Raw genomic sequence first — 288358 nt, forward strand, 5'->3', positions numbered from 1 at the left:
TGAGAAAGCTCCAGGAGTTGGTGATAGACAGGGAAGCCTGGTGTGCTGCAGTTCGTGGGGTCGCCAAGAACTACTGAGCGACTGAACTGACCTGATACAATCAAAAGTTTTAATAACTTGATTCTATTATAATGTCACTTTGGTAATGTGGGTGAAAGTGAAAGTTGCTCAGTCATGTCCAACTCTAATGTGGGTGGTCATACACACAATAGATAAGACATTCTGGTGGTCAAATCATTAATATAATCATTCAATTTACAAATGTGCTAATCTTCCCTGGTGGCTCAGACGGTAAAGAATCTGCCTGCATTGCAGAAGACCTGGGTTCTGTCCCAGGGTTGGGAAGATCCCCTGGAGCAAGGAATGGCTACCCACTCCAGTATTCTGGCCTGGAGAATTTCAGGAACAGAGGAGCCTGGCAGGCTATATAGTCCATGTGGTCTCAAAGAGTCGAACATGACTGAACGAAACTTTAAGATTCTCTTAGTGGTCATAACTCATCCATTTCCTAGAACAGCACCGAAGGAACTATTGAATGCTAAACCCAGAGTAGTTTTAAAGTGTGAGCGATTTTCAATCTTATGGAAACCTTTCATTTATGTTTTCTTTACTTTATTTATTTTTGTTTTCCTGGGAAAATATTTAGCAGTTCACATTTAAATAACCATTGTGTGTGGTCCGTTGCTCAGTTGTGTCCCACCCTTTGCAACCCTGTGGGCTGTGGCGCACCAGGTTACTCTCCCTGGGATTCTCCAGAAAAGAATACTGGAGGAGGTTGCCATTTCCTTCTCCAGGGGATCTGCCCAACTCAGGATCAAACCCCTGTCTCCTGCGTCTCCTGCATTGCAGGCAGGTTCTTTACCATTTCACCACCGGGGGAGCCTTCCCATGACCATTATATCCCTTCAAATTACATTTCACTAAACTGTGTAATGTGAGCAAACTAAGCAGCCTTGCTATTTCTGCACAAATTTCTTTCACTTGGAAGGGTGAGCACTTCCGTAATTTTAAAATAAAGATTTGGCTTTAAAAACGATTTAAGACACAGAGAAAGACAAATACAGGATTTCACTTCTGTGTGGAATCTAAAAAATAGTACAAAACAGAAACAGACTCATAAACATAAAAGACGAACTTTAGGTTGCCAAAGGGGGAAGGAGTGGGGAGGGATAAATTAGGAGTATAGGATTAACAGATACTACTTATATACGTAAAGGCTTCCCTGGTGGCTCAGATAGTAAAGAATGTGCCTGTAATGCAGGAGACTCGGGTTCAACCCCTGGGGTGGGAAGACACCCTGGAGGAGGGCATGGCAACCCACTCCAGTTTTCTTGCCTGGAGAATCTCGTGGACAGAGAAGCCTGATGGGCTACAGCCCACGGGGTCACAAAGAGCTGGACATCACTGACATGACTTAGCATGCACACACACTATACATAAAGTAGAACAAGGTAGCTCAGCTGGTAAAGACTCTTCCTGCAATGAAGGAGACCCCGGTTTGATTCCTGAGTTGAGAAGATCCACTGGAGAAGGGATAGGCTATCCACTCCAGTATTCTTGGGCTTCCCTGGTGGCTCACCTGGTAAAGAATCCTGCCTGTAATGCGGGAGACCTGGGTTTGATCCCTGGGTTAGGAAGATCCCCTGGAGAAGGGAAAGGCTACTCGCTCCAGTACCTGGCCTGGAGAATTCCATGGATTATATAGTCCAATGGGGTTGCAAAGAATCAGACAAGACAGAGTGACTTTAAAAATGATTGTATAGGGAACTATATCCAGTATCTTGTAATAACCTGTAATGGAAAGGAATTAGAAAATATATGTAGATAAATAACTGAATCACTTTGCTGTGAGCCTGAAACTAGCACAATATTGTAAATCAGCTAAACTTCAGTTAAAAATAATTTAAGACAGAGGTTGAAGGAATCAGTGGTTTCACTAAGAAGGGAAAAGCAAACAGTGACATTTGCTTACCATTCTTAATACCTCCTCTGTTATGAAGAAAGTTCTAGGAATTAGTAGAAGTCTCCTTTGAAGCCTCATGGAATTAATAGAGCTCTTCACAGGTCAAAACAACTATCATCTACCTTGAAGTATTTATTGATCACTGCTTTATGTTCAGACCTGCCACCTGTGCTAGGAGATATAAAGAGAATGACCAAGAGATCCTTTCAGGTAAAGCAGAGAAGAAAAGAGAATAGTGAGAAATCTACCTGCACGTTCCACAGCCAGGATACAAATTATCTTTGATTACTTGAAAGAATATGGATTTCTTTCCCATTGTCATTGACAGCTTTAAAATATATTTTTTTCTTTCTTTTGGCTGTACCATAAATCAGTGGATATCTTTAAATGCACAGACATGCATGGTGCTACATTTGACATATTTGCAATACCATGAATCTAATCAAATAAAAATAAACCCTCATCGTTTCTCTTTGAATAACAAGATGTGTTTTAGAAAGATAATTCAGGAATCAGTGTGAAAAATTGGCTGCAGAGAGGAGATACAGATGGAGGGTGACCATTGTGAGATGGACTCAGTAGTCCAGGTGAGATAAGGTGAAGGTCTGATGTTACAAGACATACTGCTAAGCACCGCGGGGAAGAGAAGCTGAGCAAAACATGCTCCTGCCGGGAAGGATGATTGAAGAAAAATGCCAAACTCCACGCTCATTTACCCTAACATTTACCCTTGGAGCCAGTGATGTAGAAAGCTTGGAATAAGAAAAGAGGGATTCGTATTAAAATCCTGCTGAAGGTGGAGGTTATAAAGAGCAGTAATTCTTCCTTGATGTGTTCAGTTGAACTAGGCTGTCTCCCTTGTCCTTATGGAGTCAGTTTCTACAGCCTGCTGTTTGTGTTTTGACTGGCCATACAGAACAAGACAACGGGAACAATCCAGTCAGCAGTTGCCTGGACTTGTTATCGGATGTGATTTCAATAACTAACTACTTGCTGACTCAGAGGCGATAGGAAAGCACAAAATCTCCTCTCCCAGTTCTGTGGCTAGCCAAGCGATTACAAGACTGCCAAAGTTCACAGGGATGGGAGACCCAGCTGGCTCATTTGCTATGTCATCCGTTAAGCAGGACCAAAGTTTCATTGTAAGTTGAAAGAAATAAGTGAGTCATGTAAATCATTTCCGGGGCTTGGTGCCCAGGACCAGGTGGGAAAAGGAGACACCTTCCCTGGCCCAAGGTCCCATTACTCACTTGATATCTCCAGTGGTTCCACAGAGGGAGCTGAGAACAAAACTACCGCGGCACTTCCCCCACCTCTCTGGAAAAAGCAGACACCCAGCACAGAGCCTAGTCACACAGGGAAGAACGATGGGAATGTGGGATCAGATATGGCTGAATACTGGCTTCGTCAAGGCTGGGTGACTTCCTGCAAGTCAGTTAAGCTCTTTCAGACTCAGATTTTCCACCTTTAAAATAGTGGTCATGAAATGACCTCATATATCTCTGCAAAGCTTTTGGCTAAGATTAAGTGTGGTATGGGGGCTTTCCAGGTGGCTCAGTGGTGAAGAACATGCCTGCCAATGCAGGGAATGCAAAAGATGTAAGTTCCATCCCCAGTCAGGAAGATCCACTGGAATCGGAAATGGCATCCCAGTCCAGTATTCTTGCCTGGAGAACCCCATGGACAGAGGAGTCTGGCAGGCTACAGTCCGTGGGGTCACAAACAGTCAGACATGACTTAGCGACCAAGCACACACAGAGCATCTCTGCAAAATAGTATATCAGCAACACCTGGCACTCTCGTGCTTTGCTGGGAGGAATGTAAAATGGTGCCGCCTCTTTGGAAAACAGTTTGGCAGTTTCTTAAAAAGTTAAACATCAGTTTGCCATACAGCTCAGCAATTCTATTCCTAGGCATTGGTCCAAGAGAAATGAAAACATATGTCACCGCAAAGACTGATGTGTGAATGTTCATAGCTGCTTTATTCATGAGTGAACCACAAAAACATTATGCTAAGCGAAAGAAGCCACATGAAAAAAAATCACATATTGCCTGAGCCCATTTACGCCAGGAAAGGCAAATCCAGAAAAGACAAATCTATAGAAACTTAAAGTAGATTAGAGTTGCCTGGGGCTAGGGAGGAGGGAAGGGAAGAGACTGCAAACGGGCAGGAGGGATTTGTCTGGGGTGATGGAAATGCTCTGAAATTGGACTGTGGTGGTGGGGATGCAGAACTCTGTAAAATTTACTAAAAGCCACTGAACATGCACTTAAAATGGTGGATTTTGTGAAATTTGAATCAGACCTCAATAAAGTTGTTTTTAGAAACCCACCAGACATGTATAGATTCTCAATACTATAACAAATCACTAAATAATAATAATAGAAAATAAGTATCAATAATACATATTTATTAATACAATAAATAATACATATTAATTAATAATAAATACATAGTAATATTAATAATAAGCATTTAGTGGTAAGCTGCTTTAAACACATTACATGCTGTAACTCAATTCAACTCATTTATTTCTAAGGCCTACTTCTTAGTTTGAGTCTTTCAAACACCACTTTTACTATCCTTTCCTTATTCACTTACTGTCAACACCAGTTATCAACCAAATGTTGTTTTTTAAACAAAATTACTTAAATAAAACTTAGATAAATTCATTTAAAAAATATCACTCGCATCCGGTCCCATCACTCCATGGGAAATAGATGGAGAAACAGTGGAAACAGTGTCAGACTTTATTTTTGGGGGCTCCAAAGTCACTGCAGATGGTGACTGCAGCCATGAAATTAAAAGACGCTTACTCCTTGGAAGAAAAGTTATGACCAATCTAGAGAGCATATTCAAAAGCAGAGACATTACTTTGCTGACTAAGGTCCATGTAGTCAAGGCTATGGTTTTTCCTGTGGTCATGTATGGATGTGAGGGTTGGACTGTGAAGACGGCTGAGCACCGAAGAATTGATGCTTTTGAACTGTTATGCTGGAGAAGACTCTTGAGAGTCCCTTGGACTGCAAGGAGATCCAACCAGTCCATTCTGAAGGAGATCAACCCTGGGATTTCTTTGGAAGGAACGATGCTAAAGCTGAAACTCCAGTACTTTGGCCACCTCATGTGAAGAGTTGACTCATTGGAAAAGACTCTGATGCTGGGAGGGATTGGGGGCAAGAGGAGAAGGGGACGACCGAGGATGAGATGGCTGGATGGCATCCCTGACTCGATGGACGTGAGTCTGAGTGAACTCCGGGAGATGGTGATGGACAGGGAGGCCTGGCGTGCTTTGATTCATGGGGTCGCAAAGAGTCAGACACGACTGAGCGACTGAACTGAACTGAACTGAAATGCAAAATCAGTATCATCTGTCACAAATAAAATGTACTGTGAAAATAAGCACAAGGAAAGCCGAACAATCTTGGTTTGCAGACAAGTGCTGTTACCCAAGGAAGCCGGGCTCTCTCTGCTTGAGAGAAGAGACTGACAATGCTAGTGAGGTGGTTTATACCAGCACCAAAGGGGAATTTGTCTCTGATGTAATCAGAACCCGAGACAGGTATCCCAGACTGAGAACAAAGCAGGTTTTTTGTGCCTCCACAATCAATAGACTTGAAGACAATGGAAGCCAGATACCTTCTTAGGTGATCAGAGGTGGAAGGTGGCTGAGAGTCCAGAAGAGCAGCCGGAAAGAGGGGCTGGGGAGGAGTGGGGACCGCCATGCTGACTCCTGACTTGGGCAGGAATTCTGCCTCCTCTCAGGCAGGACGTGGCCTGAGAGAGTCACTCGTGCGGACACAGAATCGTAAGGGAGGAGATGGCACCCATCCACTGGAGGTTGGAAGCCTCCTCAGCCTGGAGCTGTGACCTCAACAGAGACACAGGCCTTGGAGACAGTGGGTGCTCCCCCCACCCCACCCCTGCAGCGTGGAAAGCATGTGGAATGACACCTAAAAGTCAGAGTTATCCTCCGGTGTCAGGGAACTACTCAAGCTAATGAGAGAATCAGAATTTAGTAAGACACCCAGAACAAGGGGACCTCAGTAGTCAACACGTGTCAGCCAGTGAGGCAACTAAGCCTCATTTAGAGTGGAGATGTGTGTTCTGTCTTCTTTCTTTCCCAAAATTATGGGAGAAAGAGATTCCACTGAGCATGACCGAAGGGAAAAAAATAAAGCATTTCGGGTTTATGTCGTTGTTGAGTCACTAAGTCATGTCCGACTCTGTGACATAATGGACTGTAGCCCACCAGGCTTCTCTGTCCATGGGATTTCCCAGGCAAGAATACTGGAGTGGGTTGCCATTTCCTTTTCCAGGGGAGTCTTCCTGATCCAGGGATTGAACTGGTGTCCCAGGATTGGCAGGCAGATTCTTTTCCACTGAGTCATGAGCTTCCTCTTTTGGGTTTATACCCAGCTTGATTCAGGTTGTTCAACAAACTGGGTAGATACCGATTAAACCAACTTGAAAAGATTCCACTTTCACACTCTGCCGTTCAACTGCTGCCTAGACTGTGACATCTAAAATTATCTCTGGTTCCTCCTACAGTTTAGGAAAAGCAGCTCTAGGGAAAGTGGAGAGTTGCCTTCAGCCCCACCTACATCCCTAGCGTTGCTAACCAGGATGATGAAAATGTGATAGAATGACAGCTAAATGGCTTCTCCTCCCAATCTTTATAAACCTCGTTCTTCCTCTTCTCCCCCTTTCCGTTTTTCTCACTGGTGGCTCTGAGGATCAAAAGAGAATCCAGGGCACCACAGGAGGCAAAAGGTTGAGGAAAAAAACCTTCTGCCTGCACTGGTAGGGGTCTGAATTCAGGTTCTGCCTGTAGCCCCAGGCAAGTTCCTGAACTAATTGAATTAGGTTTATCTATTAAATGGGATTAATAATATCTGTTTCCTGTGAGGTTATGAAGCTCAAATAAGGTAATGTGAAAATACATACCATGTAATTCCACAAAAATCTTCCTTTTAATTTTCGTGCTGATGGTTTTTAAAGGACCACCTAAAAAAATGATTTGTCTAATTAAGATCTGTAGGTACACTTCAACATCTCTCAGAAACATCAAATTGAATGAAAAGAATTAACCTGTTTGCAAGGCAGGAATAGAGACGCAGACGTAGGGAACCGACTTGTGGACACAGGAAGAGCATGGGATGATTTTAGAAAGGATTATGGAAACATATACGATACCATGGGTAAAACAGATAACAGGGGGATGTTGCTATACAGCTCAGGGAGCCCAGCCTGGCACTCTGTGACCACCTAGAGAGGTGGGAGGGAGGCTCCAACAGGAGGGAATTATATATATATGTGTAGTTACAGCTGATTTACATTGTTGTATGGCAGAAACCAACACAACATTGTAAAGCAACTACCCTCCAATTAAAAAATAATACTTTTAAAAATTAAATGAAGAGTAATTTGTAGAAACATATGCAATGTAATTTGTTGCAAATTTTATTTTTCAAGCTTTATTGGAATCTAGTTGACACACAATATTCCGTAAGTTTAAGGTATACAGTGTGATGATTTGATGCATTTGTGTATGACAAAATAATTACTAATTAATACCTCTATCACCCTTTTTTTTGTGGTAAAAATATTTAAGATCTCCTCTCCTAGCGTCTTTCAAGTATATAAGACAGTATCACTAACTGTGATCACCATGCTGTCCATTAGAGCCCAAGAACTTACTCATAACTGAAAAGTTTGTACTCTTTGACTGACATCCCATTTCCCCACCCCCTAGCCCCTGAAAATCACTTTTCCATCTCTGTTTCTGAGTATAACTTCTTAAGAGTCCATAGATAAGTGGTACATGTAGTATATATGATATTTGTCTTTCTCTGTCTTATTTCATTTAGCATAATACTCTTAATGTCCATCCATGTCATCACAAAAGGCAGGGTTTTCTCCTTTTCTATAGCTACATAGTATTCCTTTGTAAATATGTCACATTTTCTTGATCCCCTCATCTGTGGATGGCCACTTGGATGGTTTCTGTGTCTTGGCTATCGTGAATAATGTTGTGATGGACATGGGGCTGTGACTATTTCATTAAGATAGTTATTTCATTTTCTTTACATAAGTACCCAGGAAGGGAATTGCTGGATCATATGGTAGTTCTATTTTTAATTCTTTTTAAATTCAAGTGTAGTCAATATGCAATATATGAGCCAAGTGTACAATATCGTGATTCACAGTTTTTAAAGGCTATGGTCCCATGTGTAGTTATTATAAAACATTGGCTCTATTTCCTGTGTTGCAGAATATATCCTTGTCATGTATTTGTTTTATGCATAGTAGTTTGTATCTCTTAATCCCCTGCCACTATCTTGCCCCTCCTCCTTCCCTCTCCCGGCTGGTAACCACTCATTCATCTGTAACTCTGTATCTTTTTTGTTATTTTCACTACCTTGTTTTGTCTTTTAGATTCCACATATAAATGGTAGGTATCACATAGCATTTATCTTTCTCTTCTGACTTATTTCACCAAGCACACTACCCTCCAAGTCCATCTGTGTTTGCAAATGGCAACATTTCATTCTTTTTTGTGGCTGAATAGCATACTGCTGTATACAATGGAATGCTATATACATACATATATATGTGTGTATATAGCATTTGGAGAAGGCTTTGGCACCCCACTCCAGTGCTCTTGCCTGGAAAATCCCATGGACGGAGGAACCTGGTAGGCTGCAGTCCATGGGATCGCTAAGAGTCAGACACGACTGAGCGACTTCACTTTCCCTTTTCACTTTCATGCATTGGAGAAGGAAATGGCAACCAACTCCAGTGTTCTTCCGTAGATATTCCCAGGGACCGGAGAGCCTGGTGGGCTGCCGTCTATGGGGTCGCACAGAGTCGGACACGACTGAAGCGACTTAGCAGCAGCAGCATGTGTGTATATATATAGTGTCTTCCCTGGTGGCTCAGCTGGTAAAGAATCCGCCTGCAATGCAGGAGACCTGGGTTCTATCCCTGGGTTGGGAAGATGTCTTGGAAAAGGGAAAGGATACCCACTCCAGTATTCTGGCCTGGAGAATTCCATGTACTGTATAGTCCATGGGGTTGCAAAGAGTGAGACACACTGGGCGACTTTCACTTTCACAGCGTCTTTATCCATTCACCTGTTGATGGACACTTAAGTTGATTCTGTATCCTGGCTACTATACTTAATGCTTGTATGAATATTGGAGTGTATGTACTTTTTTGAATTAGTGCTTCCTTTTTCTTCAGGTCTGTATCCAGGAGTAGAATTACTGAATCATTTGGTAGTTCTATTTTTAGTTTTATGAGGATATGCTTTCCATAGTGTCTGTATTTGTTTACATTCCCACTATTAGTACACAAGGGTCTTTTTTTTCCCCCACATCCTGGAGAAAAGATTTCTGGTTATTTCCTGCCTTTTTGATTACCATGCTGACAGGTGTGAGGCAGTATTTCACCATGGTTTTGATTTGTGTTTCCCTGATCAGGGCTGTTGAGCGTATTTCCATGTATCTATTGGCCATTGTGTATCTTCTTTGCAAAACATTTTAATTTTTTACAATGTAAAAATAGTGCTATGTGTTGTTCATGAACACATGCATATGAAGGGAAAGAACTTCAAATGTGTAACTTTCAAATGAGTAAACTCAAGCTAATGGGGAAAAGGGGCCATGGGCCTGGGGGATTCAGCCATAGGTATCGTGTTTTATTTCTTCAAAAAAGAAAAAGAAAGCAACAGTCAAAGCAAATATAATGAATTTGGGGCAACTGTTCAATCTGAGTGGTAGACATATGAATGTTTATAATATTTTTCTCTGTGCTTTTATCTTTTGAAAAAATTTTTCTTAAAAAACATTTCTGCTCAATATTGAAAATCTGGAGGCAACAGAAAAGGATAAAGACAATAACAATAATAAAAACCCAACTAGAATAATTGCTATCAACATTCATGGGTATATGTACCACTCATTGATTTCATTCACTTCTACACACAAATACACTTAAACACAATTGGATCATTTTGTTTGTGGTACCTAAGTCATCTGCTAGCATCTGGGTTGGATGGCCCAGGTGTCAAACAACAGGCCTTAAGAAAATGAAACATTCTCTCCATCCTTTTATTATTGAAGCTGCATGGTTTATAAAATTGCTCTTTACAAAAGATCTGCTGTGTAGAGCGTAAATATTTAATTTAATCCACATCCACTTAGGCTCGCCTGGTGTTTGTTATTCATTTATATTTTACTGTGTTACATAATGCCAAATTCATCTGCCAGTTCACTCCATTCAGTTTTTTCCTTCTTTAAAAAAAAAAAGCTATAGTTTTTTAACATTGTATAGATACCAAGTGTTCAGGTGATCAGCTAAATTTTTTTTAGTCTACTTAATTTAGAATTGTAGATGTATCTTCCTTCTACTCTAATAATATATGAGGGTTTTTTTTTTTCTTTTCGCCTTTTCACTTCTCAACCACCTACTTCTTTGAGTTTGAACCAACCTGAGGAGTTGGCTAAGGTTTGAATACTCAATTGGCCAGGAAATCTGAATTTGGGCTCTAATAGCTGGATAAGTCATCTGAAAGTCTAAAACTACACCAGTGTAAGTAGCCACAGACATAGGTGGTTCTTTAAGTTTAAATTCATTAAAACTGAATAAAATTTAAAGCTCAGTTCCTCAGTCACATGAGACACGTGTCCAAGTTCTCAGTTGTCACGTGTGGCTGGTGGTTTCCATGCTGGACAGCCCAGGTCTCAAACACAACTGTGTCTCAGAAAGAACTGTAGGACGGTCCTGGTCTAGAGTTACGTGCCAGCAGCTCCAGCACTTTCCACACTCCCCACCTTCCTAACTGAAGAAGAGCTTCTGCAGGTACAACTCTGGATGAGGAAACTGTGGGTAAGACATGAATGATGTGCGTAAAACTAGCTAATTTGAGCCCTCTTCACTCTTCCCTAGGGAATGCTATTTCTCATGAGCTATTCAGGCTTCTGTCCTGGTCTCCATCTTTGAATTGTTCTAAGATTTTCAGGTAAAGATCTTACCAAGAGGAGACTTTCCTGATAGTTGAGTGGATAAAAATCCACCTGTCAATGCAGTAGGCACCAGTTCATTACCTGGTCTGTGAGTAAAGATCCCCAGTAAAGGGGCAACTACTGAACCCCTTGCGCCCTAGAGCCTGTGCTCTGCAAGAGGAGAAACTCTTGCACCACAAGCAGGGCTGCTTGCCGCAAGTAGAGAAAGCTTGCAGGCAGCAGTGAAACCCCAGTGTAGCCAAAAATCAAATAAATAAATATTTTGTAAAAAAGATCTTACCAAGAGACAGAAGTAAGTCTGTACACCCAAGGCTCCTTACTATGTTTGTTTATGAGAGAAAGTTTCAGCATTTGAGGCAAATGTAAACAGTAATCTAATTTCATTGTTAGACAAACTTCTAGTCACTTCTTCCTTCCTGAAAGGTAGACTAACACTCAACTAACATAATGTGGAGAGCAGGAAAATGGGCAATTTGTGTTTAGTGACCCCATCAGGTCAACAAGTGGTCACAGCTCAGGATGACTCTTCTTTTTGTAGAAGACAGGAGAAATAGTTAGCAAGTGAAGTTTCTCGTGACTACATCTTTCCAAAACTCATGAGAAGATTTTTGCTTTTAATTTTTTTAAATGTATTTATTTGGCTCTGCTGGGTCTCAGCTGCAGCACTCAGGATCTCTTAGGTGTGGCACGTGGGATCTACTTCCCTAAACAGGGATTGAACCTGGGCCCCCTGCATTGAGAGAGCAGAGTCTTAGCCACTGGCTCACCAGGAAAGTCCTAAGATTATTTTCTTAAAATTCTCTCCACTGTTTCTCTGTACCTGGTGCACTGTAATTTAACTTTTCATTACGTTTTTCCTCCCTCTGTACATTTTCATTTGGCTTTTACAGAAGCGTGCTCTATGGCTCTTCGAGAATGACTCTACGTACCACTTAAACCTTAAATCATCACATTTTATTAGGACACCTATAAAATATTTATTATTTCAATTAATAAATGTATGTCCTTTCCAATAATTGCCTTGAGGCATGAGTACAAAATTAAGAACCCTCAGAAAGTTATGCAAAACTATAAAAACCTGCAGCCAATGACAAATGTACTCTTTAGGCATTAAGCCATTTTAAATAATTTTAAAACAGCTTTCACAAAATTCCTTCTTCTGAAGAGGCCAGCTAAAGAAAGATAAATGTTGGTACAAACTCTGCAGGAAGCCACACAAGAGGCTTCTTCAGGGTTGGAGTAGAGAAGAGCTTAGGTAAACGAGTGTCCTCCACGGTGCGGCCTCTGTGGTCTCCTGGTCCGTGTTCTCTGGATGGAATTTGGGACCTGTGAGTAGGTGTGCCCCACCAGATCACAAATTGCCACAGCGCTGCAGAGGGAGAGAGGCAGTCACTAGGGTAACCAAATCTCAAACCACTTAGGTCTTTACAGACATGGTCAACCCTTAAAATTCTCCTTGGAAGGAAATAGGCAACTTGTTCAGACCCTGAGATGATTTTGGTCTCATAATTGGAGGGTTTCAGAGGGAAAGAAGATACATATGATGACTTTTAAGTCTGTGAATTTCTCCCTGAACTGCTAGGCAAATATTAGCCCTGTATGCTGCCACCGCTGGCTAATCTTCAGTTCACTAGAGGTTAATCATCACTCCCAGCTCCCTGCTTTGGCTCTCTGCTGTAACAATAATGAGCTGGAAGGAGACTCTGAGAGGCCGCCTTGATTTTAATCAACCACAGAGAGTAACTCATTACAAACAACCTCACTGTGCATTGAGTGTATTTTCCAGGGTGATGCTCAGACCTCCTGTGTAAGCAGAGTCACATGCTTACAAAAAAGCTCCACCTGAGACCCAGTGACTCAGAAGCTTGGGAGAGAGGTATCAGCAATACACATTCTAATCAACTCTCCTCTGTGCTTCTTTAGCAAAAATGTGAGATTCAATGGATGGAAGATGAGAAGGGGTTCTATGTCTTTTTTTTTTTTTTTATGAAGAAACAAGATGAGTCAGAAACTCAGCTGAATCTCTGAATAAGAACAAAGAAAAATTAGTAATTGAGAAATAACTCTGGGTAAAAAACAGAGTTTTTAAAGCTATAGATACTTCTAAGGAGTCCAGGGACTGGATTGAGAAGTCCTTGATCTTCCTCTATCCCTAATTTTTCAAGCCAGGTCAGTCTCAGATAATCTGTCATGTTGGTGGAGCCCACTGGCCAGTGTTCGCTTCTCTTTGTTTCCATTTCTCATTTGTAAAATGAGAAATAGAAATGTCAGTCTTGTACACCACTTAATGTTTTTGTAAAGATGGATCCAATGAGATTACATATGTGAATACAATTTGAGAACTATAAAATGCTTTACAAACAGTACGAGGTCCAGGGAATAGTGAATCGTATTATTCTTTCATTGACTAATTCTTTGTTATTTTGGGGGGAAAAATCAGTTACTAATTCAATCTTCTCTTCTGTGAATTAGGGCCGTGTCTTTGCATCATGAGTGAACTCTATTATGAAACAATCAACTCATTCATTGTTTGTCTTTGCAACTGAGTTAACATGTGGTAATTTACACTGATTATGGAGCTACAGATAAGAAGCCTTACTTAGGGCTCTTCACAAATGTAGACACAGTTTAAATTTTCAGTGCTCTCACCATTCTTCATTTTGTTTCTTTTCTTCTTTGCCATTCACTTAGTTATTTAATTAGTTTTTAAATAAGTAATGCATATGTAAGAATCAAAAATCAAAAGGCATAAATCTACATTCCCCATCCATCTAATTCCTGCCTATCCTTAAAAAGCAATTACTATCATTGTTTGCTTTTCAATTTTATTGAAGTATAGTTGATTTACAATATTGTGTTAATTTCCACTGTACAGCAAATTGACTCAGATATATATTCTTTTTTCCTATTCTTTTCCATTATATTTTATCACAGGATATTGAATCTAGTTCCTTGTGCTATATACTAGGACTTTGCCTTTTATCTATCCTGTATATAATAGTTTGCATTTGCTAACCCCCAAACTCTGTGTCCCTGAATTCTCGTACACACTTCCAAAGATTATTGTTATGCATACAAACACAGATATAAATATATATCATCCCTCCTTTTACTTCTTAACATGATAGCAGCATACTCCACAGACTGCTCATGCTTTGCTTGTTTCACTTCACAATACATCTTGGAGAGCTTTCCCTAACACAGAATAAAGAGTTTCCTCAATCTTTTTTACAGCTACAGTAAATATCATTGTATAGCTAAGCTGTAATTCATCTATAACCAGTCTCATAATGATAAACTTTTAGGGGGATTCCAATCTTTTGTTATTATAAATAATGCTATAGAGAATACAGTTGAATGTACATTATTTTTCATTTGTGTGAGTATATCTGGAAGATAAATTCCATATGGCTTCTTTTCTAGCCTCTGAATGTTTTGGTTGAGTTTTTGGAAACATTCCCAAGTTGTACACATCTTTCTTCAATTAGGGAAACCAAAATTGTACACAATACTCCAAGAATAATCTCCCTGGTGCTGAATATAGCAGACTGCTTTTTCTCTCTTTTGTTCTTGCAAATCAGATCTGCCAAAATTGTTAGCCATTTAAAAATGTCCTAACAACTGTTCAAAAAAATAAGGTTTATTAAAAAGAATGGCCTAACATTGCTGAAGAATATTAAATATCTAAGCAGTGTAATTTCCAGTTATTTGACCATTTGTCTTTACACATTTTCTTCCTCTTTAGCACATGTTCTTTGTTTTGGTTTCTAACTTAATGAAAGTGTTTGTTAAGGTCAAGGCTGCCCAATACACAAAAATGAAAGTAGTTAACGAGCAAGGGGTAGAATGGAAAAGTACTCTTTTAACTGTCAAGTATGTATGGTGGCTAACTGTTCTGATTTAAAATATTTCATCTCTGGGACTTCGCTGATTAAGACTCCGAGCTTCCAATGTAGGGGGCATAGGTTCGATCCCTGATCAGGGAAAGAAGATGCCACATACTGTGCCACGTGGTTAAAAATAAAATGAAATATTTTATCTCATCTGATCACATGCCTTAGCTTTAGAAACTATAATCACCACACAAATATAGAACATCTTTGGACCAGGAATTTGGTAGCTATCACTGTTGGTGCTTCACGTGTCAGCAATTTGCTTAAGAATTTCCAGTTTCCTTTAATGTTGCTCACTGCTCAATGGTTCAAAGTAATGTAGCAGGCAGAAATAGCCACTAACTCTAAAGAAGCTTGTGGTTTGTTTTTCAAATTTTATTTATTTTTGGCTGCCCTGGGTCTCCGTTGCGTTGTGTGGGCTTTCTCAAGTTGAGGTGAGCAGAGGCTTCTCTTTGTTGCTGAGCACGGGTTTCTCGTCTCAGTGGCCTACCCTGTTGTGGAGCGCAGGTTCTAGAGCACACAGGCTTCAGTAGCTGTGGCGCAGGGGCTAAGACGCTCCCTGGCATGTGGGATCTTCCCAGAACAGGGATCGAACACGTGTCATCCGCATTGGCAGGTGAATTCTTTACCACTGAACCACCAGGGAAGTCCCTTTAAAGAAGTTTTGAGGTATTACTAAACATACCCAAGCCAAATGGCACCACATTCCTTTTTGATAAGAAGTGGAACTTAAATAATTGAAAGCTGTCCAGTGGTTAAGAATCTGCCTTCCCATGCAGGGAATGTGCATTCGATCCCTGGTTTAAGAACTAAGATCCCACACGTGTGAATGTGCTCAGTCACTCTGTTGTGTCTGACTCTTTGTGACCCCATGGACTGTAGCCCTACAAGCTTCTCTGTCCGTGGAATTTTCCAGGCACGGATGCCAGAGTGGGTTGCCATTTCCTTCCCCAGGGGATCTTCCCCACCCAGGGATCAAACCTGAGTCTCTTGCATCTTCTGAATTGGCAGGCAGGTTCTTAACTACTGTACCACTTGGGAAGCCAAGATCCTACGTGCTTAGGGGCAACTAAGCTGGTACAGTGTAACTAGAGGGAAACAAAACACGTGTCATGACAAAACGAATACCCAGTGCAGCCAAAAGTTAACAATAATAAAATTTTTAAAAATAAAATAAAGGGGGTTAGTAGGTTGAAGAACTAAGAGGTCGCAGATAACATGTAAAGTAGATAATGGTTGAGAGTTGACTTTGATTTTCATCAATCACCTCTGAACTCAAATTAGAATTGACTTACAGCTGAGTGATAGAAAACAGTGGAATGCAGGATTGAAAACCCCAAATTTCTTTTCATGATGAAGAATGAGAAAGCCATTCTTCACCTTTTCTCAAGGTAAGAATACTGAGATCAATCTGCACGCTTTGTCACTGTAAATCCAACCTCATAGATCCTGAAAGCTCCAACTTTAATCTTTCTAGGGCAGCAGCCAAGAGCAAAAGGTAAAAAAAAAAAAACATTGCAAGAATAACTTCTCTTGCAAAGATAGGTTATTGGCCCATACATCAGCCTACTTGAAACTGTTACGAAGCTTTTGTTTGGTGTTCACTCACCCTTGCGATGTTTAAGCATCACATACCCTTACCAGGTATGTCAGTTGGTATCTTTGCCATATCTGCTTATCTTACTGCTCTCTTAGCACTTCCGTATAAATAATTTCTATCAGATCTAAAAGGCTGCATTCGTAATCAAAACTCAATCACTCAAGTGACAATTAGGCATTTTTAAAATTCCTTGTGTTAAATATTCAAATCTATCTGCCTCTCACAGGCTCTTCCTTTAAGGGCAACCTCTTATTCTTCAGTTTCATTCTTAGATTTTTTTTTTTTTTTTTTTTGGTATGCATCTCAAAGGAAAAAACTTTTTCTCACATAACTACAATACCATTGTCACATCTAACAAATGTAACAAAACTTCACAAGGTGAGTCTTTTTTTCTGAACTTTTTACTTTGTATTAGGGTATGGCCGATTAACAATGTTGTGATAGTTTCAGGTGAACAGTGAAGGGACTCAACCATACATATACATGTGTCCATTCTCCCCCAAGATCCCCTGCCATCCAAGCTGCCACGAAGCATTGAGCACAGTTCCATGTGCTAGACAGTAGGTCCTTGTTGGTTAATCATTTTGAATATACCATCCCAAACTCCCTAACTATCCCTCCCTCAAGGCAACCATAAGTTTGTTCTCTAAGTCTGTGAATCTCTTTGTTTTGGAAGTAAGTACATTTGTATAATTTCTTTTTGCTGCTAAGTCACTTCAGTCATGTCCGACTCTGTGCGACCCCATAGAGAGCAGCCCGCCAGGCTCCCCCATCCCTGGCATTCTCCAGGCAAGAACACTGGAGTGGGTTGCCATTTCCTTCTCCAATGCATGAAAGTGAAAAGTAAAAGTGAAATCACTCAGTCGTGTCCAACCCTCAGAGACCCCGTGGCCTGCAGCCTTCCGAGCTCCTCCGTCCATGGGATTTTCCAGACAAGAGTACTGGAGTGGGGTGCCACTGCCTTCTCCGATAATTTCTTTTTAGATTCTACCTATAAGGGATGTTATATGATATCTCTCCTCTGACTTACTTCACTCAGTGTGATACTCTCTAGGTCCATCCATGTCGCTGCAAATGGCATTATTTCATCCTTTTTAATGGCTGAGTAACAGTCCATCATTGTATAGGTGAGTCTGGATTTCATAATATTTTACTATGGACTTCTAATTTAATGTGTGCATACCAGCCAGCAACAGGCGATACAACCCTGGTTGTCTCAAAAGATCTGTAAAGCTGGTCCTTCCAAGGTGAGCAACAGCTAAGGCCATGCTGAGTGGTTACTCACCCCATGGTGCCTTGTCTGGTCTGCAACCCATCCCCCAAAAAGGAGCAAGATCTAGAGCGACCTGCTGGAAACAGCTCAAGTCTTTCGTAGCCTCCATCAAGTACATGTACATCATGTATATCCAAGATGTAACAAGTGATTTGAAAGCTGATTTCAACTATGTTTCTGGACTGCTGTATGCAAAATTCTTTTTATCTCAAAATAGTACAGACATCATCAAAAGTCTCTGTAGGGCAGGCCTCCAGAAACTGTTTTGAATGCTGCTGACTGTGCTTTTAAGGAGGTGTGCCAGAAAATGTGATCAGTAACGCTTCTCATAACAAGTCAGTAGAGACAGAGCCACATAAAGGCATCTCTGGAATTTAGATATCAGGTCCCCTTTTGAGAATAAAACTACTGAGAGTTATATACTTATTTCAAGTAGCCATTTGCAGAAGGAATAGTGCTGTAGGTGAAAACATTGGAGTCAACTCATTTCCAATAAATGAAATATTTGGTGGCATTTCAGGGTATGTGTGTGGATCACAACAAACTGTGGAAAATTGTTAAAGAGATGGGAATACCATATCACCGTACATGCTACCTGAGAAATCTGTATGCAGGTCAAGAAGCAATAGCTAGAACTGGACATGGAACAATAGACTGGTACCAAATTGGGAAAGGAGTATGTCAGGGCTGTATATCATCATCCTGCTTTTTTAACTTATATGCAGAGTACATCATGTGAAATGCCAGGCTGGATGAAACACAAGCTGGAATCAAGACTGCTGGGAGAAACATCAATAACCTCAGATATGGAGATAACACCACCCTTATGGCAGAAAGCAAGGAACTAAAGAACATCTTGATCAAAGTGAAAGAGCAGAGTGAAAAAGTTGGCTTAAAACTCAATATTCAGAAAACTAAGGTGATGGCATCCGGTCCCATCACTTCATGGCAAATAGATGGGGAAACAGTGAAAACAGTGACAGACTTTATTTTGGGGGGCCCCCCATATCATTGCAGATGGTGACCACAGCCATGAAATTAAAAGACGCTTGCTCCTTGGAAAACAAGTTATGACCAACCTAAACAGCATATTAAAAAGCAGAGACATTACTTTGCTGACAAGTCATATAGTCAAAGCTATGGTTTTTTCAGTAGTCATGTATGGATGTGAGTTGGACCATAAAGAAAGCTGAGCACTGAAGAATTGATGCTTTGGAACTGTGGTGTTGAAGAAGACTCTTGAGAGTCCCTTGGACTGCAAGGAGATCCAACCAGTCAATCCTAAAGGAGATCAGTCCTGAGTGTTCATTGGAAGGACTGATGCAGAAGCTGAAACTCCAGTACTTTGGCCACCTGATGCAAAGAACTGACTTATTGGAAAAGACCCTGGTGCTGGGAAAGATTGAAGGCAGGAGGAGAAGGGGACGCCAGAGGATGAGATGGGTAGATGGCATCATCGACTTGATGGACATGAGTTTGAGTAAGCTCTGGGATTTGGGGATGGACAGGGAAGCCTGGCATGCTGCAGTGCATGGGGTCACAAAGAGTTGGACACGACTGAGTGACTGAACTGAACTGAATGTACATACATATATATATATGTATATTCTTTTTCATATTCTTTTCCATTATGGCTTATCTTGAATATAGTTCCCTGTCCTTTACAGTAGAACCTTGTCATTTATCCATCCTGTATATCATAGTTTGAATCTGCTAATCCCAAATTCCTGGTCCTTCCCTCTCCCTCCTCCCCTCCTCCTTGACAGCCACATATCTGCTCTCTATCTCTGCGAGTCTGTTTCTGTTTCAAAGACGGGTTCGTCTGTGTCATATTTTAGATTCCACATGTAAGTGATGTCATATACTATTTGTAAAAGACCACATATTCTATGATTCCATTTATTATAATACAGGAAATATCTAGAAAAGACAAATCTACAGATACTAAGTGAAGCAATGGTTGCCTAAGGCTGGGAGGAGGTGGAGGACAGGAAACACGGAATGACTACTGATAAGTACAGTAAGGGATTCTTTTGGGTGTAATGAAAATGCTCTAAAATTGGTTATGGTAAGAGTTACACAATTCTGTGAATATTCTAAGAACCATTCAATTGTGCACCTTAAAAAGGTGAAGTCTATGATGTGTGAACTACATCTCAAAGTTTTTATATAAAAAAAAGGACAAAGCAACAATAAACAAAAAACCAGAAATAGACAGTGGGATTGCATAAACTCCCTCTTACCCCGTGAGCCTCTGCCAGAGGCAGAAAAGAACGCTGTACATAGCTTGTTCCACATGTTACCTTCAACTCAAAGGTTTCCAGGTGACTTAAAACTGAGGGGTTTCATAGACTGCTTTGACATGTATTTAATGATGCACAGAATAACCCATAGAGAATCAAAAAAATGATCCTGGAAGGACAGTTGGGAAGAAGGAAAGGTCAAATTTGTAGCTGACTTGGCAGAAAGATCCAACCTAAACTCAATGTGAGAAATGAAGTAATTGACATTGTCTATATCCTACCCAGTATACTTCCGCCAATTCTCCCTTCATATTTGATTTTCATTCCATTATCACCACTCCCCCGTCTCCCTCTGCCTCCAGTTCCTTGGAGGTACCCGTTGATTTAAGACGTCCAGCATAGGACTTGTGTGCTGGTCCAGCGGTTGGGACTTCACCTTCTAGTGCAGGGGGTGCCAGTTCGGTCCCTGGTCAGGGAACTAGGATCCCACATTTTTCACAGCCAAAAAAAAAGAACCCTTAAAACATAAAAAGCAGAAGCAACATTGTAACAAATTCGATAAAGACTTCAGAAAAAAAAATCTGCTTGTGTGTGTGTGTGCTTAGTCATGTCTGACTCTCTGCAGCCCCATGAACTCTATATAGCCTGCCAGGCTTCTCTAACCATGGAATTTTTCAGGGAAGAATACTGGAGTGGGTTACCATTTCCTACTCCAAGGGATCTTACCAACCTAGGGATTGAACCCACGTCTTTTGCATCGCCTGCATTGCCAGGTGGATTCTTTATCACTAGCACCAAGATACTCAGCACATTTTATGTTCCCCTTCTTCCCACCTTATACTTCCAGTTTTTGAGTCAGGAGTGGGTATGTGACCTAAGTTGTCCAACCAGAGAATCTCAGGACTCTCATTTGGAAGCCTGGGTCAGAAGCTGTCTTTTCTCCTGGACAATTTCCTGAGAGTATATAGGACAGGATCCAAAATGGTCGTGGACGCCTCACCGTTAGCCTGCGGACGAAGTTGCCAGATAATGAGGACCAGGAGAATCAGAGATGTGAGCCTCAGTTCTGACTGGAACCATGCCCTCTCTCCACATTTTCACCTCTAGATTTTTCCAGTTACATAAGCCTTAATTTACGATTTTTGTTTAAACCATGTTGAGTAGACATTTCTGTTATTTACAGCAGGAAACACAAAATTGGAATGATAATTCTAATAAATTCTTAACTAACATCTGAACAATATTTTTTAAGACTTATAGAACAATGACTGGCAGATAGTAAGTGCTATGTGTTATAGTTATTATTATTGAACTGGTTCCAAATAGGAAAAGGAGTACATCAAGGCTGTATACTGTCACCCTGCTTATTTAACTTATATGCAGAGTACATCATGAGAAACGCTGGACTGGAAGAAACACAAGTTGGAATCAAGATTGCCGGGAGAAATATCAATAACCTCAGATATGCAGATGACACCACCCTTATGGCAGAAAGTGAAGAGGAACTAAAAGGCCTCTTGATGAAAGTGAAAGAGGAGAGTGAAAAAGTTGGCTTAAAGCTCAACATTCAGAAAACAAAGATCATGCCATCCGGCCCCATCACTTCATGGCAAATAGATGGGGAAAGAGTGGAAACAGTGTCAGACTTTATTTTTGGGGGCTCCAAAATCACTGCAGATGGTGACTGCAGCCATGAAATTAAAAGACGCCTACTCCTTGGAAGAAAAGTTGTGACCAACCTAGATAGCATGTTGTAAAGCGGAGACATTACTTTGCGGACTAAGGTCCGTCTAGTCAAGGCTATGGTTTTTCCAGTAGTCATGTATGGATGTGAGAGTTGGACTGTGAAGAAGGCTGAGCGCCGAAGAATTGATGCTTTTGAACTGTGGTGTTGGAGAAGACTCTTGAGAGTCCCTTGGACTGCAAGGAGATCCAACCAGTCCATTCTGAAGGAGATCAGCCCTGGGATTTCTTTGGAAGGAATGATGCTAAAGCTGAAACTCCAATACTTTGACCACCTCATGCAAAGAGTTGACTCATTGGAAAAGACTTTGATGCTGGGAGGAATGGGGGCAGAAGGGGATGACAGAGGATGAGATGGCTGGATGGCATCCCTGACTCGATGGACATGAGTCTGAGTGAACTCCGGGAGTTGGTGATGGACAGGGAGGCCTGGTGTGCTGCTATTCATGGGGTCGCAAAGAGTCGGACACGACTGAGCAACTGAACTGAACTGAACTGAATCTGTCTACTTAACAAAGCATTATCAATAAGACAATGGAAAACAAAAGGGAAGAGCATCATTCCTTTCACCATTGTAAATGTAATTATAGAGTGTTATTCCATATAGAACATTCAAAAACACAGAAATATGTTGAGAAGATTTTAAAAATCATTTATAATCTCACTCCCTAGAAAAAAATATTTTGGTTTATTTTCTTCCAGTCTTTTAAATATCAAATTGACATCATTCTATGTACACAGCTTTTGTATTCTCTGCCTTTAAAATATTTAGCTTATTTCATAAGCATTTTCCCATCCTTTCTTCTCATTTTGTATTATTTCCCTAGGATGGAGTCCTAGAAATGAAATAAGTGGGACTTGCAGTGGGACTCCTTTGAACTTGAAGTGAGATAATGGATACGAGAGACATTTGAAGATTGAAAAGCACTATACAGATACGAGCTACTATGGTAATATCATTATCTCTTCCCCTAAGCTTGCTCCTCCTCCTCCTGAATTCTGTTTTGCTGAATTTCAGGAGAATGGTAACTACTACCATAAACAGCCAGCCATATTTACCTACTGTGTTGTATCAAGAACTTATCATGTACTATGCACTGAGCTAAACACATAAATACTTTATCCATTATTCTATTTAGTCTTTGGAAGATTCCTGCTGAAAAGGTGAAAGTATCCTATTTTGCCAAGAAAATTCTCATCTTTGATGGAATTAAATCATGTAAGCCCACACAACCAGAAATTATAGAGCAGGTATTCGAACCTTAAAATTCATCTGAGTCTAAAGACCCTGCTTTAACTGCTTGTTCTCTGCTATGAGGTCCTGCCTTTCCCCCAGTTGGCATTTCTTTTGTATTCCCCAGTCATTGAGTGGGGCACTTTCTGACCCGTGTCACTCTCACTTCTTTCTTTTTCTTTGTAAAGTCTTTGTTGAATTCGTTATAATATTGGTTCTGTTTTATATTTCAATGTTTTTCCCACAAGGCATGTGGGATCTTAGATCCCTGGCCAGGTATCAAACCCACACCCCTTGCATTGGAAGGCAAAATCTGAACCACTGGACCACCAGGGAAATCCCTCTTCTCTGCAGTTCTACATCTTCTGCCCTAGTTCAGCCTCTCATTTGTCTTCCCTGGATGATTTCAACAGCCTCCTGGTCTGATGAATCCCTCATCTGTCCTCTTGCTGACTGAGAGATTTTTCTAAACTGCAAATCTGACCGTTATTTAATGGTTCCCCAGATCTGTCAAGATAATGTTCAAAATCTTTAGTGAGGATCCTTATTTCTCATGATCCCACTTCTCCTGTTGCTCCCATGTAGGTCACGTGTTTTCACGTTTCCCTGTTCATACCCAGACCAATGCCTTGGCTAGCCGTAGCTGCCTTCTTTGTCCAGGCGACGTCCATCTCTTCAAACTCGGTAAAAACTCTTCTTATTTGGGACGTTTTCTCTGTTGTCATCACACTTTTTCACATTGAACAAATAACCTTTATTTATTAAGCAAATTGAGAACAAGAAGTATATCTTATTTCACTTTATATCCCAACTAAAATATATGGTGTGCGGCAGGTGCTAAATAAATATCTTCCAAATGAATTTTTATGTGACTTTCCTCATCAGGAAATGTCAGGGCTTGCTTATTAATGAAATGTACACTGTCCACAAAAACATTACGCTCTATGTAGCATGTGAAGTATTGTGCTTGGTTTTGAAGTTTACATTTTTATTATTTATTTATTTTGACTGTGCTGGGTTGCGGGGATCTCGTTCCCTGACCAGGGATGGAACCCAGGCCCCCTGCACTGGGAGCTTGGAGTCTTAGCCAACTGGACCACTGGAGAAGTCCCTGGAGTCTAGGTTTTTAGAGGCTGATTAGTAAATTGAAATTTATAAACAGGTATAAAGAAGGAAAGAAGGTCTGATTAACAATGTTGCATGTAAAATGGTTACAGAAATGAATCTGTGTACATGAAGAAAAAGACTTCAAGAATGGGGAGGGCAAGATGGGATATAACAGTCATCTTCACATATATGATGAAAATGACCTCGATAAAGACAAAATTTCTAATCATAGAACTCTGAGCTTCTCCATACTACCATGATGGCTATTATAAAAAGGATCTCTGCACAGGGTAGAAAGATGCCCCAAATATCAACACATTCAAACTATGACTTGGGACTTCTTAAGCTGAGTAATTTCACATCCACTTTTCTGAAAAGCAAGTCCCATGTAGAAATCACCAACAATAAGAAATTTTAGTGTAAGCAGTTCTCAGCACTGAAGTTTTTATCATCATTTTATATTTTCCACACTGAAAGCAGGGGAAGTCATTTTAAAAAGCACCGAACAAGAACACTAGAAAACGTGGTGTCATTATGGACAGCTGAGAAAATAGCCGTTGCACAGAGGCAGAACAGCCCAAGTACAAGGAGGGAATGGGATGTGTCCTTTCAAATGAAGAATCAGGGACAACAAATAAAGGAAGATAAACAGACAGAGCCACATGCAATAACAACTCCTCCAAAAGTGATTTGCAGCCAGAGGCAGATTTTCTGCAGAGCTAACTAAACTCCAGGACCACTCTCTTGCCCTCGTCTCCTCCAAGACCTCAGTAGGGACTGTCAAGATCTCACGTTTGTCTGTACAAGGACACCCAAGATTCACAACTTGTTTGCTTCAAGCCTGTCAACCAGTTTACCAGCAAAACACAACGTAGGCTATACATGTCGTATGTGTAAAGTTATTTTTCAAGCACTATATTTCAGCCACACCTACACATCCAGATGGTAATCAGTTAAATCAATATTGTCATTGAAAACAAAAGATATTTGCATGAAAACTCCAGTGCCAGATTCTTTCTTCTGTCTAGACCTTGCTCTGGCTTGAGCGAATTTGGGTATCCTGTACTGATTTTTAAGTACTTGATATTTTTGTTGATTTGACGTGATTGAAAATCAAATCCTACTTTAATTTAGACCAGCAGGAAGTGTAAGAGAGGCTTTATACGTGAAAATATTAAGATGTAGATATTTTCACGTATGAAGCCTGAAGCTGAAACTCGCATAAAATTAAACCTTTCTGCTTTTTACAGAGAGTCCCTGTGAGAAGTGATCCAAGCTGTTCAACTTCAGTGGCAAAGGGAACGTGGAAGCTTTTCAAGCAGGAGAGAAATATGAGAGACCTAGGGAACTTTCTAATTTCTCTTTGTGTGTGTGTGTGTGTGTGTGTGTGTGTGTGTGTAAAGAAGTATTTACTGATTTATTTGACTGCCAGGTCTTAGTTGCAGCATGTAGGATCTAGTTCCCTGACCAGGGATCGAACCCAGGCTTCATGCATTGGAAATGCAGAGTCTTAGTCACTCAAGCACAGGGAAGTCCCTCTAATTTTTCTTGAGTTACATTTTTGTAGAGTGGCTTCTCTGTAAATAAAAGAGATTTCTATGGCTCCTCAGGATCTTTTAGGTAACCTGACCAACCATCTTATACTTCCTATTTATTACAAATGCCCTAACATACTTCAACGAAGTGAAATACTCACATAGTCTTTAAAAAAAATTTTATTTTTATTTACTCATTTACGCAGCAGGTCTTAGTTTCAGCACACAAGATATTTCAGTTGCTGCATGCGGGATCTAGTCCGCTAACCAGGGATTGAACCTGCATTGGAGGCACAGAGTCCTAGCCACTGTGCTAGGGCTAGGGACCACCAGGGAAGTCCCACTCACATATTCTTACATGACTTGTGTTTTTCAGTGCCATGTCTTTGCTTGCATTGTTCCTTCCATGCTTTTTGTGCTCTCCTGCACAGCCTTTGTATATAACAGGAAGTCTCAGATATAAGCTCTTCTATGATCTTTGCCTGATGTCTTCAGCCAGATGTAACCAGCTTCTTCCTCCAGTTTATTCCTTAAAGAACACAGACAGTTCTCTTGGGCCATTTACAGCTTTGCACTTAGTGCTATCCTTATGCATGCACAGGTTTCGTCCTCTCTGCTAGATTGTAAAGCTCATTTAGTTTTGTGTTCCCTCCACAAATATTTTTTGAATGTCTATTAAGTACAAGCACTATGTGGAGGTACAGAAATGAACCAAACCTGACTCCTCCCTTCATAATGCAATAAAAGAGACAATAAAGAAAAATAAATGATTGATGTTTAGTTTACAAACAGTGTGTCAGAGGTATGTGCAGAATGTTTTGGGGAGCACAGAGGAGGTGTGTCAGCTCAGCCTTGGGGTAGAAGGGAGAGAGCAGGAAATGTCCGTGAGCAGGTGCTAGTGGAAGCGAGTTAGCCATGGATGGTGGGGTGGGTTTGGGGGTCAGAGGATGCATTCTGAGTACGGCTTATTTATTTATTTATAAAATTTTTAAAAGGAACAACATTTTTCTTTATATTTATTTTTATTTGGCTGTGCCAGGTCTTAGTTTCAGCTTGCAGGATTTTCTAGTTGTGGCACGTGGAATATTTAGTTGCAGCATGCAAACTATTTAGCTGCAGCATGTGGGATCTAGTTGCCTGACCAAGTATCAAACCCGGAGCCCTCTGCACTGGGAACAAGGAGTCTTAGCCACTGGACCACCAGGGAAATTCCTAGGTATTATATATTTGAAGGCTACCAGTTATAGGCCAAGGCCAAGCTTAGAACCAGTTCTTATTTATGGCCCACCTGCAATGTTCAAACACCTGAGTTAAACCAAGGCCATTCGACTATAAAGTATTCACCATTCTATTTTGTAATGAGAAAAAGTAATGTAGTGAGTTGTTAAAAATTTACATTGTACCTGTCTTTGAAATTGTAAAATTATGACCATTCTGTTTTTATTGTTGTTCAATGTTCTTTAATGAAACAGTGGTGATAACATGTCAGTTCAGTTCAGTTGCTCAGTCGTGTCCGAATCTTTGAGACCTCATGAACTGCAGCATGCCAGGCCTCCCTGTCCATCACCAACTCCTGGAGTTTACCCAAACCCATGTCCATTGAGTTGGTGATGCCATCCAGCCATCTCATCCTCTGTCATCCCCTTCACCTCCTGCCCTCAATCCTTCCCAGCATCAGGGTCTTTTCAAATGAGTCAGCTCTTCGCATGAGGTGGCCAAAGTATTGGAATTTCAGCTTCAACATCAGTCCTTCCAATGAACACCCCAGACTGATCTCTTTTAGGAAGGACTGGTTGGATCTCCTCACAGTCCAGGGGACTCTTAACAGTCTTCTCCAACACCACAGTTCAAAAGCATCAATTCTTCGGTCATGTCTTAATGTTTTATTTAGAAAACTAAAACACTGGCAATTGTAAATAGTTGATTTGCAATGTTGTGCTACTTTCTGCTGTACAGCAAAGTGATTTCATTATATGTATGTATATATATATTTTTACATTCTTTTCCATTATGGTTTATCATAGGGTATTGAATATAGTTCCCTGTGCTATACAGTAGGACCTTGTTTATCCATTCTATATATAATAGTTTGCATCCGCTAATCCCAAACTCCTAATCCACCCTTCCCCAACCCTTGGCAACCACAAATCTGTTCTCTATATCTGAAAACACTGGTAAGTTTAAATGCTACTCCAATTTTAAAAATTTTGTTTTACTGATCCATGATGTTCAAGAATCAAGCTCTCAAACATATTAGTGGATTAGAATTCCCTGGAGAGCTTTAAAAAATATCTTGAATCCCTTATGTCACTTTAGCCTTAGTGATTTAAAATTTCTGAGGTAGGAGCTCAGGAAGTTGTCTTTTTATAAAACTTCTTCGCTGATTTTTTGAAAAGCATCCTAATCTGGGAGCGACTGCTCTAGCTGGATTTACCTCACCTGAAAACATGACAAACGGATGAGTGGGCACTGCTCATATAAGGATACATTTAGGGAAATAAACCATTCCCCCCCCCCCCCCATGAAATGCACACAGCTTAAGTGTTCATAAAAGATAACTCTTTTAGAAGGAAGTCTGATTCTTAAGAAGAGAGAAGAAATAGAAGGTTATGTTAGGCCTTTTCTTTTTGTTAACAAAGGGTAATGAAGTGACAACAGAGTGCTCTTCAAATGACTTGGTCACTGACATGAGCATATTTAGGGTGAAAAATTATCATTTGAAAATTGCAAGACTAGGTATGCTTTCATGAGTATCACTTAGTTAAGGGAGAGTAACGTTCTGAAGTCAAGAACATTGATGAACAGGGAAACAAAGTTTTATTAATGATCCTTCTGTGACCTGAAAATGCAAATAAACTTCTTTCAGGACCTAACTAATTTTATTTTATTATTAAAATAAATTAAAGGGTTTATTTATTTTTTTCATGTGGGATACCAATTTCCTGACCAGGGATGGAACCCACATCCCCTGCATTGAAAGCATGGAATCTTAACCACTAGAACACCAGGAAGTCCCCAGGATCTAACTAATTTTAGATAGAAACCCCCCCCAGGTCATTTTTCTACAAATCCTTCTATCCCATGATATTAAAGCTCATCCTTGAATACACAGTCCCAAAAGCATGAATACTGGGGCCACTACTTTGAACTCAGGGAATTTCACTTGCTTTTCCCCTAGCATTTAGAGTCATAGAAATTTAGACATCTCTGAGATGAGTTCCTAATTTTGTGTTCCTAATTTTCTCGGAGGGTCTGTAGAACTCACCTAAGGCTCCAAAGTGGAATTAGGTCTTTCACAGTCACTTGATACTGTTTCCGTGCATATTTTCACAGAAATTTGCACTTCATGCTTTTCACTACTGTACATTCATTTTTCATTGAATCACACAAATTGGTGAATTAAGACAGGTTCTTAATATTCCCACTTGACAGGGGAGGAAAGACAGTCACATGATGAAGGGTATGTCCATAGTTATAGGGCTGCACCAGTCAACTCTGGCTGCCAGAAGAAAATATCACAGACTGGGTGGCTAAACAGTAGGAATTTGTTTCTCACAGTCGTGGAGGCTGTGAAGTCCAAGAGCATGATGCTGGCCAGCTTGGCTTTCTGATGATGAGGGCTCTCCTCCTGGCCTTCTCACTGGGCTCTCACATGTTGGGGGTGGGGGTGGGGGGTGGGGGTAGGTGGGTGAGCATGGAACAAGCTCTCTGTTCTCTTCTTGCTGCTGCTAAGTCACTTCAGTCGTGTCCAACTCTGTGCGACCCCAGAGATGGCAGCCCACCAGGCTCCCCCGTCCCCGAGATTCTCCAGGCAAGAACACTGGAGTGGGTTGCCTTCTCCAATGCATAAAAGTGAAAAGTGAAAACTGAAAGTGAAGTCGCTCAGTTGTGTCCAACTGTTTGCGACCCCATGGACTGCGGCCTACCAGGCTCCCCTGTCCATGGGATTTTCCAGGCAAGAGTACTGGAGTGGGGTGCCATTGCCTTCTCTGTGTTCTCTTCTTAGAAGGGCACTAATCCCCTCTTCAGGGGTTGCCCCGCAGCTCAGATGGTAAAGAATCTGTCTGCAATGCAGAAGACCCGGGTTTGCTCTCTGGGTGGGGAAGATGCCCTGGAGAAAGGAATGGCAACACACTCCATTATTCTTGCCTGGAGAATCCCATGGACAAGAATTCTGCAGAGTTACAGTCCATGGGGTCACAAAGAGTCAGATAGGACTGAGTGACAAACACTTCCACTTTCAATCCCCTCTTGAGGGCCGCTCATGACCTCATCTAACCCTAATTACCTCCCAAAGGCTCCATCTCCAAACACCATCATTTTGGGGGTCAAGGCCTCAGCAGGCATGAATGTTGGAGAGGATACACTTTGGTCCATAACAATAGCTGAAGGCTGAACTAGGGCGAGAATCCCGCAGAACGGATTTCCATGATGCTGCACAAACATGAGCCTGCGTGTCCAGGATAAGGGGACCTGCACTGTGACCTACCTATCTCTTGTCAGTGGCAGGAGAGCTTTGGAAAGAACCAGGGGAGCAAATGGGCTTTCCTGGTGGCTCAGACGGTAAAGAACCCGCCTGCCAGGGTCCATCCCCGGGTTGCGAAGATCCCCTGGGGGAGGAAATGGCTACCCAGTCCAGTCTTCTTGCGTGGAGAATCCCACGGACAGAGAAGCCTGGTGGGCTACAGTCCATGGGTGGCAAAGAGACACAAATGAGGGACTAAACAGCAACAAAGGGTAGCAAGTGTCACAGTAGGGAACAGGGCTCTGGGGATTCGGAAGCAGAGGCGAGCAGAGGAAGAGAAAGATGTTTACAACACGTAACGGGAGCGAGGACAGTGCAGGCATGGAGAGGACTCTGTAACGGAAAGGTGCAGACTGTCTTTGGGGAATGGGGCAGAGCCTGTTCAAGTCCAGGACCGGGCGCGTCCTGCTGTGGGGCTGGAAAGTCCGGCGTTCTGGTTGAACACTGTCTCTTCGCTTTTACCGTCTGTTTCCTGGGGGTAGAGACCCCGCTCTCTATGTATTTGGAAACGAGCAAGGACGCTGCAGAGGGTGGTCCATAAAGCTCACGGCTGCAGAGAGGAAACAAAGCCGGCGGCGCCCCAGCACCGCGAGGCCGTGCCCGCTGTGAACCGAGTAGTACCGCGTCTCCCAGCTGGAGTGGAAGCTCAGCGGGGCACGCAGGCAGAGAGAAGCAGGTCTCTTGCTAGCGATCGTCAACCGAACAAGAAAGAAAAACGATCTTTTCCTGAAACATACGAGGAAGGCCTGGACCTGGGCTCTGAGGTCAACGTGGTCCTCGCACCGCTGGTCTCCGGTGGGAGGAAGCTATCCCGGGCTCTAGTGGCCGCCGGCAAGGAGGAGGAAGGCTGAGGCCTAAGGACCAGCGGTCGAGAGCTTGCAAACAGCGGCTCGGGGCGGGCGGTAGGCTGGGACGGGGCGCGCCCTGCGGGGGTTGGGGCGGAGGAACGCAGCCTCTTGCAGCCCTTTCTCTGGCCGGGAGGACGGCCTTCTGCAAACCTGCCTGGACTCGGAACAATTCATCCTGTTTCTCCTTTAAAAAAATAAAAAATAAAAATCCTGTTTTTCATAAAATCATTGTCAGAACCCCGAAGAGGGCGGTACCCGAAGGAATCTGGAAAATAGCCCGCAGGGGCGGGCAGCGGGGCGTGTCTGGTGTCGGGCGGCTGCAGGAACACAGAAGGGCGCAGTGCAGGCAGATAACCAGGGGGGTGCTGGCGGCCCAAGCGCACCCTGCCCGGGCCCCCCCAACCCCGCGCACACCCCCGCGTCCCAGAGCAGCAGGGGTCCGGCGGGGCGGGGCATCAGCACCTGGGGGCGGGACCGGGCGGGGTGCGCGGCCTGAGCGGAGGGAGGGGCGGGCTCTTCCGCCCCTTGATTGGGTCTGGGCTGAACGAGGGGCGGTGTGTTGCGGTAGTTCTGCGGGTCGGCATTGGGCGCCAAAGATGGAGGGTGTGGTTTTGTGAAGTCAGTTCCGGTCGGTGTAAAACCCTAGGGGCGGCGGCGAACAAGCTTCAGATGCTTCTGGGTCGCGGTGGGGACGCTTGGGGGTCCGTCTGTGTGAGCTTGAGAGCCGAGCGCTAGAGCGACCCGGCGAGGGATGGCGGCCACCGGGACCGCGGCCACTGGCAAACTCCTGGTCGTGCTGCTGCTCGGGCTCACAGCTCCCGCCGCGGCGCTGGCCGGCTACATTGAGGTGGGGACCGGGCGAGCGCCCGAGCCCTTTCTTATGCGCCCGCGGGGGAGCGCGGCCTGCCGAGGGGTCCGGGCCGGGAGGGGGTCGCGGCGCGCGGGGCGGTGGGGGTGGTCCGGCGCTGCGGCGGGTCTGGAGCGCCTCCCCCGCCCGCCCCGGCTTGGCGCAGTGCTTGGCGCTGGAGGTCGGGCTGTCTCCGCCGCCGCAGAGGCCAAATGAAAGGCATCGGGGTTGCGGGGGGCAGCGGGCCGCCTCGGCCGCCCCAGCCCCCATCCCGCCCGCGGCGCCGCCACATCCTCTGCGGACCCTGCGAAGCCCAGACGCCTACTCCGCCGTCCCCCGGGACCGCGCGAGCCTCTGCCATGCGCCCTGCAGCCCGGGACCCGGTGCGGCTGGGCTCGCTCCGGGAGCGGCCGTGCCAACCCGGCCCCCGTGCGGCGCCCGGGCTTCCCACCGGGAGCGGTGGATGCGGCCTTTGTTGGCGAGTGGGCCGGGCCGCGGGGATGCGGGCGCCCGGACAGCGCCCGGCACCGGAGCGGCTCCGCTCCCCGCAGCGGGTGCGCCCTCTGCTTCCTGTGCGCCTCCCGCTCCGGATCCCGGCTCTGGCGTCGGACCTTCGGGAGGGATTGTTAAATACAATCCGGTTGCCTGACTCTGATGAACCAGGGGAAACCCTTCTCCGCTGTCGATGTAGCTCCCTTTTATGGTGGGTTTCAGCGAGCAGGGACAGTACCCATGAATACGTTGTAAAAAACTCTGGTTGAAGCGTACTTTTTCGGCGTAGTTTCCCCACACCTGGCGACCTCGCGAACGCACACGTCTGTGCCGGGCGATGGTCCAGTGCTTGCGTGCCCGGAAGGTTCGCTGGGGTCAGCGGGTCCTGCCTTGTGGCCTGGACCTGGCCGCTTGTAGAAACCTTTCTGTCCACGAGGGAGACATGGGACTTTATTTTTACTTGGTATCTCGAAATAGTGCTTGAACTGTCGGACTGGAATGTGCGTTTCTGGTGTAGTTTATTTCCCCTCTTCGCTCTTTTGCAAATTACAATGGCTTTTTGCGGAGTTAGCTAATTTCAGAGAGAAGTGAGACTGGATTTGATTACACAGGCATTGACTGAAGAGTTTCTAATAAAAATCCACAGAACGTGTTTTTCTGCAGAAAGTGGAAATATTTCCACGATTAGAAATAGTCGACTCTAGAGCAAACCTCCAGTGAAACAGCTTAAAACGTCCTGTTCATCCTGCTTAAAGCTTTGATTCTTCAGGGGCGGGGAGCGGGGTGGTGGTGGAGGAAGTTTCAAGTAGAAATAGTTAATGCTTATGTAAGCATACTTCTAGATTAGGATTCTTTTCGTTTCCACGCAGTGGTTAGAGTTGCGTCTGTGATCCACGATGCGGTGTCGCAGGGAAGCACGCTAGATGAGTGGGGTGGGAGGGAAAGGAAAAAGCTTTTGTTTGGAACGTAGAATTTAACTCAGGGCAGGATGTCACAAACCATTGTTCACATTCTTTTACCTCACTTCCCAGAGGTATGAGTAACTTCAGGCACTAGTGAATTTACAATCAAGGGTTCATCAGTTTTAAAGAATATCTTCCTTTCAGGTCTAAACAGGCACTTGAATGCCTGCAGAGAAAGAGCAGTGAACAACACCAGAATTAGCTGTTGTGGATTAAGTTTGGTTATTATCCACATCATTGTTGGAAAGTCCGACTAGACAGAAAGTGGAAATAGACATTTCCCTAAAATGGTGTTTCAGTGCGGTTTTAGGAAAACTTCTCATCTTTGGAGCTGTATTTTTGCCCACCCTTACTACATTATCTTTCAGATGGTTTTTTCTTTTGTCCAAAAGGCAGAATTTCCTTCATACATGTATAATTTGATTTTGTTTATTTACTTCCAGGCAAAGGGCCGCCTGAGCCTTGGTTTAGATGAGAATGGCCTAAATCAGGATTCTCTTTGAGATGGTCCTTACTGAGATTAGCCAAAGGGATTCTAGCCAAATCCCCGATCAGATTGCTTGGCACAGAATTATTGATTGGCAAATCTTGAGTGTTGCTTGGTGTTGACTGAATTAATCTCATACACCTGTTTAAAAGGAAAGAAAAAGATTCTCTGTATTCAGGGTCACTTCCTCTGTTAAATCCGAGACAAGTTCATTTGAGGGCCTGCTCCCTTGTGGTATTCGTGCTGAAATCCTGCACTCTGTACAGTTTGGACACTGAGGCTTCTGAGAGCCAGAGCTCTAGTTCGTTCCACCACATTTTAAAATGACTGGGCCCTTTAGTAGCCAATATTCAGGAAACTCATAGTATGACATCTGAGGCAGAAGATCAATGCTGGTATTTAAGTGATGGTAGAGGCAATGTTTGATTATGACCTGGACAAATACCAATGCCTCTGATAGAAGCATCAGCTTTTATTTTATCATAACTGTGTTAAAATCTTTGATAAATGTGATATACTAAGTTTTGGCAAATCCTCCTTTGATAAAGTTTGTTTCCATCATCGAAAGCTGGGCTGTCCCACAGGGTAGCCACTTGCAGTGGTGGCTATAATGATTGAGGAATGAATTTTCCATGTTATTTAATTTTAGCTAATTTACATTTAAAAACAATACTCAGTTCAGTGTTTGGAATCAACTTTTTATATGAGTCTACTTTTTAAACTACATTTTCTGAATGTAAATGCAAGTCAGATATTTCCTGAGAAATTTAGCATGTGAATTATCTGTAGGTGCTAAATGCACTCCATATTTTGAAGACTTACTATGAACAACTTTGTAAAATAACTGATTTGTAATTTTCATATTGATTGCATTGAAGTGATATTTTATACACTGGCTAAGTAAATTATATTAAAATTAGTCTCACCTGTTTCAAATATAACATATATGACTCATATTTCTCCTGGGTGGTGCTAATTTATTTTTTAAAGTTGGTGCTGTCTGAGTGTTTTTATTAGCACAGTTTTTAAATGTTATTTTTTCCCACAATAAAGCCTTGGTTAAAGTTGGTCCAGTATGATCTTAACAGTTTTGAGTATTTTTTTCTGTTAACTTTTTTCAATTACAATTTTTATTTAGAAATAATTTCAGGCTTACAAAAAATGGCAAAAATTGTATGAACAACTCTTATACCCTCTACCTAGATTCATCAGTTTAACATTTCCCCCTATTCAGCATTTGTTTTGTCATTGATTGTGTAATTATGTATTTTTTGCAAACAAGCAAAGGGAGCAAATTGCATACATCTTACTCCTCTACCCCTGAAAACTTGCAAGTGTATTTCCTAAGAACCTGAGAACCAAAGACTGTGTCCTGCATAACCCATTTGGTTATCAGCTTAAAGAAATTTAACTTTGATACAATACTTTGATCAGATCTACTCTCTGTATTCCATTTTGCCAGTAGAACCAATAATGGCCTTCATAGAATTTGAAAACTTTTTTTTAAGTTAAAGAGCTTTAGAATTCTTGGTAGTACGTGAAGGGTTAATTATTTTTCCAAATAGAAAATAATATCTTAAACTTACCTGATATTGTTTTGACTCTGGAAAATAAAAACTTAAAAACCTTTCAGGATTCCTCAGTTATATCACTCTTACTAAATTCTTGGGCTTTTGCATTTTCTGTTTAAAATTACAAGAAAAATTACATAGGGAGTGCATATTTATTGTAGAAATTTTAAATCCATTTGAAGACTAAGAAATGAAAAATAACCTGAGATCCTCGTGTTCACCGTGGAAATTTCACTGTGAATGTGTTGGTGGTGTCTAGCCTCCTATGGCTACCAGGTACATACATTTTATCAAAGTGACAGACAGATTGCTTACTGAAGCTGGTACCTAACAATTAGTATTTTGAATTTTCCTAAAGAACTACTGAAAGAAAATAGTTTTCTGTGTGATTAAAAAGGGATAAATTTTTGAACAGTGATTGTAGAGTCTGTGGAGGGAGGCCATTTGAGAGTTGGAAATCGCCCATAATCCAATTCTCATGAGTTGTTTTTTTAGTGAGGTAAACTAGATTACCTTGACTCTTAATTAAATTTAGTATAGTGCACCTTGATTTATGGTGTAAGATGGAAAGTGAACGAAATAGAAATCAGTTCCAGTTCTCTGTATCAAGTACAGCTAATAACTGCTTTTTGCCCAGAGACGTTTTCTTACATAAGCATCACGGAAGCTTTTTTTCATGGAATCTTTTGCAACATAACTAATCTGTTTTTAAAATACAACTCTTCATTTGTTAACCATCCCACTAATGTTTGCTGAACACTGTTACCAGGTTCCGTGTTAGAGGCTAAACAGTGCAGTAATAAAACCAGATATGCTTCATGCCTTCTCCTCTGCAAAGCACACTTGCCTGTGACTTTCAGGCCCCACCCCCCAGAGATTTCTCCCTGAGGACGTCTGGGAATCTCACTGTCACGGGCTCCCCAGGGGTTTCTTCTGTGCAGGTAGAGAAAAACAAACTGCAGCAAACAAAAAGCCAACAGAACTCATGTGGGTACAGCATCTTACATAAGTCCCCAAAAGTCTGGTAAAGTAGGTCTTCTCATCCACACCTGAAAAAGGGAGTCAGGAGAGGGCAGCAAGGCCAGGCTGAGAACTGGTCTGTCTTACTGAGTTGTTACTCCTTCTATATCAGGGTGTTTCATGACATTTCTATTTGGGCTGCAGATTTCTTTTTTTTTTTTTTCTTTTTCACTCTTGTTTACCTATTTTCTCTACCATCAGGAAATCTGATATGAATATTTTCTTTAAAAGAAATTAATTTCACAGATACTGTATCATGAATCCACGTATTGCCAAACTGCTAACAGTGGTTTTCTTTGAAGGTTGTAATTAAAGGAGACCTTGCCGTTTTACATTTTCCATGGATTAAAAAAAAAAGAATGCTTTTTTGTATAACGTGCAAGTTCTCTCTTTTTTACAATAGTAAGCTTGTTTTGTCTTTGCATTCTGATAAAAAAATTTAAGGAAAGAAACTCTGACCACCTGTGGGGAGTCTTATCAAAATCAGTGTATGGCATTATTTGGAAGGGAAAATGTTATTGGCACCAGACTTCCAATCACTGGCCTGGTTGGTAGACAAACTATTAGGAAGAGGCTAACACATATGACTGAAATAAGATTGTGGTCCAGAAAAAAAGTTAGTCATCATTTGGAGTGGGCACCTGTGGTGTAGGTTTGGTTAATTGAACAGCCCCGCCACAGCCTTTCTGCTCTGCCTTCCTCAGCCTGGCGCTTCTTGTGGTTGCAGAAGGGTGTTGCAGTTTCAGAGCACAGGCTCTGTTGTGATAACATCCAGGGGATCATTGGGTTTTTCTCAGAGCTCATCAGCTGGGCTGAATGATATCCAGTGCTTCCAGCCGAAGCAGCCATGGGTGAGTGGTGGTGGTGGTGCGGTGACAGGCTTAGACTGCACACTGGGTTCTGATGGGAAAGAGGGCTGTGCATGTTGGATAGATAACAGCCCAACATCTCCTACATATGGCTGGTCTGGCTGGAAAGAAAAGAGTGCATTTGTTCTTACCTAAGCTACCTGTGAGTTAAAAGTTTGCCGGCGGAATTGAGACAACAAAGAAGGCTCTCCCATGGTTTATTAGGGTCTTGCACTTCGTTTTGAGGGATGTTGCCATCCAGAACAGAATGGCTGAATGGAGAAGTACCTGAAAATTTATAAGGGAGATATTTAGCCTAGAGAAGATGAAAACATGGATTTTAATGTGGGTAATAAAGAACATAAACATTTTCAAATTTTTATATATTGTCTCTGGAAGGCTAAGTATGACTTAACCTAGGCTCAAGCAGAATTTTTACATGGAGAAAGAAATGAGCCAGTAAGTGTAAAGAGTGTAGGACCTTTTATTCCCTTTCACTAGGAATATTACCAGCATAGCATGGTAAATATGTAAAAGGTACTCATATCCACTTATCCACCATCCAGTTTTGTTAAATTTTAGCACTTCCCATCTTCGCTTTAACTTTTTTTTTTTTTAAAGAACTAAAACACTCTGGATAGAGAAGTAAAGCATTATCATAGGCCTCCTCTGAACCCCCATCCCATTAATCTTCCTTTCTGGAAGTAGCTCTTATCTTGAGTTGGGAATTCAGCATTCCCATTCATGTTCCCGTGCTGAGAGAAAACCCTTTCATCTCTTTGGATCCCAGGCTTTCAGAGATCAGTGCAGAGTGCAAATTGGTGGAGTGTTTTAGATAATTTTAGAAGGTCAGAATGCTAGGATATTCGAAATGGAAGTAAGGACAAACTGGTGCCTGTGAAAGGTGCTACGGCCCCATCGCAGCCCTGCACACTGACATGTAAAGCCTGGAGTCTTTTTGAGCTTTTTACAACTTAAATACACAAAGGGAAAAAAAAGTATAACTCAGTGTATTTTCATAAAACAGGACCTTTTATAGCATGGTAAGTATGTAAAAGGTATTCATATCCACTTATCCACCATCCAGTTTTGTTAAATTTTAGCACTTCCCATCTTTGCTTTAAATTTTTTTATTTTTTATTTTGAAAGAACTAAAACACTGTGGATAGAGAAGTGTAACCACTTCTCTTGTGTAACCACTGCCAAGGTCCAGAAATAGAGCATTCCCATTCCCCACTGCACCTAGTAACTGTCAGCCTGACTTTATGTCTTGCTTTTCTTTATAGTTTTACTATCCAGGCATTCATCCCTAAACACTGTAATTTAACTTTTCTTGTTTTCTAGTCTTTAAGTAAATAATCTCTCAGTATGTTTTCTTGAGTTTCTGGCTTCTTTCATTGGATGTGTTTTTGAGGATCACTTGGATTACTGATTGTAGCTGTGGTTCACCTGTTTCCACAGCTGTATAGTACTCCCATATCTGAAGAAAGCACAGTTTGTTTTGCTGTTGACGGACATTTGGAATGTCTCCAGTTTGAGGTTATTGAGATAACACTGCCCCTTCTGCTACTTGCCTTTTTACCCTCTTCTTCATGATGTCTTTAGAAGTCCTTCATTTTACTGTCTAATTTATCAGTTTCACTTTTTTTAAAATTATGATAGGTACTTTTTGTGTCACGTGTGAGAAATTTTGCCCCCCAGAGGACATAGTTAATCTCCTGTGTTGCCTACCAAGGGCCTTCTGTTTGCCTGTCACATTTGGAGCCACAGTTTCCCTGAAACTCCTTGTTGTGTAGGTACGAAGTATTGGTCTTTTTCCTTATTTATTGTTTTTCACATAGTTACCCAGCTTGTACCATTTAATGTCAAGGTCTCCTTTCCCTCCTGCTCTCCCCTGCCAGCTCTGTTAATTTATCTCTCTCTATGTGTGAGACTCTTTCTGGGCTCTCCTAATCTACTGTATCCGTGTACCAAGCCCACGCTGTCTTAATGACTGTGCTTAGTAATGAGGTTTTATACCTACTGGAGCAAGCCCTTCTACTTGGATTGTCTTCAATAGTGTCTTGACTGCTCTTTGACCCTTTTCTTTCCATATACATTGGCTACATTTAACCAAAAACAGCTTTTGTTGGAATTTAGATTCAGGTTGCATTGAGTCTATAGTTCAATTAGGAAAACTGGACATTTTTCTAATATTGAGTCTTCCAACCCAGAAACATGATATATGCCTTTGTTTAGGTCCTCACTAATCAACCTCAGTGTTTTAAAGCTTTTTGCATAGAAATCTTATATATAGTATGTTTGATTTATTTATAGATATCTTCTTTTTTTGAGTGCTATTATAATGGCATCTTAAAATTTTGGTTATCATTTGTTGTGGTTGTACAAGTAAAGTTGATACTTTCATTGCCTCTCCCCTATTTTCTGTAGGTTTGTTTTCTATTTTATTACTTTATGTCACAGGTTTAATTTTTTTTCCCCTAGCACTTCGAGATGACTGCTTTATTTTTTTCAGCTTTTTCTTCTCTTCTGATTTGTTTAAAGCTATATATTTTCCTCTGAACAGGGCTTTAGCTGCAATTCATAACTGTTTTTAGCTTTCTATTTAATGTTTTGAACAAAGGAGATACGTGTGTGTTAGTTGCTCAGTCATGTCTGACTGTTTGCAGCCCCGTGTACTGTAGCCCGCCAGGTTCCTCTGTTCGTGGAATTCTCCAGGCAGGAGTACTGGAGTGGGTTACCATCTCCGGGGAATCTTCCCGACCCAGGGATTGCACCCTGGTCTCCTGCATTGCAGGCAGACTCTCTCCTACATTGCAGGTGGACGCTTTACCATCAGAGCCACCAAGGAAGCCCATTGTGTATAACATTGTGTAAGATTAAGCTATATGGTGTTCTGATTTGATACATTTATATATTGTAGTATGTTTACCACTGTATCACTGCTGCTGCTACCACCTCTCATCCATAATTAAAATTTCTTTTTGGTAGTGAGAGCAATTATGATCTAGTCTTTTAACAACTTTGCTGTTTACAAAACAGTATTATGGACTATAATCACTGTGCTGAGAGTTAGGCCTCTAGTCTTTAACTGTTGTTTACAAATTTGTACCCTTAAATAAGATACAAGTTTGGATATATAATATTTTCATTATCATTCAAGTAAAACAATAGATTTTTCCATTGTGACTTTTTTTTTTTTTCAGGTAATTTAGAAGTACGTTTCTTAATTTCCAGAGATGTGGAGGTTATCTGGCTGTCTTTCAGGCTGTCCATTTCTGAGTTAACTACTTTTTTGTCAGAGAATTAGTCTGTATGATTTCAGTTTTTTGAAACTTGGTGAGACTTGCTTCATGACCCAGTTAATGATAAAATTTTGTTGTGTGCATAAAGAAAATGTTTATTCTGTAAGTTATTACTGACAGTATTTTATATGTCTTCTGATCATACTGTTTTCATTGTTGTTCAGATCTTTATCCCTAATTATTTTTAAAATCTTTTTTCTTTTACTGAGAAAGGTATCTTAGAAATCTCCCACTGTGGACTTCCGTGGCAGTCCAGGGGTTAAGACTGCGCTTCCAATGCATGGGGCTTGGACATAATCTCTGGTCAGAGATCCCATGTGCTGTGTGGATTGGCCAAAAAAATATATCTGCCACGGTGATTTTGGAAAAGTGTTTCTACTTGTCATTCTGTTTGCTTTGGTTAGTTTGAGGCTGTCATTAGGAGTATATAGGTTTAAAATTGCTATCTCTTCCTAAGGAATTGAACCTCTCATAGCTGTATTCTCCCGTGTTATCTCTGGTAAAATTTTTGCCTTTATCAGTACTTTATCTAGTATTTCCATCTTTATGTTTTAGATGTGTTTATGGTTGTTTCTTCTTTTGCAGATGTAGGAAACAGTGTCTTTTACGTTTAACATAATTGCTGAGGTATTCGGGTTTTCATCTACTGTCTTATTTAGTGCTTTTTGTTTTGTTTTGCTAATTCTATGTTTTTTTGTTTTTTTAACTGAAGTATAAGTGGTATATAACTTTATATTAGTTTCAGGTGCACAACATAATGATTTAATATTTGTGTGTACGCAGGAGCCTGTGGTCCATGGGGTCGCACAGAGTTGGATACAACTGAGCAACGAACACGCACGCTCACGTTTTGTGAGATGATCACCACACTAAGTCTAGTTGTCACCCACCACCTCATGGTGACTTGTCTTGTGTGTGTGAGAGAGAGAGAGAGACAAGAACGTTTAAGATTTACGCTTTTAGCAACTCTCAAATATACAGTACAGTGTGGGTAGTTACAGTCACCGTGCGGTATGTTGCTTCCCCAGACTTACTTCTATTATAACTAGTACCTTATACCTTATAGAAATTTGTACCTTTTGACTGCTTTCACACATTTTGCTCACCCTCCACCCCTCAACCTTCACTGCACATGTCTGACAAGTGATCTTTTCTCTATATTTATGAAACTAGTGTTTTTAGAGTCCACATGTAAGGGAGACTATGCAGTGTTTATCTTTCTCTGTCTAACTTACTTCACTTTATATAATGCTCTCAAGGTCCGTCCATGTTGTTGCAAATGGTAGGATATCCTCTTTATGGCCGAATAGCTTTCCACTGTGTGTGTGTTCACCGTATTTCCTTTATCCTTTCACCTCTCAGTGGACATTCAGGTTGCTATGTTTATCCCCTTACTCAACTCCTTTGAAAGTGGTTATTATTTTACTTCTTTCTCATATTACTTTGGAACATTTTTCATAATCTTTTGTTCTCCCTTTAGTGGTTGCTTTAGACATTTAAATATCTTTCACTTATCAGTGTTTTATATTAATTGGTACTTTTACCCTCTTCCAGGAATAGAAGATCAGAACACTTTAACCTCCCCTCAACATTTTTGCCATTGTTGTTGATTTCATGTAAACCCTGGAAGACCTCATACAAGCCATGTTTTACACAGTCAGATGAACTTAGCATCAGTGGTTATCAACTCTGGGGGCACACTGGTATCATCTGGGGAAATGTTTACAAAGCACACATTGCCTACACTCCAATTCAGACAAATTACATCAAGGTCTCTTGAGAGAAGGTGTGAGCCATTAATATTTCTTAAAAACTCTTCACAGTGATTCAAATTTACAGTGAGATTGAGAGCCCCTGATTTAGATTTATATATTCTCTTTGTTATTCTTCATGCATTTTTTTATCTCTAAGCTTCTTTTTTCAGGTAATTTTTTGTCTTCCAAGACACACTTTAGAATTTTCTTAAGGTTGGCTAGTGACATATATTCTTTCACCAAATATCTGTTTTTAGTGTCTTCCTTGCAAGACAGGTTCATTGGGGATAGAATTTCTTTCATCATTTTGAAGATCTTATTCTTTATTCTGTTCCTTGATATTTAATGTCTATCCTGAGGTTGAATATTATCAATAGCTTACTGGAATTAATTGTCAGATTGGTGTTCCTTTGAAGGTAATGTGTCCCTTGTCTCTGACTACTTACTAGACCTTCTCTTTGAATCTGATTTTCAGCCATTTCACTATGTATCTAGCTGTGGATTTTTTTTAAATGTGTAGCCCCTTGGTATCTTTGGAGAATTGGTTCCAGGATTCCCCTTCCACCGGTACCAAAATCTGTGATGCTCACGACTGTTGTATAAAGTGATGTCGTACTTGCGTGTAACCTGTGAATATTCTCCTGTATAGCTGCAGTAACCTCTAGATTGCTTATAATACCTAATGCAGTGTACATGCTATGTAGATAGTTGTAAACGTTGCTGTTGTTCAGTCACTCACCCACGTCCTACGTTTTGTGACCCCATGGACTGCAGCATGCCAGGCTTCCCTGTCCTTCACTATCTCCTGGAGCTTGCTTAAACTCTTGTCCATCGAGTCAGTGATGCCATCCAACCATCTCATCCTCTGGCGTCCCCTTCTCCTCCTGCCTTCAATCTTTCCCCGCATCGGGGTCTTTTCCAATGAGTTGGCTCTTTGCAAGAGGTGGCCAAAGTACTGGAGCGTCAGCTTCAGCATCAGTCCTTCCAGTGAATATTCAGAACTGATTTCCTTTAGGATTGACTGGTTTGATCTGCTTGTTGTCCAAGGGACTCTCAAGAGTCTTCAACACCACAGTTCAAAAGCATCAATTCTTTGGTGTTCAGCTTTCTTTATGGCCCAACTCTCACATCCATACATGACTAGCTTTGACTTTATGGACTTTGTTGGCAAAGTAATGTCTCTGCTTTTTAATATGCTTCCCTGATAGCTCGGTTGGTAAAGAATCTGCCTGCAATGCAGGAGACCCTGTTTTGATTCCTGGGATGGGGAACATCCATGGAGAAAGGATAGACTACCCACTCTAGTATTCTGGCCTGGAGAATTCCATGGACTATATGCAATGGTGGGGTTGCAAAGAATCTAACATGACTGAGTGACTTTCACTTTTAATATCCTGTTTTGGTTTGTCACAAATTTTCTTCCAAGGAGCAAGGGTCTTTTAATTTCATGACTGCAGTCACCGTCTGCAGTGATTTTGGAGTTCAAGAAAATAAAATCTATCATTGTTCCCGTATCTATTTGCCGTGAAGTGATGGGACCGGGTGTCATGACCTTTGTTTTTTGAATACTATGTAGATAGTTGTAAATACAGTGTAAGTCTCTGTAGACAGTTATTGGCCTATGGAATTTTTTTTCCCTGCGTATCTTCAATCCATGGATACAGAATCTGAAGTTATAAGAGGCTAACTATCTTTTGCTTGTAGAGCTCTTCGAATCTGTGGTTTGATGTCTTTTATCAGTTTTAGAAAATCCTCAGCCACCATCTAAGTATTTAAGTCTGTAAATACTGCTTCTGCCTACTCCTCTCCTTTTCCTTGGGACTCCAGAAACAGACATCGCAGACGCTGTTGCCCTAGCCTATGTGTTTTTTCATGCCTCATCTGATAGCTTTTCTTTTGACCCATCTTTCTGTTTAGTAAGGATTTCTTCAGCTGTAGCTAATCTACCGTGAAGTCCCATCCGTTGAATTAAATTTAATTATTGTAGTTTTCAGTTTTATAATTCAAAATTGGTTGGTTGTTGTTTTTTTTTTTTTCAATTGTTTCCTAACCACAGCTGAAATTCTTAATTTGTGTCTTTGAAAATGAAAAGTATACTTAAAGTCTGTGTCTGGTAATTCTTGTGTCTGGGATCCCTGTGTGTCTTTTCTGTTATCTGTTTCTGCTGGTTATTTATTCATGTTCCTTTACCTCATTTGTCAGATTATTTTTGATAATGTGCCATATATTTTATTGATACAAATGCTTATAGATGAGTTTGAGGCTTGGGGCTGTTATACTCCCGTGAGTGATTTGTTTCTACCTGGGGTGTGATGAACTGGCAATCTAGGATCTCACTTTTGTTTCACAAATTGAGAGGAATAGAAGCTGAGCTGCAGTCTCTATGAAGTCCTGTCAATTTCTGGATTACCCTTCTAGATTAAGCATGTGTTGGGGTCTCAGTCCAAACCACTAGCGTTGTTTCCCCTCTGCCTCCTGCCCTGGACTCCAACCCTCTCTATTTGATCCTTCAGGCTGTTAAAAGTACTGTTTACCTGCATCTTTCAGGATTTTTCAGCATCCCCAGAGGAACAAAGCCCTCTGTGCTTTATTCATTTCCTTGGGCTTTCATCCTCCCCTGGTTACTGACTTGGGAAATCTTCAGTCTTTTCAGGTTCCTACTGCCTTTAACTAAATGCTTTAAAAAAAAAAAATGTTGCTTTTCTAGCTGTCCTTATCAGGAGGATTGGTCTGAATTACGTAGTTGACCATGACTGGAAATTAATTCCCTTGAAATTAGATGTCTGCTGGGAGTTTATAGAGAGAACCTATGTTATTTTAAGTAGTTAGGGGAAAAGAGTAGAGAAGCGAGAGTAGAGCGGCAGATTCTGGTGGTGGTTGAAGTGGTCAGAATAGTGACAGTTGCATTTATGGTGCAGTCACTGTGTATAGTGTTTTACACACACTCTGAAGGAGCTCAGCCCTGGGTGTTCTTTGGAGGGAGTGATGCTAAAGCTGAAGCTCCAGTACTTTGGCCACCTCATGCGAAGAGCTGACTCACTGGAAAAGACTCTGATGCTGGGAGGCATTGGGGGCAGGAGGAAGAGGGGACGATAGAGGATGAGATGGCTGGATGGCATCACCGACTCGATGGACGTGGGTTTGAGTGAACTCCGGGAGTTGGTGATGGACAGGGAGGCCTGGCGTGCTGCGATTCATGGGGTTGCAAAGAGTTGGACACAACTGAGCAACTGAACTGAACTGATTGAAACCTTTGAACTACCCTTACTATGGTTATTGCTGTTTTACAGGTACAGGAACTAAAGCATACACAGATAAAGTGACTTGATCTTGGTTATAATCCTTAAGTGATGAACTGGCTCTCAAGTTTGTGCTTAGTGGTAGAAAGGTAGCCTGGGCAGAGGCCCGGGAAAGGGATATCTCAGGTCAGCATGGGACCACCACGGGTTTGTGGAGGTTACCTAACAACAGTCCCATTCAGGCAGAAATTTGCAGTACGTGATTCTTAGTAATCAGAATGTAAAGAAAACTGTTTTGAGGTTATTTCTTGAACTTTCTCTCTACCACCAAGTCACTATCAGATCATAGAATTTAGGCTTACAGTCATTGTGCATTATGACTTGAGTATGTATCATCTAAGGAACCTATTTGCTACATCTTAATATCTTTCATTAAAAATGACTGAGATTATAAATTGATTCTTTACAAATGATTGTTTGTAATAGTGACTCTGTGTATCCCGTGTTAAAGAAAAAATATATGGTCATTGTGAAAACTCTAGAAAATGTAGGTAAAGCTAAAACAAAAACAGAAATAAATTAACTGTAATTTGCCAAATTAAAAAACTTTAAAATTTTCCCAGTCTGTGTTTTTTTGAAAGAATGGATTCCCTCTTAATATGTTTATAGTCTGTTTTCCTTCCTTTTGACTTATTGAATAACTTTCCAACCCATTAAATATTTATAGCATTGCTTTAAATTGAATCATCTTTCATGGTTTGGGACATTTGAACTCCTTCCAAAAAAAGAAAATGTGCACTATCCACTACTTTTAGTTGCCTTCCATATTCTGAATTTGGGCTGTAAAAGTTGATGCACAGATATTCTGAGTTACTACATGAGAATACTACTTACCAGCCAGTGGTTGGATATTTGCAGCACTATTGGAACTATAATTTGAGTATTTTCCTGCATTTTTGCCCTTATTTTATTGATGCATAGCATACGGTTTGATGCAGTTGGTGCTTATTTGGTGCTTTTTAGGCTGAGAGTCTTTGAATTGAGATGAACAAACAGTGGGCTCAATTATGTAGGAAGAGCTAAGGAATGTTTATAAAATGCTAGAATTAAGTTTTTGAGAATATTTTTTTTTTCATAAAACAATGGAAGTAATTGGGATTTGTATACATCATTAGCTTTCTAGTGGTAGAATCCCCCCAAATCACATATATGTCTTTGAACTTTGCCTGTCTTTTCAGGATTATATGTAAAAGCAAGAGTCTTCTCTATAATTTTTTTTTTATAATTTACATTTCTCATTTTTCGCTAATGTAAACAGTATGCAATAAATAACTTAAAAAAAAATCCTTTAGCTGTATCTCAAATTGACACTTACAAGAACTATTGTATGTAACTTGTTCAAAAATTGAAGACTTTCCCTGGTAACTGGTTCATTTGAAGTTCCTCATGGTCCTTGTTGTTGGCAGACATTTATTAAAATGCTGTATGCAGAGCACTGTGCAGGCGTATAACACACAGCTGAGGGCCACATACAGTTGCTGTGATGATGAATGAAAGAAGCCTTTTAGGTGGTTAAAAAAATGATAGCACTTCTCTAGTCTTTAAAAAATAGATTATTTTAATTTCGCTTATCTTTTTTAAAGAAATATTTATAGGGTTTACTTCCAGGTGTTTTTACATTGTCCTCCAGTAAGGTCCTGCTTTCAGTTCTTTTGGATATGTACTGGAAGAAGTAGACTTGCTAGGTCATACAGTAATTTCTGTGTTTTTTACCTTCTTGAGAAACGCTGCTCCATTTTACTTTCCCACCATCAGTGCCAAGGGTTCCAGTTTCTCTATATCTTGGCCAACACTTGATGCCTTTTTTTTTTTTTTAATATTAAGCCATCTTAATGTGGGTGTGAAGTGGTATATTACTGTGGTTTTAATTTGTATTTCCCTAATGATTAGTGATGTTGAAAGCCTTTTCTTGTTGGCCGTTTGCATCTTCTTTGGAAAAATTTCTATTCAACTCTTTTACTCATTTTTGAATTGGGTTTTTGTGATGGTGGTTGTTGAGTTGTAGGAGCTCGCAGTATTTTCTGGCTCTCAATCCCTTACCAGATCTGTGATTTTAAAACTAAAGGTTTGGTTTTTTTTCCTTGAAGTGTGGTTTAGCTATTTTTTCTTGTATTGACTGTACTTTTGTTATCATGTGTAATTGAAATCATTGCCAAATCAATGTTGTGAAAGCTTTTCCTTATATTTTCTTCTGAGAGTTTTATCTTTTTTGCCCTTATGTTTAGATCGTTTATCCATTTTGAGTTAATTTTTATATATGACTTAAGATAAGAGTCCAGCTTCATTCTTTTGCAGGTGACTATCCAGTTTTCCCAGCAGTGTTTGTTGAAAAGACTTTCTCGGTTGAATGGTCTTGGCGCCCTTGTAAAAAGTCATTTGAGTGTATATTCAAGAGTTTATTTCTGAGCTCTCCATTCTGTACGTCTGTTGTTTTATGCCAGTACCGCATAGTTTTGTTTACTGTTGCTTGGTTCTGAAGTCAGGACGTGAGAGTCTTTTTCAAGATTGTGCGGTTCCATATGAATTTTAGAAGTTTTTTTCCTCTGCAAAATATGCTGTTGAGACGTTTATGGGGATTGCATTGCTTAATAGATTGCTTTGAGTAGTACTGTCATGTTAATAATATTAGGTCTTCCAATCCTTAGGTGCCAAGGGTCTTTAAGGTAGATGATTACCCTCAAATTTATTATAATCGACAGAATGTAATTAATTTTAGTTTATACTATGACTTCTGGGTGTTAGCTGTTTGATAAATTGTATGCTTTACAGATTAACTGCGGCCCCTCTTAGGAAGCCTCCCAGTACACTCCTTCCCACAGGGACCGAACACTTGACACTTGAAGACAAAATAGGACCTACTCAAACTCCCAAGTTTTATTTGGCTCTCACTGTCTTGGGCATCACTGTATTTTACGTTCAAATTAAACATCACCATTTCCAAATACTGTGGACTTTTGTCTTAAACATTCCTTTCCGGTGTTTGAAGAAATTGGAAATCTGGCAGGAGCAGGCCCCCTTTATTTGTAAGAGCCTCTGGTCTCCCCACCATAGGCTGGGTGTGGGTTATCATTTTGTCTTACACCCCCATCTGCTCTCTGTCATTCAGAGGCACAGAGTTTTCAACCCTTGTTGTAAAGTGGAGAAAGTTGGCTTGAAACTGCCTCTTGCAATAACTATGTATTACTCATTTTCAAGTGAATTGCAAACCACATTTCATAGCAGAATCTCCCCTGATTGGCTGGCAAACCAGCCAATTTGCCAGTGCCCTGCCCCATGCCCCCTTGAAGAGGACTTCCACTTAATGCTCTATGAATGTTTTTCTTTTCAGCAACTCTTTTTTTTCCCTCTCTCTCTCATAGCAGCTCTTTAAGAAAAATGATTATTTGAGGCTTGATTAGATTCTTGGGACTACATTAATAAAATATACTACTGGGCTAGTATTTTGAAAGATTAATCTTGTGAATTGATGCAAGTCATTGAGACTGAGTGTTGTTAGTGTTGTTTTGAAACAGTGGAAATAGTAGTCAGGACAGATTAATATTGGATTGAAATGTTTTAAGTATTGATTTTAAAGGATTAAATGCAAAGCACGGACTCAAAGCTGATAAACTCCCAACCAGGCTGAGCCATTACATGTGGTTTTGTGTCTGTGTTTGTGTGTGTTGGTGAAGAAGCAAACTTGTCACTGGCTGGTGGGGGTTCAGGCAAATTGTAAGCCCAGTGCCAGTTCCTGCTGGACAAATGGATCCTCACTGAAACATCCCCACAGAGATCTGATATCAGGCGAGCAGCTTCTGTGTTTGTCTCTGAAAAGCTCTAGACTCTGAGACTCTTAAGTTGATTCGTGGTAGCAATGTTTGTTGCAGTAAATATTAAGATAATGTTATAGCTATACCACTTCTAGCATCCTTTTTCCTTGGTAATTTGTGAAGATAAATTTCTTTTGGATATCACATCACTGTTTGGAACATTTTAGAGTTTTATGGGACAAAATGTTTGGAAGAAATACAGGACCTCGATTACATCATTTTGTACCAGCGTAGGTAAAGTTCGCTGTTGGCCAAGTAAAATATTATCATGTTAAATATTAGAGACTAAGGTGTGGCTTTGTGATGTTATGTGGGTTACTATTAGTCTTACGTATGTTTGGAAACATTTGAAACCAGTTTTTTTTCCTAAGGCCAAATAATTCACTTTAACCTAACAGGAACACTTGTTTTCATCCTAGCATAAAGTGTTAGAAATGCATTGTGAAAATTCTTCCATTGAACTACTTAGTAGCTGTTCCCGAGGAAGGCTACTATTCTGGTAGCCAACATGGATTGCCCAGATTGGACTTGGGTACTAAGTTGCCAAGAGGCTTCCCAGGTGGTGCTAGTAGTAAAGAACCACCAGCCAATGCAGGAAACATAAAAGATGCCGGTTCAAACCCTGGCTCAGGAAGATCCCATGGAGGAGGGCATGGCAGCCCACTCCAGTATTCTTGCCTAGAGCATCCCATGGACAGAGGAGCATGGCAGGCCACGGTTCTTGGGGTTGCAAAGAGTCGGGCACTCATTGGGTCACTCACGCATTAAGTTACCAAATAGCTGCTGGCCTGCCAGTTTTTGAAGGTTTCAAGGGGAACTAGTTCTGATGACTGTAGGACTATTTAGAAGGAAAAAATAAGGGACTTTTTTAGACAGTGTGTGTTCTGTACATGTTTTCCTATCTGTTGAAAATTACTTCAGTTCTTAAATACTTTATTTTCCCTCAGTGCTTGAATACGTCAGAGACGTTTTCTTTAGTTAAGGACACTATGTTTGTTGGAAGAAATAATTTTCTTCCTTCAAGCTTGAGTTGCTGTCATTTGGAGGCTGGTCTAACTAAGGACATGTATACTCTTTACTTTTAGTAGAGTTAGTTTTTTATAAAGTGGTTTGGTTGTTGAGGCACCCAAGCTATATCAGTTCTCATTGGGTGAATTTTTAAGAATTGTTGAATTTGTATGTGTGTAAATACACATATGTGTATATAGGTATATAGATACATATAGATATGGTTGTGGCTTTTAAAGATATATTAAAATAAAAAAATAAAGACTATTTCAGTTCAGTTCAGTCGCTCAGTTGTTCGTGTCCGACTCTTTGCAACCCCATGAACCGCAGCATGCCAGGCCTACCTGTCCACCACCAACTCCCGGAGTCTACCCAAACCCATGTCCATTGAGTTGGTGATGCCATCCAACCATCTCATCCTCTGTCATCCCCTTCTCCTCCTGCCCTCAATCTTTCCCAGCATCAGGGTCTTTTCAAATCAGTCAGCCCTTTGCATCAGGTGGCCAAAGTGTTGGAGCTTCAGCTTTAGCATCAATCCTTCCAATGAACACCCAGGACTGATCTTCTTTAGAATAGACTGGTTGGGTCTCCTTGCAGTTCAAGGGACTCCCAAGAGTCTTCTCCAACACCACAGTTCAAAAGCATCAATTCTTCGGCACTCAGCTTTATTTATAGTCCAACTCTCACATCCATACATGACTACTGGAAAAACCATAGCCTTGACTAGATGGACCTTTGTTGACAAAGTAATGTCTCTGCTTTTTAATATGCTGTCTAGATTGGTCATAACTTTCCTTCCAAGGAGTAAGCGTCTTTTAATTTCATGGCTGTGGTCATCATCTGCAGTGATTTTGGGGCCCCCAAAATAAAGTCAGCCACTGTTTCCACTGTTTCCCCATCTATTTGCCATGAAGTGATGGGACCAGATGCCATGATCTTCGTTTTCTGAATGTTGAGCTTTAAGCGAACTTTTTTACTCTCCACTTTCACTTTCATCAAGAGGCTTTTTAGTTCCTCTTTCTGCCATAAGGGTGGTGTCATCTGCATATCTGAGGTTATTGATATTTCTCCCTGCAATTTTGATTCCAGCTTGTGCTTCCTCCAGCCCAGCGTTTCTCATGATGTACTCTGCATATAAGTTAAGTAAGCAGGGTAACAATATACAGCCCTGACGTACTCCTTTTCCTTTTGGGAACCAGTCTGTTGTTCCATGTCCAGTTCTAACTGTTGCCTTCCTATTTGGTACTTTTTAATTGTTTGGGGATGCATAAGATGATTTAGCAAGGTGGTTGTCGTTTTTTTCATTCAAAGTCTAGTTGGAGTTTGCTGATAGTTGCCATGCTCTCATCTGCCTTTTATTGAATTACTTTTGTTGAGTGTCTGAATTTAAATTAAAAAGGCGTGTTATTATACAGAGTAATTGATTAAGCTTGATTGGGCAGTGTCTGTAAATCATCAGCGGATGGAGCTTTTAGCACAAGGAAAGGATGATTTAATTGCTCCAGAAAAAAAAAAAAAAATGATTGGATGGATTTTTAAGAAAGTTAATGCTCAGGGGAAGGTTATAAACACTGACATGGAGACATCACAGAGGTTTCTAGAAAAGTTAGTTGAGATTGGGAGTAAAAGATCACTGAACGCATCTTGGGGAAGATGCCCGCATCCCTGCTGGACGTGGTTGAGGCATTCACGTGCACTGAACCAGCAGTGAGCACCATCCAGGCATATACACTGGAAGGAGGTAGTATGGTTGTCAGAGCAACAGAGGATGCCCATGCCTGCCCCAGGGACATTTTGAAGGGAAAGAGATGCCATCCTCTAGGTTTAAATATTTTAAGAAGCCTCAGCCACTCCATCCCATAAAAGATAAAGAACTCCAAAAGAACTTTTACGATCAAGATACTTAGGTTTATAACAACACTTGTGTCTGTCCTTATTTCTCTTTCTTTTCCTATTTGGTCAGGAATAGACTCCCAATTTATAGTATTATACCTACATTAAATAGGGGTCCTGTCATGTACCTTTTACTGTGGCTTCACTTTTAACTGCCACTTAGGAACCAGTTGGACAGTAACCTGGGCATCTCCTATGTGATGGAGTTTGCGTCTCTTTCCTTTTCTATTAGGATTATTCTATTTGCATGATGTCTTCCTTACCAGCCAGGTGTCCTTGTGGGTGAGAACTTGTGACTCTTTCATTTTGATTCCTCTGGAGCCTGCTCTTCTAAGGTTGTTGGAAATGTGTGTTGACTCAAAACAGAAATAATTGAATCAACTCCTGGGTGATGTCAGCACCGTGCATTTGATTCTGTGGTTGTCCGAAGCCTAGGAGAGTGGGGTTTTTGTTTGTTTCTGTTCTGTCTACTCTAGTTTTGTCTTAATCAGGCTTCTTTTACTGTTTGTAGATCTAAAGAGCTGGGAGATGAAGGCGAATCATCCTCCTCTCCCCCACCCTCCAGCAGTTGGATAAAATAAGAGCACTGGCTCCTGGCCCTACTTCACCCACTTATATAACTTACACCAAATTCCCCTTTTAGGAAGAAATGTCTCAAGGTCCTTTTTCCTGTCTTAATTCCTGTTCATTATTTTACTTGTAACCACTTGTCTAGCCTGGCCTCTTCAGAGAAGCTTTGCGGCTCTCACCTACTTAGTTGTCCAAGCACCCCATTCGTGTAATGGCCAGAAACTTCCTTCATAATGAAAGAAAGGAAAATAAAGTTAAACAGTCTACAGGTGAATGAAAAAAAGTCATTCCTAGCACAGTGTTAGCTGAACACTTAACACAGCCCTGTTGCTAGAAAGAAAGGCAAGCCTCATATGAAATGTAACTTTTTCCAGTTGACATTTTTTAAAAAGCAAAAATAGACGAAAAGAGCTTTGACAATACATTTTGTTTAATTCAGTATATCTCTGTGTGTGTGTGTGCTCACTTACTCAGTTGTGTCCGACTCTTTGCGACCCTGTGGACTGTAGCCCAGCAGGCTCCTCTGTCCATGGGATTCTCCAGGCAAGAATAGTGGAGTGGGTTGCCATTATGAGTAATTAGTCCCTGAATACCACCCCCACTCTGCACCCCAGGAGAAGACCACAGGTTACTCTGGGACCCCAGGCCCAGCAGAGCACGAGGCACTGAGAGGGGAAAGTCAGGCCCCCCAGACCCACGACAGCCAGGCTCGGGGCCCAAGTTGGGAAGCTGTAGAATTCCTCTCTGGACAAGTTCTTTCCATGTGCTGAAGACATCCAGCCAGCTTTACAGCGTCCCCTTCTTTAATACTGAGTTAGATGACTTAGGGTCACAGCTACTTCAGGGACACCATGAACCAGAGCCAAAATGATGGGGAGAAAGCAACCTGAAGACTGTGCAGGGAGCAGACAGATAACTTTAGTAGGCTCTTGATGCTTATCTCAGAAAGGAGAGGATATTGGCTCTGTGAAATAGTTTTGCAACAAAAAAAAAGACTTTCAGAGAAAAAGGAAGAGTTGCTGGTTATTAGAAATGTGATATCAGACATTTAAAAATCTGGTTAGAAATCTTTATGAAAGAAAGAACAAAAACTAGAAAAGATAAAGGTAAGATGCACCTGATGAGAATTTCAGAAAGAGAAGAAACCCAGGATTGAGTGTTTCACACTGATGTGACCCCAGTGAAAGGTCAGGCAAGTGAGTGACAAAAACCAGACCAAAGCTCCTTGTAGTCAAATGTCAGGATACCAGAGATTGGTAAAATTTTACTTCCAGGTAGGAAAAACCAAACCTGCACAGCAAACTAGGGATCAAACTGGCTAGATATATGAGCAGCAATGCTGGAATCTAGAAGAAAGTAGTCCTACCCGTTAAATTCTGAGGGAAAGTTGTGTCATTACAATTTAGAGCTTGTCCAAATGGCCAACAAAGTGTGTGCGTAAAATAAAAGCTTATTTTGAGACCCATCACGTTTGAAACTCAGCAACCACACACCTTTTCCCAGAAGCCCGTGGGAAGCTGTGAGCCACTGACACAGTGGGTCAGTCAGGAAGGAGAGAGGACTGAGTGGGGAACAGGAGAGAAGGGAGGAGTCTTCAGGACGGTTTTGATCGGAGCCCCAGGAGTGGTGGCTGTGCTGGGTCTCTCCTGGAGAGTCATCTGCACAGGTGACGCAGGAGGATGGTGTGCTGTCTTCCTCCGATCTTCCTGACAGACGGAGTGCAAGCCATCACTGTGTACACACTGTCATGTTTGACTCTTTGCGACCCTGTGGACTGTAGCCCATCAGGCTCCTCTATCCATGGGATTCTCCAGGCAAGACGACTGGAGTGGGTAGTCATGCCCTCCTCCAGGGAATCTTCCTGACCCAGGCATTGAACTTGTGCCTCCTGTATTGGCAGGCGGGTTCTTTATTGCTGAGTCACCGGGGAAGCCCACCAACCATTGGTACAGGAAAGTAAAGGAAGAGGTGGCCTTGCTGAGACTGAGGAGGGTAGATGCCTATGGAGGGAGCTATAACCATAGTACCTGCTTATGTTATAATCATATGAACAGGAGAGTGATTTAACCAACAGGGCACAGGGAAGAGGGTGGCTGAACAGAGAGTCTGGTCGTTTGAATTCAGTCCTTTTTAATAGAAAGTTGATGGAGAATGTCTGGACTGAAAAGGTGCAGAGGGACACTTGTCATTTAGGATCAAGGCGGCAAATAGTGAGAGAAAGGGCTGTGAGGGGCGCCCCCGAGGAGGACCCGCCTTGGGGTGGAGGACTCCACTAGGAGCTGGGTGGTGGTGGCTTTTGGGCTAGGCAGCTGGACTCACGTGACAATAAAATTTTAAAAATGAAGCCTTGTTACACTGCCTGGATTTTTTGTTTTTCATTTAACTTGTTCATTCATTATATATGTACTGATGTGAAGACCAGCACAGTGTTCATCATTTAGAAATCGCCACTGAGCGGTATCTGCTAATTCTTATTAGTTTAACTAAATGTCTTGGGAAAAAAACAAGAGCACAGGTTTTAGAATCAGTCAGTCACCTCCGTGGATGTCAATGATTACCTACTAGGTTCTAGGTGCTGTTTGCAGATGCAGTTAGAGCACCCGGAGAGCCCCGCTTCTTGCCCCCAGAAACCTACATTCTATTGGAGGGTGGTTTTGAATTGCTTGATGGGAAAATAAAACAACCAACAGGTTGGGGCCTGTCCTTGGGAAGGGTCCCCAGAAGGAGGCACATTTGAACTGGGTCCTGAGAGGTGAGATGTGAGTTCTAGGTGCCTTGAGGCAGGAGAGACCCTGGCCTGTGCCCAGAAGGGTGGCACCCAGTGCCTGGTGGGGTGATGGAGGGAGGAGGGGGCAGATAGCCGGGGTCATCAAGAGATGGAATCTCTGGGAATGTGAGAGTGTGTGCTGTGTTCTGCCTGGAGCTGGTTCAGATGCTGTGAGTGGAGTGGATTGCAGAGGGCAGCATGGACACAGTGTCTCCAGGGCCCACCTGACCACTGGAAGATGAGTGCTTTTGTGCTTTTCCTGGTGGGGAGCATTCACACAGATGTTGATGCCCTTTTTATTTATTCTTTTTACTCATGTGTAGCTTTTCCTGCTCTCCTTCCTGCATTTATTTAGTGGTTAGGTGGCTGGCACCCAGGAAGGCTAATTAATGGCAGAGACAGCAAGCAGTGAACATACTGACTAGCCGCTCATACTCGCTTTATTACTTTATTTTTTTAAATTGCTGATAATTACAATAGTGCTCATGGGCATGGGTCCCAGACAGGAAGAATTACTGTCTGCAGGCAGACCTGGTGTGAGCTGATAATGCTACGTAAATCATGGGAGGAGATGGTTTTCTGACTTGCTTTGAACTTGGAGAGGACGGATCACTCTCATATTTGTGTTATTTTCTCAACTGTTTTAATGGACTTTAGAAGTTACAGTGATTTGTTACATGAAGATTAGTGTGTGGTTGTTGCTTGACCTATAAGCACGAACATGTTTCACAGAATCGCACGTGGAAATTGGCATTTTTTGTATTTTCAAATGTGCGTTTCCTCTCCCTGCCTTGTGCAAGTCATCCTGGCAAATTGTCTTATTTTCTATTTGTAAAGAATTTCTGCCCTTCCCATTCAGCATCACAGAACCTAAGAAATAAAGAGCTAATGCTTTGTTTTTCATGGGATAGTAAAGCTAAGAAAAAAATTTTGGTAAGGTTATCAGTTCTTAATATTAAAGAAGGAATATGTTTTTAAAAACAGACTACCCATTTCGTACTGCTGTCATCCTATGAAAAATGTTTTAAAACAGAAGGTAGAAAGAAGAGCGCCGTAGAACTCAGGGCAGTCACTTCTCAAGTAGGGCAGTGAGCAGCTAGCACCGTCCGCATCCACTGTGCACCTGCTCGCCAGGCGTCTCTTACTTCCATGAGGACTGTGTTACAGACTGCAGCAGACCCCAGCACGTGTTTTTGAACACCCTGCTTTCAAACACCAGGAAAAACTGTCCTGAATATTTACGTGGGGATGTTTGCTGCTGCATGGATTTGTTTGTTATCTTTTCCCAGATACTTAAAGGAAAAAAGATCCAGTGAAATCAATTCCAGTATCTGACACTGACCGATCACGTTTGTGGTTAGAACACCTTGAAGTCAGAGCATCGCAGCCAGAGCTGACATGTTGGATAGTTACCCATTTTAACCTTGGTAAAATCACTAAGTGTTTATTTTAGTGAATTAAGTCTATCTGAAGAATAGAATTTACTAAAAGAGGTATGATTTATTGTGTTTCAAGTATATAAAATACTCGAAATAAGCCTCCAAATTACCTAATTTTTAATGATTGACCTAATGCATTTGAAATACACAAAATACTAGAGAGCATCAGATCAGTTAGAAGTATGCTTCTAATTTCTGAGAATATTGCCAGGTTTGTGCTTGCCTATGCCGCAGAAAGTGCTCCATTGTTTGTGTTGTTTCTGTCATCTGTGAGTCCATAAGAATGGTTTGGAGTGAACATATTTAATGAATAATATTTAATCTTTGTACTTCTTGGTGTTAGTAACTTGAAATCATTTCAGTCTTTTAAGGTTTAGAAAACATGCCTATTCCCCCACCTCCGCCAAGCCTGCCTGAGCTGTTTGTTTCTCAGGCCCTTGGTTGCTGCCTGGGTAATACTGGCCAGTGATTGCCAAGGGGAAGGCCGAGTGCACACCATGGAGGTTGTCTGATGTTACTATTCACACTCCACCGTCCCAGCTTTCTGACCTCTGCAGGTCACAGCCTTCAAAAATGACAGGTCACTGCTTTGCCTGGGAATCGGGCAGATTTTTATGTAGTAAGGAGGCTGTCTTTTGCAAGCTGTGTGTCTCATGTGTCAAGAGTTACAGGAGCGTGGACTTCTGTCTGCTGTAATGGGAGCCAGAGCTGATACCATGGGTGTCATTTATTGAAACACCTAACATTTGGGTAACGCTATATTTACATCCCCTGAAAGGGATAACTGGGGTCAAGAGAGAATAACCTCCACAAGACTACTTACCCAGTTAGGTCAAAGAGAACAGTCCTCAAGATTTAGGGAAATAACGTAGTGTCCTTTTGATAGGAAACACAGATTAATCTTGACCTCACTTTCAGCAGGAAGCCAAACCAGAACCGGGAAGCCAGCAACCCCGGTGCTTCTCTTTTTATATGGTATCCTGGTACTGAATCGTCGTGTGAACTTTTGATGACTGAATTCCCTCAAAATAAAGCATGGAGTGTGGATGCAGCCCACTCTGGTGCATCCAGATTTCAAATCTAGAGAAGGAAGGTGCCATCTTCACTCCGTTTCATGGATTTGTGGGGACGTGACTGCTTATGTGGTACACCCATGACTTAAGCCCCTGTTCTGGCAGCCTGAGAGAATGATGCCTTCAAGAGCCAGCCGATGATAACAATACTGATGTTTGAGTCAGGAGTTTTGCTTAGTGCTTACTTGCATTCTCTTAATTTAATCCCACAACAGGCCTGAGAGGAGTGGTGTGTCAGTAGCCCTATTTTACAGATAAAGTTTAAAGCCTGATGATATTAGCCACCAACACTTGAAGAACTCCTGTGTAACAAGCACTATTTCAAGCACTTTATGTGTGTGAAACTCATTAAACCTCAAAACATCACTATGGTGTCTAGTTATTATTGTCCTCATTTTATAGACAGGAGACTGGGGTCCAGGAGGTTACTTAGGTAACCTCTCAAATGTGGCACAGTTCGTCAGTGGTAGGGCCAGAACTCAGCCACGCTTCATCTGCCCCGTACAGCCGGTGCTCTTAGCCGTCATGTCATGCACTTGCTCTGGGGTTAGGAGATGATGGTTGGAAAAGCCCATCGTCCCTAGGACCTCTGTACCCAAGGACGTCAGTTTTGTAGAATTCCTATTTTATTATGGGCAATTGGAAAGAAACACAGGAACCTGTAGAGAATTTGTTCATTTGAGAATTCTAGATCCATGAACACGGTTCTACTCCTTTTTTTTTGATATATGAAAGTGTTTTCTGTATTTCAGTAACTTTATAAAAGACTATTAGCTCTCATCTCTGAAACATTTAAAGACAGACCGCTCTTAAACCTTAATGCTTGCAGCCTTCCCAGTATAGCCCAGATGGACAGACCACCATGTTCCTGTCAAAAGCCTTGGAGACACTCTAAACTGCTTTCAGTCTTGGAATTGATACCTTATCCATACTTGAATATTTAGAGCTCTAATAAAAGCAGGATCATTTGTATAAATTACTGCCTACAAAAATGATACCTGACAGCTGGCATATGTCACTGGAAGAAAAATGGCCTTTTACATTTAGAGTTCTTCCGCCTAACCTAATTCACCAGTTTCTAATTAGAATTAAGTCCAAATGTTAAGAAAAAAGAAAAGGGAGACCGAGGATTTTTAGCTGGTGTGGTGTAAACTCCCTTTTAAGCGCAGGCTTCTCTGTTTGCTTCCAAAGCTGGAAAATGCTCAACAAGAATTCTGCTGTCTTATTAAATAGTAGGTTACAATGTTTGAAGCCCGGAGCTTTTTTGTTTTTATTTATTTCGTTTTGGCCCCACTGGCTTTTTGTCGCGGCGCACAGGCTGTCGGTTGCTGTGCTCAGGCTTTCTCTGGTTGCAGCGAGCAGAGGCTACTCTCCAGTTGCAGCTGGCAGGCTCTGGAGTGCAGGCTCGACAGTTGTCCATGATGGGTTTAGTTGTCCCATTTCATGTAGGATCCCAATTCCCAGACCAGGGATTGAATCTGTGTCCCCTGCATTGCAAGGCAGGTTCTTAACCACTGGACCCCCAGGGAAGTCCCTGGAGCTTCAGTTGAAAGCTTCACTCTTGCTAGGGAAGACGTAATTGGGGCATCAGACTGTGGTCACCCTTTGGACAGTAATAGAAGTGGGGTCTCTTACACGGTAGGTTCTGGGCAGGATTGTAGTAGTCCCCCCACTGGAGAGAAATCAGATATAATCTATACACACATGGGGGTTCTACTACATTATGGTATGTTCAGAATAAACAGTTTTTCAGGTATTGGGCCTGCTTGATTTACTTGCTAGTTGTCCTGCCGAAGTGTTTCATTTCCTTTTGACAGATTGAAACCTTGCAGTCACAGTCAGATTCAGGCAAGTGAGGAACAGGATTTAAAACACCAAAGCTGTTTTATTTTGAACTAATTTTAGAATATTTTAAAAGTTGCAGAAATACTAGAGGGAGTTCCCCCATACGTTAACACGGTGTTTCTCTTCATGTTAACATCTGACACAACCCTCGTGCGGTTATCAAAGATGGGAGGTGGACACTGGTACCGTGCTGTTAACTGACTCACAGGCCTTGTTCACATCCGGCTCCAGGTTTCCTCCAGCGTCCTTTTCCTGTTCTAGGATGCTGTCTGGGCTCCCACGTTGCATCTGTTTTTTTTTTGTCCGTAGCCTCCAGTCAGGGACAGCGATCGGTGCGTCTTTGCTCATCTGTCCTCTTAACTTGAATTATTGCTGGAGACACGGTAGTGTCTCCACTTGTGAAGTCATTTGTCTTCCTTTTTGTAGTTAATATATTGGGGCAATAACCTTGAGACTATGGATTTTGTTAAACTTTGCTCGATTAAGTAAATCTTAGCTGCAGGTGTGTGAACACAGACAAGTCTTTTTAATTTAGGAGGTGCCATTCAGAACTTGAGCAGACAGAAATGAATATAGGATCTTCACATCCACGAGTAGATTGTTATTTACTGACTTCGTTTTTTTAAAAGCGTCTTTGAGTAAGAGTCTGTCTCGATGTCACTCCTGTGCCTTGGTAAGTAGGCACTGCTTGTTCAGTGCTATGATGGGAGCTGAAGCTGTGAGGCTCTGGACCAGACCACGGGGGCACTTCCTGTGCCAGGAAGCAGACTCCCTCAGGAACGAGATAAAGCTCTCCTCTCTGAAGGATGCTCCCTCCATGGCAGGCACTCTCAACAGAGCCTGGAGACAAATCATATCCTGGGGCAGTAGTTTTAGTGGGGAAGTGATGGGTTGCCTGTTTGCTTTGGATGGGGGAGCAGTTTCGTGAAGGGAGATGGGGCTGAGGTGGGCCCAGGAGATGCTTCTCCTGGGGTGATGACTGAAGACCCTTGATCGGCGTTAGGATGAGATTTCTGTTTATTCCTGTTTATTTGTTGCTTTAAGCCATTTCAGGTTTTCAACCAAGTGACTACAAGCACTTTTAACCAAGTTGAATTTCCATCCTCAGGTAGCTAAACTCTTCCTGAGCCAAATTAATAGAATGGGATTTCTTATTAAGAATGAATTATTAAGTAAAGTGGAAGTGCTGGGCTAGGAAAGCAGTTGATGCAATTTGTACTCAAAGCCTTGAAAGTGCTGCAGCACGCACAGATCAAGGGCCGGCCACAGCGCCCTGGCACGGGACATTCATTTTCTCTGGTGGAGGATTCCAGGTTCACAGGATGTCAGAAGTGCTGACTTGGCAGCAAAATCCCATTTGTAACATGTTAGATTTAAGAAGCAGATTGATTTATATGTTGATGTAATGGATCAAAGCACAGTGTGTGCTTCAGAAAATGGAGAGCACATTAAATAAGAGCATTTTCAAAGGAAAGAAGCACAAGCATTACAGGAAAAACAAAAAACAACAACAACAAAAAATCCTATTGTACTCTAGGTAAGGTTAGGGTATGTTTGATTAGTTGATTCCTGGACGCGGTCCGCAGAGGCTTTTTATATTCCAAATGATACCTTCTTGAGAGTCTCTGATGACCACAAGGATTAATCTTTCTGAACTCAGAAGTGAATCACGGCAGCATATGAGCTGTCTGGACCAATTCCAGTTGCCCTCCTTTCCCTTCGTGGTAACTGATGTGAGGAGCTGTGGCTGCAAGCTGCTGCTTTCTGCTGCTTTACCCTTGGGTGTTTGGGATCCTCTTTGGGGAAGATGATGTCGACTATCTCTACACAAAGATCAAGTGCACTTAGCACCAGTGTGCTGACCTCCGTGGCTGACCCGTAAACTGAGCATTCTTACAGTCAGAGCCTTTGTGGTCTTTCAGCCAACAGCCACGCATAGGCCATCATCTGCTGTGAGATGGGCATTTGCCTGCATGATCTTGACCACGCCCACTCTGTGGCCTGGGCGAGCTCACGTAGCTGACGCTGCTTCTTACCTACATTCATTTTTGGAATATAAGAGGCAAATGGCTTCCCTCCCTTGCCCCTGTACTTCTGAAAGATAAGATCCCACCCCTGAGATCCCACCCTGGCATTCCACTTGTTTCATATTAGAATGTACCATTGTTTCAGTTGTGAAAAATGTTTGTATGCATGCAATTATTACCAGACTAAAACTTGTAAAAATTTTTTATTGTTCAAAAATATTCTTGTCCTCTTTCCCAGTCGTTAACTCTTTTATGGATAACCACGAATCTGATTTTGGATTTAGCCCTGTTGTTGTATATATCCATAAGTCTAGTCCAGAATTTAGAAACTGTGGCTCAGCATCTTTCACGTTTAATCATGGCAGTTCATCTGTAGCAGGATTAGGAAATACTGGGCTTCCCAGGTGGCACAGTAGTAAAGAATCCGCCTACAGTGCAGGAGACGTAAGAGATGCAAGTTTGATCACTGGGTTGGAAAGATCCCCTGGAGGAGGCCAGGGCAACCCACTGTAGTATTCTTGCCTGGAGAATTCCATAGACAGAGGAGCCTAGCGGGCTACTGTCCATGAGGTCACAAAGAGTTAGACACGGCTGAGCATCTAAGCTACTAGGAAATACTATTTCCTGACCCGTTGATTGTTTATATCTGTCTAAGCTTTTGACGAGTTGGAAGGAAGGAATTGGCTGAGAATACTGGTTTCAGTGCAGAGTGCGTCCTGGGGTTCGCTCCCCTCTGTCTCTGTGTGTGCCCCCTTGTGTGCTGTATGCTCATTTCCCTGAGCATCTTAACCCAGGTTACTAGGCCTGATCCTCAGTATGGCTCCCAGAAGAAGAATGACCAGTACAAGAGGCATTTTTTGTGCATATCTCCAGCTCAGTGTGAGAATTAAGCATCTTTATCTTATGCCTCTTTATACCTTTTAATGATCTATTTGAATTGAATGCCACTAGGGCAGTGGTCCCCAGCCTTTTTGACACCAGAAACCAGGGTGAGGGGCTGCTTCTGAGATGATCTGAGCACATTTATTGTGCACTTTGTTTCTGTAATGACATCAGCTCCACCTCAGGTAAGCAGGCATTAGATCCCTAAGGTTGGGGACCCCTGCGTTAGGGTACTACCTGTGCATTCTTGCCACAGGTACCTTAAGTTTTTTTTTCTTTCTTCTGAGTAGACAAGACTTAACTCCAGTATGTAGCTTCACAATCAATTATTCTGAAGGTGTAGTATCTGTCTTCTACTTTAATAAATGATTATTCCTCACAGTAGGGCAACAATCTATTCTGCTTAATAAAGTTGCTGACTGTTCTCCTCATTGGATTTCATTGAGGTGTTTCTCAGCCCTGATTGATCTTGGCAACATTTTAGATCCAGATTAGCTTTCCCCCCACTATCGAGCAAGTGTTCGTGCTTCCTTGTCTCATGCTAGTGGAAAGCAGGCTAATCTTAATAAGCTGCAAAGCAAAACTTGCACAGGTGGTAAGTTGGTCCTGGAAAATGTGGTATTTCAGAATCTAACGTAGGCTTCTGATTGGAAGGACCATTCATGTCTGTAATCAGTCCATCAGCACAGATCAATGAGACTTGCCTGGAAAACACGACTTTCTGTATATTTTAAAAGCCAAATCTGCTTTCTCCTGTTAATAGGAAGACCCATTTAATATTAATGCTCTATGCTCTTTTTGAAAAGATCATAATAGACCATATAATCTAACCCGACCCTTAAGTTTTCACGTTTTTTAAAAGATGTTTAATTTCTGTTTTAAAGAACCTTTATATTAGGAGAGACAACAAAACTTTATTGTGGATGTCACTGTGAATATTGGTATATCTGCAGACGCAGAGATGCCTGTGTGTTTTTCTGGTGCACGAGACTGCAGGAGCTTCATCATACCTAGATGTTTTTTGTCACCTGTAATTTGTGAGCGATTAATGGCTACAAACAGCTGGGGTTTTTTCCTAACACGAGATGAAGTTGTTCTTGAAGCCCCTTTTACTGTTCCCTTTTCACGTATCGCACCCCTCACCATCGTCACCAGGCCTTTCCTGTCTCCCAGGGGTGTCTTACCTGAGCTACCGTTATTTCTCCAGCTCCTGAGCCATTCCCTTGCATACAGAGAGCATCAGAGCTGCATTTGGAAATATTAAGGCTGTACTTAAAATGCTCAGCACTCCATCCTTCCTTGGTCTAAGGATTGTCCAGTCTGGACCCTGCGTGCTACCCCCCTCCCTTAGGGCCTCAGCAGACTCTCAGTCGACAGTCCCCACACAGATGCCCAGAGCTGTTCCAGTGTCACTCTTTGGGACGTTTCCCCAGTCAACCTCCTACCCAGGCCTATGTCACATCCCTGTTTTGTACCGTAGGCTCCTCCAGCTCTGCATTCTCTTCCTTCTCAGGATGTCTGGGGTGGGATCACACTTCCTGTGTGAGAGTCGACTGTGGACTAGACCGTAAGCCCTTGCAGGCAGGGAGCGTAATCTTTGGCTCATCCTTGTGTGTTGACTTCCCTGGTGGCTCAGACGGTAAAGCGTTTGCCTACAATGCGGGAGACCTGGGTTCGATCCCTGGGTCGGGAGGATCCCCTGGAGAAGTTAATGGCAACCCACTCCAGTACTCTTGCCTGGAAAATCCCATGGACGGAGGAACCTGGTAGGCTACAGTCCATGGGGTCACAAAGAGCTGGACACGGCTGAGCGACTTCACTTTGTATGTTAACCATTTAGCATGCTGCTGTGCAAAGATAATAGCTGCTCAATAAAATTTTGTTGTGTGAGTGAATTGAATAGAATCCCTGGAACTTCTGCCATTCTGTACTCTGTGGCTTGGTGTGTTCCGGGCTGGGAAGTGGATTTGCTTGTGTTGGAGGGGACTGCAGGCGGATGATCTGTTCCCAGGTCAGAACTATCCAGATGTGGAGAGGGGGTTATGTTTCTCACCCACCTTTCTCTCCACCGTAGACGTCCAAAGGTCTTTATTCTGGCTTTGTTCCTGGGAAAAAGATTTGTTTATGAAGAACGAATAGTAACTAATGAAGAGTTTTTAAAAGTCAGTTGTCTCTGCCGCCTCCGCGCCTGCCTCCTGGGAGTGACCCTGGAATTGTTTTCCCTCCGTAGGCCCTCGCAGCCAGCGCTGGAACAGGATTCGCTGTTGCTGAGCCTCAGATCGCAATGTTCTGTGGGAAGTTAAACATGCATGTGAACATCCAGACTGGGAGGTGGGAGCCTGACCCAGCGGGCACCCAGAGCTGCTTTGGCACAAAAGAAGAAGTTCTCCAGTACTGTCAGGAGGTGAGCGTGCTGCCTGAAGCTTAAAGATGCTTTTCTTTCTGGGTCATGTGTGAGCCTATTAACCTTAGAAACAGGTGCTCCATCGTTTTCCTTTTTTGACCTAAGACCAAGCTTGTAATGACCAGGCAGCAAGCTTTTGTTCTGCTTGTGTGCCTGGCCCAGGCGTGCTGCAAGCTCTTGGCCTTTCCAGAAGGAATACTGCAGGAGCTTGACCAGGGCCATAGAGATGCAGCCTTGGCTTCCCACGTGTCGCAGGAAGACGTGAAGCAGGCCCCATGTCAGGTGTGCACTTGTGTTTTGCACTTGTAGGCTGTAGCCAGGAGCCACCAGTATCGTAAGGGATTCTCTCAGGTCTGACTGAACAGACCTTTCAGGTCAACACTTGATGTAGAAAAGGATATGAGATGTTTTAACTTCTTACCAAAACTAGCCTTTGGGGTCAGGGCTGGAATATTATTGTATAGTTTCATTAACAGACACTTCCATAGACTTGCCTTTCAAATGTTTTAGTTCATGAACTTGGCTATTTACACATGTCCTGTAAGTGGACTCAGTACCTAATAAGACTCGTTTTGGGGTGAACGCTTGTTGCTTCTGTAGGTCCTTTTAAAGAGAAGATGTGTTAGAAATGCTCCGAAGTCTGCCTGTCGAAAGAAAGCTAATGGTCACAGAATGTCTGTACTTGAGGAGGAGTTCAGCTGGAACTGGGCAGCGAGGGGTCTTCACCTTTACAGAGGACGATGGCGAAGCTGAGCACACAGACCCTCACCCTCACTTGCCCGGCCAGTGCCCGTCTGTGATGGACAAAGTCCGTTTACCATGCATGTTCCCTGTTCCTTGCAGATGTATCCAGAGCTACAGATCACAAATGTGATGGAGGCAAACCAGCCGGTCAGTGTGGACAACTGGTGCCGGAGGGGCGAGAAGCAGTGCAAGAGCCACGTCGTGATCCCCTTCAAGTGTCTCGGTGAGCCTCCTGGGGCCTCTGGGTGCCACTCAGTGAGTCAGGGTCCCCGGTCTCACATTTTCTTTTCTTTTTGAAAAAAAATTTTTTTAAACTATAAAAATATTTTTAATTTTTATTTTTTGGCCATGTTGCATAGCATAATGGGACCTTATCTCCCTGGCCAGGGATTGAACCCATGTCCCCCTGCATTGGAAGGTGAAGTTTTAACCACTGGGCCGCCTTGGAAGTCCCTTACATTTCATTTTCTCTCGGCTCACAGTGAGATAGCTTCATCTGCTAAGAAGCCAAGGGCTGTAGGAATTCATCGGGGACCTTTGAACACTCGCAGCTTTCTGGCATTGATAGGTGACTCGTCTGGTCGCTCACTCTGCCTCTCCCATTGTGGACATCCTCTGACTTCACAGGATGAGCCTTCTCTACAGCCCTGAGTGAGCGTGCTGCCCTCAGAGCGGCCCAGCTTCGTTCACATCAAGAGTCTGAAATGACTGTTAACAGTCCTAGCGTGCGTAGGACTGCAGCAGCCTGAGGGGTGGTCTTCTGGTCCCCTTAATTCGCCCACACATTTTGCTGAAGTCCTGTATCGCCAGCCAGATCAGACTCCGTGTTAGTGTTCAGGAGCTGAAGGAGTGAGTCGTAGCTGCTGTAGACATCAGGGCGGCCTTGGCCAGGCCCTGTGCCACCTGCCCGTCTGAAGGCTCAGCTGATAAGGGTGTTCCTGACTCCATGCGTTTGTATGAACAGTCAGTGAACTTGGGGACCACTGTAACATTTTATCACCCAGAAGGAGGGTGGTTGCAAATGTTTATGTAGTGAGTGTGTTCATGCTGACCACTCATCGTCAACACACCTGAATTATGTTCACACATCTGTAACCTGGGTGACTTGGGCAGATTTGGTCATAAAAGCTTAATGGGGCAAAATGATCAATTTTTGATGATCTATAATAGGACTAACACAGAGTATTAAGCGTAGATAGCCTGCAGTGTTCTGTGGCAGCCTGGATGGGAGAGGAGGTTGGGGGAGAATGGATACAGGTATATGTATGGCTGAGTCCCTTTTGCTGTCCACCTGAAACTATCACAACATTGTTAATCAGCTATATCCCAATATAAAACAAAAAGTTTAGCAAAAAGTAGATAGCCTCTGGAGTTCTGTGGATGTGTTTATTTTTAAATTAATATTTATTAGAGTATAGTTGCTTTATAATATTGTGTTAGTTTCTGTTGTACAGCAAAGTGAATCAGCCGTGTTTCCAAATCTTTTTTGAATTTCCTCCCCGTTCAGGTCCCCGTAGAGCACTGAGTAGAGCTCCCTGTGCGGTACAGTCCACTCTCACTGGTCACCTGTTTTATACATAATAGTGTGTCAGTCCCAGCCTCCCAATTCCTCCCACCCCCCCTTCCCTCTGTATCCATTGCTTTGTTCTCTGTGTGTGGCTATTTCTGTTAACCATTAACTTAACCTGTTCCCCTCCCTCCCTTCATTAAGACCTTTCCTAACATGGGATTCATTGCTTTTCTCATTCTCACATATAGCAAACTAACAGAGGCAGCACCTGAGTAACAGTATTTAAAATACATAGTAATTACTTTGTTTTAAACATGTTGAGTGGGGGAAAGGACACTGTGTGTGTTTAACAGGGTTTATTTAAAATTGAGCACCCTGCAGTGGTGAGAGGCTTTTGAAAAGTTGTGTGTGACGTGGTTTGGAAGATGTTTTTTCATTGCATTTGGCTGTAAGGAATCTCTGGGTATGAGGTTTCATTCATTCTCTGTAAAACTCTCAAGCTTAAGGAAATGAAAGCATTCTTGAATACACAATAGATAGATGGTACCTAGCAATCATTTCTTCCTTTTGCATCCTTGTCCATAAGCCTGTGCAACTTGATCTTTCCCAGTGTGGCTCTTTTTCACTGGTACTTAGTATATTCAGTGAGAAGTTACACTTTGATGTTCCCCTTCAAACTGAATCTTATAGCTGACCTTACTACTAGTTGCCTCATTATCCATAAAGTTTTATCTAAATAGGTTGGTCTGAGTGGGACAGAGTTGGTAAAGTGTGAAGAGGCAAAGGTGCTGGTATTTTGGGGAGGTAGTTACTAATCTCTGACGTTTATATACAGACGGACTCCTGCACCTAAAGAAGGGAGCTCTGTGAGCCTGCGGCTGTTTCTGTCCTTGTTTATTTCTGGAAGGATTTTTGGATGGGGATGGTTGCCATGATGTCTTGTTCTCAGAAGCCTCAAGGCGGGGCCAAAATAAAAACCAAAAATAAATATATTGCCAAGTAAATACACTTAGTGTCAACAATGAGAGCTGGTACTTGGACGTCAGAATTCAAGTGATTTCTACTTAGATTGAGCCTCAGATTGCTTCTCCAGTGGAGCTGAATCCTAGTTTGCCACTGGGCTTTGCCTGTACTAAGCTCCGACTGTAAGCCTGGTTGATGGTAAACTTTTGTTTCTACCTCCCTGGGGCCTTTGAGGCCCTCGAGAGCAGCACTGTGTGTAATTCACCTTTGTATTCCTGCATTAGTGTCAAATTGAGCTATTGGGCCCCCCAAATCCCTGCGCTAATAGCGAGTGAAACCTCACTGCCCTGTGGAGGGCTGTCGATACGGGGCAGCTGCTTGTGATGCTGCTTGTGATGACAAGAGTGTGTGTTCCCCTTCACAGCAGGTCAGGGGCTGCCCCTGGCCTCCCAGAGACTGAGGCCTGAGGCTGTGGTGAGGCTGGGAAGCTGGTCTACGTGTAGACTTCACACGAGTTCAGGCCTATAACTTTTCTTTTTTTTTTCTGACCTTGCCACTTGACTTCTGGGATCTTAGTTTCCCTGCTAGGGCTTGAACCCGGACCCTGGCAGTGAGCATACCAAGTCCTAACCTTTTGACCACCAGGGAACTCCTCCAAGACCTTTCTTGCCCGACAATTTCCTTATTAGGTTTTCCTTTTTGTTGTTTTGTTGTTGTTGCTGTTGTAAAATGTCAGAGCTGACCCTGCCCGCCTCCTTTCCCCGCCCTACTTATCGCGTCTCCCCTGAGCCCAGCACCACCTCGGTGTCCTGCACTTGGGCCCTGTGGGCCCCCTGGGATGTTCGTTGAGTGTGGATCACTGAGGCCCACCTTGGATCTACTGACCCGGAGTGTCTAGCCTTTTATTACGGACATTACAAACATACCCAGACACAGAGAGAATCATCGCCTTACCCCCCATGTGCCCATTGCCCAATCAAACGGGCATCGGTTCATGGACCCACCTTACCCCGTCTGTGGCCCACTCCCACCAGCCCCTCATTATTTGGAAACAAATCACAGATACCTTTTTTTTTTTTTTTTTAATATTTCAGCACGTATTTCTAAAAGATAAGGGCTCTATTTTCTAAGCAGCTATGTGTAATTTCCCCCCAGCTTTTATTTTTGAGAAGTTTCAGACCTGTAGTAAGTGCAGTCGTGAACTCTATACCTCTTACCTGGGCTTCCAGTTTTGCCTTATCCATCTTACTCTGTCTATTTTGTGTCCTTTACTTACTTTTCATCGTTAAACCATTTGAAAGTGAGTTGGGACTTTATGATAGTTCACCTCCAAGTAGCTTTCAGCTTCTCAAGAGCAAGGGCATTCTCGGGTTATGACAGTGATATAGCAGTCACACTTGGGACAACTGTCCTTAGTGTTCAAATAATGTCCTTTGCAGCTCCCTTGCCAAAAGGGTGATGTATTATATTTAATCTGGACAGTTCCTGAGCTTTTTCTTTTGAATCTTTTATTTATTCTTTTGGCAGCATGTGGGGGTCTTAGTTCCCCAACCAGGTATCAAACCTGTGCCCCCTGCAGTGGAAGAGTAGAGTCTTAACCTCTGGACCGCTAAGGACGTTCCTGAATCTTTTATGACAGTATTTTTGACAGCCTAAGCCCTTTGTTTAACACAGTATGTCTGAATATGATTCTGTCACATTGTTGTGTATCAGTTCAGTTCTGTCCCTCAGTCGTGTCCAACTCTTTGTGACCCCATGGACTGCAGCACACCAGGCTTCCCTGTCCATCACCAACTCCCGAAGCTTGCTCAAACTCACGTCCATCGAGTTGGTGATCCCATCCAACTATCTCATCCTCTCATTGTTGTGTATAATTAGAGCCAGATGACTATTTGTAGCAGAAAGACGGTCTAGGTGATGTGTTCTCAGAACATGACTTCCGTCAGCTTATCACTCACCCGGGTAAAGTCATGTCTGCCAGACCTTCCCTCTGCAAAGACATCTCTCCCCCTTCGTCATTCACTCTCCACTGATGGTCTGTACCCGGATCAGTCATCACAGTGGTGGTTTGTCTTAGAGCGCGGTGTCTATAGGTACACAGAGGGTTAAAGTAAAGTTCACCTGTACTTTGGGAGAACAGGCAGTCTCAGTTTCCTGGACATTTTGTTACTCAACCCAATGTGGGCAGAAATAGAGAAGTGAGAGGCTGGGACTGTTGTTGGTGTGAAGTCAGAGGTGGTGGGGAGTCATCATGTGTGTTTGAGGTCTTGATGGGCTCCTCTTCCTGTTTTGCCTGCTGGATACCGCAGGCCTGCCGGGAGTAAGGGATGGAGAGCGGGGAGGAGGGAGGAAGTCCCTGGCGTCACGGCTGTGACTCCTGGCCTGGAGCCGAAATGTCCAGTTGGCTCCTGCAGATGAGCTGCTGCTCAGCTCACGCGCGTCAGAGACTGCTCCTGTCTGCACGTGGCTGCGTGGCCATCCCAGTAACCTGCAGTCGGGTCGTTTTCACCTTGAATTGTGATCAGGTTTGCTCCTGACAAAGCTTCTCTTTTCTAGTGGGTGAATTTGTCAGTGATGTTCTGCTAGTTCCAGAGAAGTGCCTGTTTTTCCACAAGGAGCGGATGGAGGTGTGCGAGAATCACCAGCGCTGGCACACCGTGGTCAAAGAGGTAAAGGCCGGACGGCAGCAGTCAGGGGCTGCTGCTCCTGTCGGGAGAGAGAGTAGCGTGTTTCTCCAGAAAAATAATAGTCTTCTTAACTCAGTTTTTTCCCCTTTATCTCATCAAAGTTTACAGTTACTTGTATCTTCTAACTTAAAAACACTTGGAAGAAGAATAGATATTTTGGTAAGGAAGTACAGTATTAACAGTCCAGCGCCTGGAGTCAAAGACGTTAAAAGGATTGTTAAGAAGCTCTCGGCAGGGCATCCAGTAAGGCTGCCCCAGACCCCAAGGCCTGTGTGGAAATATCCAGTTACAGAAAATCTGTGTGGGCATGCATGCCGACAAGACTAGAAGTCATTTCATTCTTCCTCTGAGGAGAATGAGCTTCCTTAGCTTGTCCTCCAAGTTTAGTTGGTTTTTCCAGTCAGTTGCCTTTATTTTGTCTAATTATGAAGTAATTTGAATTCCTCACCACTGAAGAATGTGTGTTATTACTGACCACTGTTAACCAGTGTTGATAATTACTCAAAGAAGCCACCACCACCACCCCCCCAGCCTTAATTTTTTCCACCTTTGGGCTTTCATTGTTTTGGGCCAGATGACATTTTCCCATTGCAGGTTAAGTGAAATTTGTAAATCTGTAAAGTAGTAGCATCACAACTTTTTGGCAAAAAATTAATGTGTCCGTGACAAAGGCTTAACACTATGATTTGGTGAGGGCTTCTTCTGGAGTGAGCTAGGGATGGGGGTCTCTGAGCGCACTGCTGAGTCCTGAGAGAGCTAGGGGTGGGGTCTCTGAGCGCACTTGTGTCCTGGAGAGCTAGGGGTAGGGTCTCTGAGCACACTTGTGTCCTGAGAGAGCTAGGGATGGGGGTCTCTGAGCGCACTGCTGAGTCCTGAGAGAGCTAGGGGTGGGGTCTCTGAGCACACTGCTGTCTCCTGACCGTGATCCCGGGCCCCCAGGCCTGCCTCACTCAGGGGATGACCCTGTACAGCTACGGCATGCTGCTGCCCTGCGGGGTGGACCAGTTCCACGGCACCGAGTACGTGTGCTGCCCGCAGACAAAGGTGGTCCAAACTGCGGTGTCCAAAGAGGACGAGGAGGATGACGAGGATGACGATGACGAGGATGAAGAGGAAGACTATGATGTTTATAAAAGGTGAGTTCTGTCCTGAGCCTCTGGGCGGCTGTGGCTGCTACACCCAGGCTTCTGGATGAAGCCTGTTCCTCCAGAGACGGGCCAGCACATCTCACTTGACTGTGGCTGAGCCTAGGTGCACCAGTGGCCTTCATCCACCTGTCCTCCTGGGACGTGCCTTCCTGCACAATCACGAGGCCCCTGCTCCCTGGCGGTCAGCTTCTGATGAGGTGGCTGGGCTCAGGGCTTTTAGCAGCATAGCTCACTGTGAAAGTGAAAAAGTGAAAGTGTTAGTCACTCAGTTGTGTCTGACTCCTTGCGAGCCCAAGGACTGTAGCCCACCTGGCTCCTCTGTCTGTGGGATTTCCCAGGCAAGAATTCTGGAGTGGGTTGTCATTCCCTCCTCCAGGGGATCTTCCCAACCCAGTGATTGAACCTGGGTCTCCTGCATTGCAGGATTCTTTCCCACCGTCTGAGCCACCAGGGATGGGCTGAACTTATTACTCCCTGCCTCTGGGCTCCGAGTCTCAGAGCAGGGAAGGGAGTCAGTGGTTCTCAGTGTGCAGCAGTTGATGGTGACCTTCGTTTCTTGTTGTGACCTTTAGTGAGTTTCCTACCGAAGCAGATCTGGAAGACTTCACAGAGGCAACTGCAGACGAGGACGACGACGAGGAGGAGGAGGGGGAGGAGGTGGTGGAAGACCGCGACTACTACTATGACGCCTTCAAGGGAGATGACTACAATGAGGAGAGCCCCACCGAGCCCAGCAGCTACAGGGCCGCTGCGGAGGAGATCACTCATGATGTCAGAGGTAGACCTGGCAGTCATTTACTTACAATATGTTAATATTCTTTCATTCACTTACAGGCTGCTTGCCTCCCAGGCGGGCAGCTTCACGCCCCAAAAGTGAGGTCAGCTCTGGGTGCTACCGGGTCTGGCAGCAGACAGATGGAGTCAGGAAACTGTGATGTGCATTGTGACGACTTAGAGAATCAGAGAGACCATGTGGTCTGCCCCCCGGCAGGATTCTCCCACATCCAGCTGGAGATGTTCCCGCCTGGGAGCCCCTTCCTCAGTGAGGCCAGAGTGGACCTCACTTCTTTAGTTCTTTTCCGGAGTGTGTTCCATCTGTAGGCTGCCCTGATGGGCCATCGGGGCATCTGGAATTTGATGACCTGCTGGTAAGGGATCAGGGCCCTTTCAATTTCACCGTTAAATAAAAAGTGAACGTTCCAGACCACTTCTGTGCAGCCCCCTGCTGACTGTGTATTTGAAGCCACTTAGGAGCTGAAGAATTGTTTAGGGTTCAGCCAGGAGCCGATGACTTACTGAGTGTAGAAGTTTGTGATTAACCTTGGAGAACAGAAAATGTACACTGGCCCTTTCACGGGGCCTGAGTAGTGTTTACGATGGTGACCGCCACTGAAACTGCCTCTGCACCCGCGCTGCCTCCCTCTGCCCTGGGCACCCCCGAGACGCCACGGCAGGCAGCTGTCCCCACTACACAGACCAGAAATGTGAGGCTCCCGAGCTGTGCGCTGTGGAGTTCCTCCACATCAGCCCTTTCCCACTCTAAGCTCCAGACAGTGCAGGCAGCACCACTCAGTGTTCCAGCCCCAGAGCTCTCCCTTGCCTCGGGAAGGAAGAGGACTGCATGCTCAGTGACAGCTGGCCAGGACCCCCGGGTCCCACCCTGTCCTCGCCTTCGCTGAGGTCCAGTGTCACTCGGCCCTTTTCCCCTTGCTGGTCTGTAGCTTTGTGAGCCCCCGAAGCCGCTGCCCTGCCCCGCTGACCTTCTGACCGTTTCCACACAGCTGTCTGCTCCCAGGAGGCGCTGACGGGGCCGTGCCGGGCCGTGGTGCCCCGCTGGTACTTCGACCTCTCCAAGGGGAAGTGCGTGCGCTTTATATATGGCGGCTGCGGCGGTAACAGGAACAATTTTGAGTCTGAGGATTACTGTATGGCTGTGTGTAAAGCGACGAGTAAGTCCCGTCCGGCGTGCGTCCTCGTGGCCTCGTCTGCGTGGCGCTCCCCGCCCACTCGGTGTCACTGTCGGCCGTCTGCCCTCCTCTCGGCCGTCTGCCCTCCTCTCTGTGCTTTCTAGACCTAGCTCTGCTTCCCTGTCGGCAGTTGTCAGCTCAGTTTTCTGTGTCCTGTGCTCGCTGTGGGCCTGGTGGTGGAGGTGGTGGTGGTGGTGGAGGAGGAGGAGGTGATGGTGATGGCGGAGGGGTGGTGCTCCCTCCCTGCCCGAGGGGAGAGCCTGGGGCCTGCCCTTTCTCATCGGGAGCGCCTGTGTTGGTTGGGAAGGAGGCCCTGCCCTCTGCTGTCAGACGCTGAAAGGCATGCAGGGCACTCGGATAGGCCATGAGTTCTGCACATGCTCATGTCCAGGCTTTGTCCCTCATTCTGGTCTTGAGCAGCCCTGTCGCCACCCCCCACAATGCACGCTCACTAAGGGGGACGCCTGCTCTCCAAGGAGGTGACAGTAAGGACGCTTTGGGACGCTGAGAGCACTGGAACATCCTTATGCACTCCAGGGAGCCTGCTCTGCAGACAGGCGGTGGTGACTGTTTCCCCAGTATTCTGGGGGGCCCTGGGTCACACAGAGCTTTAGGAAGCAAGGAAGTTTTGGTTTATTTTCTTTGGTCACAAAGGAAATTCCACGTTCAGTGGAGTCTGGTTGACTCAGACGTCAATAGGTTGCTTTTCTTCATAGTTAGCCCTTTTCCTGTTGAAGATTCTCATCTGGAGCAGTTCTGACCCGTGTGTAGGAAAACCCTTTGGCTGGACAGACCCTTCTGCCTTCTGATTCTGACACTCATTGCCGGTCCTGGTCATTTGCTCTAAAGATTTTTGGCTCTAGCGTCTGATGACTTTTCATTCAAAGGTTTCCTTCAGACCCTTTTGTTCCCTCTTAATATGATATGGTATACTGTTAGTGCGTCCACTGCAGCTGCTGTTCTGTGGAGTTTTTATTTGAAATCATTGAAAAGATGAAAGAAAAAAAAAGAGCCCTTAGGGAACATCGGTGGAAAGACAGAGCTAGAAATTACAGTGATTCTTCCTGCTTTGTTAAACTCCTTAAACTAAGGGGCAAGAAAGCGTTGTTTGTGGCAGAAGCCTGAGGAATCGGGGTCATTGAAGATCATGTTGAACGTGAGGCGCAGTCTTTACCCAAAGGGTCAAGTGTTGACGGGCAGTAAGAGACACCAGGCGACGGCAGGTGGGCAGAGCACGAACGGTTTTGAAGTCTGCAGAACCAGCGTCTCCTGTTACTGTGGAAGGAGAAGCAGTGTGTCCGTGCACTTGCGGGGCCCCTGACTTGAGCACTTTGGAACCTGGTAGCGTCATTGTCCCTTGAAAGGGACCAGCGCCTGTGAGTGTGCCAGCTTCCTGGGCCGTTTGCTTGCATGCAGAGGGCTTCTGGTTCCGGGTCTGAGTCCATTGTCTTCAGAAGCAGACCTCCAGGTGTGCTGCTCCTGTGCCCTTTCATTCCAGGGCGGACACAGCTTGTGCTTATATTATCTTTATCTGGCCCAATGATATGAACCAAAGGCTGTCTCCAACACGTAAGCCTTTAAGCTGTGGGCCTACATCACTGAGCGACGTGCTTGCTGGCACGGATGGACTTCAGCGCTTTGAAACTCTCCTGAGTGTCGTGGGGAACGTGGTTTCTGAAGCAATCTATATAGATTCTGACTCAGTGACAGTCTGCAAATTGGCTGTTGAGACCTTATTTAAACTTAATGTAGGAACCAGGTATTCTTGACAAGACTTTGAGCCATAGCTTTTAGGTTTAAAACTCAGTAAGAGGGTGAATGGGAGATGCCCAGACAGAAGGACGTGGAGTGGCAGGCTGGCTTGTGCTCACGCTCGTCAGTTTGCCAGTTGCTCTCACATTGTGTTAAAGTTACGTGGTTCTGGAAATCGGGTGAGTTTGTCTCCGAATCGAAATTCATTGAATTTGGATTTTGCTGTCCACCTGGCTCTCGAGTGTGACCGACAGAACAAGTTGTGTGAGCAGGCTGCTTGACATTCCTCCCTGCCCTGGGAAATCCCCAGTGAGTTGGGGTGTTCAGGGTCTCCACAGGTATTTCTTAAGAGGCTAAGTAAACCTGTCGCCTCCACCTCCTGGATGCAGATAAGCTCCTTCGTGCAGACACTCGCTTGCCCGGGGCCACCAGGAACTTGGATTAGGCGTGCAGAGTGTTTGTTCTAATGGGCTGTTCTCTGGGTGGTGGCCGGGTGAGGCCCTCGAGCGTCATGGATGGAAAAGCCCTGAGTGGCTTCACTTCCACGGCGAGTCCTTGTGAGACGTGTTGTCCCTGCCGAGGGCCTGGGCTGAGGGTCCTCCAGTGGGACTGAAACCTAAGCAGAGGCAGCTGGGGCGTTTGGACTTTCTCTGGCCAGTCTGTGTGCAGAGAATACACGGTCGAATCAGTGGCCCAGTGTGAGTTGTGACCTGAAAATACCTGGAGAAAAGGCACCTGAGCCCTGCAGTGCCTTTGCGCGCCTGCCGTCAGCCCTGTCTCTGGTCGGATGCACTCAGGGACCAGAAGGGTCGGTTGAGTAGTTAGTTTTAGGTTTTAATGTTTCAAGAACTGAGGGAGGGTAAGAAGTGTTCCCTTCTCTGCCCCTGAAGTCCCAAGTAGGTACCTCGCTGGTTCTGAAGGTACAGGGGGTGCAGATGGGCCTGGCGGCTGGATTTTGGGTAAGGAAGACAGGGCGGAGTCCCGCCAGATGGGCGCACCCCCTGCCGAGGTGGTGCCGTTCACACTGGTCCCTCCAGCAGGCCCAGCAGGCCCAGCTGGGCTTCGTCCCCAAGCACCGTGCAGCTTCATCCCCGGAGAGAACCGTCAGGTCCTTCTGTTTCAGTTCCCCCAACTCCTCTGCCAACCAATGACGTCGACGTGTATTTCGAGACGTCCGCAGACGACAATGAGCACGCGCGCTTCCAGAAGGCCAAGGAGCAGCTGGAAATCCGCCACCGCAACCGGATGGACAGGGTAAACCTCGGCCCCTTATCTTTGTTGGTATCAGGGCTTCGTAGTTGAAGCAAAGGGACACCACCTCCTCAGGTGAGGCGTGTGAGTGTGAGCGAGACTGTCCCCTGGATGGGACCGGTGCCCGCCCCTCCCCCAGCCCCATGATGGTGGAGTCCCCCCTCCCAGGGCTTCACTGTTCCACTCTGCCAGGGGGCACTTCCTGTCACCATTACGTTCTGCTTGTCTTTTAAAGTTTTTTATTTTTGAAGAAGGGAACTCTATATCAATATTGTAAGTAGAAAGCTAGTATCCTTTACCATTAGAAGAGGGTAACGATACTAACATACATTGAATGAAAGCAGTGTTAGAACATTCCGGCTAGATACTGTTGCCTGCTGAAGGTCTGAGTCTCTGGCTTTCTTTTTCTTAAAGGCGTTGGAAGGGTCAGAGCGCCAGGAGCACCACATGAGTGCAGCTTTCTCCTAGACTTACTCAGAAGGGTTGAAAGAAAACTGAAAAGGGACTCTTTGCCAGATCTGGGCAGCAGCCTCACGTCTCCTGTGCCGGCTTGTGTGCTGGGAGAAACCTGTGACTGTTCTGAGAAGCAGGCGTTAGCCCTCCTCCCCTTTCTTGTCAGGAGACTGAGGCACAGAGTCTGGCAAATAACGCACCCAAGGTTATGGACGAGGCAGCTGTGAGATGGGGCTCCCCTGGTTGGGGGGCACTGACGCCAGCCTGAAGCAGCCGCCCTGGGACAGACCTTGAGCTCGTGGGCACGTGGGCCGTGCGCTCCTTGCGTGCGTTCCCACATCATGTTCAGGGCCCCACAGTAGTTTTAGAAAATGGGACCATTGTTCCAGAGATTATCTAGTCATAGTGGCTTTGACCTTTGTTCCAGGTGAAGAAGGAATGGGAAGAGGCTGAACTTCAAGCAAAGAACCTCCCCAAAGCAGAGAGGCAGACTCTCATTCAGGTGAGATGTATCCTCCAGGGAGGGGCCCCAGGCAGACCCTTCAGGATATGGTCAGAGCCAGACTCCCCACAAGGCAGACCCCCTCTTAGTTGAGAGCTCATGTCACAAGGAGGTCTTCGCCGCTTCGTTTTCCCTCCCAGTGGTGTTCTCTGGAGTTGCTCACCTGCCGTGGAGGGAAACCCAAACCCAGGGCAGAGCACACACACCTTTCACGCGCAGATGTAACCTCTGCTCAGCTGTGTTTACTCTCCTCTCCTGGCAAGTCCTCTGGCATCGTCCTTAGGCTGCGCCTTATTTTCTGCAGTAGTGAATGCTTTTTTTTTTTTTTCCTTTGGCAGACTTAATTAAAGTCCAAGGCAGAAAATAGAGCTCTCTGATACCAGTTCATCTCTAACTTTGGATGTAAGAATGTAATCTTAGAACCTCAGCAGCTGCCTTCCCCTTGACTAGAGGAGGGCGTCGACAGGAATTGACAGGACTGATTTGGGACTCATGACACTGGTTGCTGTTTAAGTCAGCTTGTGTTTATGTTTTGCCAAAATCTCTCTGCTCGTGATGTTGAATCACCTTTGCTTTTTCACCAGTAACCTAGAAAACCCACGAGTATGCCTTTACGCATAGCTAATGTACTCTTGGTGGCGGGGGGTGGGGCGGGTCTCAGCTCCTCAGCCTTAAATTCTGTCTGCAGACCAGGCCTGGCACCTGCAGGGAGCTTGCCCTTCACCACATGGTATGAATGGTCAGCATCGCCTGCCCTGGGGCTGGACTGTGTGTCGCAGCCTGTCCCCCATTGGTCTGTGGTTTGGGGCACCTTGTTATGGTGTGGGAAAGACAGCCTTCGTTTCTCACAGCACACATGGAGAGGCCAGGCCTGGGCTCTGCGTGCTGGGATTTCCATCCCTAGAGGTGCCGAGGAGCCTGCATGACACCCAGATTTATGTGCTCTGGTTAGATGGAGAAGTACAGTCAGCCCTTGAACAGAGGATTCCCCCCCCCCCACACGTGGATGTTTTCAGTGGTAGACATCACAGTAACGCTCCATCTATGACTGGCTGATCTGTGGATGCGGAACTGCACATAGGGAGGGCCGACTGTAAGTTAGTTACATGGGATCTTTGACCAAGGAGGATTGGTGCCCTCAACCCCTGTGATGTTCAAGGTCACCTCTTAAGAACCCTCAGACCCGACCCCTGCTCCCCGCTGAGTCTGTGCCTCTTGCAGGGGCACTGGGCACAGAGAGGCAGAATGGGGTCCGCCCCTGTGTGCGTGCCCGCCCGCAGGGGCATGGATCCCATGTGGTTCCTTCTTTCTTTCAGCACTTCCAGGCCATGGTGAAGGCGCTGGAGAAGGAGGCAGCCAGCGAGAAGCAGCAGCTGGTGGAGACGCACCTGGCGCGTGTGGAGGCCATGCTCAACGACCGCCGCCGGGTGGCGCTGGAGAACTACCTGGCAGCCCTGCAGTCCGACCCTCCGCGGGTGAGTGCGCCCAGCCCTGAAGCCCAGGGTGGCCTGTGTGGGACCACTTTGGGCTCGGGGCCGCTGGCGGTGCCGATAGAGCTTCCCCTGGAAAAGCAGAACCTCGGGGTGCTAGTCAGCAGTTCCCCAACTTTTGCATTTTTATAGTAGCCTTACTTCCAAAGAATAAAAACATGCCTCCCATGGATGAAGACTTTTGAACCAATTCTATTTTAAATCAGAAAATGATCAACTTTATATCACAGCTCTTCTCTGCCAGTGCTGTTAGACTTGATCCCTCAGCTCTGACTTGCCTTGCTCTGGGAGGACAGGGTGTTTGTCTGTAGCCTCCTTAAGCAAGTGAGGTCTGTCCTGAGTATTTACAGCATCAGATGCTGAGCTCAGGAAATAGCATAGATTGGGCTAGAAGAGGAAGTGGGCTAGAGGTTCTGGGAAATACTGTCTGTAGAGGAGCCTCTGTAACTGTGCAACTTAGCTTTTGGTACCTTACTTAGAAAGGTAGCTTCTTACTACTTGGTAACTGAAAGCTTTTAAAAGTACAGGTTTCATTCCTATGCTTTGCTGAGGTTGACATTCTCAGTGAGTTCTTAAAGCTTCATTTTCCTGCCTGTTTTTAGTTCTGTAGTCTCTGGACGTGAAAACTCCCGTTCTGTCTTGCAGCCCCATCGCATCCTGCAGGCCTTGCGGCGCTACGTCCGCGCTGAGAACAAAGACCGCCTCCACACCCTCCGTCACTACCAGCACGTGCTGGCTGTCGACCCCGAGAAGGCGGCCCAGATGAGGTCCCAGGTACAGCAGACAGTGGGGAGACTGCTCTGGCCAGTGCTGCTTGTAATTAGTCCTCGGAGAGTGACCTTTTATTTCCAGAGACAGTAGGTACAAAAGCTGGGTTTTGCAAAGGTACAAATTTAACCATATGTATCCCATGCTTTTTAATATTAAGTATGTTCTATTTAAATTGTTTCTGGAAGTTTAGAAATGGATAATTGTATTGACAAGATAAGTCAATTTCTTTCAGTTTATTACTGGTTAAGGGTACCATCAGAATTAACATTTAAAATCTCTTTCTAGGCAAATATTGAGTTGTCCAGAAAGTTCATTTGGGTTTTTCCATAAGATGGTACAAAAACCTGAACGAATATTTTGGCCGACTTTATATACCAAGCACGTCTTAAAAACGACACTGTCTTGTACAGTTTCGCTGTTGTTTGGATGCCGTTAGGTCCCTTGTCTTGTCCCCTGCTGTGTCCCGCCAGTCTGTGCACTTGTCTGTAGGTTGAAAGCAGGTTGTTTCTGGACCTGCTTTCTCGTTCTGGGTTTGTCTGTATATGAACTTGAGTTTTACTGTCTTGTGTTCATAGAAGTGAAGTTGCCTACAAGACCACTAGCTTCCTTTAAAACAGTTCGCCTGTTAGTTTTCCTAGAGGGCCTTGAAATGATATAAGTGGTCTTCCTCTATTACTTTCCGTATTCTAAACCCAGTGCTCTGCAGGCTGTGGGGACATGGCGTGCACAGGCTGGGGACCTGTCCCCTCCCGCCTCCTGTTGCTTGTGTGGTGTAACTGTGGGGGAACTTCCCAGAGGCCCTGGGTGGTTCCCCCCAGCCCCATTTGCTGCCTGGTTCTGCTCCCGTATCTGACTGCACAGTTGAATCTTTGTGTGCCCTTGAGCAGCTCACAGTTGTGTGGTGTTAGTTATGTGAGCTGTAAAGATGGAGAAGAATTGTCCTTTAACATACGAGCCCACCCTGGCAGCTGAGTGTTCAGCCAGTGAAAGAAATGGGGCTCCTAAAGAGTGGGAAGGACTGGTGGACCTGGGGCCTCTGCTGGGCCTGGAGCTGAGGCTGCGTTTGAAGCTGGACAGGGTAGAAGAGGAAGAGGGAAGGCCAGCAGACCTTGGGCCTTCAGAAAGCTCAGGCAGGGGAACTTGCATCCTGACAAGAGGTTAGAATTTTTCAGGTCTACTCGTTTTTTTTTTGTTTTTTTTTAAGTGTAATCACATTTTTTCTTTTCTTTTTTTTTTTTTTTTTAAGAAAACTAGACTATTGTGAAATATTTTACAGAGAAACAGCCTGTTTCGTGTGGTTAGAGTAGCAGGACAGATGAGACCTCGCTCAGTGTGGTCAGTAAACCTTCGAGCCAGGAGGCAGGTGCCACACGAGTGAGGGCCCCGGGAGGCGGAGCATCTTCTTAGAGCATCTCTGCTGCATGCTGTTTACTGTCTGCTCAAAGCCCTTAATTCTAGGGCAGCTCAGCCCCCAGATTACACCAGCCTTTGCCTGTTCCTGTCATGTTATATAAACTCTAGAAAACCCTGAACACACTGAGCCTCGTAGATCATGTGCACGTTGGTTTGAGGGGTAGCTGATGGGCTGCCGCCCCCTCACTCTGCAGCTCCAGGGGGTCCTCCAAAAACCCTGACGCCCAGTGTCCCGGCCTGCGGTTGGTCTTGTCCTCATGGAAACCGTCCTCTGACTGTGACAGTGTCACCACTGCTGAGATCAGACCAGGCAGCTGACGGTTCCCCTTCCGTTTGCATTTTTTTCTCTAAGGCACTCAACTCAACTCTGGTGCTTTCCCATCAATTTACTTGATTGAAAGAATGGCAAGTGTAAAATTAAATTGCTTTCATCCTTGCTTTTAAAGGTCAGAGAGACATCAATCTACAATAAAAGCCTCTTTCCATTTAACTTCAGTTTGCATTTTGACCCTTCATGTTAATGGCTTCAAGCCCACATAATTAATCCATTGGCCCAGAGCGCCCTCTTGAGGAGCAGCTTGGTGGCTGCAGGTGTAACTGGTGGGATTAGCCTTCTTGAGGACCTGGTGTGGTCTGTGGCCACCTGCCTCACACTCACTGTGTCATAGGGGCGGAGGTAGCCCAAATCTTTTTTCCACCATAGTAAAGTAGCTCAGTCATGTCCGACTCTTCACGACCCCAAGAACTGTAGCCTACTAGGCTCCTCTGTCCATGAGATTTTCCAGGCAAGAGTACTGGAGTGGGCTGCCATTTCCTTCTCCAATTCCACCATAAAAAGCTCTGAAATTCAGGGACCACTTTAATGACCTTTTTCCCCTCTTTTTTTTGGATGAACTACTTTGGAACTTTTGCATTCAGAAAAGAAATGAGCATGGAAGACATGGTAGATATGTCTTTCTTATCACCCATTAAATCAGGTTTGTTTATACCTCAGTGTGAAGGTTTGGAGGCATAGCTTGTTTAGTTAAAGTGAAGTTTTAGTCACTCAGTCATGTCTGACTCTTTGTGACCCCATGGACTCTAGCCTACCAGGCTCCTCTATCCATGGGATTTCCCAGGCAAGAATATTGGAGTGGGTTGCCGTTTCCTCCTCCAGGGGGATTTTCCTGACCCAGGGATCGAGCCTGTCTCCTGCATGGTAGGCGGATTCTTTACCACCTGAGCCACCAGGGAAGCCCTGTTTAGTTAAACAGGAATCACCTGTTCTCTTGCTTACAGTGAGAATCATTTCAAGCAGCTGCTTCACTAAGCACAATCCATGAATGGTCCCACCCTGCAAATCTACTTTTTAAGCAGTGATTTCATTCTTTCGTTACTTCATTTAGTCTGGCCAGTGGTAAAAACTGACCAACTGGTTTCCTCTTTCACTCAGAAAAACCTTCCTGAGTGTCTGATATTGTGCAAATTAGGGTTCATTATTTTTTTTTTAAACAATACTGTTGGGTAATGACATTTTTAAAAGTTTCCCTTAACTTGGAGCACTCTGTGTGGGTGAATCCTTAAGTCACTGAGGGTCAATACCACACGTTCTTGCACCACAGTGGTCAATGAATATGGGGGGAGCAAGTCCTACTGCCCCTCTGACCAGCTGCTTTGCTGGAGAACACAGGCCTTTGTAGAGCGTGTGGGTGTCCGACAGGCCCGGCTGTTCTGGTGACAAAGCCTCTCCCCGACCTCGTGCTCTCTCCCAGGTGATGACGCATCTCCACGTGATTGAAGAACGGCGGAACCAGAGCCTCTCCCTGCTCTACAAGGTCCCGTATGTGGCCCAGGAGATCCAAGAGGAAATCGGTGGGTGCCAGCTCTGGGCGTCAAGGTCAGACCGTGCCGGATTAGAGAAAGGAGGCTGGGCGTTGGTGCGCACAGGCTCCCATGGTCAAGTCCTGGGCTGGCAGCCACAGAGCCTTGAGTTTCACTGACCTTGACTCTTGTTACCGGAAGAGAAATCTAGGGTGTGAAATTGCAAGGGACTGGACATGCACCCTCTTAACCCTCCCCTCTATAATTGCTGGTGTATTTCAAGGCACCTGTTCACACCATTCTCACTTCCTCTCCCTCCTCAGGTCTTTTCCTCCATTTATTCAACAAACGTTTGTCGTGTCTCCTGTGTGTCACAGAGACAGACCTCCGGGAGCTCACATTGTAGGAGGAGAGGACAGGAAGATGAGTGTCCGTGGGGGGTGTGTCCTGTGCTGGAGGTGGAAGAGTGGGCTGGGGAGGTCCCTGGTGGTCAGGCTGCCTTGGGGCAGGGGTGGGTGGAGTGAGGGGGGGGTGGTCGAGTGATGAGGAGGAGCCCTCCCTGCAGAGACCCCCAGCAGGAACACAGCAAGCACCGGAAGTGACGACCGCAGAGCCTGAAGTTGAGAGATTTTAGCAAAATCAAGGAGTTTGGATTTTATTCTGGGATAACAGAAAGTCGCTCAAGGGTTTTAAACAAGCGAGTGACTGTATCTGGATTATGCTTTTTTAAAACAATGTGAATTTTTTAAAAATTACAGGTTGCTGTGTCGAGGATTGATGAAAATTGGAAGTCACCAGAAAGTAGTTGTAAAAATCCAAAGGAGAGGGGCTAGCTGAGTGCCCTGAGATAGGAATGGGAGGAGCTGGAGGGGTGGGTGGACTTGAAGGGTGTCTTTCAGAGGAAGGGTGAACAGGATGTGCTGATGGGGTGGGTGGGGCAGGGGGTGAGGGGAAGAAAAGCACTGGATATGCCCTGGTTCTCATTGTGAGCAGCTAAGTGGGTGGCGGGGCCAAATAGTGCCGAGGTACAGCGTAGTCTTCACTTGTTCAGATGGAAACTGCCCTTGGACAGGAAGTGGTCGGCTATCAGATAGATGAGCCAGGTCTCCAGGCTATAGGTGCAAGACACAGATACGGGGGTCATGATCCATGGATGGTATTTACGTTGTGTCATTGGAGGAAACCAGAGTGAATTGCTAGAGGAGAGAGGGGTGCTTAGGAACGAGCCCTGGGGTCCCCTGTGTTGGGGTTCTGCAGTCTACAGAGGTGTACCCTCAGGTGAGAGGCCTGAATTGTGGACTGCTGAGACTCCATTAAGCAGAGCTCCCATCCACCTGGATTAGTCCCGTTCGGGCTGTCCTGTGCCAGGAGACAGTATCCTTCTGAAAACATGGCTCCTGGGCGCCTGTCTTTGTCAGATGAACTGCTTCAAGAACAGCGAGCCGACATGGACCAGTTCAGCTCCTCCTTCTCAGAAACCCCCGTGGACGTGCGGGTGAGCTCGGAAGAGAGCGACGAGATCCCGCCGTTCCACTCTCTCCATCCCTTCCCATCCGTGCCTGAGAACGAAGGTGCGTATGCGCAACAGGCCAGCCCGGCAGCGGGACCAAGGGTAGGGAGGGACACGGTTAGCAAATGGAAGTTAGATGAAGGGAGGGGTGGGGGTGTCAGGGGGCTGTGTTCCCTGTGCGGCTCGGGCAGGCCAGGGGATGGGGTCTGCCAGGCACCTTCCAAGTGGGGCGCCTTCAGAACCTCGGAAGTTTGTGGTGTTTCTCCCTTGTATAGACCAAAGCCTAAAGCCCTCTGTTTATCCTTGGCTATCAGCTGCATCCAGCGTGTGAGGCCTAGATGTGGAGGCCCCTTTGCAGCTTAAATAGCGCTCTGGTGTCCTGGGCTGTCCTTGCCTTTTCCTCACGGTCTTGGGAAGTAGGTGATGGGAGGCTCCCTGCTGTTTCCCGGGTCTGTACTGTGCTCTCAGAGCCATGAGTCTGTACCAGAAATAAACAGGCTGCTGGTCCCAGGCCCCGAGGCCAGGGTGTGCAGTCAGCTTCCATTTATTTGTCTGCTGCTGTCGCGGCTGATGGCCGTGATGATAAAAACAGTGGCCACCGCTGTCCAGGCCTCCACACACTCCAGCCTGTGTATGTGGATGCTTTCCTATATACTGTCTTCCCCAACATAACGCTCTCAGGAAGGGACTGGGAGTGTTCCTGTTTGGGTATCCAGGGTTTAAAGAGGGTCAGTGTCTGCCTGGGGTCACATAGCTTATAGGTGGGAAGGAAGGACTGGAGCCTGAGTTGAGGCAGCCCTGAGTCCTGGGCCCAGATCCCGTGATGCCGCCACAGAGGCCCAAGAAAGAGGGCATCCAGTTCGGCCTCCAGACCCCAACACAGGTGTCTTCCTTCTAAACCAACTGTCTCAGAGGTGCCGACTCAGAACCGCTCAGCCTCTGATAGTACAAGAGAATCCAAGGAAGGAGCTGGACAAAGAGGTGCCGCCTCCCTCCCCAGCCGTTCCCTCGCAGACCCCCACCCTTGCACCCTTGCAGGACTGTGAGGGTCCCTGCTTCATAGCTTGTTACTGGCGGGGGCATCTTAGATGTTTGTGAACTAGGACCTTGTCTCCTTGGAAAACCACGACGAGGAACAACTTGTGTTTCTGTTACTTTCTCAGGAAGATAACTTGGGGCTAAGCTAAATGATTTAGGAATCTCACAGAAGCCCTCCCGAGAGACCCAAGACCGCCTGCCTTTTTCCCCTCCCCTCCAGTCCTGCTGTAGCTCTCAGGATGCTGTTTGCTTATGGGGAGGTGCAGGCCCTTTTTGTAAGGAAGCATGATTTTCATTTGTGTTACAGAGCAGGTCTAAGGTAGGAATTTTGAAAGAAGGCATTTTTTTTCCTTAATCTCCTCTTGTGCTGTTTTGTTTTTGTTGCTTTCCTTTCTGCTAGACTCTCAGCCGGAGTTGTACCACCCAATGAAGAAAGGTTGGTTTGTCATAGATGTTCCCTCTAAGGAACATTCCCTTCATTTGCCCAGAAGTTTCATGCTCTGCTTCATCCCATCATTAACTTCTTCCACCTCGTCCCTTCAGATGTGGCTGTGAGGGGAGCCAGTGCCGCCATACCTCCGGCACCTGAGTACTGAGCAACCAAAGCAGATTCTTCATAAACCCTTTTAATCTGGGTGGACTTTGAAAGTATATCCAGTTTAAACGGGTTGGTTGCCAGTTGCTGGCATAAGTAAAAACACACTTGTGGCCAGGTGGAGAGTCATTTTATTTTCCCTCTCTTTCTCTGCCGCTCCCGCTTACATCTGTTCCCTTTCTTCTTAACTGTCCCTTGCTTTTTGTCCATGCCCAGGTGTGTCTGTTTGCAGCTGTCTCATGTCCCCTGAGATGTAGCGTCCCTTAGGACATAGTAGAAGCTGATGGATGGAACAGGTGGAGACAAGTGAACTCCTGATGTAATAAGTGTCCAGTTTTCAAAGTTGACCCGTTGCGTGCTTGCAACCTTGACCCTGTGTAACCCACTGCACACACTGGAGGCAGCGGTCTTAACTTTCTTTTCTAGATAAGGCAGTTGAAGAAGCCTCAACTTCCATGAGTTAAGTCATGAGCTTAAGAAGTAGAGCCGCCAGAATTTGAACCTGGCTTCCTCAGTCTTCCAAGCCCATGGTGCTTCTGTTTCCTAGAATGCAGTGTGGCTGCGGCATTTCTGGGTGGGTGGGTGGCCCAGCCTCCAGAGTCTCTGTGAACAAGGACACACAAACTGACTGCTGTGTGCTGTGCCCTGGCTGAAGGATTGGAGGTGTGGTGTATGTGTTGTTTTTCAGAATACAAGGGTGTGTGAGCTTGGTTTTATTCCCTTCGATATTCCTCTCCGTCACTGGAGGACATTCTTCTGAGCAGCGCATGTTTAGATGACGAATTTTCTAAAAGTCTAACTGGCTTTCACCTTTATGCTTCAGCTGTTATTCATTGGAATAGTTTAAACGTTAACTTTTGGTCTCTTAACGTCTCCTGATTATTCATTCTATCTAACCAAAGTGGTTTTGGTCGGCATTTAAGAAACACATGGGTTGTACCACCAAAAAAAGTGTTAGGACGGTCTGCACACTGGCAGTAGGGCTTTGAGTCCATTGGTTCAGTGCCACGCTTTTCAAATAGGATCCTGCCCTTAGGACCTTTGAAATTCTGACAAGAGAGAGAGGGATGGGAGGAGCAGTTTGAATTGATTGGGCTTGGTCATGAGCATCTGTACGCTGAAATACAGCCTTACTATTCCATTGACGTTCTGAGGCTACAGAAGCCAGCCCTGCTTTAACTCGCCCTCGAATCACGTTGTGAGGCTCTTTTAAAATGAAAGCTTTGGGGGGAAAAGCTGCCTGGTTTCTGGCTGCACTCTAATGAGTGAAGTGTCAGCTGGCCGGGGGTTCAAAAGCTGCAGTGTAGTGACTGGAGGCTCTGAGTCCAGCCCAAGTCTGGCTGTGAGCTGGAGAGCTTTGCTGCGGCCAGGCCTCTAGCAGCCCATGGACAGCAGAGCTTTGTGGATACCCATATTGGCATCTGACTCACCTGCCATGGTGGCCTTAGAATGCCAAGTGTGTTGCCAGGTTGACCTATTTGTAAAAGGTTCAGGTCACAGGCATCTATATAGCACTGTGTTTGTTATTATTAACAAGACCCTCAGTGCTGGAAGTCACATGCTTCGGAGCGAAAACTAGAAGATTGCATCTCACTCTTCCTCTCGCTGTCGTTCGGAGTGCCACGCGCAGGCGACGCTGGCTCAGGCGATGTCTGACCTTGACAAGAGGACAGTTGACATTCTTGCTCTGTTTCTGGAGAGGTGCTGTCCAGCCTGGTGTTAGAATTATCCCTGTGTAGGGAATGCCTCCTTCCTGTTCAGGGTGTGATGGTCTGATCCATGCCTGGGAGGGTTACAGCGTAGTGAGAGACAGAACAAGGCCAGTCATCACACACAGTGACTTTTAAGTACCATGACCTGGGAATGTCTCCCCTAAAGATCTGCAGCTTGAAGGACAGATGGGCAGGTACAAGGGAAGGGAGGGCATTTCAGCAGAAAGATGGTGCTCGAGGTAGGCGTGCAGGGGTGACAGTTCTTCCATTCGGAGCCCCGATGGCGAAGGAGCAAGTGGGGGTAGTAGGTGCTTGGTGATATCACAGAGGGGTCGATGGTTTTTCGGTGCTGGAAGGCCTTTAGACCCAGTTTGTATTTGTAGTTCAAGCCGCATTCTCTCCTGAAGGCTTACACAGTGAGCACCGCATCCTCTTCCTGTCCCATGACACCCATCGGTCCTGTGTCCCTCATCCCTGTGGAGTATGGCGCATCCTCCAGGATGGGAGGAAGTAGCACATCGAGAGCCGGGGGTGGGGGCATGCCCTGGGGGCTCCTCACCCTCAGGAGGGAGTCTGCCACTTCTGTGAGGCGGGCATGAGCTCAGCCCACCTTGGGAGACAGCTGCGCTCTCTGCACGCAGGATCTGCATTGGGAGAGCAGGACGGAGGACTGATCGGGGCCGAGGAGAAAGTGATCAACAGCAAGAAGAAAGTGGATGAAAACATGGTGAGCCGCTTCTCCCTCCTCCGTCTCCAAGTTAACTTTGAGAATGATCGGACGCTCCCTCACTGGACCCCGACATGTCCATGCCCACAGGGGAGCACAGGGTGGGCTCCCACTGCCCCCGCAGTTGGGCTCTGTTCTTCGGCATCTGAGTATGAGACGGAGCAATTCTTTTAGCAGTAGCTCATCTCTTGCTATACAGTGGAAAATAATATTTGCAGCTAAGTGAGTGAGTGAAGTCACTCAGTCATGTCCGACCCTTTGCGACCCCGTGGACTGTAGCCCACCAGGCTCCTCTGTCCATGGGATTCTCCAGGCAAGGATACTGGAGTGGGTTGCCATTTCCTTCTCCAGGGGATATTCCCGACCCAGGGATCGAACCCAGGTCTCCTGCATTGCAGGCAGACGCTTTAACCTCTGAGCCACCAGGGATGCAACTAAGGGTATGAACAAATGTGAAAGGTTGTTTCTAATGAGTAGATTTAATAACTTGAAGTGGAATAGAGTCACATTTGGTTCTTAAGCTGCCTGAGGTTTATACCTCCTGCTAATTATTTTTCTAGCATGTTTATCACTTAATGTTCCTAGATTATCCTTAACTGAGTTTGGTATTTAAACATGGCTACTGGATAATCTGTCCTGAAATATCTCTCACTTAAAGGAAAAGGCAGGTGACAGCCCTTAAAAGGCCAACTGCTGTACAGGAATTTTGCACGCACACCTGCCCCTTTGTTAAGGGGTTTGGTGAGTGGACCTAGGTGAACGTGGCAGAACTGATGGGTTACTGGGTGTCCATCCAGTGTCTGTTTCCCTCCACCAAATGGTATGTGGAGCAGCAAAGTAGTTATCTATGTGCTTAACTTTGCCTCCAACTCATTTGGTGACATTTTCCCACTGTTCCAGGTCATTGATGAGACCCTGGACGTGAAGGAAATGATTTTCAACTCTGAGAGAGTTGGAGGCCTCGAGGAAGAACCGGTATGTGTTTTGCTCCAAAGCCTGATGGCAGGTCTCAGGTCAGCCTTGGCTGTTTTCTCTCCCGCCCTCTCAGTTCAGGGGGAAGATGGAGCAGCACCTGCTATCTAGTTATCAAGGTCCCTCATCCCCTATTTTCCTGTGCTTTCAGATAGGAAAGATTAGCATCCCCATGAAGGGAAAGGAAGGGTTTCCCTGATAGCTCAGTTGGTAAAGAATCCACTTGCAATGCAGGAGACCCCGGTTCAGTTCCTGGGTCAGGAAGATCTGCTGGAGAAGGGATAGGCTACCCACTCCAATATTCTTGAGCTTCTCTTGTTGCTCAGCTGGTAAAGAATCAGCCTGCAAAGCGGGAGACCTGGGTTTGTCCCTGGAGGGAAAGGATGGGGGCCCTCCCCACCTGGATAACCACTTGGGCAGCAGGGTCATGGGGCCCCCACGGGCTTGTCGTCTCTCACACCCTGTGGCCTGTCTGTTCTGTTGCTTCAGGAGTCTGTAGGGCCACTGCGGGAAGACTTCAGCCTGAGCAGCAGCGCCCTCATCGGCCTGCTGGTCGTCGCGGTGGCCATTGCCACCATCATCGTCATCAGCCTAGTGATGCTGAGGAGGAGGCAGTATGGCAGCATCAGCCATGGCATCGTGGAGGTGAGCCGTCAACGAGCTGGACAGGACCCGAGCATCAGCTTAATCGCTGTGTTATTGGCTCCCGTCTTGGAAGTCAGCCCCCGCTGAATTAAGCTAATCCAGTCACAAGGGCTGCCACCAACATTTAACATTAATTTGGGCTTTGACTGTGAATGTGAGGAAGTCGTAAGAGCATTTTATGCTGAGAAAATGGTTTTCTCAAATTGTTTCCTTAGTGTTTCCCTTTTTTTTTCAGGTGTGTTAGATGTTTGAGAATGAAGGACTGCTAATACTGTTTGTTTTTTTTTAACTTTTTAATATCTATTAATAGTTTGGTTCTTTTGACTTGTTTTCTAAGGAGCAAACCGGGTAGGTATACAACAGATCAGGTAACAATGGCTACGTGAGTGAACTGAGTCTTAAAAATATGAAAGAGGAATAGCACTCTTATTTTTCAATAGGGGGAAAAAAGCAGCAGAAAATTCAGAAAGAGCCAGACCAGAGTGTTTTCTGACCCATCTTTTGCTCATTTGTATTCAGAAATGTTTACTTCGCACTAGTTTTTAGTGGGCGGTGGGAATGCCCACGGTGTCTTGATTCCAGAAAATGAAAATGGTAAGGAATAGAATGTGCTTGGGAAAATTAGTCCAAATGCACTTAGTTATCTGGTTTCACCTCCTCCTGGACACTGATCAGGTGGTAGGATTCCGGAGCTGGAGGAGACCTGAGGCCATCCGGTCTTGCTGCTGGCCTGGCTCGCCCTGGCCCAGGCCGCCCCTCGTAGACATGACAGAGCAGAGACTTGCTATAGATTCAGCTCACCGTTCCCTCCAACATGGACTCTAGGTTTCAGGAGGCTGGCCTCTCTGACCCTCTTTTCTTTTATTATTATTATTTTTTATAAAATTTTTTGGGGAGGGAGGTGGGAGGGAATTTCAGGATTGGGAACTCATGTACACCCATGGTGGATTCATGTTGATGTATGGCAAAACCAATACAGTATTGTAAAGTAGAAAAAACAAATAAATAAATAAATAGAAAAAAAAACATTTAAATGTACAAAAAGTTCCAGGACAGTACTTCATCCTACCTAGAGGTGTAGCAGCCGCTACGGCAGGGAACGTGGATGTCTGCACAGGAATGGAACTAAAGGTCATCACCACCTTGGACACAAGGAACAGCTTACTGTTTGCCAGATTCCTTAATTCCACCTGTGGTCAGGGGTCCTTTCCCCATGCCCTTCCCTTTTAGCCCTTCGAATGTCTTCTGCTCCTTCTTCTGTTTATGCTTGAATGCCTTACCCTTCTCGTCCATCTCCTTGGCTTGCTTCATGGTCGGCTTCAGGGGCTTCTTGCCACCTTCGCAGCCCGACATGGTGCCTGCCGCCCCTTCCCCAGACCCTGCCACTGGAAACGGAACTCTCCGTCCCAGCTCCTGCGTCGATACCTCCCCTGGTTTTCTTTTTTTATTTCTTTAGCTTCGTCGGATCTTAGTTGCAAAACCTGGGGTCTTCACTGGGGCGTGCGGGATCTGTCGTTGCAACATAAGGGCTCTCACTGGGGCGCGAGGGCTCAGTAGTTGCATCCCGTGGGCGTCATTGCTGCACGGCATGTGGGATCTTAATTCCCCAACCAGGGATCAAACCTGTATCCCCGTGTTGCAAGGCGGATTCTTAACCGCTGGACCACCAGGGAGGCCCCCTGACCCTCTTCTCTTCTTTCTTCTCCTCCTGGGTCCTCACCGCCTGCTCTTGGCTGGCCCGCCCCCGTGGTCCCCGGGGATCGCACAGTTCATGTCTTCTGGCATATTCTCCTACGTTCACACAGTGATCGCTGTCTTTGTTCCTCCAGGTTGACCCGATGCTCACCCCAGAAGAGCGCCACCTGAGCAAGATGCAGAACCATGGCTACGAAAACCCAACCTACAAATACCTGGAGCAGATGCAGATTTAAGCGGGGGACGCGCAGCGCCAGTGGAGGGAGGTCGGGCGGGCAGCAGACGTCCAGAGGTCTGGATGGGCGATGGACCGACAGTGACTTCCAGAGGAGTTCCTCGACACGCAGATCTCCTGGAGCATTAAGACTATAAAGTACTACTGTAGAGTCGCAATTTCCATTCTTTTAAATGGGCAAAAAAATGTTAATATAACAATATAGGATATATAAACCTTAAATGAACAAATGATCTATTGCAGATATTTGACGGATGTAGTTTTCTTTTTTAAATTAATCAGGAATCTCACTTCTATTGTATTGTCTCACACATGTTCTCTATTGAAATGGAAAATGTTGATTGTCAACGATAGACTGAACATGCTACATGCGGGCTGTTTGTTCCAGCTGCACTGTGTAAACCAACTCTTTAAGGCTCACTGTCCTGGTTTTTATTTAAAAAAAAAAAAAAAGGAAGAAGAGGAGGCAGTATTACCTTTAAATGGGCTTTCAGAAAGTTGCTGAGAAAGCCGAATCAGGAGCTGTAATTGTTGGTTCTTAAAGTACATCACCATCCCCTCTGAAAATGCCTTTGAAGGACCCTTTCTCGGAGATCTGGTGCTCCCGCCGCTGGGTACCAGGGTGTCTTCACACAAGTCCTGTCACCAGAGAGGTGCTCAGAGCAAGCATTTGCGCTTCAGCATCTCTCAGTGAGCCTATGTGTGCAGAGCAGGCCCACTGCTGCGCTCCTTCTCAATCCAGTTCTTCCACAGAAATTAGCCTGTCGTTGGTACCTGGCGACCTTCCTCTGTCTCCTGTTGACTCACCGTAGCTTCTGACCACGCACGTCCTTCCCAAGTGATGTCTAGATGTGCAGTTTTCCTCTTTGGGTAATTCCTGGCCCTCCTCCCTGGCCAAGGCACTGGTCCGCACCATCCACTGGGAGAAGACGGCAGGAGGAGACAGCCAGCAGCCCGGGGAGAACCAGGGAGGTGTGCTTTTCTGTGGAAGGTGGATGTTTCAAGCTGTACACGAAATGACCTGTAGACCCCATGGAAGCTCCGAAAGTTTTGTTTCGTTCACATGAGTCTCTGTGATGCTTGTGTAGTTGATGTTGCTGCTCACAGCTGCTTCTTTTCCTTTTTTTTTTTTTTTTTAATTCAGAAGGTTCTGGTAACCTGTGGTGTATCTTTTTTTCTATTTCCCTGTGATGTTTTTTTTCTTCTTCCTCCCCTTTACCCATCCATGTCTCTTCCCACTATGCACAGATAAGCTTCACCTAAAAACTCCTTAATCTGATCTGTGGAGAATGTACAGAGTTTAAACACATCAATAAATACTTTAACTTCCACCAGGACTCTGTGTGTCATTGGCCTGGCGTTACTCGTGGTGACGGCTTCAACCCTCCACCCCGGAGAGTGGGTGGCTTCCTTTTCTGGAGGGTCACTGACCACTCGGCAGAGGCAGGAATTGGTCCAGCAGGCTGGACTCCTGAGCTTGAATTGCATTTTTCATTTTAAAAAGAGGAAAAGTTCCTTCAACCTCAAAGCTTACGACATTTTTGATCTCAGAGAAATAGTCTTTCATTTCTGTAATGATTTCCTCCACTGTATTTTATGTTTTCTAAAACTGTTAACTGGTTAAACCTCTAATTGCTCCTTTTTCTTTACAGTCTGTAATCTGGGTGATTCCTTTGCGTATCTTCACCTTTCTAGTGAGTTTTGTAATTATGTTTTTAAATTCGTAAGAACTTGCGTCATTGCTCTGTCTCCCTTTCTTCCTTGCTGCGCTACATGAGGGATGTTTGATCCCTGGTGGCATGTGGGATCTTAGTCTCCCTGTCAGGGGTCAGAACCTGTGCCCCTTGCAGTGTCTCAACCACCAGACCACCTGCGAATTCCCTGCTGGCTTTATCTTAATAGTTCTTATAACGTATCTTCTTTTTATGAGGACAAATCCATCTGAGTTTGTGCAGTAGGATTTTTAAAGTATTTTTCCTTCTCTAACTTGCCTGTTTCCATTTTTATTATTATTTTTTGTTTGTTTTTTAATTTTTACAGTGTTGTTTCGGTTTCGGCCATATTACAGTGCGAATCAGCCGTTAATTACACACGTACTCCCTCCCTCTTGAGGCTTCCTGCCTTCCCCCCATCCCACCCCTCTAGATCATCACAGGGCGGCAGGCTGGGCTCCAGTGTTACATAGCAACTTCCCCCCAGCTGTCTGTCTGACACATGATAGTGTATGTTGATGGTACTTTCTTCATTCACTCCCGCACTGCGTCCGCAAGTCCATCCTCTGCATCTGTGCCTCCATTCCTTGCCTGCCAAAGGTTCATCAGTACCACTTATCTAGATTCCATACATATGCGTTAATATACCGTGTTTATCTGACTTACTTCGCTCTGTAACAGGCTCGAGGTTCATCTGCCTCACTAGAACCAAGACTCAAATTCATTCTGTTTTTTATGTCAGAGTAATACTCCGTTGTGTATATGTACCCCAATTTCTTTATCAATTCGTCAGTGAACATCTAGCTTGCTTCCCTCTGGCTATTGTAAATGGTGCTGCAATGAGTGTGGGGATATGTATCTTTTAAAATTGTGGTGTTCTCAGGGTATGTACCCAGTAGTGGGGTTTCTGGGTCATATGGTAGATTTATTCCCAGTGTTTTAAGGGATCTCATACTGTCCTGCATATGCCTATTTCCTCTTGACTGCCTTTGAAGGTGAAAGTGTTAGTCGCTCAGTCATGTCCAACTCTTTGTGGCCCCATGGACTGTAGCCCACCAGACTTCTCTGTCCATGGAATTCTCCAGGCAAGAATACTGGGGTGGGTTGCCGTTCCTTTCTTCAGGGGATCTTCCCTAATCCTGGCATGGAACCCAGGTCTCCCGTATTGCAGGTAGATTCTTTACCATCTGAATTCCCATAAATGTGTAGTGATCATTCATTTGATCAAACATGAGAACTACATGATTAGCTAAAAGAAATAAATAAGAAAGTGAAGGGTTTGGTGCAACAATATACAATTATTCATTAACATGAGACTTTTCTCGATCCTGGTGACAGTGAGTAGAGCTTGGGGCTGAATTTTTAGGAAAATTTTTCAGCCTTCATTTCTGAGTTTCTTAAATAACCTGCCACTAGCTGGCACTGTTTTCTCATTGAAGGAGATTTGTTTACTCAACACCTGCTTTCAGTGTGTTGTGCCCCGGGGTGATTTTCACCGTGATGGAAGTCTTTCTACTTGTGAGTAACTTAAGGGGCTGATCTCAGCAGTCCTCACCCTAGTGGAGTGTGATGCAGCTTACATATATGGTGCTGTCGCGATCCCACTGCGTGTCCATGTGTGCACAGGCATGGTGTATGCATGTTCTTTAGATACTGGAATTGGGGGCGTGCGTTTTATGAGCCTCGGGCCAGGAAATGCCTTGGGGCAAACCAGTTGAACCGGCTGGTTCTTTGTTGCCATCAGCAGCTCCCCATCTGCCCCTCCCTCCTGCACTGACCTCACAACTCGCTGCCAGGAAGTTGGGAAAATAGAAACTTCATTTCTTTGAAGCCAGTGTCTCCGAGTTCTGAAGGGTGTCTTCAGTTGGCCCTCTGCAATACCAGTGGGGACGTGTGGGTCTGCATTCATTAGGATTCCCTCCCAAATCTAACAGACCAGCTTTGCTTGGGTCAGCGCCTGCCATCTGCCAGCTGCTTTGAATGTGTTGCTTCTTTTTATTGTCTGGACTTCACAGGGGGCTATTGTCTTACACAGAGAGGTGAGGAATGACACCCCCTGCCCAGGGGATGTCGCTCCTGGGAAACGGGGGCCGGAGTCACCCCACATGCAGCGCTTGTCAGCCAGGGCTCGTCCAGCTCACCAGCTCTTAGCCCCAGGGTCCATCACCCACGCCCCTGTTGACAGTGCGACTCAGAGACACGCGGCGGGGGGCGCTGGTGAAACAGCAGTGGGTTCTGAACCCCCGAGGGCGTCGGTGCAGAGGGAGCCGAGGGTGGATCTGAATGTCCTGGCAACGAGGCTCCCGTGTCCCCCTCACCCTGGAATGATGGAGAACTCTAGATGTGTAGAAGCTCTGTGGAGATTTAAGGTTTTTAATTTTGAAAGGAAATGTGGATGTTCCTGGTGGTCCAGTGCTCCCAATGCTGGGCCTGGGTTCAATCCCCGGTCAGGAAACCAGATCCCACCTGGTGTGACTAAGACCTGGTGCAGTGGAATAAGTAAGTAAATTAAAAAAAAAAAAAAGGAAGCATATGTAAGGCAGCCGTATCTAAGCCAGCTCCACTCCGCTCCCTGGCGGCACCTTCCCCGACGCCGTCCTAGGAGAAACTCGCTCTTCTCCCGGTTTCTGCAGGTGACTCAGCCTTGCCTCTGGGGAATGGGGCCCCATCTCCTCCTGGTGGCCTCCGGCGCCTGAAGCTCCCGGTCCTCCTACCTCCCGTGTCTGCTCTCAGTGACAATCGGAACCTGGCAGTCAGGTCTGAGCCAGCCCAGGTGTCCCAGTAACTCTGGTATCAGTTGCTGCGACGCTGATTTCTCTGACATGAGAGAGGTTGGGACGTGATGAGTTGCTCAAATTTGGGGAGGCCCCTGGCTCCCCTCCAAAGGAACATACGGCCTTACATGACTGTTAGAAGTGGACACTTGAGAGAAGGAACCAGAAGGCCCCGTGGCTTCCCCGTCCCACCCTCGTTTCACAGCTAACACATGGCCACCAGCTCACACGCTCCTGCACAGAGCCAAAGTCTGTGGGGTATGCAGTAATTTTCTGGGACAAAGGGTGAAGTGGTCCTTGTAAAACAGGACCCGCTGGCGCCCTGCCCTCTTAGCTGCAGTGAACAAGGGGAAATGGTGTCTCTCCTGACCTCTGGGCACTGGGTCCAGCAGACCTTTACAAAGAGCACAGCTGTGCCTTCCTGAGGGGCGTGGTCCAGGTATCCAGAGGAGGGGACAGGACTTGACCAAACAGAAAGCATTTTTCTAGCATCCTTGAAATGGATGGAGCTTGGCTTCTTGATCAATCTCCAGAAGTTCTCGGCCGACTTAACCCAGGTCTGACTGAACTGAAGGCAGTGGCTCTTTCTTTACAGCAGCAATCTCCATCAATAAAACCTTTTTGTAATGGTATTTCTATTTTTACTATTTTGAGGAATGTCCATACAGTATTCCATAGTGGTTGCACCACCACTATTTACCTTCCCACCAACAGTGCACAAAGGTTCCTTGTTCCTTACCAGCACTCCAAAACCTTTAAAATTTGTGTCTTAGATAGTCATTTAAAAAGTATATATATGCACTTATAAATGGAAATTTGGAAAGCGTAAAAAAGATGAAATTTCCCCACAAAATTTTATTTACTAAAGGAATAAAGCCTTTCGGGTCTAGTGAAATGTTACTAGTTTCAGTGGAAGCAAAGTGATTGTTTTCATTCTTTTTCCACCTAACGTCCATAGATGATTCACATTTCTTTAGTTTTTACCCAATGTCCTTTCTCTGTCCCAAGATATCACATTTTTAGATGTGTCTTGTTAGGGAAATCAAAATGGAGGAAGTCTTGTTCAGGCTTCAGAGGCAGGAGAGCAGGCCTCCAACTTTGCTTCCGACTCTGCTCAGATTCTGTACCTACCTGCTCACTTGCAAGCGCAGCAATCAGGCAGCCCTTTAGATAAGAAAGGGGGTGGGTCTTGGGATTCTTGAGCCCCTGGAGTTCTCGCCAATCCCCCAAGGTCTAAGAATTCTTGTGACTCACAAAAATTGTGAAACAGCTTTGTAAAGCTGCATTTTTTTGTACACCATCTGATGCTGATATCAGTTTTCAGCCTGGGATTATAAACAGGGGCCCCCCAAACTGCAATTTGAAGTCTCACCGAAGGGTGAAAGCACTGCCCAGGGGGCTTTCCCAAATGGGACTCCAGATTGCTGTTAACAAGGTACTTCCCATTGCTGCTTAATTCTGGATCTTGGTCAGCCCAATTTGGTGATGTGTATGCTGTTACTTTTCTCTATTCTTTCTTTTCTTTTAATGACTATATTGAAATGAGGTCCAATAATCTTCCATAAAAAATTGTTTATATGTGCCACAAGTGGTTTGATTTGTTAATGAATCCTTCGAACCTAAAACAAAAGTAAAACCTTCAGGAAAACATGTCTATTTAAGCTCCTCTTGACTGTAGAGATTTTCTCACACTTTCCTCTTTTTGGATGGCTTTGAGGAGTACAGGTCAGCATACTGTCGATACTCTTCTACCAAGATTGGTTACACCTTTTTTTATCATGATAAGACCCTAGGGTTGTGTGTTACTGGGGAGGAAGACCACAGCCAAATGCCATGCTTGTCAAGGGTATGAGCTATCCCCATGATCGCCACTGTCTGTCTTGGCCTTAATAACTCGCCTGTAGGTACACTTGTTGGTTTGTCCCGTGGAGTCGCTCTCCTCTCCCCTCCCTGCAAGGACATAGTTATGTGCTTAAGAAGTAGGGCATTATGCTGGGCCACACCTTCTTATTTTCAAGTCATGTCCTAACACTTTGCAACAGAGCAATTAGAAAGTCTAGTTCTAAAGTCTGCTTGTTTCATTATTGTATCTCATGGCTATCAAGGCTGAAAGAGTTCTTGAGTGTGGTGATGGTTTCAGGGTTGTGTAAGCCTGACATGTATCAGACTTATCAGAGTGTACATTTCTAATATGTTCAGTTTATTATGTCAATTATACCTCAATAAAGTGTTTTGTTTTGTTGGTTTTTTTAAGCTGAAAGAGAGACCTTGCCGAAACAGGCTGGGATGGGAGAAATTATCTTTGGCCATGCCTGTTAACAGCACAATACTTAATTTCCAATCCTATCTACCGATTCCACTCCCGAGTTTAAGTATACAAATGCGTCTTTCAGGTGAGACACCACTTTTGATAGCAGAATTATATACTAGGGGAAAACTTTCCAGATGCTGGTTTTCAAATTTCTCCACAGCATAGTTCTCTTTAGAGAAAGCAAATTGGAACAGGCGTTTTTTTAGCTTAAAAAGCAAACAAGAAGGCTTTGCTGGTGGCTCAGTGGTAAAGAATCTGCTTTCCAATGCGGGAGACGCCAGTTTGATCCGTGGTCTGGGAAGATCTCACATGCAGCGAGCAGCAGAGCCCACACACCGCAACCAACGAGCCTGCGCTCTAGAGCCCGGGAGCCACCACCCACTGAAGCCCATGCGCGCAGGGCTGTGCTCAGCGACAAGAGAGGCCGCTGCAGTGAGCAGCCCACACACCTCAACTAGAGAGCAGCCTCCGCTAGCCGCAACCAGAGGAAAGCCAGCATAGCCAGGAGCACCCAACACAGCCAAAAACAGATCAATTAAATCAAATGAAAACCAGAAAACAGTTTAGCATCATTAAATACAACTCTAAATACTTTGTCACAGAATGAATCTCTGAGGTACAGAATGTTTTCTTGGGTACTTCCTGCCTTATTAAAAAATATGGTGAAGATTTATATTTAAATGTTCTTGATTCTAACCAGAATAACTCTGTTGGTTGGAGACATTTGGTAGCATTGCACTTAGTGATTTCTAGCACCAAACTTTATCTGGGGATACTTCATTTCCCTAAAGGAAATCAGTCCTAAAGGAAATCAGTCCTGAATATTCATTGGAAGGACTGATACTGAAGCTGAAATTCCAATACTTTGGCCATGTGATGCGAGGAACTGACTCACTGGGAAAGACCCTGATAAATGGGAAAGATTGAAGACAGGAGGAGAAGGGGACAACAGAGGATGAGAGGGTTGGATGGCATCACGGACTCGATGGACATGAGTTTGAGTAAGCTCCGGGAGTTGGTGACGGACAGGGAAGCCTGGCGTGCTGCAGTCCATGGGGTCGCAAGGAGTTGGACACAACTGAGCGACTGAACGGACTGACTTCATTTCCCAGTCAAAGCATTACGTTTCCCAGATTTTGCATACTACATTCTTTCCCATAAAATACAAATAAAATTGAAGAGGTAGCTATCATGTTACAAGTGGGAATTCTGAAGCCAAACCTCCTGATGCTTTTTCTAATTTGGCCACCTACTGACCGGTGACCTTGAGGATGCTGCATAACTGCTCTGTGTCTTAGTTTCTCCATCTGAAGAAATGGGGTGGAGGCAGCACTAGCCTGTTGGGTTAGGAGTGAGTGACCACAGGGAAAGATGCTAAAGCTACACCAATGCCCAGTACAGATGAGCTCAGTGAATGTGAGTTAGTGTTATTTGTTGAAAACATCTTTTCCCAGAACACAGGGATTGATTGAAAAAAAAAAAAAGGAGTTGTGTACTTCCTGATTAAAACAATTGGCAAATACTATATGGCTCATGTCTCAAAGAGTCAGACACGACTGAGCGACTGAACTGAACTGAATGTGGCTTAGTGGTAAAGAATCTGCCTGCAACTTAGGAGTGTTAGTCGTTCAGCCGTGTCCGACTCTTTGCAACCCCATGGACTATACCCTGCAGCCTCCTTTGTCCATGAGATTCTCCAGACAAGAACACTCGAGTGGGTTGCTGTGCCTTCCTCCAGGAAACCTTCCCAACCCAGGGATCAAACCCAGGTCTCCTGCCGTCTGAGCAATACAGGAGTCACAGGTTCAATCCCTGGGTCAGGAAGAGCCTCTGGAGAAGGAAATGACAACCAACTCCAGTATTCTGGACTGAGAAATCCCATGGACAGAGGAGCCTGGTGACCTATAGTCCATGGGGTCACACAAGAGTTGGACACGACTTAAGTGCCTAAACAACAACATACCATAAATTGGGTTGTACTTCTTCCAAACATAGTCTAACATGGCTTTCTGCTTGTTTCTTCAAATCCACCTTCCTCCAACAGCACTTGCTGACAGGACCGTGGATTATACTGCCACCATGTCACTTCCGTGTTTTATTTCAGCCTTTTTATTACTGCAGCAGGACAAAATGATTCTATACTGGTTTATGGCTTCCTGTCTTTGCCATTTAATTAAGAACTCAAGGTGTGTATTTATCATTCCTTAATGAAATTTTGTAAATTACGTAATTGAATATTGCATGACTTTAAGCATTGAAAAAATGGTAGTGGCTTGTCTTCATGTTCTGGATATTAAATTTTTAAATGACATTAATCATGCTGGTCTTGAAATATTCGTCAGTGCCACCTGACTCAACATACACTTAGAATGAGGAACGTCATTGTTAAATGTATGTTGTAAGTGGACATTATTAATGTGCAAAGTAAATCCACAGTCTTGATAATTTAGAACATTTTGGCACTTCCCAGTGGTTAGGACTCCTCGCTTTCACTGCTGATGGCCTGGGTTCAATCCCTGGTCGGGGAACAAGGATTCTGAATGCCACCTGACCAAAAAAAAAAAATTTTACCAACTTCTTATCAGATGATAATATTTGTAACCTGATAGTGTGGCCAGTGAAGGGTTTATACTAGGAGTAGAAACATCAATCGTATCATTTTTTTGTTCTTTGCAGTGAAGATAATATGCAGCAAGAATCTTGTAAAGCCACGTGCACATTTATTTATATTTATTTACATTATTTGCTTAAAACAGAGAGTTCCTTTAACCTAGTGAATGAGCCCTGGACTCAGAATGCAAGCAAATGCATTGGGTACTTTGATTAGGAAAAAAACAACCAAACCAATGTAGGCCTCATGCAGCACCACGGGTCAGGGGGCAGCCACAAATATCAGGTAAAGGAAAGGATGAACCTTGACATGTTGACCATGTGGACAAGGCAGAAATTCACAGTGGTGCTCACCAGAGTAGCAGGTATTAAACACGCGTCTAGGGAGGCTCCGAGACTGCCAGCTCAGAGTGCCTGCATCCGCCCCATCCGGGGACACCACAGGGTGTTTTTGGAGCAGCTCTTCTATGTTGGTAGAATTTCTGTATTACACATCCTGTCTACCCAAAGCAGGAACAGAACTCGACTTATCAGCTAGCTTGGGGAGGGCACAGGTGTCACTTGCCAGAGAGGCACTTACAGGAGGCTTACTCAAGAGGGAACAAGGAGAGCCCAGAGACCACTCTCTGGTTACACTGACCACAGAACACGCAGCTTCCGGGCAGCAGGGCGGCATGACGGGCCTCCATGGTTAGTGGGGCAAGCCGTCTCCCGAGGTCGGGGGCAGTGGGGCTCCCCAGGCTCCCCTGTGGTGTGTCCGGCCACGTTTCTGGCTGTGTCTCCTCCCTTCTTGCCTCTCTTACCTGCCCAGAGATTCTATGAGCCTCCTAAGAATCTTTCAGATAACTCTCTCTCTTCTTTTTTGCTCAAATTAGCTAGAGCATTCTGTTGCTCGTGAGCTGGCAAGTTGACAAAAACTGCATTAAGGGCAAACTCACTGAACTCTAGTGAGAAAATGGTACCTTGTTGCCTTCCCTAAACAAAGCAGATAGTGCAGGACTTCCCTGGTGGCCCAGCAGTAAAGAATCTGCCTGCTAATGCAGGGACAGGGGTTCGATTCCTGGTCTGGGAAGATCCCACATGCCACAGAGCGACTAAGCCTGTGCTCCACGACTACCGAAGCCCGAGCATCGAGAGCCCATGCTCTGCGGCAAGAGAAGCCACTGCAATGAGAAGCCCCTGGAGCACAATGAGAGAGTAGCCCCCGCTCTCTGCAACTAGAGAAAGCCTGCCCACAGCAGTGAAGACCCAGTATAGCCATCGATAAACAAATAAATCTTTTTCAAAAAGAAAATAAAGGAGATATCACAAAAAACAAAAGCAAAAAGTAATATGAGAAGGACTCTGAGTGTAGGAAAAAGGAAAATACAGACATAAGGTGCTATAGTCAATACTACACTGGTCCTAAATTTGAATCAGAAATATCAATGTGAATTTGTTGGGTGTTTTATCTCTTTTAAAAACTTCCTAGCTTTGTCCTCCAAAAGCCCCAGAAACAGTTACTACCTCAGTAGTGATAAACATTGCTGGTGGCCCAACGATTGTCTTGAAATGCTGTTTTTCCCTAAAAGATAACAGTTCAGTTGAGTCGCTCAGTCGTGTCCGACTCTGCGACCCCATGAACTGTAGCACACCAGGCTTTCCTGTCCATCACCAACTCCCGGAGCTTACTCAAACTCATGTCCATCGAGTCGGTGATGCCATCCAAGCATCTTATCCTCTGTCGTCCCCTTCTCCTCCTGCCTTCAATCTTGCCCAGCATCACTGTCTTTTCCAATAAGTTAATTCTTCGCATCAGGTGGCCAAAGTATTGGAGTTTCAGCTTCAGCATCAGTCCTTCCAATGAATATTCAGGACTGATTTGCTTTAGGATTGACTGGTTGGATCTCCTTGCTGTCCAAAGGACTCTCAAGAGTCTTCTCCAACACCACAGTTCAAAAGCATCAATTCTTCGGTGCTCAGCTTTCTTTATAGTCCAACTCTCACATCCATACATGACTACTGGAAAAACCAGAGCTTTGACTAGATGGACCTTGGTCAGCAAAGTAGTATCTCTGCCTTTTAATATGCTGTCTAGGTAGATAATAACTTTTCTTCCAAGGAGCAAGTGTCTTTTAATTTCATGGCTGCAGTCATCATCTTCAGTGATTTTGGAGCCCAAAAAATAGTCTCTCACTGTTTTCATTGTTTCTCCATCTATTTGCCATGAAGTGATGGGACCAGATTCCATGATCTTAGTTTTCTGAATATTGAGTTTTAAGCCAACTTTTTCACTCTCCTGTTTCACTTTCATCAAGAGGCTCTTTAGCTCTTCTTTTCTTTCTGCCATAAGGGTGGTGTCATCTGCACTTCTGAGGTTATTGATATTTCTCCTGGCAATCTTGATTCCAGCTTGTGCTTCTTCCAGCCTGGCATTTTGCATGATGTACTCTGCATATAAGTTAAATAAGCAGCAGGGTGACCATATATAGCCTTGACATACTCCTTTCCTGATCTGGAACAAGTATGTTGTTCCATGTCTGGTTCTAACTGTTGCTTCTTGACCTGCATACAGGTTTCTCAGGAGGCAGGTAAGGTGGTCTGGTATTCCCATCTCTTGAACAATTTTCCACAGTTTATTGTGATCCACACAGTCAAAAGCTTTGGCATAGTCAATAAAGCAGAAGTAGATGTTTTTCTGGAACTCTCTTGCTTTTTTGATGATCCAACGGATGTTGGCAATTTGATCTCTGGTTCCTCTGGTTTTTCTAAATCCAGCTTGAACATCTAGAAGTTCATGGTTCAGGTACTGTTGAAGGCTGGCTTGGAGAATTACTCTTGCCTGGAAAATCCCATGGACGGAGGAGCCTGGTAGGCTACAGTCTATGGGGTCGCAAAGAGTCGACTTCATTTTCTTTCTTTGCTAGAGTATGAGATGAGTTCAGTTATGTGGTAGTTTGAACGTTCTTTGGCATTGCCTTTCTTTGGGATTAGAATGAAAACTGACCTTTTCCAGTCCTGTGGCCACTGCTTAGTTTTCCAAATTTGCTGGCATATTGAGTGTAGCACTCTAACAGCATCATCTTTTAGGATTTGAAATAGCTCAGCTGGAATTCCATCACCTCCATTAGCTTTGGTCATAGTGAGAAAGGAGAAAGGAGCAGTGATCCCACAAGAGACTGACCCAGACTTGCCTGTGAGTGTCCAGGAGTCTCCAGCAGAGGCGGTGGTTGGTGGTGGCCTGCTGCAGGGCTGGGGGCACTGAGTGTGGCAGTTCGTGCAGGGGACCTTTTGAAGGAGGTTGCCATTATCTTCATCACCTCTACCATAATTGGGCTCAGGTCAAACAACAGGGAGGGAACGCAGCCCCGCCCATCAACAGAAAACTGGATTAAAGATTTACTGAGCATGGCCCCGCCCATCAGAACAAGACTGTTATCAGGAAGCTTCCATAAGCTTCTTATCCTTATTCCTCAGAGGGTGGAGAGAATGAAAACCACAACCACAGAAAACTAATAAAACTGATCACATGGACCACAGCCTTGTCTAACTCAATGGAAAGACAACAGGATGTCTTGGAAAAATGTCTGATTGCAAGTGTAGGCAGAGAATGTACAAGGTGCCCCTGAAACATCTGGCCAGAAAGCAAAGAATGATCAAAGATGAGGAGGAATAGATCAAACATGACTCAGAACTCACTTAAAGACATTCCTGCTGGTCACAGAGGGGAGAGTTTGAACATCGATAGCATAAAAATGGCAACAAACCAAAAACATATCAAATACATTTAAATCCAAGAAGCCATAATAATACACAAACAAAGCGAACACCAATTGGTTCCTTTGGAAGATGCTAGGGAGCTATTTTGAAAACTGCTTATAGAGGGAGAGTCAGGCCTTTAGGACAGGAGGAGAAGAGGGTGACAGAGGATGAGATGATTGGATGGCATCACCAACTCGATGGACGTGAGTCTGAGCAAACTCTGGGAGATAGTGAAGGATAAGGGAAGACTGGCGTGCAGTCCGTGGGGTCACAAAGAGTTGAACGTGACTTAGTGACTGACCAACAACAACAGGCCTTTACTCTCCCCTTCCTGTAGAAACATTACCACCAGGTAACCACATAGATGATAAACTTCTCTATTTAGAAGTATTCCAGCATGTAAATAAACAAGGGGTGATAAGTTAAAACACTATTGGTTATACTTCCTGAATTTAGAGTCTAAGCATGGGACTAACAAGACAGAATGAGATAATCAGACAGGGACCTCACTTGAAAGACACATCACCACCTATTAAGCATCTTCCCTCCAAAAAACAATCAAACTGGGACTTCCCTGGAGGTCCAGTGGTTGAGACTCTGCAATTCCACTGCAGAGGGTGCAGGTTCCATCCCTGGTTGGGGAACTAAGATCCCACATGCCATGCAGTGCAGCCAGAAAATTAATTAAAAACAAAAAACAATCAAACCTTTATCTGATTAAGCCTCTGCTCAGTCACTTCAGTCGGAAAAGGCAATGGCACCCTACTCCAGTACTCTTGCCTGGAAAATCCCATGGACGGAGGAGCCTGGTGGGCTGCAGTCCATGGGGTCGCTTAGAGTCAGACATGACTGAGCGACTTCACTTTCACTTTTCACTTTCATGCATTGGAAGAGGAAATGGCAACCCACTCCAGTATTCTTGCCTGGAGAATCCTAGGGACAGGGGAGCCTGGTGGACTGCTGTCTATGGGGTCGCACAGAGTCGGACACGACTGAAGCAGCTTAGCAGCAGCAGTCACTTTGGTAGTGTCCGATTCTGTATGACCCCATGGACTGTAGCCTGCCAGGCTCCTCTGTCCATGGGATTCTCCAGGCAAGAATACTGGAGTGGGTAGACATTTCCTCCGCCAGGGGATCTTCCAGACCCAGGAACTGAACCCATGTCTCTTGCATCTCCAGCATTGGCAGGATTCTTTACAACTGAGCCACCTGGGAAGCCCAGGCCTTTAGATACTACAATTTGTAGAAAATACAAACGGAGAGGAAATTCACTAAAGAGACAACAATGGGAGAAGAGAATCCACAAAAATCCTGTGGAAAGTCTTCAGGACAAATGGTTTGATTTCTTCAGTAAATAAGTTGTAAAGGAAGGAAAAAGGGAATCTCTAGATTAAAAGAGACCTAAAAAACATATTTAAAACAGAACAGACAAACCAAAAGTGGGTTGAAGCTAAACCCTGATGTGCAGAGATTCAGGCCTGCATGATAAAAACCATTCCAAAAAAACATGCAAGTAATCCCCAGAGAGGTGGGTACACAGCTAGTCAGGGGGGATGTGGGGTTGTTTGGGGACCAGCACATGGAGGGCTCAGGGTTGGCTGTGTTGACAAGATACTGTTGCCTGAGAGTAATCCAGAACACTGTATATTTATTTTATGCTGTTTTTTTTATATTTGTGTTGCATTTAACAATAAAAAGTTTTAAGTGATAACAGAAAACCAGAAAATGTTTTCACTTATTCGTTTAGTTTTAAAATAATTTAACACTTCATAGTATGTATCTCTATCAAATTATCTTGTTCTTTAAGTGTTTACTCCCCCTGACCCCCACAACTACAATGTCCCATGACAGTAGGAACAGTTTCTGAAAAGGAACATTTTCTATCCTATAGGGCCTTGTATCCTCCATGTTAGAGCAGTACCTAACATGCTGTAAATATACAATAAACGTGTTGAATGAATGCTGAATAAAAGTAAGTAAATCAATAATCTAACAAACATTTATTGAGTATGAACTGGGGAACAAGCAGATAGCAATCCTGGCCCTCAGGAGCTTTGTGGGGTTTTTAAAAAATTTATTATTATTTTTTAACTTTTTATTTATTTATTTTTGGCAGTGCTGGGTCTTTGTTGCTGCTCCAGCTTTTCTCTAGTTGTGGAGCAGGGGCTGCTCTCTAGTTGTGGTGAGTGGACTTCTCATTGCGGTGGCTTCTCTTGCTGCGGAACACAGTCTCTAGGGCACACGGGCTTCAGTAGTGCGGGTGCGTGGGATTAGTTGCCCTGTGGCATGTGGGATATTCCCGGACCAGGGGTCAAACCTGTGTCCCCTGCATTGGCAGATGGATTCTTTACTACTTCACCACCAGGGAAGTCAGGTGCCTTGTGTTTCGAGAGGTGGCTGATGGAGCGCCATGTATCTGTCATCACAACGGGCTGGAGTGGAACCAAGCAGAAGAAGGCAGTGCTTCAGGAGGTCATGTGTCATCCAGGAAGGAGAATATGGTGGCTTGGAATAGAGAGACATAGTAGAAAGGTCGAGGAGGAGACAGATTCCAAATATTTTTTGGGGTAAAACTGACAGATTTGTTTCTTGGGGCTGAGTGGGACAAAGAAAAAGAAATCAGTGATGTCTTGTGTGTGTGTATGTGCCAACATCATGGATTTTTTTTTTTTGCATCAATTTTTATTTTATTTTGAAGACCCCCACAGCATGCCGGGGTCTTCATTTCCCAGTCAGAGATCAAACCTGTGCCTTCAGAATCTTAACCACTGGATCCCCAGGGAAGTCCCCAGAGATGTCTTTACAATTTTTTCATTAAGTGGATGAAGCCAATATCACCAAGGTGGGCAGACCTGAAGTAACATAAATGAGAGACGCTCACGACACTGAAAGCTGCCCTCCCCACTCCGCCCACAAAAGGAGTCGCATACCTCCTCCCAGGCTCCTTCCGGCTCCCCTCCTACCTCACGGAGCTGTGACTGCCTTGCGTGTAGAAGGCAGCCAGTGCTGTCATTTGAATGCAGCGTGCATGCCATGCATTTACTGCGATTCCAGGCTGGGAGAGGGCGGTGCAGGCCAAGACCCTTCCCTCACACTGTGGCGCATCAGCTGGGTGTGCACCATGCGTGTGACAGATGAAGAAGTGTAAGCACATGTCCTGACGTTAAACCCGCTCACTTTAATCCTCATAAATTATGCACATGGGTAAGTGCTTCCGTTCCTAAATGGTAACTGAGGAAACTTGAGAGCAGACAGCCTGTCGGATATAGCCAGGTTCTCACGCTCCTAAGGGGTGTGTCCAGACTCTAACCCGTGTCGGCCTCAGCCCGTGTCACACAGCCTCCACCATCACCTTTCTCTTCCCCTACAAACACTCCGTGTCCAAAGCTGCCATCCCCTCCCCGTAAGTCCTGCTCTTCCTGACCCTAGGACTCTGTCCATGGGGGCCTCCTCAGAAGGCTGCTCCAACCACCCAAACATCCCTGGGGCCAGAGCTACTTACAGGGTGTCCACGGGTGGACCTGGCTGCAGGCTGAAAGACACTGGCTTCAATGGGTGATGACATGGAAGGGAGTAGGGGCCATGTCAGGCAGCTCCAGCTCAAGTTTAAAATCATCGAGCTCTGCTGCTCAAGGTGATGAGATCGGGCGCAAACCCAGGTGAGGCAGATCATGCCAGGCCGGCCTGCGGTGGCCACTCCTGCGAGGACAAGTTTGCACTCGAGTCTGGTGTGGGAGAGGTCTGGAAAGAGCAGGGGAGAGCAGAGTCAAACTGTTAGGGAGCCCTCGTCCATGAATGTATCTTAACCTTCTAGAACAAGGACTGTATTTGACACCTACTTCCCTGTGTAGGGTAAACATGAACTAGATTCTAAATACCCATTGTCTGGTGGGCACAGCCTTCTCTCTGCAGGATGCCCACCCACACCCCGGGCCTTGACAGCAACACTGCATCCTCCTGGCGTCTTCCCCATATCACCCCACCCTTCCTTTTCTCCTTGGCCCGGTGAAATCCAAATTCAGCCCAAATGTCACTCCTATGAAGGTGTCACAGGCAGAGTTCATCTGTCCCCCTCAGTTCCCCCAGAATCTGGAACTCTTCTCAACTAGAGCTTGCACACCAGGGCGTTTTGATTTTCCTGGTCCATGTAAGAGCTCTCTAAATGTGGCTGCAGGGAAGCACGAGGCCATGAAACTGATGAGCATGTGAGCATATTACGAAGATCAGGCTTCTGCTCTTGGCTTTTTTCACGTACCATTTAGGAACAGAAGCACTGACCTCACATGTCATGAGTTTAGTGTCAGGATATGTGGTTACACTTCTTCCTCTGTCACACGCATGGTGTGCACTCAGTAAGCTGACAGGACACAGTGTCACGGGAAGGATCTTGGCCTGCATCACCTTCTTTTGATCTGGGATGGCAGTAAACGCATACATGTACATTGCATTCAGATGACAGCACTGGGTGCCTTCTACGTGCAAGGCATTCACAGCTCCATGAGGTAAGAGGGGGTGCTGAAGGAACCTGGGAGACAATATGAGATGCTTCTTTTGTGTGTGGGGCGGGGGTGGAGTAGCATTTTCAGTGCCATGAGTGTCTCTCCTTGTCATTACTTGGGATGGGTTACTTTCAATCATCTACCCTATCTTAAGAATACTGCATCACTGGTGACTGTAGAGCACCTACTTTATACACCTACAAATTCCCTAGGTGATTTTGTCCCATTATGCAGAAAAGTACATTCTGACATCTTCTATTTAGCTTTAGAGTGCTTCATATGGCAGAAGGTGGCAGATTTTTTTTTTTTTTTTTGCTACTTATTCAGTGGACATGATTTACTAGCGCCAATCACTGTGCTAGGCCCTGAGGACTCAAAGGTGCATAAGACATTGACAGAAATGCAAAGAAAAGGTGATAAATACCACAATTTATCTCTGCTCACTGCAGCCGGGCTGGGGGGGTGATGGGGGTCTTGCTAGACGACGCTGGGGTTGTGCATTGCCTCCTCACACTCCTACCTGGAAGAGATGTTTATCATCTGCCATTTGTCATTTCCCTGCCCACAGCTAGCCATATGGCCACATCTAACTGCAAATCCTTGCCTGTGCCTAGAAGGCAGAGACCTAGAAATATTTTGTGAAGAACACAAATGACTATTGTTGTGGCAGGTGACTTTCTCCTGATGTGCAGAGATGTCTGTGAAGGAGAAAGGCTTCCAGTGGGTGACAAGCACTAGGAAGAGTGCAATGGTGGGGAATTCTGGCTGCAGAGAAGGGATCCCAGTAGGAGTGCTGGGAGATGAGTTAGCAAAGGAAGACAGGTCACACTGTGACAGCCAGGCAAGGAGGTCCAGGATTTGATCCAGGAGACACTGTGGGCTTCATTTATTTATTTACTGGCTGCGCTGGTCTTTGTTGCAGCTCTCGGGCTCTCTGCGGGCTCACTTAGTTGTGGAATCTTTGACATGCGGAATCTTCCTGGATCAGGGATTGAACCCATGTCCCCTGCCTTGGCAGGCAGATTCCCAACCACTGGACCACCAAGGAAATCCAACACTGAGGGTTTTAAAGGAGCTGTGGTGTAGCATGAGTGACCTGACTGCCGTGTGTAGGAGAGATAAAAGGGTGGCCAAACTGGAGGCAGGAGATCCATTTGCTTATTATTATTATTTTTAAATGTATCACTTTGTTCTCTTTGTAGGGTGGCCAGATACAGCAGACCTTGAGCATGTGAAAGTCACGTGGTTTCTTCAATAAACCTTGGAGCTTCTGCAGTTCTCCTGGGGCCCACAGACTGTATAGTCCTGAAGAGTCAAATATTAAGCTTTCTCGGCAGCCACACCTTCCTTTGATGTTTGGGTTATTGAACATAAACAATGTGTCTTCAGCATCATCCGTTTCTGTTTCTAAGAGTGCTGGCTGTGCTTTCTTCTTGATAAACAGTCTGAACTGACTCCATCTTGAACAATTTCTTCATCACAGTTTCCTTTTGTCTTTGTATATTCCAGCATGTAGGAAAGGCCATTACAACCCCTGGTTGGGACACCAACTTGCAAACCTATGTGTTCAGGCTTATCTTTTTAATATATATATATATTTATTTGACTGTACCAGGTCTTAGTTGCGGCATGCAGGATCTTTTTCCATTGTGGCTTTTGGAATCTAGTTCCCTGACGAGGGATTGAACCTGGATCCTCTGTATTGTCAGTGTGAAGTCTTAGCCACTGGACCAGCAGGAAAGCCACTGTAGTCTTAGCCACTGTCCGGACAGTGGCCCGGACTAATGGAGCTGACATCCTCCCTGTCTAGGTGCCCCAGTGCCTCAGGCCAGAGTGCAGCACCACAGCTTCTCTCCATGGACACAGTGGGCACATTCTCCATTTGATTCTTACACTAATACAGGCGAAAAGAATCCACCTGCAATGCGGGAGACCTGGGTTTGATCCGTGACTTGGGAAGATCCCCTGGAGGAGGGAAAGGCTACCCACTTCAGTATTCTGACCTGGCGAATTCCATGGACTGTATAGTCCACGGGGGTCGCACAGAGTTGGACACGACTGAGTGACTTTCACTTTCACTTTCTAATCCAGGCAAAGGTGGGTAAGAGCTTGGAGTGGGATCCTCTGAATGGAGAGGAAAGAGAGGATGCTACACATCACCCACTTAAGAGAAAGACTTGGTGAGGTCTGGAACAAATTACATACAAGACGCAAAGGAGGGTGGAGAGTCAGGTTTGGAGCCTAGGAGAATGATCATATTATAACTGGAGGAAACAGTGCAAGATGGACAAGTCTGGGAAGGACATTCGGAGCTTGCTGTCTGCAAGTTCAGTTCAGTCAGTTCAGTCGCTGAGTCGTGTCCAACTCTTTGAGACCCCATGGACTGGAGCACACCAGGCTTCTCTGTCCATCATCAACTCCTGAGCCTACTCAAACTCATGTCCATCGAGTCGGTGATGCCATCCAACCATCTTATCCTCTGTTGTCCCCTTCTCCTCCTGCCTTCAATCTTGTCTAGCATCAAGATCTTTTCAAATGAGTCAGTTCTCTGCATCAGGTAGCCAAAGTATTGGAGTTTCAGCTTCAGCATCAGTCCTTCCAATGAATATTCAGGACTGATTTCCTTTAGGATTGACTGGTTGGATCTGCTTGCTGTCCAAGGGACTCTCAAGAGTCTTCTCCAACACCACAGTGCAAACGCATCATTTCTTCGGCGCTTAGCTTTCTTTATAGTCCAACTCTCACATTCATAGATGACTACTGGAAAAACCATAGCTTTGACTAGATGTACCTTTGCTGGCTGCAAAGGGGGGCTTTTATTTTGTTTACTCTTGTCTCCAAGTACCTAGAGCAAGGCTCAGCACACAGTCTGTGCTCAGTATTACTTGTTGACTGTGTAATACCAGTAGAGCATGGAGAAGTTCCCAAAGAACTGTTAATGCCAGATTGCCACTTTTTGTAATGTCAATGCTAGGAAGGCAGACTGCTGCTACTAAGTCGCTTCAGTTGTGTCCGACTCTTAGTGACCCCATGGACTGCAGCCCTCCAAGCTCCCCCATCCCTGGGATTCTCCAGGCAAGAATACTGGGGTGGGCTGCCATTTCCTTCTCCAGTGCATGAAAGTGAAAAGTGAAAGTGAAGTCACTCAGTTGTGTCCAACTCTTAGTGACCCCATGGACTGCAGCCTACCAGGCTCCTCCATCCATGGGATTTTCCAGCCAAGAGTACTGGAGTGGGTTGCCATTGACTTACCTCCTTTTTAAGTTATTTTAACAATGCAGGGCATGTTGGCTTTGTGGGTTTTTAAAAATATTTATTTGGCTTCGCCAGGTCTTAATTGCAGCACGTGGGATCTAGTTCCCTGACCAGGGATCGACCCCAGCCCCCTGAATCTTAGCCACTGGACCACCAGGGAAATCCCAGATTTACCTCCTTGAAACCATAAGATGAGTTGCTGAGAAAGTGTAGAGGAAAAACAGGCTGAAAGAGAGAGCTTTAGGAACCTTGATGTTTAGGGGCAAGAAGGTAGGACTACAATCCAGGGAAGGTGGGCATTGGAGGCCTGAGCCAGGTAAGGCGGGCATTGGAGGCTTGGATCTATGGGTATCAGATGCTGCAGATGGGTGATGGAGCCCAGGACAGAGAAGAAGGCACGGGGTTGAGGAACTTGGGGAGGGCTGGGCGGGCAGCTGCTGGCAGGAGGGATGGAGGGCAGTGGCTGGAGGGCCAGGCTGGCCCAGGGGCGTTCCTGGGTTTTGTTTGGGTTTGGAGGGGTTCTACGTGGGACCTGGATGTGGAGCTAGGTGAGGAGAGCTTGAAGATGGAGGGAGGCAGGGACGGAAGGAAATCGTGGCAGGCCTCCGAGAGGCGGCTGGGAGGCTGTCTTCCAGCGGAAAGGGCCACTTCTAGGCGAGGAGGAGGGCAGAAGGGTTAAGTTTCGCCATCGCTCGGTCCCTCCCGCGGGCCTCTTCGGTGCGGGGCACAGTGCGAGCCGAGGGCCACCTCGAGGCAGGTAGTCAGCCTGGCGGCTCCACCACCTTCAGGAGGTGGCCGCGCTTCCCGGTTCCCCAGGGGAGGAGGCAGCCGCGAGCCCGGTGGGTGGGGGCAGGTGGGGGTGGGAATGGGGAAGGGGAGGGGACTGAGATGGGGGAGGAGTGGGCCGGGGTGGGGGCGAGGGCGGGGAGGGCACGGGCCGGGAAGGTGCGGCGGCGCGGCGGGCGGGGCGGGGCGACCCGGGAGCCACACCCTGAAACTACCTGCGCTCGACAGGAAGGGCCGGGCAGAGCCTGGGCGGCCGGAGCGCTGGGCCTGCGATCTGAACGAGGCCCGTCCCGCGCCCCGGCCCCGGCCCCCCGGCGATGGCTAGAGCCCCACGGCCTCCGGGACCATGAAGAACGAGCGGGCGCGCAGGGGCGCAGGCGGCTCCGGTGCCCTCGGCGCTGGACTCAAGTACACCTCGCGGCCGGAGGTGGGAGGCGCGGGCGCCGTCGAGGCGGGGCGCGCGGGGGCTCCGGGGTCGGGGGGCTCCGAGTGGGGGCCGGGGTGGCCAGGGAATCGGGGGGTGTTTGGCGCCGGGGGCACCAGGGGGACCGGGGAACCGGCAGCGCCGCGCTTGTCTCGGCCGAGGGAGCCGCTGCGCTGCCGGTTTGTGGCCGCGGCGCCGGCCCGACAGGTGGAATTTCCTGCTTGGCGGGTGCCTGGCCGGACCTTCGGCTGAGCCCCGCGGTCCCCTCCCCCGGCCCTCTCCCCCACCCCAACCCCGGGCAGTTCCCTGGCCTGGAAGTGGGCTCGTCTCGGCACCTGATTATCTCCGCGCTGTCCGTGCGCCTCGGGAAGGAAGCCGCGGCGCAGGCTGCGAGCGGGGGTTTGGGCCGGGGAGGGAAGTTTCAGGCGGCTCTGGCGTTCTGGAATCCTTGGCCTCTGCGGGAATTTGCTCGTGTCTTACTGGTCAGAAGGCATCAGACCCCCCCGGGCAGAGGGCAACCGGGAGCCCAGAACTTCGGTTGCCATAGAACGTGAAGCTTAGGACTCCAGGGTGGGGCTTGCTTGGGCTTCTCGGAAGGCGGATGGAGCCCTTTGGGAAGGAAGTGGGAGCCTGTGTCTTGAACCTGTTGGAGACTCTGAAGCAGGGAGCTCTTGTTTGGCGGAAAGAATCTTTGTTGCTGTTGTTTAGTCGGTCAGCCCTGTCCCGCTCAGTCGTGTCTGACTCTTTGCGACCCCATGCACTGCAGGACGCCAGGCTTCCCTGTCGTTCACCATCTCCTGGAGTTTGCTCAAACTCATGTCCATTGGATTGGTGACGTCATCCAACCATCTCATCCTCTGTCGCCCCCCTTCTCCTTCTGCCTTCAATCTTTCCCAGACTCAGGGTTTTTCCTAATGAGTTGGGAACTTGAAAACATTGAATCTTACCATAGAGAGTGGAAATGGGTTGTTAGTTTCTTTACTGACGGCCATAAAAGGGCACCCTAGGTGGCAGTGCCCAGGCAGGACTGGCAGCCAGGCCTCCACCTACCTGTAGTGGGGCCCCCAGCGTCCCCTGCACACCAGGTCACCGGCACTGAGGGCTGCTGAGACGCAGGAGCTGTTTGGCGCTCTGCAAACATGGGCCTGTCCCCCTCCTGAGACCCTGGGGCCAGTGAGCTCCTCTACTGGCCTGCACTCGGTGGTTGGGCCCATACTGGGCCTGATTTGGGAGGTCTCACCGACCAGTCCATTTCTCCAGTGGTGTGTGGACTGAGGGAGCTTGCCAAAGACTAGATTTAGGGTCTGCCCTGGTGCCCTGAGCCACCAATCACAACTGAGGTGGGCATTCTTTTCTCCACTTGTCCACCCTGTGCGGGAGGAAGCAGGACTCAGCACCCAGTCTGGAGGCTGGGGTCTGTGGCCAGTTGTCTGCCCTGCTGGCGGCCGATGTTTCCTTTCCATAATTTCTGTGTTTGCGAATCCCTGATAATTGCCTGTTAATAGGAGCTCTAGAGCCCTGCCTTCTCAGCAGAGAGCCTGCTGTCTGGTGGTGTTATTTCAGGACTGTTTTTCTTCCCTCCCTCTTCCTCACTTCCCTTTCAGGGACCCTCTCCAGCTGACACTGCCCACATGCCACACTGGCCTTTGAGCTCCCAAGGCCACCCGTCAGCCCTCACTTCCTTCCCCTTTGGTCCCTCCTCATTTCTCACCTTCCATGAAGCTCATCCATTCTCCACGCCAATTCTGCCGTTTTCTCCCACGTGGATCACTCCATCTTTCCTCCCGCCAAGCTCCTCCTTGTAACCGGCAGTACCGTGTCCCGGTCTTGGGCTGGGCTCTCAAAGACAAATAAGATCTGGCTATTTCCCTGGAGGCCCTTACGCTCTTGAGAGCCATGGTAAGAGATGTGCATGAAAATTAGACGTGACTCTGGGCTCCCCTGGCAGCTCACACAGCAAAGAATCCGCCTACAATGCAGGAAACCCAGGTTCAATCCCTGGGATGGGAAGGTCCTTTGGAGAAGGAAATGACTACCCACTCCAGTACTCTTGCCCAGCGAATCCCATGGACAGAGGAGCCTGGTGGACTATAGTCCATGGGGTCGCAAAGAGTCAGACATGACTGAGCGGTTGTTTAACACTGTCCTGAAGAAAGTAGCTTGCTGTGCCCAAAACTCATTTCAGTTTCTCCAGGAAGTCTCCCCTTGTGCCTTCCTGCTTCCTGCTTCCCCAGCTCTCTCACACTCTGGATCACCCTGCCATGTTTGCAGCCAGGGTCTGCGGACTCTGCCTCAGCTGTCTTCTGACCAGGAGCGCAGCCGCTGCCCCTGGGTTTGTCCTCTGCGTTCGCAGAGCCAGCCTGGGTCACGCTGAGTCCCTCAGAAGCGCTGTTGCTTTTGAGTTCCTTTCTCCTGGCCACTTCCATCCCTTTGTGGAGGGAGAAAGGTTCTGTTTGGTGATGCTTGGATCTGGCTGCCTCCTTCCCAAGGCTGATGACTCTGGCCCCAGCGCCCTCCACCTGATCCTATTACTATTAAGTGGGAGGTGGCCATCTTTGTGTTCCCTGGTGTTTGTAGAGACCTGATGTGCATGTCCTGTCTGGCGACCATGAGCCCAGCCTGCATGCGAGTAGGGACACGGATGTCAGTTATCATGGACACTGACGATAACTGGGAAGCCTGCCTCACTAGGTGTCTTGGCCCCAGTCGAGCCTTAGATGGTGGTCAGGCAGCTGTTTGGAAGGAGTCCTTGGTTCTTTCTAAAGTCAGTGTTGCCTGGTGAGACTCAGTGTCCCCTCGGCATGCAGAGACCAGGATTAGGAGAGCAGATTTGGTGGGGTCAAAATCAGATGTCTTGGGGGCCAGGCTCTGCAGCTCTGGCTATTCTCAGGGTCTCCTCTCTTTAGTAGTTGGTCATCCACATGACAGATAGTTATTAGGTGCCCATCGACAGAGCACGTGCCAGGCCCTGGGCAGTAGTCCTGAGGGAGAGCCCAGCCACACAGTCTCTGCCTTCAGGGACCGCCCAGTATAGTGTAGCAATGTTATTATTGTTCAGTTGCTCATGTGTGTCTGATTCTGTGATTCCACGGACTGCAGCACACCAGGCTCCTCTGTCGTTCACTATTTGCCAGAGTTTGCTGAAACTCATGTCTATTGAGTCAGTGATGCCATAGTGTAGCACAGAGATATTTGATTTTTCATGGTAAGAACTGGGTTCTGGAGAAGCTGGGGGGCCACTTAGGAGGGGTGTCTGACTCAGGCTTGAAGGACCAGGGTAGATGAATTATAGCCAGAGCCACCTGTGACGTGGTGACAGGAATATTTAATGTGGAGCCAAGACCTGGTGCCACTGCTTTCCCTCAAGGTGATCTCAGAGATGTTACCTAATCTTTCTATGCTTCAGTTTCTATGTTATAAGAATGGTATGTATGTTACAGGCTTGTTGCAAAGATTAAAAGGGATAATTTACATGCAAGCCCTTTATAAGGTTCAGCCTGGTGTACAGGTGTGTGGCTTGTCTCCAGAACACAGGGGATGTCTCCCCAGTGATGGAGACCCTCTTTATTTCTCCTCCCTTTACTCAGCTTCTATGAACAAGGTCCTCCTGGGAAAGGGAAACGGTGCTGAGGCCGGCTACTCGACCCTTTCTCCCTCCCACCACATAAAACAGAACTTTAAGCACTTCCTTCTTTCTCGGTTCTGTGCTGGCCCCTCCGGAAGGGGAAGGCCCTGTGCTGGGAGGTGTATGCGGTCGGGGTTTGGGGGGCGTTACTGAGACCTGGGTGCTGTGAATGGTCAGGAAGCCTGTGTTCCTCAGCTCTTACCCAGCCTTCCCTCCACCTTGGTCCTGGGAACACCTGGAAATCCATGGCCTTCATTTAGGACACGGGAAAACTGAGGGTAAGAGAAGATGGCACTAGCTTGACAGCTGCCCAAGGAAGAAGGCTGTGTCGCCTGCAAACCCCTGGGAGTCTCCTTGGTGGGGGATGCATCTCATCACAGCCCCCTTCCTCCGCCCACACCTGACGGCCAGCTGTGGTCTGTGGCTGCTGTGGTTCTGGAGTTCCCCTGGTGCCATCTCCTTCTCTGGCCTGTGGTTTTGCCCAGGCTATTGGCTCATGTCTTCTAAAAGAGAAAGTCTATTCTTAGAAAAGTAGTGACTGTGTGACAAACCCCCAAGGAGCCCAGGTCCCAAACATGTGGCTTCTGGCCACATGCATGCTGCTGGAGTGTTTAGAATACTAATCATTGCTGAGTTTATTGAGCATGGACCATGTATTATACCTCTTAGCATCAGTACTGTTATTATCCTTTTATAAGTGAAGGAAGTGGAGCACAGAGAGGCTAAGTAACTTGCCTAAGGTCACAGAGCGAAACAGTGGTGAGATCAGGATTTGAACCCAAGCAGTCTGGCTTTGTTATATTCCACTTGGACTGCCTTAGTGAAATACAGGGCTAGTAGCCCAGTGGGCTCAGAAAGGGATGAAGCACTAAGGGTAAGAGCTGATTTGATTTGGTAAGAAAATGGATTTTTCTTCTTGGGACTTTCTGGGACTCAACATATTTATAATAACCATTTGGTAGTATAGGAAGGGTCACTGGGAACTTCTGAGAGGCTCGTGGAACTCTCACCCGGGCTGGCAGTGGTGAGAAGAGTGTTTGGGGTTTGCTCAATGTTTGTGGGCAGTATTTGCCCTTTTTTCTTTGCTAAGAACTTTTCTAGAAGCAGATTCCTACTAAGAATTCCATCTTGGAAGCTCACGTTTTCAGAATTTGCTTGTTCCTCTAGGCTTAGCAACAGAATCTTTAGAATCCTTGTGATGGTTGACTAGCAGCTCAGAATCTTGGATCCTTTGTTCTCTTGAGTTGGTGGTGATGGTGGTGAAATGTGAAGAAGAATAGGATGACAGTCATTACTACCCATCACTAAATATGAGCACTTTGGTTTATTCTTTCTTATCCTCACAGAAACTATAGGAGAAAAATGCCTATAGTTTATAGATGACCATGTGTATTCAGTTGCTCAGTCGTGTCTGATTCTTTGTGACTCTGTGGACGGTAGCCCACCTGGCTCCCCTGTCCATGGGAGTCTCCAAGGAAGAATACTGGAGTGGATTGCCATCTCCTCCTTCAGGGGATCTTCCCCACCAGGGATCAAATCTATGTCTCTTGCGTCTCCTGCCTTGGGAGGTGAATTGTTTACCACTGCGCCACCTGGGAAGCCCCGACAGATGACAGTACTGAGATTCAAAAGGTTTGCATAATGGCCCAATCCCAAAGAAAGGCAATGCCAAAGAATGTTCAAACTACTGCACAATTGCAGTCATCTCACATGTTAGCAAAGTAATGCTCAAAATTCTCCAAGCCAAGCTTCAATAGTACATGAACTGTGAAATTCTGAATGTTCAAGCTGGATTTAGAAAAGGCAGAGGAACCAGAGATAAATTGCCAACATCCGTTGAATCATTGAAAAAGCAAGAGAGTTCCAGAAAAACATCTACTTCTGCTTTATTGATTACACCAAAGCCTTTGATTGTGTAGATCACAGCACACTGTGAAAAATTCTTCAAGAGATGGGAATACCAGACCACCTTACCTGCCTCCTGAGAAATTTGTAGGCACCTCACAAAGCAACAGTTAGAACCGGACATGGAACAGACTGGTTCCCAAGAAAGGAGTAAGTCAAGGCTGTATATTGTCACCCTGCATATTTAATTTATATACAGAGTACATCATGTGAAATGCTGGGCTAGATGACGCACAGTTCGAATCAAGATTGCCAGGAGAAATATCAACAACCTCAGATATGCAGATGATACCACTCTAATGGCAGAAAGTGAAGAGGAACTAAAGAACCTCTTGAAGGTGAAAGAGGAGAGTGAAAAAGCTGACTTAAAACTCGACATTTAAAAACTGAAGATCATGGCATCCAGTCCCATCAGTTGATTGCAAACAGATGGGGAAACAATGGAAACAGTGAAAGACTTTATTTTGGGGGGCTCCAGAATCACTGCAGCCGTGGTGACTGCAGCCATGAATTTAAAAAACACTTTCTCCTTGGAGGAAAAGCTATGACCAACCTAGAAAGCATATTAAAAAGCAGAGATATTACTTTGCCAACAAAGGTCTGTCTAGTCAAAGCTATGGTTTTTCCAGTAGTCATGTATGGATGTGAGAGTTGGACTGGAAAGAAAGCTGAGCGCTGAAGAATTGATACCTTTGAACTGTGGTGTTGGAGAAGACTCTTAAGAGTCCCTTGGACAGCAAGAAGATCCAACCAGTCCATCCTAATATTCAGGAAATCAGTCCTGAATATTCATTGGAAGGACTGATGTTGAAGCTGAAACTCCAATACTTTGGCCACCTGATGCGAAGAACTGACTCGTTGGAAAAGACTCTGATGCTGGGCAAGATTGAAGGCAGAAGGAGAAGGGGACGACAGAAGATGAGATGGTTGGATGGCACCCCCGACTCAATGGACATGAGTTTGAGCAAGCTCCAGGAGTTGGTGATGGACAGGGAAGCCTGGCGTGCTGCAGTCCATGGGGTCGCCAAGAGTCGGACGCGACTGAGTGACAAGACTGAACCGACGGAATGGCCGACAGGCAGTTAGAGGCAGAGTGAGAGTTCAAACCTAGATCTGTGCGACTTCAAAGTCCGCGGCCTTAACCGCAAAGCCATTGTACAGTTGTATTCCGAAGGGTGGGTGATTGACGCACATTCCCAGGAAAGCCTTGGAACACGTGGTTGAACAGAGAGTCCTGAGCACCAGGCATGGGTCCACTGCCGACCTCTCACACCACACCCGACTGGTTTCTCCTTTGATGAGGTTGGTAAACCTCACCTGGTAAACCAGGAGACCGACTGGAGAGGACGCTGAAAAATGTAGCTTTAGTTTAGGATACGCATGGTTGAAAATTATTTTATTGGAATTAAAAAAAATTTTTTTTTAAGTTTATTTTTGGCTGTGCTGGGCCTTCGTTGCTGTGCGGGCTTTTCTCTAGTTGCGGCGAGAGGGGGGCTACTCTTCGTCGCGGTGCCCTGGTTTCTCATTGCGGTGGCTTCTCTTGTTGTGGAGCACCAGCTCAAGGGCGCGTGGGCTTCCGGGGTTTCGACTCCCCGGCTCTGGAGCACAGGCTCAGCAGTTGTGGCACAAGGTCTTAGTTGCTCTGCTGTAGTGGGATCTTCCCTGACCAGGGATCAACCCTGCGTTGGCAGGCTGACTCTATACCACTGAGCCGCCAGGGAAGCCCATAGTGGGAATTTTAAAATTGAAGGACTTCACCTGCCAGAGGAAACGAATCAGGTATAGTTTTGCATGCTCTGTGCAGTCTGTGCCATGTTACAGGGGTTTTGCCTAGTGTGTGGTTGCACATGTACAGTGTATGTTCCGGAAGGCGTCTCAGCCTCCTGTCTGCTGGGCACAGTGGAGGACTGCAGGCTGGAGGAACGGGTGTCTCGCTGCACAGCTGTGCCCAAGAGGGTGCCCTCGCGCACCCAAGTTGCTCAGGGCGGTGGCCTTGGGGCTGTCCCTGCATCCTTCCTGTGTCGTTTCTTATATCGAAATAGCTTTGACGTGGTCTTGGAGAAATCGTCTCTGTCGGTGGCATCCTACCGGGAGGGAAAGGCTGACACCTGGGATGACTTAATCATGAGTCAGAAGGCCCTGGGCTGCCTCCGGAGAGGCCGTGCAGAATAGCACTCTTTCCGGCTTCGCTGAGAGTGAGCGCACCACCCTGACTGCAGATGCCAAGCCTTCAGCCTCCCACGGCTGGGACCGAAGGAGTCCAAGGAGCCCTCAGGACGGCACAGCAGACCCAGAGTTTTGAGTTGACGAAGCCAGGCCTGTAATGTGTCTCCCTAAAATGTCAAGTAAATCTCCCCGCTCCCCAGCGTTTTTACTTGGTCATACTTTAAACAATTATTTTCATATTCTATTTTATTTATTTTTGGCCACATCTCACGGCCTCTGGGATCTTAGTTCCCTGACCAGGGGTTGAACCCAGGCCCTCAGCAGTGAAAGCGTGCAGTCCTAACCACTGGACCGTCAGGGAATTCCCTAGAGAGGCTTTTTAACATCTTGGTATTGCCTGTGTATATTTTCTATTAAAAAGTTGCTTTCTTTTTCTGATTGTTGAAGTTAGGAAAAGACTCTTATTTATCTTTTGCTGTGTGGGTTTTCTCTAGTTGTGGTGAGCAGGGGCTACTCTTCTTGTGGTGTGCAGACTTCTCATTGCGGTGGCTTCCTTGTTGCAGAGCACGGGCTCTAGGGCGAGTGGGATTCAGTAGCACACGTAGGCTCAGTAGTTGTGACCCACGGGTTTAGTTGCTCCACTGCATGTGGGATCTTTCTGAACCAGGGATCGAACCCGTGGATGAAACCTGTGTCTCCTTCATTGGCAGGCAGTTTCTTAACCACTGGACCACCAGGGGTGCCTCAGGACTTTTTTTAAAAAGTTGAGCAATGTAGAAATATACACAGTGAAATTCCTCTGAAATTTTCTCCCCCAGGTTTCAGAATCCCTATAAGTAGTTTGATTTCTATTCCCCCAGTCTTTTATGCATGAACCAATACTTGTATACATATTAATATTATGTGTACATATATTCTTTCCCAAATGGAATCATAATGTTCTTCCTGTTCTGCAGCTAAAGGCATGGTTGTAATGAACTAATTCATCACACATTTATTACAGATCTTTACGCATGCTAGGATTGTGGAACAAGACATGGCTCCCTCCCGCTCCCCACCTCCATCCTTAAGGAGCAGGTGGTTGACCTTGAGCACTGACCAACTGCCACTGGAGCTGTGCTTGGGACGCTGGGGAGACTGAAAGGGGCAGGGCTTTCCTGCAGAGCTTCTCAGAGGAGGCACCTAAGCGGGAGTTTGGAAGGGTGGGAAGGGCCCAACACTGACTTTGTTTTTCTTCAGTTAACATTGTATTTTAGAGAGTTCTTTCCTACTCTTTGAAAAGCTATTCTTGATTGCTGTGTCAAGTTTCATCAAGTGGATGTGTCATTCTGTATTGTTATTTTATTTGTGGTATTTGTGTGTGCTAATTGCCTGTGTTTTGGAACAATGAATGGAAACAGAGCCAAAGGGCTAGGGGAAGAAATTGACAAACAGCCCTGATCCGCTTGAATTCTGCTGCTGAATTCTGGGTTCCAGGTCTTAACGGGAACTTTGCTCCGGTGAAGTGGCACCAGACGACCAGAGGTTCAGGAAACAGTTTGAACGGTTGGTTGAGTTGAGCATTTGAGCTGGACAAAGAGCAGACCCAGAGGAGTGTTTTTGTAGCTGCTTGGAGCTGGAGGAGATGGGAGGAACGAGGCTGGTTCTATTGCAACGCTAATATGCTGGGCTATTGTGATGCCGAGCGCCCTGGGGGAAGGGAGAATTTTGTAACGCTGGCTGTAGCCCTAAAAGCTGTTTCCCCCAGAAAGGGTGGCCCCCAGGGGATGGGACCAGACACAGTTCCGCAGTTCTCTGCTCCCTCTGTCCTTGCACGGGTTGTAATCGTGGACTGGGGCCTCCAGGCCTCTCCCTGGGGATGGGGCTTTCTTGTTTGCATATTCAGTGCTTTCTCCCAAACTGCTAGATTTGCAGTTGAGCTAATGTTCCTGGCCCTGGAGGAGGAAATGGCAACCCACTCCAGCATTCGTGCCTGGAGAATCCCATGGACAGAGGAGCCTGGCAGGCTGCAGTCCATAGGGTCGCAAAGAGTCGGACACGACTGAGCAACTAACACTTTCACACTTTCACTTTTCTAACATTCCTGGGGCCTTCCTGGTGGCTCAGATGGTAAAGAATTTGCCTGTAATGCAGGAGACTCGGGTTCGATCCCCGCATCAGGAAGATTCCCTGGAGAAGGAAATGGCAGCCCACTCCAGTATTCTTGTCTGGAGAATCCCGTGGACAGAGTCTGGCGGGTTACAGTCCGTGGGGTCGAATCCATGCCTGCTGCACTGAAAGCGAGGAGTTTTAACCACTGGACTGCCAGGGACGTCTTGGTTCAGAATCCTGACTGTTGGTAGATACACAGACATATACATACACAGACATACACCAGTGATAAAATCTTACGGAACTTAATAATCAGTACAAGTAAAATAGGAAATCTGAATCAGATCTGTGGGTTATAGCAGTGTCGTGGTGTTGTAGTCTTATGAGATGTTACTATTGAGGGAGACGGGTGAAGCGTACAAGAGATCTTGGTATTATTTCTTACGACTGCATTTGAATTTACAGTGATCTCAACAAAAGTGTTAACGACTAAAAAAGCACTATCCCATGAAACTGGCCCTTGGGCTCAATGAGAATAAAGTCAAGAAGAAAGACGTTAAGAAATTGCATGGTGCTCCTTTCACCTTTGTCTTCAGTTTCTCCTTTGTTAGCTTCTTAGTCTTGTTAGTTTCTAAGTTTCTTGTTCAGTTTCTTTCTGGTTTAGCTTCTGGGGGAATGTGCCTGGTTTGGCCCCTGCAGGCAGATACTTCTGCTCCCGGTCAGGTGACAGGAGAAAGGTGGGCGTGGCTGGGCCCAGAAGAGGGTTTCTGACCAAAAAGGGCACAGTGGGGGCAAAGTTTGTGGGATCAAAGAGACTGGCTGTATTGAGGGGTGCTGCTCTGTTATAGAATCTTGGAGCCCGTCTGAGAGAGAATTCTCTGGAATTACAAAAGAGGGGGAGCGTTTAACTGAGGACTGGGAGAGGAAGAGACCGGGAAGGTCTAAAGTTAGATGCTGAAGGTATAGCACGTGGCGGGGTGGCTGACACCAGAGAGCTTGGTGAGCTGTCAGCTGATCCCTGGGTAGACTGAGCTTTCTTTCCGCTTCCAGGGGAGTGGAGGCAGGTCTGGAAAGTTCCCTGGGCCTTGGAACCTGTCTTGGGTAGGCTACTTAGTTCTGGCTGTGAAGAGCGAAATCCTTCAGTCAGTCAATCAGGTTTTAACCCTGGGCAAAGTCAAGGGTAGAGGGTGTGGGGGAGAGAAGCAGTAGAAAGAGGAAACTGGGGCGCCTGACCTCCCAGGACTGCCTGTCTGCCCGCTGTGCCCTGGGGATATCATTGATGCCAAGGGTCTAAGTGAGGAGAGGTCCCAGGGACAAAGACTGTGGACTGAGGTGGTCCACAGACACTTCCTGGAGGGGCTGGGCCCTGGCTTTGTCCTCGGGGACACACTGGGCTTCAGAGGTGGTGATGGGAGCCGAGCCTTTCAGGGTGGCGGGATGGGCACCAGCCTACTTCCCCACAGGTCTGGGGGCCACCTGGCTGAGGACAAGGTTAGCACGCCCAGACCAGTGTTGGAGGGGTAGAAATCCACCCAGCCCGACCCCTCGTAAAAGAAAGAAGAGGCTTGTATCTGCCAAAGCTGGTTGCAGGTGTGTGTGGTCCTGGTGCCACAGTGGGGTGGCCAGGCGGGGCCCTGGGCAGTGCCAAGAATGGGGAGGGGATACAGGTATGAAACCTGCAGGAGCCGGACGCTGACTGGCAGAGAATCACCAGGTCCTGTGCCCACAGTTGACTGAGTCAGACCCTGGGAACTTTCTGTCCAGCTCTGACCAGGTGTACAGAGTTTGGGTTTATTTCCTCCAGTGGGAGCTGTTGGCTCTGAGTCAGCTTTCTATTCTCCTGGATGCCTTGGGGTCACAGATCTGCAGGTAATTCTGGATTCTCTGTAGGGCCCCGGCACCTCACCCATTTCCTGGCAAGTCAGCAGCTGAGAGAAGAGACCAGGTTGAAAGGGAAGGGTCAGAGGGTCGAGCAACAAGAAGGCAGAGAGCTCAGGGAGGCCATCAGCCGCTGACGAGCCTCGGCTGGCAGTGTGTGTCTGCTGGCAGCCTCCGGGACTTCTGGGTGCTGCTCATAAGCTGTCGTGGGGGGGCCCTGAGCTTGGACGCCAAGTCCAGCCCCTCTTGCAGGTACCTTGCATCCCAGGCGGTAGCTTAAAATAGGCCAACTGAAACTGACATGACCCAGCTGGCGGGCTCCTCTCACTGAGAGGGGAGGTGGGTGGGCCGGGCCAGCAGCCTCCAGGAAAGGGTAGGCGGCCTGGCTGGTACTCTCCAGATCCATTTCCCGAGAATGACCTGGGATGCGGGTTAAGCTTGCAGACCCTGGGGTGGTGCCCCTGCCCCGCAGCATCGGAATCTCCCGGGAGAGGGGCCAGGGGTTCTGGACACTGGGCAAGCCCTATGCTCCTTTCGCTGGTGTATTTTAATCATTATTTTTCACACCAGGCAAGTCTGGGAAATGCTGGGGTGGTGCGATTGAGGAGAGCCTCTTGTTTCTTGAGAATCTGGCTTCTTTGGGGAATCAGTCACCCCAGGGCTGGTGAGTGAGTGGATTCTGAAGTGGGTGTCTTTTCCCTTCTCCTTTGTTGCTTCAGTCATCCTGTGATGAGCAGATCAGGTGTCCTCTCTGTGCCGGTCATTGTGCAGGGCTGGGACTGCAGTGACAGCAGAGTGAGTGAAATCCCTGCCCTTGAGAGCCTGCATGTCGGCTGCTTCCTGCCTACAGCCGCTTGAGTGTTTTTTGATGGGTGCTGGTTTTTTAAGATTTATGTATTTACTTTTTGGCTGTGCTGGGTCTTCGTTGCTGCGCCTGGGTTTTTTCTACTTGCAGAGAGCGGGGACTGCTCTAGCTGAGGTGCACGGGCTTCTCATTGCAGTGGCTTCTCTGTTGCGGAGCACAGGCTCTAGGGCATGTGCGCTTCAGTAGTTGTGGGCTCGTGGACTCTAGAGCTTGGGCTCAGTAGTTGTGGCATTCAGGCTTAGCTGCCCGATATGGGGTCTTCTCGGACCAGGGATCAAACCATTGCAACGTAGATTCTTATCCACTGGCCCACCAGGTAAGCCCATGCTGCTGATTAAACTGGAGAGAGCCCATCGAAGTAGGGCCCCTCCTGCCTGGAGACAGGGTCCCTTTATAACTAGCAACTTGAAGAAGGGGCCTTTCTCCAGGTTCACCCCTGGTATCTCAGTGCTATGCATTGTACTGCACTCAGTATCTCCCAGGGTGACAAAGACAGTGTTAGGTTTTGGAATTAACTCCTTGCTCTGTCATCTCTGGTGGCCTTGAGCCACACTGAGTTTCTAGGGACTCTGGCCAGGATCTAACTTGACCTGGCATTGGGAAGTGGCCAAGAGAGTTATGCTGGCTTTGTCTTTTCCTCTTGAAAATAAAGGCATCTTCGAAGTCGCACGAGATGGACCCTCACCTTGGGAAATGATTGCAGGCATGCACACCATGCTTTCTTGTTTGAACCATCTCATGGATATTTTATGGTTCTTATCATGGAATTGACATCCATCCTGGGCTTCCCTGGTGATCCAGTTGTTAAGAATCCATGTGCCAATGCTGGGGACACAGGTTTGATCCCTGGTCTGGGAAGATCCTACGTGTTGCAGAGCAGCTAACCTGTGTGCTGCAACTACTGAGCCCATGCTCTAGAGCCGTGTCCCGCCACTAGAGAGTAGCCACCATCCTCCTCAGCTTGAGAAAGCCTGTGTGCATTTAAAACCCAGATCAGTCAAAAATAAAGAAACAAATAACTCTTAGAAAAGAATTGAAATCTGTCCCACCTGGTGGGTATACTGAGTCACGGAGACTGTGACCAGCAGTCACGGTAGAGCTGGGAGTGGTGCATGAAGCCAGCCACCCTGTCTAGCCTCAGGTCAGTGTCTGCAGCCAGCGACATCACTTCTGCCCCTTGATCCTGATCCTCAGCTGCAGAAGCACGTCATCAGGCGTCACGTGAGGGCGTTTCATGGCCCCTCCCAGGACTCTCCGTGACCTCTTTAGCCTCAGCTTCATCCCCTGCCTTCCCAACAGATCACACCCAACCTTGGCCAAACGAGGAACAGTCTTAAAAAGGAGAGCCTGGTGTGACTATTTATTTCTTCCCTGTCTACTTTGACTGGAATCTCGCGTGGATTTTTGGGTCGTTACTGTCCTTTCTGCTGTTTGTAAACACAAGTACTCACCAGTAGCTGTTCTCCTGCAAGAACCGTAACGGGCTGCCAGCTGCAGCTGCTGGCTCTGGATCTGCTGGTCCCTGGAGCCGGTGGGAGAGCCGGCCTAGGCGGCGAGCAGTGGTGCCAGCCCATCCGGGGGCAATCGGGGAACTGGGCGAAGGGTGCTGTCCAGAGGAGGCTTCTGAGGCTGACTTGGACACAGTTTTGCTTGGTAAGCATGTAGCTTTTAGCTCTGGTGAGTTTGGTACTTAACAGGAGTAGGGTGGCTACAAGGGTCTGTTGTTTACTCACTCAGCCGTGTCCAACTCTTTGCAACCCCATGGACTGTAGCCCTCCAGGCTCCTCTGTCCATGGGATTCTCCAGCCAAGAATACTGGAGTGGGTTGCTATTCCCTTCTCCAGGGGATCATCCCTGATCCAGGAATCAAACCCATGTCTCCTGCATTGGCAGGAGGATTCTTTACCACCGAGCCACTGCGGAAGCCCACAAGGATCTTTCCTATAGCAGAGATCTTTTCCTTTTTACCTTCTATAAATTTGTTTTTTGGACAACCCCTGACTTTGGGGAGGATAGGCATCATTTGCACTGGCGTGCTTTAAACCGACAGAAAATATGATATTGTCTACGGTTTACATGTCCCTACTCCTGGGTCTTGGGGTGGTACCCCCCTATCCCTCCAGGAAGTCGGGTGGACTGCGTGGTGATTGGATTTGCCCTGGTGTCCCACTCCCTGGATCATCCCTCCAGGAGCTTTGTGTGCACCTGTGAGTCCCTCCTTGTGCACCTGTGATGTCCGTCTGTTCTCCAGGAAGTCATTCCTCACTCTCTTGTCTGAGCTGGCCTTGAGCCTCCAGGATCTGACTCAAGCCGGCTGGTGAGAAGAGGCCACGAGAGCTGTGTGGCCTCTGTTTGTGGTAGGCCAGCACCTGCTTCACAGCACAGCACGGGTTTTATGTGTGCACCTGCAAACGTGTTTACTTTATGAAAGAGAAAGGAGATGCCCAGGTGGGCATGCAGATCCTCCCACTTCCATCGGCTCTCTGGCCTGTAGAGGTGGTTGCATGTAGGGAGAAGGCTGTGTTTGCCGTTGAGCCTGAGCCAGTGGGAACTGCCTGCCTCCTATTTCCCTGGGGGCCTCCTGGTCCCATGCATCTGTAAAACCCCAGCCACAAGGGTTGGTGTGGCTCGTCCCTCTTTGTTGTTTTACTGGCTTCACTCCCTTTGTGAAGGGGAGACATCACTTTGCCAACAAAGGTCCATAGAGTCAAAGCTATGGTTTTTCCAGTAGCCAACGTACGGATGTAAGAGTTGGACCATAAAGAAGGCTAAGTGCTGAAGATGCTTTCTAATTGTGGTGTTGGAGAAGATTCTTGAGAGTCCCTTGGGCAACAAGGAGATCCAACTAGTCAATCCTAAAGGAAATCAGTCCTGAATATTCATTGGAAAGACTGAAGCTGAAGCTCCAATACTTTGGCCACCTGATGGGAAGAGCTGACTCATTAGAAAAGACCCTGATGCTGGGAAAGATTGAAGGCAAAAGGAGAAAAGGGTGACATAGGTTGAGATGGTTTGATGACATCAGCGACTCAATGGATGAGTTTGAGTCAACTCCGGGAGATGGTAAAGGACTGGGAAGCCTGGCGTGCTGCAGTCCATGGGGTCACAAAGAGTCGGACACGACTTGGTGATGAACAACAGCAGCAACACCTCCCTTGTGACTTTGGACAGGTCACTCCCTGTCTCTCAGACCCAGTCTCCTTATCAGTAAAATGACTGGGTTAGGCAAGATGATCTCTCATATACCTGAAAATGGAGCCAAGAGTAGGGTAATAAAATAAGTCGTCTAGTTACTGATTAAACAGTATTTCTGGGCTGATCGGAGCCCAGGATTCACACTGCAGGGATGAACAGACGCTGGAGCCAGCCCCACCGCCGGCACTGTGCTCCGCAGCCAGCCTGGGGTCGCCCCTGGGGTCCGCTGTCCGTGCCGTCAGCCACCTTTCCTTCCCAAGGAGTCTGCTTTCCCCTTTCCCAGAATACTTGCTCCCTGAGTTCTGGATGCTGACTGAGGCAGGCCGAAGATGAAGGTCAAATCTGAAGCGCCACCTCGTGGCTGTGTGATCCCACAAACTCATCATTTCTCCCTGCCCTGCTGTAGAATGGTAGTGAGGATACCTGTCACGAATGCTTTCAGGGTTGTTGTGGGGCTTGAGTAAGAAAACAGTTGTGAAGTTACCCTGTACGCTGAAAATAAACTGAATAAACTATTATTCTGTTACATTTCTTCCAGCACATATAAACATAGCCACACAGTTTGCTCAGAGTCTAGCTAAAGCCTTACTGTTTTTTCATTTTCCAGTATGTTTAGACAACCAAAGACCATTGGACATTTACAGCAATCCTGCAACCTAGACGGGCAAAGACATGATTCTGAAGATCATATAAAAACAATCAAGTTGGTATCCTAAGAAAGAACAAGAAGGTGGTGAATTCATAGAATCGAAAAGGCTATGGTTTAAAAAAAGAACCATCTAAGAATCAAAGTCACTCTTGGAAATGAAATGCATGACTTAAAAAAAAATGTGTTGTTTTTGCAGTAAATCTCAAGATAAGGTGATGTAAGTCCTTCAGTTTTGTTCCTTTTCAGAGCTTGGTGCGTACGAATTTCAGAAGCAGCTCATCAATTTCTGTGAACAGCCTGCTGAGGATTTGATCAAGATAGTGCTGACGCTGTAGGCATCTGAGGAAAATAAGACATCTTAACTATCTTGAGTCTTCCAACCCATGACCATGAAATTTTGCTTGATTCATTTGTGTCAATTTTTAGATTCCACATATAAGTGATATCGTATGGTATTTGTCTCTGTCTGACTTTCTTCCCTCGGTATGATAATCCCTAGGTTCATCCATGTTGCTGCAAATGACAATATTTCATTCTTTTGTATGGCCGAGAAATATTCCATTGTATAAATATACCATATCTTCTTTATCCATTCATCTCTGGTCAACATTTAGGTTGTTTCAATTGAAAAGCAGAGACATTCATTTGCCAACAAAGGTCCATCTAATCAAAGCTATGGTTTTTTCTGTGGTCATGTATGGATGCGAGAGTTGGACTGTGAAGAAGGCTGAGTGCCGAAGAATTGATGCTTTTGAGCTGTGGTGTTGGAGAAGACTCTTGAGAGTCCCTTGGACTGCAAAGAGATCCAACCAGTCCATTCTAAAGGAGATCAGCCCTGGGTGTCGTTTGGAAGGAATGATGCTAAAGCTGAAGCTCCAGTACTTTGGCCACCTCATGTGAAGAGTTGACTCATTGGAAAAGACTCTGATGCTGGGAGGGATTGGGGGCAGGAGGAGAAGGGGACGACAGAGGATGAGATGGCTGGATGGCATCACCGACTCGATGGATGTGAGTTTGAGTGAACTCCGGGAGTTGGTGATGAACAGGGAGGCCTGGCGTGCTGCGATTCATGGGGTCGCAAAGAGTCGGACACGACTGAGCAACTGAACTGAACTGAACTGAATATCTTGGCTATTGTGAATAGTGCTGCCCTGAACATAGGGGAACATGTATCTTCTTGAGTTACAATTTTGTTCTGGTATAGGGCCAGGCCTGGGATTGCTAGATCGTATAACTCTGTTTTCAGTGTTTTGAAGAACGTCCATACTGTTTTCAATAGTGACTGAACCAGTTTACATTTCCACCAATAGTACGAGGATTCCCCTTTCTCCGCACCTTGTTCAGCGTTTATTATTTGTAGAATTTTTGGTGATGGCCATTCTGACCAGTGAATACCTGTGGTACCTCATTGTAGTTTTGATTTGCATTTCTCTAATAATTATCTAGGTTGAGCATCGTCTCATGTGCCTGTTGGCCGTCTGTATGTCTTCTTTGAAACAGCTGGTTAGGTCTTCTACCCATTTGTCGACTGAGGTGTTTGTTTTTTGTTACTGGGTTGTATGAGCTGCTCGTATATTTTGGAAATGAAGCCCTTGTCGGTCACATCATGCAGTAGAGGATGTGCTTTTAAACCTCGGTGTTCTGAAACCTCGTCATGATGTATTTTGTTATGTGTGCTTTTTCATTTATCTTTCTCATTATTCAGCGAGCCCTTTGAAGACATATGACTCTTTAATGCTTGGAAATATTCTTCTAGTATTTCTCTGATAATGTCCTCTGCCAGACTCAGGAATGGGGCTCAGGTATTTATAGAAGATAGAGGTGAGACAGGGAAGGGCATTATTAGAAATCTCCAGAGTCCCACCTCCACTCCAAACAAAAATGCTCCTACCCACACATCTCGTAGAAGGGATGGGAAATTGATTTCTCCAGACTCGAGGACACCGGGAGCTAGAGGGCTGCAGTGAAGGCGAAAACACTCATAGGTCTCTTCTCTCCCGTGTTCTGAATGCTAGTGGCTTGGTTTAAATTGGAGAAGGCGATGGCACCCCACTTGAGTACTCTTGCCTGGAAAATCTCATGGGTGGAGGAGCCTGGTAGGCTGCAGTCCATGGGGTCGTTCCCTTTTCACTTTCATGCATTGGAGAAGGAAATGGCACCCCACTCCAGTGTTCTTGCCTGGAGAATCCCAGGGACGGGGGAGCCTGGTGGGCTGCCATCTCTGGGGTCGCACAGAGTTGGACACGACTAAAGTGACTTAGCAGCAGCAGCAGCAGGTTTAAATTATCCCATCCTGGAGACTAGAAAATCATTCTTTGCAGTAACTAAGCCATCCCATAGAAAAGATCTACACAGCCTAGCAGTTGGGACTGTCCAGTAAAGTATCTGTCTAGTCACTGAATTGTGGCCCAAAGTGAAGCCACCTGTGGCCAGCTATGTCCACAGAACTTCCAAACAACCTTTAGGACTTCATTCCTGATTTTGAGTAAACAGCCTTGTATTCTCAGGCATTTAAGGAAAGCCTTCAACACAAAAGAGAAAATCAACAGCAGTTTCTCTATTGAAAAAAGTTACTCAATAGAAATATCAGGATGAGAACATTTTTGCATCAAAAAATCAGAGAACAAGACAGAACTTTTGGAGAAGAAAGTTTTGATAGCAGAAATGAAAAAATAGAAAGATTAAGAATCAAGATGGATAATAGTAGCAGAGAAAGGATAAAGGATCCATATAGTAGGACTTCTAGAAAGAGAAAAGAGAAGATAAAGGAGAGGGCATAACTTAAAATAATACAGGAAACTTTCCCAGACTGAAAGATATAACTTTCCAAGCTCAAAGGGCGGATGGAGAGCTCAGTGTTGTGAAGTTGAAAGATCCAATTCCAAACACTTCCTCAAGATTTTCAGAGAAAGACAACAAATTATGGATAAAAAATGATGGATTTGTACTATTATCTTATTTCTGCAAAGCAAAATTAAAAGCTGTAGAACATTGGGGACTTCAGAATTCTAAGTCTGAAAATTATTTGAATTATACCCAGCCCAGACATCAACAAACATGAGTACGGAGTTAAGGTCCTTCTGAAACAAGCAAAGTTGCAAGAAATGTCTCTCTCTAGAAACTACTGAAGTATGTGTCCGCCAAAATGAAGTAAGCCAACAGAGATGAAGACATGGAATCCAGGAAATGGGGGTTTTAATGCAAGAGGGAATTAGAAGTTCCCTGGTAGTCCAGTGGTTAGGACTCAATGCTTTCACTGCCATGACCCCAGGTTCAATTCCTGGTCGGGGAACTATAGTCCTGAAAGTCACAGATATTATCCACCCAAGAGGAAGTTGAATTCAGAAACTTCCCAGGGTCATGGTGGTGGGGGAAGTTCCAGACAGCAGCTACAGGAAAGGACAGAGTACCTCCAGGAAGAAAATGAAATGAGAGATTCTTTGACAGACTTTATATGCGGAAGGTGAGGAGAACATTACAGAGCACTTAGATTGTATGGAAAGACTTAGATATATGTGGTGGTGGTGGGGGGAAACCCGAGTAAATGAATATTCACACCCGGAAAAACAAATCAATTGTAGCGAGAAGGAAATTATAGTGAACAATATTCTCGAGACTAGTAATGAAAACATAGAGTATGGATATAATTTTTTTTTTTTGAACTTTAGCCCTGTATCTTTTGGGAAGATGGGTGAAAGACAGAAGGAAGGACTTTGAAATACACATTTCCGTAATATAAGTCAGCTGATTATATTTTATAGATGAATCGAGTTGGTGGTATTGGCGTATTATTCAGAGATATGGAGACAAATTCCAGAACAAGCAGGTTGAAAACATCTTAAGTGGTTGACTCTGGGGTGTGCTTCTTTTTTGTTTTTAAAATTTTATTTCATTTTGAGATGTAATTTTGAGGTATACAACGTGTTGGTTTGATCCGTTTATATATTGTAGTACGATGATCATGGCGGGGTTAGCTAGAGGGTGTATGTCTGGGTTTGATATTAGATGAAGTCACAAATATAACCCATTAGGAAACTAAAATTCGAGATACAGACACCCAAATGGGGCAGGCGTGGGGACAAGCTCTCACAGCAGTGAGTAAGCTATGTGAGAATGTCTGAATGTGACAAACCAGGAAATGTCAGCTCAAGCACAGGTCTGAGGTTCACACCAAGACAGCCACGTCCGAAAACTAAACGGGCACCTCTGTGGAATTTGGGGTGGGGCTTTTGCTTGTTTAGGGCTGCAGATAAGAGTGTGTCCTGTAGGCGGATGAGTTTGCCTACCTGCCATTGCACGCTGCAGACACCCCACCTCCCTGTCCATACTTGTGCCGCCTATTCCTGGAGCCCCCCCACCCCCGCTATCCAGTTTGTTGGAAGTTTCGTTCGTTTTTCATGCTCTTGGGTCTGAGCATGGACACGCAGGGATTCCAGTAGAGACCTGGCCTTCTCAGCTCGCCATGGTGTCCTGGGCTGGGAGACTTCAGGCTCAAGGCAGAGACTTGCCCTGCCGTGGCACTGCAGAGCTGCCCACGTTACTGCCCTTTTACTTCTGGCTGCTTACACACTGGCAGAGCAAGGATTGGGGTCAGGGTGTACAGTGCAGCTTGCCCGGAGGTGCTGAGGAGGTGATCCCTGGGCTGGGCCAGCTCTCCCCACACCTGGCCCTCCTCCTACGTCCGAGGTGACTCACGGAGGTGACAGTCTCAGCTGACTGAGCTCAGATGGGCTGCTTGTTTCATTTTTATTTACACTCACAGTTCTCAGGCAGTGCATGCCTGCAGATACCTAGAGGGGAGGCCACTGCTCGGTCCTCCCGGCTTTTCTCGCGCAGCTGGACCTGAGAGCCTGGACATGTCCTTCCCCAGCGGGGCCGGCAGGCTGCAGAGCCGGGGGTTCTGACGGGCAGTGCACTGGCTTCTCTGTGCAGAATATGAATGGCTGTGAGGAAGGCGTGGAGTTCTTGCCGGCCAACAACAGCAGGAAGGTGGAGAAGGGCGGCCCGCGGCGGTGGGTGGTGCTGGTGGCCGTGCTGGCTGCCTTCCTGGCGCTGTCCCTCCTGGCGGGGCTCCTGGCATGGCGCTTCCAGGGTGAGTGACCCTCCTTGGGGTGAAGGGAGGATACGGTTCGGGGGAGGGAGAGGAGACGGCAGGGTCCGCTCCCTGGGGTGGCTGAGGGCAGCTGGGCCCGTGCGGGCACTGGAGGGCGTACATCCCTCCCTCTGACCAGCGTCCTCCCTGGGTCTCTCGCAGACCGGAATGTGCGAGTCCAGAAGATCTTCAATGGCTACCTGAGTGTCCGGAACGAGAACTTCCTGGATGCCTACGAGAACTCCAACTCCACTGAGTTTGCAAACCTGGCCAAGAAGGTGAAGGAGGCGGTGAGTCCCGGCCCCCCGGTGCTGCTGTCGGCTCTGGCACCCCCAGACGTGTGACGGGGGCTCTCCAGCACCTGGCTCGTTTAGGGGGCCCAGGTCCCAGGAGGGAGGGAGTGGCCTGGGCTGGGGGCCGGGGTCCTTGGCGCTCTCTGGCCCGCCGTCAGCCTCCTCTCCTTCCCTCAGTTGAAGTTCTTATACAGTGGGATCCCGGTCCTGGGCCCCTACTACAAGACATCGACTGTGACCGCCTTCAGGTGGGTGCTGGGAGGGCTGGCGGGAGGCGGGCCGCTGAGGGGCGGGCAGGGTGTGGGGCCCGCCGGGGTGATGAGGCCATGAGGTCCTGCTTGAAGAGCCAGGATGCCTGCCAGTCCTTCGTCTGACTTTATCCGGAAAGTACCTTAGAGTTTGCTGGTCTCATTGAATCTTTTACGGAGGCAGCTTGGCAGGCGGCGCCGTCGGCCCCTTTCACGTTCAGGAAACAGACTCGAACTGTCACTCAGTGTGCCCAGGCTAGAGGGAGAGCCCACACTCCACTCCAGGCTTTCTCTCCCACCTGAGCCTGAGCCGCAACCCTAGGGAGTCCGGTTGGGTGTGAGCCTATGAGAGTCAAGGGCCAGGCCTCTGGCTCAGGGGTCAGCAGGTGGGTGGGCACACAGGAGCCTAGGGTGGCGTGGGGGGACTGGCCTGGAGAAGGTCTCTTGGTGAGCATCTCCCCCAGCCAGGAGGCTCTTAATCCTGCCTCGTCTTCACCGGGCACCTGGGAAGTTGTGGACCCCCGCGTCTCAGGCTCAGCCCTCTCTCCCCAGCGAGGGCAGCGTCATTGCCTACTACTGGTCAGAGTTCGACATCCCCAAGCACCTGGTGAAGGAAGCTGAGCAGGCCATGGCGGAGAAGCGCATGGTCACAGTGCCGCCCCGAGCCCGTTCCATGAGCTCCTTCGTGATGACCTCGGTGGTGGCCTTCCGTGAGTGCAGGGGCCAGCGGGGTGGGCGTTTGTCCGGCCTGGAGCAGGGCCTGCTCCTGGGCTGGTGTGGGGGCCTCAGCTCTCCTGGACTCAGTGCCTGGGAGAGGAGACTGTGAGCTGGCCGGGCACCTCCCTCTAGGGGAATGAGGAAATGGACTGCATGAGTAAGTGCTTTCTTCTCCCTCTTGTTCTTCAGCCAGTGACCCCAGAATAGTACAGAACACCCGGGACAGTAAGTATCTGCCCTCCTCCCGAAGGAGAAGGGAAGCGATGTGGCCACATGCCCGCTCAGTCAAGGGGGTCTGCCAAAGTCACACATGGTGATGGCCAGATCCTTCTGCCTCTCCCAGGCCAGGACAAACCCCCTTCCTGGCCTCTCCCGGGTCTAGAGCAGCCTGGGGCACCTTAGAGGGGCCAGGGCTGGCTGCACCCTCATGGGCGGGGGTCCTGGTGGCTCTCCTGCCCAGTTCTGCCCCGTGTCCTCTTGCCCCACACAGACAGCTGCAGCTTTGCCCTGCACGCCCAGGGCAGCGAGCCCACCCGCTTCAGCACACCCGGCTTCCCCGACAGCCCCTACCCATCTCACGCCCGCTGCCAGTGGACACTGCGGGGGGACGCTGACTCCGTGCTGAGCCTCACCTTCCGCAGCTTCGATGTTGCCACCTGTGATGAACGTGGCAGTGACCTGGTCACGGTGTATGACACCCTGAGCCCTGTGGAACCCCGAGCCGTGGTGCAGTGAGTGTCCTGGGAGAGTGGAGGTGGGCAGTGGGCTGCCTGTGGTGGGCTGAGCCTCCGGAACGACTGCTGTGGAGGTTGGAACTTCAGGCGACGGCCGACTTGCAGGCACCACAGAGCAGGGGTGGCGTGGTCCTCAGTGCGAGCTGCAGGGAGCATCTAGAGGTGACCATCAGCCTTGGCAAGGGTGCCAGAGGCCCACAGGTCCCTAAAGGAGCAGGGTGCTCCTTTATCTGTCCTTTACCTGCCACCGTGAAGGTGCTGCCCACTACTGTATTTTTATCTTTCTCTCTTTTTTATTTTTATTTTTGGCCACACCATAAGGCTTGCAGGATTTTAGTTCCCCAACCAGGGATTGAAGCCAGACCATGGCAGTGAAAATGCCAAGTCCTAACTGCTGGACCACCAGGGAAGTCCTGCCCCTGCCACCGCCCCACCCGCCGCCCTTGCTATTGTGAATGAAGGTTTTATTGTTGCTCAGCAATGCCGAGGCCTACAGATGGGAGATGACTGCTGTTGAAAAGACAGTTTGTTACAAGCTGACAGTTAGTTGCTGAGAGGAGGAGCTACACAGGGCCACAGGGGGAGGCATCAGGGTTGTTCGGGAGGCAGAGGGGCCTGGAGGATAATGTGGGCAAGAGCCTTTGTGTGGATTCTGCAGGAATGGCAAGGCAGAGTTACACCTTAGGATGGGTTGGTTTGAATAACTCCAGCAGGCTCCGTAGCCTGGGACCGTCTCCCAGGCTGGTACCTGGGTAATTAGGGGAGGTAGAGAGTGGTCTCCAGCAGAAGAGCCCCACAGTGAAGGTGTTGGGGTGTGGGCTCCGGTTAGTCTGCATGTAAAAGTCTTGCCTAAATGTTAACTGTCTCGAGGGATTGACTAGCCCTGGGGGGTAGCGGGGGGAAGGCTACCTCTCCAGGGTTAGTTAGCAAGCCTCCAGGGATCAGAGCATCAGAATTATAGGAAATAAAAAGGCATAATAGATACACATCACTGTATATAAAATATATAAGCACAGGGAACTATATTAAATATCTTATAATTACCTATAATGGAAAAGAATCCAAAAGAAAAAATATATATATATAACTGAGTCACCTTCCTGTACACCAGAAACACTGTAAATCAACTACGCTTCAATTAAGAAAAGGCGTGGAGGCTTCCGTGGTGGCTCAGTGCTAAAGAAGCCATCTGTGAATGCAGGAGACTAGGGTTCGATCCTTGGTCTGGGAAGATACCGCGTGCAGCAGAGCAGCTAAACCTGTGCACCACAACTGTTGAGCTGTGCTCTGGAGCCCAGGAGTCGCAACTACTGAGGCCACATGCTGCAACTGCAGAGGCCCATGCGCGCTCGAGCCCATGCTCTGCCGCAAGAGAAGCCACGGCAGGGAGAAGCCTGTGCGCCACAGCTAAGGAGTAGGTCCCGCTCTCCAAAGCTAGAGAAAGCCCAAGCCAAAGCAGCGAAGACCTAGCGCAGCCCAAAGTAAAATGAAATAAATTATTTTAAAAAGTTAAAAAAAGGCATAATACACCTGCTGGGGGGTGCTGAGGTGAATGAGAGCCTGCAGGTAGGGATGAACTGCCTCCATTCAGCTCCCCCTGCCACCTTGGACTCAGTGGACCGGAGCCTTTGATTGTTGTCTATAGAAATGAGCTGGACAGATGTTTTGTGATTAATAAGGGGCTAAACTTCAGGCTGAAACCCAGAGAGAGCCATCTGCTGCCACAGCTTTGCAGCCAGGACTTCTATCTAAACACCCCTTTCATGCTGGGTTTCTTGCCACAGCTTTGCAGCCAGGACTTCTATCTAAACACCCCTTCCATGCTGGGTTTCTCTTTCTCTGACTGATCGTCTGTACAGCCAGTACATACCTGGTCCTGAGAGGCGGAGGGTAGAACAGATGTGCACAGAGAGGGCAGAGCCACTCATAATCTTACATCTGGAAATGGTCACTGTTAAATGTGTTGTACCTTCTTGCAGGTTTTGTTTGCTCTGTGTATATCTGTGCATTTATTTAAAAGTAGGTGTATGTGCCACACTTGGCTGCACTGTCTGCTCTGTAAAGATGAAGCCTGTTATGATGGCCCTCCCAGATGAGTGGCATGTCTGTGTCACTGTTAACGGTGCTGGTGTCGGTCAGCTCATAGGCCGTATTTATTAGCAGTGAGGGCTCCGGTGCCAAGTGACGAGTCTGAAATTCAGTCCTGCTGCTTTTTTTCTGGTGAGCAGAGATTTTTTTTTCCTTCATTGACTTATTACTCATTGAAAAATTTAGAAAATATTTTTTATTTTATATTGGAGTGTAGTTGATTTACAGTGTTGTATTAGTTTCAGGTGTACAGAAAAGTGATTCAGTTATGCATATCTATATTCTTTTTTCAGACTATGTTCCTATATAGGTTATTACAGAGTATCCCGTAGAGTGCTATGCAGTAGGTCCTCATTGATTACTTTATATATAGTGGTGTGTATCTGTGAATCCCAACCTCTTAATTTATCCCTCCCTCCCTTCCCCCTTTGGTAACCAGAAGTTGGTTTTCTATATCTGGGAGTCTCTTTCTGTTTTATAGATAAGTTCATTTGTGTAATTGTTTTAGGTTCAACACATAAGTGATAGCATAGGGTATTTTGTTTCTCCGTCTGATTTTCTTCACTTCGTGTGATGGTCTCTAGGTCCATGTTGCTGGAAATGGCATTATTTCGTTCTTTTTTGTGACTGGGTACATACTCCATTGTATGTGCATACTGCGTCTTCCTTATCCATTCACCTGTCAATGGATATTCGGGTTGCTTCCACATTGGGGCTCCTGTAAATAGTGCTGCTGCGAACTTTCAGTTGCATGTATCTTTTCAAATTATGGTTTTCATCTTTTCTGAATATTTGCCCAGGAGTGAGATTGCTGGGTCATGTGGTAGCTCTATTTTTGTTTATTTAAGGGCTCCATACTGTTTTCCATAGTAGCTGCACCAATTTACATTCCCACCAGTAGTGTGGGAAGGATTCTTTTCTCCATACCTTCTCCAGTGTTTTTCGTTTGTAGTCTTCTTGATGATGGCCATTCTGATCAGTGTGAGCTGATACTTCACTGTAGTTTTGATTTTCATTTCTCTAATATTTAGCTGTGTTGAGTATCCTTTCATGTGCTTTTTGGCCATGTGTTATGTCTTCTTTTGGAGAAGGCAATGGCAACCCACTCCAGTACTCTTGCCTGGAAAATCCCATGGATGGAGGAGCCTGGTAGGCTGCAGTCCATGGGGTTGCTAAGAGTCGGACACGACTGAGCGACTTCACTTTCACTTTTCACTTTCATGCATCAGAGAAGGCAATGGCAACCCAATCCAGTGTTCTTGCCTGGAGAATCCCAGGGGCGGTGGAGCCTGGTGGGCTGCTGTCTTCTTTGGAGAAGTGTCTATGTAGATATTTTGCCGATTAAAAAAAATTTTTTTTGTTTGTTTTTGATATTGAGCTGCATGAGCTGTTTGTATATTTTGCAGATTAATCCCTTGTGGGTTGTATCACCTGCCAATATTATCTCCCATTCTATGGGCTGTTTTTTCATTTAGTCCTGCCACTTACCAGCTCGCAGTCTTGGGCAAGCTATTTAACCTGTTTCACCTCTGTTTCCTTATCTGTAAAATGCGGATAATAGTATTTAATGGTTGTTGTGATGAATACCCGAGTTAATGGATATAGAAGCAGTAAGGATGGTGCCTGGTATATTCTTAGTAAGTGTTAGTGTTAACAGTTTATGCTGTTAACTGCTGCTGCAATTATTTGGCCCATAGTTTGTTTAGTGAGTCCTCTATTATTAGGCATTCAGTGTTTCTGAGTTGTTTATAAACAAAGACAGTCTTATGAGGAGATCTTTACTTAAATGGTGGGCCGAGGGTGGTGGGGGACCCCACCCTTGAACCCTCTGCTGGGGTTCTGTGGCTCCCATAACACTCCCCCTTCTGCCCCGCAGGCTATGTGGGACCTACCCTCCCTCCTACAACCTGACCTTCCTCTCCTCCCAGAACGTCCTGCTCATCACGCTGGTGACCAGCACTGAGCGCAGGCACCCCGGCTTCGAGGCTGTGTTCTTCCAGCTGCCCCGGATGAGCAGTAAGGGGCGGCCCAGGCAGGGACAGGCCTCGGGGCCACGGGGTTTGAAGCTCAGGCCCTCCTGAGCTGTGGGCGTCTGGTGCCCAGGCTTGAGGGAGGCCGGCCAGCTCCTCGGGGCCCCTCACCCTCCTGGGACCTCAGTCGTCACGTGCGTCTCTCTGCCTTTCCTTCCAGGCTGTGGAGGCTACTTGCGGGCAGCCCAGGGGACATTTAACAGCCCCTACTATCCAGGCCACTACCCGCCCAATGTCAACTGTACCTGGCACATTGAGGTGGGGGCTGTGTGCTGTGGGAGGTTAGAGAAGCTGGTTCAGCAGTAGATGGGGGAGGAAAGAGGAAGCGGTTGGGGGTGCTCCAGGGAGGACGGAGGCGGGGGTGCTCCAGGGAGGCAGGAGAGAGAGCGATGAGCACCTTTGGCCACTCCCAAGGGGTGTGTGTGGAGGCTGTGGGCGGGGCAGTTTTCAAAGCAGCATCTTCAGGCCCAAGCTCAACCCCTCCTCCTATGGCTGGTGCCTGCCGGAAGGATCCACCCCCGGGATGCGGCTCGCTCTGGGGCCTCCTAGAGGAGCTGTGGGGACAGTGAGTGCTGTGCAGAGGAGGACATGCTCACTGGGCGGCTAGAAATGCGCGCCGTCCAGTCAGTGATGTGGGAGAACTGCTCGGCCTTCTTTAGAACACCACAGTGTGTGCTGTGGCTGGCGAGTCGGGAAGGTCTTCCTTCCAGATCCCTCCTGCCGTGTCCTCACTGCCCTGCAGGCGGGTGGGTGGGCGGGCAGGTGGGAGGGAAGAACCCCCTCACATCCCCCCCAGCTCAGGAAAGAGGGAGGCTGTGCAGAGCCAGGCCCACAGCCGCATCTCTCTCTGTAGGTGCCCAACAACAAAAACGTGAAGGTGCGCTTCAAAGCCTTCTTCCTGCAGGAGCCCAATGTCCCTGTGGGCTCCTGCACCAAGGACTACGTGGAGATCAATGGGGAGAAGTGAGTGTTGGGGGAGGGCGAGTGGGGTGCCCCAGCCCCAGGTGAGTCTTCTTCCTCTGCTGAGCTGCCCGCCGCCCCCAGGTACTGTGGGGAGAGGCCACAGTTTGTCACCAGCAGCAGGAGCAACAAAATCACTGTCCACTTCCACTCGGACCAGTCCTACACTGACACCGGATTCCTGGCGGAGTTCCTGTCCTTCGATGCCCGTGACCGTGAGTGTCGCGCTCAGGAAGCGGGGCCTGGCTGGAGGGCCGACCTGAGATTGGCTGTCTGTTCTGCATCTCATTAGCATCTCTGACGCTGAGCCACCAGAGCTCGTAGGGGGCATCTCAGTCACTGCAGTAGCTTTTTGAGGGAAAAAGAGCCAACAGTGCCCTTAGGTCCCTGGGAGCAGCCCCTCAGGCCGGGGAACTCAAAGTGCCTTTGGGCCACTGTCCCTTTGGCTCTGCACCACTTTGAGAATCTGTGCTTGTCTCTGGACTTTTAGCAGCTGCCAGATGAATAGCATGCTTTTGAGACAGAGCACACTGGGGCATGGATCATCGCATGAACCACTCCTAGTTCTGAAAATTGTGAGATCTCTACTGAAGAGATCTTAACTGTTTCCATGGCGTTTAATTTCACTGTCTGCTGTGAATATCAGTTCTTCTCTGTCCACAGGGGGATCTTTTTGTTTGTTTCAACCTTGTATCATAGAATAGGGCTTCCCAGGTGGCTACCAGTGGTCAAGAAACTGCCAGTGCAGGAGATGCAGTTTCAATCCCTGGTCTGAGAAGATCCCCTGGAGAAGAAAATGGCAACCCACTGCGGTATTCGTGCCTGGGAAATCCCATGGGCAGAGAAGCCTGGCAGGCTGCCGTCCATGTAGTCGCAGAGTCGAACACGACTTAGCTAGTAAACAATAACAAATCATAGAATAACCTTTTGGAAGACACTTTAACTGCACTGCTGCTGCTGCTAAGTTACTTCAGTCATGTCTGACTCTGTGCGACTCCATAGATGGCAGCCTACCAGGCTCCCCCATCCCTGGGATTCTCCAGGCGAGAACACTGGAGTAGGGGTGGCATTTCCTTCTCTGTTTAACTGCTCACAAGCATCCAAATTTAACTTCACATTCAGCTGCGCGGCTCACCACCCAAAGTGTAATTAGATGAGCAAACCCCTTTGGTAAGTGACAAAGCTACTTGTGCAGAGAAAGGGAAACAGGTTCCTCTCAGTTTGTCATCTGCCCGATGACCTCAGTTGTCAGACACATCCTAGTTTCAGAAATGTTCAAGTGTGGAAACACCTTAGAATTAAGGAGATCCAGTGATTCCCGGTGCCTGGGGGAGGACACGCACGTCATCTGTCTGCCGAGTGGCTGCTGCTCCAGGTTGCTGATGGGGAGCCTGGTGCTTGGGGTCATGGCCGGCCAAGGACACGGGGCTGTAGAAATCAGTGCACGCCCACCGGCCTCTCTCCGCTCTGCCCGGGGCCTCCCAGGGATTGGTCATGGGGGCCAGGAAGGGACCACAACCAGTGCCTTCCCCACCCTCTCCGGCTGTCCCACCGGTTGTAGGAACCCCTTGCCACAGCTCAGTGGGCCCCCAGCTGCAGCCTCACTCCCCTGTACTGGGGGCTGGGCTGGGAGGCCTCCTCTGGTGCCCAGTGTGGCTGGCCACAAGGTCGGGAAGCCTGCAGTGGTGATGGGGGTGGCTGTGGACTTCAGGCCTACCCTCCGCCTGCAGCGTGCCCGGGCAGTTTCATGTGTAACACGGGGCGGTGTATCCGGAAGGAACTTCGCTGTGACGGCTGGGCCGACTGCACTGACTACAGTGATGAGCTCGACTGCAGTGAGTCCCCTGGCGTCCTCTGCCCTCTGTGTGCCCGGCTTCTGGCTGCGACCCCGAGCGGGAAGGCCTGAGGTGGGGGTGGGGGTCGTTCCTGTCCTTTGCAGCCCGCGAGTCAGCCTCCACGACCGGGCGGGATGGGATCCCCAGGGGCGTGGCGAGTGACTGAGTACCGAGTGAGCCTGGCATCCAGCTGCCTCTCCGCCCCTCCAGAGTGCAACGCCACCTACCAGTTCACGTGCAAGGACAAGTTCTGCAAGCCCCTGTTCTGGGTCTGTGACTCCGTGAGGGACTGTGAGGATGGCAGCGACGAGGAGGGCTGCAGTGAGTGTGGCCGGGGTCGGGGCGGGGGTCACTGCCCAGCTCCCTGTGGCCTCGCTGCTGGCCCTCGAGCCCCTGCTGAGTCCTTGTGCTCCCCAGGCTGCCCGCCCAATACCTTCAAGTGCGACAACGGGAAGTGCCTCCCTCAGAGCCAGCAGTGTGACAGGAAGGACGACTGTGGCGACGGGTCCGATGAGGCCAGGTGCCAAGACGGTGAGGCAGGGCCCCGCCTCCCATGGTCACTCAACGTGGAACATGATGAGAAAGGGTGTCAGCTGGGAGAGAATCGTCCAGAAGGGCCGGGAGGAGAGTGGGTGTCAGTGTGGGTGGGTGGGGCAGGCCCAAGAGAGGGGCGACAGGTGGGTGAGCATCAGGTCGGGTGCCTCAGATAAATGGATTGCCTCCCCTGTGTCCTCCTTCTGGAGCAGTGAAAGCCGTCACCTGCACGGAACACACCTACCACTGCCTCAACGGACTCTGTGTGGACAAGAGCAACCCCCAGTGTGACGGGAACGAGGACTGTACTGATGGCTCGGACGAGAAGGACTGTGGTGAGCAGGGCTGCTGCGTACAGTTGTGCAGGTTGTTCACTGAGCAAGGCGCATACAGAGGCAGAAATCATGCCAGGGCCTCACTCACCCAGCTCTGCCCCCGGAAGAGGATGTGTCTGCCTGGAGGAAAGGATGACTTTGCTGACTGGCACCCAGGCACTGCCTTGCCGGCAGCTCTGACCCTAGAGGCAAGACCCAGGGCAGCTAGTATGTCAGGCCTTTGTGGGCCGGGCTGCGGTGCTGGGCTGACTCCTGCTTTGTAGACCTGGCCATGGGGGCAAGGCCGGCCTTCTCCATGTTACCTGGAGGAGAAAGAGCACAGCTCCTGGACCCCTGGGCAGGGTTCTGTCTGCAGCCTGCCCATATTTGCAGCCCTTTGCATATTTCAGAAGCGCTGGCCACAGGTTCAGTGTGTGCAGAGCTGGACCATCCTGACTTTCCATCACCCATCGCTCTTGTCTCTGAGAGCTGTGTCCTTCAGCACTCAGTGAGGATATCTAGGCAAATGACATCCAAATTAAATCTCAGCAAACCAGCAGAGGTCTGAAGGCCCGCAATGGCACCTGTGCAGGAGCCCAGGGGTGGGGAGTGAGGGTTTTGAGTCCAGGGGCAGGGAGAGGGGCCAGGAGGCTGGTCTAGCAGGCTGCCCCTGCCCCCACTCCCACCCGGTGACTCCCGCCTGTGCCTCTTCCAGACTGTGGGCGGCGGTCGTTCACCAGGCAGTCCCGGGTCGTCGGAGGTGAGAATTCGGACCAAGGCGAGTGGCCCTGGCAGGTGAGCCTCCACGCCCTCGGCCACGGCCACTTGTGCGGGGCCTCTCTCATCTCCCCCAGCTGGATGGTATCCGCTGCACACTGCTTTGTCGACGACAGAGGATTCAGGTGGGTCACAGGCAGGAGCCGGGAGGCCCCTTCAGGGCGCTGAGTGGGGCCCCTGTATGTTTCCTGAGGTGGAAAGGCCCTGTGTCTGTGCGGCCTGCCTGGGTGAGGCAGGAGCAGGACTGGAGGGGTGGGACACTAAATGTTTAGTGGGTGCCCCTGCTTGTCTGGCGGGACTCAGTGCCTCTTCTAAAAGCCAGGCGGGCAGGTCTCATATGTGCCCATCTTACAGAAGCAGAGGATCAGAGAGGTAAGGATATTTGTCTGAGGTTGTACAGCTCTTAAGCTGCAGAACCAGACCATAGCCCTGGAGTGTGGATTCCTGAGCCTGAGCGGTCAGTGTCTACAGGGAGCCCCGCTTGGGGCCCTCAGATGCACGGCCCAGCTCTAGGCTGCCAGGCTGCCATGGGCAAGTTTTCTGAGCCTGGGGCTCCTGGGGGCTCATGGTGATACTGTGATTTGTAGGCTGAGAGGTGTGAGAAGGAAACACAAGGGTGACAATGAAGCGCTGAGCCCATGCTGGCACCCATGCAGACCCGAACCCACCTCGGGGAGGGTCACCAAGCACATCACTGGGCCAAGCTGGCCTCTCAGGGCGGCTTAGCGGGAGCAGGTGGCCCAGGGCTGGGGCTCTTTGTGACTTGGGTCCAGCCCGCCCAAGCCCTCTGGCCATCGGCTGCGGGAGTGAGACTGAGGGCTTAGAGGGCCCCCCTCCCTCAGGCCCTCCCTGCCAGCCGGCCAGCCTTCCAGCCCTGGGCAGCTGCGGGTGGAGGGGACCCAGGCTGGCACGGTCACCCTTTTGCAAAGAGAGAGAAGGAGCACCGTGGACTTTCGGGACAGACGGGGCCCTCAGCAGGAAGTAGGCCTGTGTCCAGATGGCGAGGCCTGACTAGTGCACGTGCTGGAGGGGTCACTGGAGGCCTGTGGGGGCTTGGGATCCGTGGTGGTCGCTGGGCATGGCTAGGCAGGTGAAGCATGGCCTGTCTTCTCACTAGCACACTCCATACCACTCTGGGCAGACATGAGCTGCTTTCTTCTCGGGGTGGTGGGAGCCTACTGAAGAAAGTTTAGAATGAACTTATCATTTTGGAATGTGGACAACTTGCAAAGACAGGACAGAATTCACTATACCACCCCCCACACATATTTCCCCTTGCTGTTATCGTTCTGCGTTTGTCAACTCCGAGAAACTCACAGTTCTGTCCTAGAAACTCGCCTCGGGGCTGCCCCAGGGCTCCACTCCCGCACCCCCCCCCCCACCCCAGGTGCCATACGAGCGTTTAATACCATACGCGTTTCATACCAGCCTCCTTTCTGCAGCAAGAGTCCTTCCAGGTGCCCCCTCAGTGTCTGCTGCCCTGTCTCCCCAGTGTCCTCTGTCTAGGACGGTTTCTCAGTCGTCTCTCTGTGTTTTTCGTGACCTGAATTGTCTGAAGGCCAGTGGCTGCTGACGTTGTTCTCATGGTTAGCCTGGGGTTACGAGTGTTGGGAAGACAGTCATGTCGTATCAGCAGGTAAATGATGTCACCGTGGCTGATCGCTGGTGATGCTCGTCTTGGTCATCTGGTTCAGAGGCTGATGCCAGTTTCCTCCCCTCCCTGCCTGGATCTTCTTCTTCTGGTCTCTATTCTTTGGAAGTGAGTCAGTCTGGCATTGTTCTGTAAGGAGGATTTGTCCCTTCTCTCCCATGTGTTTATTTAATCATCTATTTCTGTGTGCAGGGACTTGTGTGTGTATTTTGGGTTGTAATCTGGTACCGTGTTGTGTGCTGTTACTTGATTGTTTTGAAGCTGGCCACTGGGAACTCTCCCGGCTGGCTCCCGGCTCCCTTTGACATGTTCTCCCTTCTTTTGTTCTTCTGAGCCGCCTCCCTGCTGACACTACTTGGTGCTCCAGGCTCATCTTGTATTTTTCTGGCCCAGCCCCAGAGCTAGGTATTCCCCTGAGAAGAAGCCAAGATCTGGGCACTGCGCACACCCTCGGTTCCCGCAGTCCCCTTGCAGCCCCGTCGGCCGGGTGAGCTGGGAAGTGCCTCCTGAGAACCTGCCCCTGGGCCCTCGTTCCCCTGCTTCATCTTTTCATTTCTCATTTCCTTTTCCTTCCTCTTCTGCTCAGCAGTCTTCCTTCTGTCAGTGAATGCACTCAAAACCCATTGTTATCACTGGCATGGGAAGACAAAGCTGAATTAGACTTGGTCCCTGCTCTTCCACATGTCCTGGGGTAGGGGGACAGGGTACACACATACACACATGTGCACACATGCGTGCACAGAGCTGGGGAGAGGCTGTTGAGGGCCCAGTGTGTGGCGTTAGAGCTCTCCTGAAGGCTGGGGAGAGTGACTGCTAGGGAGTGCCTATGTGGGCAGGGTGTCTGGTCTGGTGTTGAAACGTGAGGGTGTTTGTCACTGGACCAGTTGACTCAGACCTTCCAGATAAAGGCAGGGCTGTGAGCAGGGACAGGCAGGGGTGAAGTGCGCCTAGGACCTGAAGTGCAGGTACTTTGCACACGTTTCTAAGTCAGCAGGTGACCCCAGGCTGTTCCTGAGAGGTAGCTTCATGTGTCAAGAGCACGGGCTAGAGCACTGGGTAGAGTCAGTGGCCCATGACCACCTTGATGGGGTGTCTAGGGATAAGATGACTTAGCATGTCAGCCTCTGGAAGAGTGCTTGTTCTGGTTGACTGGTCGACCTCTGCTTAGGTCTCAATGGAATGGCCAGGGTTTACCGCAGGTGTTTCGTGCTGCTGTGCTGTCTAACCTGTCGCTGAGTTACCTCTTGATGCGTGACCTTCCCTGTCTGCCATCCAGCCCAATGTGCGTGTGACGGTGCGGCACGCAGCATCACCAGCTGCCTCGGCATGACCAGCGTTCTTCATGGCCTTGCGGGGGCTTTCACACTTTGTCTCTTCTTCCCCCTGCTTCCTTTTCTCTTCTTTGTCTTCTGGAAGTTCCAGGTCCTCACTGCTGACTGACACGGACGTCTTCTCAGATTCCTTCTTCTCTCAGACACTGTACTCATCTGTGGGCTCCAGCACACGGGTCACATCTCAGCTGTGATTCCCGAGACATTCACATACACCCTTCTGAGCCATTTCCCAGTTAGGTGCAGCCATCATGGCGCTTCTGTCCTAAGTACAGCCGCTGGTGTCCGCAGGAACAAGGAAATCCTCCCACGTCACCACCATAGTTATTACACCCAGAAACGAGCGGCCTGACATAGCAGTGTTAACTGGCAATGTGGCCTGATTTCAGATTCCTCCAATTCTCCTGGTATTTATAGATTTTTTTAAAAGTCTAGGATCCAGTCAAGGGATATGCTTTGTTTTAGTCATTAGGTTTTTTTTTTTTTTTAATTGGAGAATAGTTGCTTTATAATGCTAGTCTCTTTTAAGTCTAGAATAGTCTCTCCCAGCCTTTTAATTTTTTTTTTTTTTAATGGCGTTGCATTTTTGAAAAGTCCCAGCTGCTGTCGTGCAGAACGTCTCTCGATGTGGCTTTTCCTGGTTGTTGCTTCATGAGGAGAGTTAGGTTCAACATTTTTTTGGTCAGGAAACGCCACACAGCTGACGTGTGTTCAAGAAGTACACGAGTCCCCATCAATGGAGGACAGTTTGGAGAAAAGTCTGATTACTTGGTTAGGGTGATGTCCACCAGGTTTCTCCATTATAAAGGTATTTCCCCTGTTGGTATGTTTTATTGTTTAGTCGCTAAGACGGGTCTGACTCTTTGAGGCCTTACGGAGTGTAGCTGCCAGGCACTTCTGTCCATGGGGGTTCTCCAGCATACTGGAGTGGGCTGCTACGCCCTCTTCCAGGGGGTCTTCCCAGAGCGGGTTCTCCTCTTCTTCCGCCTCTGCTGCCAGCATCTCCCCGTCTCCCAGCAACAGCAGGGTCTTGTCCTTATGGGTTCAGTTCTCCTACGTGCAGTGGTGAGAATTGCTGCACCCTTCTGCCACCATCCACAAACCTGGGAGACAAAGTTCCAGCTACTTTTCAGCTCATTTGGTACTTAAAATATGTACCGCTGCGCTAGAGAAGTACTTGGATTGATGTGCTATTTTTATCCTGCTTACTGTTGTTGAGTTGCCATGTCTGTGTCTCTGAGACCCCATGGACTGCAGCACGCAGGGCCCCCTGTCCCTCACCATCTCTCAGAGTTTGCCCAAGTTCATGTCCATTGAATCGATGATGCCATCCAACCACCTCATCCTCTGTTGTCCCCTTTTCCTCCTGCATGGAATCTTTCCCAGCATCAGGGTCTTTTCCAATGAGTCAGTTGTTTGCATCAGGGGGTCAAAGTATTGGAGCTTCAGCTTCAGCATCAGTCCTTCCAGTGAATATTCAGGGTTGATTTCCTATGGGATTGATTAGTTTGATCTCGTTGCTGTCCAAGGGACTCTCAAGAATCTCTCCTGGCAGGAAGGGTAGATTAATAAGAAGCGAGATATTTTTAGTAGTGAGATAAAAGTGTATTGAGAGAGGGCAGCAGGGAGGGAGGCCTCTGAGCATGGTCTCCGAGTGGGCACAGGCTTGGGGCAGGGCATCTGGCTGGGGTCCTGGCTCAGGCCTCCCTCTCGGGCCCTCGCTGCTCCTTGCAGGTACTCGGAGCACAGCATGTGGACGGCCTTCCTGGGCCTGCATGACCAGAGCAAGCGCAACGCCCCGGGGGTGCAGGAGCGCGGGCTGCAGCGGATCATCAAGCACCCGTTTTTCAACGACTTCACCTTCGACTACGACATTGCGCTGCTGCAGCTGGACCGGCCGGTGGAGTACAGCGCCACCATCCGGCCCATCTGCCTGCCCGCGGCCGACCACACCTTCCCCGCCGGCAAGGCCATCTGGGTCACTGGCTGGGGCCACACGCAGGAAGCAGGTGAGTGGGGGCCGAGGGTCTGCTCACAACCGCACTGCTGTGGGATTCGGGGGCTTCGTGGCTGTCCTTCTGTCCCTTCCTTTCCCACACGCCTTCCGAGGATTGCCCCCACCCCTCCCCCCCACCTTTCCACCCCCACCCCCCCGATGGTCAGGACACCCTGACCACTGTGTCCGGCTGCGCAGCATCCCACCCGGCTCCGCGAGCCCTGGACCCGGATCCTGCCTCCGCGGCCTGGCTTGGCAAGCTGCCCATGTCCGCCCTTTCTCCTCCGCAGGCCAGGGAGCTATGATCCTGCAGAAGGGCGAGATCCGGGTCATCAACCAGACGACTTGCGAGCACCTGCTGCCGCAGCAGATCACCCCACGCATGATTTGCGTGGGCTACCTCAGCGGTGGCGTGGACGCCTGCCAGGTGGGCGTGGGGCAGGGACGCAGGGGGCGGGGGGATAAGCGGGGACTTGGGGCGTGGGCGGGGCTGGCATGGTGGGCGCGGGGTGGAGGTGGCGACCAGGGTCGGGGCACGCCGTGCCAAGGCCTGCTCTCTCTGCAGGGCGACTCCGGGGGCCCCTTGTCCAGCCCAGAGGCGGATGGGCGGATGTTTCAGGCCGGCGTGGTGAGCTGGGGCGAGGGCTGCGCGCAGAGGAACAAACCCGGCGTGTACACGAGGCTCCCTGTGTTCCGGGACTGGATTAAAGCGCAGATCGGGGTATAGATGCGAGGCCCAGGCGCAGTCACCCCAGGTGCACACCTGCCGGCCGAGGACGGGATTCCTCCGCACGCCCCCGCCTCGGGCCCCGGAACCCAGACTGTGAACTGATCCCCGAGACTGCGGATGAGGGGGCCTCCCCACTCAGCCTCGGAAATGGGGGTGGCGTTGGGATGGGGAGGACCCGGCTGTGCCGGGAGGCGCGTTAGAGGACGGAACCTCCCCTCTCCAAGCTGTTCTGCTTCGCTTGGATCTGCCTGGAGCACGGGAGCAGCTGTCGTGTGGCCTCTGGGACCCCTTGGTGGGGCTGGTGGCACCCCCAGGATCACAGTCTTCAGGAAGCTCAGGCCCGAAGGCCCTGAACGTCAGCCGGGTCCAGGATCAGAATGTCTTACCGGCTCCAAGGGTGGGGTTCACTGTGTGTATTTGTGTGTATGAGTAAAACGCTTTATTTCTTTTTAGGTAATTGTTTTTCTTACTGGACTTGATGGGCTCTTCTAGCTCCAGCAGCAAGAAATTGGGTTTAAATTCCCCTCAGCCCAGATCCTAAAGGGTTGGGCTGAGAGCAGGGACCACAGTGCCCTGTGACCTCCCCAGGGCCAGCAGGGGTCTATGTTTCTGCCCTTACCTGAGGCTCCCCAGACAGGAGGGTGGGGGGAGGGTGTGTAGCACCCCAGGATGGGAGCCTCAGCAAAGTCTCAGGTGCTGAGGATGCTCCTGGGTTTGTACCAGCCCTCAGGCGTCTCCTCTTGCCCTGTAAAGGTGGTTGGCGGAGGGAGGGAGGGGGAAATTGTCTGTTAGAAGCAGGTGGGGACATGCTGGCAGGTCAGGTACCTGGTTGCTGGTCTGGGATTCCTTAGGGTGGCAATCAGGAACAGAGCTTGGAAAGCCACCAGATACCACTCAGATGTGAGATCAAACCCCAGAGCAGAATTTAAATATTTATCACCTGCATTTATATCCTGGGATTACCTAGAAGGTGGTCTGAAGAGTTCTTGCACAAGATAACAAACATGGGCACTGACGCTGGGGAGGGACATTGTCAGAGGTTTTGAGTGAGTGGCCCTTCCTCTAGGCCTGCGGGGTGGCCAGCCTCCTCCCCGGGACTAGCTGACTGAGCTCATGGTGGATGGAAGGAGGGCAAGCTGACTCTGACAACATCAGGAAAAGCAGGAGCAAGCAGGCTATGCCTGAGGGGAGGCCTGGGTTTGGGTTGTCTTCAAGTTCAGGCTGTCTGCACCACCCCCACCCCCCCACCCCCCACTCCCCACTGCAAGAGAGATGCTGAGGAAAGAGCAGCCTTGACTCTCAGATTAGCACTTGACATCACACTAATTGCTTCAGGGTCTGACATACCTATGGCAATGACTGCATTTTGGTGAAAAAACCCCAGCTCTGAGGATTTCAGTCAGTGCCATCATCTGTTTCCCCCTCTCCTTCTTCAGAGGGTTCACACTCCCATGTCATCATGCCCTGCGCCTGCATGTGGGCGACTGTGTTCAGTCTGCCCTTTGCCGTCACCTCCAGCTGTTTCCTAAAAAGTCAGGGTCCAGACTGTTTCCAGGCGAGGTGGAATCAACCCCATTCTTTGTTTGTTCCATTGTCTCAGAACCTTCCAGCAGGAGGGCTGTGTATTTTCCTGGGGTGCAAGCCCAGCTCGCCCTTCCCCTTGGCTCTGTGCTCCCCTCCACTACATGCTTCCTTCACCTTGAGGTTATCAGCATTTTCCCTGCCCATACCCCTGTGGTCCAGAATAACTCAGTCTCTCCGCCAGACCTCTCTGCTGGAACTTCATATGGACTTATTTAACTCGAAAAGGAAACTCTTCTCCCCTTAACCTGTGCTCTTTTTCCAAAGAGCTGCATGTGGTGGGGGTGGGGAGGGGGGCTGGGGAAGGAGGCTGGGGTGGGGTGGGCGAGAAGGACCAGGTCCAGAGAGAAGGGTGGGGAAGATCTCTCCATCTCTCCCCTCTCCCTCTCTCCTGTCAGGGACCACCAGCTCCCAGAGTAAACAAGGCATCCAATATCTCTTTGAACTGGATAACCTAAGTACTGTCCAGATAACTAATAGGGCAGGAAAAATGTGTACAGACTAGAGAAAATTGAAATCTATGTTTGAAACACGTGCCTTGCAAGAAGATGGTAACAAACTTACTGATAGCAGAGGGAGCTGGAGAAGGAAGTCATCAATTCAACAAGATTTTGCTGAGGGCCGGCCCGTGCCCTTCATGACAGGGGAAACAGGCAGTAGTAGGTTGGGGGTTCACGTTCCTGGGAGGTGTGGGGTCCCCGGATCTGACCACCTGTCTCCTGGGCCTATGTTGGCGGCTTTTCCGGGTGCCTGTCAGGACGGTTCTGTGCCTCCCCCGCTGTTACTTGGTGGGATAACAACTGCCTGAATTTTAGAACTGGGAGGACACCTCCATTCAATCTCACAGCTGGAAAGAAACTCAAAGGTCTGGTGGGTAGGAACCTGCTTAACATATTGGGAGACAGACTTCCAGGTACCAGGACACCCACGTCCACACACCTGCCCTGCCGACTGTTAGAAGTCATTGAGACGTCTGTATGCCTCCCGCTGCTGTCTGTGCGGGGGAGGGTCCGGTTGATCAGCTACTCCCGTGGTATCTAGGAGGGGTCAGCAACAAAGGGCATCGTGTGCTGAGTGCTGCGTGTGTATTCCGTCACTGCTTCCTCACCAGAGCATCTGGTTCAAGGTTCCTCCTAAAGAGAAGAGGAATCCAGACTTCCCTCGTGGTCCAGTGGTTAAGAATTCGCCTTCCAATGCCGGGGATGTGGGTTTGATCCCTGGTTGTGGAACTAAGACCCCACATGCAATGGGGCAACTAAGCCCACGTGCTCTAGAGCCCACACACCACAACGAAAGATCCCATGTCCTCTCCTCAGCAGCTCGGTCGTGTCCAACTCTCTGCGATCCCACGGACTAGCCCGCCAACCTCATCTATCTGCCCATGGAATACTCCCAACAGGGATACAGGAAACTGAAAGTGAAAGGCGCGCAGTTGTGTACAACTCTTTGCATTCCCATGGACTGTATAGTATTCTCCAGGCCAGAATACTCGAGTGGGTAGCCTTTCGCTTCTCCAGGGGATCTTCCCAACCCAGGGATTGAACTCAGCTCTCCAGAATTGCAGGTGGATTCTTTACCAGCTGAGCCACAAGGGAAGCCTGGAGTGGGTTTCCATTCCCTTCTCCAGGGATATTCCTGACCCAGGGATCAAACCTGAGTCTCTTGCATCTCCTGCACTGGCAGTCACCCGGGAAGCCCCCGTACTACACTTGATCTTAGCCAAAAGGCCGAGAAATGACTATGACCTGATGTGGCCATTATTATATTTTTTTAAAAAAGAAAAGAACAACTACATTTAAAAAGAAGTAGAAAGAGAAGAGGAAGGATGAATTCCAGCCACTGTGTAGTAACGTCCTGCACTGCCTTCCAGGAGCAAGGCACTCCCCACCTGAAGCCTCGAGGATCCGGGACCTCTTGCCAGGTGATCAGCTCCCTGGCTCAGGCACGCGTGGACGCGGTTAAAGTGAGCTAGCTGGGCTCTGGAAGGACTCCTGCAGCATTTTAAAATCTTTCCCATCCCCATTTCCTTGGCCAGCCCTGGCAGCCCCTGGGTATTTCCCTCTCGCAGGGGCCAAACCATCTGCTTTCCCCTTGTCCCCCTGACTGAGGCTAGCATGGACTGGAGGGAGAAGATGTTTCCTTGAGGTCTTGTCTGTGGGCAGCTGAACAACATGTTCTGACCTGTGATTCAGAAGGATCAATTCTTCTTGTCCCACTTTCCTCCCTGGAGCCATATCTGCTGAGCGCTGGGGGAAGCTGGAGCAAAAGGAACAGAGGCCAAAAGTGATGGGGCACCTGGGCTTGGAGGAGAGCCTGGAAAAGGAGGGCTGACGGAAAGCCAGCTGAGTCCAGGAAATCCCCTTTCTCAAGATTCTCCCAAAGGGCGAGCCACGAAATGAGCATGTGTGAGGTGACAGAAGTACTTCTGGTCACAAATGACAGGGACTTTCACTAGGACCTGGAGCTGAAAAGACAGTCCACCTCATTCTAGTTTAAGGGCTTTTGAAAAATATGTGAGTGGTTAACAGTCTGAATTGTCTCACTGGGTATCTATTGTAAACACAAGCCTTTTGATTAGGCTTAATAAATATTTTGTAAGTTTGGAATTTCCCTCATGGTCTAAAGGCTCTGTGTTTGCAAGGGGCCCAAGTTCAATCCCTGGTCAGGGAACTAGATCCCACACACTGCAGCTAAGAGATTCCATGTGCCACAGCTAAGACGTGGTGAACTTAGCCGTGGCATGTGGTGCAGCCAAACACATGTGTACATATATATAGTTTGGGTTAAAGGCCAAGATTCTTCCACCCTGGGGCTCATTCTAGGTGAGGGCAACAGAGGGCGCCCATGCTCTGCACGTCACAGGTGCAGAGGCTGAAGCAGCCACATCCAGAAGGAAGGTGTGGTGGGCAGCTTCTCTCCACGACCCTCTCCCACCCAATTCATGGTGAGTCTTTCGCATCCCTGTGTTCCAACAGACAGAATCCTGTGTTGCCAAGTGGGGGAACACAATGTGTGCGCCCCTGTGGAGGCAGCTTTCTGGCGGGGGTGGGGTGGGGGGGTCGTGCTGCGTGTCCTCTTCCAGGCCACTCACTCCAGGATGTGAACTTCATGGGCAGTGGTCCCCACGGGAAACCCACCATCCTGGAGGCTGGCAGGCGCTGGACTGCTACCTCTGCACGTGGTGCCGCCTTTCTTGGCAGACTCCTAAGCCGGAGCAAGTTTACGGGAGGCCCAGGGGGGTTGGGATCATCGTCACGATCATGGGGATGCAGTATCCTCTTTTCTTTCTTCTTGGGGTGGAGGGGGGATGAGTAGAGGGCCCACAGAAGCTCCTTGGGTCAGCTTTTACAAGGCATGGATTTATTTCATCCCACTTAATGTATCTGTGTTTGGGAAGATCCTCTGGAAAAGGGAATGGCAACCCACTCCAGTATTCTTGCCTGGAGAATCCCACAGGCCGAGGAGCCTGGTGGGCTACAGTCCGTGGGGTCACAAAGGGTTGGACACGACTGAGAGCACAGACAATACGTGGAAATGGTCCTGTCAGGCTTTTCTCTCTGGGACTGTTTTCTGGCTTCTCAGTCGTGTTCATAACAAGGTCTGGGGAAGTTGCCGAGGAGCTTTGCTCCTCCGTGAGCAGCTCGCAGTCAGCTGTGGTCCATCGCTGAGGGTGAAAGTGAGAGGCAGGAAGTGTGCTGAGGTTACACGTTACAGGTGTTACACCTATTTTTTAAAGCTGTGACCAGATAATCTTATGAACCCTTTTCCAGGGTGTGCATTTGTCCCTCCTCAGCGAATCTTTCCGAGGACACTCACTGACCTCTCAGCGTGTGCCAGGCCTGCTCCAGGCTGTGGGGGGCCAGGGCTGCATCCATGGTAACTGGGGAGGAAAGTGAGGCCCGGGGAGGTAAGCGGCTCAGCTGCCCGTACACCTGTCTTGTGTGTCTGTCAGGGGAGGGGAAGAAAGTCAAGAGGCAGGAGGCAGAGCTGATGGTTTCACGGAAAAGGTACCAGTGCCCAGCGACTCACAGATGAGGCTTTGGCTCTGGAAAGGTCTTAAGCACGTTTGTCACCACATGTTCCTGTCATCCTAGCTTAACATTATCTTGGACTCAGTCTGAATTATGTTCAGACTTGACCTCCCTACATACTTCTCATTCTCCTTGGGATTAGTGAGCCCCTTCTATTTGTGCTTGGATTATTCATGGGACTGCATTATAGATAAATTCTGGGAAGCAAGGACCAAACTTTCAAGTCTACGCTGAAAACAGATTATGCTTATGTAATGTACTTGGGAGTGACATGTGGGCAGTCAGGGAGAGGCCTGCATTCCAAGGTGCTGGAGCCCAGGCGCTGTGGGCTGGGCCTGGGTGGTGGGGGCATTTGGCTCCCACTGGAGCCTGGGGGTTGCTGGGCATACTGAGCTGCTGGGTTTTTCCTTTGCTCTTGGCTCTGTTCACACCTCCACCCTCATTTCAGCCTACACTTTATGGTGGAAGAGGAGCCAAAAAATCCACTGATGCACACATGAGCGCCAGGGTTAACTAGTGACTGAGTGAGAGCCAGGTGGGAAGGGATTCAGCACGCTGGGGAAAAGCCTTCCACACCTGGTACCTGCAAACAGAGGCAAGTACACTGCCAGGACTGTTTCGCTCTGGAATGGTGGCTGTTGCTGACAGAAAGGAAGTAGTGGCAGTGGGGGCGGGGGGAGGGGCGGTGTCAGCTCCAGTGGGGGCACGAAAGGGCTTCTGGCCTCACGTGTTTCAGGGCTGCAGGCTTGGGGCCCCAGGAGGGAGGGCCTGGCAGCAGCCCTGGGGGAGTGCTGGATAGGCAGGACTCCTGGTCACAGCAGCTCTCCAAAGACATAGGGAGACCAGAGCTGTAGATGGATCCTGACTGAAGTAGAGAACCCTGCCTTCTTCACTTGTCTGTCCTTTGTGTGTGTTTTATGTCTATATATTTGCTTTGTGGCACTTCCAACGTGCAAGGCAAAGCGAGGCCTTCTCCAGGGCTGATCTGTGGAAAGCCCTGCCATGTCAGACAGTGGATGTGAGCTCTCACAGATGTCATACGGTCGTACCTGGGAGGCTGGGGGTGCTGCGGAACCCCAACTCTGGCTAGGAATTGTGCATGGCTGCACCTGGCACGTACTCAGCAGGACTGCATGAATTAGTGCCTGCTCCTGCTTTTAAGCCTCTGCCTTGCCCTAGACCTCCGTCTTGTACCTCTTCAGGAGGCACGTAAGATTGTCCTGGGCAGTTACGCATGTCTGCTCACCTGTCAGGAGGTTCTTGAGGGGAGAGCAACTGTATTACAAAAGCCACTTCCCATCTCCTGGGTGAATGGGGATTACACGCTGGTAGTCTACACCTCGTTTCTGGGCTGTGTGCACAGGAGCCCGTGTGCAGTCCATCTTTGCAGGAAAGGCTGCATCCGGGTATCTGACACAGGCAGGTCTCTTAAATGCCATCTTAGATAGAGGTCAAAAATTTGGATTAGAGAACGAGCTCAGCTACGTTGTTACATCTACAGTTGCTGCCAGGACTGGCCTTTAAGCTCAGTTTCTGACTCCCAGCAACCTGTTCCTTGGCCTGTGTTGGGGAAAAAGACTTCCTCTGAGTTTGTCCAGGAAAAGACATCACATGTGGAAACAAACTGCCTCTGTTCTCCACACTCAGTTTCCCTTTATAATCTCCTGGCACAGCCTTTGCTAATCGGCTTCTTCCCAGAGAGAAGTAGGTGGGGAGGAGCCCGGCCTCCTTCCTGTACAGGCCGGGCAGCACCCTTGACCTTGGTGACCGTGTGTGTGCAGTGCCCTGGCCCTCATGTGCTTGGACCCGGCTTACTGGCCATTTGCTCACCTTGGCCAGCATACCTAAAGTTGCTCCCTGCCCACTCCCACACTTCATCTTGTTTATTGTTGGACAAACCCCTTCCCCCACCACGATGATGAGCTCCACGAGGGCAAGGTTTCTGCTCTGCTGTTCCATGCTGTCTGCAGTGCCTAGAGCAGCGCCCTGTGCAGCAGTCTGTTGAAGGAAAGTAGATGGAATGTAAGAAGCAGAGCGAAGGGGAATTTTCAACCCCAGCAACCTGGTTTAGTAGAAGCCAGGCTCTGCTAGAAAAGAGCCGCCCAGCTACGTAACTTTTCTTGCAGGACTATTCTTAAACCTCTCCTCACCTTCACTCTGAGCTCAGCTCTGGAACCCAGCTTGGAACTCTGCCTGACTCTTACTGTCTAGGATACAAAGTCCCTCCTCAGAAACAAGGGGAATCTGGCTGAGAACCTGACAAGCTCAAGGAAGCAGCACTGCGAGGGCTTGAAAGAGAGCATCTTGTCCACTGTCCAGAGGTGACACGAGTCTTCAGGTCCCAGGCCGACGTCTCATCAAAGCCTCCCTAGACCCCTGCTCTCGCCCCTCAGGGCACCCTCCTCTGACTGCTTTCCTGAACTACTGATGTAACTCTTCTGTGATTGCAGCTCAGCCTGTAAGCCCTCTAACCTACTCCACGTGTGTTCCTCTTTCTAGAGCCAGCTCTGATTGAGCTGTTTCTCTGCCTCAAAATGTGTGATGCTTCTCTATTTCCTACCGGATTAGCTCAGGTTCTTAAAAGACCTCCTTCCTCTGATCTGACCCGAGTCTGCTTTCCAACACTCAAGTCCTTTCAGGGGTGCTGAACCACCGTCACCCGTGGACACGCCACCTTCCACGCTCAGTGGTGTTTCCTGTGCCCCACCCACCCCGCCCCCACATCTCTACTAGGCCTCTAGACAGGGAGGGCCCCTCCCCAACATGTCCTCTCTGAGCCCTCCAAATCTGCAGAGCACATGCTCTGGTGGGTCTCTGAGGGCAGTTATATCTCTATTAGTTTTATTTCTATAATTCTTCAGTTCAGAAACTGTTCATTCCTAAGGTCTGAGGCTTCATTCAGTCAACCCTGGCCCCGAGGACACCTTAGTACGAGAGACGGGTAAGGGCCCTGTCCTAATGGCACTGAATCTAACGGACTGCTTTTGAATCCTCAATTACCACTGTAATACAAGCATCGGACACTTTGTGAACCGGACAGGCAAGTCCCAAGCCAGTGCGGCTGTGGACTTGATGGATGAGTAAACCCTGAGGGGATAGAGACGGCAGGACCAGCGTTTCAGATAACGTGCGGACATTCTGGTCAGGCTGATGGCAGTCGTTCTGAGGATTAGATCTGAAGTTATACTTGTTGCCTGGGAAATCCCACAGACCAAGGAGCTTGGTGGGCTACAGTCCATGGGGCTGCAGTCGGACACGACTTAGGGATTAAACTGCGTACAGCCTCACATTTCAGACCTTCACTTAAGGATGAGTAGGCTTCTGATGTATATGGTGAAGTGGGAATGGAGGCAAGCTAACAGGTGACATGATTCTTGGTATTCTGTCCTAAAAAGTTCCCTGGTGAGCATAAGGTTACCTGTGAGCATCTCCTGGGACATTCAATGATTCATTTGACATTTTCTGAGTTTTACTATGTGCCTGGCACTGCAGGGGATATACAAATAGAAGACACAGTCCCCGATGTCAAGAATTAAGTCAGCTGAGGGAGACACATGAGTAATAAACAGACAGGACTTATTAAGTGGCTACTATATACACACTGGGTGTATATACACCCAGTGGCTACTATATACACACTGTGTGTCCTGGGTGTTCTTTAGAAGGACTGATGTTGAAGCTGAAACTCCAGTACTTTGGCCACCTGATGCGAAGAGCTGACTCAATTGAAAAGACCCTGATGCTGGGAAAGATTGAGGGCAGGAGAAGGGGCCGACCGAGGATGAGATGGTTGGATGGTGTCACCGACTCAATGGACATGAGTTTGGGTGAACTCTGGGAGTTCGTGATGGACAGTGAGGCCTGGTGTGCTGCGGTTCATGGGGTCGCAGAGTCGGACACGACTGAGCTACTGAACTGACTGATATACACACTAGGCACGGTTGTAATTCATTTTAATTCTCACAACCACCCTATGAAGTAGATTACAAGATGATGTGATTGAGATGTGGCTTGTTGGGAGCTAAACAAAATATGCTAGGGGAATAAACAGGAGGGACTGCATCCCCAAAGTGGAGGAAGATGCGAGTGGGGGCTGAGGGGTGGGTTCTGAGAGGAGGTGAAGCCTGATCTGTGCTGTGAAGTCCAATTACAGCTAGCCAAGTTCAGCACGCTGGGACATTTCCCAAGAGAAAGGAAGGCAGATTTGAAGTATGGCAGTGGCCCAACTAAAAGATGACTCCAGCAGAAATGGGAAGGATGGACCAGAGTGGGCCTGGCAGGAGACAGGGCTGTTTTAGTTGCTAGGCCAGCAATAACAAAGGCTCCAATTAAGTACCAGAAGTAGGGATGGAGAAAATAATAAGATGGTTATTATCAGCAGGAGTGGGAAGGATAGTCCAGAGGTGGTATTTAGCTAGGTAAAAGCACCTGTATTACAAAAGTTTACACAGGACAATGTCATGTGCAATTGTTATACATCATTAGAGTAAGTTAACCTGATTCTCCTTCAGAACTAGGCCCTGGCACGAAAGACAGAATCACCCACTTGTGTAACTGAACTCACGTTTTCTGCCAGCACTGCTCAAGGGATTCTCCCCAAATGCTACTGCCCCAAAGAACAGATGCTGGCACTGGCTGGGTCAAGTTCTTGGCGTCTCTGCCCATCACTGGGCCTGGCAGAGCACAGAGCTGTCAACTCAACACCTCTCGGGCTCCAGCCCTGTGGGTGCCTGGAGGTTTCAGGGTGGACCTTATGCCTTTTCACAGTGGGTAGGAAGGGTGCCAACTATCTGTGCAGGTCACATGTTTGTTATTATGTCATTGGGGCTTTGAAGACCAAGTCACTCACAGTGCTAGCCTTTTATAAACTGTAACACATACTGAGAAGGAATCTTTGATCATCCTGCAGGTAGACTTGTTTGCAATCAAGAATTATTTCTGGACAAGTTATCAATCATGCACACAAGTCCTGCCATATGCCCAAGTGACGCCTGAACCCCAGACAGCACATGTGCCCCGGCCCCTCAGTTAGAGTGGACGAGTGGAGCTCTATTTGGTGTGACCTTTTCTTCTGTTTTAAAGCAGCCTTCCCAAGGATCTCTAGATGGCCAGGCTTACCAGAGGCCGTGGGTATGTGTGGATGCTCAGGTTCTTTAGTCAATGAGACTCACTCGTTCACTTATTCAGTCATTTAGACTTCAGCCAAAGGGGGCCAGAAATGTTAGGTGTGGAAAACAAACAAACATAGGGAAGAACAGACAGAAGGGTGTGGGGCTGCATGGAAGCCCGACAGGATTCTAAAGACAGTTCTGCCCACAGCCTCTGCAGTGACTTATCTACAAAATGGGTGGGTACAGAAATTCAGTGTTTTTGGTATAAGAATCTAAGTAAATGAACCAAGCGTTTAATAAAATGGCCTTCCCCCTCCTCTCCATGGCTGTTTAAACCCTAGTTCTCATCATTTTGCTGATGAGGAAGCTCTTTCTGGATTGACTGTCCCGTCCTAGTTTTCCCGTCTGTATAAAAGTTTACCCACGTGGAAAGGGAATGATGTTACACTTTGGGACTTGATGTTTATGGGCAAGTATAGCCCACTGAAACTCTCAGTATGTCTGCAGATCTCTCAGGGTTAGTACTTAGAACATTCTGTTCAGAAAAGCAGCTATTAATCCCTGGGCCATATGCCAAGGATACACACACCTTTGGTTATCACATTAAGTATCATTCTCCAGAAGCAATCTTTCTAGTCTCTAATAAACTATAGGGCATGATTCTATGGATGCTGCCTTCTGCGTTTGTAGAGATCACCCTTGGCTGGGGCTACTGAGGACCCCAGCAGTTTGTTGACCTTGAGTAGTTTAAAACTGTTGTTAAAAATACTCAACACACTTGCTGAATGACAGAAAATGCTTCTTAAAAGTTTACCCATTTCCTCCCAGAACTGAAGTGATCTTGGTACTTGGGTTCAGTGAACATTTCCCCTGCCTGTTACTCTCACTCTGCAGACCACTCACTGTCAAAGTCCATAGCAAGAGGAACCTACAGTTAGGAAGGCCTTCCTTCAGGGCTTGCGCAGGCTCCTCACCTATGCGACGAGCAGCTTTCCCCAGGAAGTACTATCTCTACTCCTTGGTTGTAAGATATTATGGAAGTATCACCAACAGGTCTCTAATCAATAAGACACAGGCTCAGAAAAACGCAGCCCAGCACTCAGGAAAGCAGCCCCGACAAGATACCTGGCTCGGTTGCTCTGGGATTTGATGACTCTTTATTAGCCTCCTGTATATTCCTTTTGATTTCAGGGATGGTGTTCATGAACTCTTTTCTTAGCTGCCCAGGAAGCTGATGTGTGCTGTCTCAGAGAGCATTCTCTGGTCTGTACACACTCAACGGATGCTTACTTAAGAAACGCATTACTCTGATGACTTTTCTTATACACTTGACCTCAATCAGCAGCAGCAGCAATTCTTCCTTCCAGCCAACAGTAAATGACAACAGCAGGAAGTTTTACTCCATAAAGCATTAATAAGATATTTTAATGAAGGGAGGAAGGAAACCAAACAAAACTTAAAAACTTAGTCTTGTTTCTATTCAAAGACACTCAAAACTATTTTTTCCCCTGCCCATCCCTTCTAACTGCAACTTTATTTGTGACCATGTAATAAAGGCCAGTTTAAAGTTTTTGCTTTTTAAAAAGATTAAACCTTTTTAGAAAAGATTGAACAACCAAACTAGCAAAAAGTACTCAATACATACTTTCCTTATATCAAACAAGCTAATATTTCAGTACAATGTAACTATACAGAATATATACAATACACATATATATTCACAAAGCAAACACTATAGGCTCAGAACAGATTTGAAAAAACATGATATTCACATTGATTACAATAACTCTAAAAATGATTGTAACATTGAAAACGGCACTTAGTATACAAAAAAGTCACAAAAATATATATATATATATATATATGTAGTCACCAAGAACCATGGTTCCTGTAAAATACTAATAGCCAGATACTAGTATATAAAATGTAAAGTTTCGACATTGTATACATTTTTAGGAAATAAAATCCAAAACCATTTTTGTTACTGTTCAAAGTCAAACATGCCAAATAACTTAGCTACGGGTGCTGTCACCAAGTGAAGCCAAATATGAATGAGATGATGACTGGATACATAGCTGGTGAACTAGAGCCTGGCACAGATACAAAAGCTGTTCTGGTTCTAGGAGAGGACAGACGCATGAAAACATCCTTCTACATAATGTAGTTCACATTTCTTCTCCAGCATCACCTTCCCTCCCTCAAGGGTTTCACAAAATGCCAGGGCCCAAAAAGAATCATAATGCTACTAACTAGCAAGATGAACGTTTCTCCCACACTTCCTTGATGTTGGGCTACAGGCGCATTTTAAAGCATGCATCAGCTAAACAGGGCCGCCAGTCACCTTTCTGGAAGACTGTGGTACACACCTTCCTCCTAGGTTGGTTGTACTAGAAAGTACTCCAGTTTCTGAATGGAGCCAGATCTATATGTTAGCTCTGTAAAATATTGAGCTACTGTAGCAGCAAATACAAAATTACAGAAAACAAAAACATTTTTATTAAAAATTTGTTTGTTACATCAAAACAACATTTTTCCCTTCCCTTCTGTTTCCTATAACCAGACATCAATCTCTTTTATCATTGAATTACATTCTATTATCTCAAATTGACTTTTTCATTATGCTGCTGCGGGAAAAGTTCAAATCCTGGGAAAGTTTAAATTTACTCTTAAAAATGGGAATACAGGAATTTTAAAGTAAAAAAAAGTCCGTTCTAAAAGTATCTCTCACAAATATATATATATTTAAATATTAAAATAGGCTACCTAGGATTTTTATAAAATGGCTTTTGAGAAGATAGCAGAGGCACAAAATGAAGCCATATGCCATCTTCCAACTGGACATAAGGTGCCACAAGGGTGCCCTACAAAGAGGCAGGCAATCTCTATCTGATGCAACAGGAGGCACCAGCAACAAGAGAAACATCAAACCTATTATTGGGACGTGAACTGAGATCAAATTGTATTCTAGTAGGGGCTGTGGTCTTTTTAAAAAATATCTTGAAATATAAGCATGAGAAGCCATTACTTTGTATAAGGAAGAAAATGACTAATCTTACTCCTGATTCAGCTGATGGCATTCACTTCAGGTACCTGAAAGATGAACAGCAGTGCGACTTTCAATAACTCAAAGGACCACTCTCAGTATGAGAGACTTTACATAGCATTTGTCAACTTGAAAATTAAACTGATGGTTGAAATAAGAGAAAGCTCTTACAGAAAATACAAAAAAAAGTCTTTCTAGAAAAAACAGGTGTTTTTAGGAATGGCACAGAAGGCTGCCCATCCTTAAGTCAACACAACCTCCACTAATACAATTAATTTAGGGAAGACTGACCTTTCCTCAGCAGACCATGTACTTTGGTAATCTGAACATTCATTCACAGGATGATTTTTTAACCTGCTTACCTGAATGATGAAATTTGGATATGGTTAGACTGATATTTGGAAAAACAAGGACAATTTAATAAAATCTTGACACTTAGGCCCTCACACCATCAAGCAGCAATTTTATCCATAAATCATCACAATTGAGCCTAGGGCTTTAGTTTAATCAGCAAAAACTCAGTTTAAAAGAGAAAGGCAATAATCAAAAAATCTGATTTTTAAAAACCAGGCACTTCAACCTGAAATTAAAGAATTTTAAGTTAAAAAAAATTTTTTTTTAAGTTTTTGTTTTCAACCAATAGTCCACACCTTTAAATTCTTTGTAAACTATTATGTACATAAAAACCTTGATGTTAGTTGGAACTGGCCTGGACCATATGCAGAGTGAGCTCTGTAGCACGTACACTTTAAGGCAGTCTCATTTTTCAGATACTGTCAAATTGAGATGCCACCACCACCACTGCCTGACATCTCTGCAGAGACTATTTGTAAAGATATGGAACTTTTGCCTTTTTATCATAAAAATATAATCACTATGATATAGTATAAATATCTAAGTGTATTAGTTGAGTATGAAGTTAAAGAAAAGTACAACTATAATGTCATGAAGAGTCATCCCATAATCTGACATAGGCTTAATCCCCCATTAATAAATCTCAACATGTTTATAATCTAAAAATGAAATAGCCATACGATGTCTGCTCCTTAGTTGAACCTGGATATTAATTCCACTTCATTGTTAATGTGAACCATTATTGCTTTGGCAATTAGTCTTGCTGAGGACTTTCCAAATAAAAATACCCTATGTCACCAACATTTTGTCAGGCAAAAATGACACTGAAAGATAAAAATGGGTATAGGCAAAATAAAGAATAACTTAAATTTGGATGGTCTGCGCCTAATGCCTGTAGGAGTACGCTTAGCTTTAATATTCGTCATAGACATGGTTACTCTAATTGAGCAACCATCCACCATTCTGTTCTGATTCAGAAAATCAAGTTTGTATATATGCTTTTCTTATTAACTCTCAAAATCTAAATATAAATTAAATCATCTTCTGTCAATAACTTACACTGAAAACGGCATTTACTATCCTTCAGCAACTTTGGCTCACTTCCTGATGTGAATTTTTCTTGTTTTTTCCCTCCCAATTAATACTAATAACTAGAAAACTACTCTCCCTCACTAGGATGTATATCTCCAAAGCTATGACTTCACCTTTTGTAGATGAGTGAAAACAGAGTAAACGCCACACAAAAGTTGCTAGTTCTCTTCATCAATTCCTTAAATCTCAAAGTCCTTTCAGTTATAATTTTAGGATTGTTCATTCATCAAGTAGTAATTCTCTCCATGTGGTTATTCTAGCATACACTGCCATTACATCATAAGGTTATGTATTTCTCAGGGGCTACAAAGCTGAAAGAAAGCAAACCGTGATCTGAGAATCTTCAAAATAAAAGCCACTGAACTAGATAAATGGCCTCTATTTAGATTAAGTATGAGAATAAAAATTAGTAAGAGGTAACATAAAAACTGAAAGAGTTAATACGGCTTCCAAAGGCTCCCAGGAAACCATTTATACATCAGGAGAGACTGGCTCAGTAGTCAGAAGGTAACCGAGTTACCAACAGAAATACATTAGATGTGCTGGACAGTTCTTTCCACCTGGCAACATATTTTAACAAAACGGAAGGGTTTTTTTGTTTGTTGTTTTTAAAACCTAAGGGCATGTGTCATAACAAGGAACCAGAATGTAAAGTTCTGTAAGCCAGAATATAAGAACAAATGAGGCTATTTAAACATTTTAATATACTTTATCTCACTGAAATTGAGAACTGTAAAAACTGGTAAAGTAACTAGATAGATAGCTAATTACTTAAGGATTACTTTCAAAGTAAGAAACACTTATTTAAATATATTTGTGGGTGATAACCTCCATCTGCATCCCTTTCTTGAAAACTTAAAAAAAAAACAAAAAACAAGCATTAAATTTTTGTTTGTGAATTAGTGCAATCACTAACATGCCAAGTGCTTCCATTATTAGAACACAGCCTTATAAAGTGGAAGGGATGCCTGCAGGCGCTGAAACACCCAGTATCAGAGCACACATCTCTGCTCATCTGTGAAGTATGTACAGCATACCTATTTGGTAGCTTTAAAATGAAAATAAATGTTTTTATTATATAAAACCCTTGCTTAAGGCAATTTATCTTGCATCCTAAAATTTAAGCCCTTTAAATATCACAAAGTTACCTCCTGGGGCCTAATTTAAGCAAGATAGCTATGGTATTCTAAAATGGAATTTTTTTAATGTTCAGTTATACTGGTAATTTCTGATGATGAGATAATATAACAGGTTTTCATCTCTTTGTATTTTTTTCTCCATATATTCTGGTAAAAATTATACATCCAGGCATCCTTCTCTTAGATGAATTTTAAATAAATCTAAGTAACACTATATACAATTATTTTCTTGCAGCTTAGTTTCTTAAAACAGGCCCCTAAGCTAAGTAACCTTAAACTATATATCAAGAAAAATGTAGCGCCTCACTGAAACAGAGAAAAAAGGCCTTTGTTTATATCACGTTAAATATTAGTTAGTTACCTGTATTGATAAGATGTGGGGAACAGACAACCAGCAATAAGCATTTTCACAGTAGGTTCAAATGTCGCATAAAACTTGGAAATCTGTATAATTTGTAATTACCAATGAAAGTCTAAAGTTTCCACTTGGGAAAAAATAGCCAGTGATGGTAATGCTACATTCTGAGAACACAGAACACCTCAGAACGGGCAAACCTGTGCAGGACTCTCAGTCCAAAATTCTCAGGACAGGGGGTATGCTAAATTACTTTCCATCAACCAGTCTCCAAGTTCTGACTATCTTCTCATCAAGTCTGTTTTCTTTCTTTTCTTCCTTCCTTATTCTAAAAAAAATAACTCTTAGAACTGAGGGCAACAATGACTCCTGGTGAGAATTTCACTTACTCTTGTCTTGTTCATATAAGATTTTAAAATTAACTTTGAGATTTATCTATTGGTAGGCATAACAGTTTCCAGAGAATCTATATAATATTAAAAATAAAAATTCCTGACCTTTCCAGTTGAGACACAGCAGTACCGCTATTAGTATCATATAGTCTTGCTGAAGAAAAGTAATTCAACCTACTGATAAAGAAGCATAAATGATGGAAGGCGATCAGAATCTGTACGTGTTCATTTTCCTTAAGGTAATGTAGCTATTTAGGGAGCAAAAAGGAAACAACAGGTTCTTGAGTGAGAAAAGGAGTTGGAAACAAGTTAAAAACAGCAGAATATGAAAACAAAAAGAACATTAGCCTAAAAAACTTCAAGGAGTTCACTTTCCCTTTCTTTACATTTGTGTGAGATAAATTACAGAATGAGCCAATCAAAAAATGAAACAAATCACTATAACTTAAAAAATTTTTATTGAGGTCTAGCACCCAGACAAAACTGAGATCTTGTGTTCTGAATAAGAAACTATTTTCTTTTTCTAATCTAATCAGGTGTTTTCATAATGATTAAACTCTGGGTATATACATAGAAAAAAAAGTTACTCAAAAGATCATTGCTCATGGACTCATGAAATTTAGGATCAAGGTAAGCGATGCTTTAACGGCACCAGGTAAAATATATACTCCAGTCTAGAGTATCATATGTATTTCAACTATAAACCAGGAAGTTTCATTTTCTTTTAGCAGCAAGAGGTAATATTCATTACCTTAAGGTTTTTAGTTTTTCTTTAGTCTTAACAACTTTTTCCCCCAAATAGATCTGAGTCACAGATCATCATTTTATAGCCTCTTCTCTTCTACATTATTGCTTACATTCTGTAAAAACTATACTAACTGCTTTCAATATGACATTTGGCAATGTCTAAAAATATTTTGGAATAAGGACAATATATCACTGTCACATGGTATTTTGTAAACAATCTTAGTTGGGTTAAGAACATAGCCTTAACAGAGAATTCTTTATTTTGTCCAAACAGCAGAATGAAAACATCCTCAATAATACACAAACCTATATATAAAATATAGAACATCTCCAGTATATTTCCTTTTTATGGGATCACTAGGCAAAAGAAAGTACTGTTGACAGGGTAAGACAAAAACTGATTTAGGCAATGACCTCATTAGCCAGGCATTAACATTCAAAGACCAGGTAAACAATGATTTTAACCAGAAAAGCAGTATGAAAGAGTTCCTATGAAGCTGAGATTCACACACTATATTCCCCATTCCTGGTCTCTTCATGCAGAGCTTGACTCTTCTCAACCGTGGCTCTCTGCCATCTTTCATAGAAGAAAGATAATTTGGAGAGTACTATTATAAAGGTACAGGGAATACCTATCCCAATACCAAATTTTCAGCATAAAAAATTATAATGACAAAGCTTAAAGAAAAAAAAAAAAGAATACGTGGAATATCAGAAGTACACATCTAATAATTTTTAAGAAAGCTCACCATAAATATTTCCAGAAACAACAGGCTTTACAGAAGATTGTACAATGTCCTGTGTATAGGAGTAACATCTATTCAGGCTATTTGCCAAATCTGTTTAGTAGTATGTTTATGGTGTACCCTTTCATTTCAGGAAGGTCAGTAATCATCTGATTTCTTCTCAACCTAATGATACGTTGTTAGCCTACTCCTGATGTCGGAAGAGGAAACTGATGTAAGTGTGATGTCACCTGCTTCCTCTCCTTAAGTTTCAGGGTTTCTACTGTATTTCAACACCATCTTATTGTGCACTTACAGAAGCAATCTCTCAGTCACAAAAAATAAAACATCAGTTGCAGGACTTACAAAGTAAAAAGGGAAATTTTTCCAAACCCTTTTTTTTGCTTAAAAAATTAAATTCAAATGTACAAGACCAAGCACAGGCACTTTCCAAAAATTAAAAATGAAGCCAAACTATGAAATTACTCAATAGTTATAGAAGACAGCTCTGATTTTGGGGGGTCATCTCTGGTTGCCTCGGTACAAGCACTGGTCTGTGGCTGCTCTGGCATTTCTTCCTCCTTTTCTGTCAGCCCAAGAGACCCCAAGGGAAAAGTGCTTTCACAATTCTGGGTCGAGGAGACCTGTGAAATTACAGGCATTTGAACAGAGGAGTTGCTTTCAAAACTGTGTTCTCCAAGATCATATTGAACAAGGGTCTCTTCTTGCTCCTGGTTTAAGTAGTCCGGTACTAGGAAATCACTAGGTAAGAGGCAAAGGATGAAACAGGGAGTTAATTTTCAAGCCAAGAATAAATAAGACATAATAAAAAGACCTGATTTGTAAAACAAGATTGGGAATTTTCATTCTCTAATTCTTGAATGAAGATTATAACTCAGGAATTTTCAGCTTCTAAATTTCCCTAAATATGAGCCCAAACCATCCATTAGAACCCAAGTATATCAACTCTCCCTACCATCACAAGAGAGAGATCACATTCAGTGTCACTGTGGACACCTAAACAGCCTTTCTCCTTCTATGTAGAAGAGTTTCTGTGCACAAAACAAACGCAAATGGCATGTTCATTTAAACAAAGATCATTTGAATAACTTATGTGTAACCTTTTTTGGATTATACACTAATTATAAGGTATATAAACCTAGCTTTTTATTACTTCTTGGATATAGTTAAGAAACTAATCCTCATGCATAAATGACCTTATATACAATCTACTATATAGGAAAACGTAAAATACTACTTAGATGCTTTATTTAAATCTTTACTGTTGAACAAAAAAGTTCATTATACTTTATAATTTCAATATCTAATATACTTTAGGTTATTTTATAATTTGTCCACTATTAATAAAAAAATTAAAGTCTGCTCATTTGCAAAGCAATTTAGGATGTCCTCGGTTATAAAAGTCTTCCGATGTTAAAGACTGGAGGACAGAGGGCTCAGCACAGGGAAGATACAGAAAACGGGCTGTGCAGTTAACTGGGACACGATTTTAGGCCTGAACGAACTTTGATATGTCATGTATAATGTAAGTTTAGTGATATAATAACCAGACATTCAGAGTCACGAATGATTACATTAGACAAAATGTCTGGCTTGAAGAGACAAAATCAATGCAGGAAAAAAACTTATAGAAAAATAAGATTAAAAAAATAAAGGTGGGGTAAAATTTGATTTCATTTTATAAGAAACTAAGGATTCCTATAGATGTACAATTCTGATAAAGTATTAAAAATAGACAACAGAATTTTATATCTAGAGGAGACCTTAGCAATCATCTTTAAAGCTTACACATTATCCTTCTCTAAGTTCAATCTTCTTCATCTGTGAAGTGATGTGTTCAATCATACCAGCAGGGAGCGGCAGAGCCAGAACTAGAACCCGATCCTCAGCTACCCGATAAATCAGAAAGGTTAACTCTATCATAAATTTTTAATATTCAATGTATGGAGTTCTAAACTGAAAGAAAAAGAGGAAAACTTCATTTGATGTAAACTATCAATTACAGTTGCTGCTGAAGTTTCTCTCATTATTTAGAGAGGAAAAAAAAAAAGAGGAGTAGTCAAGAATTTAACCAACATCCAAAGAATGGGAAGTAATCCACTGTCACCAAATATCATCTGACATGGTAAATTTTCCAGTCATGTCTATTTAAAATCTACTACAGAATTACTTTAACCTTATATTAAAAACAACAACAACAACAAAAAACCACCCCATAAAAACCCCCCAAAACCCAAAACAAGTGGTCTATCTCTGTAGGAAAAGATTTCTAATGCCAACTATAAAAGTATTTAAAACTATTTATATTTAGTAGAATTAGCAAAATTTTATCAGGAGATCAGAGTGTTATTGGATAGTGGGAATTTTTAAGGAATGTGATTGATTAGCTGGCAACCTGATTAAAAAACAAAACAAAACACAGCCGGCTGCCCTAACAACAGGAAGAGAGAGTTTAGAAAGCAGTTTCCCTGGTTCAGTTTTCGGTGTGCACCTCACCTGCTCTGGAAGTAGTTTGCTAGCTCTGACGCTTCATGGTTCAGACTCCTCAGGTGCACGATTAAATTTCCAGAGTTGGTGAACATGGCGCCACATGTTTTGCACTCGTAAATCCGAGGCTTGCGGATAATGTGCCGGGAAACCCTCATGTGGTGTTTATATTCCCCGAAGGAAGTGAAAGTGGCACTACATATCTGGCACCGGAAACAGCGTTTACCTTCATGCTTTAGGCGATGCATCTTTAGCGAGTAAGCCCTGGTGAACTTTTTCCCACAGCGGTCACACTGAAATGGTTTAATTCCTATAAAATAAAGCGATACAAAATATTATCTAAAAACAAAATAAATGGAAATGTCATAAACTTCACAAATTTCTGAACTGTAATTTTGCAGCAATAGATAATCTGAAAAGATAAAAATCATCAGCAGAAATGAGTCCCAAATTCAGTATCTTAGAAAAATTACAAAACATCTGAAAAGTCACTAGTGCTTGAAAAAAGCAAGCAAGCAAGAAAGGCACCATGGGGTGGGGGTGGGGGTAATCAAATTGATATATACTCCATTTGATTTTTCAATTCTTCCAAATCTTCTCAGACTTCAAAATACAGTATAACAAGAGTATTTATTTAAGCAGACTCCAATTCTTCACCTATTATTTCATTTCATTTCATTAAAGTAGTAAGGTTTATATCAAGAAAATGTGTAAATTGATCAGTTATCTAATATTAATTTCCTAACTCAGAGAAAAATAAGAAGAAAAAAGAAAAATTCTAACATCTCTGAACATAATTAGTGATTGTAACAGAACTACCTTTGGTTAAGTTTTGGGTACTTAATGTAATAGTGACATAAATATGTAGAAATTAATATATGAAATGTAAAGTGCATTTATGGTCTCTTCCAATTCATTATCACAGTTTTAGCAAAAAAATTTCAAAAACCTTCAAAACATAATCTGTTGATTCAACAAAGTCAAAGGGAATTAGTGTTAGCACAGGACTGTTAGACCTATCTGAAGAAGAGGAAAGTGAGACAGTTAAACAGCTGAGAATAGTAACAAAGATTTCTTCCTTATCAGAGGTCAGTGTTCTACCTATAAGAATTTTATTGCCTTTATGTGAACACTGAACTTAAGTTTCAAGTATGTTCTACACATCATTTATCCAAAATCTTTTTTACGCTAAAATAATTCTGCAAGGCTGGCTGAAAAGGGCACAGAGAAATTTCTCAGGGCACAGAGAAATTTAGAATTGCACAGTTAAAATAAAATTATTGTATTTAATTTTTAAAAACACTTTTTATTTGGAATTACAAACAAGAATAATTAGAAGAATAGCATAGAGAATACCAATATATGCCCTTTTAATCCCATTTGCTTTACCAAGTACACATGTGCTTTCCTCCCTCACATATACACACACAAATATCTGGTCTCTTTTTCATGTATATCATGTGCACATCACACTTGTCCCCATTTCCAATCAGAAGACTTATTTATGCCTGTGGCCAATGTATTAAGCAAATATCTTTCTGCCAATGCAACAAATCAGCAACAGACCTGAATTTATCTGTTCTCACTAGACTTCCCAGAGATATACTTTTTCCTAACTCAAAAGCATGTTTACTATTTTTAACTGGAATTCCAAAATAAAATGTTCTGGAGGGTTCATTTATGCCACAAGAGAAACGATGGCATTACCTGAGTGGATCAGCATGTGCTGCTTCAGGTTCTGAATACGGGTGAATCGCACCCCACACGTTGGACACTGAAAAGGTCTATCTGGACCATTGGGACTTGGCCGTTCTGTGCTGCTGGTGGAAGGAGCAATGTAGAGTTGGTAGGGATACTGAACATTTTCCAATCTAAAAAACAGACCAAAGAAGGCAACCAAGCTCTGATTTTTAAGTTCAATAAACAGTTCTGTACAAGTTTAAATGAACAAAAGGAAATAAGCAAATTTAAAAGTTAGATTACAAGATTCATTTATAATAAAAAAAAGTGTTACTGTCCAGAATGTCCAGCATCCTAAGTTAAGCAAAGACATGTGACCAAGATCATATAAACGATTTTACTTTAGGTATCCTTAATCTAATAATCCTTTCCTTCCTACTACTGCTTTAATTCAGGCTCTGGTCAATATATGGCTATCTCTTTCTATTTTGCCCCACACCCCTTTCACAGTGATCTGATTAAATCAGTCTCTTGATAACAGTCCTGTGATGGTTCACTGCTATCTTCAGAATGAAGGCATACAAGACTCCTCATGATCTGGGTCTGTATACTTTTCCAGTCTCATTTCTTGTCATACTCCCCCAACATACCCCTACCAAGCAGTTCCTCCTTAACACTTCTCTCTCAGTGCTGTGCTTTCATATATTCAGCTTCCTCTACCTGCCTACCCTTTTTGCTTAGATAACACAGCAGTCATTTTATGAGATGCAGCCAAGAAGCTGACTTCCTCCTCCTGAAAGCCTTCTTTGATTTATCAGTGACTTAGGTAGGTACTCTCCTATGCAGAGCAAGAGACTCCTCTGCAGATCACTCATGATTATCTGCTTACTTGTCAGTCTTTAACCTCTCTCCCGGCTCGAATGTCGGCGTGACCTCTTTGAGGACAAGAGTTACCTTTCGTTTCAACATCCCCACCACTCAGCAGAGTATCTAGTACAGAACAGATAACCCCATTCATGTCTGAAATTAAGGGAGCTAGGCACACTTCCATTTGCTTACACCTTCTATAATTTACTCAAAGGACTCTGGTTCACAACCTGCTCTACCAGGTTCTCTTCTCAAATACAGTAAATCATGTTTGAATTCTTTCAGTCCTTTGAGTTTTCAATAAACACACTTCTTAAAGTCTGTCCTGGACTCTAATGATGAGGAGTTACTTCAGTGAAGTTTTATATTCAGTGGTCAGAGACACACAATAAGCATACAAAAAAATGATCAGAACAGAGAATTAAAGTTGAGTGACCCAACAATGATTGGTGCAGTTTTACTTTAGACTGGAGGTCAGGAAAAACCTTCAGAACTGACAGTGATCTGAAGAATGAAGAAAGAGGGAGCAAAGTGAAAATTAGGGAAGAAAACATTTCAGGCAGAAGAAAGGCCTTAAAATGGCAGGCCTGCAAACCAGAACAAACATGGACTACTCCAGGAACTGAAGAAGGTCAGCACGGCCGGAACGTGGTCTTTGAGGAGTGTCGTCTGAAGGGTTTCAGGCTAGAATCACGTCGTGTATGGCTTTCAAGGCATGGCAAGGAGTTTAGATTTAAGAATCTACTCATTTCAATCCCAAAGAAAGGCAATGCCAAAGAATGCTCAAACTACTGTACAATTGCACTCATCTCACATGCTAGTAAAGTAATGTGCAAAATTCTCCAAGCCAGGCTTCAACAGTTTGTGAACTGTGAACTTCCAGATGTTCAAGCTGGTTTTAGAAAAGGCAGAGGAACCAGAGATCAAATTGCCAACATTGGTTGGATCATCAAAAAAGCAAGAGAGTTCCAGAAAAACATCTACTTCTGCTTTACTGACTATGCCAAAGCCTTTGACTGTGTGGATCACAACAAACTGTGAAAAATTCTTCAAGAGATGGGAATACCAGACCACCTGACCTGCCTCTTGAGAAATCTGTATGCAGGTCAAGAAGCAACAGTTAGAACCAGACATGGAACAACAGACTGGTTCCAAATCCAGAAGGGAGTACAAAGGCTGTATATTGTCACCCTGCTTATTTAACTTATATGCAGAGTATATCATGACAAAGGCTGGACTGGTTGAAAGAACAAGCTGGAATCAAGATTGCCAGGAGAAATATCAATAACCTCAGATATGCAGATGACACCACCCTTATGGCAGAAAGTGAAGAGCTAAAGAGCCTTTTGATGAAAGTGAAAGAGGAGAGTGAAAAAGTTGGCTTGAAACTCAACTTTCAGAAAACTAAGATCATGGCATCCAGTCCCATCACTTCATGACAAACAGATGGGGAAACAGTGGGAACAGTGACAGACATTATTTTTTGGGGCTCCAAAATCACTGCAGATGGTGACTGCAGCCATGAAATTAAAAGACGCTTGCTCCTTGGAAGAAAATTCATGACCAACCTAGACAGCATATTAAGAAGCACAGACATTACTTTGCCAACAAAGGTCCGTCTAGTCAAGGCTATGGTTTTTCCAGTCGTCATGTATGGATGTGAAAGTTGGACTGTAAAGAAAGCTGAGCACCAAAGAATTGATGCGTTTGCACTGTGGTGTTGGAGAAGACTCTTGAGAGTCCCTTGGACAGCAAGGAGATCAAACCAGTCCATCCTAAAGGAGATCAGTCCCGAATATTCACTGAAAGGACTGATGTTGAAGCTGAAACTCCATTACTTTGGCCACCTGATGTGAAGAACTGACTTGTTTGAAAAGACCCTGATGCTGGGAAAGATTAAAGGCGAGAGAAGGGGATGACAGAGGATGAGATGGTTGGATGGCATCAATGACTCAATGGACACGAGTCTGAGTAAACTCCAGGAGTTGGTGATGGACAGGAAGGCCTGGCATGCTGCAGTCCAAGGGGTCACAGACAGTCAGACACAACTGAGTGACTGAAGTGAACTACTGGAGAATTTAGAGTTTCCTACTTAGAACAGCAACACAATCTGACTTAATGTAAAAAACAAAATTTTGGCTGCTACATGAAGGACTGGAGTAGAGGGGATCATGAAATCCGGGGCCAGTTGAAGGTGACTGCAATAGTCAAGGCAAAAGGCGGTGGTGACTTGGGTTGGGGTGGTTGCAGCAGAGCTGGAAGAAAAGTGGACTGACAAGGAACGTTTTTGGATCCAGAGAGGAAAGGACTTGTGGATTAAATACAGGGGTGGGTGTGAGGGAAAGTATCAAGTATAATTCAGAGACGCTGCTGAAGAAATCTGGGCTTGATGATGACACAATTTACTGAGACAGGAAGACTAGAAGGGCAGGTCTGAGGGAGGAGGCTGGAGCACTGTTTTGGTCTTAAGTCTGAAATGGCCCTGCTACATCTATGTGAGGATATCAGCAGGAAGGGTCAATGTGAAGACAATGACCTGGGAATCATGAGTCTAAGGAAAAGGGTTTGGTGAACTGTTCTGGCAGCAGGACAGGTGCAATTATTTTTGGCTTTGCATCCTACATGATCTCTACTTCAACCACTCACTTCTGCCATCCACGGACACAGCATGGTTGTGTCCCAATAAAATTTGATTTACAAATAAAGGTGGTGGGAGAACTGGCCTGTGGGCCATAGGTTTCCCAACACCTGAAACAGATACTATTTAAAGCAATGGAGCTGGGAAGTTTAGGAAATACCTGAAAAACCCTAATTTATGCGGCTACCTCATGATTACAAAATATACAAAAGTCAGGTTTCAGTAAGCTTTTATGTAATCCTAGGTAAAATGCTTGGATTCAGAATTACATGCAGAACCCTTACAAGAAAACGTCCTACTGTGTTGGTACTAACCGGTCATCATCATCTACGTGAGCGTTGGTGCTGGAAGTGCCCTGAAGCGTAGGCAACCCTTCCGTGATGCCTTCATCTACTGAGCCTGTGAACAAGAGGACAGCTGTCAGTACTCTGGTGAAACAAATTAACCAGGATATATGAATTGCAAGCTCTGTCTCTAAGACTTTGAACAGATTATCTACACGTGATTTTAAAAATCATGTGTAAAACAACATTCTTATATTACTACTTAAATTCTTTGGATTATTTGACTAATTTTAGAAAAGAGCACAGAAATTCAAATATAAATGAAACAAAAATTGACATAAAATTAAATAATGTAACATTTAAGGAATGACTGACAAGTTTTGTTTTTAAAGACATTTTATGGTGACATACAGCTGACTTGTTGTACATACACCTTTTACACAAAATGAAAAAGACAGCTGTAGGGTGAACATATGTACAATATTCTCACAAACCCTAACACACTACACTGGCAGCATCCTTAAAGTCCCCATTACCCTTCCCTGATCACAAACCCCTCTTTCCAAGAGCAACCATCATCCTGTCTTTCACGGTTATAACTTGCTTCCTTTTCTCCTCACCCTTCATTTTTTTTTTTTGGCTGTGACACGTGGCTTGTGGAATATTCCCTCACCAGAGATTCAACCAGCACTCCTAACAGTGAAAGCACTGAGTCCTAACCACTGGACCACCAGGGAATTCCCTGTTGTGAGTATTCTTGTACAACAGTGGACGTACGCATGTTTTTTATTCTTACGGTATCTAAATCAAGAATGGATTTGCTTGGTCATAGGATATATATGGACAAGGCAATGGCACCCCACTCCAGTACTCTTGCCTGGAAAATCCCATGGATGGAGGAGCCTGGTAGGCTGCAGTCCATGGGGTCGCTAAGGGTCGGACATGACTGAGCGACTTCACTTTCACTTATGCATTGGAAAAGGAAATGACAACCCACTCCAGTGTTCTTGCCTGGAGAATCCCAGGGGCGGGAGAGCCTGGTGGGCTGACGTCTATGGGGTCACACAGAGTCGGACACGACTGAAGTGACTTAGCAGCAGCAGGGTATGTATTTTTTTAACTTCATGTATTTGTTGAACCCTTCCCTGGTGGCTTAGCTGGTAAAGAGTTTGGCTGCAATTCGGAGACAGGGGTTCAATCCCTGGGTCAGGAAGAACCCTTGGAGAAGGAAATTGCAACCCACTCCAGTATTCTTGCCTGGAGAATTCCTTGGACAGAGGAGCCTGGTGAGCTAGTCCATGGGGTCACAAATAGTCAGACATGAACTCAGTGACTAACATTTTCACTTTCTATGAAATGCTTGTTCAAGTCTTGATACTGAGTTGCCCTCTTCATTATAAAAGTTCTTTTCATGTTTTGGATACAAAGTCTCTATCAGTGAAAGATGTTACAAATATTTCCCCCTCTTCTATGACTTGTCTTTTCATGGTTTCTTTTGATGACTGAAAAGATTTATACCTTAATTGATCAGTCTTTTCCTTTATGGTTATGGCTTTGGGGGCTTGTTTTTAAAAATCCTTTCCTATCTCAAATTACTTTATGAAAGATTTAGATTTTGCCCTTGACACTTATCTTTCTTGAACACACCTGGAGTTGATTTTGTGAAGGGACCACACTTGCTGAAAAGTCTGTCTTTTCTTCTCTGCTCTGCAGAGTTCTAAATGCATGGGTTTGTTTCCAGGTTCTCTACTAGTTCCATCTGCTGGTCTATATTTGTATGAATGCCAGGCTGTACTTACTGCAGTTTTAGAACAATCTTGATGTCAGGCTGAGTGAATCCTCTTACCTTGTTCATCTGCTTCCTGAATATCTTTGCATTTCTTTATACATTTTAGAATTAACTTGTTGAATGTTAAGTGATAATAATTATTCCATTTCTCCCTTTCTATCAGTTTGGAAATTACACAGTGTTTCCCTATTCACTTTACTGGTTGCTTTGGAAATTAGACACATACTTACCAAAATCGAAAGAAAACTTTACTTCCACCTGGACAACAGAAGGATCTTAGAAATTTTAACTTCATTTCTCATACACACCCATTTTGCAATTTACAAATTACTGCCTCAGATTTTACTTCTTTTAGATAAAGCCTCTACTTTTTCACATAAGCAATGTTTGTCCACATCTGTTCATGTTTACCTTTGCTCTTCATTCTTTTGTATATTAAACCTTCCATGTTCACTTTACATCTACCTATAGTCTATCCTTAAATGTTTCTTTAGAGACGATATTCGAATCATTTTTGAGAATGCATTTCACCTTCATTCTTCAAAGATACGCTCACTGTGTGCAGACATCTAGATTCACATTTATTTTCCTTAGCACATTAAAGAGATCACTTCATTGGTCTCTAACGTTATTAAGAAGTTAAATATACCTACGTTTGTACCATCCATAAGCCTTACCCTCTTCTACATCTGTAGTCTGATGGTTAATTTATGTATCAACTTACTGGGCTAAGGGGTAACCAGAGAGCGTAAAATATCACTTCCAGGTGTATCTGTGAGCATGTTTCCAAAAAGATCAGCATTTTGGTAGACTGAGTAAGGAGAACCATCTTCACCAATGCAGGTGGGTATTATCCAGTCTGGTGACGGGCTGAATAGAACACAAAGGTGAAAGAAGGGCAAATTGCACTCTGCTTGAGCTGAGACATCCATGGTCTCCTGCTTTTGAACATCAGTGCTTCTGGTTCTCAGGCCTTTGGTCTTGAATTGGGACTGACACTACCAGGCCTGAAGTTCCCAGGGCTTAGGCTTTGGGCTGGAACTACACTACTGGCTTTCCTGGCCTCCACCTAGAAGACAGCACATTCTGGGACTTCTAGTCCTCCACTGACATGTGAGTGAATCCCCCGCTCCCGCCTCACCCTGCATACGCCTCTGCCTATCCGTCCTACTGGGTTTGTTCCTCTGGAGAACCCTAACAGTTTGTCTGTGCAGCACTGGGGTGGTTTCTTCTAATTTATCTTCGGATTCAACAATTCTCTTCTGCTCAGTTCAACCTGCTGCCAAAATATTTGATTAGCCATGGTTCCTTTGGGCTGGTTGTTTCTGACAGTGGTTATTGCCCTTGAAAACACCTTGGAGAGGACTGACTTGCTGAGGGGAGGATCAATGTGCCCTCTTCCAGAAAAGGTTTCTGTTTGCCTCTGTGAGGTTCCTGGAAGGCAGACATTATCTAAACCAATTTACTGTTTGAGATTCCTTGGCCTGCCCCTGCAAGGAACAAGCATGACAGAAATCTGCAAGAGTACTATCCATCATTCTCAGGGGTGCGTTTTTTTCCCTTTTCATCTTCTAGGCAGCCCATTGCCAAGGTAGCTGTCTCCAAAGTTCCCCTGGAGTCTGAAGGAAGGTGAGCAGGTGTAGTCCTTGTGGTATGTGAACTCTGGGGCCCCTACTTCATGCATGCACCTTCTCTAAGACTTTGCAGCTTCCATATGCTCTGGGTTGACCTCTGTCTCCCTCACCTTTGAGCTGATGAACCAAAGCCCATTGGTGTTCTGTCAATATCTAGGGAAAAACAGGTTTTAGTGCTCTGGTGAGTACTTACCTCTCCGGGTCAGACTCTTTTCCTTAAAGTTAACCCTGATCATCTTTTCAAATACCTTAAAAGGTGACTTTAAAAAAAGGTATTTTTGTTTTCAATGGGAGGGTAGATCCAAACAATCTCGCCAGTTCTCATCAGGTGTTGAACTTGGTTGATGTCTCTACCATGTGCAGAAAGCTGTGCTGCCCCAACTGAACCAAGGAGCCTCTGCAGCTGTACACTCTTCTGGTGGCAGTGTTGTAACAAAAGCTAAAATGTACTAACTGTAACAGTTTTTACAACACCACATACATGTGAACATTTAATAAACATCATCTGTTAACAGACACGTAAGATTAAATTTCCTCCCAGTGAAAATTTAGAATCCAGCACCACTTCAGTTTTCCCTCTTGGAACACTTGAACCAGGTGACATCAGGAAATGAATATGCTTTCTACTTAAGTAAAATTCTCCTAAAAAACTAACCTAATCCCTTTTAAGGCATCCAAACTTTATTAAATCATTTGCACTACAAAATCTGTGCCAGAATTGTATTTTGCCTTGACTTCTTAAATACAGAACATTAAATATAACTTTTTCTTATTTCTTGATGACTCAAGAACACCAATTGTTATACCTTGTTCCAATACACTGACAGAGGCTTCTGAAAGGAGACAAGACCCTATGTGTTTGCATTAATCCCCAACTGCACCTCTATTCCTTCTGCCCCCATGCCATCTCTCTCTTACTGGTTTGTGTCATGTCAGTGTATGCCTTTTCTTTTTCTCTTTCCTTTACTGTCAAGACATGTATGCCTTTTCCCTATGCCTACTTATCCAACTTATTCCTGATCCTTCTCATTGGTTTTTAAACCAGATGTGGGTTGGAAGACCAGATAATGCTGCATTTTGTTTAAGAAAGAGCTCTTGTCAATTTCTTCCCATTGTCACTTTTTTGCTTAAAGAAGAGGGAACTCTAACATTTCAACCTGTCCTAGGATAAAAACTGGAAAAGTCTTGGTATTTGGACCTGGTCACCCTGGACACACACACAAATCTACTTTCTAGTATTCTGCAGTTGTTCAGAATGCAGGCATTATTAAAGCTTATAGGTAAATATTTGCAAAAAAAAAAAAAAAAAGCCTGGGGGTGTCAGAAAGACTGACCTAACTGATATATGACCATCAGGCAAGGCAAGCTATAATACTTCAGGAGAGGGTGGGGTCATGGTGAGGTAGAAATAAAACCCACTGTGCTTCGGATTGATTCTGGTATTACCAAGAGTTTGCTTTAAAAGCTGGTCAGAAAGAACTAAAATGGAGAACAAGACATATCTAACAGATGGTCCCTCTTAAAACAAATCTACTTCCACATTCTAAAATATCTAAACCTTGGCCTCTAGATCCCTAACTTGATGGATAGTAAGCATGGAAAGTAAAACAAAGGGCACTCTCTTCTTGTCCATGACACATTAAATGTGCCAAAAGCTAAAAATAAAAACCATTCCAAGTGAAATTAAGAGTTAAAACAGACTTTTAGAAATCTATCCATACTGTGGGCACTGTAACACACAGTGTTGTATCAGTAATGCAACTATACACAAAAATAAATCTTATAAATTTTTTCTTTTTCCTGACATGATGGTTTCTGCCCATCAACGCAAGTGATCATATTAATTGGAATGTTACTTGAACCGATTTAATAGTAGGATACACAGCATTTACTTTGTTGAGGTAATAGTGATGTTTCTTAAATTATTAAAATGAAGTTTCCTTTCTAAACTATAAGAATTCTGCTCTCAGTGGTATGGGGATTAAGAATTCTGACTTACCAGCTTTATATGTTAAGGCTATCTTATCAAGAGAGAATCTACTCTCTTCCACCATTAAGGAGTGCTGTTCCATCAAATGAGTCTTGTTTTTGCTAACCATTGTTTAAGTACTTAAGACACTTAAAAAAACAGCCTGCTGGTGGTGAAAAATAAACAGTGGTCATCTACTACCGAGTTTTTACCATATGCCAGCCACTGCTCTATATGTGTTAAACACACCTTATCTCATACTTGTGAAAGAGGAACTGGCTTGACACGCGTTTTTCTATTGGACATAAAAAACAACCTCACAGAACACCAACAGCAGACCCTGTCACACTGGTCTCAAACACATAACTTTTTTAAGCACAGACAAAAACAAGGTTATTGTGCAACCATAAAAACTGAACCTCCCCTTGCAAAAGTAATGGATGTCCCTGCTGCTTTAGGTTCACTTTGGTCTGCATTCCTAGATCTCTGTTAAGATTCTCAGTCATCTGTGCTTTCTGACACCACCAGTCCCTGAGCAAATCTCACTTCCTTGAATCCTCCTTGAAATCACATAACACAAGCCCAAACCCTCTAGGTCCTTTCTAATACGTTCTTATGAGGAGCCCTGAAGCCCTCCATCCCCCACCAGTGTGTGATCTCCCGCACTGCAAATGGGCACTGAACTCAACTTGCTGAATTATAGGTGGCTCCTGGTGGTCTCTGGCAACAGGGCACTGGCAGAAATGCAGGGCTCATGGACATCTGGCTGAAGTTCTTACTGCCTTGCATTGGAAACCTCGATAACAAAGTGTGTATCTAAAATTCCTTTTGAGGTGGAACCTGCCCTTTGGCTAAGAGTAAGTTCACGCTGAATTGAGCTCAAATATTTCACTGAAGGCCTTTAGTATTGGGTTTGTGTTTTTCTAGAAAAAGATCTCTGGGGAATATATTGGTTATCCAAATAGACTTGTCACTGTTCCCTGATGAAACTATTTTCTGGCCTTCTAACACCTGCTCCTATAATCTACTGAGTGTCGACTCCCATCTACAAGAGGAATACACTGTAATGAGAGGATGGACACAGACAAGATCAGTCCCTATGAACTGGCCCTGGAGGCTGAGGTCAGAGAGACCGCTGACTGGCAAAAACATTTAAAAACTGTATAACGTATGACATATATAAGAATCTTGAAAATATAATGTAAAATGACTGATGTCAGTCAGAAAAGACTACATATTGCTGCTCTCATTTATAGGAAATATCTAGAACAGGCAAATTTATACCGACAGTGTATAAGTAGTTATCTGGGACTAGAGGTGGGTCCTGGAGAGAGGGATTGCAGGGTTTCTTTTGGGGGGATGACTATACAACTCTGTGAACATACTAAAACTCACTACAGTATACACTTTTAATGGGTGAATTTAATGATATGTAAGTTGTATTTCAATAAAGATGTTTAAAAAAACCTTATAAGGCCCTGACTTCAAGTTTGTCTTCGTGTCCTGAGAATGGGTCTGCTTAGTTTCAAATGCCCAGAATCAGATTTTGTCTGATCCTTGGCCTCTGCAACTGGAAATAAAAAATTACACAAGCATTATTCTTGTGGACTCCTACAGTTATCATGAGGTGTCTCAATCTGAAATTGCATCTCTCTCTGGCCAAACATCTGCTTCCTTCATGCTTTCTCTGTAACTAACACGTTACACTTATCTCTCAGCTGACTCAATTTCACCAAGGACAATTTGGAGTTGGAAGCAGCCGTTTTGTGGGGAGCTTCAGGCATGAACAAGATCGTTCATTTGTGATACACCAACGCTGTACCAACACTGGAGCAGGGACTTCAAGAGGTACCCCCATGGATGCTGCTGATGTATGGTCCTCCTGGCAATGACACAACCTTGGTTAAGACAAGGACAAGAACCAAGCACTGAGGTACACTTTTAAACACCTTCAAATGAGCTATCAGTTTGTTTGTTTACTTTTAAGGTAGACTGAGGCTTCCTCATGCTAAAGAGCTACGTTATAATGGCAGAAGAAAAATGAGCAGATTCTGTATTCCTGACTAGGAAATAGCAACTATTTCTCAAGTGATAGGACCACACATCACACTGATGTTGCTTTTAAAACACCCCATAAGCATGACCTTTTAAAAACACAGACTCTCCAATATCCCCATCATCCACAAAACTTAAGAGAACAAATGGAATTCTAAAACTATATTTATCAAAGCACTTAAAAACCCTCAAACTTCCACAGTCCTAAGTACTGCCAAGAGTCTTGATGGCATTAAGATAAATCATTCTAAGATCCACAAGGTGACCCCTTATGTGATAACAGAATGTTCCTTTTTCAGGTGGGAATTCTGGTTTAAATCTTAGGTTCTACCTGATTACCAACTGATACAATTAAATACTACAATGATACTCCAGGTTTATCACAAACACAGAAGAGCCTATGAATGCTTTAAAGTCTGGAGTTTTGGTCTTCTGGAAAAGATGCCACCAGAGAAAACTTTCCACTGGTATCTATAGAAAGGAACTGATCGGATGTTAACCACTGGTTCAGCAGTAACAGTTCGAGGTGACATTCACTGGATTCATAGTTTCTAACTTGAAAGACATCACATCCTTCTGATTCCTGTACATCCATTCTCTCTAAGCAATTCTCCAGAAGATAATGACCTCAAAAGTGGACAGCTCCTACCCAAGATGGCAAAATCATATTAATTTTCTGACTCTTTAGTACTCCTCTCTTTACTATTAATCATTCCTATAAAAGCCAATACGCTCTTTCATCTTCATCCTCTAGTTTCTGATCCCCTAAGATCTTCTTCTGCCACTTAAGAAAAAACCTCTTGTACCCCCACCCCAGAACACACAGTTACTAATATGAATTTGACAGATTTTGGATCTATTAACCTCCATCTGACCCTGCTGACAAAAATTTAATAACTGTTCTTTTAAGCACCGCAAAAGGTAGATTCCCTTTTATAGGCAACATTATGTATCATATTCCAGGCTTCAGCCACAGAGAAATGGACCTGACCTCAAATCAACATGCTTCTCCTGCAATTACAAATCTAACAGCAAGACCTATTCAGTCAGAAAGACCAGAATCCTTGGACCATCTCAATTATGATAGCCAGTTGGTTCTCTTCAGAGACACTTGAGTCTGACTTGCAGGAACTGTTTAACTCCATTCAAAGAAACTGTCCACTTTAAGGGACCGAAACTGCCTCACTCCTGCTGCGGTGAGCAGTTCTTACAGTTTCAATATGCCCACTACTAGAACACTATTTCTATGTGGACACAGGGTTTACCCAAGCTTGCTGCACACTAACTTATCTTGTATAGTTAGCTAATTGTTAGGGATTTTCAGACATTCAAACCACCATCTCAATATGTTCAACTACAGGTGTATTCCTGGTAGTCTCGCTGGAGAGCACTGACATACAACAGAGAGTTAATACTATCACTACTTTATGGTTATGGAAACGTAGTGAGGCTCAGTGACTTGTTCAAAGTCACACATCTAGTAAGTGGCAGAAACTGAGAGCAGATTCTAGACCTGCCTGACTCCAAGTCCTGAACTTTTAATCATTTCCCCATACTGCATATACGCTCAGTGTTGCAAATTCCTCCATCCTTCTAACTGCTCACCTCAACAAATTATCTATTCACTACTGCTACCGAGAAACTGTCAAACTATTTCTCAACATCTTAACTGACCCTCGTAACAATCACTTCTCTTTTAATGGCAGATTTTAGAGTCTAGAGTCCTCACTTAAACAAATTTCATTGAATTTCACTTTTCTGTAAGGTGTTTAGTGTATACATTTGGAGTTAACAGGGGTAGCTGAGAGTAATTAGTGAGTTTGCTCTGAAGGTAAAGAAAAGACAACTCGTTTGGATTATTTGATTACATATATTCAGATCAGAGTTCTTCCATATGTCTGATTTGTAATAGAATCTACATTTGTAATAGTATATATTGGAAATTATTCTTAGATAATGGAAAGGCTTATTGAACTTATGGTCCTAACTCCTCTATTTAATTGTGTTAATAATATATTAAGGCAAAGCCTGAACTGATTAGGTATACTCGAGATTGGTTAAAATAAGGCTATTTCACATAGCTAGTTAGCAAGATGTTCAGTTATATTAGTATTTGGTTCCTAAGTTCTCAGATAATTAATAGTATTAATAATTACCTATTAGTTCACTATTTAGAAGGTACAAAGGTGTTTTCAAGATTAAAGATGTCAGTAATTTAACAAAAACCGGGTTATACTGACATACAGCTAGGATCTCCTGCCATCAAATACATTATTCAATGTGTGGTTATCTGGAAAGTACAAAAGTATCTTGACCCAACTTTAGAAATATTATCTTTAATAGGTATTGTGCGAAGAACTGCATTCCTCCCCATCCCCAACGTATACTCATGCCCTAACCTCCAATACCAGTAAATATACTCTTACTTGGAAACAGGCTCTCTGCAGAGACCTAGGTAATTACCATTACCTACAGTGTGTGAAGGAAATAGCAACCCACTCCAGTATTCTTGCCTAGAGAATCCCATGCACAGAGGAGTCTGGTGGGCTACAGTTCATGGGGTCGCAAAGAGTCGGACACAACTTAGCAACTAAACAGCAACAACAGAGTATATGATCACCTCTACCTAGCTGTGGTAGACACTGGTAGTTGTAAACAATATCCATTCTCCTACAGTTTTGTGAGGTGGTTTCATACCCAAGTAATACACAAGTTAGAAGAGATTATACTGTAGTAGGGTGGGCCATAATCCAGTGACTGGTGTCCTGAGGAGGGAGATCTGGAGGAAGGCCCAGAAGGATGGGGGCAGAAAGTGGAGAGAGGCAGCTAAACTCGGAGGCCCACCAGGAGTGTTAGTGACTGTCAGCAGCTAGAAAGGAGCAAAGAAAGATCCTTCCCTGCAGACCTGACAGCACCTAAGCTCAGATTTTCGGCCTTCTGAACTGCGAGAGAATACAATTCTGCCATTTGAAGTCTATGGTGGCTGGTGTGGCAACCCTGGGAAACTCATGTAGTGCATCAGAATCCAAGAAGAACTTAACGTCAACACGGCCTTCCTGGTTCTCCAACCTTGTGGAGAAATCCGCTTCACTCATCTCCGTTGGCTTTCCTTCTCTCCCTGAATACAGATTATTTCTCAAGGAGCAGTTCTCTGGTTCTGGCTCTTACAAACATATTTTCCTGTTGAGAGTCAATGCGTCACTGCTAAAAGTGCTAAAGTGGTCACCTCCAGTCCTGACCTCAAGGGCTCTGAGGCAGGTTGCCTGGTCATCATCCAAGCCCAGTTCACAAAGAATTGACCTTGCTTAGTTAACTCTTAAAACTGGGCTTCTACCTCCTCCCAGTGACTTTCACAGTAGTTATGGTATTTAACAGATTCCTATCAAGTATATGATTACCATTACTTTTTGCACCATTAAGAAAGAAAAAGTAACTGTAAAGATTATTAATTGTAAAGCATATCTGAATTTAGACATAATAAAATGTGAAAAACTGTGACTTATAATCAATGACAATAATGTTATCTCTTTCTCTAGTCATTCACGAACCCTGACCTTCTTATTCCTCAAACCACATATTCATTAACATCAGGCAGTAATGATTCTTCCTTTACAAAGTTTCTTCATACCCATTTCTTTATAGTATGACTTCAAGTATCTTCCTTCACACAAAGACAACTGTACTATATCTGGCTTTTGGACTGTTTCTCCCCAACCAACCCCCTATGAATTTGACCAATATCAAATTTTCCTAAAATATCTGAAAATATTTTTTCATTCCATTTAAGGTAGATTCCTTATTACCAGCAGGATAAAACCCAAGCTTACTTGGCCTAGCTGTGGTAGACTCTGCTAACTGCAGATAATATCTATAATTTTGTGAGGCAGTTACATACCCAACTAATATATATATATATCCCCAGATTCGGAGAAGGCAATGACACTCCACTCCAGTACTCTTGCCTGGAAAATCCCATGGACGGAGGAGCCTGGTAGGCTGCAGTCCATGAGGTCACTAAGAGTCAGACACAACTGAGCGACTTCACTTTCGGTTTTCACTTTCATGCACTGGAGAAGGAAATGGCAACCCACTCCAGTATTCTTGCCTGGAGAATCCCAGGGATGGGGGAGCCTGGTGGACTGCCGTCTGTGGGGTCACACAGAGTCGGACACGACTGAAGTAACTTAGCAGCAGCAGCAGCAGCCCCAGATTATCTTGCAGCTAGGAAAGGCCATGCATGTGACATCATCTGGCACAAGTTTTTTTGAGAGTTCTAGAAACATTTTCCATACAAGCATTACCCCTTTCTAAAAGACAAGGCTAAAGATGAAGCAAAAAACCTATAACCATGAAGTAAATAGACAGATGACAATATAAAGATGGTGGACTGCAAAAATACAAGGGGCCTAGGTCACTGTAGAGCCACTATACTACTCTTGGACTTCCTATTTCTGAACATTTTATGCAATAATTAAAAAAAAAAAAATCCTATTTGGTTTAAGCCACTTTGAAAGGATTGTTATATGTAGTTGAATGCAATCCTAACTGAAACTAGTGTTTGAGGCTTTTCAAACATGTTCTCAACCACTCATTTTTCTTATTTCCCATTATATTCTATACTTGCAGCTTTTCATGCTTTATTCACATCACTGTGCTTTGAATTCACTGCTTTATCAAACATGCAGTGAATGTTCTTTCACACATCTGAGCTTCTATACATTTTCAAAGGAATGTTATTTCCTTGCTTGGGTAAACTCCTACTTATTACGTAACATCCAACTCAAACATGCAGTGTTAACTTGATGTTTCCTATGTGAGCCTGTCACACTGTTTATACCTCTAGCCTAGTTTTAATTGCTGACTTACTCCTCTGCTTTCTCAATTAACAGTGTTAACTCCTCGGATGCAAGCACTGTCTTTTTCATCATATATCCCCCCAAGTTTGGCACATGGTAAGTTTTTAATAAATAATTTTAATAAAGAATAAAACATTAATTCATTTTTTAAAACTGGTCCTTTTTGTACTGAAAGTAATTCACAATTCATTGGTACATGAACTGTGCCATAATATATGTGTCCCATCAGATACTGTTCAACTACTTTCTTTCTACTCATGTGTAACTTACTGAAAAATATGGTAGGACTGATAGCATCTAAAAAATCCCAGTTACCATGTTTTAGTCTTCTTAATATTTCCTACAGGATACAGCACAAAACTTATCTAGTAAGCCCTTAAAAATGCCTCCCCATACTTTATAGCATCATGGAAAACACAGAAAACACGATACCTATGGAGGAAGACTGGGGACTAATCAGAAGGTCCTCTTGCACTTGCTCACTTCCTGGCACTGTCTGCTGATCACTCAGTGAACTCTGAGACGCACTGACAGGCTGGGATACTTCCTCATGGACCTCCTCGTCACTTAACCTTTCCACTTTGACCCGGACATCTTCCTCAGCACCCAGAGGCAAGGTAGTTTTTGTGCTCTCGCAAGTCACATAATCAGTCATTCTTCTCCCTGTCTCAGATGGGCCAGGTAATTCTAAAGTCCGGGTATTTTCTGCTTGCTTAACCTTATCAGGCTGATTCCTTCGATCAATTCCAAAAGGAAAAGTCCAGGGAAAAGCTAGAGAAGAGTCAACTGGTTGATTTCTATTTTCTGAATAGGAAGATGAAGAATTCAACACCTGGGGAGAACTTGTTTGTGTGCTACACTTTACAGGACTTTCAGGAGACATAACAATGTAGCTTTTGCGCTTTCTCCGTGATTCTCGGCAGACAGGGATGGTTCTTTCTACCACACTGCACTCTGAAGACACTGGAGAAATGCTTCCATCTCGAGACGTAAAATTGCAGTTGGAGTTATTTTCTTGTCCAGCATCCAGACCCTTTTCTGGTTGGCTGTTGGGTGTATTCCATAAAATGCTTGATTTCATGAACTCTGAGCAGGTGCTAGCAACACTGAACATTTGCATATAGCTGGCTGCAGCTAGAACATCAATGATATTTTCTGTGTTAATTGACAGAGTGGCTGTGTACGCATACTCTAAAAGGGGTATAAAGCCAGTCACTGTAACATGATGCAAATCCAACACATTCTTGTTCTCATCTTCTGCTTGGCCTACAAGTTTGGTGCGAAAGAAATCACTGCAAGCTGCTAGTACCACCTTATGTGCCCGGAAGATTTTGTCCTGGACACGAATAGTGATATCACAAAAATGTCCATCATTTCGAAGCATATTTAGCTTTCCAAGCATTTCCTGGCTGTGGGAAGAGGAGCTATGAGTAAATGTTTTCACACCCATCTTTTCCTTCCTCTTCTATAGATGCTCTTCAAGGATGCAAATGAATCAGAAATGTCCTAAAAGATACATAAAATAAGCATTAATTAATGGATCAGTAGCTGAAATACAAGGTGATTGAGATTGTTTTCATGAAGCCACCATGCTAAATAGAAAGGTCAAAGATGGCCATGGGAAAGTCCAAGGTAAGAACCATGTTAAAATATACTCCCAGTGCCTGCTCCCTGAAGCATCCTACCAGAGGAGTCTGTGTGCTCATGTCACAGGCATAGCTTACACAAGACGAGTCCCTGTTACTGCCACTGCTTGCAAACCACATGCCAGATACTGTTCAAGTGCGTCACATTTCATAATTTGATTGTCATGATGTCTTACCAATAGGTACGTTTATTGCTGTTGAAGAGAAAAGGGCTGGCTAACTACCTTGAAGAAGTCAAAAGCTGTTAAGTTGCAGGCCCAGGGTTCAAATCCAGGCAGGCTGGCCCCAGAATCTGCACCCTAAACCTCAATGCTTTATCCTGCCTCTTTTAGGATATGAGGTGAGTAAGTACAAGTGGCCAAGAGCCTAGGTCTTAGAATGTAACAGGTCTGCATTCTTTCTTCAACAATTCCTCCAAGTTTGTTATAAGAACTAAATGAAACACATGCAGCACACGCTTAAGCACGGTATTTGGCACTTTGTGAACGTGCAAAAAGAGGAAAGTGACTGCTTTTATATTATTAACACAACAAAACCACGTTTCTGGAAGGAAATTTATGAAACAAATGTTTAAAATCAGACACTTGATTGGCTTTTTCTTAAAAAAAAAAAAAGACTGATTTGGCTTTATCAGATTTTACATTTACTAAAAACTAAGAAAACTGACATTCTTAAATACTTTTAATTTCTAAACTCTAATAATACTTCTAAATACTAATTCTTATAGTACTTTCCCCTTAAACTGTTGTGAAAGTGAAGTCGCTCAGTTGTGTCCGACTCTTTGTGACCCCAAGGACTGTAGCCTACCAGGCTCCTCTGTCCATGGGATTTTCCAGGCACGAGTACTGGAGTAGGTTGCCATTTCCTTCTCCACTATGTGAAGTCAGGGAGGCTGATATTAGCCCCTTGATAAAGATAAGAAAGATAATGCTCAGGGAAGTTAAGTGACTAACGAATGATAACCGAAGCTAAGATCTGAGTCTTTTTACTGTTTAATCACAGCACTTTTCCAATACGAAAACACATAGCTATTATTTTATCTAAGGTAAATAAACTTAAAAAAAAAGTACTAAAATAAATACAAAACAAAGCATATTCGGGGAAATATTTTTTGTAAGCCATCTTTAGATAAAGAAGTTTCAAATACCTCAAAATTAGAGCTACCAGTTTAAAAAAAAGTTTAAAAGTTGATGAATATTTAATTGACCAGGGAAAACGTGTGGTTCTGAGCATTAAATAATGCACAATCACTAAATACAGTCAACACTCAATAGTAGTAGTTATGTATTTAGTGAAAAATGTCATCAAAGTACATAGATAATAACCATCTTTGTGAAATATATACATATATGTATTTATTTGTACACACAGACACACACACAGAGCAAGAGAACATAAGATCTTAACTAGAGATTCATGGATTCACTAAGGGCCCATGATCTTCTTGGAACTGTACACAGAAAGATGTCTGCATGTATAGATGGTAGCTTCTTCATACTTATGCAAAACATATGGGTATTTATTCTTTTCCACATTAAACATTTTTTTTTCCTTTAAAAAGCACCACAATAGGGCTTGAGGCTTCCCAGGTGGCTCAGTGGTAAAGAACCCACCTGCCAATGCGGAAGACCTGGGTTTGATCCCTGGGTAGGGAAGATCCCCTGGAGGAGGACATGGCAACCCACTCCAGGATTCTTGCCTGGGAAATTCCATGGACAGAAGAGCATGGCAGGCTACATTCTACGGGGTAGAGAGTCGGATGCAACTAAGCATGCACACACATACAGGGCTTCAGTTTCTCCTGGTTTGGACCCCGAAAGTCATGCAGAGTAGGCCTTTTTCTTTCCCCTTGAAAAACCTTTCAAAAACTGAAGACGGCAGTCACATTCCTTTCCTAAGGTTCTCTTCTATAAGCTAAACATCCCTTGTCCCTCTAAGTGCCTCTTAAAATATAATGAATATCCTTGCTCTGCTCAACAATCTCCACTTTCCATATTCCCTTAAGACTGGTTCAAAGAGTTGCATACAATATGACAGGTATGGGAATTATAACTTGAGCATAACTTTACTATCTTTACCTTCCTTATCTTGGCACAAATAAGACTAAACCGGGTATTGGGACAGTGAAGCCATACTACTGATTTTGTTTACACTAATGAAAACTTAATAATCAACTTATTAGATGTGAGGAACTTTATTATGTAAGAGAGGAACACAATTACAAGTAAAACATTGTCCTTTACCTCATTAAGCTTACAGTCTTTATGAAAATGACATATGTACTTAATTAAGACCACACAGCTAGTGCTACATGAAAGCAACCAATGAAACATTTAATTCTGAGTGTGCTGGGCAAAAGAAGAATCACAGAGGGCAGGGCCCCATGAAAGAACTCTACAGGTTGATAAAGCAAACAGGTGCACCAAGCTCTCGTGGGACCTCACACGATCTCAGTGAGTGCTCACCATCCTGACATGCCTTGGGTGCACTGTACTGGCCAACTGTTGTTAATGGCACTGTAAAGTGAAGTCGGTCAGTTGTATCTGACTCTTTGTGACCCCATGGACTGTAGCCTACTGGGCTCCTCTGTCCACGGGATTTTCCAGGCAAGAATACTGGAGTGGGTTGCCACTTCCTTCTCCAGGATATCTTCCCGACCCAGGGACTGAACCCAGGTCTCCCTCATTGTAGGCAGATGCTTTACCGTCTGAGCCACCAGGGAAAGTGAAAGTGAAGTTGCTTAGTCGTGTCCAACTCTTTGCGACCCCGTGGACTGTAGCCCACCAGGCTCTTCCGTCCATGGGATTCTCCAGGCAAGAATACTGGAGTGGGTTGCCATTTCCTTCTCCAGGGGATCTTCCCGACCCAGGGATCAAACCCAGGTCTCCTGCACTGCAGGCAGACGCTTTAACATCTGAGCCATCCGAGGTTACTCTAAATGTGAGGACGCAGAGGTCAATGTCAGTTCAAACATCAATCCATTACATAAACAACCCCTTTGAATGTTCTTTGTAGGTATATGTACATGTGAAGGGGAAACAATTTTTAAAAAGACATTCTAATGATTTCCAGCTGAATAGATACAAATAATCCACTGAATATTCTAATATAAGAGGACAAAATGATCAATCTAAGAATCTTCTGGGTCTGATAACACAATAAATGGCATAAAGCCTTGTGCCAAGACAGCCAGGTAAGGCCACTGAAACAATTAACCACATCAAAGGGAACAGTTCAAACATAAACCTGCTCCATTCTACTTTCCCAAAGACAAGTAATCATAAGACACCAGGCAGCTAGGATTGATCTAACCGAAGTATCATTCAACATACTTGTTGATTTCTCTCTCATAGGAATGAGATGAAGAGGAAAAAAAATGGGAAGGTTTTACAACAAGTTTTTTGTCCATTTGCTGCACCCCAGTAAACCAGCTTCTTTAAAAGCCCAGCCACCAAGAGCACTTAGTTTGATGGAGATCACATGGTTCAGACAGGAGCATGCCTTCAAGCAAGTGACACTCATAATCCAGGGACCATCTGCATGAACAAAGGTGTGAAGGCAAGAAATTAAATAGTGTATTTGGAGAACATGTGCAACAGGATGTTGAAAACATCTCAATTGCAATTTGGGTAGAGGTTCCAAACAACAGATACTACCGTTTCAAAGTGAGGTGCAAGGCAACCTATGCAAGGAGGTAAAGAGTTAAATATCAGAAAAGGATTCCTGTGGAGAGAAATCAGTGTGTTTTGAGTTCCAATCCCTTTTCCACTCCCTTCTATTCCCCTGTAAGGGAAAGGAGATGAGGCAAGTCTGCCCTTTGTTTTAGGTCTATGTAACATGTGTCACACTTGAAACAAATCTAAAGGATACAAGTCTGATTTAAACTCTGGCCAAGACTACCAAGTATGCTTACCATCTCCCAACAGTGAATAAAAGCAATACCTGGAGTGGCAAGGATCCTCTGGAGCCCCAACCCTGGGTGCACGCCCTGTTCTGCTGTGTGTCACTGTGGGACCTTAGGCAAGTCACCAGACTGCACCTTCATTTCTTCAGCAGTGAAACAGAGTAAGACAACCTACCTCAGCATTCTGAGGATTAACTGGCCTGATACATGTGAAGTGCTTTTAACAGTACTCAGCATGAAATAAACGCTACAGAACAACAGTCCTGGTGCTGCTGCTGCTGCTATTAGAGACCTTTCTTCTTACTCCATCCTGTGCCTCTCCCAGTCCTGGATGGGCCAGAAACCAGTCACCAAACAAGGAAGAATAAAAAGGCAGAGGGGAGAAACAGAAATAAAAAGAAAGCCAAACAAATCTCTTTCCACTGCAGACCTGTAGTAGGCCTGAGGTGGGCAAATAAGAAAACCTTTAACTCTGAATTAAGTTTATTTGTTTCTATTCCCGAAAAGTGACCAGAAAAGTTATGAAGACTTGCCCTTCAAGGAACTGGAGGGAGTACTAACCCTACAGAACAAATTTATATGTATGGTAGAAGACAAAAATAAAATAAATTCCAAGTATCTTCTGCAAATCATGTTTGTACAACGTTACACACATGTGGTACACAGCATAATAAAGATGGAGGTATGGGATGGGAGGAAGATGAAGATTAGACTGGGAAATGCCAGATATAATTTTGTTCCCCTCCTATATTCTCATTAAAACCAATCAAGGACAGAAAAGAAAGTTTCTGATGTTTCTGAATTTAAGATGCCTCCAACAGGAATATCCAGGTGGAATTTACATATGAAAATGTCTGTACTGTGTTTAGTAGCAGATGCAACACTAGGACCTTTAGATACAACCCAGCAAATCCCACCCGCCAAAGAGAATAGAAAACATGTCCATACAGAAACGTATAGAGCATAGCAGTATTATTCATAATATTCAAAAAGTGAAAACAATCCAAATATCCATCATGATAAATGTACAAATAAAACGTGGTATATTTATACAATGGAATATTATTTCACAACAAAGAAATTAAGTACTGATATATGCTACAACATGGATAAAATCTGAAAACATGCTAAGTGAAAAGGCCAGTTACAAAGGGCCACATATTGTATGATTCCATTTATAGGCAATGTTCCAAACAGGCAAATCTAGACAAAGTAAATGAGTGGTTGCCTAGGGTTGAGGGGGCGGTGGGGGAAATTTGGGGTTAACAGCTAAGGGATTCAGGGTTTTTTTTTTTTTAGCTAACAGAAAATGTTAGTCTAAATTGACTGTGGTGACTGATACACAAATCAGCGAATACACTAAGAGCCACTGAACTGTACACTTGGGTGAATATGTAGGGTATGCTGCTACTGCTGCTGCTGCTAAGTCGCTTCAGTCCTGTCTGACTCTGTGCGACCCCATAGACGGCAGCCCACCAGGCTCCGCCGTCCCTGGGATTCTCCAGGCAAGAACACTGGAGTGGGTTGCCATTTCCTTCTCCAATGCCTGAAAGTGAAAAGTGAAAGTGAAGTCGTGTCCAACTCTCAGCGAGCCCATGGACTGCAGCCTACCAGGCTCCTCCGTCCATGGGATTTTCCAGGCAAGAGTACTGGAGTGGGGTGCCATTGCCTCTATACTAATTTTAAAATCTATACCTAGAGATTTAAGAAGTTCAACACACCTAAACAAGATAAATTCAAAAAGTCCATGCTCAGATACAAACTGCTGGAAACAAAAAGACAAAGGGAAAAATCTTAAAAGCATCAAGAAGGGAATGACTCCCTACTTATAATAAGGGGAAACAATTCAAATAATGGAGTACTTCTCATCAGAAACCATGAGGTAAGAAGGAAGTGACATAACACTTTCTAAGTACCCAAAGAAAGAACAGCCAACCAAGAACACTACAGCCAACAAAAATACCCTTCAGGAAGAAAGAGAAAATCAACGCATTCTCATGTGAATGAAAACTACAGAATCAGCTGTCGTCAGCAGATTCACCCACAAAGAATAAGTTCGGATTGCTCTTGAAATGAAAGGAAGAATAATGAAAAGTAAAAACATATAACTGAGTCTTTGAACTGTGCAAGCCCACTCATACGTGGGTTTTTCCAACAGTGAATACTACAATGCTACCTGGTCTGCGGTTGGCTGAATCTGAAGATGCGGAACCCTGGATACAGAGGTACTGTCAGATTCGAAGGGCTGACTATAACTTATACACAGTTTATCTACTCCTAACTGCTGCCGTGTTCAAGGGTCAACTGTACAGGTTCTAGTCTTCCCTCTTCCTCTGACTTTTCTAAATTATGTTTCACATAATTGAAACAAAAACTATCCTAATGCTGATGTGATTCTCAAAGTATGTAAAGTAAATATTTAAGACAATTATAAACAGGGGAGTATAACTTCAAAAAGAGGTAAGCCTTCACTCAGACTGATATCGTATTGACATCAATGGATTGTGATAAGTTATTTATGTATATATAATACCTAGAGCAGATTCAAAATAATATTTAAAAAGACATGCCCTCAAAACACCAAGGACAGATCAAACTGAAATTTTAAAAAAGGTACAATAAGCCACAGGAAGGCAGGAAAATAACAGAAACAAAGAACAGAGGGAACAAATAAACACAAAAATAAAATGGTCTACTTAAGTCTCAACATATCAATTTCCTTGAATGTACACAGTCCAAATAAAACCAACTAGAAGACAAAGATTGGTAGGATGCATATTTTAAAAACATGAGCCAACATGAGCCAACTATATGCTATCTATAACGCACTCATTTCGAAATAATGATATAAGGAGGTTTAAAGTATTATAAAAGGATGAAAAAAAATACAGAATTATACTGTCCAATGAAGGAACTGCCAGTCACATGTGGTAATTTTAATTTAAATCAATTAAACTAAATTAAATTGAAAATTCACCTCCTCAATCTCACTAGACACATTTAAAGTAATATGTGAAAAAGCACTTGTACTGAATTAGTAATGTGCACATATCACTTCATTTTAAAAAAGTTCTCCAAAACTCTATTATAAATGAAAATGCCCACATTCTCAGTTATTTAACTAATAGTGGTTAATAAAGGTTTTTTTATATTGTGGCAAAATATAACAAAACTTGTCATTTTAAAGTGTACAGTACAGGGCTTTAAGGACATTCACACTGTTGTGCAACCATCACCAGTATGTCCAGAACTTTTCTTCATTCTGAAATGACACTCAGTATCCATCGAACAGTAACTCCTCATTCCTCATCCTCCACTCTCTACCAGACTCTGGCAGCCAACCTTCTAATTCTCTATGAATTTTCCTACTCTAGGTACATCATGTAAGTGGAAGCATCAAATAGTTGTCGTTTTGCAACTGGCTTATTTCATTTAGCACAAAGTCTTCATCCACTCTGTAGCATGTACCAGAATTTCCCTCCTTTTTAAAGACTGTATAATATCCCATTGACACCTGTTGATGAAGATTTGTGTCATTTTTTAATCCTCTACTTAACTAATGAAAGCAGGATTTATTTACAAATTCAAACAATCTTCAGGTAGAGATCAATCTTAGAGGTCATCTAGTTCCATAGCCTTCTAATACTTAAATCACTTGATACAAATTATCACAATTATAAAATTCTGTTGAGTGGCTACCACTTTAAGCTGTTCACATTTCTCTTTTCCAAGTTGGAAACTACCACCAGTATTTTAATTTAGCCATGGCACATATGACAGAGGATATTCACATGTATGATACACCTCCATGGGCAAGGGCAGATTTAAAAAAAACTGTGCTCAATATATGTTAACATAAAATTTGCCATTCTAATCACTTTTAATTGTCAGTTCAGTGGCATAAAGTACATTCACACTGCTGTGGAGATAGCACCATTATCTATTTCTAAAATTCTGTCATTGACAAGGATAGACTTTGACAACATTCAAAAGAACTGCAGAGAACAAAAGCATCACAGACTTTAGTTTGGCATGATAGTCCCAAAAGAATCTTACAAAGTGTGTAAGAAATAAGCTCATCATTTAAATATATCAAGAGACTTAACTTTATATAAAGAAAATATGTTCAATTTCATTTTTAAAAACTGAGCTTTATTTAATAAGAAGGAATCTTGATTTTATTTTTCTGATTCTCTACTCCACAGGCAATATTAAAAAGGCAGCACAGAGCTAGGTAAAATTTACAGGATTACACTGTATGTTACTACAGATTTCCCAAGGAATCATTCTTGCTTACAGGCAGTATGGACATGCAACTGACACCTAGCTGACTCACCCTTCTCATTAGAAATTTATTCATGGATAGAACAGAAAAGAAGGAACTGTGACAATCACAAACACGTAAGTAATTCACAACTGCCACAACTGTTAGACGTACTGTACATTAGTAATGGTTCTATACAATAGCTCTAGCTTTAACTCACAACTGATTAAGAGCAATCACAAAACCTCTGGTAAACAGATAACCAGTGCAAGTTCTATGCACGAAGCAGGGCACTCAAAGCCAGTCTCCAGGACAATCAGAGGGATAGGGTGGGGAGGGAGGTGGGTTCAGGATGGGGGGACACACGCACATGCGTGGCTGATTCATGCTGATGAATGGCAAAAGCCACCATACATTTACATAATTACTGTAAAGTAAGTAGCCTCCAATTAAAAACAAAAACAAAAACTTCTGGTAAGACCCAGTCCTTTGAAGACTCCTGACTCAAACTGGTCAAGAACAGGAACTCCTATAGTAACTCTGGCCATCACCTGTATTTGAAGATACAGACAACTATGGAAAAACACTGTTCTTTTATACAGTCAATACTACATTCAGTGTCTCCAGAGGAACCATATGCCAGACTGTGAGGTATCTCTGGAACTGACAGTTTTCATTCTCTTACTCTACAGATACTACTTTTCATGGCTTGATCATTATCCTAGAACTTAAAGAGATATGGGAGAATAGATCGACAAGAGGCAAAGTTTTCCCCCTCAATGGGGAAAAAATTCTCAGAAAATAGAATGAAGGAACTTGAATTTTAAAGCTGAAAGATTATGGTTTAAAAAGTTTAGTTCAACAAACATTATCAGGTGCTAAATATAACTACTAGGCTAAAAAGCCCAGAAAGGTTAACCAGTCACAACTCAATGGAAGACAGGAGTGGAGCCTCAGATTACTTCATTCTTGGAGTCTACTGTTTTGTACAAAAATCACAGTTAAAAATAGGACCTGCAACCAGTACTCCTAAATTACAACAAGTACTCTTTCCATTGATTTCATAATAGTATAAGAATAACTGTTTCCATATAGGAACAATTGGAAACAGCTTGGGATAGGAAAAGGTTAGGACTCATTAAATACCTTTTTATATTGTCAAAGATTTAGTTAGGCAAATTGTGTAACAAAATGATGTTTGAAATAAAGAAACTACTGTTGGACCAGAATTTTAAAAGCTGAGTTTAGTCTTTGCTGCAAAATAATCTAAAGAGGAAAAGGTGACTGTGAAAATACCAAACATTTAGTCTATTATGATTATCTGACTGCCTTGTAAAACTATGTTTATAGTTACAACTCTTCAATCTGTATAGAAATATACAGTAAACTCTTATAAAAAACACCTCTTAATTTGAATTTTCTTAGAAACAACTATCTCACATCTACCCAATGAGCAATATATATCATACATCATAACTCCTCAATTGCTATTAAGGTTTTAAATTCTAGATATATGTAATAGATAGATACTCCTGGTATCCATGTCCCTTTGAATGATAAACTACTATAAGGATAAATACATTAAGTCTTTTGACACAGCATAATGCATTAATTAAAAGTAAAGTCTTTTCACACTGCCCAAGTCCAATAACAGACTTCTCCACCTCATGTATAACTAAGCATTCTTTATTTTACTATACCCAATTCAGTATCAATTAATAAATTAATGTTGCCTAGAAATAGTTTATATAGTAGGAAGAGCATTGCTTTGTACTTCAGACAAATCTGGATATTTGTGGTTGCTACTGTTTTATAATGTTTATTATTCAAGAATAGTTAATTTACAATACTTTATTAGTTTCAAGGGTAGAGCACCGCGATTCAGGGTTTGTGGGTTTTTTTTTTTTTTTGCAGATTATATTCCATTGTATGTTATTACAAGGTTTTGGGCACAATTCCTTGCTATACATACAGCAAATCCTTGTTGCTTATCTGTTTTATGTATAGTAGTTTTTATCTGTTACAATCTCAAATTTCTAATTTGTCCCTCCATCCCTCTCCTTTGGTAACCATAAGCTTGTTCTCTATGTCTGTGAGTCTGCTTCAGTGTCCTCTTTTTTTTTTTTTTTCGCTGTGTTAAATGGCTTGTGGGATCTCAGTTCCCTGACCAAGGGTCCAGGAACTGAATCTATGCCTCCTACAGTAAGAAGCTCAGAATCCTAACCGCTGGACCTCCAGGGAATTTTTTTTAAATTAAAAACCTGCTTTATTTTTACACAATTTTAAAGGTCACTTTCAAGTTATTACAAAATATTGGCTATATACCCCACGTTGTATAATACATACTTGAGTCTGTCTTATAGCTCACAGCTTGTACCTCTGACTCATCACACCTTTATATCGCCCACCCCAACTGGTAATCACTAATATGTTCTCTGGATCTGTGAGTCTGCTTCTTCTATGTTACAGTCATTAGTTTTTTAAGATTCCACATATAAGCAGTATCATATAGTATTTATTTTCCTCTACAAACTTGGATCTTAATCATGTCTGTATCACTGAACTTACTGGATGCCCTTAAACTAGTTAAATGTGGTGGGAGTCAAGCAAGATAAAACAAGTACATGGGAAGTGCCCAGTGCCTAGCACATAGCATACACAGAAGAATGCCATACAGTGCTGAGTGATGAATCTTTGTTGACAGTGCTCTATCACCACTGGCTCAATTCATCTCAAATCTCTAAGCCCAGCACCTTCCTGAACTCCAATTCTGGGCCGCTTATGCTGAGCTAGTGCACGTGTGCTCCGTCACATCAGTTCAGTTCAGTCCAGTGGCTCAGTCGTGTCTGACTCTGCGACCCCATGAATCACAGCACACCAAGCCTCCTTGTCCATCACGAACTCCCGGAGTTCACTCTGATTCATGTCCATCGAGTCCGTGATGCCATCCAGCCATTTCATCCTCTGTCGTCCCCTTCACCTCCTGCCCCCAATCCCTCCCAGCATCAGAGTCTTTTCCAGTGAGTCAACTCTTCACATGAGGTGGCCAAAGTAATGGAGTATCAGCTTTAGCATCGTGTCCAACTCTTTGTGACCCCATGGATTGTATGCAGCCCACCAGGCTCCTCTGCATGATCAGCGAGAATGCTAGACAATTCCATCTGGATATGTCTGCTATCTTTCAAATTCACTGCCTGAAACTGAACTCCAAATTCTTCTCAACTGACACTCCACTATAGGATTTCTAACTGCTAATGATAGACACTTTGAATTAACCATCCACCCAGAGCTTTAAATCTAGTACTTATTTTTGATTCACCATCTCCTCTAAAAATCTCTAAATTTTTCCTTTGCTACTCTCCCCTTCATAGGCAAATTCAGAAAAATTATAAATGTTTTTAAATGCCTTAACATTTAATAAATCAGGAGATGGTTAGAAATTTTTAGACAAGAACCTAATAATAGAAAAGGCTCAACAAGGTGAACGGGCTGCTTTTCTGAGCCAGGCCAGAGACATGGTTTGTGTATTCAAATCTGCACATCAAAGAGCAGTAAAATCCATTTGTCACATAAGATAATCATAAGTTCCAACTGCAACATAGACATAATAGGTCTATTTAGGTAAAAGATAACCAAGAAAACATTAAAATGTTTATCTGGCTAAAAGGAATAGAGTTTGCTTCAGAGCTTCAGGGGTTAGGGTGATTTAAAAAAAAAAAAGGCACACAAAAATTCAGTTAGGTGTTTTCATCTCTGGACTTAAGGCTTAGAATTGTGGCGGGTCACCTCGGAACCATAACGAGAGTTAACTTAAGGATGGCAAAGCAAAAAGTTGACAACTGAGGCTCTTGATGATGTCACTGAATTGCAGAGTAACTAACTCTGAAGCTGCCTTACTCTAGAATGTGTTTTGCTTTGAAATAGTGTTTTAACTCACTCCATTGAAAGTTTTCTGATCCACAAAATAAATATCCACATAAAGACCTCCCATAGGTACTTCAACAGGTCCAAAAGAATTAATCATCACTTCTCCAAATGTACTCTTCATTTTCAAATCCTCTGGCCCAAGATAAAGATACCATCATTCCAAAAAGCAAAAAACCTGGGAGTCATCTTTGACTTCTACAGTAGTCTAAAAAAAAAATCACTCCCTCAGATATATCCATGTATTAATCCCTGGAATTTGCAAACAGTTTTTATGGAGGACTTTGCAGGCGGGATGAAGTATCCCAACATAAGGGAGACATCTCTGGATATCCAAGTGGCCCCTAGGTACAATCTTTAGCATCTTTAAAAAAAATCACTCCCTCAGATATATCCATGTATTAATCCCTGGAATTTGCAAACAGTTTTTATGGAGGACTTTGCAGGCGGGATGAAGTATCCCAACATAAGGGAGACATCTCTGGATATCCAAGTGGCCCCTAGGTACAATCTTTAGCATCTTTCTAAGACAGAAGTTAGAAGATATGACACCGGTATCAGAGAAGGTGATGGGGAAGACAGGCATAAATTGGAGTGATGAGGCTGCAAGTCACAGAATGCATACAGCCACCAGAAACTACAAGAGCCAAGGAATGGATTTCCCACCTTGACCAGAGTCTTTGGAGAAAGACGGTACCTGTCAACATCTTGATTTCAACCCAATTATACCAATTATGAATTTCTAGACTCCAGAATTGTGAAAGGATTAGTTTGCTGTTTAAAGCCATCCAGGTTGTGATAATTTATTATAAGAGCCGCAGGAAACTAATACAACTTCTGTTCTTCACTTTTCCTCCAAACACAGACTTGGTCACTAAGACTTATATCTAATCAATCCTTTCTGTTTTGGCCACTGCCCTGGGCTACTTAACATCCTGATTGTTCTCCCTGTCTTTAGTCTCAGGATGTTGAGTTAATCCTTCACCACTGTTCAAATTGTTTAAAATCCAATCATTTTAGTCCAGCAATTACCTCATGCTTTAACTATCACCCAGAACCACTCTTAACAGCACTGAATTCTTCTCAGCACTTGCATTTTTGTCATTTGATATCAACTGATTTCAATATATAAAATACTTGAGATAAGGCAGACTTTTATTAGTTTATTTTTAATTGAAAGATAACTGCTTTACAATAATGTGTTGTTTCAGCCATATGCCAACATGAATCAGTCATAGGTATACACATGTCCTCTCCCTCTTGAACCTCCCACTTCCCTCCCACCCCTTTAGGCTGTCACAGAGCACCAGGTTTGGGATCCCTGCATCGTACGGCAAATTCTCACTAGCTATCTATTTTACATGAGGTAATGTATATGTTTCAACGCTATTCTTTCAAATCACCCTACCCTCTCTTTCTGCCACTGTGTCTGTAAGTCTGTTTTCTATGTTGGCATATCCACTGCTCCCCTGCAAATAGGTTCATCAGTACCATCTTTCTAGATTCCATATATATGTTAATATGTGATATTTTTCTCTTCCTGACTTACTTTACTCTGTGTAATAGGTTCTAGGTTCATCCAACTCATAAGAACTGACTCAAATGCAATCCTTTTTATGGCTGAGTAATATTGCATTGTACATATGTACCACAGCTTTTTTATCCATTCATCTGCTGATGGACATCTAGGTTGCTTCCATTTCCTAGCTATTGTAAATGGTGCTGCAATGAACAGCGAGGTATGTGTGTCTTTTTCGATTATGATTTCCTCAGTGTATATGCTCAGAAATGCGACTGTTGGGTCATATTCCTAGTTTCTTAAGGAATCTCCATACTGTTTTTCATAGTGGTTGTATCAATTTACATTCCCACCAACAGCGCAAGAGGATTCCCACCCTCTCCAGCATTTATTGTTGTAGACTTTTCGATGATGGCCATTCTGACTGGTGTAAGGTGATACCACGGTAGCTTTGATTTGCATTTCTCTAATAATGAGTGATGTTAAGCATCTTTTCATGTGTTTATTAGCTTTGTCTAAGTCTTCTTTGGAGACATGTCTGTTGAGGTATTCTAAGGTGGACTATTATTTCACCATTCATTATATTGGTGAGGAAATAGAAGCTCAGAGAATTAATGGCTTATCCAAGGTCATAAGGCTAGTAGTAAACAGCAACTGACAACCTGATGCTACTATTTCTCACTAATACTTCAAATTCTCTCCATTCTGCTATTGTTTTAGATGTTCTTCTTTGCTCCAAACTGATTTTTGAACCATTTTCTGAACATACTACACATTATCTCCACTTTCCATCTCTGGTCTCATTTTGGAATTCCCTTATTGTTCTCATCAAGTCAAATACTACTCTACTGTGTTCTTTCTTCTACTCTGGATATCAGCAATGCCTGCCACTTGCATGCCACTTTTCAGATTACACTGTGTTTTAAAACATATTTTATTTGGATCTTAAAAATATCTGATGAAGGACTTCCCTGATAGTCCAGTGGCTAAGACTCCAAGCTCCCAATGCAGGGGCCTGGGTTTGGTCCCTGGTCAGAGAACTGATGCTACATGCCAAAGCTAAGGATTTGCATGGTGCAAATAAAAGATCCCACATGCTGCAAGTAACACCTGGTGCAGCTAAATACAAAAATTAGACAATCTTCTGAAGTAGATGAGGAAATTCTTCAAAGACCAAGGAAAACAAAGATCAGAGAAACTAAGTGGCCTAATAGGGCCTAAAAATCAGACACTCTGAATTAATCCTCTCCTCATTTTACTATTAACCTATGCTGCCTTTCCTCCCCTGAACTCCTATACCATTTTCTGTCTTGACCAATGATCTGGCATATGACACCATACCAATTTAGGTTTACCAGATGTATGTCCTATCTCTCCAAGGATAATTCCAGTATATATTTGGAATCAATGATACCCATGCTCTTTAAAAATCATTTTATAAATGTTTGCAGTATAAGTGATGTAAAACCAAACATATTTAAAGTGTACAATTGAAGAAAGTAGGGAAAACCACTATACCATTCAGGTATGACCTAAATCAAATCCCTTATGATTATCCAGTGGAATTGAGAAATAGATTTAAGGGCCTAGATCTGATATATAGTGCCTGATGAACTATGGAATGAGGTTCGTGACATTGTACAGGAGACAGGAATCAAGACCATCCCCATGGAAAAGAAATGCAAAAAACCAAAATGGCTGTCTGGGGAGGACTTACAAATAGCTGTGAAAAGGAGAGAAGCGAAAAGCAAAGGAGAAAAGGAAAGATATAAGCATCTGAATGCAGAGTTGGAAAGAACAGCAAGGAGAGATAAGAAAGCCTTCCTCAGCGATCAATGCAAAGAAATAGAGGAAAACAACAGAATGGAAAGACTGGAGATCTCTTCAAGAAAATTAGAGATACCAAGGGAACATTTCATGCAAAGATGGGCTCGATAAAGGACAAAAATGGTATGGACCTAACAGAAGCAGAAGATATTAAGAAGAGGTGGCAAGAATATCCAGAAGAACTGTACAAAAAAGATCTTCACGACCCAGATAATCACGATGGTGTGATCACTCACCTAGAGCCAGACATCCTCGAATGTGAAGTCAAGTGGGCCTTAGAAAGCATCACTATGAACAAAGCTAGTGGAGGTGATGGAATTCCAGTTGAGCTCTTTCAAATCCTGAAAGATGATGCTGTGAAAGTGCTGCACTCAATATGCCAGCAAATTTGGAAAACTCAGCAGTGGCCACAGGACTGCAAAAGGTCAGTTTTCATTCCAATCCCGAAGAAAGGCAATGCCAAAGAATGCTCAAACTACCACACAATTGCACTCATCTCACACGCTAGTAAAGTAATGCTCAAAATTCTCCAAGCCAGGCTTCAGCAATACGTGAACGGTGAACTTCCAGATGGTCAAGCTGGTTTTAGAAAAGGCAGAGGAACCAGAGATCAAACTGCCAACATCCACTGGATCATGGAAAAAGCAAGAGAGTTCTAGAAAAACATCTATTTCTGCTTTATTGACTATGCCAAAGCCTTTGACTGTGTGGATCACAATAAACTGTGGAAAGTTCTGAAAGAGATGGGAATACCAAACCACCTGACCAGCCTCTTGAGAAACCTGTATGCAGGTCAGGAAGCAACAGTTAGAACTGGACATGGAACAACAGGCTGGTTCCAAATAGGAAAAGGAGTACGTCAAGGCTGTATATTGTCACCCTGTTTAATTAACTTCTATGCAGAGTACATCATGAGAAACGCTGGGCTGGAAGAAGTACAAGCTGGAATCAAGATTGCTGGGAGAAATGTCAATAACCTCAGATATGCAGATGAAACCACCCTTATGGCAGAAAGTGAAGAGGAACTAAAAAGCCTCTTGATGAAAGTGAAAGAGAGTAAAAAAGTTGGCTTAAAGAAGCTCAACATTCAGAAAACGAAGATCATGGCATCTGGTCCCATCACTTCATGGGAAATAGATGGGGAACAGTGGAAATAGTGTCAGACTTTATCTTTTTGGGCTCCAAAATCACTGCAGATTGTGACTGCAGCCATGAAATTGATGCTTACTCCTTGGAAGAAAAGTTATGACCAACCTAGATAGCATATTCAAAAGCAGAGACATTACTTTGCCAACAAAGGTCCGTTTAGTCAAGGTTATTGTTTTTCCAGTGGTCATGTATGGATGCAAGAGTTGGACTGTGGAGAAAGCCTAGTGCCGAAGAATTGATGCTTTTGAACTGTGGTGTTGGAGAAGACTCTTGAGAGTCCCTTGGACTGCAAGGACAGCCAACCAGCCTATTCTAAAGGAGATCAGCCCTGGGTGTTCTTTGGAAGGACTGATGCTAAAGCTGAAACTCCAGTACTTTGTCCACCTCATGCGAAGAGTTGACTTATTGGAAGACTCTGATGCTGGGAGGGATTGGGGGCAGGAGGAGAAGGGGACAATAGAGGATGAGATGGCTGGATGGCATCACAGACTCGATGGACCTGAGTTTGAATGAACTCCGGGAGATGGTGATGGACAGGGAGGCCGGGCATGCTGCGATTCATGGGGTTGCAAAGAGTTGAACACGACTGAGTGACGGAACTGAACTGAACTGTTAGAGGAAGCACACTGACTGAAACCGCCCACTCTGGCCAGGCGCCAGAGTTAACCATTTATGTGAGTTATTTTATGACAGAGGTCCTAGTCCCAGTAAGGAACATGGCACTAATAAGTCACCACAAACTGGAAGAGTTCAGGAAAGGTCAAAAGGAAACACCATGTGTCTAATCACCTCCAAGGATAATTCTCAGTGGCATCCATCTTGGCTGAGCAATGGGTACACCACCAGGAAGAATCCTGAGTCAGAACGAACCCTACTGCTCTCCGCCTGGGTGCCCCTTCCCAGTAAATCTCTTGCTTTGTCAGTACGTGTGTCTCCTTGGACAATTCATTTCCAAGTGTTAGACAAGAGCCCACTCTTGGGCCCTGGAAGGGGCCCTGCAATACAATCAGGTCAGTTTTCACACAGATATCATCAGGATATCAAGATAAGGAACACTTCCATGACTCCTGTAATTTTCTTTGTGCCTCTTCACAATCTCTCCCACCAGCCTCTCACCTCCACTGCTAATTTGCTTTTCATTTTAGTTGCATTTTTTAGAATTTTAATATATAGAGAATCATCTGGCTTCTTTCACTGGATATAATTATTTTGAGATTCATCTATGTTGTTAGGCTCCAGAATTTTTGTTACTTTTTGTTTTCTGCTGAATACTATTCCATTGTGTGCAATTACCACAGTCTGGCTGTCACCTAACAGAGAACAAACTCTGTTTTCCCAGTTTGGGGCTATTACAAATAAAGTTGCTATGATTATTGGTGCAGTCTTCATGTAAACATACCAGCAGTTTCTTAATCATTTCTGTCTACACCATTAACATGTGCTACACTCTTATCAGTAACATTGTGTATTATAGTGCAGTGGTTCTCAACTGGGCATTTCTTTTTGGCCACAAAAAGATCACTGCTCTTTTAATTAGCATTTTATGTATCACAGGTAGTCAATTAAGTGTCTAGATCTTGCTTTCCTACAGATCCATATGCTACTTGCGGGAAAACATTGAGCCTGTGTATATTCTATAACTTCCTAACATAGATGGGGGGGGGGCATTTTTAAAAAAGTCGAATAAACGTGATTTATGGTGCTTACTTTTGGAATAAGCACATTCTTTTATGTTCATTCATATTATTGATAAAAGTACAATTATATATGACAGCAAAATAAAGCTTCAGACAAAATACCTAAAATATATACTTTAAGGAGTTTAACATACAAATATTTTAAAGTATAAAATTATAATTTTATATAAAATTAAAATACAAATATTTTATAGAAAACTTGTCAATATACATGGTTTAAGCAAGGATGGAAGAAAAAAGTTCATGCTCAAATTACACAGAAATCTGAGTGAAGTAGTGAAAATTACAAGTCACCAACTTCCTTCTCTAGAAAGTTATTGTTAAAATGTTTTTCACTATCATTTCCTTTAGAATCAAGTGTTTTGGACAAATGCTACAGAACCTCATACTTTAAATTTTGTTCTAAGAAAAACTGTCACTATGTTGTCAATCTAATCAAAAACAAATATCTGTATTTTTCCATGAGAGGAATCACACCTTTTTTTTCTGGAGTACTACATTTTTTCATATGAGTACTCATATTTGAGAGCATGAACACTAATAAAATGCATGTGATCTTCATCTGACAACAGTTTAACCCTCAAAGGTCTTCCTTAAGTCTTTATTGATTTTTTACAAATAATTCCAAATGAATTACTGTATCTGAGTTATAAAAAAAGGTCACTTTAACTTTTATAACTAGCCACTTTTTAATCAAGTAAAAATTTTAATTATTTTACTACATGAGTAAGAATGAGATTTGCCTGGAGTTAAAGCAATAAATCAATAAAACCAGTAACATTAAATTATTAGAATCTCCTCTCATTGCTGGTAACCAGAATTATGCTTATTATTAATTTCTATATCCAGGGAAAATACATTAATATACACTGAGTAACTCCCACCAAGTGTCTTTATCTCACTGTGGTCATAATTTTCAGGAAAGAATTTTTAAGATCCAGTTAAAAGGAGGAAACAAAGTTAAATTAACTTGTCCACATTACTGTAAGTAATAAAACCAGGATTTGAAGAAAGATCTGACTAAAAACACAGATTCAGTCCCTTCTCCCCAACTTACAAGTTGCCATTTACAATAATTTAACCACAGTACTTAAGGAATACCAGCAATTAACATCAAATCATTTTTACTAAAAAGAAAGCCTGAAGAAAGGGTATATCTTATTCAGTCTCTTGGATCCTTACATAAGCAAGTCAAATTTAAGTCACTTTTATAGTCAATTAGCATTTAAAGAGCTCTGTATTTCCCTAAGGAGTTTTTAAGTGTTCATACCAAGTCCTACTCTGTATGCTTTAAAATATGTACACAAGTATAGTGACTTTACCTAAAACACTTTTGCACTGCTCTCTTATGAAGTGTATCCCCTAAAAGACATGTTGAAATCCTAATCCCTAGTACCTGAGTATGTTACCTTATTTGGAAACAGGCTTTTTACAAAAGTAATCAAACTAAACTGAGGTAGTTAGGATGTACTTATATAAAGTAAAATTCAAAGACAGAGGCCATGTTAAGACTGAAATTATGCTGCCACAAGCAAAAGCAAGGAGAGAGGCCAAGAGAGCTCCTTCCCTTGTAAGTTCCTTCCCTTAAGAGGAACTAACCCTGCCAACACCAAGATTTCAGACTTTCTAACCTCCAGAGCTGAGACAAAATTTTCTCTTTAAGCCATCCGGGTTGTGGTTCTTTTGCTAGAGCAGCAGGAGCAGACAAATATGTGTCTGTTTTTCGAAATACTGTAAAATAGAACTACATTAAATTTCAAGGGACTAACAGACATTTCAGCTAAATGGAAGAGAGACTAGGCTTCCCTGACAGCTCAGTTGGTAAAGAATCTGCCTGCAATGCAGAAGACCCCGGTTCAATTCCTGGGTTGGGAAGATCCTCTGGAGAAGGGATAGGCTACCCACTCCAGTATTCTGGTCTGGAGAATTCCATGGACTGTATAGTCCATGGGGTCACAAAGACTCGGACATGCCTGAGCAACTTTCACTATCATTTGAAAAAGCAAGCCTAACTACATGCACTTTATAAGAAATCTACTTTAAATAAAAAAACAAAGAGGTATATTAGAAGATATACCATGCAAACTGTAAGTACTGGAAGGCAAGAATTGGCTATCCCTAATATGAGACAAAGTATACTTCATGACAAAAAGTACTACCAGTGACACAAAATCATTGGTACCCATTTCAAGGTATGTTCACCAATTGGACCATAAAACAAATCTTAATAAATTTTAAAAGAATGAATGCACCCAGAGTGTGCTCTCTAATCACAAATTAAAAAATTAGAAATCAATGAGCTATCAAGAAAATTCCAGGTATTTTAAATAACACACTTCTAAATAACCCATAGTAATGAAGGAATCAACAAAGGAAATTAGAAAGCTTTGTTTTGTTTTGTTTTGTTTTTGCCACAGAGCATGTGGGATCTTAGTTTCCCAACCAAGGACCAAACCCACGGCCCTTGCCTTGGAAGCACAGAGTCTTAACCACTGGATCTGACAGGGAAATCCCTGAAAAGTATTTCTAACTGAGTAATATTGAAAATACAACATTATCAACACTTGTAGAATGCAGCCAAAGTAGTGCTTAGAGTAAAATTTATAGCTTTAAATGTATACAAAGAGAAGATGGTCTACAAATCAGTGACCTATCCCCACACACTTTGCCATTTCACGTTCATTAACGTGACTACTATAAAAGACAAAATAATAGAAGGTAAGTGTTGCCAAGGATGTGGATAAAGAACCCGAGTGCACTGTTGGTGGGAATGTAAGTATAGACATTATGTAAAATTTACTCAAAGAAATTAAACAGAGAATTACCATATGATACAGCAATTCCACTTCTGGGTATATACTCCAAAGAACTGAAAGCAGAGACATGAACATATACTTGTAACATGAATGTTCATAGGAGCATTATTCACTATAGCCCATATCTATCAACAGATAAATGGATAAACAAACTGTGGTATATATATATAATGGAATATTATTTAGCCTTAAAAAGGGAGAAAATTCTGATATATGCTATGATATGGATGAACCTTGAGGATATTACACTAAGTGAAACAACCCAGTTTAAACAAATACAGTAATACATACCATCCACTCACATTCACAAGTCTTCTTTCAGGAAAATGAGAAAAAGAGATTTGGATTCAGGTACCAAGACACTCATTCACATACACACACATACCCTCAAGATAAAAGCAACTGCAAAAGACCCACTTTGACAAAACAGTCAATCTATTAGGGGCCTTTGCCTTCCAGATCTCAGGGAGTATCAACTGATACATTTTCTTTCATTTACAAAGCATAGCTAAAGATCTCTTAAGTTTTGCAAATAACTCCAGGGAACTGTAAGATGAAATAAAAACTCTGATCATCTACACTTAATTATTCATGGCTGGTGTCACCAATTAACAAGCAAACAGCAATTCAAATTGTTCTCTCAGTGTCACAGTTCCCTAGCACCCAAAAGGGGAGGATCCTAACCAATGCCCCATTGCAGATAAAGCTGAAGGAATGACCGAGGATAGTTCAAAAGGGAAAATCCTAACCTGTGGTTTCGCTGCACCACAGGCGAAACCTAAGCAATAAAAAAGCTGGTATTGTCATATCCAAGACCTGTTATTCACCAAAGATGTCTTAACTGGCCAATGCAGGTACTAACACACATACAAACAACAAACACATTGCCCCACAAAGAAATAATCAGACGAAGAGCAGCCCAGAAAAAAGGGACCATATATAGCTTATCCCAAAGTCACATACACAAAAACATAAATAACAACTAAGCTATGGTAACACAGAAAATCAGAAGAGGTGTAGTTGAAAATTCCACTTCCACTCCCAAATGGAGGCCTTCAAACAAATTGGCAAGCCTAGCTCTGGAAAAGCAAATGAACCGGTTCCTAAATCAGGCAGTCTCACAATTCCTCTCTTCAACAGGGTACGCCAATCAAATGCAAGACAAACTGACTTGAGAGAAAGCCCAAATTGAGGCCAGCTGTATACACCAGAGTGACTTATCCTCAAGTGGCTCACTTCCCGCCTAGGAAGCACTCCAAATGTGAAACAGGAGGGAAGGTGGCAGGGCACAGCCTTTAAAAGAACGACACAGCCTGAGGACATGACATAAAGCAAGTAGGTCCAAGGTGACAGACAAGTCTACTTCCTCTAGACACTAAGCCTCACTCACTATAACAATCAGCACGCTAAATGAAACATCTACAGGCACCAAGATAGTTCCAAGTGTGTCTGTGTCTGTTAGTTGCTCAGTTGTGTCCAACTATTTGTGGCCCCACGGACTGTAGTCTGCCAGGCTCCTCTGTCCATGGGATTTTCCAGGCAAGAATATTGGAGTGGGTTGCCATGCCCTTCCCCAGGAGATCTTCCTGATCCAGGGATCGAACCTAGGTCTCTGGCACTGCAGTCAGTTTCTTTACCATTTGAGCTACTTGGGAAGCCCCCAAGATAGTTCCAAGGCTGACTATAAAGCCCAAAAAGTGGGCAGTGGCCCAGTTCTTGGAACTTTCTGACTCTTTTCCAAAATAGCTGGAATAATCCTCCCACTCATTAGCCTAATGAAATTATCCAGCCTCCAAAACTAAACATGCCACATTTCATAGAGGACAGTTCCGAATAGGGGCTAACCTGGCAGCTCAGTAGTAAGAATCCACCTGCCAGTGCAGGAGACACAGGTTCAATCCCTGATGCAGGAAGATACCCTGCAGAATGAAATGGCAACCCACTTCAGTATTCTTGCCCGAAAAATCACCATGGAAAGAAGAGGCTGGTGTGCTATATAGCCCATGGAGCTGCAAAGGCTCTGGACACGACTCAGCAACTAAAAAACAACAAAGTTCTGAACAGGCTTGCTTGCTAACAGTAGGTGATAATCAGATACTTAGATTAAGATGTGAATTAAGGGAAAATCATTTTTAAAAAGAATTACATTGTTTCAGAAGCCAGAGGCTAGTAGTTCCACAAAATCTTGATTCCAAAGATTCAAACTCTTCGTTATATGTAACCCTAAGTTGTTTGTAAGCTGAATGCATCAAAAACTGTTAAAACCAAGTAAATAACAAATCATGTCAACATTAAAAAAAAAACAACAAAAAACAAAACCAACCTACATATACCATTTAATACCTATAGAAGGATTAACAGTACAGAATATTGAAACTGGGGTATCAAACGTTTATAAAGGTTTTTTTTTTTAAGCTATACAATTACTAAAATGGAAGAATATTCAATATGGAGACAGAAATGATGTTCTCCTAGAAAACTGAGACGTTAGTTTAAGTTTCATTCATCAATTTTCACTCTTATAAGACAGAATTCAGAGAAGGAAATGGCAACCCACTCCAGTGTTCTTGCCTAGAGAATCCTGTGGACAGAGGAGCATGGTGGGCTGCTGTCCATAGGGTCGAAGAGTCGGACACAAGTGAAGCAACTTAGCACGCACCATGGGAGAAGGAAATGGCAGCCCACTCCAGTAGTCTTGCCTGGAGAATCCCAGGGACAGGGGAGCCTGGGGGGCTGCCATATATGGGGTCACACAGAGTCGGACACGACTGAAGTGAATTAGCAGCAGCAGCAGCAAGACAGAATTATCAATGTGAAGGATCACAATGATGTAAGTCAGTGATTTACTCCATAATCAGTTACGTAAAAATGTGCTGGCTGAAGTCACCTTTGGCACTAATAATAATGTTAGTGAAGAAAGTGCCCATCAAGCAGGAGTGCAATATAAATTTAATGCATCTTTATCTTTTTAAAGGCACATATACAATCACTATTTTTAGATGCCGTGACTAAAAATCCAGAGATTTCCAGCTCATTATGAAGTATTTCTGATATAAAGAACAAAGGAAAAAACGAAAGTGGCTTTCAGTTTAATAGGAGATAAATTTCAAGAAATCAGTCAAGATACAGGAAGAACTGTTTCAATCATGAATGTGGTGGTTGCATTAAGACATCCCATTATAGCACATATAAAGATATGCTCACTTGTAGTCTACAAAATGCCAGGAAACCACGGTGGGGTGGGGGTGGGGTGGAATATATGTATTTCTATATACATGCACACACATATTCAATATGAAATCTCTTTACAATAATCTCTGATGCTTCACCATTATCAGTACCAAGAGAATTCTATCCTTTACAAGGCTAGAAAATAGACTTCCTCAAAGTTTAAAACCTCCAACATTATGGAAAATTTCAGATGCAATCTTCAGTGCTGCTGTAGGACTAATGTCAGTCATGTATTTCTTGTGATTCATGCTGAATGAAAATATATCCAATTTTATGACACATATTTAATGTGAGATGCAGTAATGTGTTAAGTGCAACACTGAAGATGGACTTTAGTTTGACACGTGGATATCACTTTACTTGTTTGCAAAGATACAAGTGGCAATAACAAAGGGTTAAAGTGGGATCTGAATGAGATGATGAATGAAATATTTAGCATAGTGATACCTTTTCGAAAGGCTCAACAAATGCTGGCAATTCTCATAACTGTATTAGCCCACTCAGTCTACCAAAACAGTTTACAGCTGCTATGTGAGAATATATACCTATGCTACTGTTTGTGGCACTTTTTCATCACTTTATGTTTCCTAATAATCTTTAGCAGTATATTTTACCAAGATTAAAGACAGGATGAAGGCAAATGGGCCCAGTGCATATGCATTGCTCATTTTCCCACTCCATTCCCTGAGGAAAGAAATGTTTGCTCTGTTAACAAAAGCAGTGGTGGTGTACAGAGGGAACACACCGTGGCTCATCTTTTCCTGGGTGACAGGCAGCTGATAAACTGTGTAATTGTATTCTCACTTCAGACCATCATTGACTGCTCCTTCTTAAATCCTCATTTGAAGGCATAATTATAGATTCTATTACATTTTGCCCAATAAAAAGAAAGTGCTATCTTCACTGATCACACATCCAAATACCTTTTATATCTGCAGATAGCATATGTGTGTCAGTTCTGTTGTGTTACATGTAAGTAGATGCATTTATAAAACTATCAAGTGCCTGCCTCTTTGAAGACATGATTTTCAGAATTCCCTGGTGGCCTAGTGGTTAGGATTCCAGGCTTTTGTTGCCAGGGCCCAGGTTCAATACCTGGTTGGGGAACTAAGATCCCACAGGCCACGTGGCCAAAAGAAAAAAGAAGAATTGACCCATCAATAAAGAGATTTTTCAAAGTAAAGCTTGCAAAAATAAGCCTGAAATCTGCTTCTCTGCTCACCTCTAAAGATTAGTCTAGTCCTTTCTCTTTGCCAGAGAAATTGGAATCTAATTGCAAAACATAAATGTACTCCAATATCACTTCACGTTAAGTAACACACTCTGTCCACTGTTAATCCTCCTACAGTGAAGATATGTGAGTCTATTAGATATTAAAAGGTATGACAGAGTTAAATAACACTTCATTTTAAAACTAACTCAGGTAAGGCTTCTTTAAGAATACTTTTAAAATATTTGACTTCTGAACTTTGTATATAGTTTACATGGCCTTCCCTGGTAGCTCAGCTGGCAAAGAATCTGCCTGCAATGCAGGAGACCCCTGTTTAATAACTGGGTCGGGAAGATCCCTTGGAAAAAGGATAGGCTACCCACTCCAGTATTCTTGGCTAGAAAATCCCCACGGACAAGCCCCCTGGCGGGCTATAGTCCATGGGGTCACAAAGAGTCAGACATGACTGAGCGACTAAGCACATATAATTTATATACTCAAAAATAAAATTTAAAACGGGAATCCTTCAATACTGCTGCTGGGAAGGTAAACTAGTGCAGCCACTATGGAGAACAGTATGGAGGTTCCTTAAAAAAGTAAAAACAGAGTTACCAAATGATCCTGCAATCCCACTCCTGGGCATGTGTCTGTATTCAATGTAACACTATTTACAACAGCCAACACAAGGAAGCAACCTAAATGACCATGGACAGGTAAATGGATAAAGAAGGTGTGGTATGTGCACATGTGCGCACACAATGGAATATTACTGAGCCATGAAAATGAATGAAATAATGCCATGAACCTAGGGAAGTAAGACGGAGAAAAACAAAATATCATATATCACTTACATGTGGAATCTAAAAGTGATATAAATGAACTTATTTACAAAACAGAAACAGACTCACAAAAAACAAACAAAACTTATAGCTACCAAAGCGGGGAGGAAATTAGGGGTTTAGTATTAACAGATATACACTACTAGATATAAAATAAACAAGGACCTACTGTATGGTACCGGAAACTATATTCAATATCTTGTAATAATCTATAAAGGAAAAGAATTTGAAAAAGAATATATATATGTGAATCACTTTGCTGTGTACCTGAAACTAACAAGTTTCAAATCAACTATACTGCAATAAAAAGTTGTTTCTTTTGGAAAATTAAATAAAAAAGAAAACCATAAAATAAAAAATGGAACCAATGAACCATATCAAATTGGCAGGATAACCAGAGAAAGTACTTCAAGTGACTTCTGAACACAGAAAGTACTCTGATTACACAGCCTTCATGCAATATATTCTAACGACAAGAATAAATGCAAAGAAATCTTAAAACTTTACTCAGAAGTTTACTGCTAGTAGTGATATTGGTAAAATATTGAAATGATTTTAAGTACATATAGTAGGATATGGCAAGAATGTTCATTTTATTAGGAACTAAGATTTTCGTTTAAGATGAGAGACAAAGAAAAGAAAAACCTGCTATGTTAAATCTGAATTGGATATATCCCTATGAATTTGCTTAAACAAACAAGCAAAACACCATTTTTTGTTTTCCCTTCTCAAAGGGCCTTGATGCAGTGACACTCCAGCAGAATGAATATGCCAGTCAGATCCTGGTTTCTATACACCATTTCTCACTAAAAAGAGTCAAGACTTCTTGGATGAAAAGCCCATTCCAGATCTGGAACAAGGAAAGTAACAAGGTAAGCCTGGAATATTCTGCACCAGAGAGTGTTCCAAGACTAATGGTGAGCAGGAGCATTAAAAAGACACAGGAACCAACTTGAAAGGGTTTTACTGTCCAAATTTGGGACAGTTTGATCGTCGAAAAGAAAAACGACTGTAATGGTTATATTTTAAAAAAAATCAAAACTCATCAGTCCATAGTATTCCCCCAAAAAAGAAGAAAAAAAATCTAATTTACCACCATTATGCAATGCACGCAGTGGGGGTGACTAACTCCCCAACTCTTTACCCTGAATATTGGTAAATAAAGGGAGGACACTAACATTTTTAGGAGAAAGTTCAGTTCACTCCTAGTTAATGAAAGAAATCTTGACAGAAAATCTCCAATAAAATAACTGATTGAAGCAACAGTCATCGATGGGTGCTATCACAGAGCAAAAGGTACCCAGAAACAGGTTGTTTGCTTGGGGTCAAGATATTACCCCAAGATCATATACAAATCACAAATAGGCAAACCAAACTGTTATAGTAAATCTGGTAGTCACCACTTTGAGCAAGTGGTCACATTTAGTATCTTTAATAGTGTAGCATGATGTAACATAAAAGTACATAGGTATATGGCATCATCTATGAAATATTCTTGCCAAATAAAAGTTTTCCTTAAACTAATCTAGCTTTTCTTTAGACCTAACTTCCAGTAACAGGAAAATTAGGAGGACAGAGGATTACATTAAATGACACCATTAGGAAACGGACAAGTCCCAAAAGTGGGAGCATTCTTATAAAGCAAGTGGTTTGGTTCACTGGCAGAATGAAAAAAGATGGGTACTGGTCTTAAAAAAAAAAAAAAAGGATCCAAGGCATAATTAACAAATACAAAGCGTGAATCTTAACTGAATACAGCTGGGGGGTGGGGTGGGGGTTGATTTCCCAAAGAGACCCCAGATATTTGCATATGGATTGCTAATTTAGAAAAGTCTTGATAATGATATTGGGGTCAGTATAACCGCAGGAGGAAATATTGGGAGTGTCATGGTGTTTGCAATTTACTTTCAAGTGATTACACACAGAAAGGGGGGGACAACATGGCAGAAATGTCAATCACAGAACCTAGGTACTGGCATATTCCTTGAAATTTTTCCTCAATTTCAAAGACTGATTATTTTTCATAAATAAGTGTTAAAAAAAAAAAAGTGTACCTGTACTGAAGGTACAGTAGAAAACACACGTACACTGAAAATATATCTGGGTATAAATCTCACCTTTATCACTAGTTGTGTGGCCTAAAGCAAGTTACTTAACATTACTTAAGTTTGTCTCACCTGTAAAACTCAAGTAATAATATCTAAGTCATTAGGTTGTTCTGCAAATCAGATCAGATATGGAGAAGGTTCTCATAATTAATTAATGCAAACACTGTAAAATACAAGACAACAAAACATTCCCTTCATTATTGCCATATTCTATGATTAGGAAACTACATCAGGTAAAATTAAATATCCATTGGCAGTCCAAGGGAAGTAATGGGAGCAACTGACTGTATAATTGAAGATTTACACAGTATTTTTTTTAATGCAGTAATTCCAACTGAAACCCTCTAGACAAAAAAAATCTACCTATCCAAACTATTAGTAGCTCTCAAATTGTGAAGTCTACTTTTGGTATTAGCCTCTATCCGAATAAAACAGTAAGAAAATAATTGGAAGTTAGAATGTCTTCTTGACCAAAATCTATAATTCACTTAGATGCCGAAAAAAATGTAAGCTTTGGCCTTCATTTCTATAATTAAGTTCCAATAAGGCAAACCATTATTAGGCTTTATTCTAAATTCTGGTTAAGCTTCAAACCTCTAACAAGCATGCAGTTTCCTTCCAACGTACTCATCATTTCACTCGCAGGTAACCCTTTTCTGGTTAGGCCAGCAGAAAACGACTAGATGCAGACTGTGCCCCAGGTAGGGAAGAAAAAAGGTTTTCGTTTTTTAAATAAATGCCACGCTTTTCTTTTCAATACGAAAGAAAAAGAAGCGGGGGATGAGGGGGGAGCTGTGTGTCTCGGCTCGACCAGGTGAGACGCTAGCACCCCGCCTCCTCAGGGTCAGGGTGCTGAGCACACGCGCGCGCGGTCGAGGGGCGCCCTGGGAGATCCGGGCAATTTCTCCCAGACGGCGGGGCGCAGGGCCAATCTCCTCCCTGAAGGCTTAGACGCCTTTGAGGGGAACCTGCGGGGTGTCTCCCGGGGCGGATGGGGGTGACGAGACCCGACGTTCCCTTCCGCCCAGCACCCAGATGGGGGGCCGCCCGAGGGCGCGGGCGGCGAGGAGGGGCCGGCCTTGCCCTCCCTTCCCGGTTACCTGCGGGCGGCGGTGCCGGAGGCCGGAGGCCTGCTGCTCCTCCTCCTCCTCCCCGCCAGGCTGAGGCGGCGAGGTGGCGGCGGCCCGGGGGGAGGGGGCGGAGCGCGCGGCCCGCTGCCTCTCTCCTCCCCCGGGAGGCGGAGGGGACCCTATCTCGGGCCGCCGCGCCTAGGCCCGTGGACAGCCTGCGGCAGGGGCATGGCAGCCCCCAACGGCGGCAAGCCTGCGAGGTGCGAGAGTGCGAGGCGGAGGGAGGGGAGCGCTCCGGGGGCCTGAGGGGAGGAGCGAGGGGGCCCGGCGAGCCACGCGCGGGCGGCCGTTGGGGGCGGTTGGCCGAGGGCAGGCGGCGGTTTGGGGAGCGCGGCGACGGCTCGCGTTTTCCCGGCGGGGCGGGGTGGGGAAGGGGAAGGGGAGTGAGGGGGAGGGAGGGGGAGGTTGGGAGGGAGCCGCCGCCGCGCGCGTGCGGGCCGGCGCCGCCGCCGTTGCCACTCGGCTCACTCCAGCCTGTTTGGGGGCACTTTGTTTGTGTCCCACAATGCTCTGCGCGGGCGGCCGGGCTGGGGAAGGGGAGGGCAAGTGGGCGGGGCGCGAGCGAGCTCGGGGGCGGGGCGCGAGCTCGGGGCGGGGGAGACGCGGGTACTGCGCAAGCGCAGAGGAGGCCGCTCCCGGTATCCGTTACTTCAACCGTGTGCGACTCAGTCTCCTGAGGCAGCCGGGTTCTGATACGGGCGGTCCATCTTCACAAGTGCCGAGTTACCTTTACCCGCCACCTGGCCAATTCGTCCTTCCTGTGCTCGTTCGCTTAGCCGGCTTCTCGCTCAACCTGACAAGCATTTCTGGGCAAGGTTCACAGCTATTGCTTTTTTTTTTTTTTCCTTCTTTGAACTAAAACCGAAACAGACTCTGTTTTCTCGAGTGGTTTCTGTAGAGGCGCTGAGCCGGAACACCCCAGCCGCTTTCTCTCGGCGAGGGGGTGAGCTCGTAGTCAGCCCATTTCTCACACACGGAAACTGGGGCCTGCGGAGAGGCGGCCCCAGGCAGGTGAGGACGCTGAGCCCCGCCGGCTCCCGCGCCCGGCCGGGTTCCGGCTCCCTGCGGCCTCGGCGCATGGGGTTGTTCTAGAAAGTCCCTGGGCCGCCTGGCGGGACGTCCATCTCTGAAATGAGTGGCGAGATCCACCTCGTTCCCCCAAACACGAGGGCACCTAGAGCCGCTCCCCATGTAGGCCTGTTCCTTCCACACCTGGAGCCTCCTTGGGTTCCACCTCCACTAACCTGACTTTCCGACGAGGGCGTCTTCGGGACGCCCCGAAGTGATCAGTTCTGCCGGGGGCTCGAGAGTTCTCGGTCACCTGCAGAATCGCGCCCAGGGTTAGAGCTCCCGAGACCCCATGCCTTATCGTCCCCAGGCGGGCGGGGAGGAAGGGCGCCCCAGGCGAGCGGAGGGCTGCGCGGGGGCGGAGGGGGTGCGGCTTGCGAGGCGCCCCGCATCTGCATACATGGTTTTCCCACGCCCCCAGCTCTTGCACCGAAAGACCACCAAAAGGCTGTGTGCAAGGTGGGCTTGACGTCCCTTTTGAAGCAGAGTGGCATTTTCTTCTGAAACGCTTGGCAACGCCTGGCATTAATCTCCCTGAGAGAACAGCACCCTGGTACCCACTCCTTCCAACCACTGAAATATACTTTAGAAATAAAAGCCAGAAAACAACGTCTAACTTTATAGTCTTTTGCGGTTTCCAACAGATTTTCAAGTATATATAATGTTTAATTCTCACAGCAATTTTAATAGGTCAGTTTTACGGTTACTCCCACCATCGTGTTTATTATTATTCCCGTTTCAGAGATGAGGAAAGTAAGGAAGATGCAGATGAGGCCCAGAAAGTTTTGTGCTGAGATTTGAAGGAGAAGGAAAAGAAGGCGAAATGCTTACCCTTAGAGGATCAGCAGCAACAAAGCAAGTCTGAAGGAAGGGCAGGAGCCTGAAGTCCTGGTGGGCCTTGTGTTAGGGTAGGTGTGCGACTTAGCACTTGGAGAAGAATCGGGTGGGAATAAAGGTGTCAAACAAATCCCCTCGACTTCTCCTAGGGCATTTAATAAGACTGTCAATAAAGGACCACTAGGCAAGTGTTTACTGCTTCCCTGGGGACTGAGGAGACAGCCCTAACACAAAATATATATTACTCTCTTGTTTCTTCTCCCCTTTTATACTTTTCTATTTTTGATTTTATGTTTGAAAATTAGCATCCTCTCACTGCACCCCCACCCTAGGACTGAAGGATCAGTCGATGATCCGTGGGGCCACACTGTGGGGCTACCCAATGGCTGTGGGGCCCTAAGGGCACAGCACTAGATGCTTGGATGAAGTGAAGTGAAGTGAAAGTTGCTCCGTCGTGTCCGATTCTTTGCAACCCCATGGACTACTGGAATTCTCCAGGCCAGAGGAGAGGATAGGCTTTCCCTTCTCCAGGGGATCTTCCCAATTCATGGATCAAACCCAGGTCTCCCACATTGCAGGCGGATTCTTTACCAGCTGAGCCATGCTTGGATAGGGTGTGAGAAAAAATACAAAGGTTAGCTTTGTAGGAGTCCTCTCCTCTGTTTTGGCTTTGGGCAGGGTCAGTTTCTGTGGCTTCTGCGGCCTCCCACCTTCTTGGACTAGTAGAGACTTGCCCTTGGGTTGGTGGAATATAGACACCTTTCTTTGACACTAGATTAAATAATACTGCCGGGAGGGTTTTATGAAACCAGAATCCTGCACACAGGTGAAACAAACAAAGGTAGACAGTATGAGGAACCTTTAATTATTAACCTGGTGTGGGTGATTCTGAGGAATTCAAATTCCAGGCGAAGAGGGTTTTATTTTAGTCGTGAACTGTTTGGGGGACCAAATTCTGGCAGAAATGGCACTAGCTTGTGGTCGACCATTAGGGCTGAATAGGAACTTGGTTATTTAGTCCACAAGTTACTTCAGAGCACAAACAGTGAACACATATCTCAGAGATCTCTGGTCCAACTTAGATAATTCCAGTAGAGAACTCATTACTGCACTAGAACCCTTGCTCCCTTATTAGAGTGTTCCAAGTATATTAAGAAAATTAATCTTGCTCCCCAACCCTGAAACTTGGACCTCTTCTACTATTCTCAGTTCATCATCTGTCCAGTTGAGCACACCAGCTTCACTGCTCTGCCACATCTCAGTTCCAGCCCATCAACATGTCCTGCTGAATTTGTCCATTCCTGTGTGAGTTGCTCAGTTGTGTCTGATGCTTTGCAACCCCATGGACTATACAGTCCATGGAATCCTCCAGGCCAGAATACTGGAGTGGGTAGCCTTTCCCTTCTCCAGGGGGTCTTCCCAACCCAGAGATTGAACCCAGGTCTCCTGCATTGCAGGCGGATTCTTTACCAACTGAGCTATCAGGGAAGCCACCTACCCTAATGGCCACCATCCTAATCTAACAACAACCAATACCTTGTGTCCACAGAATTGTAATACCTACCTGGTTTCCCAAATATACTGCCCCCTCTCTTCACTCTCTGCATGGTAGCCGGAGTTACAATGCTTAGTATCACACAACAATGGCTTCCTGTTGTTACAGCAGGCAGATAGCTAGGTATGAGCAGAGAATGGGGGCAGGGACCAGGTGGCAGGAAATCTTGCAACGCTTGTAAATAGCGGGGGTCCATGGGCAGACAAAGAAAAACAGGAACCTCCAGACTGACAGGAAACCACACCTTTGAGGTGATAAGTGTCCTGAAATCAGACAAAGAAAGGTGGGGAAAAGCAGGAATCTCCTGCATCCAACTGTAACCTTGCTCATTGTGTTCTTAGAATAAAATTAGCCTTGCAGAGAAGTACCAATCATGCTCTGAAGTGATGACACTTCTGATTTAAGCTAAAGGACAAAAATCCCTCCTCCCCTCAGGAAAATGGAGCTGGGATGAAAAATTCTATTCTAGGGAAACAATCCCTAAACTCCTTCCCCAGTGAATATTCTGCCCCTTCATTTGTATGCCCCTCATAACCAGCTTGCCAGAGAAACAGGGCAGCAGCTCCTCACCTGTTTGCCCTCTGAGAGCATCGTTGTTCAGTAGCTGAGTTGCTTCTGACTCTTTGAGACCCCATGGACTGCAGCACGCCAGGCTTCCCTGTCCACCACCAACTCCCAGACCCTACTCAAACTCATGTCCATCAAGTCGGTGATACCATCCAACAATCTCATCCTCTGTTGTCCCCTTGTCCTCCTGCCTTCAATCTTTCCCAGCATCAGGGTCTTTTCCAAGGAGTCAGTTCTTTGCACCAGGTGGCCAAAGTATTGGAGTTTCAGCTTCAACATCAGTCCTTCCAATGAATATTCAGGACTGATTTCCTTTAGGATGGACTGATTGGATCTCCTTGCAGTCCAAGGGACTCTCAAGAGTCTTCTCCAACACCACCATTCAAAAGCATCAGTTCTTCGGGGCTCAGCTTTCTTTATGGTCCAATTCTCACGTCCATACATGACTACTGGAAAAACCATAGTTTTGACTAAACGGACATTTGTTGGTATTTGTCTTCCACTATCTCCTGGAATTTGCTCAGATTCATGTCCATTAGTCTGTGATGCTATCTAGCCATTTCGTCTTCTGCCACTCCCTTCTCTTATATAAGCTCTGACTTTCTGAACCTCCCTGCTTCGTCTGTGAATTCTTTTGCTGCAAAGAACCTTAAATTCACCAGGAGTACTGTTTTTATGATAAAATATCAAACTTTCACCATGGCTTTCACAGCTACATAACATGAGCCTGTTCAATATATAACTTCAGCTTCAACTCTCATTATATTCTTTCAAGGAATGTGCCAGCTGCAGATTTTTTTTTCGAATCTTCAAAATGCCACACACTTTCCTCCAATGAGCACATGATTTCCTCTGTGTATATATACTTTATTCCTCAGCTAATTTCTCTCAGTTGACATCTCTTTTACATATATAAGTATTTAAAGAGAAAAACCACATGCCCAAATGGCATTAGTTTTATGAAGCCCATGATAGCAAAACTAGATTTAGTACTTGACCTAATTGCAGTTTCAACCTTTACCAGGAATTGATGTTAATCAACCAGTCTGGAAGTCTCAGACAACCATTTTGCCTTTTTTGCATTTCTTTTTCTTGGGGATGGTCTTGATCACTGCCTCCTGTACAATGTCACAAACCTCCATCCAAAGTTCTTCAAGCACCTTGTCTATCAGATCTAATCCCTTGAATCTATTTGTCACTTCCACTGTATAATCGTAAGGGATTTCATTTAGGTCATACATGAATAGTCTAGTGGTTTTCCCTATTTTTTTCAATTTAAGTCTGAATTTGGCAATAAGGAGTTCATGATCTGAGCCACAGTCAACTACTGGTCTTGTTTTTGCTGACTGTATAGAACTTCTCCATCTCTGGCTGCAAAGAATATAACCAGTCTTATTTCGGAATTGACCATCTGGCTATGTCCATGTGTAGAGTCTTCTCTTGTGTGTTGGAAGAGGATGTTTGCTATGATCAGTATGTTTTCTTGGCAGAACTCTATATTAGCCTTTGCCCTGCTTCACCAAATTTGTCTATTACTCCAGGTATTTCTTGACTTCCTACTTTTGCATTCCAGTCCCCTATGAGGAACCAGAGATCAAACTGCCAACATCCAGAATCATCAAAAAAGCAAGAGAGTTCCAGAAAAACATCTACTTCTGCTTTACTGACTATGCCAAAGCCTTTGTGTTGATCACAACAAGCTGTGGAAAATTCTTGAAGAGTTGGGAATACCAGACCACCTGACCTGCCTCTTGAGAAATCTGTGTGCTGGTCAAGAAGCAACAGTTAGAACTGGACATGGAACAACAGACTGGTTCCAAATCTGGAAAGGAGTACATCAAGGCTGTATACTGTCACCCACTTATATTTAACTTATATGCAGAGTACATCATGAGAAACGCTGGACTGGTTGAAAAACAAGCTGGAATCAAGACTGCCGGGAGAAATATCAATAACCTCAGATATGCAGATGACACCACCCTTATGGCAGAAAGCAAAGAACTAAAGAGCCTCTTGATGAAAGTGAAAGAAGAGAGTGAAAAAGTTGGCTTAAAACTCAACATTCAGAAAACTAAGATCATGGCATCTGGTCCCATCACTTCATGGCAAATAGATGGGGAAACAGTGGAAACAGTGAGAGACTTTATTTTTGGGGGCTCCCAAATCACTGCAGATGGTGACTGGAACCATGAAATTAAAAGACACTTGCTCCTGGGCACGGAGAAGGCAATGGCAACCCACTCCACTACTCTTGCCTGGAAAATCCCATGGATGGAGGAGCCTGGTAGGCTGCAGTCCATGGGATCACACAGAGTCGAACATGACTGAAGCGACTTAGCAACAGAAGCAGCAGTAGCTCCTTGGGAGAAAAGTTATGACCAACCCAGACAGCATATTAAAAAGCAGAGACATTACTTTGCTGACAAAGATCCGTCTAGTCACAGCTATGGTTGTTCCAGTAGTCACGTATGGATGTGAGAGTTGGACCATAAAGAAAGCTGAGCACCAAAGAATTGATGCTTTTGAATTGTGGTGTTGGAGAAGACTCTTGAGAGTCCCTTGGACTGCAAGGAGATCCAGGCTTCCCTGTCCATCACCCTGTTCAAACTTGTCCATTGAGTTGGTGATGCCATCCAACCATCTCATCCTCTGTTGTCCCCTTCTCTCCCTGCTTTCAATCTTTCCCAGCATCAGGGTCTTTCCCAATGAGTCAGTTCTTCCCATCAAGGGCCAAAGTATTGGAGTTTCACTTTCAGCATCAGTTCTTCCAATGAATATTCAGGACTGATTTCCTTTAGGATGGACTGGTTGGATCTCCTTGCAGTCCAAGGGATTCTCAAGAGCCTTCTCCAACACCACAATTCAAAAGCATCAATTCTTTGGTGCTCAGCTTTCTTTATAGCCCAACTCTCACATCCATATGTGATTACTGGAACAACCGCAGCTTTTTTTTTTTTTTTTTGTTTTAGCAGGCAATTTAATCTGTCAGAAGGATAGGGTTCCTTAGACCTTTTAGCTGCCTATGCCACCAAAACAGGTCTAGCTCTACAATGGGGCCATACTTGGGCCCAAACAGGAGAAACAGAATGGTGAGTCCCCTTCTTTGGTCTAGTGTCCCCCTTTCCTGGTTCCTCTGCCCAGAGGGTAACAGTTTTAGCTGTCAGAGCTAAACTGCTGCAGCCTTGCAACTTTGCCTGCTCTTACGGATGAGGAAAGGAAAAAAGAAGTGGGATTTTCTATTATGTTCTCCAGCTCACAGGGTCCCCTTTTCTGGTCCTCTGGTCAAAGTTAAGCTGGGTTCTTTTAGGGGTTTTGCAGCCATCTGTCAGAGGTGAAAGTCACGAAAAGGAAAAATGCCAGGAAACTCAGCCCTGGAGGGATTATGTAAGTTTTCACTCCCCCTCCCTAATCTGCTTTTATTTTTCAGAATCCTCAGGTTAACTTTGGGTATTTTTTCCAATTTTTGGTTATAATCAATTGGAGATAGGCTGCAGTGGATTTAAATCTTGACCAGCAGGGACTTCCCTGGTGGTCCAGCGGTTAAGACTCTGTGCTTCCAATGCAAGGGACTCGGGGTAGATCATTGGTCGGGGAGCTTAAGATCCCACATACCACAGAACTTTTTTTTGGTGTGCCCCACCCCTCCACCCTGCCAAAAAAAAAAAATCTTGACCAGCACCAGAAGCCGGGAAGCATCTATAGAGAACACATGAGTTTGTTTATATACAATTTCACAAGAGCTCTTATTGTTTTCCATCTAAATTTGCTCAAACCAATGCTACAAAGTTACATCAGAGAACAGTGTGAACTGGAGTTTGCTTTCACAAAAACAAAAATGTCTGTCTCAAATTCATAATAGGAAAATTTATGAATCAGCTTAACTTTCACAAAAACTGCTTCTTTCTTATTTCATCCAGATTTGTTTGAATATACTTTTGAGATATTTCTAATTGGAGTTTCTTTTAATAAAAATGGTTTTTTAACCTCTAGGTTTGCTCAAAATACTGCTGGTGTCTTGAAATCTTTTAAATCTGACCTTATTTTTGTAAGACTATTGTTTCAGCTAGATTTGTTCAAGTAATTCATCTTGGGAAATTTGATGAACTCTAGAAAATTCTAAGAAAAACTTGGGAATTTGAGCTTCTCACCAAAACTGAAGGGCATGCACTGGTAGCAGGCATGTTTTGCCTCCCTCCACAAAGTTAAGGCTGAGGCAAAACCATGTGGAACGTATTCTAGGCCTCTGCCAATAATGCCATGTGGTACAATTCCAAGAGGCAACAATCACTCTGTAGGACAGGGATTGGGACAAACCTCATCCATAGACTGTTTTTATACAGTTAGCCAAGAATGGATTTTACACGTTTAAAGAGTTGCTCAAAAGAAAAAAGGTGTATATGACAGATCATATAGGGCCTGCTGCTGCTACTGCTGCTAAGTCGCCTCAGTCGTGTCCGACTCTGCATCCCCATAGATGGCAGCCCACCAGGCTCCCCCGTCCCTGGGATTCTCCAGGCAAGAACACTGGAGTGGGTTGCCATTTCCTTCTCCAAACAACCGCAGCTTTGACTAGACGGATCTTTGTCGGCAAAGTAATGTCTCTTCTTTTTAATATTCTGTCTAGGTTGGTCATAACTTTTCTTCCAAGGAGCAAGCGTCTTTTAATTTCATGGCTACAGTCACCATCTACAGTGATTTTGGAGCCCAAGAAAATAGTATGTCACTGTTTCCATTGTTTCCCCATCTATTTGCCATGAAGCGATGGGACTGGATGCCATGATCTTAGTTTTTCGAATCTTGAATTTTAAGCCAACTTTTTCACTCTCCTTTCTCACTTTCAAGAGGCTCTTCAGTTCCTCTTCACTTTCTGCCATAAGGATGGTGTTACCTGCATATCTGAGGTTATTGATATTTCTCCCGACAATCTTGATTCCAGCTTGTGCTTCATCCAACCCAGCATGAGTTTGAGCAAGCTCTGGGAGATAGTGATGAACAGGAAAAAATGGTGCGCTGTAGTCCATGGGGTCGCAAAGAGTTGGACACAACTTAGCAACTGAACAACAATGAACATTTTGAGATACCATACAGTTCATCCATTTAAAGTGTTAAGGTTCAGTGCTTTTTAGTACATGCAGATTTTGTAGTCATCACCACAGTCAATCTTTGAAACTTCTTGTCACCCTAGGAAGAAACTTTTATTAGCAGTGACTCTCCCTTCCTCCCTAGCTCCTCAGCCCCAAGCAACCACTGACCTGTCTACTTTCTGTGTCTACAGATTTGCCACTTCTGGACATTTCACACAAATGGAATTCAGCTCTCTTTTTGACAGTCACTCTTTAAAGACCTCCTCCCCTGATCCCTCAGCTTGTGTTGGATCTTATGATATAGATTCTTAGAGCACTCCACATTTCTCCAACACTTCTAATTACTATTGTAAGGCACTCATCATTCACCACTTTAATCCCAGAGCCCAGCTGTCTAGCCCATAATAGGTATTTGGTAGATGTTTAAAGAATTGATCATGATTAATAAAATATATGAAATAAATGCATCTGGGGGCGAGTTTTATCAGATAGTAGTATGGGAGCTTCCCAAGACCTGTGACCTCAGGGAAGAAGGTTGTGATTTAGTAGACTTACCCGTTCTGCAGGACTCCAGAATATCCACAAAGTCCATCCTTTCGATTTTTGAAGACTCGTTAGTTCTTTAAGATGAAACTATTGAAATGCAATTCATTGTCAGAACACGAATTGGTGGTTTAACTTTTGTTTTAATTCAAAGAAGAAGACTGTGATTTGGTCTTAGTGGTTTGCGCTTCATGCTTTTGTCTGCTCTCGGCCCCCTATCCTCTCCTGCCACACTGTTTTTCTTCCTCTTCACAGGATTCACAGCCAGACTTCTCAAAACTATTATCTGCACTCAATGTCTTCACTTTTGCATCTCCTTTATTTCTCGTTACCTCTAATTTGATTTTCCCTTCACTCCACCTTCTACTGTCACCAATTACTTCTATGCTACTAATCCAACGGATATTTATTTTCACTCTCATCTTACTAGACTTTTTTTTTTTGGTTCATGCTGTACGTCTTCTGAGATCTTAGTTCCCTGACCAAGGATTGAACTTGGGCCCACAGTAGTGAAAACATAGAGTCCTAACCACTGGACTGCCAGGAAATTCCCCGTCTCACTGGACTTTTGAACAGTATTTGGTCTTGTTGAACCCTCACTCCGACTTGAAACACTCTCTGCCTTGTCTTTGCAACATTCTCAGTGTGAATCCAGGGTTGAGAACCAGTGTTAACTGTCTTCCAAAGTCAGTGGTTTTCAAAAATGTTGTCTCCAGAACCGTAGCATTAACATCAACTGTCAAATTGTTAAAAATGTGAATTATTATTTTTTTCTTTTGAAATGTGAATTCTTAAGTCATATCTGTACCTATTGATTCAGAAGCTCTAGGATAGGGGCCTAGCAATCTATGTTTAAATAAACTCTTCAGGTAACTTAAACCCATGCTCAACTTTAAGAAATAGAGCCCAGGTAAATGCATCCACTCACGTGAACTTTATGAACCATTGATTCTTTTTTAATTTATTTTCAGTTGTGCTGAGTCTTCATTGCTGCATGTGGTCTTTCTCTAGTTGTAGCAAACAGGGGCTGCACTTCATTTTATTGCGTGGACTTCTTGTGGTGGTGGCTCCGCTTGTTCTAGAGCATGGGCTCTAGGCTCTTGGGCTTCAATAGTTGTAGCAAGCAGGCTCAGTAGTTGCAGCTTATGGTCTTAGTTGCCCTGAGGCATGTGGGATCTTCCTGGACCAGGGATTCAACCTGTGATACGTGCTTTGGCAGGCAGATTCTTTTTTTTTTTTTTCATAGATCACTTTGAATTTATTATTATTACTTGTTTAACTGAATTTTTTCAAATTACAGAATTCAACTCCGAAATAAGATAAATAATGCCTGGTAAGTTGTTAGTCACTTGCATTTTTCCCTCCTAAATTAAAAAAAGAACAAAACCTTAAAAAAACATCAATAGGTTCAGTGCACTTATAGTGGCTCACAAACATAATACAAAGACCATATTTATCCATAAAAAATTATCTCAATATTTTAAAATATAATTGACATGAACTAAAATAAAGGAAAATAAAAAGAAAAACCACGGCATTTTCACCAGTTATTTTGGTAGTGGTGGTGGTTTTAGTCACTAAGCTGTATCTGACTCTTGCAACCCCATAGACTGGAGCCTGCCAAGCTCCACTGTCCATGGGATTCTCCAGGCAAGAATACTAGAGTGGGGTTGTCATTTTCTTCTCCAGGCAGGTAGATTCTTAACCACTGGACCACCAGGGAAGTTGAACCATTGATTCTTACATGCACACTGCTAGACCAGATCTCTCTACCTAGCTCCAGATTTGCCTATCTGCTAGTTTCACTTTGCTTGGTTATCGCAGAGATATCTCAAACTCAACATGTCCAAGATGACAAATGGCCTTCTGGAAACAGAGTTCTTGTTCACTGTTTTCTAATCACTGAAGGATACCATTTTAGAATCATGCACAAAAATCAGAACTTGGGGTCATCCCTGACATCTCCCTTACCCAATTTATTATCATTTTATGTCAATTTTGCTTTCCGGATTTCTTCTAATGTAAATACTTTTTTTATTGTGGAGAATTTAGAACATATAAAACATAGAATAGTTAAACATATATTAAAACTTGTGCCTAATAACCAAGCCCCCAAATCCAGTCAAAGCCCAATGTTGCCTCATCCATACCCCCATCCATTTTCTCCCTTCCCATATTATTTTGAAGAAAATCCCTGATACCATATGATTTTCTATGTAAATACTTTAGTCTGTATTTCTAGAAGAGATAAGGTTTTAAATAAATTCAATGCCATTATCACAATGAAAATAATTTCTCAGTATCATAAAATATCCAGTTACTATGCACATTTCTAATAGACTCTTAAATGTTAGTTGTTTTTTTTTTTAAGTCACCTGTATTTATTTTTTCTTTGTTTTCCCAGAATTGTTTTGTTGTTTTGTTTAAGGGACTAGGTTGCTTGTCCTTTAGTTTTTGCCACCATCTGGATTTTGTGAGCTGTATCCCCAAGGCATCCTTGAACATGTTACCTTGTCCTCTATTAGTTTCTGTGAATTGGTAGTAACATCTAGATGTTACCAGATTCAAGTTTAATTTTTTGGCAAGATACCTTCATGCTGCTGCTGCTGCTGCTAAGTCACTTCAGTCGTGTCCCACTCTGTGTGACCCCATAGATGGCAGCCTACCAGGCTCCCCTATCCCTGGGATTCTCCAGGCAAAAATACTGGAGTGGGTTGCCATTTCCTTCTCCAATGTATGAAAGTGAAAAGTGAAAGTGAAGTCACTCAGTCATGTCCGACTCTTAGTGACCCCATGGACTGCAGTCTATCAGGCTCCTCCGTCCATGGAATTTTCCAGGCAAGAGTACTGAAGTGGGTTGCTATTGCCTTCTCTGAGATACCCTCATAGGTGGTGGTATATTTTTCCATTAGGAGACACACAGTGTATGTTTGTCTCTTTTTGTAGTGCTAACAGCTGTTGATGAATAATGCTTACATCAGTTCATTCATTAGGAGTTTTAAAATGGTGATATAATTGAATCATTCTTCATTTAGAGCTGCAATGTTTCTGCAAGGGAAACCACCCCTCTTCAATTATTTATAGTTTATGTAAAAAAGCAGGGTAAATGCTTTTTTTTTTTTTCCCTTTCACTAAGTACCTGTTAGCCCTGTCTACTCTTTCAACCGCTACCATCCGGATCCAAAATTCTTCTAACCTCCAAGATCTTGTGCCTTATTAATCTTCTTTGTGCTTTGTGCTCAGTCACTCAGTCGTGTCTGACTCTTTGCAACCCTATGGACTATAGCTCACCAGGCTTCTCTGTCCATGGAATTTTTCAGGCAACCCACTGGAGTGGGTTGCCATTTCCTATTTTAGGGGATCTTCCTGACCCAGGGAATGAACCTGCATCTCTTGCATCTCCCGCATTACCATTGTGCCACCTTGGAAGCCTCCCACCCCCCTGTTCGTCTTTCGAGGTCCTGAATAATCTGGTCCCTGCCTGTTTCTCCAGCTTCATGTCATGATATTTTCCTCCTCTGTTTCTCACTATATCCAAGCCTCAAAAGGCCTTTGATCATCACCCCTTTACCTAGAAAGCTTTCTCCGACATCCTCTTCCCTTACTAACTCTTAGAATACTTTTTTAAGGAAGCTAGATTGGTGTTCCAGTTATAACCTCTTATACTACCTTCTACTTGTCCTTCATAGCACGTCCTATATTATCTATGTGATTATGGATGTGAGAGTTGGACTATAAGAAAGCTGAGCACTGAAGAATTGATGCTTTTGAACTGTGGTGTTGGAGAAGACTCTTGAGAGTCCCTTGGACAGCAATGAGATCAAACCAGTCCATCTTAAAGGAGATCAGTCCTGGGTGTTCATTGGAAGGACTGATGCTGCAGCAGAAACTCCAATACCTTGGCCACCTGCTGCGAAGAGCTGACTCATTTGAAAAGGCTCTGATGCTGGGAAAGATTGAGGGCAGGAAGAGAAGGGGATAACAGAGGAGATGGTGGGATGGCATCACCGACTCAATGGACATGGGTTTGGGTGGACTCTGGGAGTTGGTGATGGACAGGGCGGCCTGGCATGCTGCGGTTCATGGGGTCACAAAGAGTCAGACACGACTGAGTGACTGAACTGAACTGAACTGATGTGATTATTTGTTTAATATTTGCCTCCCTTATTAAACTAAAAGATCCAAAAAGGCAGGACCATGTCTACTTTGGTACCATATTTTTTTCTAAGCTTAATTTAATGCTTGGAATATATTGAATTAGCCAAAAAGTTTGTTTGGACTCTTCCATAAGATGTTACAGAAATATTCAAGCTAACGTTCTGGCCAACCCAACAGTATGGGTGCAAAAAATAAATGCTGAATTGAATAACACTGAATTGAAGCTACAGGTGGCTCAGTGGTAAAGAATCCGCCTACCAATGCAGGAGACACAGGGTCGATCCTTGGGATGCAAAGATCCCCTGGAGGAGGAAATGGCAACCCAGTCCAGTGTTCTTGCTTGGAGAATTCCATGGACAGAGAAGCCTGGCAGGCTACAGTCCATGGGGTCGCAGAGAGTCGGATATGACTGAACAACTCAGCACAAATTGAAGTCAAATTTGGGAAAAATAAGAGACAAAGAGTGAAGATAACCAACATTTACTGAGTGCAAGGTACTGGCCTAAATTCTCACAATACTTTTTATAATCTTTATCTTATGAAATAGATATAATTATCTCTAATTGACAGTTAAGGAACTGAAGAGAAAGTAAGCCATTTGCCCAGGTTCACATAGACAGTAAAGATCAGGATTCAGATCTAAGCAATCTGGCTCTAGAACCCAAGATATAAGGTTGAAGTGAAAAAGTCAGTCATGTCTGACTCTTTGTAATCCCATGGACTATAGAGTCCATGGAATTCTCCAAGCAAGAATACTGGAGTGGGTAGCTTTTCTCTTCTCTGGGGGATCTTTCCAACCCAGGGATCAAACCCAGGTCTCCAGCATTGTGGGCAGATCCTTTACCAGCTGAATCACAAGGGAAGCCCGAGAATCCTGGAGTGGGTAACCTATCCCTTCTCCAGGGGATCTTCCCAACCCAGAGATTGAACCCAGGTCTCCTGCATTGCAGGCAGATTCTTTACCAGCTGAGCCACAAGGGAAGCCCAAGAATTCTGGAGTGGGTAACTTATCCCTTCTCCAGTGGATCGTCCCAACCCAGGAATTGAACCAGGGTCTCCTGCATGCAGGCGGATTATTTACCAACTCAGCTCTCAGGGAAGCCCCAAATCAACTATATTTCAGTTTATAAAAAGAAGTCTCTAAGGATGTGCATTGGAGAAGGCAATGGCAGTCCACTCCAGCACTCTTGCCTGGAGAATCCCAGGGACAGCAGAGCCTGGTGGGCTGCCATCTATGGGTTCGCACAGAGTTGGACACGGCTGAAGCGACTTAGCAAGGATGTACAACAGTTAACGTTGTGTCAACCTGGCCTAGGCTATGGTACCCAGTGATTTGGCCAATCATCGGTCTAGATGTTTCTGTGAAGATATATTTTTAAGTGTGATTAACATTCTCTCTCCGCCTGCTCACGTATGTATACACCATGCATGTGCATGCTCAGTCACTCAGTCGTGTCTGACTTTTTGCAGCCCCATGGACTGTAGCCCGCTAGGCTCCTCCGTTCATGGAATTTTCCAGGCAAGAATACTGGAGTAGGTTGCCGTTTCCTACCCCAGGGAATCTTTCTGACCCAGGGATCGAACCTGTGTCTCCTGTGTTTCTTGCACTGGTAGGCAGATTCTTTACCACTGCACCACCTGGGAAGCCCATATATACACCAACTTTGTTTAAAGCAAATTACCCCTCGTAATGTGGATGTGTTCCATTAGATCAATTGAAAGCCTAAAGGCTGAAGTTTCTTAAAGAAGAAGCAATTCTGCCTCAAAACGGCAACATGGAATCCTGCCTGAATTTCCTGCCTGCTGGCCTGCCCTGCAGATTTTGGACTTGCTAGGCCCACAATTGTGTGAGCTAAGTCCTTAAAATCTCTCTCTCTGTACCTCTATATCCTATTTGTTTTGTTTCTCTGAAGAACCCCTGAGTAACAGGATGCTACAGAATTTAGAGGAGCATATGAACACAATGTCAAAGTCCCCAAATAATGAGTGGGAGTTTCTGAAGTAGAGATATGAGACAGCAATAATATGAAAAGGCAGTATTTACCCCACAGAGGAGTAGTTCTTGTGTCTAAGTGGAGGGAAAGGAGGATGCCTCAATGGTGCCTCCAGGCACCAAAGCAAGAAGAACGTGCATGATGTGGAACCAGCTTGAGTGCCAAGCCTCACACCTATCTCTGTCATTCATGTACTTGCCCTATAAAAATGACTAGAACCCAATGTTTACTTTCTAATGCCATCTTGACTTTGGTCTCACTTTCTACCAGGAATCCCCTCCTGCTCTGTTTCCCATCTCTCCAGTGTCCTTTAGTCTCTTACAGTTCTTAGCATCTCTCTTACCTGCTGAACATCTCCCCCTTCAAGTCTCAGTAAAGCTTTTCTAAAAAGCAGAGTCAGGTGAACTGTGTTTCCCAAGTTTCTAGAAATTACCTTATTCGCAATATTGTGTTTGCATAGCTGCCACCTCATTGGTCTATGAACACTTTGCACTTTCAGCTAAGTATGATATATGTATTTAGGACAAGACATATCACATAGAAATCCGTACATATTTGTTGCTTGAATGAATGCTGCTGCTGCTGCTGCTGCTGCTAAGTCACTTCAGTCGTGTCCGATTCTGTCCGACCCCATAAACAGCAGCCCACCAGGCTCTGCCGTCCCTGGGATTCTCCAGGCAAGAACACTGGAGTGGGTTGCCATTTCCTTCTCCAATGCATGAAAGTGAAAAGTGAAAGTGAAGTCGCTCAGTCATGTCCGAACCTCAGCTGACCCCATGGACTGCAGCCTTCCAGGCTCCTCTGTCCATGGGATTTTCCAGGCAAGAGTACTGGAGTGGGGTGCCATTGCCTTCTCCGAATGAATGAGTGAGTAAATAAATTTGTCCATGATCTTGTAAATGATGGAATGAAATCCAAACTCAGGATGTTCATGCTCAAAGCCTTGTCTTTGTCTCCTGTATATGATCTGATCCAGTTATATTTTTGGAATTCTGTAGGTAAAATCTACCGACTTGGAAGAAACATTTTTGTCAGCACTGGAAGGAAAGAAGAACAAATATGGGGAAAATGGACAGATGCCTATTTTTAAAAAAGAACAGAGTACACTAAAACTTGTTTTATTTTTGTCTTGTTTTATAGCTACTCTTTTCTGATTGTTGACAAGATTCCCAAAGGATCAATCTCAAATATAAATATAGATTTAGGGTTTGATTTGCTACACACAAGACATATATCAGAAATTCTCTTTGCTTCAGAATGAAAACCATTTGGAACGTTGGCAGGTTTATTGATTATCAGTTTATTCTCATAAGCCTTATTACATGGAAGGTTGAGTGAATGACTACTCATATGGTTTGACTTTGATGTCACGCAGAGGACTTGCTCCATTCCTTGAGTTACCCTGTGGTGGATGGGAGTATAACTACTTCTATAATGTGATTGTACATTTAGATATTGGTTCCTTTAAGGCACATTTTCCTTTCTTTTCAGTGGGCTCTCCCATCTATATATATGTCAAGCATTTTCCCTAAACCCCACACCTAAATAGCTATCTATTTTGTGTTTGCTCCACCATTGCCTCTGGTGCAACATTTCTGAACAGAAAGGACCTCTCTTGCCCCAGACCCGTTTCTTCTGGGTTTCTCATTTCAGTGAACTGTCTTACCACTCACCAAATTTCCCAAGCTAGAAACTCAAGAGTTTTCCTATCACTCACACCCAAACATTAACTAGTCTTAGGAGTTGTTATCGTGAACATTTTCTCACTGTCTACCAGTCTCTATGGGTCTTGCCAGTACCTTATTCAGGCCTTTCATTAGTTTTCACTTGTATGCCTGGCTCCAGCCCCTCTTCTGTCCTTTATCCTTGGTGTAGCCAGGGAGGTCTATTTTGAAAACATAGCTGATCACGTGATTCCTCTTTCTGAAACCGTATAAAATGGCTACGCTTTGCTCCTAGGATAAAGTACAAACTCTCAGGTAAGACACGCATTTTCTGAGACTTTTCTGGTGATCCAATAGTTAAGACTTCATGCTTCCAAGGCAAGGGGTGCAGGTTCAATCTCTGGTCGGGAACTAAGTCTCACCTGCTGTGCAGTGTGGCCAAGAAAGTATTAAAAAACAAAAAAAAGATACATATTTTCTGAACCCTTTCCAACTCTTCAGTATTCATACTCTCCACCCCACCCTACCAATTTCATTTATTATCCTATTTTCCCCAATACCTTTTTATTCACTTTACTGTTTGTGTCTTTTTACATATTGCTTCTCTTGCCTAAGAAGCTTATCCCCTTTCTCCTAGCCAGGAATTAGCCATTTGTGTATGCTGAGACTCAGCTCTGTCACTTACATCCTTCAGAAAGTGTTTCCAGATATTTACTGTGTTAGCTAAATGCTCCTACCTACATGCTTCCTAAATTCTGTACATTATACTAATAGCATGGTATTTATCACCTGGTTTGGTCCGTTAATTTTACTTTCATGCCTTTCCAAGCAGACTATACAGCTCTTTATGACAAAGACTATTCTGTATATCTTTGAAAGCTGAGAACCTATCAGCTGATATCTGGTTAGCAATCAATACATTAAAATTTTTTAAATTTATTTTTAAATTGAAGGATAATTGCTTTACAGAATTTTGTTTTCTGTCAAATATCAACATGAATCAGCCATAGGTATATATATGTCACAATCAATACATTTTAGTTGCATAAGGGGAAAAGATTAAATGACACTTAATGGGTGGTTTGAGAGGGCTATGAAAACACATTTTATCTTCAGTTTAGATTAAATTTTTTGTGTGTGGTAAAATATATATAACATGAAACTTAACATTTTGTCCATTTTAAAGTACACAATTCAGTGACACCAAGTGCATTCAATTTATTTTGTAGCCATTACCGCTAACCCTTTTCAAAATGCTTTCATTATCCCAAACAGAAACTCTACATTCCACCTTCCCCATGACCCTTGGTCACCTCTACTGTCTGTTTCTGTGAATATACCTATTCTTGGTACCTCATATAAGTGCAATTCTTAAAATTCAAACAGTATCTGTCCTTTAGTAACTGTATTATTTTACTGAACATAGTGTTTTCTAGGTTCATCTATGTTATAGCATGTACAAGAATTTCATTCATTTTCAAGGCTAAAAAAATATTCCTTTCTATCTACCTACTCTATTTTTTTATCCATTCATCTCTTGATAGACGCATGCTTGGATTGTCTCAACATTTTGGCTACTGAGAATAATGCTACTGTGAATGCTGGTGTACAAGTGTCTGTTTGAGTCCTTGGTTTCAAATCTTTTTGGATATGTATCTAGAAGTGGAATTGCTAGATCATATGGTGGTTCTCTGTTTACCTTTTTGAGGAATCATCCTACCATTTCCATAGTAGCTGTACCATTTTACATTTCCACCAGCAATAAACAAGGGTTCCAATTTCTCCTCATTCTCATAAACACTTGTAATTTTCTTTTTTTGCTTTTTGGGTATTATTCATTCTTTTGAGTATTAAGTACAATTGACCCTTGAAAATTTAAGGGTTGGGGTTCCAACCTCCACACAGTGAAAATCTGGTTATAAGTTTAGAATTAGTCCTCCAAATCTTCTGTTTGACATCCAAGGGTTCAAACAACCCTTACTGTGCAGTACTAAATCCCCCTCCCCTGCCATGTTTTTAGCTGCTTTCAAATGTCCTAGATACTCAGTCTTACCCCAGCTTTTCTTCTGTGTCTAAGAAGGTCCATTGTATGTTTCCACCTATACTTTTTTGCTCCAGGGTTCTGTGGGTTTATAGTCATCTTGCAAGTTTTATGAGTAGCATCCACCACTTTTACCACCTGAGTTCTGAGTTAGATATCATAGACAGGCTCTTGTGTCAGTCCTTCAGGTATCCACTGGACAGTTTAGGACAAATATACACAATAATTTGCAAATAATTTCTGCTTTGCTTTTTCTAGTTTGAGTATTATACTGGAAACAAGGCTGCCACCACTTCAAGACCAAAATCACTGCCAAGTATGAGAGGGGTAGAGTAATGGTAGGAAGATGCTATAAAACTTTCCTACCATTTTGAAGATGGCTTTTTATTGACTGGGTATTTGTTTGGTGGTTATAAAACTTTGAGTGTTTTTCAGAGGTCCAGGAAGTATGGTTCAGACAGTTTCTGCCTTTTTAAAATACATTTCTGTTGGGAAATGAATACTTGGAGCTTCCAAGGCTACCATTTTGCTGATGTCTTTTTCTTTAATGTAGTTTTGCCTTCACTTTGGACTTTCAACAAGGAGCACTTGGCATGTAATCTAAGAGAAGGTGTGTGCAGTCACTGCAAAATGGTGGAACAAAGACCTCTGAGGCACTGTAAGGAGGCTTGAAATAGGAACTTGCTTGGAAAGCTGAAATTTTATAGATGAGGAATCTACTAGGCTATTGGGTGACAGTTGAGAACAGATAGGCTTATGAAATGCAGTTCTGTCCAGGTAGTAAATTGCTCAGGGAGCTTGTGCTTGCTGACAGTGTGGGACAGCTGCAGTTACATGCTGCAAATGGTCGGGTCTGATTACGGGAGGCATACTAATTCCAGCTCATGAGGGGTCTTAAGTAATGCCAAAAATGACCAAGTAGAAGAAAATGTGAAGATAATGATATGGTTCTGGTGGTAAATTAGATTCTCTCTTCAGAGCTCAGAGAATCTCTCTAATTCAGTTCATTCCTAGTGGTAGCCGTCATATCAGCTTGTCCTGACCCTGGCTGTGGTTCACAGCTGTATCTCAGTAGTGACTTGGGAGGAAAGCCTTTAGTAATTGTCTCTGCTTCTCCATGTCTTCACTCCTTCTCCCATCAGTAGTATCCCCTGCCTCTCCTCTCCATTTTTTTTCTCCAACTACTTACTCTCCCCTATTTCCTATTCCCTCAGTGAAAATATGTTCTGATCTGCTAAATTAATTCACATTAAGGTGCATATCGGAGAAGGCGATGACACCCCACTCCAGTACTCTTGCCTGGAAAATCCCATGGATGGAGGAGCCTGGTGGGCTGCAGTCCATGGGGTCGCGAAGAGTCGGACACGACTGAGTGACTTCACTTTCACTTTTCACTTTCATGCATTGGAGAAGGAAATGGCAACCCACTCCAGTGTTCTTTCCTGGAGAATCCCAGGGATGGGGGAGTCTGGTGGGCTGCCATCTCTGGGGTTGCACAGAGTCGGACACGACTGAAGCAACTTAGCAAGCAAGCAAGGTGCATATGACCAACAAGACTTGTATATAAACCTGTCTAGGGACCGTTTGCATTTTAACAGAAGTTTCTGTGTTTCATGCTGAAAGAAAACATTTATTTTTTAAAAAATTATTATTTTTGGTTGCACTGGGTCTTCACTGCTACACGTAGGCTTTCTAGTTGTTGTGAGCAAGGGCTACTCTTCATTGCATTGCTCAGGCTTCTCCTTGAGGTGGCTTCTTTTGTTGTGGAGCACAGGCTCTAGAGCATGGGGCTATTGCCCACCAACTTTAGTTGCTCCTCAGCATGTGGAATCCTCCTGGATCAAGGACTGAACCTGTGCCCCTGCATTGGCAGGTGGATTTGTATACACTGTACCACCAGGAAAGCCCTGAAAGAAAACATTTCTAATTGAGAAGCTCTAAGTTATTAGTTGTTCTGTATGTGTGTGTGTTTGTGTGGTAGGTGCTCAGTCGTGTCTGACTCTTTGTTACTCCATGGACTGTAGCCCTCCATGCCCCTATGTCCATGGAATTTTCCAGGCAAGAATACTGGCGTGGGTAGCCAGTCCCTTCTCCAGGGGATCTTCCTGACCCAGAGATCCAACCTGGGTCTTCTGTATTGCAGGCAGATTCTTTACTGTCTGAGCCACCAGGGAAGCCCAGATATTCCATGGGAAAGAGAATTTTTAGAGGACCAATTCTAACTCAGAATATTTTTTAGGGTCTACTCTATTCTAGGTAGTATAAGAAATTCCTAATTATAAAAGGGCTTTAGGAAATCAAATTTCTCCTCCCAATATGAAAAGAAGCTCTGAGGCTGATTTGAATGTGACATCAGTGGATAATGAGCTTTTAGACTTTTACAGTCAAAGGTACCAAGGATAAAGCCAAAACTTTGACCATATTGAGAAGTCAAGTCAGGGAAATTTTCACCTGGCTACAGGAAAGGAAAGGCTGATGAGGAGGAATAGAACAAATCTAATTTAAATCTTGATTATTTTAGAAGATAATAAACAGCCTCCATACATTATATGGCCTTTCTTCCCAGTCATCACCAGAAAATCTTTGGAATACAGTATACAAATTAAGAAACTGCCAGTTCTGGAAGGACAGGTCCCAGAAAGTAAGAGCAAAGAGTGGGAAACACATTATCACTTTATCACTGATTGATTTTAACTTCTTCCTGCCTCTGTTTCTTCCTCTGTAATGTGGGAGTAGTAATATCTATTGAAGAGCATTAGAACTCTTTTGATTGCAAATTATAAGAAGCCATACTGAACATATGAACATAAACCAGAAATTGAAAAAAAGGAATTTGTAGGTTTTTATTCCTGGATGTCCAAGATCTTTGGCTTTTGGGCAAGCTGGATTCAAAGACCCAAAGGATGCCTTTAAAAATTTTTGGTCCTCCATAATTTCTGCTTGTTTTTGTTTTTTCCTTAAATGGTTTTGATTTCTTTCAGTTAAGATGATCTAAAGAACACATCTCCCAGCTTAACGATTCTAAGAGAATGTTGTTTTCAAATATCATTTTAAAGATGATATTGCCTTGCTCAGGTCAGATGTCCAAACCTAATCAATCACTGCATGTTGGGATTTTTGGATTGGCCATCCTAGGTCAGATGTATAACCCAGTGTTTGGCCAGGGTAACACAACTGACTGCCTCTCTAGGATTATACACATGAAGGGAGAATTCCCTAAAAGACTAAGGAGGTAGAGGATGGGAAACTATGCTGGGCATGAAAACATTGTAGCTATTATAATCTGCCAAACTTACTACTGCAGGTTAAAGAATCAAATAAGCAGACACAAAGAAGCTGTTTATAAACTAGAATCATACTTAAAACATCATTCAGGTAGTTATAAATACCATGTTTGTTAAAATCAAGAAAGCTGCATCATATAATAATGACTTTACAAATCCGTGGTAAAAGATGGACTATTCATCGCCTGTTGTGAGACAACTGAATAAGCATCTGGAAAAAAAAAAAATACAAGGAGGAGCCGCACCCGTCTTCACACACTAGTATATACTCTAAATGGATTAAAGATTTAAATGTAAAAATGAAACCGTAAAAGTGTTCAGAGAAAACATGGTAAAATTCTTTTATAATCTTGGAATGGGGAAGGTCTTCCTAATCATTATTCAGAATTCTGAACTCATAAAGAATATGACTGATAAAACTACATCAAAAACATTTGTGTGATGAAAAGTATCATTGGAAAAAAAAGTCAAAAGGCAGAAAACAAACAGAATATAAGACAGTGGGGTGCTGGAGATGCCCTATACTAGCTCATAGAAGCTGATTATTAAATTTTAGAAAATTTGTAAGCTGGTTGTCAACTTAGTTAAAATTAAGTTATGTGAACTTATAAGTAAAGAATGTTACAAACAAAGATAATATGTACTCAAAAACTCATCACTCTAGTTGTTTAACTACATTTTGTTATCATTCATGCTTTTGGAGTGATTGACATCTATTGTGTCTGTATCATGGAGATATTACATAATGGCTTGGTGTTACACATTTCTCCCAGATTCCACAGATGTCATGTTGGTAGCTGTGGAGAGAACGTTTACATCATGAATATTAGCACATGCTATAAAACAGGATTTATTTTCCCCAGAGACCATTACTAAACACTAGCCAACACACCACTGGAAAAAAAAAAAATTGAAACTCACAGAGAAAGGGCTACTATCCCTCTATGTAATGTGCCTCTTATAAACCAAGTATAAAAAGACTATTAACGTAACAGAAACATAAGAAAAATATGAAGTGTTCATTCATAGCAATAAAGAGATGCTCTGTGTCACAAGAGAAATGCAAGTAAAAACTATACTGAGATTTCTTTTTTACTAACTAGATTAGCAAAACTATGAATGTGATGAGACTGCTGGAAAGGCTGGGAAAAAAGACATTTTTTTTTTTTACATTGTTGATGAGGATATAAATTTATATAACCCTTTTGGAATGCAATTTGTCAATATGTATATAAAATTACCAATACATAGACTATTTGACCTAGCAATCCTATCTCTGGGAATTTATACTATTATATAGTATTAAGTACTTTTGTTTCATTTTTTAGTTACTTTAAAGACTTGTGTTCATCCATATGGGCTGGTTTAATAAACTGTGGAATATTTAAACAGTAGAATTGATTAGAACTGTAAAAAAATTGAAGACACCGAGTTGAATATGAAGAATCTCTAAATTATATCTTTCCGTTCCATTTTATTGAGAAACAATTGACATGACATTGTATTAGTTTGAGATGTACAACATCAAGATTTGATGTACGAGTGTATTGCAAAATGATCACCACAATAGGCTTAGTTAACATCCATCACCTCATATAATGAGGTGATGGGAACTTAGTGATGGGAACTTAGCAACGTTCAAATACGATATATAGCATTAGCTATAGTCATCATGTTTTACATGACATTTCTAGAACTTTTTTATCTTAGAACTAGAAGTTTGTAACTTTTGATTGCCTTCACTCAATTTCTCCACACCCACTCCCAGCATCTAACAACCACCAACCTGTTCTCTGTTTCTCTGGGTTTGATTTTTTTTTTTTAGATTTCACATATAAATGAGATCATGAAGTGTTTGACTTTTTGTCTGACTCATTTCACTTAGCATGATACCCTCAAGGTCCATCCATGTTATCACAAATAGCAGAATTTCCTTCTTTTTTATGGCGGAATTAGATTCTATTATACAAATATACCACATTTTTCTTTACCCATTCATCAAGTTATATTATCAAATGAACAAAATCAAGGTTAATATCAGAGTTATCTTTTGCATAACAAAGTAAAAATATAGTTGTATTTGATCTGCAGAAATAAAGTCTGGAAGAAAAGTAATAGAAATGGTTATAGGACAAGTTTGCTGTGTAAGATGTGGAACCCGGTTAGGCAGAGGGCAGGATTAGAACAAGGCTTTGTGTTACCTTTTTACACTAAAATGAATGTTGAACTATGTCAACATACTACCTTATTACAAAATTAAATTGTTAAAGGAACCAAATGAAAGCTTCATTAAAGAGCACTTGACATTTAATAAAAGTTACTGAGCACCTATCACATGGCAGGCACTGTTCTAGGAGCTGTGCCCGGATGGTGACATCGCATCGTGTAAAATGTGATGTAAAGCTGAAGAATTGGTGGCTGTTCTCAGCCACAGAAGCCACTCTCAGATGCCATAGCTTCTATTACCTCTGTCCAGAGGTTTTCTCTTGTCCTGTTAGTCTCATATCCATGACCTAAACAGAGTGAAAATAACCCAGGCAATATACTTTTAGTAATAATTTAATGTTTGTGTTCTTCTCTGTGTAGATTCTTTGTATATGTTTTCACAGCTTGGTCATCTTTCTTTTTTAAAAAAATTTATTCTATTGAAGTATAGTTAATTTACAATGTTGTGGTAGTTTCTACTGTACAGTAAAGTGATGTAGTTTTATATATATATATATTCTTTCTCATGTATATATATATATTCTTTCATTATGGTTTGCTACAGAATACTGAATATAGTTCCCTGTGCTATACAGTAACACCTGTTGTTTATTCATCCTATATATGTAATCTTTCTTCTTGAATATGTTGTTTAACATACTTGTTGGAATATGATATTTAAAAAGCTCAGGCCTTTACTTTTGTGGACAGTGAAAAAAATAGACAAAAATCCCAATGAATTTACATGCTAGTGGTGATGAGGGAAAGACTTTCCGAGGAGGTGATGTTAAGTACAGTCGTGAGAGATACGAGGGAGTGTGACTTGTTAGCATCTGGGGTTCTGCTTGTCATTCATAGGAATTACTATTTCCAGTGTCCTCAAGAAGACTGCAAGACATTGGACATGCACACATATACATACACGCCAATGTTTACTGTTTTTTATGAGCACAGTAATGCTGCCACATTACCTAACAGCTGTGTCCTGCCAATGGCATACTGTCTGGTAATGACGATGGGTTTGAATGGAGTGAACCTCTCTTTGTCTGTTGTTCTGGTCCCAGTAAGGAAGGACATGGTTGACATTTGTGAATGACTGTGACTCTGATTGAGGGGCAAACCTCTGGTTGTGGGGGCTTAATTGTCTTTTCAAATGAAGCTAAATTTTCCACAAAATTAAAGCCTTGACCTTTAATATCATATCCTACCAACCAGAGTAAGTAACACCCTCCAAAAGAAAGACATCGAAGATATGAAAATGTATCAGAGAACATACAGAGAAGAACAAAACATTAAATTATTGCTAGACCTTAAGTACCCTGGGGGATATTTTTATCATGTTGAGGTCATGGATATGAGCCTGGATTGGATGAGAGACAACTGTTGGGTGGCATTTGAAGAGTGGTTCATGCATGTTTGAAGATACAAATTCCTTAGCTTTACATCACAACTTACATGAGCTGGTGCCTGTTTAGTGGGTTCTTTCGGTATTTGTGCTCTCTTCTATTCCAGCTCCTACTGCATCCCCCCACCCCATTTTGTAATTGTTTAGTAGGTGGTAAGAGCCTTAGAGTGAAGTACTGTTCATGTATCCTTCACATCCCCAGCACCCAACACAGCCAGTCCTGATATTTAGCAGCTCTTAATAGGTGTGTGTTGAAAGACTGGTAGAGACATGCCCTGGGAAGCAAGACACTGGATAACAGTGTAGGTATCATTTTGGTCTAGGAGATTCGGAGTCTAAAGGCCTGCTTTGTTTTCCAGTTAGGTGGGCTGATGGATGGCCTAGTGTTTTGGTAACAGTTAAGATTCACTGCTCCCGCTCAGCCTGCACTCTGCATGTGCACACAAGGCAGCTGGCTCAGCACAGCCGTCTGTGCTGATGGTTCTCAGCTCCCTGCCAGCCGGCTAGGCTGTGCCATCAATCTGTCCCGGAGTCTCCGACACCCTGTGATCTGACAGTAACTCAATCCTCCTCCACAGACTTCTCTGATCTCCCGCCCTGCATTCTCCTCACCTCTGTCCCTTGCTGTCTGAGCCACAGACTTTGCCAGCCATGTGGACTAAAGCAAAAGTGAGTTCATCCACAGAGCATGTGCCTGGGCAGCCAAGTTCCCCAGGTTTGAATAAAATGACCCAATCGATTTGGCATTCACTGGGCAGTCACACAGGGACATGTCCATTCTGGGATGTCCCTCAGCAGGGCAGATGCTGCCTCAGTCAGAATGGCCAAGAGTCCTTGAATGGGGTTCCTGGCAAGAGTTACAGGAGATCAAAGTCCACCCCTGCCCCAATTCTACAAAAGCTGAATTTGCCTTAATAATGATTTCCCAATAGGAATTTCAACTCCCAATTCCATTTGCATTCTTCCTAAATAGAAATCCTTCACCTGGTCTATTATAGCTGCAAATTTAAAAGACTCAAAATTGTAGCCTTCATAGACAACGGACTATTTTATTTCTAGGGGTAAAGAATTGGCACTGGCTAATGAGTTATATTCGATGTACAATGCCCTCTGATTGTGTATTATATATTAGCACTCTGGACTTGAAAGAGACAATTGTGTAATGTTTGCCCATTAATTGAGAATAATCATCTCAGCTGCACAGTATTGCATACCAGCCAAGCTTGTCATTCTCATATCCAACAGCTTTTAATTGTTGTGTTGCCCTTTAACAGCAACCTTTCTCAGAGTTTGGAGAACAAAAACAGAGACTTACCTAAATATCAGCTTCTTCCCACCCCGAGAGAAAAGAATCCATTTAGATGGAAAGGATTTGCGTTTTCTAATCCTCAGGGAGTGATCATGCCTTAGCAATTTCCATTATCCATCAAGTCTAAATACTAAGGCCATGGGATTTCTTCTTCCTAATAAAGTTAGGAAATGCAGCAGACAGGAAAGGGGCTTACATGATTATACAGTACGCTGGAGACTAAAGGAGAAGAAATGCCTTAGAAATCGTCGGAACACTTTTGAATGCAAGTAACAGAAAACTTAACTCAAGCTGTCTTAAGTTTAAAAAAGTGTATTGTTTCACATAACTGAAAAGTCCCAGGATGGAATCGCTTCAGCATATCTTGGTTCCAGGGCTCTTTGAGTTTTGGTCCCATGCTCCCCACATCTTGGCCCTTCTGTCCTCTACTGCTGGTTCGGGCCCTCCTTTCCTCTGGAGAGAGAGCAACTGGCAGCTCAGCCCCGGGGTCACAGCTCTAGTGCAAGTCTCAGGGTTGGATTTCATTGGACCAACTTGGGTCACGCTCCTTATTCAGAACCAATTATGGCAGCCAGGGGGAATGAAGGATGCTGATTGGCTAGGCCTTCATTACTCTCAGCCCTGGAGGTGGAGGGCAGGGTCAAATCCATCAGCCTGAACGACATGAACTGGCCCTAGAAGGTGGTGATGACTGTCTAAGAAAAAATGGTCCCTGCTACCAGAAAAATGGGACTGAATGCTGAGCAAACAAGAAGAACTGAGGCACTATCCCTTCATCTTAACCTCACAAATGAATGCCTTTCTAGGCTAGAAATTTAAGCCTAACACCTTTTCCCTGAAGACTGTCCATAATAAAGATGACCATTTACCAAGTGCTGGACATCACACAGAGTGTTTTACATTAGTCCTCTCATTTAATCCTATGGCTACCCAACCAGGGAGGTACAACAAGCCCCCTTTTCTAGATAAGGGCGCAGAGGCACAGGGAGATTAAATGGCACATTCTAAGCCCACAACTGTTAGAGAGTGAGTCACTATGCAGCTCTGGCCTGACTCCAAAGCCCATGCTTAGTCTCTTTCTGTGTATTCCCCAAACTTGCCCATTTACAAGACTTCTAGGGTGGTTACTAAGGTGAAACTATAGGTTCTCAGGCACCCTGGTTACTTAGATTACTATCAACTCTACTCTTTTTCAAAGCTAGTCCTCTTACATGGATCTCAGATAATCCCACAAAGGCAAATACTCTTCTTATGACCCACAGACGGCTCATGGGAAATATATCTGTACTTTGCTCAGATAAATCTTGGGACTGTGGGATCTTCCTAAGTTTGCTCTGGCAGGAGAGCAGCTACCAGCCAGTCTCTCGTCCAGATTTCTCAGATGTTAGACACAGTCTTCACTATCCTTCAGGCTCGAGGAGACTCTGTGGAGGAACAGGCCAGGAACTTAGATTCCATCTCAAAAAAGAAGAGATGGGGCTTGTTCTGTGAAATAAGAAGGCTTATTTTTATATGTCTTAGGTATTTGGACATAGTGGGGTGATGCAAAAGTTGAAAAATGAATCAATGGAACTGGATAAGAAGCCCAGAAACCCAGTCACGTGTATGTGGACACAATACATGATAAAAGTAGAATTATAAATAAATGGGGAAACAATGATTGTTCAATAAATGGTGCTTTGAAAATCGATTATCTGTGGGGAAAAACACAAAGTTTGGTTTCTCTCTTACATCACAAGTAAGTTAAAAATCCTACAAGGGATAAAAAAAGAATCCTTAAAAAATTTTAAAGAAAATATAGGACTTATGACCTTGTGAAAGATTTAAGAAAGATTCTTTACGCTTTACAACAAAACTTCCAACTTATAGGAAAAAGTAAGGACAAATTTTTAATATATTAACCCTAAACTTTCTGCAGTAGCAAAAGATACCAAAAAACAAAGTAAGAAACGAATCACAGACATTTGAGAAAAGATGTTTAAAATGCAATATCTGACAAAGAAATTGTACCCAGAATATAGAAAGAACTCTGGCAAACCAATAACAATGATTGAGATTATAATAGCCAGGCACTGCCCTAAGCATTTGAGATATATTAACTCATTTAATCTTTACTATATTTCTATTATCGCCCCCCACTCTGCAGGTAAAGAAATAGAGAAAGGGTTAAATAGCATGCTTAATGTCACTGATAGTTAAGAGATGTAGCTGAGCTTGAGCCTAGGATTCTGGCTCCAGGTCTTATGGTCTTAATTACTATACTCTCAAATGCAATAGAAACATCAGCCCACAGAGTCAACACACACACTAGAAGAACTTTCATCTCACTAGTGGAGAAGTTAAAAATTAAGGTGCCAAGAAGAAATCACTTCACAAATTAAAATATCTGATAATACCAAGTTTGAGTGAGGATGTAGGAAGAAATTGTGGACTTTTGTACGCTGCTGGTGGAAGCATAAATTTGTACAACCATCCTGAAGAGCAGTTAACAGTATCTAGTAAATGTGAAAGTGCTCATACCCAATGACTGAGCTGGTTTGCATCTAGAAGTATACCCTAGAGATTCTTATGCAGTGTGCACTGAGGTATGACCAACAATCTTCACTGAAGTTTTGTTTGTAATGGCAAACTCTGAAAACCAAAGAATTCATCAACAGGAAAAAAATTGTGGTATGTGTATACTATGAAATAACACACAGCAGTTAATATGAACCAGCAATAAATCTACCAGTATGGGTAAGTATAAGGAATATAACACTGTGTGGAAAATACTGGTTGAAATAAGATACACACAGTGTAATACCATCTAATAAGATTTAAGTATCTGTAAGGCAATGCCATTTAAAATATATGTACCCAAAAAACATAGTAAAAGAATAAAAACCTAAACAAGAGTGATAAATAATATAGTCATGGTAGTATTTACCTCCAATGGCAAAAAAAAGACAATGAGATCTGAGAGATGTCTGCACAGGAAGTCTCAATTATGTTTGCAATGCTTAATTAGGAAAAAAAAAAAAAATCCTGAAGTGAGTCTCTAAATAGCATTCCTCATGGTGAAATGGCTGAGTTCAGCTTTCGGACAAGAAATCTGCATGATGAGCCATGGACAACTTGTTCTGCAAGAAAGCTCTCCCGGACTAGTTGAAATCATGTCAAAACAACACAGGAGCCACGTTAAAGGCACTCCTATTGGTCCAAATAGGGCAATTTCTGCATCAAAAAGAAGGAAAACTATAATGGATTAAAAACTGTCACATACACAAAAACCACGAGTTCATAATGAAACCAAAAAACCCTGTAAACAATGTAATAACTTGCCACTGGGAGTTGCTAAGGTAATAACTTATTATTCTGAAAATGGATAAATAATGAGAAAGTATATATTTTATCTTTCCTATGCCATATATTTTGGGTAACTACATTTTTGATAAAAGTAGGTCTTATAATAGAAGAATCCCAACTAATAAATGCAGAAGAAATAACAGAATTTTTAAAAATGCACCATTTTCAACCTCTAAAGAAATAATTGATCCAGGCAACATCCATTAAAGAGGATAAAATTATTAACTGAAATGTCAATGGGGAACATTATAATGGAAGGATCAGGCTGACACCGCCTACACCCTGTGATCAATCTTACCCTCTGTAAAAGGGGGCAGCACAGACGTTATATGCACTGATGCAACAGTGTTTCCTAGAATGTTTCTTGCCGAAAAAATTGATCCTGACTTTAATCAAGTCATCAGAACTGCTATTAATTTATAGGAAATACAGGGGATGGAAGAACTACTTAAATGACAAGGATGTGTGTGTGCATGCGTGCTAAGCGCTTCAGTTATGTCTGACTCTTTGTAACCCTGTGGACCATAGCCCACCAGGCTTCTCTGTCTATGGGATTTCCCAGACAAGAATACTAGAGTGGATTGCCATGCCCTACTCCAGGGGATCTTTCTGACCCAGGGATTGAACCTGAGTCTCCTGCATTGGCAGGTGGGTTCTTTACCCTTAGTGCCATCTGGGAAGTCCATATGACAAGGATACAATGTTTGTAGCTAGATCCAGAAGGTGGGACATTCTGTAGGAAAAGTGACCGAGTTTCTCCAACAAATGAGGATTCTGCTCCAACAAAAATGGCATTAGGGAGAAAGGGAGAGTGAGTTATTATCAGGTAAAACAGACTAAGAGGACATAACCAAATACTTTGTGAGGCCCTTGTTTGAATCCTGATGGAAACAGATCAACAAGAAGAAGATACGGAAAATCAAGGAAATATGCATAGGGATTGGTAAAAGAGGACATTAAGGAATTATTGTTATTTCTGGTAAGTGTGATGAAAGCACAGTTGTTGTTCAGTCACTCGGTCATCTCTGACTCTCTGTGACCCCATGGACTGCAGCATGCCAGGCTTCCCTGTCCATCACCAACTCCTGGAGCTTGCTCAAACTCATGTGCATTGAGTTGGTGATGCCATCCAACCATCTCATCCTCTGTCATCCCCTTCTCATCCTGCCTTCACTCTTTCCCAGCATCAGGGTCTTTTCAGATGAGTCAGTCCTTCACATAAGGTGGCCAAAGTATTGCAGCTTCAGTCTTAGCAACAGTACTTCCAATGAATATTCAGGGTTGATTTCCTTTAGGATTGACTGGTTTGATCTCGTTGCTGTCTAAGGGACTCTAAAGAGTCTTCTCCAACACCAAAATTCAAAAGCATCAATTCTTCGGCACTCAGCCTTATTTACAGTCCAACTATCACATCCATACATGACTACTGGAAAAACTATAGCTTTGACAATATGGACCTTTGTCGGCAAATTGACGTCTCTACTTTTTAACATGCTGTCTAGCTTTGTCATAGCTTTGCTTCCAAGGAGTAAGCGCCTTTCAATTTCATGGCTGCAGTCACCATCCACAGTGATTTTGGAGCCCAAGAAAATAAAGTCTGTCACTGTTTCCATATCTATTTGCCATGAAGTGATGGGACTGGATGCTATGATCTTAGTTTCTGAATACTGAGTTTTAAGTCAGCATTTTCACTTTGCCCTTTCAGCTTCATCGAGAGGTTCTTTAGTTCTTATTTACTTTCTGCCATAGGGTGGTGTCATCTGCATGTCTGAGGTTATTGATTTTTCTCCCTGCAATCTTGATTCCAGCTTGTGCTTCATCCAGCCCAGCATTTCTCATGATGTACTCTGCATAGAAGTTAAATAAGCAGGGTGGCAATATACAGTCTTCGTGCACTCCTTTCCCAATTCAGAATCAGTCCATTGTTCCATGTCCAGTTCTAACTGTTGCTTCTTGACCTTCATACAGGTTTCTCAGGGGTAGGTAAAGTGGTCTGGTATTCCCATCTCTTTAAGACTTTTCCAGTGTTTGTTGTGATCCACACAGTCAAAGGCTTTGGCATAGTCAATAAAGCAGAAGTAGATATTTTTCTGGAATTCTGTTGTTTTTCTGTGATCCAATGGATGCTGGCAATTTGAACTCTGGTTCCTCTGCCTTTTCTAAATCCGTCTTGAACATTTGGGAGTTCTTGGTTCACATACTGTTGAAGACTAGCATGGAGAATTTTGAGCACTACTCCGCTAGTGTGTGAAATGAATGCAACTGTGTGGTAGTTTGAGCATTCTTTGGCATTGCCCTTCTTTGGAATTGGAATAAAAATGGACCTTTTCCAGTCCAGTGGCCACTGCTGAGTTTTCCAGATTTGCTGGCATATTGAGTGCATCACTTTCACAGCATCGTCTTTTAGGATTTGAAATAGCTCTGCTGGAATGCCATCACCTCCACCAGCTTTGTTTGTAGTAGTGCTTCCTAAGGGCCACCTGACTTCGCACTCCAGGATATCTGTTTCTAGGTGAGTGATCACACCACCATGGTTATCTGGGTCATTAAGATCTTTTTGTATAGTTCTTCTGTGTATTTTTACCACCTCTTCTCAATATCTTCTGCTTCTGTTAGGTACATACCGTTTCTGTCCTTTATTGTGCCCATCTTTGCATGAAATGTTCCCTTAATATGTCTAATTTTCTTCAGATCTCTAGTTTTTCTCATTCTATTGTTTTCCTCTATTTCTTTGCACTGTTCACTTAGGAAGACTTTCTTATTCTTATCTCTGCTTGCTATTCTTTGGAACTCTGCATTCAGATGGGTATATCTTTCCTTTTCTCCTTTGCCTTTCGCTTCTCTTCTCAGTTTTCTGTAAGGCCTCCTCAGACAACCATTTTGCCTTTTTGCATTTCTTTTTCTTGGGGATTGTTTTGGTCACCAACTCCTGTACAATGTCACAAACCTCCATCCATGTTTCTTCAGGCAATTTGTCTATCAAATCTGATCCCTTGAATCTATTTGTCACTTCCACTATATTATTGTAAAGGTTTTGATTTAGGTCATATCTTAAAGGCCTAGTGATTTTCCCTACTTTCTTCAATTGAATTCTGAAATTTGCAATACCGAGTGCAATAAGAAAGCATAGTGATTATGTTTAAAAATGTCCTCAACATTAAGATAAGGACACTTTGCTTTCTTCTTAAGGTGGACCATTTTTAAAGTCTTCATTGGATTTGTTACAATATTACTTCTGTTTTATATTTTTGGCTTTCTGACCAGGAGGCATGTAGGATCTTAGCTCCCCAAGCAGGAATTGAACCCATACCCTCCACATGGAAGGCAAAGTCTTAATCACTGGATGGCATGAAAGTCCCAAGATAAGGACACTTTAGAAGAGTATAACATGATGAAATTGCCTTTTGAATGGCCTTTTACCCCAACCCTCCAAGGAAGCTTAGTGAACCACAGAAACCAGTCAGACTTCCCTCAGGGTCTGTGTGATGTGGGAACTCAAGAAGAGAATGTAAAGCAATCTGAGAGAAGCAGATGCCTACCCTCTGGGGAGAGAGGGTTGGAGCCGAGCGCTATAACGCCGCACCAGTGTTTGCAGAGGCAGCACAGCTCTGTGCTGTGGGATCCCCAAACTGGGGATCCAGTGGGCTTGCTGCAGCCAGAGGAAGGGCAACAATGTCCGGAGATTGAGCTACCAGGATTAAGCAGCCTCTGAGAAGGTGAGCCTGAAGTGACCATTGGTGTTCCTGCTCCAGGCTGATGTGGTTGCAGGACATTTGGCTGATACTTACAGAGCATGGATTCCAGCATTTTACATACAAGCACAACAGTCTCAATCCAGGAAAACCCCTTTTACAGTTGGGGAGACAGAGGCACGAAACCATGTATCTTTTTATCTCTTAGAAAGGCCAGGTGAGAACTACCTTCTGATTCCAGGCTGCAGCTCTAGCCCCCACCTGTTCTGATTTTCTGCACACCTTCGTCTAACATGCAGACAGACTGTCAAGAGAGTTGCAGACCTCAGCCCAGAGGGTGTTAATAGCTACTATCTTCTTTCCGAGTTTTTATCAGGAACTGCTGTTTACAACTCATACTGTGAGAAAGTTTGCCAGAGATTTCTCAGGAGCAGGCCTTACGTCTTCCTGCTGCAGCAGAATCAGCCTGCTTAGTGATCTTCCCGCTTCTTGGAGCCTCAGGCCTCTACTGAGCCAAGTCCTTCCTGGCCACGGTAGCTGGTGCTCTGCTGATGCCTGCTTCCTGGTGGAGCGCAGGGGGTTGGAATGTTTCTGTGGCAGTTTGCCCGCAGCAAGAAGAATAAGGTTGCCCTGAGAGTTTCCATTCATGGGCTTTGACCCAAGTCCAGGGAGCCATCTACCAACGAGATCCTGGTGGTGTTACGACCAGGGGAGACAGGAACACTGGGCGCCAGCTGTCTTCCTGGCCTTGAAGGAGGCACCTGTGATTGAGTCATTCCTCATATTCTACACAATTAGGCCATTTCTTTTGATGAAAGTTTCCTCCTCATCATGTCCATAGACTCTAATCTGGAAATTCATTTTGTCCTGGCTGCATCACATGGCTTGTGAGATCTCAGTTCCCCAACCTTGGGTTGAACTCTGTCCATGGCAGTAAAAGCGCCACATCCTAACCATTGGACATCCAGGGAATTCTTTGGTAATTACTTTTGATCCTGAAAGACTTTTGCTTCTTGGATATATTTAGACCATGTCTGTTTTGTTTCTATTGAGTAGGACATCTTCCTATTGTAAGTAAGAGCTTATCTGTACCCTCTATGACGGCATGGAACTAAAACAGGGTTAATGAGAGGGAATAAAAAAGAACTAGGTTATCTTTTCTTGTTTTCTTGAAGATAATCCCATGATATATGTGCCAGATACTAAAAAAAATAGAGACTAACTTCAAGCAGAATGGCATAAAATAAAGAGCCTTGCACCGGGCAGTATGATTTCCATAAGCATTTAGTCTATATTGACCTCAGTTGCTTTGTCTGTGTTATGAGGCTAATTATAATTAACTGAAAGGTAAAAAGTAAGAGGTTCAACCTCAAAAATATCTGGAGTGACTTTCCCTTTCCTTAAATCTGGGAAATACTGAAAATCCATCCCATTCATTCAATTATTTATATTGTTTTATATCCTCATTCATTCAGATGACAAATATCATCCACCCAACAAATATTCAGAGGACATATATGAAATTAACAACGCATGATACCATGGAGATAAAATTTGTGTCCTCAGGAATTTCTGTTTTAATTGGAGAGTGAAGATGTACATGGAAAGCTGTAATATAGAGTGTGGTAAATACAGTAAAAAGATGCCAAGTGCTATGAGAGTTCAGAAAAAGAGAAACTGCTTCCAGGAAATTTCAGAGAAGACTCAATGAAGGATGAAGTGGTTAAGTTGAATCTTGAAGAATAAAATTTAGGTAGTCAGACGTGGGGGAAAATATTCACTGGCCCCAGAAAGCCTTCACCAGAGATCTGGGAGTGGGAGTGTGTGGGACATGTTTGGGAAACTATAAGCCATTTAGAAAAAAATGGAACCCAGAGACTATTTATCAGTGGGAGACAACTGCCACAGTTCAAGGGACAGTAAGCATTTAATTCAGGGGGTAGAGGAGAGAATGGGCTGTGAGGACTGGGTGGGGAAAAGACGACTTTGGGGAAGGGAAGGAAGGATGAAGGTGAAGGTAGGCTGGAGGGGAAAACGCTCGCATTTCCTTCTTTTCCTGGAGGTGGGTGGTCACCTCCTCAAATCTGACGGTCCTTCTACTTTTAGATTTGAATAGTACTGGTTTTAATACCCAATTATCTGTTCAGAGCCTGTCAAAGTTTGGACAGAGAGCATCCTATTTGACTGTGATCTCCATCTTGGAGGATGTTTGTGCTTTGCTTAAGTTGCTACCTTGCTCTAAACGTCAATGAAGGTGTCAGCAGCATGTATCGAGGCCGCATTTCTCATTCTGTCCGCCCACCACCCCGCCCCCTTAAGTTTGGATGCTCACTAACTGTCCCTTGAACTGTGGCAGTTGTCTCCTAAGTGGTCTCCCACTCATAAATCTTTGATAGTGTCCATTTTTTTCCTAAATGATTTATAGTTTCCCAATGATACAAAAAGTTTTTGTATATATTTTTCAATAAGAGTTTATTGAATATCTCTGATGTTTAAGGTGATATGGGTAGGAGGGAGAGTATATCTCACCCACAAGATTTCACAAACTAGCAGGGGAAAAGCTGTATATGTAAATAATCAGTCAAAATGAAGTATGTGAAAGGTGCCACGAGATTATCACAAGTTCAGAAGAGGTGGCATTAGACCTAGAAACCTGGGAAAGCTTTAGGAAGGAGGTGGCTGATAAAATAAAATATGGGTCTGTTTATAGATGCTCATGTGTGGGGGATCTGGGAAGAATGGGAGGCTGGGGGTTGGAACTGAAGGTCCATGAAGTAGTGGATTTTGTCAGAGTACTCGGCCTACTGGTTCTCTCTCTCTTGTTGTTTAGTTGCTCAGTTGTGTCCAACTCTTTGTGACCCCATGGACTGTAACCCACCAGACTCCTCTGTCTGTGGAATTCTCCAGGCGAGAATACTGGGGTGGGTTGCCATTTTCTCCTCCAGGGGCTCTTCTCTACTGAGGGATCGAACCCCTGTCTCCTGCATCTTCTGCACTGGCAGGCGACTTTTTTATTGCTGTGCCACCTAGGAAGTCCCAGCTGTATCTCTAGGAGCTTTCAAATTCCACTTAGCCATTCCCCACACAACCAGCCATGCTGACTTTTGCAATCTGTTTCTCTCTGGGTTGAAACTGGCTTAGTGTCTGCTGTAGGATATGCCTGAGGCATGGGGGATGAAGCTAGTGTAAACTATGTGAGCTCCCAATGTAAGAATTTCGATAAGACAGGAGGCTGACAATGAAGCTGATGCAAACGGGACAGGTGGTGCCCCCAGTGCCTTTCATCTTGCCTTCAAAATTGGTTTGGTTTGTTCAAAATGCCACTTACTGCTTTTACGAAGATCAGCTTTCCACACTCTGAGAATGGATTTCTTTGTGGTCTGTTAGGCCACTGTGCGGTTTCCCCTACTGGATTCTCTTTTTGTGGCTGGAGGTCAAACCCTTTCTTGCCTGCTGCTTCCAGGAATGTGTGGTGTGTGTGTCAGTGTGCTACACGAGAAGGTTTTATTTTACCTCCTTTGAATGGAATGGCAGTCATCCAGCAGGCCTGGGTGCATGTATAAATAGAGGACACGTAAGCCTGCATTTCATATCCAGAACATAAAACAGCCACCACTGCCTGCTGCACCATCAGGTCTTGATGAAAGGCTGCTGACAGCACTGCAGACCATGCCATGGGGCCCAGCAAACCACCTAATCCCACTGCTCTATCCCAGGCATCAGTGGGGCAGATTTCACTGCCAGGGACAGTTTCTTTCCAGCCACCAGCAGCTCTGAGTTTCTTTGGCTCTTCCTGCTTCAGCTGCCCATCACTGGTGACCCTCAGTCGGAGAGGCCAGAGTGAACACAGAAGACTAAAATGTACAGCTAATCCCCCTATTTTTTCTAAGGCAGAAAATTTAGACTCAGTTGCCTGTGAGACCCTTTGATTATGAAGCTCATGTCAAAAGGGCCCATCGAAAGCTTAGTGTTACCATGTCTCCTTCCTAACTTTCTCCTGCCTACAACAGGGGAGTGTCAAGTCCTAGACTCTATAGGCTTATGTATGAATTCCTGCCATTCAGATGCTTTACAATCTGGTCCCAAACTACTTTTCTCATTCTATAACCACGCCATCCTTCCTTTAGACTCTATTTAAGAGTCTTGGTCCAAGGCCTCTTATATCACTCTGCCTTTATTGCGGTGGTCCCCTCCCTGGAATCACTCCCCTTCCCTCTCCTCTGGAAAGCCTTTCTCGCTTCTTGGGCTGAGTTTCGTTCCAGGGCCTCCAGGCCCACTCCCTTTATAGGTGTCCTTCTCTCCGTAGCATGGATTGTTTCTACCGTTTACTCAATGAATTACTATGTTACTTATGATGGATCCTTTGTAGTCTCATGTACTATTTAGAATGGACATTTTTCACATTGAAATTCCAGATTCTAGTCTCCTCTAGAGTGGAAACCCCATGAGGTCGGGGCCATGCACTATCTTCCTATGGAGTTAAGTGCTATATGTACAAGAGGAGCCAGGAAGTGCTTGTTGATTCAGTCCGTTCAGCTGCTCAGTCGTGTTTGACTCTTTGTGACCCCAGGGACTGCAGCACACCAGGCTTCCCTGTCCATCACCAACTCCCAGAGTTTACTCAGATTCATGTCCATTGAGTCAGTGATGCCATCCCACCATCTCTAAATGAATAATAATCCACTCTTGAAGAAGCAGAGCTCTAGTAGTGTCTGTGAGTGAATCTAGTGGCATTTCAAGGACATTCTCTGGCTACGCAGTGAAAAATTGGAATATGAGGTAATAATTGAAGTTATTCTCAGGTCCCGAAGGGAGCTCAGAGAATTATCCCTCCACTGAAGTGCCCTGGAGCCATCTAGAATGGCAGCTTAACTCAGCTTCCAGGCTGGGTTGCTTCCACAGTTTGGGGTTTCTTGGCATTCTATTCTATGGACTCAAAAGACCTGATTTTTACAGTTGTCACCCCTCAATAACCTTCATATATTTGCTCAGTAAATATATGATTTGAATTAAGCTAGGAACAGTGGTTCTAACCATTTACTAGGTGTTGTGGGGAATGGGTCTGGGATGTTTGTGTAAGATATAAGTGCTTTTTATACAGTATTTGGGTTTTGAACAATGCCTTTGGAATTCCATAAGTACCTGAAACGTATAGGCAGTGATTGCAACATTTGTTCTTTAAACAGTGGATCTGACTTTTGTGAACCTCTAAATAAAATGTTTACATAAATCTGATTAATAAAATAGAGACTTGAAGATGGTACTGTTTTAGCACAAAATAAGGAATTTAAAAAAAATTAGAAAAAAAACCCCATGATTTTTACATGTGACTTGTAAAAGGGCTCTGAAGGTGATTCCAAAAGAGAACTTTCAGAAATGTATTAAATTATGGAAGTGTTACTGTAATAAGAATAGCTTTCACTTACTGAGCATTTCTTGTGAGTAATTAAGTACTTAATATTCAAAATCCCATTTAATCCTAAAAGTAACCTGATGATGAAGAGGGATTTTATTAGCTCCATTTCAGAGGTATGGAAACTGAAGGTTAAAATGTTTAACTTTGATTTGAATTCAGGTTTGTCAGACTCCAAAGTCCATCGACCACTGTGATGATCATCTTGAAGGACAAACATTGACTGGATATGTTCAACTTGTCATGTTCAGGGCCACTTAGGGCTAGTCATTGCACAGCTCTGGGGTCAGCACTTGGCCCCTGCTCATAGCATGGTTGGATCATTTTTATGACACATTTCTAGCAGATGGAAGTAAAGTGTCTTGAACAAGGTGGGTGGGGGAGTGGTTCCTAACTCACAGTTGCTCAGAAATTGTTCTCAGTGCACTATGGTCACATGTAGAAGGCAGGGTCCAAAAACTGGAGAAATTAGAAATTTTGAGACACTTCTAGTTGAGCCATCTTGGAGCTGACAAATGAAGGTGTTTATGACTTAGGATCTGAAGTAATATCTCACTTACCTGTTGTCATATTACTGCCTTTGGTCTTTAGAGTGAACAATAATCTCCTGATCTTCTTAGTTATTAATGTAATTTAACAGAACAAGCAGAGTATTGAGAAGTCCAATGTGAAAGATGCTATGATAGTCCCTTGGCAGGAGGAATGAGGATGGTGAATGGTAGGGTATGAGGAAACCTGGTGGAGGAGGGGGTTCGAGGGGAGATGAAGGAATGAACGTGTGGCTTCATCTTATTTATAAACTGCAGAGGAGACGACTATCAGGACTGTACATTAAGTGTGATAATGGTGGACATGGAGCAGGATGTCAACAAAAACCCTTGGGAAGATAAGGGAGAGAGGGGTTTATTCTGTCTGGCAGTGCTGGAGAAGCCTTCACGGAGGATGGGACATTTGTGCTCAGTCTTGAAGAATGGGGTGGGGGTGTGTGTGCCCCTGACAAATGGAGGAAAAAGGGATAGGAACAGGAAGACAAGAGGGGAAAATGGTCTAACTGCCAAATTAGAGTGAGCTCTATGTCCATGTGGTGGGTCCAGTAGGGACTGCAGCAGAAAAAGCAAAGCAAGCTGAATATCTTCTTGAAAACTTCACGTTGCACTGGGCCATGGGGACTTACTAAAGAATTCTGAGCACCAAAGATCTTTTGATTTTCTAGAGACAGCTCCTTTTGCCTGTGGTTATTAGCAGTGTTGGTTGTGTTACGAGGCATGAGATTTCACTTTTCTGTTTTTTTCCAGGGGAGTCGTCTCAAGGAAAAGGATCTTATTGTTCTTTTGTTCCCTTTCATCCAGGTTTGATACTCTTTGCCATTTCTTTACCCTTCCCTTTGATGCCTGTGGCAAGGGAAGTTGTACCTTGGTTCTCCCTGCTGACATCTGGGGCACGTATTTCACTCACTTTACCTTGTGACTTCTTTTCCGAGTCAGATGGGTCAGGGAGTAAGTTGTCCTCATTGTCTGTGTGTTGAAAAGGAAGTTTAGGAATAAAGGAGTTGGAGAAAGAAGCATATAGGCAGAGAGGTAGGACATTCATCAAAGCACAGGACGGTGTGCCCTGGGTTGAGAGTGGTCTCAGAATAGAAGGTGCTCCTCTTGGGATTCACACTGCAGGCCTTGGCAAGCATCCTGCCCTTATCACCGTAAAATTTCAGACTTCAAAATTGGGCCCCACACCCTGGTGTTAAGCTGTTAACCTCCAGCACCAAGGCCACAGCTACTGGGAATAATTCCTCCTTGAAGTTGTGGCCTCATCAAGTTCTTGGTGTGGACACACCACAAAGGGTAAATGTTCCTAAATCCAGTCCCATGATGCTGGGATTCTGCATATATTCTGGCAGCTCCCACTCCTTTACTGCAGGACACATGCTGAGCAGAGTTGTTCTAGAGTGGATAATGGCACTGCAGTTGCAGCGGATAATGGCACCGCAGTTGCAGAGAGAGACAGATGACTTTTTTCTTCTACTTCCTGGAAGAATAAAATTGGAAACGATGTGGACACTTTGAGGAAATAAAGGACATTTCTAGAGCCAGACTTTTCACAGCGAAGTCTGCTGTGCATCTAGAGACAGGTGACAGTTTTCAACTTCAGGAGCTCCGGAGACTTCCCTTAGTCTCCTTGCTGTGTGCTGTGAAGTTACACCCAGGCCATCAGCAGAGGGCTCCCTCAACTTTAGAAGCGGCTACTGATGCTGGGGAGGCCAAGCCATGTAAATGAGAGAAGAAACGCAGATCTGACGAAGAGTTTAAAGTCCACTGCCCCAGAGTGCTTTTGGAGGGAAGAAACACTAAGCCATCCTGAAAACAGACCACTTCAGCAAGAAGGTATTTGCTAGCGTTTACATTAAATGACACTGTTTAAATTCCTGGATTGAGGTCAGTGTAATGTTTATGCTCAGAGTAACAGATAGCTAAGTTATCCTTCAGCGAACCTAAGGAGCAGAACAACTCCCTGACCAGTGGTTTAATTGTTTCTGGACTGGTGGCTAGATGACTCCCGAATATTAAATCACAGAGCCATCAGTCACCATCAGTCCCAGGTCTGGACCAAAGCTTTGCAGATGCCAAATCCCCATGTGGCATTTGCCCCAAATCATGCCAGCTAAACACATAGCACCTGAGAGATAAAGAATTACGTCTGGGTAGCTAATGGCCACTGTCAGGACCATTGGAGCTGGCCAGCTGCTCTCAACTGAGATGGAAAAGGCTGTGTGGTGAAGATGGAACCGGGAAAAGGAAACCAGACACTGCCAGAACAATGCTTCTCTGAAGTTAATGTCTCGTGGGGGTGTTGGGATTGTTCTACTCTGAACACACAGCAGACTGGGTTCCAGGGCAAGAATTAGTAGGAATCAGAGTGCCTTTTTCCTCAGAAGTTGCTTGACAGCCTCTCTGTTCAGGTGTTACCATCTGACTCTTTATCTTAGCTCTAGGCAAATAATCAGGTTCCTTTATTATAACCTAACCTGAGACATGTCACAGTGAATGATGCCACTGAATGTCTGACATCAGGTATGTCTCTCTGAGGAAATTACAGGAGAATGCCCCAAATTCTTTGACTACATTTGAGAGATATCTTGATCTTTTATTTGGGGATGATGAGGACATACCTATTCAGGGGTGAGCTTTTCTAACCTTTTCAAATTCCAGGGAAGAGGAGGCACCATATATTGAACAAAACTTACCTCCCATTTGTCTTCTATAATCACGTATCAAACAGAAGAACCAGTTGGCTACTGGGCAAAGTACACACAAAGGAATGCTAAGTGGGCTCAAGGAGACGTGGGCTTTGTAAGGTTAGGGTTAATCAGCAGATCGGGAAGTGTTTCCAAGAAGAAGCATGTGTCCTCCTTGTGACAGCAAGGCAAACACATATGAGCAGACTCTGGAGAAGCCACTCCAGGCTACTGCGGTGGGAAACGCAGTGGTTTCTGTTTGTGCTGGCTTTGCTCATTCACATGTTTCTCATCAGCTGCATTCAGATTGATTCCATTTGCAAAGCTCTCCTGGCAATCTTGGTGGCAAAATCTCCAGCAGTTCTGATCCTGCCCAGGCCCTGTCTTCTCGTGTAGCTTCTTGGCACTTTAGCTTCTAAGCAGAAATTGGCTAAGCAGATGCAGGGATTGAACAAAGCCAAATGTAAAACAGAATGCTGGAACACCAAACCAAGTGGGGAGCAGGAAGGCAGTGAGGGGCAGTGAGGGACCAGGAAAGCGAGGGCCATCCTTAGAACCAGACTGAATCACGCTCCCATTCTGTCAGCATACTCACTCATTACGCCAGATCAAAGGTTACGGCCCTTTTATGCTTCTGTCTTACTAATGGATGCAATATGAAATATTTGGGTCCTTGGCCCTCACGGAAGCTGTGACCCATGACACCCTGACACCACTCAATTTTTCTCAGAATCCTTTGACTTAGCTTTGCAGACTCTGATCAGTTTCCTTCTCTGAACTCACCTCCCCAGCCTCAACTGTTTCACACATGTGGTCTGTCTTTTCTTCCTCCACTTGATGCTGACTTTTCTTCTACTGTTAAGGAGGATGCTTGTCAGCCCACCGTTTACGCTGACACGGCAGGGAAAGGACATCCGGTGGGAGAAACGTCCAAGCCCTCTCTTCCCACTGTTGAGACTGGGAGAAGCACACTGCTGTCCACAGCCCTAGGCTGCTTCCCAGGAGCCGACAGCGCGTGCTCTGTCGCTTTTATCATGCATGTTGCTGTCTGGATTTGATTTTTGCATGTGCGGGTCATAGGGCCTGAAATTAGGGTGGAGACCCAAGTGTTAGGAAGGAGAGAGTCCATTGGCTTCAGGTTCAAGACATTGATCCAGTCCAATAAAGCTGTGCACACACACATGTACATGCACGCACACACGCATGCACACATAGGTGCACACAGGGTGGGCGGTCTCACAGTCACATAGTTCAAAATGCAGAAGACACAATGGGCATATACATCTTCCCACACTCCTGCCCCTTAACTTAGTCCCCTCTGTAGAGCCCACCAGGGTCCTCTGCACATGTTTTAAATGTACATTAGCAAACAAATCATATATTTCCCCACAGTTGGTAGCATACTATATTGTTCAGCATCCTTTTGTTTTTTTTCACCTTTTAAAATGGCTGCGTAGTGTATCATTGAATGAATTTCCATAATTTAACACGTCCCATATGACAGGCATTTGGTAGTTTCTAATCTTTTGCTATTGTAATAAAAATATAGATCAGTTTATTTGATCATCAGAGCTTGTGTTTATTTCCCAAGGCTCAGTACTGGGAGGGGAGAGGAGTGTGGCCCACCCTCTGAACATCTGCCCAGTCTGGCACTGGAGGTGAAGCCCTGGACCACTGGGCTGGCACGTCCAGGCTGGCTCTCTGGTTCCGCCCAATCCCCATCAACCTGTCATCACATAGAGGACTTATGCTACCAGTTCTGGTGTTCCCTAGCTAGGTAATTGCATGCTTTTCTTTTTCGTTTTCTGCCTGCATCCTTCTCCAACCCAGGGATTTAATTGTAACCAAAATCCTGATCCAGCAAGTCCACTCTCCCAAGATTTAGCGTATTGAATTCCCTACATTTCTGTAGCATGTGATAATTGGCAGTGCACTTTCACATAGCATTCTTCCATCTAAATCTTGTACAAATGCTCTGCAGTTGGCAGGACATTTTCTCCATGAAGGAACTTTTCTCAGAGGGACTGTGTGGCTTGCCCGGGTTCACTTTGTTGATAAAATGGCAGACACAAAGCTGGAAGCCAGGTCACCTAACACTCCATGCACTGCTTTTCTAATACATATGCTCACCCTTTTGCCACATGTGTGGCATCCAAGTGAGCGTTCAACTTGGAATACGGTGAAGGTGCTAGCAATTTCTTCTCAATTTTTATTTCCATCACTAGATAGAATGAGGCTCTTCAGACAAAAGGGATGATGGACCAATTTATCCACATGGATCCCCTGGAGTGGTATACAACACGGTGAGGGTGATGCCAGTTGTCCAAGGAGGAGGAAAGAATGGTGGAAGAGTGGAGGACAGGAGGCACGCATGTGATATGGAGTCAGGCGTGGGCTAGAGAGGGGCAGCAGGAAGAGGGAGGGCCTCTACATGAGAGACATCCACTGTGTGCCTCCCTCGCCGATGGCTGCGCTCGGAACTTGGGGAGGGCAGGCACCAGAGGCAGTAGGAGCAGTGGCATGCTGGGCCAGCTCTTCCTCCAGTGGGCGAGGGAGTTCCCCACTGCAGCCAGGGACTGAGGGGCTTTGGGCCCCATGCTGAGTGAGCACGCTGAGCTGGCCTCTGCCCTCTGGCTCACTGGCATGACTCTTTCCTCCCTTGGGATGTGTCTCTGGCAGTGCCTCGGCTCCTACGAGCACAGGTTTGGGTGCTTCTGCTGCATTCGCTCACCAGGCTTCCTTGGATGCAGCACCCCGATGCAGGAAAGTTAAGTGTGAAGGAGCTGTGGGTGCAGTCTGCTGGCCCCACAGAGAGCGCCACCCTGTAGGAGGCAGGGGTGTGAGGGCAGCCGGGGCACTGGACCTACTCCTGCAGGGGAAGAGGGAGCCTCGCAAGGGCGCTGCTGAGAGATACATCAGGTTGAGAGGTGGGCTGGGTGTGTGCAAGCTCAGAAGCTGTGCTGAGGACCTCAAGAACTGTCCTACAGGAGGAGGGAGAAAGGAACTCAGAGGAAGTTCTCTCCCTCTCCCCGTGAGCATGTACCAAGGAAAAGCCCTAGGAAGGCACAGGGAAGGTGGCCATTGGCAAGTCAGGAAGTGGGTCTTCAGCAGGAACTGACCATGACTGCACCCTGGTCTTGGCTGGTCTTGGACTTGCAGCCTCTGAAACAGTGAGAATCAGATTCCTGTTCCTTAAGCCCCTCATCTCCAGGGCTTTGTCATGGCAGCCTGCCCAGATGGAGAAGCACACAGCCGTTTCTCAGCACTGGCTTGGCTCTGGGAATCCAGGGCAAACACTGGGTCTTAGCTCCATGGAGCTTGAAGGAGGCATCAGATGAATACTCCTCGCAGACATACACAGTTACTGTTATGGAAGAGAGCAATCAGGCCTCATTTAGACTATGGAAAACGAGGGAGGACTTCCGAGGATGTGACTTCAGTCTTCAACGTGAAGGATGAGTGGAGGGAGCAGGTTGAGCAGAAGAAAGAGCACTGTGGGCTCTGGGAGGGCATGCGAGGCCTGGGGTGACAGGGTTTGGGGAGAAGCTGACAAGACACAGTGTCACTGGGAGCTTCTGGTGAAGTGACAGTCACTTGGCAACTGGCACATTGTGTTGAGAGGCTTACATTTACGTGCTCAGTGCGTCAGAGAGCCATGAAAGGGTTTAAGTGGAGAAGGGAAATGATCCAATGTTTGTATTTAAAAGATTTGTAAAAAATAAAAAATAAAAAAAAGATTTGTTATTGTTGTTCTGTCAATAAGTCCTGTCTGACTCTTTGCAACCTCATAGACTGCAGCGTGCCAGGCTCCCCTGTCCTTCACTATCTTCCGGGATTTGCTCAAATTCATGTCCACTGAGTCAGTGATGCTATCTAACCATCTCATCTTCTGCTGTCCCCTTCTCCTTTTGCCTTTAATCTTTCCCAGCATCAGGGTCTTTTCCAATGAGTTGGTTTTTTGTAGCAGGTGGCCAAATTATTGCAGCTTTAGCCTCAGCATCAGTCCTTCCAATGAATAGCCAGAGTTGATTTCCTTTAGGATCGAATGGTTGGATCTCCTTACAGTCCAAGGGACTCTCAAGAGTCTTCTCCAACACCACAGTTCATAAGCATCAATTCTTAGGTGCTCAGCCTTTTTTATGGTCCAACTCTCACATCCATACATGACTACTGGAAAAACCACAGCTTTGACTAGATGGACTTCTGTCGGCAAAGTAATGTCTCTGCTTTTTAATATGCTGTCTAGATTTGTCATAGCTTTCCTTCCAAGGAAAACTATGAATAATATGAGAATCAGATGGGAGGGGTAGGATGCATGGTGGAAGCTGACTTAGGTTTGAGGGTCCTGAGCAGCAGGCGGATTAGAGGGATGTGGTTCATGTGGGAGCCGGTGCACAGGATGGGTGAGGAGCAGGAGGGGAACAGAAGACAGGTAACAGGCAAAGCAGCTGGGAGAGGGTGAGTTTGAGGCACCGAGTCTGGTGGGGAGCTGTAAACATACGGACCCATGGTCCAGGAGACTGATCCAGCCTGTGCAGAAAGGGAGGGACACATCAGGCCCAGGCCACTGTCCCTAGAGAGGCCTGTCACAAGGCTGGCCCTTGGCTGGCATCTGGGAACCTGGCTCTCAAAGTGGCACCATCACCAGTTAACTGATAAGGCTGGTTTTCGGTGCCTGGACTGTTGGTGCAGACCATGTGGTTTATGCTGAACACCTGCTCTCCTTCTGGGAGTCTGGAATGTTGGTGTATGAGGCAGAGGGTACCTATGTGAGCAGCCCCCAGGGACAGCCCTGAGCTCTGAGTCCCTGCTGGGCTTCCCTGGGCTGACACCTCATAGGCATGTATTTGGGGATGAGTGAGCTCCGTGTGATCCCTCATAGTGGTGGGGAGTGAGCACAGGGAAGCCTTACGGTGACTCCTTTGGACCCACCTGTATCTCTGTCCTTAGGATTCGGCCACTGTCCTCCCTGTGTCTCTGTAATAAATCTTGGCTGTAAACACAACGTGCACTGAGTGTTGTGCATTCTAGTGAATCTCTGATGATGAGGTGACCTTGGGGACCCCTGACACAGTCTCAGGATTTGAATTTGGGAATGATCTGCATGTTGGAAAAAACCATGAGCATGGGAGTGTGAGATACCGCAGGAAGCATGGGCAGGACCCTGAGGGTCTCCACAGCTTAGGGGTGACTGGGGGACAGGAACCACAAAGGAGGTGAGGACTCAGGCGGCAGGAGAGAGGAACGTCTGCGGGACTGAGCAAGGTCCTTGTTGGCCTTGCGAGCAGTCCTGTGGGGGGCTGTGAGGAGAGCGACTTGGTAGCAGATTAGGAGAGTGGAAGGAACAGAGGGGAGTGGGGAACTGTAAACACATTGTAAGACAGAAATAACTCGATCATTTGTTTTCTTATTTATTAAATGCCTGCTGCACGACAGGCAGCAGACACCAGTGATGGAGTGAACCCAGGGTGTGGTCCTGGCCTCACGGGGTCTGTGGTCCAGCTCAGTGTCCGAAAAGCAAAGTGCATGAGGCTGTGGGGTGTTGCACCTAACCTGAGGGCTTCTTTGACTAAGTGACCTTGAATCTTGGAATTTATGAATAAGCAGGGCATTGCTGAAGTTGGGGGAGTAGGAAAAGGGAGCGAGGTCATTTCAGGAAGAGGGAAGAATAGATGTAGACTGAGGACCTGAGAATGGAGAGGGCTGTGGAGTCTGCAAGGAGCTGATTCTACCCGGAGAAAATAGCTCAATGTGTAACAGAAACAGGAAAAGAGGACAGTTTTAAAAGGCTAAGTAGAGCTATGGGTCAGACCTTAAGACCGGTGGCAAGATACTGTGCTTTCTTGAATGATGACTTTCATTCTCTTGTGGGCAGGGTTTTGTTTTTTTTTTTTTTTTAATCCCATCCGTTTTCTGAGATCTAGCACATCTGGGGACTAGAAAAATAGAGGGATCTTTGGTAACATAACTCCAGATGGAGCAGAAGGACACATTCTTCCAGCATCACAGCGCCCCAGAGATGGGCAAGCATGGGGAGGCTGCTGTCGTTATTGTCCCGATTGTGTCCCCACGAGGGCTTGTCTAGCTTCCCCTCATCCACCCTGAGATCCGCAGATCCGGGTCCATGCAGCAGCGACAGCAGACAGTGTGGGCTAACTGAAAAATCATGTCAGAGAGCAAGCACAGGAAAGGCAGGACTCGGGTTGGGTGGTAGAAGAGAGGGGCAGGCAGGGATGACAGGGTGGGGAGTCCTGGAAGCCTGCGTGCTATGCCCGGAGGACCTGGGAGATTAATTTAGTAAGGTCCCAAATACCCCGTCTACTATGGACTTGAGAGTTACTGGAATATGCTTCTTGGTTCTAAAATAAGATAAAATCAGGGTGTTCCTCTAGCTTCACGTCTGTAGCCTGACTGGTCAACAGTGAGACTGGATCTCCTTTCTCCTCAAATCATGGGTGATGTAGGGTTGAATTCTGCTGAGATGGGAGAGGTGAGGTCTTCCGCTCATGGGATCATGAACTCATCAGTAGAGTGAAGAAAGTGGAAGGTAATTTTATACAGGATCAGCAATAGAACTAACGAGGGAGGCCTGGTTGGGTGGCTGGTCAGAGCTTCCACTGGCCATGCTAACGTCATGGTGGCCCCTTGGGTCCAGTGGCCTTGGGGTGGCTGAGGATCCAGCCCCCCGGTGGAGTTAGGGGTGGAGGATACTGCTGTGAATACAGGTCTCTCCACTCTGCACTGGGAGAGGTGGAGGAGGACAGGGGTCGGGGTGTGGATGCATTCTTGCCTAGAACTCTTGTCTTCGCGGCCTTCATCATGCTCACCGTGTCTTGTCTTTGACTTTGGCTGAGTATTTAATAATTTAGTGGCATGGTTCTCAGAGTCAACACCACGATGGTAAGCCTGGGGCAGAGGGTGCAGTGGTCTGCATGGGCTCTGCTGTGGAGCCCCAGTCAGTCCTTTCTCAGCAAGGAAGACAGGAATGTTGGCGAGATGGAGCTTGAAGTGCTGGAACATGGACTCCATGCGCACAGGGAAAGAAGTACAGTTGGAGGAGAAGTAAAGATGGGGATGTGGGTATAGGGGGGTGGTCAAGGATCTTGGGGTCCCTAGAATAAGTACTGAGGGAGCATGAAAGGTCTGGAAGGATTGGAACTTGTGGTTGGTGGACACGATATTTAAATCTATGACTTTAGAGGTGAAGAAGTTGGGTAATAAGCAAGTTCAGGATGTGGCCTTGGGAGGTCCACGCTGACCTTTGTCGTCACCAGACCCTCTCTTTGAGCTACCATTCACAATGGTTTTCTCCCTCCTTTCAGCCTTGGATGCATCTCCCTTCTCAGCTATCCTTTCCCCACTTTCTGGTCCAATAAGAGGAACTCATAGCATCTTTCTTTACTTCTGGAGAGAGTTTTCTCACCTGTGTCTGATTCATTTGTGTTACCAGAAACTTAAGCTCTCCATGGTCCAAAAACCCTTTCAACTATTTTTTCTTCCCTTTATTAGAAACAGGAAGCTGTGCTCGGCTGAGGACACACTCTTCCAGTGTGCCAGGACTCACAGAATGTTTGGAATGAGGAACAGTGAGGGCTGGGGAAGACTCCTCTTCTCTCTCCTTTCCTGGGGGCATCTGTGCGTCTCCCAGGGATGGGCTGGGCAGCTGGTGGAGATGGAAAGCCAGCCAGAACTTTCCTGTCCCTAGTTGCCGAGCCCTAGGCCTGAGGGAACATATGTCCTAAAGAGACAGGTGCATCTGAGGGCTTTTCTCCCAGCTCTAGCATCTCAGCTCAGGATCCACTGGGCTTTGGGTCTCATCTTTTCTTCCCAGTACTTGAGCAGGGTCTACTTTTGGGTTGTGTGGTTGACACTGAGTTTTCAGCCGGGAAGACCCCCTACCTTCACAGTGGGGTATCAGAGAGGTCCCCCTGTGAAGAAGCAGGAACTGAGCTGTCACAGGGTACACCTGTTTTATACGCCTGGCCTGGCTGTGGGGAAGTGCTGACCTAGAAAGCAGACAGGTGCCTGAGAGGGGCTCATGAGGTGCCCTCCAGGCAGGGGCACAACCCAACCGCCCTGCTTGCTCAGCGCTGTCAGCCTCTCGTTCCCCTCGCACTTCATGTTGTTTGTTTGGAACTGTTTCTTATGTAAGGTCGATCTGACCACAGTATGTCTCCACGGATCAGCTAGATTGAACCAGCGAAAACATCAACTTAGGTTGGTGCCCTTGTTCCTTCTCACAATTCCATGGGCAGTTTTCTTAAAGCTACAAGTTCAGCCAGAGGACCGGGATGGGGTGGGGAAACGTGCCGTGCTAGTAGGGGCCTTTCTCAGAAAGACATGCTGTCCTGCAGTCAGAGCCCCCACAGGTCGGCCAACCCTGGTTTGCATTTCTACAGGGCAGGGTGGTGCTGCCTCTATGCCCTCCCCTGCTTCCTCCAGGACACACGACAGCCTGCTCAGGGCCTTGGGGTGGCTGAGGATCCAGCCCCCCGGTGGAGTTAGGGGTGGAGGATACTGCTGTGGATACAGGTCTCTCCACTCTGCACTGCGAGAGGTGGAGGAGGACAGGGGTCGGGGTGTGGATGTATTCTTGCCTAGAACTCTGTCTTCGCAGCCTTCATCATGCTCACCGTGTCTTGTCTTTGACTTTGGCTGAGTATTTAATAATTTAGCTTCAACTCACCCAAGAGGCAAAAGGCAGTGATGCAGCTGTGTCAGGAGAAATCTCGAATTCCAAGGATAACACTGCACCTGATTCTCTTTGGTAAATTCCACATGGTATTCACTCTTGTAATCAAACTGGTCCTAATTCCCGAATAGTCAAGGGAGGCAGCTGCCTCCTGAGGGGTGTGGGGATCTGAGGCAGAGCCCACACGGCAGATATCGCTGGGGCTCCGGAGCCCCTTTCCTTGAGACCAGGGAAGACTCGGACATGGGGTTCTCGGGCCCATGCAGAGGCACCAGCTTACTTTGCAGATCTGAGAACACAGCTGTGACAAAGCCACTCAGTTTTCCTGGACCACATGGAGATCACACGACAAAGCACAAGACAACAGACTCTGAAGGACTTTCCTATTGTTCCTGTCATTTTTTTCTTTTTGGTGGAGGGAAGGGATGGTAAAAATGAAGAGGGCCCCAGAGGAAAGCAAGAAGAATAAACGTTTGGATGCTAAGGGGGAACAGTCTTCAGTAAAAGGGCATACTTGGTTAAAAAGCCCCCAAACAAAGGATGTACACCTGGCGGATGTCTTCAGAGAGCACCACGTGGAGCTGGTGGGAAGATGAGCCCCTCACCCTGGGAGAGAGGGGTGGTTGACCAAAGCTGGTCGGGGATAGTGACATAGCATACTTCTGTGAATTCACAAACCCTCTGGTCAGCTACAGGGGAATGAAGGGGAGAGAATAACCCCAGACAAGGACTCACTTATCTCAAGGATGGAAGGTTGAAAATAAACTTTGAGGCTAATGGACCACCTTTGAAATATTTCTGCCAGAAGCTCGGAGGGCCCAGAGGAATGACCAAGTTACCTGCCAAGTCAGGGCCTCAGGGAGTTTCAGGGGAGGCACCGGTGCCACTTCGGTAAGGAACCCCTGCTGTGGGTGCAAGCTGTCAGCAGAGGAAAAGTCAGTCTTCCCTCCTCTGGGCAACAGGGGTGGTCGTGGTGGGCTGGGGGAGCAACAGCCTGTAGATCCCTCCCTGCAGATCTGTTTTCGGAGTCCATGAGCTGCAGCTGCTGAGTTTCCAGACACAAACAAGCCTGTCTTCTGTGAGCCTCGCTGAGCCCACACAGCAAGGAGGAGCCAAGTGGGATATTATTCTGCTCTGTGCACCAGCATCTCTGCTGCCAGCTGAGTGCCAAGCAGACTCTGTGCCTGGTAATGATGCAGGCTGTAGGGAAGGCATAGCTGGGCACGCGTGGGCAGTTACTGTGGACACACTTGGCCTTGATTATTTGAGGGAGAAAGAGAATGGAAAGAGACAAAGAATTGCAGAAATACACAGTCCATCTCAACAAAGCTGGTGCGCAACAAGGACAAATACGGCACTACTGGTCATCATCAACATGCCTGTGAGTGCTTGTTTACGCTGAGGCAAGCCCGGCCTCCCGCTCACCAAGGACATGGCAGTCAGGGAGAAGTGGTCAGTGGTGTCCACAGCCACCACGTGGAGTTCGCACCACGTCAAGACAACCCTCGGAGGCGGGGTCGGGACTGAATCCCATCTGCCTGCCCGTGCCCCACAACCAAATCCTCCTAGGGGCACCTTTCCTCTCACACAGGCTCCATGCAGCATCCTCTCTGCTGAGCCCACTTTTCATTAGAAGGGGTCTCAGGAGAAAGCTAAAGGGAAGGACCAGGGAGTCAAAGGGGACAGAAAAGGGAAGAAAAGGGGACAGAAAAGGGACACTTCACTAGAGTGTCGTCTCTTGATGTCGTCTGTTCCTTTCCATCTACTGTCACCAGGGACTAAGCTCCTTGTACACCAGACCACAGGGAAGATGAGCTGGGGGCTTGCTCAGAGCCAGGCAGAGATGAGGGGACCTGGAGTAAGGTGGGATTAGGGGGTTCTCGGGCAGGTTTCAGATGCTGGTGGGGAGGTCATTCTGTGTAACAGCGCTAATGGGGACAGCTGCAGTGTGAGTAGTCGAAAGAGTTGTGAGTTGGGGCTGAACTCGACATGGAGAGAAGGAGCTGAGGTCACTGGGATGATGGTCCTTAGAAACAGGTGCGGCATTCCTCAGATGCTAAGAGAATCTTGTTTCTCTGGCTGGTCGGTATGTAAATATGAGGATGAGGACGCATGCAGAATGGAATGGGAGAGGATTTCCCAAGAATAAGCAACCTGGGGGCATTGCCAAACCTTTGTTACCCCAGAGTTGGAAGTTTCCACTAGAGCAGGGCTTCTTAAAGCAGGGTCCCAAACTAGCAGCCTCCACGTCATCTGGGAACTTGTTAGAAACGCAGATTTGCAATCTCTAACCCACTGACTCAGAAACCCTTGGGGTTGGGCCCTGCCGTCTGTGTTTCAAGCAGACCTTTAATGACCCTAATGCCCGCTGAAGTTGGGGAACCTCCAGTCTGGAGTATGCAGATACAGCCTTGCCTCAACTGGCTGGACTCGCAGATAAGAGCACTCAGAGGGAGGTCTCAGAGATGCAGGCAAGGTGCCAGCTTCCACTGGTGTGCTCAAGGTGAGCTGACCTAGTTTCAGCCTCTGTCCTGGGGCCCAGGGTCCCCTGCCCTTCCAGAGAAGTACAGAGCCAGATCAGACCACTGCATTGGCACAAGAGCACACTTTAGTTCAGAGACACATTTGCATAAATACTTCAAGTGGATCCACCCCTGCAGGTGGGAGCCTGAGAACACGGGGCTCTTCACAGTCCTGGGCTCACAGCTCTCAAGCCGATGGGTTTAATGCTGAAGATAGTCCCGGTCATCTCTGAAGACACTTCAGGGTGCAAATAGGGGGCTTGCCGTGATGCTCACCATCACCCCAACTCCCCGTATCTCTGTGACTAATATTTTCCTCACTGAGGTAGATTATTTATCAAGGGAACCAAGTAGAAAACAGTTTTTTTTTTCATTTAGCTTTGCTTCTCCTTTTCAAACAGGCTGAACGAGACTTCTGTTTGTGTCCCTTTTTCCTTATGCCCTTTACTTGAACCAAGGAGGGTCCACCCCACAGCATCTGTGGTCTGTCTCTACTCTTCTCCTCTCCTCCTCTTGTAGATTCATACCCAGCTGGAGGGCCGTGGCAGCGTAAGGCCTGGGTAGGCCACCTCCTGATGTGGAGTCACCATAGAGTGACCTTGTTTGCACCCCACACCCCGAGTCCATGAGCAGAAGCCACCCCCTCTGGATCACGAGAAGCAGGGCAGGCTTCTGCAGAGCTTGGTATCCTCAGGCTTCAGAGCCTCATCACAGGCGGCAGAGGTCTGGCCGCTGGGGTCACGGCACTGCACTGCCCGCCGCTGCCAGCCGGCCCCGCAGCTGTGAGAGCATTCAGACCAGGCACCCAGCACCCACTGCGTGCTGAGCAGGGCCTGAATGACATTGGTGGTTGTCCTCTCTCTGCTGCTCTGTTTGCTGGAGTACACATCATCAGGGACAAAGAAGGTATATTTGACCTTGAGGGGATCCCCATGGACCTTCAGGAGCTGTAAGGTCAGTGGCTGGGGCAAGGACTGGAAGCTCTGCAGCCGCTCCAGGGAGGTGAAGGCACCGCTGTACCTGAGGACAGTCCCGTTCAGCAGGATGTACTGTTCTGTGGGAAAGATGGCATTGTTTCCATTGAGCAGGTACTCCCCATCTGTGGTCTTCAAGGCCAGGTAGTTGCCGTCGTTCTGAACTCCCGGCGGACTCCGCTGTTTCACATCAATGTTTGTGGAGCCAGCCGGGAAGGTGACAATGTCATTGTAGCCATAACTGTGACAGGAACAGAAAGATACCCTTAGGACCTGTGGCTCCCCCAGTCAGGCACTCAAGAGGTCAGTGTGGAGTGATTGTAGGTGGGCAGACAAAAATTTGCACTATCAAATCAGGAAATAGTTGCCAATAAATCAGCTGGTGAGGCCAGCAAGAATGCTCTGTACGTTGGGATTTTTGCTTTGCCCGGCAGCTCTACTGTAAGTGTTTGGAGATGAGAATTGACGATAGCACAGAGGGGAACGCAGCCCAAAGGGAAGTGAAAGCTGGGCTGTTGCTGCTCAAGTCCACATGGAAAATTCTGCTCCCCACACCCATTCCAGGATCCGACAAGATGGATGCCTCACTCCCCTCTCAGAGTCCGTCCGTTCCTGGAAGTGTGGCTGTGTGGCTCGAGGGCAGGGAGCAGGGTGGCACACTGTGCCCAGGGGCCTTCTCCCGAGTGTGCCAGCACCAGGAGCTGGGCCGTCGGGGGCGACAGGGTGCTCTGGGGCAAATGTTTTCACTTCATTGTGGGCCCTGGGCTTTCTGTGGGATGGAGAACCCTGAATTGTTATTCTTCTCTTTGGGGGTGGAAAGTATTTGGTCTCACAGGCTAGGAGGGAGGTGAAGAGGACTGAGGAGGGCAGTCACTGTTATTTGCTATTCTTGCCTCATGCCCACTGGGAAGCTGTGAGAGGACCCTGGCCCCTATCTAAGGCTTGAGCGAGCACTGTGGGGACTCCCCCTTTGACTGCCCCACACCCCATGGTTCTTTTTTCTATATCACTGAGTTTAAATTTGAACAGACTTGCGAGTTGTATTTGAAAGCAGATTCTGTTCTTTGATTCTGATGAGATGAGGTAGCATGGAGGAGTTGGGTAGGGGTGCAGTGTGGCCATGGGCCCTTGCCCTTCTTCTCTACCAAGTGTGTGCAGGGCAGGAAAAACCCTCGGGGAAAGGAGAAACCTGGGTTCTCCTCTGACATCGTTACCTACCATGGGGACCTCAGATGACTGTGTTAGCTCTTCATGCCTCAGTGTCCTCATCTATAAACAGGGAATGACCATCCTGGCCCTGGCAGACTCATTTTAGGAATCAGTCAGAAGCGAAAGCACTTAAATATAGAAGGGCTTCCCTTGTGGCTCAGCTGGTAAAGAATCTGCCTGCAATGCGGGAGATCTGTGTTCAGTCCGTGGGTTGGGAAGATCTCCTGGAGAAGGGAAAGGCTACCCACTCCAGTATTCTGGCCTAGAGAATTCCATGGGCTGTATACTCCATGGGGTCGCAAGGAGTCGGACTCGACTGAGCAACTTTCACTTCACTTCACATGAACTTATAGATTTAAGGTATGAGAAAGGATCTGGGGCTCTCAGATTCAGGAAGCTCCAAGACTGCCAAGGTCCCCCAAGAACCCCCTTTCTGAAGATCCACCTGCAGAAAGGGCAGGACCCGCCGGGTACAGGTGAAATGTCCTCCCCACAGTAGGCCTGGAGGAGCTGCTTCTGGCAGGGCTCCCAATTACTCAGCGCAGATCTGCTGCTGACTGACTCAGAGATGCTGCAGCCCCGTGCACATGGCCTCTGGCGGCCCCTCTGCTGGTCAGACTGCGCCACGTGCTCTCCCACCTCCTGACCCCTCACAACCACTCTGAGACAGAGAGGACACCGAGTTCATGCAGACGCTGCAGCTAGTGCTCCCGGGTGTGCAGGGCCCACCACTGTCTATCTCTAAAGCCCAGTCCACTCCCGCAGCTAGGGACAGCATTCCCGGGAGACCCACCTGGAGGGACTGAAGGAGCCGGACACCTTCCTGCATGAGTCGCCTTTGCCCCCACACACCCCACACTTGTCCAGCTTCTTAGGTGAGTCCAACACGTGATCACAGCCAGCCTTGACACACTGGCCACGGACACAGATGGCCAGAGTATCGGGTCCGCACAGGGTGCCATCGATCACCTGCAGAAAAGAAGCGGGGTGTGAAGGGACCTGAGCATCGATGCAGCCCGCACGTGGTCTGGGCCAGGAGGCCTTCCTCCCCACCCGTGCATCTGAGTTCCAGAAGGTTCCTCACCTTGTCCTCAAACATTCTGAACTCGCTCCGCCCCCTGGCTAGGCAGAACAGTTTGCAGCGGTCCCGGGGGGACACCCCCGCATACTTGGGGACCCACTGCAGTAGGTTTCCCTCCACGTCTGTGTAATTGTAGGCATTGAACTTCTCACACTGCTGCTCCCTGAAGCTTTTCCCTAAAAGGAGGATGAGAGGTCACGGAGTCACCATGCTGAACTGAAGCAGGGAGGACCCCGAGAGGGAGATGCCCGGATTCTGGGCAACCTTCTTCCTCCTGGACTTGACCTGGTCCCAGGATGCGGGTCACCTCAGCCTGCCCTTCCTCAGCACTGACCTCAGCGCTGACTCATGAGGCAGGAAAGGAGCAGCCTACCCTGGGGGAGTTTTCTGGGAAAGACAGCGTTTCTATTGGGGAGGGTCTTGATTTTGATTTACTGATTAGATTTCTCTCGTGGTTCAGTTGGTATAAAGAATCCGCCTTCAGGGCAGGAGGCCTAGACTCAATTCCTGGATTGAGAAGACCCCCTGGAGGAGGAAATGGCACCCCACTCCAGTGTTCTTGCCTGGAAAACCCCATGGAGAGAGGAGCCTGGTGGGCTACAGTCCATGGGGTTGCAGGAGTCGGACATGACTTAGCAACTAAACCACCACCAATGCCAAACCTAGGTGCAGATGGGGATAGCTCAGTAGGCCTGGGAAGCGGAGAATGACACATGGAGGTATATTTTGGACCCTCTGCTAATCATGACTCTTGACACCGGACGTTTGGACAAAGGCCCCCTCTGTCCCTAATTCTGACCTTGCCTCTGCACTCCACTCGCTGTAATTCTGGGTGTCCTTGGGGGAGTCCACTTGAAGACACTGCGATTACCTCCAGCTCAGTGAGGCCCAACTCCGTGTGGTTCCTCCATCACTGGTTGACTCCTCACTGGGTGGTGTTACCACCGTACAGCCTGAGACTGGAACCCTGGTATCTTCTCGACATTTGGGCACCTACATCTGCTATTTCCAGCGTGCCACTAAGTCCTGTCCTCTGTTCAGGATGAGCTGAGGTTTTGCATGCTCCTTCCCACATTCCACAACTCACTCCACTGCTCACAAGCCAAGGCTGGGGGTTTCCTGTGAGACTTGGTGCCCAGTCTCCCACCCATCCTGCTGCTTCCAAGACAGGAAGACTTGGGTGTTTCCTTCTCGCGGTCCTGAAGTTAGCGCTGCTCTTACTGGTGAGGTTCCCCACCCAGCTGGACCCTGTCATGGTCTGTGGAGCTTCAAACCCCGGGTGGCCACACCCCCTCCTGAGAGTGGGTCAGGACAGCTGAGGCACACAAGAGGCACTGAACACCCACTGACAGAGATGGCTGGCACCACTGCACCTGAAATCCCGGTCTCAGCGGTCTCAGTTTCTGTCCATGTCTCCATGCCGCGTATCATTCCCCTCTCCTCTCCTCTCTCTCATTTCCCCAGGAGCCCTTCACTAGTGTGCCAGGAGGATGCCCACAATTCCAGGCAGACGCTCTAGAGCCTCCTGCCATCATGGCTCCTCCTCGTCTTGCAAAACTACAACACCTCCAGACTCCGTTGCTATTTACCCTCCCCGGGCTGGGCCTCTGTGTTTGGAGGAACTTCTCTAACCTCCCTAAAAGTGTGTGCCATCTGCTGCCTGCCACACTTCCTGGAGCTGCGACAGGGAGGTGGAGCAAAGATCTGCAGGGACCCCCTCTCATGTCTCTGCAGCCGTCACTGCTCCAGGTTAAGGAGTTAAGGCGTGTGCTTTCTTGTGGGCACCGGGGGATGTGCCTGGGAGGCAGACATGAGGCCATTTCCCAGGAAGGTTCCTGCAGACAGATGCCATGGCCCCAAGAGGAGATGGGCAACCTTCTCAGGAGAAGTGTGTGCTAGGATCAGATTCAGAAACCTTCCCTCTGCCCTGGGCTGAACATCGGCTGGAATGACCCTGGAGGTGGCCCTGACAATTGCTTTGGACAATGCCTCCATTGTTCTGCACACAGACCAGGGTTTAGACTCCTCCAGGAGGAGTATTACTGTTGACTCTCGCCCTCTGCAGAGCCCTCCCCGAGCTCCAGTGCATAAGCTGGTTGGGAGTGACGTCCTCCATGTCCACATCTCCAAAACCTAGGGCGGTTTCTCTCTTTGACTTTGCCAGGCTCTCCCTGCACAGTGAGAGCCGTCCCGGGGCACTGCAGGCTGCCCCGAAGTGTGGTGCCTCGAGACCCCGTTTCTGTCTGCATCCCGGAAACTCTGAGCCCAGGAGACCACCCTCCTCCAGGGATGTGCTGCAGTCGCCGCAGCAGCTGCTCTGGCCATTACCGTCCGGGGGGCACTCCTCGGTGTGGCACGACTGGTACTTGGCTCTCTGACCCAGGCAGTACTTCCCTCCGTTCTGAGGCTCGGGGTTGGTGCACTCACGGTATGAAAACTGTACTCCTCCTCCGCAGGTCCGTGAACATGCACCCCAGGGTCCCCACGGGGCCCAGCCTCCATCCACCACAGCCTGCAACACACAAGGCCGCGCTGAGTGGCGGGAGGGGAGAGGGCCTACGCTCTCGGTGGGACCTCCTCTCCTAGCCGTGCTTGTACTGGTGGGTGGAGTTCGGTAACTGCCCGATTCATTTTCCCAGTGACTCAGTGGCATATGTGACTGCAGCTGACCACAGAGTCTGTGCTGGCCTGGCCCTCGGCTGCCTCCCAAGCACCCAGGGGTCTAGAACCGTGCCTTGCCCTTTGTAAGGTGCTCAGTAGGAGTTGCTGAATCAAACACTTTTATGGGAATAAGGCTGAGGAAAATACAGTGGTTTCCCATGGGGGCTGACACTCCCGCAGTGTTTGGAGACACGGTGGCTGTCACAGCTGAGCAGGGTGTGTGCTGTTGGCCTCCAGCGAGTGGGGGACAGGGAGCTGCTCAGCATGTACAGCCAGGGTGCACACAGCCTGGACAGCAGCGCTGAGGCTGAGCAGCGCTGACCTAAAGGAAGGATCTCTGGGAGGTGAGGCCGCTAGTCTACTAGCCTCCAGGTCCAGGAGTGAGTAGGACATGCTGGGAACAGTCACATCCAACTTTACAACTGACTCTGAGGTCAAGCAGTTGTGATGGGTGGGTCCACAGAGTTTTCAAATTGAAAATAACTTTTTAAAGGTTACCAAAGTCATACGTGATCCTATAAAAAATGAAAAATAGGAAAAATGTGAAAGTGACACTTGAAGAGATACCACTACCTAGATGAAGCCATGGACGTGATTTTCATCAATATCCCTTTGCACCTTGGCTCTGACTATAGGTTCCGTGTTTTTATTTTACAGAGACATGATTCTGTCAATATATGCAGTATTTCCGGTCTGTCTTTTCTCCTTAAAAATACATTAGAAGCACTAGCCTGGGTTCACTTTCGGGCCACTTTTTCCTGTGTGGAGCTTGGCTGCACTGCTGGGGAAGGTGGGAGGGGACCCCCTTCCCACCTCTCCCCTCAGGACTGTGTGAAGCCCACACTCCAGGATGGGGTTGGGAAAAGCCACATGTTGGGCAGGGGCCAGGAGGGGGCTTAGAATGAATCCATGAGGCCCATCCTGGCCCAAGCTTAGAAGGAATGTGTGGATTACCTGGCCACACAGGCCCCTGGGCCTCAGTGCACAGGATGTGCCCTGAGGACAGCCTTCCAGAGGGTGAGAGTATGGGCCACCCTGGTGATTCACAGCTGGGTCAGACCCAGGCTGAGACCATCGGACATTGTTTCAGAGATGGCTCAGTGACTCCAGTTAGAGAAAGGTGACTAGCCTCACAGTTTGGAAGTACTAAGAGCAGGGCAAAGGAGCCAGCCATTTAAAACCCCGTCTCGACATTGCCTTGCCTTTCCTGCAGGTTCACTCTGCCAAGTTTTCTCTGCTCGCTCAGAGGTGGTTCCCCTTCCTTCATCCCTCCTTCTGAAACAAGGGGTCCCCACCCTTGTCCTCCCACTGTCCTGACCCCTAGCTATAAATTCAGCTCAGACACGGGTAGGGCATGAATGCTTTCCCCTCCTTCTTGATGGGTGTCCCTCCTCTGCTGTCACTCACTCTGTTTATAGTAGAACTCATAATGGCTTCTGTTTATGGAGTGCCCACGACAGTCTTGTGCAGGAGTGTTCTCACCCAGCACCAGTCCTCCAAGTCAAGTCCACGGCTGTTCCAAAGGCAAGCTCCCCAAACGCCCAGGCCCTGATAGCACCATCCATCTGCTCGGAGCACACCCTCGAAGGGCTCCTCTTGTGTTTGAATAAATACGCTTTGTTTGTGTGTCAAAGAATGTGTGGCTCTATTCATAGTTGCATCTGGCCCCAAGTCTCCTGGTTCCTAGCTCTCAAGTGTGGCTTCCTCCCTGGAAACAGCCCTCCCCCTGTCCCTCTCCCTGACACCCCAGTGGCCGTCCCTCACCTCGGGCTTCTCCACTTCCTCCTCGGGTAGGCAGCTGCCCTCCCAGCAGAGGTGCCCAGGCCCGCAGGGTGTCCCATCGGCCCAGGGCAGGCTGGCATTCCTCGTGTGGCAAAGGGGGTCGGGGCCATCAATGCGGCACCAGAGCTGCGCGCAGGTGTTCTGGTCGGAGGAGTTGGGGCAGTGGCGGAAGCCCAGCCCAAAGATCTGCTTGCACTGTTGGTCCAGGTCGTAGAGGGCCCTGCGGCCGGGGAGGTCTGTGGGCAGGGCCATGGCCCAGGAGGGGGCGTCCAGAAGGCAGTCCCCTGAAGAATGAAAGAAGCAGAGAAACAGGAATAAGGGCCAGGGGTTCCCTCCTCTCACACGACACTCAAGGTCTCCTTGACCTCAATCCACAAACTGTCAACACTCCATCATTTAGAGAAATTCCTTCCAAGTTTTGACTATCAGTAGCACGTTTATTTAAAGGATTGAATTTCTTTGTCATCCAGAATGTCTTATATGTATTCAGTGTTTACCTAGGGAAGGCCAGCTAATTGTAGCACTAATCTAAGTCACAGTATAATTAGGGATGTAAATGGACTCTTAAATCCAGGCCCAGAGAATGAAAGCCAAAGTACTGATGTTTGAACAATCTATTTTTGCATCAAGAATCAACTGTGTCTTCACTTCTTTACTCCACAAGCCAGGCTGCCTGCACCAGGCACTTCGCCCCACTCCTTGCTCTCAGGGGGCGTTCCTGCCTCTACTGTTTTCACGCTACCCTGCGATGTATGGCTCCAGCCGGAGGCTCCTTCAGCTCTGTATGACAAACATTCTTCCATCCCTTCAAGGTCTGTGGGAATCCACCTTCTCCAACAGACCTTCCCAGACCACTTCTACCTGCTCTGCAGATAATCTCATTGGCGCTAGAAGCTGGGCTGAGGACCAGCAGGCTAGAGGAGTCGTTAGAGCGCCTCAGCCCTGGAGGGCAGTGAGGACACAGCTGCCCAATGTCTCCCATCCCGAGACGCAAGCAAAGCAGGTGCCCGCCGCCGGCCAGGGAGAAGCGGGGACCTACCATACCTGCAGTCCAGGAATGCGGGTGCCCGCCGCCGGCCAGGGAGAAGCAGGACCTACCGTACCCGCGGTCCAGGAACTCTCTGAGGAATGAGGCGCTGCAGGGGGACCAGGGCCGTGTTTTGTTCAGCTGGACGTAGAGCGGCGCCATCATGTGGTGCTTGTTCAGGGGCCCGAACAGCCGAGTACAAAGCTTGGAGTCGTCGTGGGGCATGCCAAGGACGTGCCCTGGGGAGGATGAGACCCCTGGTCCACCTGCCGCCTCCACTGCTGTCAGCCGTCCACCCATGGGGCACAGTGCTCTGAAGGCCTAAGCAGTGCCAGCTCATCCAGGAACCCCACCTGCTTGTTCCTCAAGGACAGTTCTCAGCCCACTCTCCCAGGGGAACTGGGAGCACTGGGGTCCCTCTCTTTTCTGCTGGGGCCTTTCCTGATTCACACTCCCCTTAATCATTTGCTCACTTTCTCGCACTGTCATTGCAGTTGACCTTCTGAATCCTGACTGCTTAGCCAGGACACCCCCTCATGGCTCTGTCTGAGCACTGGCATTTCCCCGTGCCCCCTGAGGATGGCCCTTCACTCAGGGTGGCGGTGGACAGCATGAGGGCACAGTTACTCTGTGACAACCAGGAAGCACGGCACAGTCCTGGGGGCTGCACCACTGGACTCTGGAAGGCAGGTCCCCCCAACCCAGCAGTCCTGGCCTCTGGAAGTGGGGGAATCTTACCGAGCTCGTGGGCCAGAGTGTAGGCCGCCTGCAGGCCCTGGTCCTGGATCACGGCGCAGCTCTTGCTGGGTTCACAGATGGTGCCAACGTTGGCCACGCCCAGGGTGTCGCACCTGCCCTCCTGCCCGCAAAGGTTCTGCTCAGGAGAAAGCGAGACGTGAGGACAGAAAGAGGACAGGAACTGCATGTTCCTGCACCTCCTGAAATGAGGGAGATGTTTTCAGCCAAATCTCTATTTCTTCACAAAGGACGTTTGTCATCTACATCAGCAGGACATCAGGCTGTGGGCCTGGGAAGTCTGTCCTGGGAGGCAGGATAGCCTGATGAGTGGGGAGGCTATGAACTCCCCTCATACGGAGATGGGTGGGCCCTGATCCCTGGACCTTGGGTCCCCAGCTGTGAAGTGGGGCTAAACACACAGCATTGACCTCGGGGTTGTCTTGAGGCCTGGAGGGCAGGGAGCAGGGCCTCCACCCATGATGACTCTGGCTAGGCTTTAGGAAACTACCTGCTTAAACCTCACCAGGAAGGTGGGCAGGCCTCCTGATTTGGAGACATTATGGGAGGAGCCTGGTTACCTGCCCCTGGGGTTTAACCCGGGTTGCAGCTGCACCTCTGGACTTTGCTCCAGCTCCACATGTCTCTTAGGGCAGTTTGAGCCCTTTTTGTCTTGTCATGACCTCAGCAGACAGCTGGTCACAAACTTCTGGACAAGAGCCCTTACGCATTCCTCTGCTTCCCTTGAAATACCTCATACGTGTCCTCATGACCTCCTCCTCCCCCCCTCCCCCTCGTCCACATTCAAGGCTCTCTGTCCAGCTAGGGCCAGCAGGGAGCCAGTCCCCACATTTGGGCTGGCTCCACATTTGAGCCACACCCCCTCCTTGACCCGCCTGGTGCCCACCCCTTCCCCTGCAATGTCTGGAGGCCCTCAACCTCTCTGGTGAGCAGGACAGCCGTGTCGAAGTGCTCGGGGTGCCGGTCTCTGGGCTGGTTGACGTCCCGCTGCCAGGCGCAGAAGTCGCGCAGTATCAGCCCGCTGTTGTCTGACACCTCGGGGCCCAGCTTCTCGTCCCCCATGATCACCAACTTTATCATCACTAGGTTGACGGAGTTACCGATGCTGGGGTGCTTGTAGATGCGGGCGGCCATGGACATCAGCATCAGGATGTGGCTCTGAGGCAAGCAGGGGTGAAGAGGGAGGGGTCAACCTCCCAGCAGTGCCCACTCCTGCTGTCACCTGAGCTGTGCACTCCTCACTGCAGGGCGTTGGTGTATTGCCTCTTTGGGTGGGCTCCTAACCGACCCTCCTGCCCCGCCAAGCACTGGCATTATTTCCCTTCCTTGTAGGTATTAGAAATTCATGGCTGAGTAAGTGGCCTGAGGTCCAGAGCTAGTGTGTCAGCCAGCCCATAAACCCTGAAGGCCTGGCTCCAAAGCTTGTGTGTTTAACATCCTTCCCAGCCACACATG

The 288358-nt window shown here is 45.1% G+C and overlaps 4 protein-coding genes across 13 annotated transcripts in view; 2 read left to right on the top strand and 2 right to left on the bottom strand.

Moving 5' to 3' along the window:
* The first annotated feature begins 31683 nt into the window (after positions 1-31683).
* APLP2 (amyloid beta precursor like protein 2) lies at positions 31684-94207 on the top strand. Of its 6 annotated transcripts, XM_052662072.1 has the most exons (18): positions 31684-31841; positions 65123-65296; positions 66140-66263; positions 71070-71182; positions 72140-72336; positions 72921-73126; positions 74130-74297; positions 77191-77321; positions 78199-78273; positions 79590-79748; positions 80409-80537; positions 83699-83798; positions 85166-85318; positions 86696-86731; positions 89244-89329; positions 90230-90304; positions 90791-90946; positions 92776-94207. In XM_052662072.1, the coding sequence occupies exons 1-18, from the start codon at positions 31746-31748 to the stop codon at positions 92875-92877; spliced, it is 2280 nt and encodes a 759-aa protein (XP_052518032.1). In that variant the 5' UTR covers positions 31684-31745; the 3' UTR covers positions 92878-94207. The 6 variants fall into 6 exon arrangements, with proteins under 6 accessions (XP_052518032.1, XP_052518035.1, XP_052518033.1 ...); XM_052662075.1 differs by lacking the exon at positions 90230-90304; XM_052662073.1 differs by lacking the exon at positions 86696-86731.
* A 20703-nt stretch (positions 94208-114910) lies between these two features.
* Positions 114911-152689, top strand: ST14 (ST14 transmembrane serine protease matriptase). Its single transcript, XM_052662372.1, has 19 exons — positions 114911-114991; positions 136295-136454; positions 136617-136744; positions 136925-136995; positions 137548-137705; positions 137902-137937; positions 138203-138443; positions 142411-142550; positions 142725-142822; positions 143418-143527; positions 143609-143739; positions 145255-145359; positions 145570-145680; positions 145777-145890; positions 146106-146228; positions 146923-147109; positions 151701-151975; positions 152253-152389; positions 152528-152689. The coding sequence occupies exons 1-19, from the start codon at positions 114911-114913 to the stop codon at positions 152687-152689; spliced, it is 2568 nt and encodes an 855-aa protein (XP_052518332.1).
* Positions 152690-170011: 17322 nt separating this feature from the next.
* Positions 170012-222955, bottom strand: ZBTB44 (zinc finger and BTB domain containing 44). Of its 5 annotated transcripts, XR_008201504.1 has the most exons (7): positions 222777-222955; positions 191975-193048; positions 179270-179354; positions 175478-175641; positions 173780-174080; positions 171287-172024; positions 170012-170038 (listed from the first exon to the last, which is right to left on the bottom strand). XR_008201504.1 is itself a non-coding variant. In XM_052661746.1 (6 exons), the coding sequence occupies exons 2-6, from the start codon at positions 192990-192992 to the stop codon at positions 171745-171747; spliced, it is 1794 nt and encodes a 597-aa protein (XP_052517706.1). In that variant the 5' UTR covers positions 192993-193048; positions 222777-222955; the 3' UTR covers positions 170775-171744. The 5 variants fall into 5 exon arrangements, 4 of the variants coding, with proteins under 4 accessions (XP_052517706.1, XP_052517705.1, XP_052517704.1 ...); XM_052661746.1 differs by lacking the exon at positions 170012-170038 and having other exon boundaries at positions 170775-172024; positions 175478-175587; XM_052661745.1 differs by lacking the exon at positions 170012-170038 and having other exon boundaries at positions 170775-172024; positions 175478-175590.
* A 55108-nt stretch (positions 222956-278063) lies between these two features.
* ADAMTS8 (ADAM metallopeptidase with thrombospondin type 1 motif 8) overlaps positions 278064-288358 on the bottom strand; it is a 17508-nt gene continuing 7213 nt past the window's right edge. Inside the window, 8 exon segments of the mRNA XM_052662409.1 lie at positions 278064-278628; positions 280390-280565; positions 280681-280853; positions 283006-283189; positions 285103-285404; positions 286219-286386; positions 286886-287021; positions 287822-288061. Of these exon segments, the coding sequence (XP_052518369.1) occupies positions 278064-278628; positions 280390-280565; positions 280681-280853; positions 283006-283189; positions 285103-285404; positions 286219-286386; positions 286886-287021; positions 287822-288061 (1944 nt within the window).

The sequence above is a fragment of the Budorcas taxicolor genome, chromosome 25 (assembly GCF_023091745.1).
Source record: "Budorcas taxicolor isolate Tak-1 chromosome 25, Takin1.1, whole genome shotgun sequence".
NCBI classification, from domain to species: domain Eukaryota; kingdom Metazoa; phylum Chordata; class Mammalia; order Artiodactyla; family Bovidae; genus Budorcas; species Budorcas taxicolor.

Coding starts and splice junctions, on each gene's coding strand:
- APLP2 (XM_052662072.1), top strand. CDS start 31,746: ATGGCGGCCACCGGGACCGCGGCCACTGGCAAACTCCTGGTCGTGCTG. Junction 65,297..66,139: donor TTCTCCAGTACTGTCAGGAG/GTGAGCGTGCTG, acceptor TGTTCCTTGCAG/ATGTATCCAGAGCTACAGAT. Junction 78,274..79,589: donor AGAGGCAGACTCTCATTCAG/GTGAGATGTATC, acceptor TCTTTCTTTCAG/CACTTCCAGGCCATGGTGAA.
- ST14 (XM_052662372.1), top strand. CDS start 114,911: ATGAAGAACGAGCGGGCGCGCAGGGGCGCAGGCGGCTCCGGTGCCCTC. Junction 114,992..136,294: donor AGTACACCTCGCGGCCGGAG/GTGGGAGGCGCG, acceptor TTCTCTGTGCAG/AATATGAATGGCTGTGAGGA. Junction 146,229..146,922: donor CTCGGACGAGAAGGACTGTG/GTGAGCAGGGCT, acceptor TGCCTCTTCCAG/ACTGTGGGCGGCGGTCGTTC.
- ZBTB44 (XM_052661744.1), bottom strand. CDS start 192,992: ATGGGTGTGAAAACATTTACTCATAGCTCCTCTTCCCACAGCCAGGAA. Junction 179,355..191,974: donor TCCCCAGTCTTCCTCCATAG/GTATCGTGTTTT, acceptor TCTTGTTCACAG/GCTCAGTAGATGAAGGCATC. Junction 175,642..179,269: donor CACGTAGATGATGATGACCG/GTTAGTACCAAC, acceptor TCTGTTTTTTAG/ATTGGAAAATGTTCAGTATC.